We start from the raw sequence: 283,603 nt of genomic DNA, 5'->3' as shown, positions 1-283,603 counted from the left end.
ACACTTTAACTGCTTGGTTTGGCTTGTAAGGGGCAGCAATGGGTGAGCACTTTTCCAGATGAGATAAACGTTGCAATTGCAGGGAACATGTTTTGCGGGTCCAGTTTTCAGTCCAGAGAGCCAATAGACTGGAGTCCTGAAAGTAAGTTCTTCTGAAATATTATCTGCTTAAACTATTTTAAAGGGTTGATATGGCTAAAGGCTGAGCGGGGAGGAAAGAGGGTCTGTCTCTCTTTCAGAGCTTTATTTCTCACTTTTAGAAGGTCCTAATTCTTACCCTCCCGAGAGCTGGAATTGCATTACATTTCCATCACAGCTTCGAGGCCCGCAAGTAAACTTTGTGGAAGCGGGAGAAATAGAAAATCTGTAAAGATTCATTCTCATTGCGACGCAAACTCCATCCTGTCTTTGCCGGGGGACATGTGTACTTCAGACAAAGTTTGAGTTTGTCCTTCGCCATGTAAAAAGGCTCTTGCTCGTTTATTGGGGGCGATTCGGTGTGGTTTCTACTGCTCGCAAAGAGCCACAAATCCGGCCCATGCTTTTGCATTTCAAATAGCTGTATTCTATCTGTGCTCTTCAGGTTGTTAACACCTTTGGATTTTAATTATTTTCACCTGCTTGCCAAAGAAATGTGTGTACTTTTTTTTTTTTTTTTTTACCCTTTCGGCCTGCGTAGAGCCCGGGGGTTTTGCCCCAGGGCTTTTTTTTTTTTTTTTTTTTTCCTTGCTTTTTTTTTTTCTCTCTTGGGTTTGGGGTTTCGTGTTTTTTGTGTGTGTTGGTTTTGTTTTTTTTTTTTTTTTTCTAATAATGCGAACGAGTGTCCTCATATTTCCGTAGTTCGTTTCTACCATATGGAGACACTGAATGACCGCTGTTATGTCTCCAGCCTGTCTTGAAGTGCTACAGAAAAATAATCAGAGAGGCTGCAGTTTGCCTACGGACCCTCCAAACCTTATTGAACCCACCGATATCTCATAGATTTCCTTCTCTCCCTATAAAGGGGAGATCGTTCTGGGGGGAAAAAAAAAAAAAAAAAAAAAAAGCAGCAGCCTTTTTCTTTGGGAAAATAAACAAGTTAGCGGGGAAGGGCAGGAGAGCAGAGCCTGCCATGACTCGGGGGCGAGGGGCTGCGGCGGGGGCTGTGTCCTCCCTCTCCGGGCTGGGGTGGGCAGGTGGCCCCGGCCGGAGGCTACGGCTCCGCGGTCGCGTAGATAGAGCAGAATAGAGCAAAAGAAGGCAAAAGAGGGCAGATATAGCAAAAGTGTGTGTGTAGGGGGAAACTCTGGCTGTTGCTTTTTTTGAAAGCCAAGTCGCCACATCTGCAGCAGAGGTGGGGGGGACACTTCGTCCACACCTGAACCAACTCACATCTACCGTCTGCCCCCCGCTTCCTTAAAAAATGTTAAAAAAAAAAAGAAAAAGTTCAAAGCAGAGGTACTGTGGGGGTGGGGGGTTTCCAGAATTTGGAGCAGCCACAAGCTCCTTTTTTTTTTTTTTTTTTTGCCCCCTCCTTTTTACGGTAAGACAACATTTGGTGGACACATGTCCGTCTCTTTTACACAAAGCAGAATGTCCCCCTTTAGCACACTTTGGAGATTGCTTTTCCTTCCTTGGGCTGTTTTTCCTGTCCTGCTCCATGTGTCTCCTAGTATCTTTGCTATCATCATTTGAACTTCTGGCTTCTCCCTCAGCAGTCAGAGGGTGGCCAGTGCAATCCTGAAAAACCTCTGCTCTGAAAACCTGTAAACACAAACGCAAAAGCTGGAAATTCGAGGAGGGGAAGCGGGGTGCAGGGAGCCTTTCCTATTCAGCAGACTGGTTTTATGCCGAACAGCCTCTCCCTAATCCCCGTGCTAGCTGGACGCCTGTTTTTCAGTTGGTAATAAAGATATTTTATGGGATCCTAACGGGCTTCAATGGTATGGTCTTTAAAGGTGAATTTAGCCGCCCAAACACGACCGCCTGCAGACGGTTTTGTCTACACGGGGTTAGAAACGCTTGGAGGAGAGGGGATGTGGGGAGAGGTGAGCGGTCGTGTTGGGGTTAGACCAAGTGATGGCCTGCTAATTCTTTACTCTTCTGATCTGTACTGGCGACTACAAATAATTTCTACCGATTCAAACGATAACGAGCGGTTTAGGCAAGAAAAGTGACACCCCTCCCCCGTACTGTATGTTTGAAAAATGTAACCATACGTCCCATGCACGCATGTGCCCACAAACACCGTGTTTCCAAAAGATATTAATCCATCCATGTACCCACAGATCTGCCCATCCATCCACCTCTCCCCCATCCGTCATCTGCATCACTGTCATCCCACATCCCCACTCACAGGTATTCGTCTTTTCTCTAGTCCCAGGCAAACTTTCCTTCCAAATCCACCCCAATCACAGCAGGCACAAGGTTTGGCTTTGGTTTGGGGGTTTTGGTGGTGGTGGGGGTTGTTTGGTTTTTGGTTGGTTGGTTGTGTTGTTTTTTTTTTTTTCCGAAGTACCACCATTTCTAATCGCTTGGTGTACCCCACATGTTATTTCAAGGCGAAAAAAACAGACCAAGGCAGCCAGAGCAAGGGACAAGGGGAACTGGCAGTGCAGTTTAGCTACAGGACATTGCAGCGAGGAGGAGACGCCAGTATGGGTGACCCCAGGTAACAACCCCCTGCCGCCCCCTTATTTGAGCATCCTCGGCTCAGGGACGGCACCGGGCCTGTGTCACAGCAAAGGAGCAGGGACTGGATTTTATTGCTGGCATAATAATATCATCCTTCCCTCTCCTTTCCGTTTCTCACAAGAAACCCTGTCCTCTCTGTCCACGAGATCTGTTTTCTACCTGCAGCCTGTAACATGATTTTTTTGAGTTTGGTTTGTTGGTTTGGTTTTTTTTTTTTTTTTTTTTTTCCAAGCTGGATTTTGGGGGATTTATTTGTGTGGGGTCTTTTTTTCCCTTCTTCTTCGCCCCCTTTTTTTCCCCCCTACATGTTGTTAACCTCCAGCGTTCTGTGAGGCACAAGGAGGTATAACTGGCTACCATTTTACAGCCTGGAAGGGGTCACAGGCTTAGCACAGGCTTCCCCCCGCCCCTATCCTTTAAAGAAAAAAAAAAAAAAATCTCCCTGTTGCTGATGAAAAGGAAGTATAAGGAGAGTAAACAGGAAAACGGAGCTCTGACCGTGCAGGTAGGCGGGGATTTTCCTTTGCATTTTTCATCGTTTCTCTCACTTTAATGGCATACATCAGACATGGGACAATTAGTTCTTCTGGAGCTGCAGAAGACAGAATGAATGAGAAATGCTTTAATATCAGGTCTAAGAATATGGAGAATCTCTAGGACATGATTGCTGCTTAGGAAGGAAAATCTCTTTTTTTTAAAAAAAAAAAACAAAACAACAAACTGCAGTTGTGCAGACCTTTGTGCTGTGACTCTGGGTACAGAGAGGGGAACCTTTGATTTAACGACTCTCCAAAGCTGAGTCCAGTGATGGCCTGGGTCGATGGGGACTGTTTGCCCCAAATGTACAACGTCTACCAGAGCTTCGAGGAGCCTCCCCGTGAGCTCACCTGGCTCTCAGCATCTCAATTCCTAAAAATGGGTGCAACCAGATCCACTTTTGCCTTTTCTTTTTTGCCCCCTGTCCTGTCTCTTTAGCCTCTCCCCATCCCTGAAGGTTTCCTATTTCGTTTAGTAAACGGTATATAAACCTCTCTGGTACTTTGAAGGGGGGAAAAACCCCAAACCCAAACGCAGTTATTTCTCACCCAAGACCCAGCCCAGGCTCCGCTGCCTGGAAGAGCCGAGCTGAGCATCTATATTAATTACAGCCCCCTCCAAGCTGCCTTTTGGGGCAGCTCCCCGGGGCCCTGAGCCCGGGCGGCCGCGGGACCCCCATGCCCCGGCTGCTGCTGAAGGGCGAAAAAAGAAGAAATTTCACCCGTAAAACACCCCATTCGGTTCACAGCAATAAATGGGGAAGGGAAACGCGTTTGTGAGCAGCACAGAGAGGTTTGGAGAGTGCTTCAGTGCAAAAAGGCAGCTCGATGCGGCGATGCCGGTCAGGCCATCTTGAATGTCATGGCTTGCTTTATTTTTAGTTTGGGTTAGTTTTGGGTTTTTTTTTTAAAGCTTTTGTGCATTTCAGACCTTCTTTGCTCACTGGGTACGGCGTAACACAAAATAACATTTTCTTCCACCCAGGTTTTAAAAACCCAACCAAGAAAGCAAGCAGTCCAAACTAAAAACAAAACCAAAACAAAGAAACCCCACCAAAAACAAACTTCGCCAAGGTAACCTAGTTACAGATGTGTATGATGTCTTATTTTATTCAACAAAAAGTGATTAAAATCTGTTAAAGGATTTAATTAAGAGAATTAAATGAAAAGGAAGGGGCACAAATGAGTTGGAAAAAAGCGAAGCTATTCTAAACGATTAAATCGCCATTTTAACAGTATAATGGGGTTTGCATACTGAAAAGAGAAATCAGAGCTCATATCTCATCAATAATTCATAGGCAAGAGGGATCATTCCGAGGTCAGCAGACTTGTACAGCCCCGGCTCCTCTCTCGGAGGAGAGGGTGAGCATCGTATCACAACACAACACGGACCCCGGGGGCTGCCGGGTCACCTTTTTGAGGAAAACATAAGCTCCATTTTTTGGGTGGTTTGTGGTTTTTTTTTTTTTTTTTTTTACTTTCTTTCTTTCTTTCACTCCTTTTTTTTTTTTTTTTTTTTTTTTTAATTTACCAAGTGCCCCTGCCCGGGTGTGCTGGTGACTGGCAGTAAGAGAGGGGGAGGGCTGGAGAAGGACTGGATGTGGTTCATATTGCTCCAATACAGACACACACCAACAATGTGGTAATTATGCTTTTGAGAAGCCAAAGGGATCTCCTCTTGCCCCCCCCGCCCCCGCCTTGGCCACAAAAATGAAGGTGGGGAGGCTGCGGGTCCTTCTCTGCCTTGGCGGGGCTGGACTGGCGGCAGGGACTAGAAATTGCTGTAATTCTTGTATTTCATTCTATTTAAAGGCAGAATCCGATTATTCACCTATTTATTTGCAATAGTCCTGTAAATTACTCCAGCGTACACGCACAGCCTATGACCTCCCCAAGAAGGGAAAGCTTTGGAAGGAAACCAGCCCCTTCCCTCCAGCTCCTCTCCCCAAGCCCCTTTCCCTCCCCCACAGCTGAATTTCAGGCTGAGAAATTGCTCTTTCTTTTCCCCCAGCCCCAACCTCTTCCTTTTTTTTATTACACGTCCGACCTGAAGGGAACGAGCTGATGGGATTATTTAAAATCCTCTTGATAAAGGTCTCTCCTCAATTAGGGAACCCGAAAAGGACTTTTATGGGGTTTGGCTCCTCCTCTGGGGGTCTCTTTCCAGTGCTAAAATGGATTTAAGAATGAAATTTTCTTTCAGAGCGTGGCTATTTCGGTGTCTGAGCTGATTTTTCCCATTCTTTCCTCTCCTAATGTTAAATAAATGATATTTGGAAGGAGGTTGATAACTTAACTCGAGAGGTGTCCACCCTGCGTAGTTTTTCCGTGTTCTGTTACCCTAAATAGCTTTAAAAAGAAACTATTTTGACAGCGAGCGTTGAAAGAATAAGACTAGTACGAGGGTTTTTTCCCCTCTTTGATTTATCTCTTTTTAACATGTGTATGTATATACACACACATATATATACACCCTTCAAGTCAAAACAAATTACAGCTCTGGGATTTTTGGTTAAAGGACGTTTGTTTGGTGGCAAATCAGGGCTCTGTTTACGTACGGAGACTTTACAAAACCGGGGCAGGCGGGGAGGGGGGAGTGGGAGCGGAATTTGGGGTGGAAAGGGGGGAACAGGCGACCCCGGGCTGGGGGATTGGGCGCAGCCGCCTCGCCTGTAACGTCCCCAAGCAGCCAGCAGAGCTCGCTTCAGACCAAGTTCACTGCCAGCAGGGACGGGCCGAGCCGGGCCGGGCTGGAGCGGGACCGGCCGCCCCACGTCCCCCCTTCCCCGGGGCTCCGGCTCCCCCCCAGGCGGCCCCGGCGCTGCCCGTCGCCGAGCTCCGGTGCTCCAAGAACAATCATAGCAACACCTCCCTCTTTATTCCCCCCCCCCCCCCCCCCCCCCCAAAAAAAAAAAAAGAAGGGGAGGGGAAAAAAAATCAGAGCAGGCTAATTACCGCAGTCAACAACTCACCTTGGTGAAATCCCAAATCAAAGAGAAATAATGCAATGCAGCTGTGGTTTAAGGGATTCCCCCAGCCCCTTTCTTTTAAATATTAAAATGGGGGGGAGCAAAAGGGGAAAAAAATCAGCTAAGACAGCGCTGGGTGATTTAGAGATAAACATCTAATGTTTGCAAAGCTCTGATTTTTTGTTCCCCTCGAGGGGAAAAAAAAAAACCAACTCATGACGAAATGTCCAAGTTGGTTCTTTTTTTTCCTCCTTCTTCCTTTCTTTTTAAAGTAAGATAAATAAAATAGGGAAATCAGCGCCGCATTAGTTTCTAGAGACGTAGACGGTAACTCTGGTCTTGGGGGGCTTGTTAGTACAGCATTATAGCTCGAGGGGTCAAAAAGTTGAGGGTCAAAAGTTTACGCTGTGCGTGACTCAGTCTTGTGTATAACCCTGATAGACTGATGTCAGGGTGGGAAAAAAAAAAAAAAAAGAAGGGAGAGAGAGAGAAAGAAAGCGGGGAGGGGGGAGAGGTGGGAAAAAGAGTCTCTGCTCATGGGCAGAGATGGGAGAAGATGATAGTGAGGTGGGAGCGACCTTCAGCCGCAAGCCAGAGAGACGAGGGGGGAGAGGGGTGCAGGATTTGGGGTGGGATGTCGGTAGAAAATAAGGTAGATTGATTTGGGTCTCCCGTGAGGAAACGCCGAGCGACTTCTTAGTATTTTTCTAAGATAACCCTTGAAACGCTATTTGGAGTCGAATTAACAGAATATAGGGGGAAATGCATTTATTAAATCCAATTACGTGGAGGTCCCTCTAGGATATTAACGCGAGCAGTTAAAAAATAATTTTCATTCCAGCGTCAATTTTGTTTGGAGAGGGTTTAAATTATACCGAAAGGGAGGGGGGGGGGAAAGTCTGACACGGTTGGTGAAAATGTGTTCTAACATCTTTACTTGGAAACACTTCCCAAACCCTTGGAGAGGTGCCTGTCTCCCGCCTCCCCCGGGCGCCGCAGCCCCACCGCCAAACAGTTTTTAATACGTACTCGGTGTGAGCGCAAATACTCATCCAAAACCCCAAAAGAATTGCACGGAATAACGTGCGTGATTTACTGTTTGCATTTCTACCTTGATCGTAGGAAATCTAGAATAATGATATATAGGCAAAATCAATGGACTGATGGCTTTAAAAAATTCAGCGTATGTATTTAAAGGCGTTTTTAAGTGCCTGTTTCGTCGCTCGGTCCGGTTGAAGTAGCTAATTTTGTTTTGCAGCACGCTTTCCGTCGGAATTTGAATGAAATGTTTTATATTTCTTGCTTGAAATGTGACTCCACTCTGGTCATTGCAACAGTTTAATGAACTGATATAATAAATATTTCCCTTGGCATTTCAAAGTTATTTCTACACTGCCAGACTTTGAACCCTCCAAACTCTAAATATTATTTGCACTGGGACTGGGGAAGATCTTTTCAATAGCTTCTTAAGCAAACAGTCGTAGCAAGGCAAACTCCTCTGGAAAAAAAAAAAAAAAAAAAGCCCTGCAAATTTGCTTTTTTTTCCCCCTCGGCTTTTAAATATTTTCAGTGACTAAATACTTATAACAAGGGTCATTTTTCTTGGAAGAGAAAGAGAGAATATTAGAGCCCTGGGAAAGGCATTCTGGAAAATCCATTTGCTTTCCCGATGCGGATATATTCATGGAGTAGGTGAAATTCAAGAGAACGTAAAGCGTTTTGTTTCGCGCGATAAGGCTCGGGTTTAATTAATTGCCATGAATTTGCTTGGTATTTATAAAATATCACTATATAAGGGCTACCGTTTAGTTGTAACTTGGGTGATCCATCTCTTCGCCCTTGTAATTACTATACTTATCTCTCTAGAACAGTCATTTCTACTCCAGGTTTATAGAACAGGTAATGGATAATAAAGGCCATTTGTTTTCGGGATATTAAAACAAGCAGGTATAATTTCACAGCAATAAAAAAAAAAAAGCCAACCACCTCCCAACTTTCCTTATAATATCCACTCCTACATCATAACGTTTAACTTTCAATTTAGGGACGCGAGGCTGCGTGTTCGTGTGAAGTGGGTTCATTTGGAGAGACGTGAGGAGGGAGAGGGCGAGGGAGGGAGGGGAGGAGAGAGGGAAGGAAATTAAAGGTATCATTTTCAAGGATATTTCTAATTTATCTCCTCTGCTCGGCCCGGGGGTGAGGGTCTCTGAGTACCGGCCAAGGCGCTGCGAACACAATTCAGGGTGGGTTTTCCTTCTTCCGCCCCTTCTCTTCCCCCCCCCCCCCCCTTTTTTTTTTTTTTCCCTACCGGACAATCAACTGAATGCGCTTTTTAATCCCGATTTACGTTCCCAATGACCTCTTTATCGCGGGGAGGAACGCGAGGTTGGGGCTGGTGGTGTAAAGGCGATCACTGGTGGGTGCCCCTGGCAGGGATGCTCACCCCCTCCCCGCCAGCGCTCCTCGCTCGCTGCTGCGCAGGTTTTAGGTGAAAACATGATATTTTATTTTTAAATTAAAAATGAAAAGGATACACGAGGCTGCCCAGGAAACCACGCAAGGCTTAAATCTTCCTTTCCCTGTTGCAAAACAGGTGTGGGCTAATTTCCACCTCACCCTCGGCACGTTTATACGGCTCAGATGCAGCCGAGGCGCCGGTTGCTCCTTATTAAAAGTTCTGCCCTTAAAGAAGCACCTCGGACCTCCAGCGCTCCCCGTTCGCTGGGGGCGGAAATCCCAGTTTAATACACAAACCCGAAAGGTTTCCCAAAAGGGAAAATAATAATAATAAAAATCCTTATCCTTATTGCTGCCAGACTGGAGAGCGAGATCTCCGGGGGAGGGGAATATACCCAGGGGGGAAATAAAAAAAAAAAAAAAAAAAAAAAAGCCCTAAAAATGAAAGCGCGGAGCGACGCGGAGGGAGCGCGGGGTGAAGCGCGGGTCAGCGCGGCTCTCGGCGGCCGCCGCGCTGCGGACACGCCTCGCTGTTTAACAAAGACTGACAAACTATGAGATTAATACCAAAACTTGCGGGTTTCCCACCCCAAAATGCTCAGAGGGCCTCCTGGCGCTGCCAGGAGCAGTTCCGCTCGCCTTTAAGGACAATAGTGGTTTATACTGGGGAGAGGGGGAGGGGGCACCCCACAAAAAAAAAAAAAAAAAAAAAAAAAAAAGGAAAGAAAAGAAAAAAAAAAGAAGAAGAAGGAGAAGAGAGAGAAATTAGTGTTCTTATAGAGAAAAAATCTCATTGAAAAAGCAACACGGGGGGCAGAGAGCAGAATAGCCCAGGCTGGACTCGGGGGGGGGGGGGGGGAGTTTTAGGGGGTTTCTATAGGATTCCGCCTGCAAAACCTTCCCAAGTTTTGAGGGAGCGTCCTAAACCCCTCGGGGATTACTCCGAGGACAAGACCCGCGGTTTGCCAAGGTAGGTACCGCTGCTAGCGTTACACCTGGGCGGGGGGGGGGGGGGGGTTGGGGGGGACTCAGTGCCCCCTCTTTTGGGGCGATCAAAGAGGCACTCAGCATCAGGAGCGGTCTAACAGCTCCCCCCCCCCCTCCGCCCCCCCGCGCTGGCAGGTGCCTTTGGGAGGCTTTTGGGGAGGGTTGGGGACTCCCCCGGCCCCCCTTGGGGGGTACGGGACAGGACAGGCCGGGGGGTCCGGGGGACACCCCACCCCACCCCCGCCTCTTCCAGACTGAGATTCCTTTGAAGTGGAAAAGAGCCCGGGTGAAATTTGCTGTGAGAAACTTCCGCGACGTGGGGCGGTTTCCCAGCGAAAGGGAGAAAGGTGTGCGGGGGTGGGGGGGCAGCGAGGGGCTGCCTTTAATTTGGGATCAGAGGCGGCAAAGGGGGATTTCTTGGAGGTGTGGTGGGGGGAAGAATTCTGGCAAACGCTAGGGGTGCTGGTTTGCTGGCACCAAACCCCTTGTGTCACTGGGAAGGAAAATTAAACCCGATTTATTTATTTTATTTTTTTTTTTAAGGATGTGGGAGGGGGGTAAAAATACGGAATAGGCCTAGTTATTTCTATTCTGACTCTTCACCTCGGTTGGGAGATCGCTACGGTTCCGGCTGCGAGGAAATACAATAAAATAAATCAGAGAAGGGATTGGAAAGGAAGAATAAAATTTAAGAGAGAGAGAGAGAAAAAAAAAAAAAAAGCGCTCTAATGGGATTGGTTCTGTAGAATTATTTTATGGCATCTATCTACGCGTTGTACAAGCAGATTTGATTTGGGTTCTTACTTTTATGGCAGGTTTTAGAGGGGAAGGTAAATGTTGGAGTTGCTGAGCTGGGGCGGTGGGAAACTCCCCGCTCGGTGCAAAAGGGGTCTCCGCTTCGCTCCGCGTCTTTTGCTGGAAACCCGCGTTTTGTTTCGGGGTGTAAAATGGTTGGGGGGTTGTCTCAGGTGCATTTGGGTTTATTTCTTATAATACGGGTTCGTTTATCTGTTTATCCGGGAATGTTACGTTTTATGAGGAAAACCGACTATTCACCTTAAAGTACCTGAAAAATCTCGGGGCATCGCGTGTCCGGGAGAACTACGGGACGTTCACGCTCGGCCGTAACTATTTTTTGTTAGGTAAAACATAGGAGTTCGTGAAATATTTGTAATTTTTTTTTTTTTCAGGGATTTTAATGTAGGAGAACCGCAGCTTTTCTCTCATAGCCTCTCTGCTGGGGCATTTAAATGTAATTAATGCGGGAGATACTTGACAAAAAAAAATGTTCTGCCTTTTGAAATACACACGCACAAAAACAAAAAAAAAAAAAGAAAAGGGGGGGAGGATGCTATACTTTTAATCTCTTGGGCAACTGTAATTTTAAACGAAATCTCAACATGATGCTACCCTCATTAGTTCCGAATGAAGGTTCATTACCTAGACAGTATGAATATTTTATTGCTTTATATCCCTTTTTCGGAAATGAAACGCCTTTGATCTTTTTCTCGGGTTGTAAAAAGAATTGCCTGTCATTAAAAAAAAAACCTGTCGTCCCATCTGCCTTTACATTCTGTATTTCTTTTCATCTGTTTCTTTCCTTTTTTTTTTTTTTTTTTTTTTTTTTTTGGTATCATTTATCCGCACGCGCACGTATAAACCCAAACCTTGGTTGACCTCCAGGAACGAAAAATGGATGAAATCTTGGCGCTGGGTATCAGAAAATAATTAGGATTGTTTCAGGATGGAGGGGGACGCAGCTATGGCATTTTGCTTTTAAACTACCGTTATTTGGATTCGAGTCTCGTTGTGCGTCTGTACTTACATATTCAGTCCAGGAGCTGATTATTTATTTTTTTAGCACAGCGGTAAGCTATAAGGTACGGAGGAGAAGGTAGAAAACTTCTAATTTTTCTAATCGAGCATCAGCTATTCGAATACTCGGTACTTTAATTAACCGTCTTTCCACTGAAAAGAGAATCTTTTAACCATCTTTAGAGTAATTCTTGATCTCTCGAGTTACAAAACTTTACCCCCCTGCCCCCTTTCCCCAGAAGATAATTATGGCGGTAGGCGAAGATCTCCGACCAAGGAGGATGCATCTGTCTTCTATATGTACCCTGTAGATCCGAATTTGTGTAAAGGAAGTTGGGTCACAAATTCGTATCTAGGGGAATATGTAGTTGACACAAACACTACAGGTCACAAACCCAGAAGGCATTTAAAAACAAAACAAAACAAAAAGCCACCCACACCCCCAGAACCCTAAATAAAAGGGTGAAAAGAAGGTCTTAGCCAGAAAACCGTTTTAGAGCTGAAAAGAAATACTTTGGATTTGACCTTAGCTCAACTCCAGAGCTCCTGCGATAAACTTTATCATCACTTCGAGATAAAATCTGAGCTGCGAAGGAGGGAGCGGGGAGGGGGGGGGATTCAGGGGCGTTATTGCCGCGATTTTAGAGCCAGGATCCCACTATTGCTTTAATTTGTGTAATGTCAGCACTGACACCGAAAAAAAAACCCAAAATTAAAAAATTATTGCTTTCTTTCCTGCCTCCTGTGAGGAGCTTATTGCGCGTTTCAGGTTTAAACACGAATTTGAGGAATTAGGGGTGGCTTTTGAAAGGCTGTTGGTTTGCTCTGGCTTTTAAAGCGTCTTTATTACGAGAAGGGCGAGGCGAAGATGCATTAGGACTTGGGCTAATTCGCTTTTGTAATTGTTCATCAAGTCCTTGATTTCTTGCTTGGAGGACGGGCTCCTTTTTTTCCATCGGTGCGTGGGAAACCAGTCAATCTCCGAGCACAGCTAAATGTGATTTAGGAGAGCGGGTACCCCGAATTAGCTGATGAATTTCTTATCGATCCCAAACAAGCCCTATTCATCTCTGCCAAGCTCGGGGCGCAATGTCCCTTCCCGTATCACCTTAGCACGGAATGAGATGCAGCCACCACCCGGAGGGACCGCCATGGATCATGTGCTGAAAAAAACCCTGAAAAATCATTTTTACCCTCTATTTTAATTAAATTTTTTGCCTTTTTTTGGGGGGGGGGGGAATTTTTATTTTTCCCACCCTTCTTTCCCCCGGTTCCCCCCCCCCTCCCCGAGCCAGGACACACCCCCGAGGGGTGTGGGCCGGGGGGGGGCCGGTGTTCGCCCACGGGGCACTGCGGAGCCCGGGACCGGCGGGGCCCGGGGCGGTGGGGGCCGGGGGCGGCCGGAGGGGAGCGGGCGCCCCCGGCCGCCTCCCCGGGGATGCTCGGGGCCCCGGGAGAGCCCGGGCTGGGCAGATTTCCTTATCCGGGGATCGCAGGGCACCTCGCCATTGGCCCGCGCTGTCACATGGACTCCAACTTTGTTCACTTGACAGTAAGTAGGAGGGTTTCACGAAACAGGAAAACGAGTAAAGGGGGGGACAGGAATAAATTTTAGGAGAGATATATATATTATTTTTTTTTTCGTGTGTGCAATTCTAAGAAATTAATGGCCATGAGCTCGTTTTTGATCAACTCCAACTATGTGGACCCCAAGTTCCCACCCTGTGAAGAGTATTCCCACAGCGATTACCTTCCCAATCACTCGCCGGAATATTACAGCAGCCAGAGGCGAGAGAGCACTTTCCAACATGAAGCGATGTACCAGCCGCGGTCAGCCTGCAAGGAGCAGCTCTACTCGTCCTGTCAGAGCTCCGGCCACCAAGCAGCGGTGTTATCCCCCCGGGGTCATGTCCATCCTCCGGCCGGACTGCAGAGCCACCTCTCTGAGCCAAACCATCCCTGCGAGCCGGTCACCCCCAGCCCACCACCCTCCTGCAGCCAAAACTCTCTCAACCAAAGCCCTTCCAATTCCTCTTGCAAAGAGCCGGTAGTTTACCCCTGGATGAAAAAAGTCCATGTAAGCACGGGTAAGTGAACTAAAGTGGCTTTGCTTTATACTAAGTAGCACCTCAAAGTCTTGTAGAAATCTTATTGCACCAGTTGTAAAATAACCATTCGTGGAGATTTACGATCGCCTGTTTGCAGAGCGGTATAATTACATCCTCCATAAATTTTTATTGCTCTGCTTGGCCATGTGCCTTTGAAGTCTCTGTTACCATCCTCCTCCAATTTCTTGCAGGCTACTTTTTTTATGGCTGTTGAATCTTCATAAGTTAAGTTTTATGTTTTCGTAATTTGTATTTAAGTGGCGGGTTGAGTAAACTTTTACTATTTTCCCTTCCCCCACCTTTCTTTTTTTTTTTTTTTTTAGTGTGATATTTAATAAAAAGGAGTGTCTGTGTTTGCCCGTTTGCATGTGTGTAGGGGGAACTTTAAAGATTTGGGGATAATAGAGTGATGCTCTAGTAGAGGTGTGTGTATAAATGTGTATATACACACGTAGAGGGCATGGAAAATGTGTCTAGGGGACCTTATAAAAACGTTTAGACAGGAATACACGTCAAGCAATGAGGATGGAGGTGGAGATTTGGAGATAGGTTCTGGGTGTATTTTTAGAAGGTTTGCGGTGAATTTTTTTGAGTATATCCCCCCACCAAAAGAATGTGTAATGCTTTTTTTTTGGGGGGGGGGGAAGGACCCATTAAAGGAACAGCTCAGTAATTCTTCTTCTGCTCTTTTCCCCCCTCCCCCCCCCCTTTTTTTTTCTTTCTTTTTCTTTTTCCTCCTTTGTGTTTGTTCAGTAAACCCCAATTGCTCAGGAGGGGAACCGAAACGCTCCCGCACAGCCTACACCAGGCAGCAAGTCCTGGAGCTGGAGAAGGAATTTCACTATAACCGCTATCTCACCCGGAGGCGCAGGGTCGAGATCGCCCACTCCCTCTGCCTCTCCGAGCGCCAGATCAAAATCTGGTTCCAGAACAGGAGGATGAAATGGAAAAAAGATCACAAGTTACCAAATACCAAGATCAGGTCTAATTCTTCCAGCTCCTCCGCCAGCCTGCAGATCCCACAAGGAGGATCTCAAACCCGATCCCATGGACCAGCCGCCAGCCTATAACTATTCCTTGGATGGATGGAGTGTGCGTGTTTGTGGGTGTGAGTTTGTGTGTGTGTAGGGAACACATGATTTTTATTTTTTTTTTTTTTTAATGCTCCAAGAAGCGAGGGAAGGAGGGGTGCTCTTTATTTATAGGGGGAACAGAGGGAGACTCAGCTGCAACAAAGCAGAGCTGTGCTGTTGTGCCTCTCTTCCATTAAAAGAAGGCTGTAGATGGTAGTTTTCAGATTTGGCTAAGATGGATCCTTGTTTCATCTTTAATCACGCCAAGCTCTGCCCCATTTGTCATGTTTACTCTCCCGTACAAAGGATGGACCTTATGTCTGCTATTACCTCGACAACCAGCGCTCACTTTAATAAATGAGGCTCAGTTTCTTCAAGACGAACTGGATTTTCTCTCCCCCCCCTCCTTTTTTTTATTTTCCTCCTCTTTTTCTTTTCTCGCCTACCAGCCACGAACGGAAAGTTTCTGTGCCGCTATCCCAAAGACGCGGCGGTTCTAGCACAACCCTGCGATGGAGGGGGGAAAAAAAACCCCAACAAAACCAAAACCCAAGAAACACAACCAAAATCCCCGCCGTGCACGGACCGTGGGGAGCGGGGGGAGCTCTCGGACACTGCGCTGGTCGTGCGTGGGAGTGGGGGGTGGGGGGTAAAAAAAAAAAAAAAAAGCAAGAAAAAAGAATATTAGATCCAGTGGGTGGTGGACAAAGAAAGCGAGAGGATGGAGAATGGTGTAGGACCCCCCCTGCCATTTTTGGGGGTCCAGCAGGTTAATTGTGAGTCTGGGAAAGGGGGGTGGGAGGGGAGAGGGAAAAGTAGGTTAGAAACTGGGCGATGAACAGCGGCACCTGGATTCACCCCCCCAGCCCAGGGTGAGGGGCAGAGGAGGGGGAAAAGCTCCCCTCCCGCTGTCTGGCCCAGTTTTGTACTGAAAATGCGAATTAAGGCCGGAGGGGTGAGGGTTCGCCCCTCTGGGGGTGACCAGGGGGTGAGGCGGGGGTTTGGCGAGGCTCCCCCCAACCCCCCGCCCGGCCCGGCCGCCTCCATCCCCTCCCTTTGTCCTTCGTGGTGTCCGCGGTTACCTGTAAATAGCAGAAAAAAGGAAGAAAAACAACAAAAAAAGAAAAAGCGCAATTGGAAATAAATTTTTTCATTGTGAAACTGACCCTGTGTGTTTTTTTTGGGGGGGACGGGGCGGAAACGTTATCCTTTTGTTCTGGTGAGAAAAAAAAATATCTATTTTAAAGAAATTAATTAAACAGCACGTTTCTTTTTTTTTACAGGGATTTCTGTTGTCAATGGCACAGCCTCGACTCCCTAATGAAAACAAAAGATGTTTGACTATAGGGTATATCAGCCTTAAGTACTGCTAAGCCTTACATATTATGATTTATTTGTTCTAAGCATATATTAATATGCTCTTCCCAAACTGGTCTCAGACAAAACAGAGGTGGTCATTAGCGCTTTGCTTTGCTGTATGGAATGGATGTAGCGTTGTATTTCTCTAGAGAGACTTCTCGATTAAAAAAAAAAAAAAATCTCCTTCTCCAAGGTAGTTAATGCATTAATGAGTCTAATTTTTGCACAGATGTTTCTCGGTGTTTGCAGGTTTTCTGTGTATTTTTATATTACAAAGGAGCTGGCTCCTGCGATAGCTCATAGCCTGACAAGCAAATAGATAATCAAGAAGACAAATGGCTTCTTTTGTGAGCCGCAGCTCTTGTATTAATTTTCATTTTCTTTCTCATAGAAAGTATCGAAAATACTGTTCAGGACGAAATAACATTCCAGTTCTAAGTTACAAATAAAAAAAAAAAAAAAAAAAAAAGACTATTGTGCGCAGGGGGAGGAAACCTCCGCACCAACTGAAGAAAATAATCATTTTCTTATACTTGCCCCTAAAAAAAAAACCACACTCAACGCAGCTTTTGCTTATTTGTTCAATGTTCACAGAATTCTGCGAGACCCCCCAGTAGGACCGAAATATTGCCCCGCATAATTCAGAAACAAAGGCAGAGTGTGCGATATTTAAAGCCAGAGCCTGTTTACATGTTTTTCCTGTAGTTGTAGTAAGTCACCGCACGACCACCTTGCAAATAAAGTGTCCCCAAAAGTCTCCCTGCCCCCCGCTCAGACAAAGGGCCGTTAGATTTTTCTTTCTATTGACATTTTAATACTTAAAAATAATATTAATGTAGTCACATGGTACAGATGTGTTACACGCTCTGATGTAGAGGAAATGGATTTATGGATGTATTTTGGGTTAACTGTCGCGGTTTCAGAGGTAGCAACTGCAAACATTTAAAGTTTCTTTTCTTTTCTTTTCCTTTTTTTTTTTTTTTTTTCCCCAGGGAGGGTGGCAAGGGCTGTATTTTATTGAAACGCCTGAGGTTGGGGTGTTTTGTTGTTGTTGCTGCATTTTATTTTACTGTTTCTCTCTTTGATCTGCTGGGGTTGTAAAGAGGGTGTTATTTTCAAGATAGTGCTTCTAAGAATGGCAAAAATCGTTCCTTAAAAAAAAAAACCCAAACATATGCTTCCAGGAATGCGGGGTCTATAGAAGCAAATCAAAGCTGGAAAGTATGAATAGAATAGAAGGGGGAGAAAAGAAGATTTCTATAGGACCTAAAAGTTCACAGCCATTATAAGCAGACAGAAGCCAAGAAAAATGCGAGAATTATACAGAAAATCATTAATCACTTCTTTTCTTTAAATACTTATCCTTTTCCCATTGTTATTCAACAGCAAATCTCCGCAGACCGTCTGTTGGGAAAAAAGCACCCGGAGTCCTACAAGATTCTTCAGGGGAAATAATAATATTAATAATAAAATCTGGATCGTAAAGGTGAAAGCTTTATTTTTGGGGGAGAAAAACTAAACCAAAAGCCCCCCAAGCCACCCCCTCCCCCAGACCTCTCACTTTGGAAGAAACCACCCAAACCATGAGGGCCGTCTCTGGGGCGTTGGAAAAAGGATGTGGGAGCGAACCAGGTAACAGAGCTGCTCTCTTGGCATGCATTTCTGATCGGTTTATTGCCTCCTTTCACGAGAAAGCTGGGGGAAAGCAAAAGAAAAAAAAAAAAAAAAAAGGAGCTAAAAAAAGAAAAAAAAGGCAGAAAGAAAAACAACACGTGAATTCTTGTGCGGGGTTTTCCTTCTGTTTTCTCGTTTTATTTTGACCGGTCTGAGCGAGGGAGCGGGCAGAGAAAGTTTGCAGGCGGGTTTCTTGTGGCGAGAAGGGTTTTGGGGTTTGGGTTTGTGGGTTTTTTTCCTCCTCGACTTGAGGCTGTGCGTGCTTTGGGTCTCGGCCCTGCGGAGCTTTGCTGCGGGGCGGTGGGACCTGGGGGGGGAGAGGGGGGGCTGGGGCGGCACCCCGCTTGGTTCCTTTCTTTTTATTATTTTTTCTCCCTTTTTTCCCCTTTCATTTTATTTTATTTTATTTTTTTTTTCCGAGCAAGGTCTCTCTGCCCGTGTGACGGGCCGGTTTGGGGAGAGATTAGCAAAATGTCCCAAAGGGGACAAAGCGCCGGGGGTGCGGGTGTCCCGGGGTGCGGTGTCCCGGGGTGAGGGTGTCCTGAGGGGTGCGGGTGTCCCGGGTGGTGCGGAATATCCCGAGGTGTGTGGGTGTCCCGAGTGGTGCGGGTGTCCTGGGGGGTGTCTTTGTCGCAGGATTTGGGTGTCCTGGGGGTGCTGATGCTCCGGGGGTGTGGGGGGTGGGGGGGTGTTGTTGTTTTCCCGTCCCGGGAGCGGTGCGGGAATACCGTGGCGAAGGAAAGGGGTGAAAATTGGGGAGACAAACCCCAGCGCTGGCAAGCCCCGCTCGGGGGAGAGAGTTCACGCAGAGGACACGTTTTCTAGGCGATTAGCTGTGTATTACAGCCGGGGAGTGACCTCGCAAACCCCTTGACCTCCCCGAGGCTGGACATTGTGCTCAGCCCCGCAGTTCAGCAAAACTCCGCGTGTGCGGAGTCCCGCCGGCCCCGACCCTCCCCGCGGCCTCGGGCCGCGGAAGGAAAAGATGGAGGAAGAAAGGAGAGCAGAAGGGACTTAGGAATGGGTTTATTTCTGCTTTCTCACGGTTTAATCGTTCTGTTTCCGAGCCCGGGCCCGGCAGCCGCTTTCCCTTCCGATTTCAGTTCCCAAAGCCCCCGCTGTTTGCCTGTTTGTTTGCTTTTTTTTTGTAAGAAAAAAAAAAAAAAAAAAAAAAAGAGGCGAGAGGGAGAGCGGCGCGGGGGAAGCTGCCGTGATTTCCCTGTGCAGAACAAGCCGCTGGTTTTCCAAAAATAATTTGGGGAAAAACAACCCCAACCCTTACCCGAAGGAGCAAAGCCCCCAACCCGCCGCCGCTTCCCTCGTCCCGCGGCTCATCTCTCCTCTCATTTTCAGAAATTCCTTTGTTTCCGAGAGTCCTTCTCCATCCTCCACCCCCACTAACCCCCCCCCCCCCCCCTCCTCGCCCCCCCCGCACCTCCTCCCGCTTCGCCCCTGCCCACGACGCTCTCAAAAGCTTCTCTGTACCCAGCTGCCGGCGCGGAGCTGCGCGGAGAAGCGCGGAGAGGCGCGGGGGATCCCACCGGGTCCAGGGATCCCCGAGATGGCATCCCCCATCCCACCTACCCCCACCCACCCCCCCGGTCGGGCTGCTGAACCCCTTTGTTTCCTCTTGGTCCCAAAATCGGACAAAAAAAGAGGGTTCTTGTGTGAGAAAAATCGCGTAACCCAAATCCACTGAGATGTAGCTACTAGAGAGAAGGGGTATAGAGGAAGTAAAAACAAATATATATGTGTAAATTTATTTATATATGCATGGATATTGGGGGGAGGGTGGTTCTGCCCGGTACAGGGGGATTGGGGGGGGTGTGGGGGGGTCGTGCTGCCCCGGTTATAGCGCTGGGTCGCTTTAAAGGCGGCTCGGCGAGCGAGTTGGGAGTTTCTCAGCCCCGGTGACAGATTTATGATCCGCAATAAGAACGGCGTGTTTAAATCCGTAAATCAATCTCGCTTTCTCACTATATAAACGTTCATTTTATCTTTAGAAAGAAAACGGCTTTGATCACGGCACCTCGGAGGGCGAAGCCGCTGTTTATGGCCGCGTTTCCGACCCTTTGAACTGGGGGCTTTAAAAAAAAAAAAAAAAAAAAACCAAAACAAAACCAAAACCGAAATGGGTGCTTATTTTGCATCAAACAAACCCCAAAACGCCAGCGGAGGTGCAGAGGGCGGTATGTGCCTCATTTGCTGCCTGGGATGGCTCTGTTCCTTTTTTTTTATTTTCATTATTATTTTATTTTTCATTTATTTGCCTCGCTCCATTCACAGGGACACTTCGTTTTATGACTAAGGCGGAAAAAAAAAAAAAAAAAGAAAAAAAAAAGAAGTGGTTCTGTGAAGCGAAAGTTGCGGCTTCTCAATTGACCTGAAGTTCCCATAAAAGCCCCCCCCGAAGTTTCCTCCCTCGTGGGACACCACCACCACCCCCCAGCGACGGGAGCCCCTTTTAATCGGATTTTTCCCCCGCTTCCTCCCACACCTTGACCAAACGTCTCTCTTCCGACAACCGCTTTTACTCGATAAAATCGATTCAGAAATAATCGAGGGCTTTTGAAAACGAAGCGCTTCCCCCCTCGCTCCTTCCTGGCCGGGGGGAACCCAGAAACCCCCCACTCCCCTCCCAGCCCCTTAGGCTCGGCTTAAAAGGAGGGGAAAACCCTGCTTGTAGGCTTTTAAAATTAATTTTTACATTTAATACTCCCTCCAGGCGGCGGGGGGGACACTTCGGGTCCCGGTGTGGGTGTAGGGATGTTGGGGTGCTTTGGGGGGGTGGTGGTGGGGGAGACTCTGCCTTACCCCCCACCCCCCGCCTCCGGCACTGGGAGACCCGGGGGCGCTGGGACGCGGGCCTGAGGCTTTCAGGTTGTACTCGCTGCCTTTTCTGGGGTGACAATTCCTCCCCCCCCCCCCCCCCCCGCCGCCTCCCCCGTGGACGTGGGGACCGGCGGGGCCGCGCCTTGGCTGCCCGCAGGCAGCGCTGTGCCAGGGCAGCGCGCGCTGCCTGCTCGGCAGCTCCGCGGCCTTTCCCAACCGCTCCTTTGTTACTGATCCCTTTCTTTTTCCTCTTTTTTTTTTTTTTTTTTTTTTTTCCTTCCAGGATCCTTGTACTTGGCAGTTCCCTTCAGAGTCAAAATTTGATTTTTTTTTTTTTTTTTAATTCAATAAAGTCCGGCCAAACAATCACAGCAGCGGGGAGAAAAGGCCTGGAAGTGAGGGGAAGGGAGGGCTGAGCTCTTTAAAACCGGGAGGATAAATATTCTCAGCTGGTTTAGACTCTAAAACAGTTGTGCTATTCAGTACAAGACTGTCATAAAACTCGCAGCGTGGAGAGAAAAAAAGGGGAAAAAAAAAAATCACGACGCACCTTGGCTGAACCAGCAAAGCCAACCTCCAGGAAAGGTCTAGTTCTGGGTTTAGGTTTAAATGCTCCCCAGCTCCAGGCAGGAGAGGGGATGGAGAAATAAACCCCAAATCGTGCCCTTTAAGGGAGAAGTGGCCGAGAGGTGGGTGCCCTCTGCGCATCCTCATCCCCCGCTGGCACGGCCGTGCCAGGCAGGCGGGCGAGCAGCCCTGGAGGGGGGGAGTGTGTGTCTCTGTCCATCCAGAAAAGCTTCGTTCAGTTCGAAACTTCTTTAAAAAAATACTGTTCCGGTGGAAGGTCACAGTGGTCCTTTGAGTATGAAACGGAGAGACCCCCTTCCCCCTTCCCCATCACGTGATTCATTAAATAATTAATGCAGAGGTTGCAGAATAGATATGTATTCGTCAGGAAAATCGCAGACATGGTCTCCTTGTGTCTGACGTGAAATTCAACTGTCCTTTAAAAAACAAGCCTATAGCCGAGGAAAAAAAAGAGAGAAAGAGCGAGAGGGAGAGAGAGAAAGAGGGGGAGAGGAGGAGAGAGGGAGAGGGAGAGGGAGAGGAGTCTGCAATAAAACAATTCTCAGGAACCACGAAGCCACGCCGAGGGCTGGATTATTGTAAGTAGCAGGGGCTTCCCAATTCCTAGCGTGTCTATATGTCCATGTAAATTTATTGTTTGTTATTAATGTTATTGTCGTAAAATGTGACAAATAGCCGTCTTCATTTCCTCCCATTTCTCTTCACATGGTGGTATGTGTGTTTATACCCATCGAGGCATTTCATTGATATTTTTAGGAATATTCCTCTCTCTCCCTCTCCCTCTCTCTCCTCGCAACCTTTTTTTTTTTTTTTTTCTTCCCCCTTTCTTGATTTATTACAATAAACATGTCAGCAGCAGTGCGGCTGCCATTGTGTGTGTGTTTGTGAGAGAGTTGTGTTGTTTATAGTGGTGTCCAAGATAAATCATTTCTCGAGTGAAAATGATGTGCAAGCGATGATATTTTAGAGCGAGGATCTCTCTCTACCCCACTCCCTGGAGTTGATTATTTCAGACGATTTACAGTAATAGATCAGCAGCTAATATGAAAGCTCTGTAGCTGGGGGTCTTAAATTACAGCATCTGTGATTACCAATTAAGGAGAGATTTGTATAAATTTGGTAAACCGGGAACGCCTCATTGGCATATAAACCTAGTAAAAGAGCACGACCTTAATATAAAAATTACAGCTCGGAGTCCTGCGTTGCAGCATCCCTTTATCAACGATAACTCATTTTCTCCCCAGTTCCCTCTCCCCATCCCCCGGCAGGACTCCTCGCTGGAGAACAGGCACAGGTTGCTCTAGCAAAGCAAGACAATTCCTGGAGGTGCCCTGTTGAAAATCAGACACAGAAATCGGACTTAAAATCAAAAAAAAAAAAAAAAAAATAGATGGCAGTAGGAGGGCTGGGAAGTAGCTGCCTCTGAGAGAGACACGTCTCTGGTCCCAGGCAGGAAGGGGACTTTGCCCATCAAACCCAGAACAATGGGGGTCTGCGGGAACTGGGGCGCTGCCGAGGGACCCCAGCAGAGGCGCGTTGTCCCTATAACCGCCGATAACAACGGAAAGGGGAACAAACTCATTGCGGGTAATTCGCTGTGCTTTTTTTTTTTTTTTTTTAACGGGAGTATAACTTTGGGTGGCTTTCTGAGCACTCCGATCTCGCTCAGGCTGCGATGGTGACGGATGGAGAGACAGAGGATAATGTTCTTATGATGAAAGTTGGAGAAGGTGCTCTAAGGAATGTTTTTCTGTTTAGGGGCCCGGGCCTGCGGTTTACCTCGGGAAAAGCAGAGCTCCGAGGAGAAATAACACTGAAAATAGGTATAAATAGTAGCAGAACCTGGCGGGCAGCTGTTACCTTTTTAGGGATTCCTATGGAAAATATAGCTGAGCTGTAATAGGGAAATCTCTTCCCAACCACTGAGGGAGGGCAGCGAAGCTGAAGCTTTGGGGACGAGGTGTGTGTCCCAAACGGGGGCACCGCTACCTGCTTTAATGTCAGCGCGGGGAGCGCATCCTCCGCGGAGACTGGGAGGTCAGGAGTCAGGCACTGCCCTCCCCTCCCGTCTCCAAACTGGACCAAATTGGTCCTAAGCGGGAGTGTTGAAAGGGAAGGAGGAAGCGGGAGACCGCTTTTTTAAATATTTTACAAGCTCCAACATGCGAGGAGTCAATAAAACTGACAACAGGAGCAAAGATTAAATGTTCGCACCGGATTCTCGGATGAGAATTCACTGCTTTTCCCCCCTTCCCTTCCCTTTCCTCCCCTCTGCTCGCCAGCCAAGTCTCACACCGCCCGAGCGGGGATATTTAACTCTGTCTGCTAGTGTAAACCTTTATGTAGCAAAATTAGAGCAACTCAGCGACTTTCATTAAATATTAAGGAAGATCCAGGGACGGTGACTGAGCCAGAAATAGAGCATCATTCTCTGTCAAGCCCCGTATTAATTTAAGTTGTCGGCTTCAAATGGATGCAGACCTTCCTTTCCCCCCCCACCCCCCCGCGCCCTTTATTTTATTCGGTGGTATTCTGTTTTATTTTGTTACGTTCTTATATTTTTTTTTCCTGTCGGCTTGGGATGTTGAGCGTGAGAAATTGGCCCTTGGAGGGGGGCGGCTGCGGGCTCGGTGCTGGGGAGCCGCCCCGCAGCCCCCGCCCTGGGCGGCAGCCCCCTTTAAATCAATACTGGGGCTTTATTTATCCCCGGTCCAGACGCCTTTGTGCGAGTGTCGCCCTTTAATAATCAGATGTCAAGAGGAGATGGGGTGGCCGAGGGCTGCAGGGTCGCACTGGCCGAGCTTTCGTGCTGGGGACACTGCCCTGACCCCGGGGCTCTGTCTCCCCGGCCCGGGAGGGGAGCCCGGACTCAGGGTGACGGCTCCAGATCGAAATATGGCCCTGGATAGGAGCCTCAGACCCCGATTAAGAGGCTCAGAGCCGGGATAAGAGCTCCACATCCCCGTTAGGAGACCCAGCCCACGATTAAGATCCCTAGACCCAGGAGGGTACCCCATAACAAAGATAGGACCCCAAAACTCGGGAGGAGAACCTCAAATCTTGGAGGGGACTCCACAACCAGGGTAGGACCCGGGGCCGAGAGGGGCTCCCAGTCCCAGACTGGGGGCCGGGCCGGGCGGTGGAAGTCAGAGCGCTCCCCGTCCTGCTCGGTCGCTGGCCGGGGGCTGTGGGAGGGGGCCGGGGCAGAGAGGCGCTTGGGTGATGCAAAACCTCCCTTCGTGCAGGATCCGGGCTCGGGGGGACACCGTTACCCCCGGAGCACCGCCTCGGTCCTTGTTTCTGCTTCAGATCTTCAGGGCTCTGCTACCCCCCCACGGGTCAGCTCCATCCTCCCCCCAAAGAACAGGTTTCTCCCCTCTGCGGTCAGCGGTGACGCGAGGGAAAGGGTTTCGTTTCGGCCGCAGTTTGGGAAGGAAAGTCTGGAACAGAAGCCCTTGCCCCGCGCATCCCCTTCGCATCCCCCGCGCATCTTCCGCGCAGCCCCCGCGCATCTCCCGCGCAGCCCCGCTGCCGCTCACCGCCGCCTCTCCCAACTCTGCCGCCCAACAGCTTCGCTGCGCTCCCAGACCCGCTAAAAATAACGAGCAAATAGTTTCTTACCATCTTTAAGCTGTATTTCTTTATTAACTCGTTGCAACCGAGTTTTTCGAGAAACCAGCTACTGTGCCTTAGAGTTACAAACGGCAGAAATACGGTTCGAGAGGCGGGAGGAGATAATAAGCTATTTCAAGTAGCTCGAGCAAGTGCTATTTCATTAATTTCTGCGCAATAAGCCTTTCTTCTCGCCTGTCATCTCGTCAGAAGTTCCTGGTCTATCGGCGCTGCGAATCCGTGTTTATCACATCTCATCCCCAAAGAAATCTCCCTCCCTTCCCCTCTCGGCCAGACGTACCCTATCTTTTCCCAAAGAGGAAGCTATTAACGTTGTAAATATGAGTCAACAGCACCTTAATTCATAATTTATTGCAGGCGGTAGGGGAGAGAGTTATTTAAGATCAAAGCACCGCGGAGGGCGAGAGCTGCAAGGCGTGGAGAGCGGAGCAGAGCAATAAAGGAGGATAACGCGGAAACCTGTGGCTTAGGCGCGGAGCGGCGCGGAGCGGCGGCAGGGCGGGCACGACGCGGCAGCAGCTTCCCCCCCCCCCCCCCCGCCTTTTTTGTTGTTGTTGTTGTTGTTTTTCCCTGGAAGGGGGTTTCAGGCAGTGTTTGCCCTGCCCGGCCCCCGCCGTCACCCCCGGGCAGCTCCCGCCGCTCCAGGGAAGCGGCTCAGACCGGAGCAAACCCGGAATCTCCCCAAATCCGCCCCGGCGCAGGCCCGCGGAGCCGCAGGGGAGGGCCCGGAGCCGGTGCCAATGATGCTGTTGCATTTATATATTTAAAAAGGGAAGCGAAGACGAGTCACGGGCAGACAAGACAAAAGGGAAGAGCTCAGTCCCTTTCCAGTCAAATAGTCAAAAGTTTGGAAACGGTGACGGTTTTCTTTGAAGTTTTCTCCTTTTTTGTGTGTGTGTTTTTTGGGGGGAGGGGAGAGGAGGGGGGAGACGAAAGAAATAAAAGGCAACAACCGCATTTCAACACTTCCCTGCGCGTAACCGTCCCAGTTGAAAAGAAAGGTTATAAATCAGAGGGGGTGGTGGAGATTTGACTCCTTATTTTTTGTAGCGTAGATATGAGGGGAGGGGTTAAGGAGAAATCCCCACTCTTTGCTATTTCGTCTCCTTTTGATGTCCGACTCGATGCGAAGTATATCAGTGCTTTATTGGCAGCGGTACCTAGAGGTCTGGAGAGAAGCCTGAAAAACTTCGGGTCAAATTCTCTCCGAGCATGTCCCGGGGAAATCAATAGGGAATGGCAATCCGCAGCCTCTGGGGCTGGAGGGGGGACAGGGACACACGGGGAGAGGGACCTTCCGCCCCCCCCCCCCCCGAGCCCCTCTCCCACCGCCCCGGGGGCTCCGGTACCACCAGCCCATCACCTGCCTCCGGGTCCAGCGCTCCAGCCGCTCGCCTCTGCCCAGCTCGGGGTGGATGGGGTGGGAGTTTTTTTCGGTGGGGAAGGTTTGCACCCCTCCGCCCCCCTTTCCCTTCCCTCCCGGTTTTTGGGAGCCGACGCCGCGCCATGGCACGCTTCGCCCTTTCACCAACATCCACATCCATATTTCCTCTCCCCGCGCTGAGGTCAGCTCCAGCAAAGCCCAGTCTAAAAATAACCTCCAGGATCTGGTTTGTTGCTACTGGTACCTCTCCCTCTCCGTGCTTTAAACGCGAGAGAACAAAATACTCCCGGGAAAAGGGCAAGATTTAATGGCAGGGTATTTACCCGGGGCTACTGGGAAGGGTGGGGGGGTAAAAGAAAGGAAGAAATCCGGTGGGCTTTGCATAACTTTTATTCCCCCCCCTCTCGTTCTCTCTCTTTCCTTTTTTCTTTCTTTTCTTCGTTTTTTCCCCTTTCCCCGAGACGAGACATATGGAATCAATTTTGAATCCTGACATTGAAGGCTGGCCAATTCCTACTGGCTCTAAAAACCAGAATCCATTTGGTTCCCTTCTCTCCAGCACCCCTTGTCACTCAGTATTATAACCGTCTTGCAACATTTTAAGTCTTTATAAAGAGAAACAGCTTTCCAGATAGATACCAAGGATTCGGGAGTGGGGGAGGTTTTTGGGGGCTTTTTTTTTTTTTTTTTAAGGGGAACGTGCGCGCAACCCCCCCCTCCCGACACCCCCATCTCATCCCTTTCCACTCGGTATCTCTCTGCAAAGGGGGCCTCATTCTTGCAATACTTTAAGCTGTTTTGGAAAAGTTTCTATTTTTCTCCACGTCAAGTGAGTTCCGTTTGAATCGAGCGAATCAAAAAAAAAAAAAAAAAATCAAAGCCGCTTTGGGGGAAAAAATAATCCAAACCGTCCGAGAAAGCTGTCAGCAAGATCCACCGGGGTGCTATAAAGTAGTTTCTTCTTCTTAATTTGCTTGCTCCAGTTGCGAACTCACACCACCCCGATCCGGCTTCGCTCCTTCTTCTTGAAGTCCTGGGTCGGACAGTATCACAGGTAAGAAGTTAAAAAAAAAATAAAATAAAAGAATGATGCAGCTCTGCCTTTCCTACCTTCTCAGCTCCGACGCTGGGAGATATAATTAATTGCTCCGAAAGCTTTGACAGGCTTCTCCCCCGGTCACCGTGAGCTATAGCTGACTTTCTCCTGGTAACAAATTAAGAGTGATGCCTCGGGAGCAGGATCGGGGAAGCTGAAGAGGAGCAAAAAAATTATATCGCAGGGTCCATAACCGAGACTGGCCGCAAACCGCTTCTTTCCAAGTGCGTGTTTATCCGCAAAGTTTGTCTGGGACACATTTGTTAAAGGTTTAGCACCTCTCTCTCGTTTGAAAAAGAAACTACAAAAGCCCATTGGAAAAGCGGGGTGTTAAACTGAAGAGTGTATGTGATGGTGATTTATGGCCCTACAAAGTTTTTTGTTTACTTGAAGCAGACCCTAATTACAAGGGCTTTAAAAAAAAAAAAAAAAAAAAAAAAAAAAAGATTTCCCAAGCTCTGTGTATGTCCATAGCGGCTTTTCCCTCCCCAGGTCTGGGTGTAGTGGCCAGATGTGACTAACAAACATCTGGTTAGTTGAACTGTTTTTCCTTTTAGCTGGCCGGTGCATTTGACCGAAATGGGTAAGACTGAGACTCTTAAACATTTGTCATAAAAGCGGTGGCTACTGAGGGAGTCCGTGTCTGAAAATATCAGGCTTTTAAAATGCTTCAAGGTTTGTTTGGGTTTGAGGGAGGGATGTCCTCGAAAATGGGTCATTTCGCTCAAATGCGGATTCTGGGATTGAAAGGAAAACGGGTGGGAGGGCGAGATTTCGCGTGGGAATATCGATGCGTTATTTTCTGTGGACTTGTGCTATTCATTTCTGGCTAAAAAAAAAAAAAAAAAAAAGAAAAAATATCCCCCCCCCTCCAGCCTCCCCCGTGAACGTCCGATGTGTATTTTAAGAGCGAGACAGGAAAATCGTTTGTACGCAGGAAAAAACCCTCCGAGAAATCGAATTAAACCTGGAAAGTTTTTCTAAATACATATATTTGTGCTCTCTGTTCTCTTTTGGTTCCTTTCCCTTTAGAGCGAGATAATAACTCAGTCCCCGGGACAAGTTGCCAGTTCTAAAAATGTCCTCATAGATTGTGAAACTGGAAAAGTTTTGACTCAGTGTCTAATATTTCCCGAGGCGAATTGGTATATTGGCAGAGAGCAGAAGCTCGGATACACAAGTGTCTGGGTTGGTTTTCTTTCTTTCTTTTTTTTTTTTTTTTTTTTTTTTTTGTGCTGAAAATTGCTTTGCATTAAATTTCCTCAGCTTCAGAATTATCTTTACTTGCCTCCAGCTAAACTTGAAATTTTTTACCAAGCGCTTGATCTGTTGGCGAATGAAATCTGAGAAGAAACCGCAGGCCCTAAGTGGCTGTAATTTAATTGATTTTATCATAAATCATCAACTTCATGAAGAACCAAAGTTTTCATTGAAGTAAATTGATATTAATGGACACTTTCTGAAATTTAACCTTATAGATCTATATGGTGGTGGCGCTCCCACTTCTGATCTTTTGGGACAGGAGATTTTTTTGGGGGGTGGTGGTGGTGTATTTTTCCACCCTCCTAGTTTTCATTTCTCCCACCCTCCCTAAAAAAAACTACTTTTTTTTTTTTTTAATGTATTTATTTTTTCCAGCGTGGGGAATCTAAACGCGGGTGTGGGGGGGGAGGAGCTGAGCTCCGCTCCTCTTTGTGCCACCGCACCAGTGGGTAGATCCAGGAGCTCCGGGAACAAGCTTTTTTGGGGGTGGATGAGCACCGAACTGTTGGTTTTCTTCGGGTTGTTCCCTTAGGCGCGTTATCCCCTCTGCCTGGGGGTTTGGTGGGCGCAGGGATGGGATATTTCTGGCAAAACCAGCGAGGTGCGTCCCGACTCGACCAGCGCCAGCACCACCAGGCTCCTAACCGCGTTAAAAAGAGAAATAGGATTTAACCCCCCCCCCCCGCCCGCTTCCATCTACGTGTCTTCTGCTGTGTTAAACATTACCGTTTCCAAAAATTTCCCGCCTAATTAAAAATTAACTAAGAGGCCGGGATGGCTGGGGGCCCTTTGATATGGTGATGAGGATGAGAGACCGACTGCCCGTACAGTAATAGAGGATTTTCGCAAAGGGTTCGGGCGTGTGGCTGTGTTTGGGGGGGTTGCGGAGATGCACTGTGCGGGGAGGATGCAGGACTCAGTGGTATCCGCACGGTTCCCTACAGACGAGAAATATTCAGTGTAAACATCCCAAAACAGAGAAATATCATTCCTTGACACCACTTCTTTCTCCCTCTCCTGAGACTTCCTCCTCAGAAACTGTTAGTCTTTATGAATTATCGGACGGAAGCAGGTAAAATGTAACTCATTTCTTCTCCCAGGTCCCTTCTCCCCCATGCCCAACTCGTTCTCCAGTGCCAGCCGGGGCCCGGATTCAGGCGAGTATCACTGAAAAAAAAAAAAAAAAACCCAAACAGAATTCCTTCCTTTTCTCACAGAAACGGCCACGGCGGTAGCGTGGGTGCCTCGTCCTCCCGGGAGGCGAAGGAAGGGCAGTGGGAGATTTGAATCCTCATTTTCTCCCTCTCTCTCTCTCTTTTTTTTTTTTTTTTTAAGGAGGAGGAGGAGGAGGGTAGGGGTTAAAATGGGAAGAAACGAGGAGACGACGTGAGCGTAGGAAGCAGAAGGAGCCGCGTCCTTGGTGCCGGGGCCAGCGGCGGCAGCCCGGGGGCGGCTCCGGGGGGCGTCCCCAGGGCCTCTGGGTGCTGCCCCGCCGCCGGGGAGGCGGAGGAACCCCTCTCCGTTTTTTCTTTTCCCCCAAACCCCTTATTTTTTTCCTTCGTTTCCGTCGTCTTTGCTGTTTGGCCGGACGCTGAGCCTTTGGAAGCGGTGGCCGCTGCGGTCGCTTTCCTCGTTAGTGTTTGTTCGCCTCCTGTGCTTTCAGGTTTAAAGATGAAAAGGAAAACTAAAAGGAAAAAAAAAAAAAAAAAGAAAGAAAAAGCAGCCCAGAAGGTCCCAAGGGCTGGGGCAGCCCCAGCTGCGGCAGGAGGGAGCGAGTGGCATCGCCTGCCCGGCTACCCGGGAAGTTTGGGAATTTGCTGATGGGGGAATTAGTGGGACTGTAAGGGGGGGGGGGGGGGGGAGACGGTCATTTACCAATTCTGTATAAAATGGGCAAAAGGTTGACGTGTCCCAGTCACGTGAGCGCATAATTCAAGCTATTATTTTGGCATTTGAAAGCGGGGGGGGGGAAGAAAAGTGGGGATGGTCACTCCCAGCCCGCCTCTGGTGAGCTGCTCCCAAAATAGCTATTAATAGCACGCTGATACCGCAAACTGCCGTCCCCTCTCAGCCCCACGCACCCCCCCATGGCCCCTCCACCCCTACCCCCACCCAGACCCCCCCACCCCGCAGCACCTCACCCCCCACTGGGGCTTTTGGCAACGGGCAGACCCACGGGAGAGGGGGGTCCCAGCCCCGGCAGGAGCCTGGGGATTGTGTGTCCGCCCGGTTGTTGTTTTGTTTTGGTTTTGGGTTTTGGTTGTGTTGGGTTTGGTTTGGGGTTTTGTGTTTTTTTTTTTTTTGAGACAGTTCCAAAGTACTTCCGCTGATTGATCATTAACCTGGTGAGTTATTGCTCTTCTAAGCAAAGGTCAGGGGGAGAAAAAGGTCTAATCTGTCAAGGCAAAACCCACTGCTCACTCAGTTTCATTTTGATTTCTTATCCGCGCTGGCTTCTGTTTGGGGTTTCAGGAGGTCCCGGACCCTCCATAACTCTCCCCTCCTCCTCGGAGCTCTCCTCTCCTCTCCCTCGGGCTCTCTGTGTGAAATGGGAAAACCGAAACTTCTTCTCTTTAGCCAAAAAAAAAAAAAAAAAAAAAAAAAAGGCCACGGGAGGGTGAGCAGCCCCGCGGGAGGACGCGGTGGGCGCTGCGCTGCTCCTCGCCCTGTCCCGGGGGACATGAGCCCGTCGGGACGAGCAGGAGCCGGGCTGGGGCTGCACCGCCTCGAAGAGAAAAATTAATGTAAACTAAATAGAGAGGGAGAAAAAAAATCAAAACAAAGAACACCGGGAGGGGGGAAAACCTCACTGCATCCCTCTTCTGCCTATACCGCGAGGGGATAAATTAAAAACAAAGAAAAACAAACGCCACCCCCCCACACCCCTCCGCCCTCCTTGCTGGAGCCGTTATTTACGCCAGCTTCTTTTTGTTTGTTTGTTTGTTGTTCTTTTCCCCTCCTCCCTCCCGCATCCACTCCAAAGAAACGCGATTTCCCCCCCCCCTCTTTTCTCCACCTCCTCTTCTCTCGGGCTGCCCACTTCTGCCCTTCCTCCCCAGGCCCGGCGTGGGAGGAACTTGCGGAGACTCAGCCTGCGTTTGCTGAGCTCACAGCCCAGAAAGGGTGGGGTTTTTTTATCTTCCCCCCCCCTCTTTACAAATCTCCGTGTGCACCTTACTGAGGGAACTGAAAACCCCCAGTTAACCGGGGAAGGCTGTGATGTAAGTGGAATATTGCCAAAGCTGTGTATTAAAGTGTGCGAGCATGTAATAATAATACTAATAAAAAATACAGCTATAGGCCGCCGACTAGAGAAGGTCACGAAGCATCCGCGGGTGATTTATGGACTCGGGGATGTTGTCACAAGCAGAGTAGGGGTGTGAGGGGAACATTTTTATTTGAGATTAATAACATCAACATACAGAACGGAAACAGGATTATTAAAGCGACTGAATGTTTCCCAAAACGAAAATATTTTTAAATGAGATTGCTTTTTCTTTCTCCCCTTCTTTCTCCCTTTCCGAGTCCTTCGTGCCAAAGTTGTGGTGATAAATCTCGGCGTGGCTTTAAAAATGTTTAAGGCTCGATACCGTTAATTCTGATACCAAATCACTGCTGTGTGAATGGTGTCCTCGTACGCCATAAAGCATCTCCATGTCCTCCCCCCCCTCTTCGTGGCGATCCTCCGATCACATTGGAGAAACACGAAAAAACGTATTCTGAATCCTTAAAGCTTTTCCGCCTTTCAGGAAAACGGCCTGGTATTTTCCCTACTGTTATCCTGTTACTGAACCCAGAGCTAATTAACAGTATGTATTTAATCTCTTAATCGCATTTAACTCTGAAATTACCACCAAAACGTAACCAAAACCCTTCCCAGTATATATATTTCTTAAATTGCATTCAGTGTACACCACCAGCCGTGGACAAACCGCCCACGGTTCAAGCCAAACCGTTTCCTTCACTAACGCGGACCCCAGAAGGGGCGAAGCGTTTCCCTCGCCGGGGGGTTTCCACGGGGGAAGGTGGAAGGAGACGCCGAGGAGACAGGGGATCGCATCAGATTTACAGAAATCAACCTGGTGTCCACCGCTTCTGATGGGAATATTGGGTTATCAGTGGCTGGAGACGGGGGCAATCCCTGGATATGCTGTGGTTACTTGGATGGGAGATAATCTCAGAGGAAATGCCGGGGCTTTTGTTCCTTAGAGCCTGTCTTCTCCCCATTTCCACCCAAAGGTTTCTCTCTGTGATGAATTCCCTTGTCCACGCTTTTCTGACCGAAGTTTCATACTTTCCCCCCCTCCTTTTTTTTCCCCTCCCAGTTCTTCTCCTTTCTCAAAGTCCACCGCTGCCTCCTGTTTGCTGGACCAGACATCCGAGAATTGGTGAGTTTTGCTGAATATCCTACCTGGTCCCCTGTCTGTGTGTGTCCGTGTCCCTCTGCATCAGGCTTGGAAGCCATTCCTTCTCTAAAGTCACCCAACGTGACATCCCCCCCCTCCTCCACCAACCCCAGAATAAGCACGGCTGCCCTGGATTTCAGCTGAGTATTTTCATTTTGCTACTGGCTTGTCTTTAAACTTCGTGATTTATGGCCGTAACTTTGAGGGAGTGTTTTAAATGGAAGATATTTCCTGTACTCCCTTTGAAGGGAAACCCAGTCAGATTGCAACATTTGCTGCTGATTTCGTGACGAGTGCGAGGGGGTCGCATTTTAAAGAAAAATAAGCTGCAACCAAAGCAAAGATGGCAATATACAGGGAGCCTAAAAAAACCCCTGCTTACAGGAGCTCAACATATAAACATGCAACGACCTTCTGAACGGGGTTTTTTGGGTTGGTTTTTTTTTTTTTTTTTTTTTTTTTTTTTTTCTGCTGCCGGTTAAGGTTAAAACAAAATTTTGCACTTCAGAGGAGTTACTTGCAGAATCCGAGGTACTCCTGATTGCCCGGGTACTCCAAATAAGTCACTGGAGATCCATAGTTAGAAATCTACAGGGTACTTCACCAACAGTCTTTAAAAGAATAGTCCACGACTCTCTTTCCTCTTTCCTTCCCTGGAATTTCAACGCCGGGGCTCCAAAATAGGAACTATCTCGTCGCAGAAGATTTATGTTGCAGCAGTTCATAAAAAGTCAGACGGGGGAGGGGGGGGAGAGGCAGTGATGGTGTCCCCTGGTCGAAATCCTCACGTCTGGGATCGGAACGCTGCAGCCAGAACAATAGCTGGAAACACCGTAGTCCTTCGGATAAGACTTTATCCATCACCTAGAAAACCTTGGCTATCCAATCCAGAGTAAGTCCTCTCAAAAGTCAAATGTTTACTTGGACACCCTTCTTTTTCTTTCCAGAGTTATCAGCCTTAAGGTGCACACACACACACCCATACACAAAAAGGGGCCATGCAAACCCCCCGACGGGTCATACCTTCCCAGCGAAGTCCAAAGAGCCTTTGTGCTCCCTCTTTTTCTCGCTTTGCTAAACGTAAATTCCCCCCCCGTCAGCACTTAACCCAAAGGAACGAGCGCCTGAATTAAAGGAGGGAAGATAATCGCGATGTGAAACAAAAGTAGCACTTTAAAAAAAAAAAAAGAAAGAACAAGAAAAAAGTGCAGACACCTAAATTCCTTGCTCTGCCTTCCTCCCACTCGCCAGCCCCTCCTCGTCACGGACTTTCCCCAAAACGCATCTTGGCGAGTTTCTGCTTTGGCAGCCGTGTGGGAGCGGGGAAAGGCATAAATCTCCCGTGGCGACAGCGGCAGCGCCTCGCATAGCAATAACGGCGTTATTAATAATAGCTATAATAATCATCTTTATTGTTCAACACCTCGCTGCCTTGGCCTCCCCTCGGGGGTGATTTGCGCCCTGAACAGCCCCTGCCCCCCCCCCCCAAACCACACACCCGCTCCCCGGCGGAGGCCGAGGGGCGAGAGGAGCCCCCAGACATTGGGACGCACAAACTTTACGCCGAAGTTACGCGGGGCTGCGGAGTTACATCAACACAAGAGATTCCTCCCCCCCTCCACTGTCCCCTCCACCCTCGCAAACACCGGGACCGGCGGCTCCCGTCCCCCCGCGTCCCCCCCGGGCCCCAGAAAAGTGGGTGTCATGGGGGGGGGGGTGTCCGCGAGGAGCCAGAGGCAGTCGAAGGGTCGGGGGAGGAGAAGCATCAGCTATTGAAAGAGCGGCGATTGCCGCCGCGGAAGGGGAGGGGGGAGACTATGACTATGTTGAAACGGTTTATTAGCATAAATTGACACCTAATTGTTAAACACGTGAATCAAAGGCAAGCTTTGCTATCTTTCTGCCTAGGCCTCTGTCCACCACGTCTGCAATTAGCATAATTTTTCACTAGTGACGCTGTTTGGGAGGCTCGGTGGCTTTGCCCGGCAATCCAAACCAAATCTTTATTTTTAAAAATCTCCCCCCCCCCCCCCCCCCCCCCCCCCGCTTTATTCCCCCCTCGCCCACCCTCCCCTAGCCTGGATTCTTTTCGTTATTATTTTAATCCCAGCCAAGCATTGCATAGTTAAAGGGGGGGGGGGGGGGGGGGTTGTGTTCAGCTTTTCTTTCTTTCTTTTTTTTTTTTTTTTTCCTTCTCCTTTCCCTTCTTCCCCTTTGCTGTGGTAAAGCAGAGGCCATTGTTATCAGTGAGCAGCGCGTACCAGTCTATAGGGCAACTAGAATCTCAGGGTTTGTCCATTCAAAGCCCTCAGCTTTTCTGCACATCTTGGAAGCTGGAAAGCATCTTGATTTTTTTTTTTTTTTTCCTGCCCTCTTCCCAAACGGAGACAGAGAGACAATTTGAGCTGCCGTAACCGAAAGCTCCACTGGCTGAGCCCCCTCCCCCTCTGTTTTGGCTTTTTTTTTTTTATATATATACATATATACATGCATATGCTGGATTTTTTTCCTCGCTCTCGTATATTCCTTTAACGTTTTTAAAGGAAGGGGGTCATTCCTTGCTTATTGATTGCGTGGATGCTGGATGTGAAAATATATTATGTCTGCCTGTGCTTTGCTCGTCAGAGACTAAGGTAAGCCGGACTCAAATAGGCTATCACTTTGTGAATGGCGGAGTATATGTCCCAATGATTTATGACCATATGACTCCAATCTCGGTTCAAGAAGAGTTCACAAGCTTTAAGCTTCCTTCCACGCAGAGACTCTTTTGCAGCCCTCATCCAGGGCCCTTTTTTTCCCCCCCTTGCTTTACAACTGGGGAGTTCTGGTTGGGGTGAAGCTCGGTTGTGGGGGAGGGAAGAGGGAAATTTTAGGAATGTGTCTCTATTTTCCAGGCATATCCACCGCAAGGCAGTCGCTGGGATTTGAGCTCTTTCTGAGCAGCCGACCTATTGTTAGGGCATGTTTAGAATATTTATTATTAATAATAATTTAAATTAAAAGCAGGGCTATGCCTGGTTTCGCTGGCTCTGGGAAATATACCTTAGGAGGGGGCGGGGGGAGGGGAAAGGCGCTGCTCTTCTTCATAAACACCGTCAGGTTGTGAATTTAGGATTTCCAACATGGAGGGGAATGGCTGTCCAGGAGAATACCTCTGCCTTAGATTTCTTTTATCTTTTTCCCCCGATCGTCTTTTTTTTTTGTTTGTTTGTTGTTGTGGGTTTTTTTTTTTTCCCCTGAGCATCCTTCTCCCCGCAGCCCTTTCCTTCTCGCACCCTCCCCCGATTTTTTTTTTTTTAATGTTTTTTAAGTGTTTCTGAATCCTTGCACTGCGAAGTTGCAGGCAAAGAGTTTGTGGTTAAATGTTACCGCTCGCAAAGTGAAACTTGGAGCGTGATGAAACACCCAGCGCGGATCCTGCCGGGGTTTAATTGGAACAGGAGATAATCGAATATTTATTATTCTGCCTGAGATTTTTTTTTTTTTTTAAACAATTCCTTGGAGTAAATAATTAGGATTGCGGCCGTCCTCGGCGAAGATAAATGAGCGGCATTTGTGAGGCGCTGAGAGATGAGGTACAAAGCAAATCTTCTGTGGAAGCCACAAGCGAGCGAGCTTTTGGGCGAAGGGGACTGTAAATTTATTTTATGGACGTTAAAAAAAAAATCGTCGCTGTTATTTTTAGCTGCTTTAGCTGAGCCTCTCCGCTCGGTTCTGGTTTGGGTTTGTTTTGCCTTTTTTTTTTTTTTAAGAAACCTATGCCAGACAGGAAGGCCTTGGAGAAATTCCCACCTCTGCCCTCGTAGATATTTTCAGCAAACCTATTCATAATAAAGGCGCTACTGTTTGTTAATTAATTCACAGCTTCTCGGCTCGGGTAGTGGAGTCTACTTTTTAATAAGACATATTTATCATGGCAAGGAAACCAAATGAAAATAACTCCCAGCAAGGATATCATCCTCTCTGTAGACAATAATACATCTCCGTGGAAGATACAATACAGATTTGGGAATGCATAAAGGATTTAATCAGTGTAAAAAAGCGAAGCAGTCCCTTCGTGGACACGTTGTCTGAGGCAGTGTTAGAAGTGTACGGAGGTTTCATATGACATGACATAAGAACACAGCAGTCAGGGAAGGGGAAAAAAAGATGTTATTTATTGTCGAGCTGTGGCTTCTGTTAAACCCCGGTACTTAGAAATATCGCATTAGACTTTATCTCCACAGAGTTTATTTTATTTTATTTTAGAGAATGAAAGAGCCCAGATAAAATTAAATATACAATAGATACAATTAAATATACAATGGATATCAATTTCAAAACAAAATGCACAGTGGCTCCTCGCAAACTCTGAGTTGCAGAGAGAAGTCACTGCCTTTTTAAAAGATGTTTGCTGCTTGATTGATCCTCACACATCAGATTATTTTCAGGTCAAGATAGTTTTCATATTTCTAAGGGTATTTCTACTCTGTCTTTACAGTAGAGAAAGTTTATGTTTTGAGAAAAGAAAGAGATAAAGAGAAATAAAAGGCCAGAGAGGGAAAGAAAAAAAAAAAAAAAGGAAGGTTTCATTTTGTAATTTGAGGTTTTGGGTTGGGTTTTTAGATGCTTTGAGCTTGGATTGAGGGAGGGAGGAACGATGAAAAATCAAAGGGTAGAAAGTTAAGAGCAAATGGCCTGGTGACGTGTTTGTTTTCCAAGGAAAAAAAACAACAGCAATTAAACTGGTTTTGGAATCCCATCTTGCCAATGGTAGTTCCAGATTCAAGACCGATGAGTACAAAGCAGTGCAGGCAATGAAGGGATATGTTTTCTAAATACAATCTGTGCTACCAGAGAGAGAGACTAACAAACAGCCCAAAGGAAACACATTCTTGAATTCATGCCCCTGCTTAAATCTGCTTAAAATATTTGCACTGAATTCCAAAGACATTGTGTAAACAGCAAATTGAGCCAACTGTGTCAGGACACCGTTACCTGGATGAAACATATTGACTATTTGCTGTTTCCAGTTCAAACCCAAATATACTGCACAGAGTCCCTGCAATAAACTTTGCAGACTTCTAATTTCTGATGATATAATGTCTTGCTGGTTTTCATGTGTGTGAATAGCTGATTTGAATAGGTCAGGGGTAAGAAAGCAAGACTTTCATTCCTTTCATGCTTGTAGCTAGCAATTACCCATTCTGTATTCTTATATTTAGGTTAATGTGTGTGTTATCTGGACATGGATGTGTATACATGCACACGACACACACATCTACGTGCATAAATGTATGCATGGGGGGGTGTATATATGTATATAGCTAAATACAGAAGTAAATAGATGTATACAGATGAAACCACATGTACTTTTAGAGCATGTGTGTAGTTATACATCCTGGGTGCTATCCTCTAAAGGAAAAAAGGTGCAATCGACCAACCAACCAGGGAAACTACCCCCAAAATCAGCTCAACACTTTTGCACTGTAACATTTGTTGAGCCTCCTTAGGCTGCACGCAGGACAAAATCTGCTCAAAGCATCTGTTCGCCCTGTTCTGCAGGACCCTATTCATGTCATGGGCCTTTCAGGCCCCAAGATGGATTCATAGGCCGGGTACTATTATTGTGTGTTTTCTCCTAACCTTTCAGGTCAGCTTCCAATAGACAGCTGGAAACGGCCTGTCACGTGGCCTTGGGGTGCCAATGTTCTGCCATAGGGGTGTCAAGACCCTGGTAGCCGGAAAAATCATTTTGGGGAGTCCCAGAGATGCAGAAGACAACGTACTACGACAGCTCCACGCTCTTTGGGGGTTACTCCTACGGGAGTGCCAATGGGTTCGGCTACGAGGGTCCCCAGCAGCCCTTCCAGCCGGCCACTCACGTGGAGAACGACTACCAGAGGTCCGCCTGCTCCCTCCAGTCTCTTGGCAACACAACCCCGCACGCAAAAAGTAAAGACCTGAACGGGAGCTGCATGCGTCCAAGTTTGCCCCAGGAGCATCATCCGCCTCCCCCCGTCTCACCGCCCCCAAACCCTGCCACCAACAGCACGAGTAGCAACAGCAATAACCAGTCGGGGAGCACTAAAACTGCCCCCAGCAAAGCCAACCTCAGTGCAAACGCCAGTCTCACCAAGCAGATTTTCCCCTGGATGAAAGAATCGAGGCAAAACTCCAAACAGAAAAACAGCTCCCCTAGCACAGGTACACTGTTCTGCTTTTGTAACCCTCTGCTTTCCTAAACAGCGAGGTAACGAAAACACTGGGTGGAGTTGTCTTGTTTGGAGGGAGGGGAGAGGGGGAAAGGATCCAGCGAGGATCCAACAAGGATCCTGGTGCTGGGCATGATCCCAAGACTGCCAGCCTCATGCCCCGGCCAGGCTGAGCGAGCCTTGGCCCATCCTGCGGCACTGACTGTGCGCACTTGGTTTATTTTAAACGTATCCAGAGCACCGCAGGGAAATACAACCAGGCGGTTGTACACAGCCGATGTCTGACTGTGTGGATCCAGATACATGAAAATGTACAGCCACTGCTCAACCTAGCGATGCTAAAGCAGAGTGCTTGTTCTCTTCTCACCTCTCTGCCTCCAGACACAGCAGTAAACATGGTGCTCTCTGAGTGTATGTGCACGTATGTAGATCATACACATAAACACATGGGTATTCTTGCATACACACCCCCATCTCTAATGCAATAAAAAAAAAATCATTATGGAAATATCACTGTTCTGTCAAATGTATTCATATACACTTTGCAGCACACACTTCACTAGGTTAATATAATTTATCTGTAATATATATGTTTATCTCACAAAAGGTAGGTACAAATGTGATTTGGTGTTTAACAATGTACATGCAAATATTTGTGTTACACAAATACGAGACACACAGAAGATGCGCATGTGTGTGTGCATTTGTACCTCGGCAAACAAAATACCTCCCAACACTGACCAGTGTTAGTATTAATTGGCTTTGCAGTGACTGCCCCCCTGCCAAATATTATTTTCTCAAAATTATCTGTTGGAAATAATCGACTCCTAAATAAATGGCCCTGGAATCCTTTTCTACATGACATGATCAAATTTTCATAAACCAGGGGCAGCTTTGGAGAACAGAACTCTTAATAAATGACATGATTATGGAGTGCAGGCTAATGCAAAGGGGTGAGGGAAGGGGGGGTCGAACTCTTGTGCCTGTTCCAGGATTTATTAAGAAACGATGCATTCAATTTCTGCATGTAAGTAATTATCTTTTATTTCATTTCGCGGCCAGCAGAAACCTGCAGCGGCGAGAAAAGCCCTCCAGGCTCCTCGGCCTCCAAGAGAGCCCGCACGGCTTACACCAGTGCTCAGCTGGTGGAGCTGGAGAAGGAATTCCACTTCAACCGCTACCTGTGCAGGCCCCGCCGTGTGGAGATGGCCAACCTGCTGAACCTCAGCGAGAGGCAGATCAAGATCTGGTTCCAGAACAGGAGGATGAAGTATAAGAAAGACCAGAAGTCGAAAGGCATGGGGTCTTCCTCTGGAGGGCCTTCTCCCACCGGCAGCCCGCCCCAGCCCATGCAATCCTCCGCTGGATTTATGAACGCCTTGCACACCATGAGCAGTAACTATGATGCCCCCTCACCGCCTTCCTTCAATAAACCCCACCAAAATGCCTATGCCATGTCAACTAACTACCAAAACCCCATCAAAGGCTGCCCCTCCCAACAGAAATACACCAACACGGCCCCTGAGTACGACCCTCATGTCTTACAAGGGAACGGGGTGGCCTACGGGACTCCCAGTATGCAGGGAAGCCCTGTCTATGTTGGAGGTAACTATGTGGATTCTATGCCCACCTCTGGCCCATCCCTTTATGGCCTCAATCACCTGCCGCATCACCAGGCTGCCAACATGGACTACAATGGGCCTCCGCAGATGCCCCCGAGCCAGCACCATGGACCATGCGAGACCCACCCCACCTACACAGACCTTTCCACGCACCACGCTTCTTCTCAGGGCAGAATCCAAGAGGCGCCCAAGCTGACCCACCTGTGATAGGGAGCAGCATAGGGCTTAGGCGAAGTGGATGGGACCTCGCCACAGGGCATGGGAGAGGGGAAGAGGGCAGGATCGGCTTCAGGAACATTTGTGTTGAGCTATTTTCTTTCTTTCTTTGGCAGGGCAATTTCTACTGGTTTGTTGTGCTTGCTATTACTATTTCTGGGTTTTGTTAGGCACAATTTCCAACCATTTCAGTAGTTACTGCCAAGAGCAGCTCTCTCTCTGAAGAGATATACCTCCTGTGTTTCAACACAAATGCTTCTGAAATGGGTTTGAGGTAGTTTTGTGGGAATCTAGCAGATTTTTAGCAGCAACATCCTTCATTTCCAAACCAAGTACCGATCGTCACTGATAATTCTTGGACACTGGAAAGGAGAACAGTCAGCCAGCCAAGTCTTTACAGTTGGTCTCTCTGCATCTACAGAAACATGCACGCGTGTATACATATGCAATCAGAAGAGATTTGCAAGAAAACTACCCTCCTCTCCAACTCCTTCTCAAGAGGAAACTTGCGCTTTCCTTTCCAGCCTTCAGAAGGCATCCTTTTTCGCTGAGTAACTTCCCACCAGTCCCCACATAAACTGCAAATATACATACCTGCCAACACATGGGATTCACGCTCTTCACCTCCAGCCCATGCCTCCCCTCTCAAAAATAATAATAATTAAAAAAAATACAATAAGAGAGGTCTAGGAATTGCAAAAGGTTTGGGAAACAAGTTTTTGAAATGCCTAACACCCCTCCCAACAATGACAGCAGTCCAAAGAGAGGAAGAAAGAGTTGACAGGTCTGAATATTTTCCCACCTTGGCCGCTGATGACATGAAGTCTCCATTTGATGACACCGGGGTTTTTTGTTTTGGGGGTATTTTTCTTAGGGTTCATTAACAGAAAAGCAATCTTAAGACTTAGAAGTCCTACGCTTCTTTCCTCCTCTTCTCTTTACCTTACGTGAAAACAGGGTATATTTGAACAAATGGAATGTCCTCCAATCGAAGCAGAAGTGAATGGATCTCTAGTATTTGCTAATGCTTTCTTGTCTGGACATCTTTGTTGCACTTAGAGTTTACATATAATGGGTATAAAAACAACTTTGAAGGGCGTTCGTCCAACTCAGTCGAGACGTCCTTCAATAGGTGTGTGTTCTGGTGAACATTCATATATATTTATTGGTTATAGCCAGTTTAAAATATTTTCCTTTTTTTGTATTATTTATCCCCAATATTATGTATTTATATGAGGAAAAAAGAATCAAATTGTACTTTTTTAGTATTTACTTGTTATAAAGGACATTGTGTTTCCTTGTCATTGTACAACAAGCTTATTTTAGTTATTGTAATTTAGAAAGACCAGTAGTTTTATGTTACCTTCGTACTTATGAGTAATGTAATTAGTTCTACTGGAGGCATGAGAGCAGAACCAGACTGTAATTGTATAGTCCTGAATTAGAAGAACTATAGCTAATCCCTCCCTCCCACCTCACCCCTCCTCTTTGGAGATCTTTCTTTGTTCTTATAGTAGTTATTTTATTTCCTCGCTTAAGGGTTGTCTGTTGAACAATTCTTGAATAAACTTTCTGTTATCAATTTTATCTTGTCCTATCAGTCGGATTTAGAGGCAAAAATAAATAACGTGTATGTAAAAATAGCGAAGAGAATGCAGGGAAGGGACCACTCGAAATGTTCCGGAGTCCAGACAGCGGGGTTCATGTCTGCGTCCCCTTCTGGGGTGAAAACCCGGGGGTTCGGGGCCCGGGCGGCCGGCCCGGCCCCGCCGCCCCCTCCGCGGCCTTGCGCGGCTCTGCGCGGCCCGGCCCGCGCCCGCGGCCACAAAGGGGGGTCACGTGGCGCCGGGGCCGGGCTGCCATTGGGCCGCGAATGAAAACAAAGGAAAAGGATTAATCACAAAAAAAAAAAAAAAAAAAAAAAAAAGCCCAGAGTTTCTATGCAGGGACCTTAAAACTGAAGAGAAATAGAGAAATTAAATTACTTATTATAATTAATTATTATTTAAATACACGCACATGTGCACACACACGTTCACACATGCACACACATACACGTGCACACATGCACACACACACCCTCCCCCCCCTCAGACCAACGCAGGCAGCTAAAATTGTTATTAAAAGGGGAAAAAGCCGCCGACAAAGGTTACATTATCAGAGCGAGCGAAAGGGAGAATAACCCTTTGCCAGCAGCAAAAGCAGATGGGATAATACCGTGAATAATTTGCTTTTTATGCTCTAAAGCCCTAAGAAAACTTATATTAAAGCAGCGAGGGCCAATAAAAGTTTTATGATTCTGGAAAGGGGGTGAACTGCTTGTCAGGCTCCAAATGCTCCATTTCTGTGGCTGATGCAGAGGGGAAGGTCCCCTCCGGAGGAAAGGAGAGGGGTATTTTGATTGCTGCCGGGAGAAAAGGGTGAAAAGGCTGTAAAAGGTACCGAAAAAAAGGGCTGGGCTGTAGAAATAAGGAGTGTGTGTGGCTATCCGTATTTTACACACACAGGTGTGCACATCTAGAGGTCTGGATAAACCCCCACGTATAAAAAGGTCGAGTGGAGAAAGCTTTCCAGGGGAAATCATCTCCTGCTTCTTTCCATCTCTGATCTCTCTTAATAAATGAAGTTCCAGGTTAATAATTATAACCTTCGCGCAATAATAAATAACGGTATAACAGAGAGACAGGGCTTGTTTTTCTCCCCAGGACCGGGGCTGGGTTATGCCCGTCCATGCAGAGAGCAATTTACCATTCGGGGATGCTGTAATTTAAAAGCAGAAAAGCGTGCAGGCTCTGGGATCGCCTCAAAGAACAAGGGCTTGGCTTGGGCTTGGGTTTGTCGTTGGCTTCCACCACCCCCCAACAGACACACACACACACACCCCCGCCTTGAATATAATTTTCCCAGTCTCGCATCCCGGTCGCCATGTTGCTGGGGTTTGTGTCAGGGATTCCCAGGAACTAGTTAAAATCGGGGAAAAGGAGCCAATTCCGAGGCTCGGAGCGTGACACCTCGCGGTTTCTCGATGGGGTCCCTCTCCTACAACATCCACGGTTTAATTTACATCAAAGAAGCAGGCCCGGGGTTGTCTCGCAATTATTGCATTTCTCTGTCGTACAGTAACCCTGTGAATTTGTTCCTACAAGGTGATGCCTTTCCCCTTGAGTAGGGGGATTTTTTTTTTCCTTGTGCCTCCGCCTGGTGCGTGGGAAAATCCCTTTCCCCAAGAGGTTCTTTTTTCTCCCCCCCCCCCTTTTTTTTTCTTCTCCCTCTCTTTTTTTTTTTTTTTTTTTTTCCCTTGCAACTTTAGTGGTAGCAAAAGCAGCGAGACCAGTTGGGAGCGGCTGAAGAATTTTCTTTCGCATCCCAAACTCTTTCGCTGCATCCCAGTTCCCCAGTCCCTCAAAGAGCAGGAAGGAACCGGCAGCCTCATGACAAAGCCCGAGACCCCCGCAAAATGGCACTTTAATCCAAACAAACAAGAAGCGATTGGAAAAACACAACTATTATTTTTTACATCAGTCCTGACCTGGCAAGATTGAATAGATTTATGCTGGTTTCGATAAACGCAATCACAGATAGGAAATATTTCTGGAAATTCTCTCTTCAGTCAAGCTGAGTTTTGTAAATGCTTTTTTTTTTTATTTTTATTTTCTTCACCCCTTTGCTAAACTGCACTTCAGCATCGGCTTCAGCTTGAGATTTATTATGTGTTTCTCAGAAACACTTACCACCCACACAGATGCTTGAACTGACAAAAGTTTCTAGGCTTCTCCCTGCGTGAATGCAGCCCGGCCAGTCCCTCTCTGCTGCAAAATGGGAGAAATGGAGCTTGAACAAACAAACTACAAACCAGCCACATTTCCATTCTGCAGCAGGCAGCTTATTTTTATTCCCCCCCCCCCCCCCCCGAAATTTTTGCTTTCTAGACTTCCCGCTCTCAGGCCCTTGGATTAAACCTTTTTGAATCTTTCTTGGTTTCAGTAACTCTTTAGCAAAACCCAAATTTCTTCGCTGAGCGAGTTAGGCCAAGCTGTCAAAAGTCTTTCGAGAAAAAGATTGATCGTTTCTCTCTTCTTTTAGGTTTGTGTGGATCCGGGCACTTTAAAAGGGGGGAAAAATTTCTTCCTGGGAAATGACTTTTCATTTTATTTATTTATTTTGTAAACTCTGGAAGTGGCGCTGTTTATTGGCGGTGGGGGGAAAAAGAGGGGGAAAAGATGGGAAGGAAGAAACGGGATTTCAAAGATATCTGTGACCTTAAAACTTGTTTAGCCTTTAAGGAAAGTGCAAAGAACCCATTAAGTCTGGCTGTAGAAGCGGAAGGATTAATCTGTTTCTTTAAAAGTAATTTAACCAGGTGATTCAGGCCGGTCTAACCATTCCTGACCTGAAAGCTCACTTGATTTCCTAAATGCTCGTACCCAGACTCAGACACAAACCTCCGGACCAAACCCTCCTGCTGGCTTGAACTTCCCAAGCTCTACAATAAATATATACATATATGTGATATGTAAATACACCCAGGCACTCCCGGCCTCGGTTGCCAGACCCGAGATCTCAGCTCGCCCGCGGTTTAGGCTGCATTTCCCTGTTTGCCTGTGGGCACCTCGGGGGTGGGGGGGCAAAAAGCCCCCTTTTCCCACGCCTGGTTTCCCCTCTCCTGGGGGGTCCAAACTCTCGGGAGTTCAGCGAGGACGTCTGGAGCCGCACGGCGCAGGCAGGGCAGGCAGCACCGGGCAGGGCAGGCAGCGCAGGCAGCGCAGGCAGCAGCTCCCTGCCCGCAGCCCCTGGCCCCGGCAGAGCCCGCGGCCGGACGAGGAGGGATGGCGGCAGAGGGAAGGGGGACGGGGGGGGGGTTTTCTGGGGATCTTCTCTCGCCTTTTTTTTTTTTTTAATCAATTAAAGAAAATAATGCTTTCTGTTTGCCACCAGGCCCCGCCTGCCATTGGCCAGGGCTGGTCACGTGACCAGGAATTGGCTGCAATTTCGCCCCAGTCTCGAGTTTAATAGACCAAGGTCCCCATACGCCTGTATTATCAGCAATATAACAATTATAAAAAGCCCGAGAACCATCATCATCACTGCCATAAAAACTGAGGCCCTCAGATTTCTTTCCCTCTCCCCCTCCCTCTTCCCCCCTCCCACTTTTTAAACCCTGGGCCCTGGAAAAGCCATGAATTTTGAATTTGAGAGGGAGATCGGGTTTATAAATAGCCAGCCTTCGCTCGCAGAGTGCCTGACGTCTCTTCCCGCTGTCCTGGAGACATTTCAAACTTCATCAATCAAGGACTCGACATTAATTCCTCCTCCTTTTGAGCAAACCGTCCTCAGCCTGAATCCTTGTTCCAGCAGCCAGGCAAGACCGAGGAGCCAAAAAAGAGCATCTCATGGCCTGCTCCAGCTCCAGCCGCAGCCTCCGGCACAGCCCGGCCCCTTGGCAGCAGAATTCCCCTGGATGAAGGAGAAGAAATCCTCCAAGAAAGCTACCCAGGCTCCATCCTCTTCTTCCTCCTCTTCCCCCCCATCATCTTCCTCGGTGCCGGTCCCTGCCGCAGGATCTCCTGCAGGTTCGTATAATGAGGGGACGAGGGGATGCTTGCTGAAATCGGAGAGGATCCGAATAATAAACAATGCCCCCCCATCCCAGAGCAGCCCTACCCCAGCTCCCCCCCCCCCCCCCCCCTTCCCCAACAGACTTTGCCCCGCACCTCCCCCGAACCGTGTCACGCAATAAAATACACCGCAACAATGTACACAGCCGGGGGAGGAGGGTGGTGGTGGTGGTGGGGTTCTCCTGCCTCCTCCCCCCCGCAAATAAAAGAGCAAATTGCTGTTAACTTCTGAGAAAGCAGAGGGAGCGGGGGCCGGGGGAGCCGGGCTCTTTACTAGCTCCAGTGGGGGGACCTGGCAGCCGAACTACAGCTTCATTTGGCTGACTTTCCCTCCCAGCCCTGAATTATTATTTTTTTTTACAGGGGAATAAAAAAGCCAAAATAAATAAATAAATAAATAAATGACTAAATAAATAAATAATAAAAACCCCCAAACCACAACAAAAAAAAAAAAAAAAAGAAAGAAGAGCGGATGGGGCGAAAGAAAGACGGGTGGGTAACGTGGCGGCTGCTCCCAGCAGGATGGGGAGGTGGAAAAAGAGAGAGCAGGACTCTCAGCGGCCAGCACAGAGGGGAAAGGCAGTTCTCCATGACAAAATAAAATAAATACACCCCCAAATCCCCTCTCAGCCCCCCAATAAAGCAATAGCCTCTCTCCGGGGCGCCCCGTGGCCGGGGAGCTCGGCAGCCCTGGCCAGGAACCCTCCTTCCCCCGGGACAAATTGTTTAAGGCACAATTCACCGTTTCAAGTATTTTAATGGCACCGTTCAGGTAAATGCCGGGCAGAAGGGCGGACGCCGGAGCTCATTGGCCAGATAATACAGGAATAATGAAATCAAAGCCCCGCAGCGTCCGTCCCCGAAGTGCCGGTAAAATAAGGGAAAAAAAAAAAAAAAAAGAAAAAAAAAAGAAAAGAAAAGGAAAAGGTCGAAATTCCCCTTGTTCGCGGAGGTGGCAGAGAAGGAAGGTCCCTAAAGGCAGAGGCCAGGGAGCAAAACCCTTTCTCCTCTTTGGGGCAAAGGGACCGGAGAGTCATTTCCAACCCTCTTCCACAGTGGGAAGGGTTTAATTAAACATTTCTTTTCTCCCGTAGCGGCTCCTCCGCCACACTCACGCTCGTTCGTGCGGGGCACGGCTCTGCCCTACCCGCAACGGGGAGGGGACGGACCCAGACCCTCCGCCTGTCCCCGCTCCCTCTCTTTCCAACGGGCCGTTTTCTATGTGTTTAAGACATCCAGGGGCTGACGGACACCAGCGGCTCCAGGAGGCTCCGGACCGCGTACACCAACACGCAGCTGCTGGAGCTGGAGAAGGAATTTCATTTCAACAAATACCTCTGCAGGCCCCGGCGGGTGGAAATCGCGGCTCTGCTCGACCTCACCGAGCGGCAAGTCAAGGTCTGGTTCCAGAACCGCCGGATGAAACACAAGAGGCAAACCCAGTACAAAGAAAACCCCGACGGGGATCTCGCCTATCCCAACCTGGACGAGGGCAGCGACCCGGCGGAGGAGGCTGAGGAGAGCCCGGCTTTCGGGCCGGCTCCGGAGCCCGGCGGGCTCTACCAAAGCGAGAAGCCGGGCAGCGGGGATCCCGGGAGCCCACGGTTCGCGGCGGCCGGGGCCGGGGGGGAGCCCGGCGGCACGGCCGGGCCCTCGGACCGTGGCTACCCCGACAGCCAGGACTCGCCTTTGTTGCCAGACCTGAGCATCTTCTCGGCAGAGTCCTGCCTGCAGCTCTCGGAAGGGCTTTCCCCCAGTCTCCCGGGCTCCCTGGAGAGCCCCGTCCATTTCTCCGAGGAAGATCTGGACTTTTTTACGAGCGCACTTTGTACTATAGATTTGCAACATTTAAATTTCCAATAGCGGCCCCCGCTCCCCGCCCGCCTCGCCGTTTCTGCCCCGTCCCGAGCCACGGCCGGCTCCCCCCAGTCTTCTGTAAGGGGGAGGGGAGGGCACCCCCAAAAATCAACCCAAGCCATCTCTCATTCAATCAACCCGTCCCGCCCCCCAAACACTTTCTTTTAAAGCTCCTCACACTGTGGGACCCGCATCACCCTCCCAATATTTATTCTAGAAGGCTCACATGAAAGAAGAGCCCGAGTTTTGCTAAATGCAGGTATTTAAGTATAGGTTTGTTTTGTTTTGTTATTTATTTTAAAGAAGGCACTCGATAGTTCTCACGCACATCAGAGATGTCAGCCCCCGAGAGAAAACATTTGTAAATCCTTCAAGCGACTTTCTCAGGAATCAGAATAAGACTTAGATTTCTTAATAAAATAAAATAAAAACGGAGGAATTTTCCTTCCTCTTTTTAAGTTTTAGATGTAGACTATTTATTCAAATCCTTTAATAGTAAATGGCAAATTATTTATTGTACATTATTTTCATAGAGTAAATAAATGTCTTTATAAAACCAAGGAAAGTGTGTTGCTATATATTTCATCAGAAAACGTCCTGGGTTTTGCCTAAATCATTCGCTTTCCTCTTTTCTGCTTTGCAGTAATGAAGTCCTAATAATCTCCTCCTGTGCACTGAGAGGGGAGACAAAAGAAATTGCTCTCAACTAACGTTTCAAGAGGCTTCGTGAGTCAGAAATATTTGCTGTGTTCAGTTCTATTTGCATCGGGGTTTATTTATTTTATTTTTTTACTAAGTTAAAGCGGGACATTTGTTTCCAATTTTAACATTTGCGGTTGTATTTTTGTAACTGAAAAACCCTCTCGTAAGGAAACCTCCGAATAAAGGGGTGGAAAGCAACACAAAGGCCGGGCTCGGAGAGGCGCGGGGGCCGCCCCGGAGGCCGCGGTCGCTCCGCGGAGCCCCCGCACATTCCGCGACCCGTTCCCCGCGGCGATCCCCTCTTCTCCCACAACCCGGCCTGGCCGGGCGAGCGCTGCTTCTTGCCTTCAGCCCACTCCTCCTCCTCTCAGCTCTTGCAGCAGAAAATACAGACGTGCCATGTCGCGATTACGGGTGTTTTAAACGTCCCGGACTACAGAAAAAAAAAAAAAAAAAAAGGCCGGAAAGGGAAGATTTTGAATAACTGCAAAAAATCCACCCTGGGAGCGTGGTGCGGACCGGTATTTTACTCAACAAATAAATGCTATAGAGGAAAAAGGGTTAAGAGATCAGTCTGAAAGAGGCCGTTGTTTTTTTCCTCTCCTCTCTTTCAGCACCACAAACCAGAACCCCCCCTCAGCCTTATAAATCTGTGCTCTCCTTCCACGGCCATTCATGCTGCTCTGTCCCGGCTTCGCGGATCCCTTTCCGAAAGCTTTCTGGCAACGTGGAATTTAAAATACAAAACTCATATATCAAGGAAGGAGGGGGAGGCGGCGGCGGGGGGGGGGGGCTTATGAATGAAAAGGGGTCAGCGCAGGAATCAATCGCGGTGACACCCAAAATAAATCATATTACGTCTTTGCTAAGTCATTGGTGTTTCCTCAGACACGGCAGAAATTTGGTAGGCGTTCAAGCGGGGTTTGGGCGAAAGTAACGCGGAAAGGCGAGCTCGGGGGGGGGAGGAGGGGGGAGCAGCGTCGAGCAGGGGGGCGAGCGGCCGGGAAGAGGCTGGGGGGGGGACCCGCGGCCTTAAAATGGCGCAGGGAGCCGCGGAGAGGAGCGGAGCGGCCATGACAAGCGGCGTTGCTACCAGCCTTGTTCTTTAGGGGTAGGGTTATTTTTTAGGATCTGGTCTTTGTGGGGGGTCTCTTCGGGGGCTGTCCCCCATCCCTCCCCCGCAGACTCTGGCCGTTTTCTGGTTTGCTGGGTGCCTGGAGCTGGGCTGGGTGGTGTCACCCTGCCTCACACCGCCCCCCCCTCCGCGGAGTCCCCGGGGAAAGTGCGGAGTCCGGGAAACTTCCGCGTGGTGGCCCGGAATAAAACCAGCAGAGCCAGGCTTGCTTTCTACTTCGGGCTGTAAAAAGAAATACAATGAAATAAAGCAAGCCCGCGACAGATGTTTTCGAAATTGCTGTTCGAAGATCTGGATTATCTCTTCCCTCTGTAACAAAGGCGGAGGGGGGGGGGGGGGGGAGGGGGCTGGGGAGTGATTTTACGGCTACCTTTTTATTCTTAATAATATTGCCAGCCTCTTTCCCTACCAAACGAGCAGACGGTTCAAACCTGCTAGCATGTCACCCCGGGAAAGAGTAGGTTTATATTGAAAATCGAAGTAGATTGCAATTAAAATATGCAAGTGAACATTACTTAACACCTTCCCATAAATAAAAGGCAGCGTGTAGTGTATAGTTTGCACTGCCTGCAGACGAGTTGCCTTCGCATCCCTGCCTGGGAGTTATCACATCCCTCCCCCATGGCGCGGCCTTCTCTCACCGATTCCTCTCCGCTCTGGAAATCCCAGAGCCTTGCGGGGGGAAAGAAAGCCCAGGCACAGCCCAAGTACCACAGAAGGCTATTCATTATCTTTAAGTTTATTTAATATCTCCAGCTTCTGGAACATACTCAGCGGCAGCGTTGGCACTGCCAGACGTTGTCTATCAAAGCGCCATTTGTTCCAGCGCTTTACATATTTCCCCTCTCGCCTCCTCCCCCTCTCAATCCTGAATACAGGCTTGTTGGGGGACGGCGGGAGCAGGGAATCAGATGGTCGGGGATGGCCCACGCCAAGAGCCCCGAGCGCCAACGGGGCAGCCCCGGGATCGCAGCGGCGGGGGCCGCTCAGTCCTGCCCTGTCCCGGTTGGGATCACGGATCTGCACATCCCTTTTGCCTCTCCAGAGAAGGGAACTTATTATTCGACTTAAAAATACGTGCACACAGATACATCTCTCCGCAAACCGATCTTGCAGCTGATTTCCACAAACACTCACGCCCTTTCCGTGGGGAAGGGAGGAGAGGAAGGGAGAGGCGGAGGGGTGGGGACAAGAGGGACACCGTCCTCTGCAGGGTCCCCCCTTGCAGGCGGCTGGGAGTGGGCGGCCTCCCCCCGCCCCCCAGCGCCGGGCTGGGACGGGGGCGGGGAAGGGGCTTCCACGAACCCCCCAACGTAAACCCTGACACCTTATCAATACAAATCTCTAACAAGGGCCCTTCTGCAGATCATAATGACTTCTCAAAGTTGCTGCAGGTCTAGAAAGCATGCCAGTCACAGCCACAGATCAATTCTACACCCACGGAAAGTGACTTAATAAATGGAACCTCGCCAGTTATTATCCTTGCTAACAGCAGGCCCCTTCTTATTTGTCCTAATTAGCAAGACTGAAATGTCGGAGGAAAGAAGGGGAATATTCAATAAAATCTAAATTATTGAATGACTGTAAGATTTCGCCATTAGTTCAGCCATTCTTTACCTTCTTCAAAATGTCAAACAAATGGGGAATGCATATTTGCAACCCTGCCCTTCTGTTCTGTGCAACTGGAGGGCATATATTAAGCATATTAAGCGTATTCAGCTCTTGATCGTTGTCAAAACACTGCAATTGCCTCACGATTATTAACCTAGAAATATGCAAATGAGATACGCTCGCACGTGTTGTAGGGATGTTAAAGTAATATTTATCTTGTGCTGATCTAGTCTGGGGATGTGTTTGCTAAAGAGCTACTCGAAGCTCTGAAGATGTTGAACCAACCCATTAGAGCCATGGGAAGGCTCAAGGCGGAAAACCTTCTGTGAAGGAGGCGCGGGGGAGGGAGCGCGGCAGGAGTTGAGCCGTTGATGGGTGAGGTGGGAAGAGTTAACTTCTCCTGGGGAATCACCCCGGCCTTCCTCGTCAGCTGCCGTTGCCAGACTCCGGCTTTCCGGGAATATCCCCTCCAGAGACCGTTTTTCCAGCTGAGATGTAGCATCCCTTTCCAGCGCTTAAACGCATTCCAGTCCTCTGTGGCCGGAGCTTGAAGAACGGCCCTAATGCTCCACCAACGTTAAAGAAAGGAGCTGGCAGGGGGGACCACCTTCTGCTCGACAGCCTGGCATCTCCTGCATCTATCCCAGCTTTGCCGTTTGGGTTTTTTTTTTGTTTGTTTGTTTGGTGTGGGATTTTTTGTTGTTGTGGTGTGGTTTTTTTTGTTTTTTTTTTTTGTTTTTTTTTTTTTTTTTAATTCCTCTTTATATGCATCTAAGGGGAAAATACAGGGTGTCGGGTCCGGAGAAACTATCTTAAGAAACACTGCAGTTCACCCAGGTGAAACTAGTCCTCAACCTCAGCGGGATGCTGTTTAAACTAATGCTTGTTTATATTACTAATGCTGACCTAATCGTACTAGCAACGTTAACGAAGTTGTTAATAAATGGAGGCACTAATTAAGGGGCGGGTTTAGGTGGAGCGAGCCCACGCCGGGCCTGCCGGATGCTGGGTCTGAATGAAACGCGGAGGGTCTGGAAGCCCTCCGGTGCAGTCCCGGCCCCGCATCCCTCTGAGCCCAGACCCAGCCGGGCCCAGGCGAGGGTCCCTCGGCGTCGCCGAGCTGTCCTGGGGGAAGGCAAGGACGGCCCGGAGCGGGGCTCGGCCGGGATGAGGAGCACACAGGCTCTGCCTACGGCGAGGAGAAGCACAGCTGCCCCCAGGAGCGGCAGATACAGACCTCTCCTCTCCACCCTCACGGAGTAGAAAGGCTTAAACGAACCTCATTAGTGAAACGACCCGGCTTACAGACACACCCCTGCCCTGGGGACCACAAAGAAACAGCCGATGTGATTCACAAGGGAATGGGACAGGTTCCCCAGAGCCATCGAAGGAAGAATTTGAACTTTTGGCGCAGGAGGAGGAGGGATTTGAGGGATTTGTGCCACCCTGAAAAGGAAAAATATCGAACGAGACATTTCTCACCCAAATCTTCCACTTAAAGTACTGTTCAGGGGACTGAGAACGCAAACCACGTCCCTCTCCCTGGCTAAGAAGGCTCTCATCCCCCCCCGGGGGATGCTGACCACCTGTGGACTGTCCCCGTCCACAGGGACCCTCAGGACATCGTGCTGGAGCTGGTCACGGTGCCCGTCCCCGACCCGACCTCCGACCGGTCTCCTCCGCTGCGCCCGCCCCGCTCCCGAGAGCGGCAGATAAGAATTATTATATCTTATCTTAATTGTCTCGTATTTATTCTGCAGCTCGGAGATAGTCCGGTGCTTGTAACTCATTAAAAGGATTCCTTCTGCGTTTCTCTGGACTCCCAAATCCTGAAGCATTTTTCCACATACTATTTTATTTTCCCTCTTCAGTTTTTAGCCCCAAATATAGCTTAGCAGGCTATGATCTAACCAAGAAGCATGCCGGGGTTATAAATTTCTCTGACAATTTCTAGGGACAAGTCCTTTTTGGTGATAACGAAGTCCGCAGCCAAACACGCACCCCCAGCGTCAGCAGCGCTCCTTATAAATCACCCCGCCAGGAGCCAGAAGTGACATTTCTTACGCACGACACAAACTTTCTCCGCAGAGTTATATTTAACTCCAAAACGAAGCATCCGAAGACTTTGGGCACTCTGGAGCCTTTGGAAACGCTTCATTCCTTCTGTGTCGCCTACACAGAAAACTTCACGGGTAAAAAATTTGTTACAAGAGGTGTTCGCACAAACCGCCCTCAGAAGGGCCCTATCCTCCATGTCAGGGGAGCTGTTTGAGAGCAAACAAACCACCTCTTTAGGAAGGGAAAAATCTCCCCTCTCTCCCCCCCCCCCCCCCCCCCCCCCCCCAGGCTGCTGCAGCCCCGAGTTTCGTGCAGTCGCTTTATGCCGCTAAAAGGGAGAAACCGCTCTCAAGAAAGGGTTTCTTTTAATAAGATGTCTTCATCGGGTTGGAACAAAAGGTGTGGTTTTCCCTAGGGGGCCAAAAGCCCCATCTTGCTAATTTAGTAGTGAGGGGGTGTGGGTGTGCGAGCCCATGAGCTGCCCCAGGATTTGTCACACCGCGTCCCTCCGCCTCGGGGTGGATGGAGGGGCCAGGGCCACGGGGTGCCTTTGGTGGGCATGAGACGTCCCCTGCCACCAAGAGCTCCGCGGAAAAAAAACCGATGTTATTCCTCTGGTGACCTCCTCATTTCTTATTCGCTCATCAAATGAAGCCTGAGGGTTTGGGGTGGTAGCTCCTGAAGTGCTTTAGGGCAGCGTCAGCTCTCGGGGAGCGGGAAAGCAGCTCTCTGCAGAGCGCTGCACGCCCAGTGCAAGAAATGGGGACCAGCAGGCAAGGAAGGGGTTTCCTCTGCCTCCCACGGACCAGCCCAGCCCGCTCCGGGACAGCAGTTTCTTTTTCCAGGAATCAAGATCTTAAAGTTCCCCGCTCACCCTATAGCCTCATCCATCGCCAGATATTTTGTTTTAATCCTGTCGAGTGAAAGACAGCAGCATCCCCAAAACGGTGCCGTCTGTGGTTTAGGGGGTAGGAATAATTAGTTTCCTTCAATACATAAGTGAAAATCAGGTAATAAATATAATGAAAGGCTAAGTAACAATTTGGGGAGGATATGGGACGGAGTTCTGATAATTTGAGAATCTCCACCTACACCTATTCTTTGACCGCCTTCCCTCTCTCAACTCCCCATAAAGGAGGTTTTACAGAAATAAACGTGTACATCTCACCCGGCGATTGGTCGTTAACAATAATCTGGTATTTCTTTCTCCTGCAGGTTAGGAAGGTCTGTACCAAATCTGGGTCTCACACCTTCTTGGCAAAGGGAATTAAAATCAATGATAATAACAGCAGTAATTTGATAACGGATCCAGGGCAAGGGGTTACGCAGGAAATTTGGAAAAGCGATTCCTAAGCCGTTCCCAGTGCCCCTGCACGCACATTGACGCTGCGGCTTTCGAAAATACCGCGTAGTCGCCACAAGCCATGCTTTTTGGGGAAGACCATGTCACTTTGGGGAGGTAAGCCGGAGCCGGAGGGCAGCGTGGGCTGAAGCGCTACCACTCCGCCCTCCCTGCCCGGGGCCGTCGGCCTGGCACCTCTGGGAAGGGGCAGCCAGGGGAGCCCCAGGGATGCCGGACCCGGGCAGGGGGTGGGAACCCAGCACCCCTCGAGATCTGCCCGGTGTTCTGCTGCCCCAACTTCCACAGCAGGTAAGAAGTGAGAGGCCTGAGCAGGCTGCGGAGGGGAGCAGATGGCAAGCGGCCCCGCAGCGCCCGCGGGCAGGGAGGAGCGGGAAGGCAGCGGCCCCTTTCTGGAAGGAATTCGGCTCCAACACCCCAACTTTCGTGGTCTGACCGTTACCTCAACAGAAGGACCAAAAAAAAAAAAGCCTTTGCCAAAGTGACTTCACCTCTGCACATCACCTCCTCGGCTCTATCTTCGCTTTCACACACCCATCTCACCAGATCTTCACTTTCCCTCAAAAGCCGGGTCGGAGTGGCTCCCAGGAGCCCGAGGACCGCACTTCATCCCCTGCTGGGGTCGGGATATTTGCTGCTAAAATTCTGATCCCGTCCTGTCCGATTTTTCCACCGACCAAAGAAATTCCGTGCTTTCACCCCAGAGCTGCCTCAGGTCCAAACTTTGGTTTAGCCTTCGCTGAGCGGAGCTGTATAGCAAAACTTTTTCCTCCATAATTCCCCAGCAGTGAGCTCTCTCGGAGCTAATTCTGAAACTCCAGAAGACAGCTGTATTTTAATGACATAAAGCATCCCCCTAATGTAACAGTGGAGTGAGATTACAGTGGAAAATTATCAGACAATACGAAACAATTGATTCAAGGATGAAATAAACATCTATCCTTTTCTTTTTTCATTTTACACCCATAAATCACCTATTGTAGGCATCGTTTAAATATAATACATTCAATTTAAACGCGAGTGCAACATAATATAAAAAACACTCCTGGAATCAAATTAGAAACCGATTTCTCTTGCGAGGGGAATGACATGAGAGTTGCTTTGAATCTTTATAATCACTTTCGGTTGTTTTATGCAAAAAAGGAGCTAGCGAGTTTCAGAGAACATTTGTAACCTAAAAGGTTTTTTTTCTTGAATATCTCAGCATCAGCAAAGTCGGCAGAATAAATGAATAAATAGGCACGCAGCTCTGGAAATAGTTTTCTCCTTATACTTTTTATTGAAGGACGAGAGTTGTAATTGGCTAAAACTCCCTCTTTCTCTTGGGGCGGATTTAGAGAAGGGAGGAAGGTTGATGCCATGGCTGCCTGTGTTGCAGTTTCTTAACAAATGTTACCCCAACTGTGTTGCATCAGCCAAACCTACCAACTGAAGGACATGTTTATGCCTTTCAAAGTGAACTTTTGGCCTGGGGAAGAAAAAAAAAAAAAAAAAAAGAGCCCTCCTGGTTCTTCTTAGAGGCTGAATAACCAGTAAATATCTTGACAAGTAACAAATGACTGTGGGCGTCATATTGTTGGGTGCTCTTGTCTCCCTTCTGCTAACAAGTAAATAAATGTTGCCTACCTATGTTTCCATTCTCTCAGCAGTGGAGTGGCCGGCCTGAATTCAGTATCTTTCCACCTACTCATCAGCTGGACTCTGCTAGGGGAAAGCTCCAGTCTGGCAACAGATTCGGGGAAAGATCAAACCAGGTTTGCCATGGAAAGGAAGAGTTTAAAGTTCCAGCATTCGTTAAAGCCCTTAAAACACCTCCTATTTTCAGTAGTAAACGTGTAGATAGGTAGGTGTGTGGGTAAGTGGATGGATAGGAAGATACGTAGATAGACACATGGATGATTTTTAGTTCCATTCCTCCAACTGCTAAGCTGGGTATGGTATTTCTCCAACAAAAGACATTCTGTCTTCCTAACTTTATTTCATCGCCTCATTAGAATATTGATTTAATTACATTGCTTTTACCCACACTGGCTCTAGACACAAAGCCGGTGTGGCAAAATTAAAACACATGGAGCGTGTTTTTCTTCTGAGCTTTTATTAGACTCCTCAGCCTAGAAAACGCCAAACATCTTCAATTAAATTTCTAGGGCAAAGTTTCGAAATTAAGAAAAGAGCATCCTTTTATGCTTGGGGGAAGAGTGGTCAAACCTCCCTACTTCTTTTCCCTCTGCCTTTCTTTTTCTCACGTGGAGCTAGGGTTGGGCAAAACCTTCTTTTTAAGTCGGGGCAGGAGGAAGTTCTGCTGGATTTGGCTGATCGCATAACTTGGGGACCTTTTTAGCACTTAAAACAGTTGTGTATAATTCTAGTTCTTTCCCGAGCCCCTCTTGCCCTCCACGTCCCCGCACCCCACCTCCCTCCTCTCTTTTAAAGTCTTTGAGGAAAGATTTTGACGTATTCGTGTTGTTATCAGATTGATGGGCAGGATTTGATTGAAACCCCTTTGTCATGCAAATGTCAGGGCCTTGATGGATGAGCTCAGAGATGTGACAAACTTCAGGAGCCCCTCGCTCATTGGGCTGGGGGCGGACCACGTGGCCACCTCCCCCTGCCCCCACCCCGGCCCCGCCGAAGGCTGCGGGGTTCGAGGGCCAGCGATGCATGGAAGGAAGTTTTACAGCTTTGACATACTATCTAAAGGTTGTAGGGCAGGCGGAATCCCCCCCAAAACAGGCTGACCCTCCTCCATCAGTGGCAGATGGACAATACTAGGATGAACTCCTTCTTAGAGTATGCAATTTGTAACCGTGGGACGGGCGCCTACCACCATTTAGAGCAAAGCTCCCCTTCCTTCCCCTCCTGCTCAGGTAGCCCTGCCAGTGACACTTTTAACGGAGACGGGCGCTTTGGCGTGGGAGGGAGTGCGGCCGCCCATCTCCCCCCGCAGAGCCCCGGCTACCACCCTCCCTCCTCCGGCCGCCCCATCCCCTTCGCGGGAGCGGCCCCGGCGGCCGGGTACCCAGCCCAAACCTGCAGCCCCAGCTACGGGCACCACCAGCTCTACCTCGGCCAGCAGGACGCGGATGGTGTGTACTTCCAAGCGGCCGCCTACTCCGCCAACGCGGGATCCAACCTCAGCTCCATAGCAGAGAGCTACTGCGGGGCCGCTGGGCAGTACCAGCAACAACACCTTTACGGGCAGGAGCAGCCCAGTTACTTGCCCGGCGTTTACAGCAACCTCTCGACTTCTTTAAACGAGGACAAAGACCCTGCGTGCCCCTCCGAGCCGTGCCCCAACGCCAGCGCCACACAGACCTTCGACTGGATGAAAGTGAAGAGGAACCCCCCCAAGACAGGTGAGTTTGGGGAGCGCAGAGCTGGGTGAGGATGGTCCCCACCGAGGGGAGGAGGGAGGCGGGGGGCAGCTCCCCAGCCCTGCACGGAAACGTTGCCTTCCCCGGGCTTTACAAACCCCAAGGTAACTGGGCTCATCTGCCAGGGGAACACGGATTTGGTTTGCTTTGGGTTTTTTTGGTTTTGGTTTTGTTTTTTAAAACACCAGCTCAGCGCTGCGGAAAAGCCCGCTAGAGATTTTCCAGACACATCTGATGGAGAGTCCCTGATCTCAGTTTCCCGCAGGCCCAATGCGATTTAAGCCCAGCTCGGAATAGGAAACGCTCGGGGCTTCCTGCTTCTTCCACAGTCGTGGCTTCCATCTCCCCTATTGTTCAACTTCCTTCTCCACAATCTTCCTTAAATCACGATCTTCCCTCCTCCCCCCATCATCACCTTCGCCCTCCCCTTCCACTCCTTCCCAGGGACGTTCAAGTTTCATGGCAGTTTGCAGCGAACTGGAAGGAATGGTTGGAAGGGAAGGGGGGCAGCTCTGCAGAGCCCGGGGAGGTGTGTAACCCTGGGCTGGGAAGCCAGGGACAGCTGAGGATGCGGGAGGGAACACGAAGCTCCGGGTGGTGGAGGGACCAAGTGCCCAGGAGAGAAGGGGAGCGGGGGAAAGCCCCCCCCCCCCCCCCCCCCGAGGGAATTTCTCTGGTTGCTCCTGCCCTGTTGGTGTTTGCTCTTTAACAGCTAAAGTGTCGGAGTACGGACTGCTGGGCCAGCCCAACACCATCCGCACCAACTTCACCACCAAGCAACTGACGGAGCTGGAAAAGGAGTTTCACTTTAACAAGTATCTCACCCGGGCCCGGAGGGTGGAGATCGCCGCTACCCTGGAGCTCAACGAAACCCAGGTCAAGATCTGGTTTCAGAACAGGCGGATGAAGCAGAAGAAAAGGGAAAAGGAAGGTCTCGCCCCAGCTGCTGTCTCCAGGTCTGCGAAGGAAGCGAGTGAAGCCTCAGATCAATCCAACTGCACCTCACCTGAGGCCTCCCCCAGCTCCGTGTCTTCCTGAAAGGCGTCCCCGGGGGGGCACAGGGATGAGCCCGGGGCTGCCCTCGAGGCGCAGCTGCTCCCTGCAGACCCCAACAGACACACACGCACGACCACGCACCTCCCACGCACAGTCCGATCCGCACACACGCGTGGAAGCAAGGCCACGCTTCCCTCCGAGCAGTCCCTTTGGCTCCGGCCGTCTCCACACGCGTGTGATACCAGTTCTCCCACTTGCATTTCTCTCTCTTAATTTATAGACCCTCTGTAAAACACTGGACTCCAAAGGAGCGGCCGCGTCCTCGTATATCCTTAGCAATAGGCGTTTGTCTCAGGGACGTTTCTCCCTCTCCCTTCTCCCCTCCCCTATAGGAACTGCACTTTCAACTACAGAAACTTTAAAACGAATTTAGTTTTCTCCCGTTTTGAAAATGTGCACAACGACTTTTGCCTGCAAGAATCCTACGTTTGATGTATTTTTGCTGCCCGCGAGATTGTAAAAAAGTTTGGGGTATTTTTTTTTTGTTTGTTTCCCTTTTATTTACTGTATGTATATCTTGGAACGAGATCTGAGGCGCCCAAAATGCCAGAGCCCTCTGCAAAGACCCAAACACCAAGCAAAAATTGCAACTCTTCCGCTACCATTTTGCACTATTACTGCTTTACAGGGTTTTTCACACGCTCTGCGACTATGACTGTTACTGATCCTGGGGGAGGGCAGGTTGTGCTATCAGAGAAAACGAGACGAGGCAAAGGCAGACCTCGGTGTACTTTGGGCAACGGTCACTGTCGTAGGAGGTGTGAAGGTGGACGGGAACAAGGCTGCGGGGGGGGCCGCGGGGCTTGGCTCCCCCGGGCACTGATGCACTGGCTGCTATTTATTGTACGTCTCGATAGCCTGAAGTCCTGGAGCGAAGTAGCACGGTTCCGTGTACCTCCACCCTCTCAGGCTTATCGGAGTCCGATAAAAACATTATTTAACCATGGCTAAATTGTTTCCCTTCCCCACGAGAAACTTTAGGGTAGGACGAAGTGAAAACCACGGCGACTTTTGTTGAAGATTGTTTCAAAGGGAAAAACGTCATCGAGAAAAACTAGCGGTTTCTTAATCGGAATCTCCTATTTCCCTTCCACTCCCTTCCCCGTGCTCTGTATCTCGAAATGAAACTACCTCAATCTAATAAAGTTTACTTTTTCCACATGCAAGTCCTCTCGACTCTGAGCGAAATGGAAATCCCTCCCGTCCAGGGAAAGGCGCGACACGGGGTGGGGGGAGCCCGGGCTCGGAGGGAGGAGGAGGAGGAAGGAAAAGGTCTCCGGCTGCTGCCAAAGCTCCCAAACAAACCGCCCGATCCTGCTTCCTGCCGGTACCCTACGCCCTCCCTCCATCCCCCCCAGCATCGGCAGGATCGGGCCCGGCCCTCGCCTCCGCTTCGGGGGCGTTCAGAGCATATCGCCCAGACGGGGCCGGATGGAAACGCGGTTCTACCCACGTAGAGTTATTTTACAGCGCAACGAGGCCTGATAAGAACAGAAAATCATCCTCATCCTCAGTGTAAGCATCCCGGCGCGGAAGCAGATCTGCATTGCTGAAGCAGCAACGTTAACTGGGACGGACTCGGGGTCCGGGGAGGGGCAAAACGATTTTCACATTTATACGGGGCAGATCTGTGAGGCTCATCCAACTCAAAATCAAAACGAAGCGTCACGTTAGTTTCCTTCCTTCAGCTTCCCAAGGCGACCCCTAAAAGGGTGTTTTCCACGCTATAAGTAACACACGAGACGAGTTCGCGGGGGGATGGAGCCCACAGCCCGGCGGGTACCGGAGCGCTGGGCGGGGGGGCAGAGCCGTCCTGGGGCCGGGCGGAGAGGGAGGAGGCAGCGAGCCCCCGTATAAGTCTGACCTTTTTACCTCGAAACGCCTCTGGGATTTCTAAACAAGTAAACAGAGGGGCTGCCAGGAGCAACTATTGTTCTGGCGTCGTCAAATTTGCAAACCTTTTCGGTGGGGGCGTGAGTGGGGCGAGGAATGAGCCAAAGTACCTGCTGGAACCGGGCACCCTGCCCCGCAGCGCCGCTCGGCCCCGGCCCACCTCATCTACAGGTCCCTGGGCGACAGGGCATCGCTCTTCCCCGCCGATACAATCTTCCCCCATCTAATACACCTCTCTTGCTCGAAAGAAAAGAGTTTTGAGTGGCCAATTAGCTCAGAGATAAGGAAAAGAAAAAAAAAAAAAAGAGGGGGGAAAAGGTAAAAAGAGGATTTTATTACACTAGCAGTTTGCAAAACATCAGGAGAGAGGGAAAAAAAAAGCACAGGCAGCCAGATTGCCTTTATAACCTGTTGGGTGTGAGTCAGCTTGGTTTAACCTATCCGTTGAACCAACGCGATGGAAGGTTTTGTCGAAACTGTGAGATTTAAGCTGTCTCATCGAAACAGGGCGTCGTGCTTCAGAAAGCTCGTGGGTTTCCACCGAGACGATGTTCGCCCTCGGTTGTGTCTCCCGGTCCCGCTCTGCTCCTGAGCCGCCTGGGGAGGGCCCGGAGCCCTGCTGTCTCCCTTCCGGGGGAGGCGGGCAACGCCCGGTCCGCAGGAGCCGGAGAAGAGCGGAAAGACCGGGACAAAAAGGAGGATAGTGGTGTGTCAGTGTGTCGGGCACAACAAAGGCCCCCAGCTCCCATTTGAAACTCAAAGGGACTCTCCGGAAGAGTCTGAAGAGACGGTGCCGATGAGCCCTTACATATGTAACCCCCTCCGGGCTCCCCCCTCACCCCGTTCCCTTCGCCTCCCTTGCTGCCGAGCCGTGTTTCTCCAACAACGACCACCGCACACAGCTAACCTCCTTTTCCCCTCCCGCTCTCCCTCCAAGTTTCTCACGCTCCCTTTTGTCTCAAGAGCCTGAAACCCACTGCTGTGAAGCAGGAGCCGGCTGGAAAGGCCATGCCAGGACACCCGCGGCTGGGGGTCCCTCGGCCAGTGGCAAATGCTCCTATGAGGTAGTGAGGGACACTCGTGTCCACCCCACACGCAAAGAAGCAGAAAACCAGCTGCTACAGGTACTTCAGTACCCACATGGGTACCTATGTATCCATACAGGGCGTGAACGCGTGCTCCTTCCCACAGCACATCTGCATAGACACACAGAAGCGGCACACATGAGAAGACCCACATGCAGAAGTCCCTATCAAGGCTTAGCCCTACAGCCATAGTCGGGCTTTATCACAAATACAAGGTCTACACACAGTCCTTTGTTTTATAGAAATGATACACAACGATGTGGCCATTTATAATCCCGTATATTCCCATATCTCCGTGTGCGTCTGTCCGTGGGTCCCTGGTATTGCATTTTTCATGAGGAGGAAAATTAGCCAAGTGCCCCTGTACACTCGCACACAAAGCCACGTCTTAATGGAGATTTATTCTTTTAATATCCCAAAGGAAGGGGAAATTCCCAGTTAAAGAAACGTAACTGTGTAAATTATTAATGGCAGTCACTGTGTTGGAGCTGTTGTCCCTCTGCGGGAGGAGGGGATGGGGAAGGGATGCCTGGAGTCCTCTCCTCTGGCTCTGCTCCCAGAACAGAGCCCCGAGGAGCACAGTGGCGCTCCAGCCTGGTGTGGCAGCTACTCCAGGGCCATCTGTTCCTTACCCCTTGGTGTGAAATGTTTCTCCTCTCCCTAAAGCATTTGTTCTCACAATGTGAGGCCCTTTTGATCTCGGAAGAGGACATTCTATTAAAAAATAATAATAATACTACCCTGAAGACTTCCTTACTTTCAACTCCCCTTTGCTGGCTGCTATTAACTCTGCTCCCGGAGCCTCTTTGCACTGAAGGTGTGAAGCATTCATGGGGGTTCCTGTCTGGGGACAAAACCTCCCCCTCAGTGACTGTAGTGTAGCTGGGTTGGGCTATTGCCGGCCTTTGTTGCCTCGAAGTGGAGGAGAAGAGGGGAGGAAGCCTTCTGGGCTTCTCCAAACTTGTTTCACACAGAAAAACTTATCAGGGGCCACCCCTTCCCCAGCTCTTGGCCAAACCAGAGCAGGATGAGGGTGAGACATTTTCATCACACAACGAGCAAGTCAGAACTGCAACAGCGTTTGATCTATCTTCTGTGGGTGGCACCAAGGCAGCAAGGTGCCCATGCACCTGCTTATGCACCCACATTGCCAAGGGAGTTGATACACTCTAAATCAGGTAAACCAGGAGGGATTTTCATGCCTGCTAAGTTCTCTCAACATTTTGACATGAACACATTTTTAGGTGTCACTACAATCCCTGGAGAACCAGGCAAAAGACCTGCAGCTGTGGGAAGTGCTGGGTGAGTGCAGCTGCCCTCAGATCCTGACTGGGAGGGAGAACTTGCACACCCAACGGCCCTTCCCCATGCCTGGGACTTTGTGGGCCCCACAGCCCCAGCAGCACTGTTGGGCTTGATGCTGGGAGCTGGGCATATGTGTGTTTGTTTGGATTATATATATTTATAGACAATGTATTTCACTTGTATTTGTAACAAATACATAGTATATTTATTTTTCAGCATTTATGCTGCATAGTTCACCTGGATTTAAGTCAGGGACCTCCAACCTGCTGTCTCATGTCTGACTGCGGCTGTAACGCTCCCTGCTCATCACACTGAAACGGCCACCCCATGGTGCCGTCCCCTTGCTCACCCCTCTGCCCCTCAGCCATCCACTTCCACCAACACAGATATTTCAGCGCCGATCAGCTTCAGGGTTGCTTTAGCCTCTCAGGCAGGTGAAATGAGGTCTGGGGCAAAGGGCTCGGGTGGAAGGAACAATTGCAGAAGTGAGTGTACAAAATGTTTCCTTGCTCTTCAGAGGCCTCACCTATCCTTTCAGTTTACACTGGTCTGACAGCTCCATTTCAACCCCAGCCTTCACATGGACTTGTTCAATATTTACTCAGGCTGATGGGTTTGCTCAGAACTTGCCTCCGTCAGCCTTGCTCTGTCGGGTTCCCTTCCCCTCGGGCCCAGGTTCACACAAAGTTCAGCCTGAAATGAATTCACCCAAAGATGGGCCCAGCTTGGCCTGAGGACCAGAGATGGGGTCAAGCCTGGGTCTCTGCATCCCAGCCAGCCCTCACGAAGGCCAGCACTCAGCACTCCCGGCCAGGAGGCTGCTTTGAAAAATTATTTGGGGTTAAAAGAGAAAGAGCAGTGGGCCAGGGAGGACACACCAAGAAAGGCAGGAGCTGCTTTTCAGTGCAGAGAGCACAGGTCAGCCCTTCCGGGAGGGTGGAGAGTTCATGGACGTTTACTCTGCCCGGGGGGTCTGTGTGACAAGGTACAATCCTGCAAACTCAGTACAACCATAAAAATTGCAGCCGGGGGAAAAAGGGAGAGATATATATGTATATAAAAAGATGTATTCATATAAAGTATAAAATGCACACATATATATTACATATTATAAATTATAGATATCTATATTTTTATATGTAAAAATATATCCAACATCAAGGGATTAAAACCTAAAATGAGCGAAATTAAGGCTGATTTGTTTCTGCCTGAAAACATGACAGGGGAGATGGCTTTAGGTAACAGCAAACTGAAATCTGCCTCAGCAACAATAACAAAAGACTTTTCTGAAAGCCTTTTTTCAGAAGAGCAAATAAAAATTTGATGCAAAACAGAAATATCGCAAGGGGCTTATTGCAAAGCCTGTACATGTCCCCATTAAAAAGAAAGAAGACAGAACCACAAAGCAAATCCAAAGCGGCTCCAAACGAAATAACAACTGGGTGGATAGGTAGGGCAGCTCCACGGCCGACCCCGTGAGGTGACTGAGGGAACAAGGGTCAGCTGGGGACGGTCCCAGAAACCTGAGATGTCTCAGGGACACGGTGGGAGCCGAATCTGCCCCTGTCCGAAGCGCTGGGTCTCTGGTACAGGCGGGGAGACTTTTTTTTGGGACATTCGCTGTTTGTTTGGGGGCTTGGCAAAAAGCCCGTGCGAGTTTCCAGAGAATTCGAGGTCTATATTGAGAGTGTACAGCCCTTTCACACAGGATTGCCAAACAACCGTGTGTGAGTTATGTCTTAAAATCAGACACGAGGAAGGTGAGCTCCCTTTTAGTGGCTATAAAGCTAATCCGATAAGATTTAACGGATTTGTTAATGGCTATAAAATTCTGGAGGTTATCACAGTCCCTGTTGATTAAACAACCTGGTGAGATGGCAAAACATAAGCGTTTTGGTGGCAGGGGAAAAAAAAAGGTGGGGGGAAAGGGTGGGGAATCTTCCACTATTCTCCTGGTCTTTCCCGCGGGAGTTAGTTCAGTGGAAATATTACCTCGTGGAAATCTTACCTCAGTCTGTCTTTATTTAACTTCTTCCTTCATTCAGCAACTCTGCCCGAATCATTTTCTGTGCATTTCCCTCTCCCAGCTCAGCAGCGGGTGCGTGGAGTCCCCTCGTGTTTTTTGTCCACGTCTTCACAATCTTTTAGCTGGAAACAGCGAGGCACGGAGCTACACGTGGGAAGACAGCAGGAAAACAACGTTACCAGAAAGAAAACAACGTGCCTGTTATTTCAAATAGAAAAATTGGCACCGTAAATAGATGGTAAAACAAACTGTTTCTGGTCTAAAACTAAAGTCTCTCTACCCTTTGCCAAGAGTTCAAAGAGTCCCTGTTCTTGCTAAGCTAAAAGATCAAAACCACCAACAAAAAGCCTTTGCCGAAGCATTTCCGTAATTTAGGTGAGAATATTTTCCTTCAAACAAAGAAATGGCTTTTAACCTTGGTTGTATTGCTAGTATGTCTCGGAGAAAGGAAGGAAAATATTTATTTTTTTAAGTTACTACTACAAAATATTTATCCGTGTGTTACTCTGAACGTGACACACCTGAAAATACTGGCATTGCTGGCATGAAAAGGAGCACCACTTGAAATCCGGTTCCCAATTTGAAGCCTTTTTGCTCCAATTAGTGTGTTAAATCGCCACGGATTTACCGCGTGTTTCAGCGCACCACACAGCGTGGAAACACCGAGCCTAACTCGTTTATTACAGAAAAGGGTACGAGAAAAATGCTTTCTTAATGACACTTTAATTGTGTTTCCTACGGAAGGCTTCGAGATAGTTCACATTTAAATGCCGATTGACAGAGTGAAGAAAATATAGCTCCTTCTAGCAGCCGGAGATTTTTTAAGGCTCTCATATTTCAAAGGCACTGCCGAGTCTTCTTGGTAAAACACGCCAGCGTGTGCAAACAAAATGTTTTTTATGTTTTTTTTTTTTTTTTTTTTTTCCTAGCAATTCTTCTAAACACAGAGCTCACCCAAAGGACAGGTTAGAGCTACCGTCAGCTCTGCTGCAGTTTGCAGGGAACCCAGCAGAGGAGCCCGGGGGGAGCCCGGGGTTTCCCCCGGCGCCGGGGCGCGCCGCTCCGGGCCGGGGCGCTCCCTGGGACCAACCGCAAATACCCACTGCGGCGCAACCGAAACGAGGAGAAAAGAGGGGGAAAAAAAGTGAAAGTCCTTCCCTTTGCATCACCTTTAGCAGTTTCCAAAATAAATCATTTCCTCTCTAGACTTCCCCCGGTGAAGCCGATGGGTTTACTGCCTTCCATTTTTTCTTTTTTTTTTTTTTTTTTTCCAGCCACTCTCTCCTTTAATGTATTATCCCCTCTGAGCCGAATGGCATTAAAAATGGTCCTAAATTATTCTTCAATAAAAGATCAAAAGTATTTTATGTCTAATTTTGTCTCCTGTAATTATTTTGGAGGGGATCTTGTAAAGAAGAAGAAGTTTATGAGAATGATTCTCTGCTTTCCCTTTGTCCATTTGCTCTGTGCAGTCTCTCTTCTCTATTATTAATGGATTTGGCGAAGCTTTTCCTGCAGTTTGGAGGAATATGCTAGTAAATGAAAGCCTCTCATTGATGGATGAGGAGCTGGGCTTTAAATCAGTCCCTACTGATACAAATTATTTTAATATGCCCCTTTTATGATTTATTTCAAATTTATGAAGTAGCGAGCTATGTTGTAAGACTTGATTATGGAGGCTGGTTGCCTACAAAGTTATAAAGTCTTCTAGGAGAGCTTTTTTTGAATGGCTTATTACAAATTCAGTACATTCACAACTGTGTTGCCAAGGCTGTGTGTATCAAGGAAAAGTAAATCTTTTTTCCCTTGACCCATACCCTGCCTCTCCTCCATGCTGGAGAGGAAATTGATAGTGCCATGAAAATCAGCAGGCATTCTTTGTGCATTTAATATTGTTTCTGCTGCTCCATCAAAAAAACCCCCACCCTACAAACAATACAATCCAAACACAAAATCCTTGTTTTCTCTTGATGTAATAAGGGGAAGAAGGCAGGAAATGACAGAGATAAGATTTTGTACTGTGCACCCTGTTTCCCAGGAGGGTGAGGCTCTTGCTCTGCTAGGTGCTGTGAAGGGGAGATGCTTTCTGCTTCATGCACCTTACACCCAAAGACATCAGAGGTACCACAGCTGGTTGGGCTGTCCCAGGTGGCTTCTGCCCTTTGCTGCAACTCCTGCAGCTCGGCAGGAAGTGACATTCCTTAAGTATGCTGGACCAAGCTTGTTTAATTGTTCCTGAGAACACAAAAGTTGAGTTGACCAACTCCCAGCTGCCTGCGAGCACGCTGGTGCCGGAAGTGAGCTTGCAGCAAGTTTTGCCTGCAGGAAGGGTGGTCTGGGCACTGCCCAAGGCCAGTTTGAGTGAGGTCACTTCAAACAGCTGATGAAGGTGGCCTGAGGTCAGCTGGCTGGTGCTGTACAGTGTGGACAGAACCTGAGGGCAGGAATCTGCAGCTTGCAGGCAGTGCCAAGCTCGTCAGGGCGATACCCTCTGCAGCCTTCCAGTGAGATGCACATGAGGATCTTTATTAAGGACCTGAATTTTTGCCATGTCTTTGACCTGCTGTGTTAAGCTTTGTCCAGTCATACATGAAATACACCAAGAGCCCTGTTTTAACTAGCCTGCACTTTTCTGTCATCATCAGCACTAGACATGAATCAATTGCACAGTCTTGGCTATGAAAGGTATGACTGGAACCTCATCTGGCTTGCTTAACTGTCTCTGTGCCAAGGCCTCAGTACCCTGCTGTGCTGGACTCTATTCCAAACGAAGCACATTATATTAACTGCCTTCAGTGGTCATCGTCTCTCAGTGAGGAGAAATGTTCATGGAAGCACAAGAGGAGGATACATGTCACTAAACTGATGCATTTGAAGCATGCAAAGTATCTGCTCAGCATCTGAGTGCCTTTTGGGCTCCGTTTCTGCAATATCAGAGTATTTACCATCAGTATCAGCATCATTTCAACAGCTTCACAGTCTAAATTTTGTTCTTTCTGAAGACCTTCGTACAACTTTAAAACTCAATTCATAAAATTGGCCTTGTACCAGCTACTTGAACATAAAAACTTAACACAGTGATCAGAGGTCAACAGCATCAAGCTGAAACTGCTGCTGTTTCTGCCAGTAAATTCAGAGCTGCGTATCCCCCCGTAGTTCTTGTTCACTCAATGGAGAGCTTGTGAAAGGTGCCAGTGAGAGGGCTGGGGAGAATGAGCCCTTGTGTTTATTCATAAGGTGGGGAATGGCAGGGGAAATTTCACCCTGCCAAAGATCCTTCCCTTCCTGATCTCGAGGAATGGGAATCCAGTGTCAGTATTTCGCTTGGTCTCCAGTCTGTGCTAGACAGCATCACTTGCAGTGGATTTTGCTTATTTGTTTGTTTATCTTTTTTACAGCAAACTTTACTTCTGCTTGGCCTTAGATCTGCTGAACTCATTTTATATAACATCAGAGGAAGTTTATTCTCAATATCTACCAGCTTGGTGAAAGTCAAGCAGAAGCATGAGCTTCCCCTGCTTTGCTCTTCTCAGATATGTGCAACATTCCTTAAATGTCTACTTTTTGGCTAAATATTCTTCTATGGTGTGGCCACATTACTGCATAAAAGGGGGGTGGGGCGAAGCATTCCAAGGACATTTACTCACTAGCTTATTTAACATCAAGAACATGGAGGTTTTTTGTCTGTTCAATACCTACAAGACAAACAGACAGAGATAGTTGCAAAACTCCTGATGTTACTGCAAAAGGACTTTAATAAAAAATAACAGCACACACGCAAAGGCTTCCAGCAAGATAAAAATTCTCCTTGATCTGCTGATAGGAAGGAAGAGTGCCACGAGAGTGGCAGATCAAAGGGAGAACAAAGGCCAAACCTTTGAATAACAAAAGCAGTTATGTCTCCTCTTCTCCATCAGTCCTCAAAGTTATATCTCCTTCTTAGGTTCTTTGGGGCAAAAGATTTCCTACAGTAAATAATTTCCAGAAATTCAGTGTTGCAAGTAGCACAATAACCCAAGGAACTTAGGGAAAAAAGAAGGGGATTGTTTTTCACAATGTTTCTTGGAGCTTCCACATCTTTCAATTTCTTATCAGTTTTGAAATACAAGGCACGAAGTCCCTAGCACCACTGGGACCAAAAGGTTATCAGCATGTAAATACCTGAGCTGGAAAGACATGTTTGAGAAAGAACAGATAACATTTTAAACATACTTATAGCCCGCATCCTTTCCAGCTTTTATCCCAATTTCACCTGAACTTTCACAAGTAAAGGTGTGCTTCTAATAACCCAGCAGATAAAAAAAGAGTTTATCTCAGATCAAGAGCAATAGAACCAGCACCGTGACTACCTCTGTTATTTACTTTTTGTTAGAAAGCGACAGCCAGCTCTTTCTTTTAATGAAGAGTTTTTAAACATGAATCTGAGAATGTGAAACTACTGGCCAATGGTAAGAGGGCAACCTGTGTAACAGGGGTTTTACTGTATCTCTGACAAACAAGGAAATCGAGACAAAAGAAATGAATGTGGCTTCCTCTTTCTTGCACAAGGGCGAAATCAGAAACAAAGTCCAGGATTTCTTAGAAGTAACCACTAGACAACGTCAATTCTTAGAAGACCACAGTTCTTTCTATCTGGAAAGGAAACACACCAGCCCAGAGCCCAAGACTTCCTGTCAAAATAGGTAAATGAAAAAGGCCAAAGGATATTTTCAATTGAGGTAGAGCAAGAAACCAGCTCACACGGTATTTTCTCCTTATGTGTGGTAAATGCTTTGATATTAAAAACTGGAGGGGAGGGTCTTGGTTTGTAAAAGAACACAAAAGAGAAAGCTGTACTTCTGATGTAAATGCTGGGTAGGCCTTGTAGGATTTTGGAGTACTTTAGGAGACCAGAGGCCTTGCCGTTCAAACTGGTCTCAGAGCTGTTAGGATGGAAGAGCCTCCATAAGGTCCATAAGGGTCCCTCAAATTAAGAACTAATCAACTTACAAACCCAGTGGCAAACCTATCCTTAGTGTTGTTGTCTCTAACAGCCTCAGAGAGCAAGGGCACGACTCACTTTATTAAATGTGGATGTTTGTAACAACATCACCTCCGTCTGGGCTGGCTTCCCTTTCTAATCACTGGAACTGTAGTGAGTACAGAGAGTGGAGTCCAGGGCACCATCCATCTCTTTCTAGAGAAGGTCATGTCTGGTCAGATGAATCACCCTCTAAATTTCACTGACTGTATTGACTAGAACTCTGCTGACTGTAAAGAGTTTCTGGACAACCAGCTTAGATGAAGATGGCTACAGTCTAGGCAGTGGTCCCCCCTTGGAAACTGGGGTGCCTCAATTCTTGGTGTAAACTGGCATCACCTGGTCAACTACAAACTCACACAAGGAGAAGGCACAGTCTTTAGTGGACAATCCAGAAAACATGATTGTATTGAAACTGTTTTAACTTACAGGGGGGTGATGAGAGGGTATAGAACTATCTCAGATACAGGGAAATGACACTGACTTAAATCCACCTTTCCTTCCTCCCCTTCCATTCATGCAGAAGTGGAGAAACTGACACCCAGACAAGGCCGATCAAAATCCTGGTACTAAATAATGAGTCAGCTGAGTGTGTCATGATTTGCACAAGTTCTTACAAAGGCAGAAGAGGGAAGATCTGGGACATCACATGCTGCTGATGGCATTTAGACCGATGCAAAACTAGTCCCCATAGTAAATTCCCTACTTCTTTTTTTGCCCAGTCAGCTTCATAGTGTGTCTCATAAATCACTGTTTAAAAAAGATCACACATTAATGTTTTATCTCTGGTATGTGCTACCCCATGTTTTCCCCACTCACAGCATATTAGCCTCACACAGGTGGGGAGAAAGCAAAATAAACATTATCAAGCAAGGGCATCAAATATTTAGCGTAGAGGTTTCTGAGTGCTTCAGGATGAGTGGGACTGTTTAGATATCAGATGTTCTCCTGCCAGGTCAAATGAACCACTGCTGAGTAATGGCTATGTTCCCCCAACCACCTTTGGCCATCGGTGCATTATCACCCCTGCCCTTTAACTTTCTGTCCAGGGCAAGAATCACTTTCTTAATCCAGCTTCTCAGCCTAGAGCTGTTTCAGCTGAGACAGGGGATTGTTTACAGAAGGTGCTGGCTCCCTCCCCTCCACCTGGTTTCTGTCTGGGCCACACTGTTAGGGATGAGGGCAATACATCATTTATCTTGGCCTCATTTCACAGGCAGGTCCTGCTGTCATTGTGCTGTTGGTGTCTGGAGGTGCAGCATCCTGATAAGCACACTCTGCTCTCCGGTGGGTGAGTAGCTGCCCAGCAGTCAGCAGATGATCTGTGCTTTGCCTGATACCCCCCGGTGTACAGAGTGCTGCAGGACATGGGATCCAGCTGGTAGGGGCTAACAGGAGTTTATGCAAAAGGGTCAAGTGGTTCTTGTGTTCAAGGGACCAATAGATACTAAATAGGGGGCATTTCTTCTTTTTTTTTTTCTCCCCCACCCATCCTAGGAAAAAGGCTAGAGAAAATGATGGGAAATTGTTCATGTCTTGAGGCTGCTTTAAACCCTTGCATAACCCCAGTATAAGGTGTCTTTTGCTTTTTCAGGGGCTTAGGGTTTCAAAAGCAAGTGAGTAAGCATATGGGTGAACCTTTTAATATGGGTATTTAAGGTGATTGCTGTTAGAAGCAGTCCAAGTAAGAAACACCATCCATATCTGATAATACAGAAAAGGAGGGAGAGAGAAAGGAAATGTTCAGACACAGAGTTTTGCAAAGTTTATAAACCTTCATGCTGAAGGGTATAAACTAACCTCTAACTAATGGGTGTCAAGGAGAAGGTTTCCCTGTGGGTATGTGGCTTGATAATTGCATTTGCAGAGGTTTCTTGTACTTTCCAGTACAGCAGCTGGTGCTGTGTCTCCTGGAGAGAGTCTCAAACCAGAAAAAAACAATGGTCTGATCCAGTTCCAGTTTTATGACACTGTAAATCCTGTACAACACTTCAGACAAGATGTTTGCTCTTTTCTATGCTCGGTCATAAGAAAGTCAGTGAATGGATGGTGGTGGAAAAAGCTCAATTTAAACTGAAGATTTGTTCTGTGGGACATTCTCCAGGATATTGCATGAATTTGCAGCCACACAGTAGGGTGCTGGCCTCAGATACATCTATTTAAAATTATTGGGAGTTCACTGTTTGTTATGGGGCAGGGGAACTATGTACAAGGGGCAATTATCCAAAGCCAGTACATGGGTTGGAACGGGCTGGAGAGGGTGTGATATTTTTTTAGCAATAAAACCCACTCACATACACCTTAGGACTCAGCCCTCTGCTCTGTTTTCCTCTCTGACAGCATTTTTACCTGTGCAAATCTTATTCTCCATTGTGAAAACATAGAACACGCAGGTCACATAGAAAGCATAAGGCAGCAGAGAACTAGGCTCAATGACTTTAAAATGGTCTATTTTAAATCACACATGCCTGCTTCTCTCATCATATTGATTTCCCTTTTCTCAACAAGTGCTCTTGGCTGCTGGGAAGCTGGCTGAGGTTTTGAAATCTCTGAGTAACTAATATATTGTGTCAGTTTGTGGCATTTCATAGAGAGAAAAATGGCAAATCAGGAAAGCAAGCCCAGACTGTTTGCTTAGACTGAAAAAAGGAAGCTGTGTCAGTAGGATGACAAACACAGTCATCTTTCTATCCCAAAAATGCCAGCTCATCTTGTTCATAAAGATGAATGTTATGGTTTCAACCAGCTGTTGGGTCACTTCACAAAGCACTGAACAGTTGGGCACAGTCTGTCGGGCTTCAGTTGTATGAAGGGGCAGAGCAGGATTTACTAGGGTTAAGAGAGCTGGAAAGAAAAAGGGCTGGATCAGAGAAGAATTACTGGTGTAAGGAAGGACTGCTGATAGCTGGCAGACTTGGCTGTAGACACAGGTGGGGATGGCAGAGAGTCCTGCAGAAAAAGGTCATTGTCATTATCAGATCCAGGGTTGTGAGATGACTGGAGTGGCTGGAATTGCCGCAGGTTCAGCTGCAGCCACCCTGGCAGCTGCAGAGAAACCCCGAGAGCCACCAGAGCAGCAGTCACAACTGGAGGGCTGCATGGTGTTCTTGCACGGCTACAGGCAAAGGACGAAGTATTCTGATAGCTAGAGAGGTGGAGTTTTGTGGAGGTTAAATCTTCTCATTCCTATTTTTAGTATGAGCTCATTTCTCCAAGACAAAAACATAATTTGAAAGATTAAAAAAAAAATCATTAAGCCATGGAGTTGTTTGGTCCACTTGCTACTCTATCTTTAGTGACTGCTTATTCCCTCCGTGGCACATCTAAAGAGGGAAAAGCAACAGGACAATCACGTATTGGTTTAGGATTTTAAATCGCTGCCTATCATAGTAATAGCTGAATGCCTTTTACATAAGAACAAGCAGCAATAGCAAATTGGCCAGCAGATTTCACCAGAGGGACTCATCTCTGCTAACTTTAGATGCTTACAGTGTGTGTGTTTTCATCCAATCCAGCCATCCAGAGTACTTTATAGCTGGTGGAGAGCCACTGGCACTTTGCCTGCACAGTTCAGCTAAACTCTGGCTCGGGAGATGAGCCACACCTTAAAAGTGCACGCTTCCCTGGAGTTATTATAAAGAAAGCATAAAACACCAGCTCAGAGGCAGACATCTACTGCATCCAGGATGACTCACCTGTAGTATTATTCATATTGCTCCTTATATGGATGTACCAGTCTACCTAAGGCAACATTTTAAAAGTTGCTATAAGGCTTTAAATATTTTCTGATTTATTTTTCCTGGATGGATTTTTGCGTGAAAAAGGAGATTTTTCTTTTAGAGTTGGGATGGTTTCCCTTACACCACCAAAGAAAGCTTTTGTCAGGAGGAGCAGTATCTCCCAGAAACGGTCAGCTTCAGAGTTTGGGTGAGTGCCTCTGAAAATCTACCCCTTTCCACACTAACACTACAGTATGGTGACAACATTGAGAATTTGTTTTCTGAACACCTGATTTTGCAGACAAGACGCAGATAAACAGCAACAGCTCCCCTTAATGAATACAGCAGCATCTCCAGATAAACTGTCACCACTTATGTCGTGTCCAGCTTCAGTATCACCAGAGGAGGAAATGCCTCAAAGCTTGTAAAAACACATTCCCCTCTTCCCAAAGTTAGAAACCATGCAAGTAGTTCTCTATGATGCTTTTTGAACTAAGGAGAGATGAAGAGGTTGCTTCCACCTAATTTACCCAAGTACAATTAGGATGCACAAGGTTCTACATTATTCCGGTTTCTGGAAGTGTAGGTTGGCTGTAAGATCAGCCAAGAAGTATACAGTTCCTGGTTTACCATGCTGTAGGGCTCCTGGACATCAGACTATACGTGTGGGTGTTGTGTTGGAAGTTTACTTTTATTAGCATCTGCAAAGAGAACTGTTATGCCTCAAGTGAATTAGACATTTTAAAATCAATCCACAGAAGTCTGAGAACAGTGTATATAAAAATGTGCTTGAATCACTGCATCCACACAAGAAAAGACAAGATGAGGTTGAAAATATCCTGCACCACCTCCTTCTTCACGAGTCTTGGAGCTTGAAGCTACTACTGTCACAGCTGCTGTTTCAGCACAGATCAAAGAGGAAAAAGAAAATCCCAAACCTGGTCTTTGGTTGACAAGGTTGTACTGCGCTGCAAAATAGGAAAAATTCTGGACTAAACATCTTTTTGCTCTTCTGTGCTTGAACATAAGGTTCTGACTCAGGAAAATAGCTTCTAGATGCTATCACAGCACACATTAACAATCAGGATAATCAGGAATCTGGAGACAGAGTCTGTGGCTGTCACAAGGGCTACTGGTGAAAGAATTTGACATTTATAACAGATTTACACGGATAATATCAGGGGTTTTGGACTACAATCAAGAAAGCTAAACTAACTATATTTATAATCCTCATCTGCCCGGGGAGACTGGCAGTCTGATTTTCATTCCTGCTAAGGTCCCTTTACATAAATTGCTTTCGCACACACTTTAGAGGCACTTTTTTCCAAGCCAGAGAATTGTAAAGGCAGTTTCATGTAAATGAGAATCAGGCCATCAGTATGAACATTATCCATGTCTGCAAATGTTTGCCAAGATTCAGTCCCCCTATAACATCTGCTGAGGAGAAAAAATTCGTAAGCCTCAGCAGTTAAGGGCTTGGGGTTTTTTAAAAGCCACATCAAGGTCCTGTTAAGCTTTGTGGTGACTGTTAAGCTTATTGCCAATGAGTGCATTTCTTTGGACAACATCACAAGGAAATGTGAAATGGAGCAGAGATTAAAGCACGGGTGGATTTTGAAAAATGTAGAAACTGGTTTAATGTAACCAGGTGGAGACTGTCCAGTGCTTGAAGGTTTTCTAGGCCCCTTTGTTAAACATCTCAGTCTTCCCACTTCTCTTTGAAAAGAAACTTTTCTCCATTATTCTCTGTGGTTTACAAGAGGTCAGTGGAGCTGGGCCAATTTACACGAGCTCAGAATCTAGTTAATTTAAGTGCAGTTTTCTCAGCAATATTGTGACACGCACCTGAGATTCACGCAGTTTTATAGCCTCTGAAGATCTGTCTAAAAGCCATATGTACATTTGTTAGTCCTTTGTCTCCTCTTTACATGATTTCCTACTCATTCTGTTTCTTCCTTTTGTCTCTGCTGCATTTATGTTGGTCTGTAGCCAGAGCTCCTGGGTCCTCCATTCATAGCTAAGTTTAGATGCCCAGAAAAACACACTTGAAAGAGAAGAAACACGCCCCACAGCCATAGTAGGTTTACCACCCATCTAGAATAAAATCTAAGACCTATTTTAGCGGGATCTTTCACAGGCAGATTGCTCATTCCCTTTCCTCTCCTCCATCCAAATGTCCATCAGACTAATCTAGGCCCCTATCTGCAGTTCTTTGACGTTCTGCCCCAGCGAGTGTTTGAAGATCAGGAGGGGCAGGGTTATACTGCTAATGCTGCTGCCAATTGAGTGCCATTCCCTAGTCACGTAGCATATACCCTTATATGCTTTCCCACCCCAACTCCCGAGGCTGTCCTGGAGACCCTGGTTTAAACGCACAGCTGGCAGGTCTTGTCTGCTGCATCATTTTTGCTTTACTTCCAACTGCCCATGTGCCATGACTGTGTGGAGCCATGATGACCATGGGAAGGGACTCTTGGAAGGAGGTATCTCATTTTTTGTGACTATTGTTGGTAACATTGTCCTTGTCCCTGTTCCAATAGCTAGGGCCACTGTCCCTCCTGTTATGTCTCTCTGATTGTCTGGGTCCCTGTATCACCCATTGGGGTAGAATCGGTGTTTCAGTTGATTGTGCTTAGATGCCCATATAAAGCAGGGTTAGACTGACAATGTTGCCTTCCTCTGCTGTAAGAATAGCATTGAGTCTGTAATCCAGTTCCAAAATGAAAGGACAACTCCATCTCTTCATATCGTACAGACCTATAATCTGGGATCCTAAAATTCAACCACCACAGATTTTTCCAGTACTTTTCTGAGAATCCAAAGGCCTCAGTCACGTTTTGCACCACACCCCACCCTTGTACATGGACAAAATGTGATTCCAGGCTGGAAGTTGGAGAACAGTCCAGAGCCTTTCTAAGTGTGCATGGTGTTCGAGTTCAAATGCTGTTCACTTCTGCCCGCAGAGACTGCATGGCTGTCAACAACCTCTTGGCAGGAATCTTGCCTCACGCTGGAGAAAGGGGATGCTGGGTCCTTGGCACAAACAATCCCATGAGCTGTGCAGGAATCAAAGCAACTCAGCTAACGAAAAAGAACACCAGTAAATCTCTGGATGTGTTGAGTGAGACAGTGAAAGAGGCATTAAATGAAATCAGAAAAATGTCTGTCATGGCAGCTGAGGATGTGTCAGTCAGTCTGCTGGGTGTCTCTGCCCTTTGCAAATTCTCCATGAGGATGCCTTCTCATGGCTTTGAATTAGGAAATTGCAATGAGGCAATGGGCTAAGATTTTGAACACCTTGAGTCTTTCAAGGATGAAGCCATTTCCTCTCCCCCCTCCCCAAATGCACATATTCCTTATCACAGTCATTTCTCTGGAAGATTTTTTCCTTTTGGATATACCATCTTTCCAAAGTTGGGAAGAAAAAAAAAAGCAAAGAAAAAAAGCAGGAGACATTTCAGAGGTGAAACTGGCCAGCTGGCAGTTGATTTATGAAGTGCTGAAAAGCATCTTCGGAGCTGTCATTTATCTTAAAGCTCTCAGCCTAAATAAACAAAGAGCCCCCCTTCCTAATTATAGTTACAGTAGAGACAACCCCAAAGCCTAATAGCTGGCATCAGAAAACAGCACCCTTCAGACATCCAGCCCGAAGATGCACCCTAGTGGATCAACGCTTTCAGCCCCTCCTGGATCCAGCTAACCTGGCCTTTCTCTCCCTCTCCTCCTGAAAGGGAAATCAGATCAAAAGCAAGAGGGAAACCAAATCAAAACCAACAGAGCCATCTCAGTCCTGCTGAGGAATTGCAGATCCACAGCACGCTGGCAAAGAAAACTTGCCCTGTCACTATCCAAACAGCAAAAGTGCTCCCCATGACTTTGTTTTTAATATTGACTGATGCTGCATTTTTCCTGGGTTTTGCTGCATTTACCAGCCTAAGGGATATTATCCTCCTGTTTCAGCTAAGAAAGGATAATAAGTCTTCTGTAATTGCTGGTTGTCCTGTAAGGTTTGGGTTTTGTTTTAGTTTTCTGTCACAGTGAAGTCTATACAGATGGAGTAAAAATCCACACTAGAAGGAGCTCTACCTACTGTCCAGGAATACATGGGATATGGAAGCATCATGGCAGCTGACGACTCAGTGGCTGAAAAGCTCCAGCTGTATGGGCCTCAATATCAATCTACAGAGACACATAGAGTAGAAACCACCCCTCCAAATTTCCTTTCAGGACCTGATTTCCTTTTGCTCTTGTTGTAGCAAGAGTTCACTGTAGGAACCGAACTCTTCTCAGCTATTACAAATAATCAGAATTCCACTGAAGGAAACAAAATTGCCCCAGCTGTACCACCTGAAGACATGTCAGCACAGAAATATGCTGTTATAAAAATAGTGTCATAAAAAACCACTACCGTGTCCATATTCTTCATCACTCTACCTTCTGTACTGCCATTTTGCTCATATCCCCTGCCACACTACTAGCACTGGAAAGCCTTTTCTCACATGGCACTTAATGTTTACTTAACGACCTTCGTCAGCAAATACCACATTATACAAAGGTAAAATGCATCAGGAGATAAGTGAAAGACCAGTCCTGCTTTTCTCTGGTAGATTTCAGAAATTATATCAGCATTTTTATGATTTTATAATTGGGAATGTGGGGCCAGGCAAAGTGAGTTGCTCATAACTATCCAGCAAGCTGGAGTGGGAATAAAATTCAGATCTTCCAAGTCCCAGCCCAGTGCTCTATCCACTAGGCTGCACTGTCAACACAGCTTGCCGCTAAAGCATTAATATAGCAAATATTAAAAGCACTTGAAAATACAAAATTAGATCATTTTGTAAGAAACAACCTCTCCCTGAATAGCTTGAGCAAATCCTTTCAATTTGGACAACTAAGGTGACAGAGAACTTGAACACCAGTTGAATGTAGCTGACTGCATTTAGAGAATCAGCATGAAAGGAATGAGGCCAGAAACTACGGGTGATCAGAAAATTTTTGCATCATCAGAACAAGTGCCCAGAAGAGCAGTAATGGAGAGGTTTATAAAGCTGCTCATGAGCTCTTCTCATCAAGAGCACTCTAATTCATATTAAAACTAGGCTGGATCTAATTCCCAACTGTCTGAATGACCTCTATGCCAGTATCCCTAATCCTCCCCTGCCACGAATGGTCCCCAAAGCACACTGGCAAAAGCCAACATTGAGATATTCACAGCAGAAAGGTCAGGAATAGAAGAGGTCATAGGTATTATATTTTCTTCCTGGATAAGGAGAAAGTGGTTCAGAGGCTTGGCTACAACCACAATGATGCTTACAGGGAGGCCCAACTCCCAGGATCAAGTGCTGTAAGAAAGGTTTCCTCTCATCTCTTGTATTAGGGTCACTGTCAACCAGCAGTTCTGGTGGCACTACCAGGGGGGAATCTAGACTGTCAGCTCTTCTTTCAAGGGAACTAAATGCACTATTACATTAGATCTTTTTTAAGGCAGAAAGGTTGTTCTCACTGGTGGAAGGGATTAGCCACAGTGCCACTTTCATAGCATTGGATAATGGATAAAAAAATCGCAAATCACTAGACTGTCATGGTTACAGTACTACTACTGTCTGTATAATACAAACAGACCTGAGATTCCCTCTGACGCACTGGATAATTAGAGTTACCTTCCATCTTCCTTGAGGGCAGAAAACAATGCATTAGCAAACTTACATTCCAAGTAAAAATATTTGACAGCATCACTTTAACCTCTCTGAGCGGCTGCATATTTCTCTGTTCCTGCTCAGTTTGAACACATTCTTATCCATGTCTCTCAGATCTGCTTTCAGGGAGAGCAAGAGCAGCCTTTTCTCCCTCATATCTTTCTCTGCACCCAGCATACCACCCTGTAATCTCAGTTTCTCCAAACTGCATGAGATTAAACACTTCGGTCTATCAGCATTGCTAAGACCCTCCATACCTTTGATCAATTTATAGCTCTTCTTTGTACCTTCTCCAGAATTTGTAAATCAGATAACTCCTTATATCTAACAGATAAGTGAGTGAGTCCAGATGCACCAGACTCACCAAGAAAGCATAAGAGATAATGTTAGGGATCCCACATGCATGAAATCTGGAACCTTGTCTAGTGGAAGATACCAGTGTTTTGTGACTTGTTAATTGCTGTTTTTTAAACACAGCATCTTATATCAGATTATTTTTGACCAGAGGCCACAATTGCATATCTGATGGAAAAATAAAGGGAAGGGGAGAAGAGAGACAGACATAAGAATGAGGAATGGGAGGTATTTAATGGAGATAGGATAAATTGAAGTTGTCACTCTTTTGAAAGGGATTTATTGCTCAACTTGCTTCAGAATACATGGAGCTTTGTAAGTACTGAATTGCACCTGCTCATTGTGGGTGCAAAAATGGGAAGGGAAGGGAAGGGAAGGGAAGGGAAGGGAAGGGAAGGGAAGGGAAGGGAAGGGAAGGGAAGGGAAGGGAAGGGAAGGGAAGGGAAGGGAAGGGAAGGGAAGGGAAGGGAAGGGAAAGAGAAGACTAATAGAAAGGCAAAAGACTTATTCTGTTTTGCAAAGTCATTCTGGACTTTTTTGATTGCTTCAGTCTGTTACTGTTTTTGCACCAACTCAGACTACCTATTACTGCTTATAGGAAGAGAAAGAACTGCATCTCTTCACCCAGAAGAAACAGAAGGAGGGAATTATCCTGGGCTCAATTGAAACTGCAGCCAGCAGAAATTTGTGTCTGTTTTTTCCTCCAGCTGCGAGCCATCTGTAGTTATCCCTATTTTTTTTTATCTGTAATAAATTGATAGCTCCAAGGGGTGAGCACAATGCAAGTCAGAGAAACATATTTCCAGGTTGCCATCAAGAAGTGGTTCAAATGGATCAAATGAGAAAGGAGGAAGCTGGCTACTCCTGACAGCCATCATAACAAGTCATACGGCAATGAGGCAGTGACATGTCATCTCCTGGTAACAATATGAGCTATGGGGAGGGGGACAGGAAAAGAGATACATTTGAAATCAGTTTCTGCAAGTCTGGAGTCGAGAGCCTCCAGTGAGTGTGTGTACATGCAGGGTGTGAAGACGAGGGTGTAGGAGAAACATCTGCCTACTGGAAGGTTTTACATATCCCTCTACGCATCTACTTCTGGCTCCTGAGACAAATGGGATTGAATTCAGCCTGGCCACCTTGGTATGCCAGTGTCCTCATGTGACCCTGGTGGCCTGTTTATTGGCTGTTGACACCAATAAGCAGAACTGGTGGAAATGAAGAATTTGCACCAGTGTGAACATATGAATTAAAACCCCAGCAATGGATTTGAAAGTAATTGGGCAAAATAATATCTCAGCTTTTAGCTACAGAGTAGATTCTGTGTTCCACTGGGCCTGTTGTACTGCCAGTCAAGCACTGCTCTGGGCATTTCTCAAGGCTGGCCATGCCTGCTGACTGTAGTGTAAGTCCTCAAGGTCACGCTGGGAGGTTGCCTGAACCTGGGTTCTAAAGCTCATGGGAAGGGGAAAACCCCAGCTAAGCAGGCATCCAGGTTCTCATTAATGCAGTGCAAAGGGATCGGATACATTAGATGAAGCCAACTATCCCACAGCCCAATCCATCAGCAGATAGTCTAAGGTCAGCTCTTTCTAAATACACTGCAGATCTCCCAGTCTGAGTGAAAGCTGGCCTAACAGATGGCTGTGTGGACAGAAAGCGTGCGAGTCACATCTGCTCTCAAGCCCATCCTTCATTTCCCAGAAGAGACCAAGCCACTTCTGCCTCACCTTATCACCAGATACCTTGTAAAGATGGAGAATGCTGAGTCTGCAAGTCCTCCTTTGCATTACACCTCACTTTGCCACAGTCCTTCATGCAGCGTGCTGATCTGGCAGCATTTTACATCTGCATCACACAGGTGTAAACTGGGCTACTAGAAAACAGGTCCTGCAGTTTTGTTTTGGTACCTGGAAGCAGTGATACATGGAGGAATGCAACACTGCTCCAAGGTATGGCCATCCTTGAAAATGGGCACTTTTTTTCACAGGAATGCCAAGCATTTCTGGACCTGAAACCCCAGCAGCTTCCCTTTAAATCAAATGATTGCTGAGCATTTCCAGGAGGCTGACTCAGTAACTTTGTGAAATCACTAATGCCAAGTGCTCCTGTGTTGACAGGCAGAGGAACAGCAGTTTATGATCTTCCTTGTTCACCAAAAGAAACCTTATCTCTGATCCTATAGTCACCCGGAACAAATGCAAGGCCTTTCTGGGGGAGATGTGTGTGTTGTGTTAATTGCATATTTTGCTGAGATGAAAGGTCTCAGCATCTCTCAGTAACTTCCTCTGCTTCCTTTTGTTCTCTAGAAGCCTCATTTTTTCCCTCCTAATATTTATTCATGAGGATTTTTGCTTTCAGAAGCTTTAGAGCAGCTGCTCCTGGTCTGATGGAATTCACTCAGCAGCAGAGATGTCTTTTCATCTGTTTAGCACAGCCAGCTTCACCATCGACAAGCATCTGCTTCTCTGGACAGGACTTCAGTTTCAGCACCATTAATATGCATTTTATGAAGTGCAATGGAACACATGTGCAATCTGCAGGCTAAAGCATCTGCATAGTTTTGCACATATGCACACCTGCATGCAAAGGGCATCTTGTCAAGCCAAGATCTCGATCTTCACAAGATGGACATGGTTTCATGAACTGCAGTGACACCTGAATATGGTATACATATGAATATATCCTGGCATCCTCATTTGGACTCTTGATTTTTTTTGGTATATGTTACAACTGGCCAAGTTTATCTTTGGTGTAACTCCAAAGTTCAGATTTTTAACGTCATTAGTCTGGTTGTGAGTTGAATTTTGATGACTCAATCCCAGAAAGTGGAAACAGGCTTTAGTTTTTTCATAGCAAGGCAAAAAGTGTTTTACCTATAATTTCTCGGCAGAAACTTTTCTTGAAAGAAGGGACAGACTAGAACTTCTATTGTCATTACAGTATTAGTAATGCAACAGGAGAAAATTTTACCTTCTATACTGTTGTGCTCATTTCAGCACACATCACTGAATTCATCTATACATTGTGGATGTACAGCTGATTTTGAACACACAAAACATCTGGTCTCACGGGCACATCTGGCAGCTGGAGAACCAACCACCTGCTGTGCAAAGTGGCAGTCGCATGTAGGGAACGGGGATGTACAGCTCAAAGAGGAGTGAGTGCACATGTAAACCAGAGGATGGATTCAGGGTCAATATATGCCATCTAATATCTCACTGTTTTCTGGAGATTTTAAGCACACCTCCTTAGCTCAACTACGTATCACTGTTGTCATTTCCCCACACATTAGACCTCCTAATTGAAAGCAGCCAAAGTTAGGAAATTCAGAGTTAGCAAATAAAAAACTTTACTGAGTCCCCTCCACCCTCAGCCTGTTTGCTCACACAGAGGAGATAATACTATTTCCCCTAGAAAAGTGTATTTTGTAATTTCCAGGCACAAAAGAAAGTGGGGGATAGGTTGGAGTTGCATTAGTATCAGTAGCCATGAATGCTTGATCTTGCCTAATATATGACCTATGTGAAACACACTTTTTTTTTTTTTTATGTCTCCAAATATCCTGAGACTTCTTTGACTTTATTTCAAGAATCTCAGCTCTGAAAATATAAAGGAAAAAAAGAAAGAGAAAGAGGAAGAGGAAGAGTGAAAAAGAGAAGAGAAAAGAAAAGCAGGGTTAGACCAAAACATATGGAACAGGTTCTGCTCTGGGGCAGAGTTAATCTCACAGAGATGAGTGAAACTGGTGTAATTGCTTCATTCTCCTCCCACTTTCCCCAATAACTTCAAGAGAGAAACCTCTGGGTTATAACTAGAGTGGGATGACTATATCGGTTGCACCTTTCAGAAATGGAACCCCCTAGGGCCTCTGTGATTTTGTTTCCTCACTGGAACTAAAAGGAGGTAAAACTTGTCCTCCCACTCCCAGGAATTTTGGAGATGCTCAGGTGAGTCACACTGTGAAAGTCTGAATCACTGCTATTTAATTACTTCATTACTTCATTAGAGGATTTCAGTGGAGTCTGGAGAACCAGGATGGGTGGGACCCAGATCCCTGCCAGTACAGGGATGTCCCCTGGGGGAATATAGAGCTCTGCATCAACTGCTTCCAGAAGGAAATCTGTGGAGCTGCAGGGCTTGCACTGGGGCAATGGCCAGAGCCTCTGCCTTGCCTGCCAGGCCTTCCATCTGGATGTGTCAGAGAGCACTGGGGAGCCACCGAGCCAGAGACAGATGCAGTGAAGAGGGAGCAATGTTTCACTAGCCTGTCAACATGTCATTAGGCTCTCATGAGGGAACATAGAGCAGAGGGGTGTGGGGAAGAGGGGGGAGATGGCAAGGGGAGCGAGAAAGAAAGAGAAAGAGGGGCAGAGAAAATGACAGAGTATTGGAGAGATGGAGAGGTTGGTGCCAATGCCATGTAAATCACTGCCAAGGGGAGAGCTCCATCAAACACAAGGCCAGTACTATAAATCAGCCCATAATTAGGTGCAAAGAGAAAGCTTTAACATCCTCATCAAATTGATTAATACATCTCGTGGCTCAGGACAGATGTAGATGCTGTTTATGAACAACTGCAAAGCAGCCAAGGCTGTGTCTGGGGCAGGAGGAAAAGGAGCTGGAGGGAGGAGTGATGGATCTGAAAACACAAGCTCCCCTTCTCTTTGTCACCACACTTTCCTGGGCAAGGGCTGAGGGTATCCCCTGCCTCTCACCTCACCTGCCTGCAAGCTCTGTGCAAACGAAGTAGTTAATGTTAGCACAGCATGAGGGCAATGGAAAGCCTTTATTTTAGGGGCTGATCCAAAACTATCAGTGCTAATGAGGATCTTCCCAGTGATTTTGGTGCAATTTGGTTTAGGTCGTTAATAAGCATGATTACAGGTAGTCTTGGGTGAAGACAATAAAAGCAAGCTGCAGGAACACAAGATGAGAGGTCTGAACTCTGATCACATTCAACTCAGCAAATCTACCACTGATTTGAATGGGTGAAGGGTTCAGTCCAGATTGCATGTTCCAGAGGGGAGGTCAACAGCAGAAAGTGCAGAAAAGGATGGGATCTCCCTGCACTGAGATCCTGATGTCAGCGGTGGCTGTGAGGCAAAGCAAAGCTAGAAATGAAGAGCTCCAAGCCACCCTTGTGGCTGCTCATCCAAAGCTTTCTACAAACCACCTGCAATTTTTCAGTTTCTAGGAGTAAGGCCCTTCACTGAAGGAATATGGTTTTGGTACTTGCCATGTGGTCAGCTTGAAAGTACTCAAAAGTTTGACGCAATTAATGTTATATGAATTCTGTGCCATTACTCTCACTGTTGGTGTATTTCAAATCCCTGTCTGTGGATTGTTATGAGTTGCTAATGCTTATATTATTTCATGATTACAAACACAGACAGTCCCTACCTCAAAGTATTTACAATCAAAGGATAAGAAAGATAGCAGGTGGGTACAGATAGATGGGAGAACCTCAGAAAATGATGAGACAATGTTGGTCAGCAGGGTAAGGCCACAGTGCCAGTGTGCTTGCTGCCCAGACATCAAACGAACATGCAGGGGGCACAGGTAAGGTGGTCAGAAGCTCACGATGAAAACAATTTGTCATACAGCTCTGCAATTTAGCTGTTATTCATCACGTTTAGGTGTGTGTGCAGCCGGCGTGCATGGCCAGGGCACCTGAACACAGGGCAGGAGGAACAGCTCTGTAGACAGCAAGTTGCAATAGAATCTTAGATCTGCAGTTTTTCTACCTGTTTAGCTGCAATTAATACTGCAATATCCAGCTCTAACATTCTGGTTTTTGTTACTGTGGCCATAAAACCCTTCATAAAGGAGGTCAGCACCGTTCCCACCTTTCTAACAAATGGAGAAACTGAAGCACAGAGAAAGAAAGTGACTTATTTACCCGCTATCATCCAGTAGGTCAGGGACAGAAGCTGGAGTAGACCTCAGCTCTTTGGACCCCCTGCTCAGTGCTCTCCCACTCCCCTTTCCCCTAGACTACGCTCCCTGGCATCCAGATACTGTTCTGGGGTGCTGAGAGAGAGCCCTCAGCTTTCACTCCGGCTTGACAGCAGGGATCCCCTACTCCTGCTGGGGAAGGTTGGTAAAAAGTCTGGGATTTGCAAGTGAGGTGTCTATACTGGAGTGACAAGATACTTAACCCCTCAGCCCTTAGGAGTTACAGACGTGATGTGGTGTGCATGTGTCAGCAAATAATTCACAGGTGAAGGGGTTACAAGAAACACAGCTTCTCCGCATCGCTCCCTTTGAGAAGACACAGGTTGGCTTGATTCCTGTTCTAAAACACTGCCTGCTTTAAGTTTCACATCAAGCTGCAGTGACTGTTTCATAGGATATATTAAAAAATGAAAAAAAAAAAAAATCCTTCTATAGAAATGGCACAAGCCTTATTTACTGCCAAGAAGTACCCAAGAAACAAACTCTTTATAAACAGGTTTATAAACTTGTTTTCAACACCACTGGTTAAGAGGACCTTTAACCTGTCTGTATTAATCCTGGCAGACAAAGACCTTGCCCATGTGTCATTACGGCAGAAGGATAAGGCCCCAATAGACATGACTTACAGGCTGCAAAAGCCACTCCCTGTGCTCACCAACAGACCACAGACTCCAGAGATCCCAGCAAAATCCATCCAGCCCCAAGGGATGAGCCACCAAAGGGATTTTGTCATCTGTCATCTGCCTCAGAGAAGAGTTTGAGAGGGAAATACAGTCTTAGCAATTATTCCACCATAATGTTATGAGCAAGCTCACGAAGAGAAGTACTGAAAACACTTGGCTTCTAAACTTAAGAAGCCTTCAGATTAAGAGGATGGTGTTCCGCTTGCAGCCCGCTTGCTTGTTTTATGTTTTTCTGCTGGAATTATATATTCTCAAAACACAATAAACATTAAAAAAGCAGAATATTCTTTTCAGCTGCAAAATCTCTCCTATCCACCTAGGCTCCCTGCCCACACTAAAAGATAAACATCTAACCCTTAGCTAGAGCAGCCATCCTTGCTGCAGAAAATAAATGCTTCCAAGGAAAAATAAATCAATGGAAGTTAACAAAGCTCAGGGTAAAAAATCCATGCCCTGCCAGTGTGATATTTGAGACAACATTTTTTGCATGATTTAATGTCATATAATTACATATATCAGTTCCCATTTTTAATTGATTCTTTCCATCCATTTATTAAAGTTTCTTAAGGCTGAACCTACTCTTCTTGCAGTCAATGGCAAAAGGCTTTTAATTTAACAAGGACAGAATCCGTCCACAGTGTAAACTCCATGGACAAAGATAGTTTTTCCTGCTGTATTTCCCAGTACTTGTTGTAACAGAGACTACTTTCTAATGGGAGTTCTTAGGTACTACTGTCATACATTCAAATGGCTATACTTCTTTTTACTTTTAACACATACATGTGCACTTAATGAAAAACAGCCTTTAAACATTGTAGCCTGAGTCCTCTCATGCTCGGGGAAATATTGAACAACTCTTTACAGTCGGTAGAATTGCATTAGTAAAATAAGAGAATCAAACCTTAAGGTGTCAAGTACACTGTTGGATGACTGCAGGATACACTATTGATTGCCATGGGAGTTTTGCTTCAAATTAGGTCTAAATGAGAATTTTAGGATTTAACTCTGTACATCCATACAGGATGATATAATATTTACTTTTCAGGAATCAGATTTGGTTTTCTCACCTTTACCTAGATTTTACTTGAATTACTTTTAATTTCCAATTTTTAAAGTTATAAAAGTGCTGGGATTTAGAAACAGTAACTACCTCTTTGAATCATAGCTTTGAAGTTGCGGCTGAATGAACTCTCCCACAGAGCAGACACTGAACCTTCATTTCTGTCCCAGTCATTGTATCAAATTGGACATCGTCGCTTATGATGTTTCCCAGGTTAACTGACTTTTCCAGTAACAGTTTTCAAATAATAATAAATTAATAAACAACAAAATTATATATCTATTCCTGTCTCCCCTAACTGTGACTTCACTACAGAGTTTTCATTCAAATTACTCCTCATTTATACCACATGAAGTCAGGCAGGAGAAAAGATTTGCTTAAAAGAAGAAAGGGAGTGTTTGGATGTGAACTGCAGGAGGGAATTTCCCATCTCCCATCTCCCCATCCTACAGAGCTCTGGGTGCAACTGGTGGTCAAGATGTCTGGTGGCAAGCTCTTCACCTGGTTGAGCTAACTTAAACAGAACTTCAGCCCGTCATCTGATGGTTGTACCTGCTCTGCAACCATAGCATAACTGAGCCTGCCAGTGCCTTCGTGCTCCAGTGGTACAAATCATCCTAATAAAACCCAAAAGGTGACTAGCAAAGTCCTGTTCCCCAAGACACAACCCCAGAGAAATATAGAAGTTTAAACATTCAAAAGGTGAGTGAAAAGATTTCTCTGGTACTGTGGACAGCAAAGTCCAGTGAGCAAGGGCCCCACTGTGGACTGTGCCCCAGCTGGAGTGACAGCACAACAGGCAAGCCACTTTGTGTATCCTTCAGCCCTGTCAGGGAGCAGTTATTGATGAGTAAGGGCCATTCTTAAGGTCTCTGCTCCAGCCCCTTCCTCTGGCTCATTGTGGGCCTAGCCCAAGGAACAGTTCACGAACCCGGATAAGCAAAAAAGAAAAAAAAAAAATAGCCTGTTTGTAGTGCAGGGAGAAGCTGTTCCCAGTGGTTCTACTGGAGGAAGGCAAATTGCATCATGCACAACAAGGCAGACATGACCTCCAAAAGGAAAGTACATATTCAGCAATGCAACAATTCTGGTATCTGTAAATATTTATGCTATCGAAACAGAAGGCTTGATCCTGCAAAGTGCTACTAGTCCTCAGTTTTCATCTGAACCCCCTCTCCTGAATTGAACAGTATTCAATATATGTATTAATAACTCAGGCAATGGAACAGATGTGCAGATGATTGCAAGATGGGGAAGAGGGACAGAGCTGCAAGCCTCTCAGAGAGCAGGGTTTGAGTTCAGAAAGAGCAATAATCTGAAAGCAGTAAGATAATAAAGATGAGCGCTAAATTCCAAACTTGTGAAGGAAGAATCAACCACACAAATGTGAGCTGGGAAACAAGTGCCAAGAAAGCAGTTTTGCAGGAAAAGATCTGTGACAATCATTGAGCCAAAACTGAAAAGACATGAACGGAATTATGCTGACCTGCATAAAAGGGATGTCAAATTTAAGATACAAAAGAAACCTCCTCACGCTCCTCAGCTCTAAAAACGTCCTCAGCTGGCCCCGTTTTGGACAGCACAAGAGAAGAGCCTAGAGGGAGAATAACAAAATAATTTCAGATCTAGAAAACACGACTTACATGGAGAGGCCAAAAGTAGTGGCTGAGTGTAGGGAGGAGACTGAGGGGAGATTTATCAATCTTCAAGCATGTTAAAAGCTGCCACAAAAAGGAAGGTAATAAACCATGCTCCACGTTGACTGAGGATTTGACAAGGGGTAATGAGTTTAAACTGCACCAAGGGAGGTTTAGATTAGACATTAGGGAAAACTTCCTGACAGTAAGGATGGTGCAGCACCAGCATGTACTGCCTGAGGGGGCTGTGGGATCCCCATCACTGGACATTTTTAAATCTAAGAAAAGTTAAATGTCTGACTGAAGTAACTGTTCCCACAGAGAGATCGGTTGATAAAGCTCTATCTTCTCTGTTTCTACAACTGTGGCTTTCAAGTGGCCTTGAAATACATAAATGAAAATGTACATAAGCACAAACAAAGCAACATAAACTCTACCTGTTGTAAAAGCAGACAATACCAAGGCACTGAATTTGCTGGTGAAACTTTCAACAGTGATTTGCTTAATGTTTCTCTCACACCCAGGTAATAAAAGCGGAGCAATTCCTTCAGCAGCTCAGAACCAGGCACCCTCACCCATGTGGTGCTCTCTTCAGTTTTTCCCTTACTACCAAATCTTGTTGACTTAAACAATAATAAATCAAAGGGAACGGCTGCAGCTCATACAACACAGGCAAAATCACAAGCCTCTAACCTTCACCTTCAAGATTTCCCTACAAGGGTTTCAACATCTGGAGCCCATTCAGCTTGAAGTGATGACAATTTCCAATAAGCGTTAATGGGGGATCCTGCCCAGTCTATACTCTACGACTATAATTCAGTGTGTCTGTCCATCTGTCAGAGTTTATGACAGCCAGAGCTCACACACACAGGAACAAACTACAGCTACAGATTTCTTAATGAGCACATAATGAAGTCAACCTGCTTCATTTTTTTTCAGCTCGGCTGATCATTTTCGCCGGGCAGACTTCTCTTTGCTCTACCAGCTCAGGTGCCAGGAGCGTGTCGGGCTGCGGATGAGTTGACGAGGGCAAAAAGCCATATACGGGAATCTTGGGAACACAAGGTGCTCTCACTTTTCCACAGGCAGCTCCCCACCAAATGACTTTTTCTGCTTTTGGATCAGGCCCGTAAGAAGGGCAACTGTGGGGTGGCCACATGCATTACCCTTGGGATGATGAAACACCCCAGAAAGTGCAGGCGGAGCTGGTGAGAGCACTTACCAAGCAGTGCTGCTCCCCGTTTCTGCATCTTGTGCTGTCTGAACTGCAAAGTCCCTCGTCACCTCCTCCCCACATGTGCGTGGAATGAAATCTCAGCATGGGAAGGTTCCCGGTGAGCTGGCCATGGCTCCTCTTGCCTCAGGCTGCGGCCATGTTGTCCTCACACTGCAGGGAGCCTTGCAGAGCCCAAGAGGCCTGGCCAGGGCACTTTCCACAAGATGGTGGCCTAGGCCTTGCTCTCCAGGGCCGGCATCATGCTACAGCCTGAGTCATCTCACAGACTGAGGCAGCTGGAGTCGCTTCACAGTCGGCGTCACCGCACCACTGGCATTACCTCACAGCTGGCATCACCTCACAGCTGATGTCACCTCACTGCTGGCGTCACCTCAGAGCCGGCGTCACCTCAGAGCCCGAATGGCCTCACAGCCTGTGTTACCTCACAGCCTCATTGCTTCCCAGCTTTGTCATATCACAGTCCATGTCACCTCACAGACTGAGGCAGCCGGAGCCGCCTCACAGTCAGTGTCACTGCACCACTGGCATTGCCTCACAGCTGGTGTTACCTCACAGATGGCGTCACCTCACTGCTGGTGTCACCTCACAGCCTGTGTCGCCTTGGAGCCTTCATCACCTCAGACCCCAAGTTGTCTCACAGCCTGGGTCACCTCAGAGTCTGTGTTGCTTCAGAGCCTGGATGGCCTCACAGCCTGTGTCACCTCACAGCCTCATTGCTTCCCAGCTTTGTCACATCACAATCCGTGTCACCTCACAGACTGAGGCATCTGGAGTCGCCTCACAGCTGGCATCCCCTCATTGCTGGCACTGCCTCGAAGCCTTCATCACCTCAGAGCCCAAGTCGCCTCACAGCCTGCGTTGCCTCACAGCCCGAATGGCCTCAGAGCCGCAGCCACCTCACCGCCTCTGTTGCCTCAGTCTGCGTTGCCTCAGTCTGCGTTGCCTCACAGTCCAATCTGCCTCACAGCCTCACTGCTTCCCAGCCTCATTACCTCACACCCCGTGTCACCTCCCAGACTGTGCCTTCTATCTTCTCCTCAGCTCCAGCCCGGCCCCGCTGCCCTCCGCCACAGCAGTCCTCCCCGTGCTCCGCCTCTGACCATGGCGCCACAGCCTGGTAATTACACTTGGAAATAGCCCCACAGACCATTTTAACAAACAGCCTCCCCACAGGTGATGGTGTTTTGAGTCAGCTCGTGGGAATAACCTTGCTGTCTACCAGCGGCCTCCATTTAGGGACCTGAGAGGCCTCAGGAGAGGAAGGCACCTCCTGAGGTACCATGGCCTCCCTGCTGCGGTGAGGCTCAGGAAAGCTTTGTGGCAGAGGTGAGAGTTTCCATCATGCTAAGGCCTTCCCCCTTCTTTTTTTTTGGGAGGCTTTCACCCAGGTTTTGCTTGGAGTTTGAATCTGATCCCATTCGTTCAACACACCACCCGCACGGACAGACTGATCTGGGTCTGCCAAGGAAAAAAGTTCGCTCTGATCTTGGTGGTTTAGGATTAAAATAGTGGGCACTAGATCTGTTCTGGTTAGGCTTAAAACTATTTAAAAGTGCCTTGGCTGATTGAGAAGCTGTCAAATTATTTGCTTCAAGAAAAAAAAAACCAAACAAAAGAACATGTGGCTCAAACTGCAACTTTATACTTCATTTCGGCGTAGATAATTTTTACACTTTTGTTAAGTAAAACGAAAGGAAACCTGAAAATGAAAAGAAATAACTCCCTCTGGATGACAGTCCAGGGAAGTTGAGCTTCGTCTTCCGTGGCTGCCCTGAGGGCAGGAGTGGTAAATGCTGCCAGGCACTGGTCTGCCATGGCTGCTGCCCCCCGGCACCCTCAGCGCCCACAGAGGCAGAAGTGGCTGTAACCTGGTGGGCAAAAAACAGAGAGATCCCCTATTCTTGCAGCACACGTAGCCAGTAGTTCTCCGTCATAGGCAAAGCAGTCAGCAAGGGCATGGGCATCCCTTATTGTCCCCCTCTTACTGCTGTTTTGTGTGAGTCCTACTGCCAGGTTTTGCTCCTACAACTTCTCCTGACACCAGCAACAAGCAGAACAGATATCTGACCAAGTCTGGCTGTTCCTGTGCTCCCAGAAAGTGCTGCTTTCCCACTTAGGGTATTCTGCAGCGGCAAGGACTCAAGGTGCCCATTTCATATATCTCTTGATGTCACATCTACAGCACAGGCAGGGCTGAGATACCAAGGTACCTTCAAACTACCCTAAGCTCACAAACCCACAGGGCACCTTGCTCTGCTCTTTGGTCCCACTGCTGTGCACCTCGATGCTATAGATATTTGCAAATCCATTCTACAAAGGTCTGGATTTGTTCTGTGAAAGGGCCATTTGAAAGACTGGTTCTGCCTCAGGAAAGATGGGGTCCCAATTCTACTTGCATAATGATGAACACCCATTGAAGATCTCCACTTACATGATCACTCAAGTAAGCAATATCTGAATTAGACCCTGTCTCCTCATGTTTTTTCTCTATCTCCCCTTGAAAATGCTGTTGCTCTTCCTAAGTTTTCACTTGCTCTGGGATCTCAGTGGGTCTATATAAGCCTTCTCTCATTCCTGTTGAATCATCTCTTTTTATTCTGGCTGCAGAGAGGAGGTCTAGAGCATCCTACCGGAATCCCTCTATCCACCTAAACAGATATCGAAGGTTGTTCATCAGCCCTAAGCCTGTCTGGCAGATGTAACAGAGCAAGGCTTTCTGCTTCTGAATTTAACTTACAGCACCTGAGCTAAGGAGTTCAACGGGAGTTTCTTTCCTGCCCAGTTAAAATGACAAATTGGTACATGAGTGTTTAATGAAAGATGCTGGAAACGTCCGTGAAGATCAGAAAAATCACCTCTTGAAATTGACAGGCAGGCCATCTGCATTCCTGCGTTCCTATTAATTCCCTAACAATAAACGACAGGAGAGCCTAGAGGGTTAAAAGCTTAATTCAATCTCCTAGATTCCTTCCAGGGGCCTGTCTGCATATAGAATGAGAAAGGCATTTATAAAACTGTTATTTGCACACTAGATTTTTCATATGGCTTCATGCACCAAATATCAATCACGCCCCTCTCAGCCATGGTGTCACCATGCATCACACAGCCCTGCAGAGACTAATGATGCGCCTGCCTGTGACATCTGCCACACAGATTGATGACATCACACCCACTGCACACCATGTGACTGTTGCCACAGCTCACGTGGCTAAATTTGACCTGATTCAAGGTTTAATAATCTTCCTCCCAAGCTCTGATACTGAATTTGGGCCATTTTATTTACTACATTATAAATGAATTCACACTCACATTTTGGGGAAGTTCAGAGCCATGTTAGGATTTTATTTTCCAACCGTCTTCACAGTGATCATTGTTTCAGGGTAATTTCCATCAGTAAAATGGCAGTCCTCTTAGTCACATGTTCTATAATCTCTGTATGGATCAAGCCTTGATGGGAGCTTAATTAAAACAACAGTCAAGTTCATTCTGTTACACACTAAGCTTTGAGGAAGCCTCAGACACAGATTTTCTTCGTGCTTCAGTGAAGGACGACAGTCTCTCTGTTCTCTTTGCTGCCTGTTTGTCTATTCTGCTGAAATTGTAAATTCGCAGGAAGCTAAATGCCAAAAATGCCCTGTTTTACTCTCTGTTTAGCTCTCCTCTGCCTTGCTGTATTACACAGAGACACATGCACACATCCCTACCTGTGGGAACACTTAGACGTGGTACTATTTACAGTCTAAAGCTCACAACATGGATTGAGCTCCAATTTTCATGAGAAATGGCTTTTCCACTTTCTTCTGCCCTTGTTTATCAATTTTACTTTCCCATAGCTTGGACCAGTGGCCATTAAAGCCAGTGTAATCCTTCTGTAGACTCCAGTGGGCACAAGAACACGGTCAGAAAATACCCATGAGCTTTTCAAGTTTGGGTAATTGTTCCCCTAATGACATGATGATCTTATGAACGGAGCTTTTGTCTATATGTGAAACTTATTCTGCAATAAAGTAAGGTGCAAATGTAAAGCAGAATGCCTCACTGGGATAACTCATGTGCAGACAAGCCCTTACACAGTGGCATTAATTTCTGTGAAGGAGTGTTACAATCATTGATCCTGCAGGCTCTCCTTGGATAGAGGAGGGAAGATTCATATTAAAGCATCTTGCCTCCCAGGGCTGGCTTTTAAAAAAGCACTCTCTGGTAGCATTAGGGATAAATACTTAAACCATGGAAAAACCTTTTATCCATTGCTGTATTAGTCAAACTGTCCCTCATGAGCAGGGAGCTTCAGCAGAAACCTGAGGACTTGGTTACTTGAGGATAGATGGATGGAAGGAGTCTACATATTTTAAATATTCAGCCAGCTGCAACGTGGTAGAGCTGCCGCTCAGAAGGCTGGTTTGTGCTCTGACTCAGTTTACTGATTGTTGTTTTATTACTGCTGCAACACAAGAAACAGGGATGTGGCTATTCCTCCAAACGGAGGGTGCCCATATGCTTCTGCCCTTCTGAAATTATCAGTTAGATTTTGCTTTGCGCACGCGCGCGTGCGTGTGTGTGTGTTCAGACTGCTTTCACTGCGGGAATCAGAAAAAGTACTGAAAACCCAGAGGAGCAAGTTCTTATCTCTAATGATGGTTGCATGAGGGCGAGGATGGCTGGTCTGTAGCTCTTAAGCTACACACAGCTTTAAGTGCTTCTCCTGAGTAAGACAACTTGCAGTGTGACCCAGGAATTGCTGGGTAATGTTCCCACAGTTCACAGGAAACCGTTAAGGCTGACACTGCTGCATTCCTTGGTTTCCAGTGAGTGCTGGAACACCTTTTATATCAACCCTTCCACCTTAGCCCAGTGTAATGGACAGGTTTACATGTATTGTCAGATCCTGCAACAAGGGAAAACCTTTTGCTGAAGTCAGAGTGCTGTGTAAAAGGTTTTTACCAAGTTTTAGATTCCAAGTACTGGTGGAAAGATTCTCTCTCTCTGCTGGTGTAAACAAATCTCTGACTCCTTCTGGAAGGAAGGATTTCTGACAGAAGTTTTCCCTTTCTAATAACACGAGACTTGCACAACTAGATATCACTGCCAGGTGGTCATCATCATCAGTTCTCTCCAAGCCTATTCACACAGACTGAAGTGGACCAGCTTCTGTAGCCAACATTCCCCCGAGGGAGCATCACAACTACCTTCCTAATCAACAAACTTCAACTCCCCGGCCCAAATGATCAGCTAGATGTGCTCAGCTGCCGTAGCTTTAAGTCTCCTGCAAAGCTCAGACTCACCATAGCAAGTTTCCTCAGCCCCGCTGCCACTGCAGCTCCTTCACTGAAGATTTAGAGAATATTGTGCTGCTATTTCTCAAGCTAGTTGAGGTAATGCACAGCTGTGCATTTTAAAGAAAGCCTGGGAGGTAGCCATTAGCCTGAGGGCTGCCTCCCCACATTCACAGTCCCTTTTCCTAAAGTGCAAACTCAGACAGTTTCTAAGCTGTGATTGGCATATGGGAATATAGAAATCAGCTTCATAAAGGCCCGTGCTAGCTAAGACTTCCCACTGGTGAGGAAGATGGATGATATCCTGTAGTGTTAACATGTGGAAAGTGCTAATATTTCATCTGATTGTTCAGTCTGTAGGAAGGTGAGACACAGGCCCAGAGCTTCCCACTCATGGACATCTTGAATAAAGCTTTTCTTAAATTATTTCCATTGGAACTAATTCTCCTGCCCCTTTTGTCAGTGGCCCATCCATCTCTCGTTGCAGCTCTGCACACTTACCAAAACGTCTGGGACACAGAATACAAAGTATTCAGAGGAAAAATTGTGAATGCTCCTAGGGCTGGAACCAGGCTGAGAACAGTTTAGGAAGTCTCTGATGAAGTACCGTGTTAGAGTTGTTTATGCAGGTAGGAACACGGCAGTGGATAATGCTTGACAAAACAGATTTTTCTCCAGATACCAATAGAATTACAGCAGACATTAATTTAATCAAAGTATATATTGTTCCTGACCACCAGCTGGACTACTTGGTGTGGAGTGATCCTGATTTACACCAGCAAAAGACCTACACTATTGAATGCTATGTGTGTCCACCTTTCCTGGAAACACAAAGGAGGAGGGTAATCCTTGTTCCCCAAAATCTTGCCCTGAAAGGGCTGAATTCTCAGGACTTCTTCCATCCTAAACCAAGTTTCAGCTGGATAATAACTATTATGGATCTCAGGGATTAACTTTGCCCTGATTAATAACAAGACATGAGACAACTGGATATCAACAAAAATACACAGACACACAATTGATGAGGACAAACTTTTAAGGTCAAATATGAAACATAGAATTCAAGAGGGAGGCTGAAGACAGAGACAACATTGGCTCACAGGCTCTGTAGGGCAAAAACATTGACTTGGAATCAGATGAATAATTATAGAGGGAAAAAGGAGAAAGATCTGAAAGGAAAGAAGTGGTATCAGAAAATAAGGATGATGTGAAAGCAAAGGAAGGGCAGGTTTATGTAAACTCTGGGTGAAAAGAAAGGCCAAGCAACTAAGACTGATTCTTGAGGAAATGAAGAGACAAAAAACACTGCGCCAGAGACAGCTAACTGGTATCTGCAGAACTGGAATGAACTTCACAGGCTGAGGACACTGTTTGGATCGAACAGGTGGGACACACACACCTTTCTCCGCACAGCTCTGGGAGGGCAGCCCTGGCTCACAGTGTCTTTGGTATTTTAGTCCTGTTGGTCTCACGCAGCTCCGTGAGGGATCCGTTTCTGACCCTGAACATCCACTGCCTTTCCATTACCAGCCTTCTCCCACAGCCATTCCAATTCATCTCAATCCTGATTTCCAACACAGCTGTCACTGCAGGACTTGGGTTCCCCCGACTCCTCCTCGGAGTTCTGCTTTGCTTTTGATGATGTGAACAAATGTTTGCTAGAGATTGGTGATCGGAACAGCTGCCTTTTGGAGCCAGCAAAGTTTAAGAACAGCACCTCTGTTAAGCCTTCTCTAGGCCACATGGATCTTTTTTGATGCTTTGTGAGATTTATTTACTGACCTTTCCAGGTACAAAACTAGGAAGGTGGCAGTAGGAGGGGAAGAAAAGGGGAAATCAGCTCTGAAGCGGTTAATTTTACTGGCTCCAAAATTGATAAGCAGTGGTACGTCAGCCTGAAATGAACTTGCCTTGTTCAGTGGGGTTCTAAGACAGCGGAACTCAATCAGCAACGGGCCACATGGTTCAAAGCCGCAATTCATCCCACCGCGCCTCTGAAAAATGGGAGGTGACAGTTCATTTTGCCAGTGACAGTCTGTCGGTCTCGCTCACTGCTTCTCCCGTCGATTGCACTGCTGAGGTGAAGTGTGAGCTCTGAGACACCCTTGCTTTGTATTCCACTCAGCTGAACAGGACAATCCGAGGATCAAAGGTGGAAAAAACCTCCCCTAGCCCAACCCTATCCACTTCTATTTCTCCCTCCTTACTTTCAAAAGGCTTTTGCGAGCCAGGTACCAATAGCTCAGGAAAGCCCTATTCCTCCCATTGGTTTCACCTCACTCTTTTGGGTTAACATTTGTCCCAGGCGTGTCTGCCTCTTACCATCAACACGTAGGTGTGCACAGAGCAATCCACATGACAGACTGGCAACTCAGGCCCGCTGCTCTGAAATGCTAAATCTGCTGCACACAACTAGACAGGATAATATTTCAGGTGACAGGGTTCTCTGAGATGCGCAGGATCCTGGCAGAGTTTCCATTCTCTGTCCACACACAGTGTGGAGGCCGACGAAGCAAAGAAGATAATAGAGATGACAGGCAGAGAGATTTCTGCTCCTGAGCTTTGTCTTTAGCAATCGATTAGTTCCTCTCAAAGAGCACTTGCGTGAATGTACTCAGCAAATTCCCTCCTGAGCACAGTGATGGCACTTTAAAAGACTGGCACAGCACAGCGTAGTGAGAGCAAAGGAATGAAGAATCGGCTGGTACCTGCTGCCAGCGTAAGGAAATCATGAACCAGCGGTTAGGACACTTGCTCACATGCTGAAAATCTTGAATGCTTTCAAAGCGTTCTTTCAGCCAAAGATTCAAAGGCACAGTTTCAAGGAATCTATGCATGCCACATTAGCTGCCCAGTCAAATATGGGTTTGACTACATGTGAAAGTTAATCTGAAATTAAAGGCTGTAAAGCTGCAGTGGAATGGCAATTTCGGATGAACTCTGAATGAACAAGTCCTTTAACACTTCTTTTCCAGTGTCTGTCAAACTTGCTACTGATAGCGTTCAGGGACTGACCCTGAATTCATGTGGCTCCTACTAGAGAGAAGCTTTTAACTTCTCTTCACTGCAAATGCGCAAATACACAGGAGAGAGAGCAGTAATTGCTATTTGACTTCCAAAGTCATCTGTGCAAACTGTTGACTCAGAAAATGGAGATCTCCAGTACTATTACAAGCTGGTCTTAAATTATTCTTGGCTTAACTTAATAGGAGAGGAGAAGCCAGTAATTAAAGCTTATTAAACACTGTGCATCACTAAAACAGTCTGGCACATGCAGCTGCTTTTATCTTTGAAAATGGGAACTATTCAGTTCTCATGCATCTTAGAAGCAGATAAACTGAGGCTTGCAATGCAAGACATATATAGCTAGAAAAATAAGCTTAAAGAAAAGCATAAAGCTGAGAACTATCGGAAATACTTGACATATGGCACAGTGAGTAAATATCCAGGTTCTGTATATGTCATAAATAGCCAGAAATTCTGTGTCTCATAGAGTATAACCTCTGCCCAGACCCTATAAACACTTGGCACACGCCCTTCTTGTAAATTCTCAGTCTACTCGGTAAAAGTACCCGGGTACATTCTCACAAAGCTCCTCTGCAGCGTGTTTCATAAGAAACCCTCCTGCCCTACTGAAGAGTTGTCTGACTCTGAGACAGCATTGAGGTACACTGTTCTGCTGTATTGCACTTGGCATGCAGGCACTGTGGAGACAGGCACATTACAATGCAATACCTGTGTATCCAGACGGAGAAGGAATGAGAGACCTGATAGATGTGGAGTGGAGGGAACTAAGCTATTCCTCCAACCTTCCACCTGCACAGGCAGCCAGTGTGGGATGGGGAGCAGAAACGAGAAAAGGCGGTGGGCAGCTGAAACGATAAGAACAGGCTTTTGCAAAGCCCAGAGGAGCGAAGGTTGGGCCATGCTGGATCCCAGGTGACATTGCTCTGTCACTGCATAAAAATTAAGGTGAGACGGCAGGTGCGCACGAGGACTGGCAATAGGCAGTGCCATCCTGAAGATAACAGGTTGTCTGTCAATGTGAGGAGCTTATGTACATGTTGGACCACAGAGCTCCCACTAACGGAGAAATTAAACCTGTCTCCACACAGCAGTCCCAGTGCTCTGATTACATTTACAGAGGTTGTGACCTGCATCCTGTCACCATGGAAACCTCTTCTGCTGCCGATGTACAGTCAGGTTGTTTCTGTGGGTGGCTGATATTTAAAGGTAGAGGCTATGGCACTGTAATATTGCAAGCCAGGGCACCAAGTTTACGAGCAGCTGAGTGGCAAAATTCATTTCCCTCCCTTTGACACCTTGTAATCTTGACTGGCAATTCCAGGAGACGCTGAGAAGGTACTAGAGAAAGAAGAGGAGAAAGGAAGAAGAGCAGAAGAAAAGATGAAGGGAGGGGGGAGAAAGAGAATTCACTCATCTTTATCAAGCAATTATCCTGCATAGGGAAGGGAATTTGTGTATTAAACTCATTACGAAACACAGCACTTTTCTGGATCCATCAAAATAGCCTTCCCCTTCCATTCCCCCCTTCCAAAACAGGCTTTGCATCTAGCCCATGTGTCTCCCATGCCAAACATACTCTTAGCCCTAGCCTACCCCGATGCAAAATGATCTTTTAATTTTTTTCTACATCTCTCTTTTCCATATATTTGGAACTAAATGTACCATTGGTATATTTCCCTGACATTCTATGAAACCAGGGGTGTTACTCTAGAGATGGGTGGGGTCCTCGGTCCCCGACTCTGACAAACTAGATTTCCTCCAGTGCTGGGCTCTGTATCTCAGCAGTTTCATCTCCTTGTTAGCTAACTTGCTGCGTGTGCAGTGCACATGGATGTAAGTGGAAACTGCAGCATGCTGCTGTACAAGGGGAGTCCCCAGTGGCACTGTTACAAATACCAGCACAGAGAAAGAGCACGAACAAGAGGACTCTGGGGCCAGGACTGATGCTCAGCATGGAGATGGCTGACAGTGTAGCTGACTACGATGTCAGCTTCTCACACGGGCGACAGACAGTACCTGACAGGCAACTACTTAGCTTCCAATTTTCTCTGGTATAAAACTATTCTGTTAAGCAATGGAAGGCAGTGCAATGAAGGTAAATAAAACTGACACAGGACCCAGGCGCTGCTCTCTCTCTGCTCCTCTCGCAGACGTGATTCTCTGATCATTTGGTGGAAGACAGAGGAGAGCTGGGAACTGGGGACTAGCTGATGGAGGCAGGATGAAAGGAGATAAACAACAGGAGAAAAGTACTTGTGGTGATATGGCTGGGAACCAAAGCAGGGCCCCACAGAATGGGAAGTTGGTAGCTAAAGCATTTGTTGGGATCTGAGATGATCTTGCTTCAGTTCCAGATTCTTCCATGATTCTCTGTGTGATCTCAGGTGGATCCGTTAAAGCAATCTTTCTCTGCCTGAACACCAGTTTCTAAGAGTTCAGTTTGCAGGTAGTTATCCAGGCTCCCTCCACAGACAGCAGGGAGCAAGAGCTGGAGATGTACATTTTAACTTGTATGGTACAAAGAAAAGAACTATCATGATTACAGCTGAACCAGCACGAGGGAGTGTCATGGGGTTTACCTAACCAGAAGGGTGTGACAAAATATGAACTGTGGCAAGGAGAGTTCAAACAAGGGGGATGGACTCAAGAGCTAGAAGCACGAAACAGAGTGATACATAAAGGGTACTTTGTGGTGTGAGGAATGCTTCCAGGGAGCTGGACAGCATAGGGACCAGTGCATCTAGCTGAATTTTCCACTAGACTCTCACCCCTGCACCCCTTAAGGTCCTACCTCTTTATTTCCCTCTCTCGTCTCCTGCCTTATGCATCGACTGTAAGCTCTCTGGGGCATCTCTTAGCGCTGCTTGCTTATCCCAGCAGAAATCTGCACTATGAAAGGATTCAACAAAGCTATCGTGGTACAAAGAATAAGAGTTTGCATACCAGCTCAGGAGCCCCTGGAGCCCAGCTCAGTGTAAGAGATCCATTGTTTAGGCACCACAAGAGTGATTACTGTGAGTGCTGTAGGACAGAGGATGCAGAGCCATGACTAAGAGATCAGTTGGTTCAGGAGGAGGTGAGAAAGAAAAGGCATCAGCTGGAATCCCAGATCAGCTTGCTCTGGGTTGGGTATCTGACCTTTGTAATGCTTTGGTTTGAAATTGTAAACCCTTGTAATCCTGGTGGATTACATCTCCATACCCTTTAATATGTGCATCCCTCAAAGCCATGCAAATGCAGAGCTAGAGAGAATGGGGCAGCACAGCAGCACCACAGACATCCCTACGATGAAGGGTACTTCTCCACTGCCCTCTCTTTCACCTTGAATAATCTCCATTTGCTCTGGGGTAGAAGCAGAGAAACAGAGAGTGGAGGTTAAAAGCAGGGGGTTGCAGAAGTTTAGAGAAGTGCAATACAAAGTAGCAGATAATTACATCAGAGGAGATAAGAGAAAAGTAGAGAAGGAAACTAGATTTTCAGACTTGTGGGATAATAGGGCACTTAGCTGGCTAAAGATCTGTAGTGTGAATAACCACTCCAAAAGGCACACACCATTGTTTATACTAATCAGTGACTCAAAAGAAAGGCCAAACTTTTCACACAAGTTACCGCCATCCCTTTTCAAGCTGTAACAGTGGCAGCAGAGAGGCACTGTTACTGCCTGCCTGCATCTGTTTGGGTATAAGGGGAGGAAAGAGAGGAAGCCCTGCTGTAAGAGTGATGCATTCAAGCTGTATTTAGGAGAGCCAGGTTTGATTCCAAGCTCTTCTACAGACTCTGACCAAATCACCGGAGTAGGCTGGAGCCAGACAATGAGCTGTAACGTTTATCTGGGTTGTCCTACCGCAGTAGAGGCTGATGCTTCTCTGGTCTGGTTGCTACACTTGTCATGGGGAACTTGGTTAACTTTACTGAGATCTGCTGTGTAATTTCACCCGTGAACATTCAGCAGGAAGCAGGTCAGATCTGCAGGACTGCTGGATCCTTCATGACTGGAGCCGTGGCTCAGCATGGGTGTTTATCAAAGTAGGGAATGGTAAGAGCTGTGGATAAAAACGTCAGAAACATGCCCCTTACCTAGCAACACTGGACACCATCCCCATTTGAGGTGGCAGCAAGCTCTGAGCACACTTTGCTGGTGTTCCATTTCTAGATCTGGGCCATTGTCTGGGAAGCACAGTTCAATACACACCCCTGGAGTGCTTGTGCTGTGCCTGCAGAGCATCCACAGAGGCTGTGCTTGCTGTGTTCATATGCAGTCAAGCATGGACGGCCTCTATGGCCAGTGGAAGAAATGAGCAGCTCCCGAGGACAGTTGGGATTATAGATGGAGTGAGGTTATGGAAGTGCCACCCTCTGTTTCTCCGTTGCCAATGGATAGAGCCTGGTGTGACACAGCTCCTAGTGCAGATGATTTTGTTGTCTGCCTTTTCCTGAGGTGGGAAGCACTAATTAGGGAAACTGTGCTATTTTCTTTTTAAAGTACCACTTTGGCTGTTTTAAGTTAGACAATTAATAAACTTGGAGTTAATCACATACTTAAGTGTTTCACTGGAAGAAGGCCAGAGTGCACCCTCAGAGGATACACACTGCAGTAGGAGTCGCTAGAAGAGGACTCTGGTTTTAAACTTTAAAATGAATTGCACTGGTGGGAAGGGCACTGGGTTGAAACTCAGAGGACGTGGGCTCTGCTCCTCATTCTTTCACTGGCTCCAGGTGTTGTTTAGGCAAGATATTTCCTTTCCTTCAGCCTCGGTTTCCTCTTTCCTGAAATGGGGATTGCATTTTTGTACTCTGAAGGTTCTCAGATCTGCGCATGAAGAATGTAAGAGTTAGGCATTAGTGCCGTTAGTTCAAAGATGTCTCTAGGGTTTCACCTTGAGAGCAGCTCTGTGATGTTTGAATTCATCCCTCACATAAGAGTGTTTAAAGCATCTGGCAGAAGGGGGCAACATAATAACAGCTGCACAAGTGTTAGGGGTATTTTTTGAGCCGAATTCTTTTGCATCTGCAAGTTTTATCCTTTAATTTCATAATGAATGAACTGTAGTAACACTTTGCTTTTATAAACTGCCGTATCATTCATTTGAAGATCTCAAAGAAGTTTACAAACATTCATTGATTGCTTGACAAGCATGAAACGGAAGGGTAACTGTTTTACAAAATGACAGGAATGAAACAATAAGCTCTCGAATTTAGGGAATACTTCTGCCTTCCAGTTCTTTTAGCAGATAAGATCGCCGACTAATGGTAGTCATTTTTGTGTTTAATTAATAATGTAATGCATCCAATATCCAAGCTCGCAGATAATGGGCTTGTAATACAGCCTAACGTGCCTCCCATATCATTAAGTTTAACTGTCACACTAAATACCAGATTGTCATGCAGCCTTGTCAGTTTTTCTTTCTTTCTTTCTTATGAGTATGGAACAAGAGCAGCTGTGGGGAAGGAGAAGCTGAAGAGCTGAGATGATGCAGTGTGGCAGTAAAAAACCCTTGAGGGACAAAAATCATGGCTTATTCACCATCACAGCTTTGAAGGAACAGTGAGGCAGTGAACACTTGCAGCCAGCCCCTGGTGTTACGTCCATCACATTGCAGGGCTGCTTCCAAGGCTGTCTGGATTTCTTTTTGCTATTTTTTAAATGCAAAAAAGAATGAGTGCTTGTTTTTTTTTTTTCTCAAGGAAAATATCTGCTTTCTAAAGATTTTTTTTATCTTCTTCAACATCGAAATACCCTCAATTACCTGGAATAGAATGTGTTTCAACTTGCAAATAATATTACATAGCATATTACATCAGATATAATCCCAGTACTCCATGTAAACATTTACATGGGCCCTACACTCTCCTTCCCACCCCTTGGCTGTTTTTCCGGGATGTGCTGTGGCCCCTGAGGACATATGCTCTTTGCCAAGACAGGTCGAGTACCGTGAATAAGGCAGCCTGACTAAGAATCCTGTTCACAGAGCCTGAAACACCAAGAGTCCTGCTTCTGTGCAGCAGGACAACCATAGTCCCCAGGCAAAATCCTTCAGATGGGTATTTTGGTCTTAAGTCAAACTAGTTTGATTTTTAAATTTCTACCAAAATAATCGGTTTCTTCAGGAAATTATTTTTGACCAAATCTATTGCTGCGCTGCTTGTGGTGCCGTGCTTCATTCCTCAGGCCTCTGGCTCTCATTTTTCTTCATGAAGATTTATAGTAATTTCTCCCATATCACTGATTTCTTCATAAGAGAAAAGATCACTTTGGGGACCTACCTCTGTCTCCAGCTATGCTGTTTAACACCTCCAAATATTCCTATTTATGAACTAACATCTGGGTCAGTCTACATAGCATAGTTTGAAAGCCATTAAGACAGATGCCTGCATTTCATTAAGCAAGATTTGATAAGGTGGGTAGGGTTACAGGGCAAGATTACTATGGGAATTCAGTGAGTTTAAACCTTCACTCCAGTTAATAAAATCAAACAATACATCATAAAAGTGTCTGGAAATTGGCTCAATAATTGAAATAGAGCTGTGTGATGGATGGAGATTTATGGATGTTAATGCAGAAGCAGGGCTACATTAGAACATCATATCTGAGTCTCTTCTGAATCCGGACCCTCAAGTCCAAATCTGTCTTTTGTGCTGGTTTTAGGTAGGAGATTCTTTTCCAGAATGAAGAAAAACTCACAGAACGGCTGGTCCAGTTTTAATATGAAATGTCACTGAACTGTCCATGGAATCTCAGGCCCATCAGGTGTAATGATGGTATCGGTGTTTATGCAGATGTCTCTGAACTGGCTTTAAACTGAGCTCTGGCAGCCTGGATCTTGGTGCAGGCGAGCCAACTACCTAATGCTAGTTTGGCAGACTGTACCAACGCCAGCACTGCATTGCTGTCTGTATTCCTGCTCACGGGTGTCTGACATGCTGCCATCACCCCCTTCCACAGCAGTATAGATGTACTGTGTTATTATTGTACTGAATAATAAAATCAGCCATTGGCCACCCCACATTTTTTCATCTCTCATTTTCATCCTGAACTGAAATATTCAAGGAGCTCTCATCTGTTGTCCGTTGTGTCCACCAAGACTTCTCCAGGACCCATCTCTCCTTCCTCAATCCACTGTTTTTCAGATGATGTAGACTTCTGTCCTAAATCTTTGTTCTCTCTCAGGAGCAGACAGGGATCTCCCTCCTCTGGAGACTATGGATCCTCCCTCAGCTCCATCCTTCTCCTTCAGCCTTGATGGCAGCCCTTGGTCCTAGCTGTTTATGGGAAGTGTCCCCTCTGCAACCTTAATGAAGTGTGTGGCAGCCCTCCTCATTAAGACTCAGTGTTGTCAATAAAAAAGTCATTAAAGTAGTTTGATGAGGATTGGGAGAAAGAGAAGAGGTGCTACAACACATCTACAGGGCAGAGGGCAGCTCCATCACACATTGTAACCAAACAGCGAGGGATCAATATCACCTTTGCATTAAACTGAAGCCCATTCGTCAGCCTGAGGAACAGCAGCCTCCACAGGAGCTCAGCTCACTCCTCATTTCTGGCTTCCTATCTTTCTAATCCTTCCCTTTACAGCATGTTCTTCCCTTCCTGATGCCGGCCAGGTTTTTGCCAGAGGTCATAGAAATGCTGTCTCAGAGCTGTGTGCTGCTTAGGATCCCGGTGGTGTTATCCATTCCCCGCATCTAGCTTCAGGATCACAAGTTTTCTGAGACCATGTTGTTGGGAGGTCCCTCCTCCGTGTTGTCACCTCAGAAACCACCTCTACCCTACTGATCACTGTGGGTACTCGCAGAGACAGACCTCCTTGCCACATGCCACCTCCAGAGGGGAGGTGTAGGAGTGGACAGACCAGTGGAGTCCATTCACCCTGAAGGTGAGAGGATGTTTGTGCCATATGAAAAAGAAATGTATGCCTGGTCTTCACTGGCTCATGTCCATAGGGTTACAGTGAGGGGCCATGCAGAGAGTGTAGATGAATCTGGACTCCGGATTGACGCCTGGACTTGAGCTTGAGCTGGACATGCAGTCAAGTGTTGCATGGGAAGAATGAAGCAGGGGAGGAAACCTGGACCTCTCCACTCCTGGGTTAAGCTTCCTCCCTTTCGTCTAACAACCGCTCTGACTCTGCCTTTCCATTTCTGGGGTGCTGGGCACAAAGCGCTGCTGTTGACAATGACAGCGTGGACCTTGATAACCTGAACACTGGCCCAGGCACCAACACTCTTGTTTATTTTCCCAGGGTCTTCTCTTGAGATACTTCATCTATACTTCTGTACTTCATCTTGTCCGGTCAGACTATAAACTCTTTCAGGGTTTCCGTGTGCTAATGGAACATTTTAGCGAAATCCTACTGTAACTAATGTGTTGGCGTGATGAAAAATAGTTACTATACATTCATAGATCCTCTAGTAAATACACCTCAACACACCTGCTTGCTTCCGAGAAGCCTTCACAGCAGAGAAAATCCAGCATGTCTGGAAGGTAAATGAGTCCAGAGGCTGGCAGTCTAAGCCAGCAGCAAGGTCCAGTCATTTAGTTTTGCTTTGGGACCAGATCTGTTTACCATAACTCAGAGCTGCTGACAAATTTTTGTTTCTCTTTGGCTTCAGAAACTGATGAACAGTAACCCGCAAGCCCTTGTGAAGCAGAGGTGCAGAATCGAATTATGAAGACAACAGAAGACCATTTAGCTTTAAAAAATGAAAGAGGCTTTATAAGGATTGTAACCAACCTTCAACCGAATTACTTAGTCACACTAAAAGACACATGAGCTGTTGGACAATGAAAATGACGTGAGCATGTAAACTCTGGGATTACAGCAGAGCATTAGCACGGCATAGCTGATTAGTAAACCAGGAGACATTATTCAAGCAGTCAGGTGCATTACCAGATTGGAAAGTTGCCTTTTTTCTGAGTTGTTGGTCACTGTCAGAGGCAGCAAATGAGACCCAGTGGCCCTACAATTTGCCCTGGAATGGCAGGAGCTGTGATACAGAAATGGATGGACTAGCATCTGCTCTGAAAAAGCAAGAATTAGAGTCTGCTCTGAATTGGCAGGAGCTACAGTACCGGGAAGAGAGGACAAAAGGGCAAGTCAGTGCACTATCCAAGGATACCGAGCAAGATGAATAAAGGGGCTGGAAATGTACTTTCAGTACTGCAGCATCAGACTAGGCGAACAAATAACCTGATCCAGTTTAATGAAGCCTGTGATCCTCCACCTCCTTTGTGGAATGGGTGTCCCAGGGTCAGCGTGTGCCTGCACGAGCATGCACACGTCCTTATCTTATCTAATTACTAGAAGTTTCAGATTAATTTCAGTGCAGCTGCCTGAAAGGGCTGTTATCAGCCGGGGCTTTGTGGTTTAACCTTGTTACCCTTTTGTTGTTAACCTTTCCGACTGGCAGTGAGGGGAAGGCTGTGATCCTGATGTGCTGGCGGAGCAGGGAGGGGGCAGAGGGGAACTGGGGAGTCTGCATTCCACCCCCCCCCAGTTTTGTATGTTCCGGCTGGGTGACAGGACAGCTGGCTGCTTACCTCCGCTGACAGGCGCTGGTACCCAGCCACACAGAACAGCCCATCACAGGGACACGTCTCCTGCCAACCTCTCCAGATCCTTTGATATTTCCGACAGCGCAGTAAAGGACTCTGACTCTCACATTTTACCTTGCATCGCTCAGCTCCTCTAAGGCTGCCCGGCTTTGTTTCCATAGCTACACCCAATCGCATCTGCCTTCCTGTGAAATTGGATTTCAAAGCAAGACAAGCCTTCAAAGGAATTTGTCCATTTAACAGAATATCATTAGGAGAGAGCCTGTCTGCTAAACTTGGAACCTAAAATGATTAAGGTGGGGCTTTTATCATGTTGGGAGGCAGCTTTACATCTAGAGCCCATAAAGCTTGATGCTACATAACGAAGATGCAGTGGAAGTTGCCGGTCACTGCCAGACTCTCCCATCTCCTTCCTAGCTGACCACTAAACCAAATTTGTTACCTATTCACACATGCAAAAATGAAAGTGGCAAGGAAAATGAAAAAAAAAAAAAAAGGTCATTTGCCTGGGAATTGCAAAGTAAGGACTGGATCCTCTACACTTAACCTAAGTGTAAGGATAAGGGAAATCTTAAATTGGTCTTTGGAATCATTGATGAGCTTCAGCTAAAGAGTCTGCCTGGCTCTGCGTGCAGCTGCGTAAGGTTGAGTGGAAGGCTTTGGCTTGGTGCTAAGGCTTTGGGTAATAGCACCTATGTCCCCGTGGCAGCTGAGGTTCTATGCCGTGGTATTCCTCAGTAAAATGGATTTAATAATAGCAACAGCTGCTGCACGGTCAACTTGGTCATAACAAAATCTTCCTGTAGGGCCTGAGGGGAACATTCTAGATGCTTAGTCCTGTCTCTGGCTGCCAGGACCATGGGATGGATGTGTGGTCCAAGAGCAGCCAGGGTGTGTGCCAGCCTCCACACATGATGCTGTTTTCAATGCTCTGTGCTAAAGTTAAGATCTGTAGCAAAAGACCAAAAATCACAACTGCAGTACATCTCAGACGTTGAGCAGAAATGATCTAAAGCTTTACTGATGCTGTGAACACTGCACCAGCAGGAAATTTGTTGGGTGAAATCCCCATATGCTCTTAAGCAGTGATCACACCCAAGGCAGCAAAGGAAGGCAAAACCACAGAAAGCACCTGCAAAACAAGTCACTGCTACTTTGACACGAGGGAAAATTTCTTCCAGATCCTAACTAAATATGTTAAATTGATTTAACTCTTGGGCAAGACTCACTGACCAGGTATCTTCTAGTTCACTCTACAACACTATGCTTTCAGACTAGTATGTGAGCTAAAGAAACGCAGAGAATGTGTGAGACGACCCTTTTCTTTGCAGTTGCATGAACATTTCTTCCTCTGAGATTTGCATTGATCAGATTTTATTGATCTTTCTGGCATATCTGAAGGCAGTTTCTTCCATCTAAGGGACCTAGTTCATTCCTTTATAAACTCATTTTTAAAGTTAGTTGGTCTCAGCAAGCAGCTGCTTTTTATTTGTAGTCTGTAATGAACTGACTAGGATTTCTACACAGAAGTGTTTAAATATTTATCCCTAAACACCTCTAGGTGAGAACACGTACACAAATCCATCTACCGTACACATCCGCCTACATGCGCTACCATTTCTTGCATACAATCAGAACCACTCAAACATGTCAGGAGCCATACACAGCTAACAGAGATTCACTTTTTGCTCCCATAGGAGACTCTCAATTTTCTAAAACGTGACTCATGAAACCCTACCTGACCAGGAGACGTAATGGGGAAGACTACTGTGATGTGTACTCTTTCTAGCTAGGCAATCTCCCGTGTGAGGCCCTCTGAACTGCAGCGACATTTCCTGTGCTTTAAGACCTCTGCATCCGCTGAAGAGCAATTTCTTGTACATGTCGTCCTAAAATCAAGAACACGCTGCAGCAGTGCTGTCGATGTGGGTGAGCCCATGCAGAGGAGCACACAGTAAAGGGAGAAGGACAGAAATGGAGTCAACCCACTCAGGGTAGGAAACCTGTACAGTCTGGATTGGTAATGTCAGACGTGCAGTCTGTCTCCAGGTTATTCTGAAATTACATGTGCGTGCAGAGCACAGCCAAGTGACAAATCAGAAGTGGTGGTGTGTTTCTTTTCCCAGATCCGGAGAGCAATTGAGCCTCCCTAAGCAGGAGAGAAAACACACTGTCTTCTCTTCTTGGCAACTAAACCCCAAATGGCAGCTGCCACTTCAGCATTACCGTGCGGAGAGACTCTACACAGAAAACAGAGCAACGTTACTTCTCGGGCAAATCAGCTGCATACATGCTTGTAGTCACGGTATCGTCACTTCTCCTTTAAAACCATCCCTTCTTGACAAGTGTTATTTATATGTGAGTTATTGAGGTGTTGTTCGCATGCATAAAAGTGCATATTTCAACTAAAAAGTCCCAAAAGAACTTTGCAGCTGCTGTGGGAGGGTTCCCCTTTCACTCCACTGTCTACAGCGAGACAATGCACTAGAACTGTGGGCACACATCCAAAATCAAAAAAGACAAAGCACTGCGCTTCATCTTATACCTGTTCTTTATCTGGTTTGTACTGATCAACTAAAAGCATCACAGAGTCTTTTCCCTTGTCTCACCCATGTCTCAGAAAGTGGGTCACAAAGCATATTAGCGACTGATAACACACGGAGGAGCATCTCTCTCCTAGATTTCCATCGTTCCCATATCTGAGCCTTTGCCAGTATAGCTCTTGTATCACATATGTGAGATAAGCCTGAAACACGCAGATTGCCTTGACTGAACCAAGCAAGAAGCTTGGGACAAATCTGGAATCTGCTCCAGGTTTCCCTTGTCCAAGGCCCAACAGCTAAATCTTTATTCCATCCAGGTGATGTATCCAGAAAATCCGATTCTGCAACTATTTGGAAATATACTCAACCTCATGATATGGCACTGTCCTGCTGAAGCCAGTGGGACAGCACTGAAGTGTTTGTGTATCTTTGCAGGCTGTGAGCCCGATGCACAATTCTTTTTTACTTTTCCCCTACAGATTTGCTTTGCCAGCTTGCGATAATTACGGTGGCAGGCTGGCTTGGACAGCAAAGCAGCAAGAAATGAGTTTTAGGGGGCCTCCTTGGAGAATTCAGAGTGGCTCTGCCTCATCACATTATCGTACACCTTAGTACCCAGCCCTGGCTCTCTGTTCTCAGGAGCTTGTGTTGTGCCCCACTGAAAGCAGCAAGCACTAACTTTCATGAAGCTCTGTGGTTTTGTATTTGCGACCGACACAGACGGATTGCATCCTTTTTTGCCATCTCTGACATTTGATATATTGGGAAAATATAATTAAAGATCATATGCCAGGTATAAAATACTAGAAAAGCAAAAGTGGCAAGCATGTTCACAATAACCTTTTCTAGGTGCTATAATAATAAATAGTTGTTTGATACCAGGGCATTGCAAAGTAAGGACTGGATCCTGTACGCTTAACCTACGGGAAATCTTTAACTAGTCTTTGGAATCATTGATGAGCTTCTGATAAAAAAGACCGTCTTTGGATTTGTCAATACTGAGCCTAAAACTTGGGAATGCACAAATGAAAAGTAACAGTGGTATCCTCATAGTCAGCTTGCGCTAATTCATTTTTATAGGAGAGGTGCAGATGCAGGGCTGTGGGTTAATCTAATGCAATGCCATTTTTGTTTTGTAGAGTGCAGTTTGCATTTATTGCCTGTCATAAAGCAAGTTAAAGTGCGCAACCCTGCTATTTCTCTGGGCAAGACGTAGAAATATGAACGGCTATTACAACCTAGCCCCCTTCCTATGCAGGAAGAGGGGAAGTTTTATTGCAGAACAGCCAAGTACCATTCTCTTCCCTTGCGCATTAGAAGACAGAGCCTGCCTTTGCCTGGAACAGCTCTAATCCTCAACTCCTATTGTGCTGGGAACAGGCACAGGAGGTTAAATCGGTGGCCACAGGGCCTCTGCTCTGCCAGCAGGTGTGCTGAATTGTGTGATAATGAGGGAGATGCACACCGAAGTGCCATCAGATTAGAATGCTAATGCAGGAGTGCAGGTTCAGCTGTGCTGTTGCTGGGGTCCTGCGCTCCTGCAGCTCGTTGGCTGGAGCTGGTCCCCTAGAGCGCGGAGGTGCTCGGTGGCCCGGGGACATGGGCATCCTGGCTGCCTGTGAGGAGGTAGGTTGAGCTGGCCGGGGCTGTACCAGGAGGAGGCATCTGAGTGGAGCCCAGTGGTTCCTCCTACCTTTTTTTTGGGTGTCCCCGCCCTCCCTGCTTCCTTCCTCGCTCTGTCCCTGCCTCTGAGGGACAGGAGCAGTAGCAGCAGGTTTGGATCCTGTGGAAAGGAGGTGGCAGGTATCATGATCCCAGAGGAGATTCAGAGACTCCTGGAAGGTAACCACGAGTTCCTCCTTGCTCCCCTTCTGCTTAGTGGGGTAAATCTGTTGCGGTTGCAGGGGAAGAAGCTGAAAAGCTTTTTGCACCCCACTGTGCTGAGCCAGAGAGGGGAGGGGAAGGATTGTGGGAGCTGCTTCCCTAAGGCTGATGGTTTCAGAGTCTTCAGGTTATGTATGCCCTCTTTGTCTCTAACCCCAGTGAGAGTGTAGGGGACCTGGCTGCCTGTCTTGGTGTTTTTGGGGCTGTCCTGTTGCTCAGGAGCTGGCGGGTGGGTCCATGCCTGTGTTAGGGGTGGGGAAGCTCTCTGGTGGTCCCAGAGCCCGTGTAAGTAGAAGGGAGTGTATGTGAGATTGAGCGGTGTCTTCTGGCATGGTCAAAAGATGTCTCCACCGAGTGCTTTCGGTTAAGGAATTGAGGTTAGCATCACCAGGGTGAGACAAGGGCGCAGGTACAAAAGAGAGAAGCAGCTTGTGTCCTGCAGGGACCCCTCTCAGCAAGCTTTTCTTGTGACTGTGGTAGTGGTGTCTCCTGGCTCTGGATGTTGTGCAAGTACTGTGCGTTGCACTGGGGGTGCGATGAGTGAGCTCGCTCGGTGGGGGTGCATCCTCAGGAAAGCCTCAAACCCATTGAAAATGGGGGTACAGCTGAGAGCAGTGCTGGCCTCAACCCCCACTTCTCCTTGACAATATGAATGTGACCTTCTGAGGGAATGAGCTGTGCTGAGAGCTGACAGCATTGGCTTCTGTGTGTAAGACGGCAGGTGGGAGCTTCTGAAGTTGTTTTCGTGGATTTCTTCACAAACTTGAACTGCAACACCTCTAGTCATTGAAGCGGTGGGTCAGCCAAACAGAAACTGTGCTAAACTCTTCTATTAAAAGATGCTTCACAAACACCAAAAACTTCTGTACGGACCTCTGTGACCATTGCTGAGCCCATGGTGTGGGAAACGAGGGTTTGGTGAGAGAAGTGCCGTGCAGAGGTGACCGCATCACAACCTGCCCATAAATAAAACCCCGGCAGCAGCATCGCAGGCTGGAGCAGCAGTGTCAGCCCGGTGCTGAACACCGCGTGCGGGTATCACTGACACATCCTGCTGTTGCAGATGTGGGGGGGAAGGAGTCATTAGCATCTTGTGTTTGGGGCTGGCCCCAGCTGCCGCAAGGCTTGGTGACCTTTTGTTTCCTGCTGCGGTGGCTCCTGGCAGCACCGAGCGCTCGCCCCATCCCCTCCGAGACGTGGGAGAACTTCCAGTCCTGGGATCCGTCAGTCTGAGAGACGGAGTGTGCAGCCTCCAAACCCGTCAAAGCTCACTTCCAAATGCTTTGTGTCTTCCCCCAGATGTAGGTGTAAATTTTCTCCTCTGTTTTTTAATCACGGGGGCTTCAGTGAAGTTCACCCTTTCACATTTTTGATGTGCGGCACTTTATTGTTCAGTGCTGACACTTTTATAAACAACTCATTTCTGCACCTGCCACCTTCCTTTAACTTAGATTATTTTCTTGTTAGCTGACTGTTTTTAATTGAAGGCTTCAGATCTCCTTCTAAAGCACAGCCTTTGTTTGCTGACAAGTATAGCAGGCTATGAATGGAGATTAATTGCATGTCACATACCTCTGTATCAAACTTGCTGTGTCTTAACAATCTGTACGGTCCTGAGGCCTTCCAGTGGCTGAGGAGGTTTCTAACTATGCAGGCTGGAAATGAAGGAGCTTAAGCTATTACAGTGTTTGCAAACTGCATTACCGCGAGAATTCTTGTATTTAAAATAAAAATCACAAATAGAGGAGGAAACATGTACTGATGTACAGGCAATAACCTCTGCTTCCTTATATTAAAGTTTGGTCTGTAGCGCAGCACCGTTGAAGTGATGCACTGAAGCGGATGGTTTGCTGGTAACGGTTGTGTTATTATCATACAAGACATCTCTGAGGTTGCAGTGGTTGAAAGCCGACACAATACGGCTATTCTCTCCACACTGCAATCCTGCAACACTCACAAATGCTTGTTATCTTCTGTTTATGAGTAGATGTGGATGCAATTATATTGGGTGAAGTTCCACCTTGCAAATAAGCAATCCAAGTTTCATTAACTCTGTGTTGTCAGTTCATGGCACAGTTTCACCTTTGGCTCTTCACCTTTTAAAACTACTTTTGCTTAAGGGTGTTTCATGTTTGTTTAGCACAAATTTTTCTGAAGGCTGAAAGGGTGGTTCTAAAAAAAGTGATACATCTCTGACGAACCCAGGGCTTCTGCTTTGCTTTGGAGAAGGAAAAGCAGTCTGATGATCTTCCCTTCACCTGCCTCGCTCAATCCTCTGCGGTTCAGATGGGGGGGGGGGGCTGGAAACCCATTTTCTTGCTGGAGTTTGGGCAACAGGAGGGACGGAGCAGGTGCTGCTGTGGGAGGCTGCGACTGCACCTGCACAGCCTAACAAAGCCGTTAGCTGCTAATTGCAAGGCAAGCAGCCTCGGTGCTGCTTTAAAAATAAACAATAAAATGCTCTGTTTTGTGAGGGCTAATAAGCCACAGTCAGCATTGATGTAGCATCATGAGTAGCTCTGGAATTTAAATATTGGGGAATTCTGGGTTGAGACTTGGAAGCTGAAAATTTGGGAAGCTGTTCTCAGTTCCCCCACTGTCCGTGGCGAAGGGGAGAACGTCCTGTTCGGCCCATTGCAGGAGGATGGATGAAGATTGCTTCAGTTCTCAAGGTTTTCTCTGACTCAGCCCCGCCAGAGTCGGAAGGCTCATCTGAAAAATGTTGTTTCACCATTAAACCATGCTTTCTTGAGCTTGCAGAAAAGTCGAGGAATCCTGTGTGCGATAGTTCATGGCTTTTATTTTGACAAGTGGGCCAAGGGTGATACAAGTAGCCTTTCAAATCCCTGGCTGTCTTGGGACATATCCTGGAAATATTAATGCAGTCTCAGGGAAGCTCAAGGTATCTGCGCTCTGTGTTAATAGGTGCCCTAATTTTTTTTTTTCTACAGTTAATTTTTTCCCAGCCAGCTGGGGTGATAAACGGCAGGAGGGATTGTGTGAAGCATCAAATAAATGTTGTTGGAGCAGACTGGTTGGCTTGGCATTATCTTGCATAGCTAAAATATGGTGATTCTGTGGGGCTCGTTCCTCTGCGCATGGTGTGTGGGATTTCTGTTGGTGGCCTTTGGGTGGCAGAGGAGTAGAAAAGAGCAAAAAAAAAAAAAGTGAATGAGTGCACGTGCGTGGAGAGAATACACGTGGCACCTTAATACCTTTCAGCTCTGCTCATTGAGTGCTGATTAACTCCTAGAATTTAGTGCTGCCATTAAAAGGTTATTTACTACCTGGACTTCAGTGGTTGTGACATAATTCTTATGATGCTGTGCATCTCCTGCAGGATTAAAGTGGATAACTGCAATTGCCTCTAGAAACTCCCCTGAAACACTTGATGAAATCTCAACTATTTTTTTTCCCTCTTACCTTTTTAGCCGCAGGAAATGAAAAGGAGAGTCCTGTAAACTTTCAGAGTGGATCACAGAGAGCAATCTATAAACATCAAGAATATAATGTTACCGACAAGCAGTAAAACTAACATTAGGGTGATTTACTCTAGAGCTGCTTACATATTGCTCTTCCTGATCCACTTTGAGAGTTTATGGTTAGGCTTTCTTTTTCATTTCCTGGTGCTATAAACATAGTGGTTGGCTCTGAAAGGGGCTCTGCCTGGTTTGCAGAAGTGACCCTAGTTCTACTATAACTTATCCAGCAGCTGATCTGTGCTGACATCCCAGTAAGTAAATACTGTATTAGAGCTAATCGCGTACTCATGGAGCTAATCTGCGCTTAAAAATGACAGAGGGATCCAGCTGATATTTGCACAAGTTCTGGGAGCAGTTTGTTTTTCTTGCTGCTCCTTTCACTGTGGAAATACAGCCTGTGCGTGGTTTCTCTTGCTGACCCGTTTCTACTGTGCTGTTTTTATGCTGGTTTGTATATAATAAATTGTCCCCTTAGCCTCATCTGTTCTTAAGCAGTAAGCTCCTCGGAGCAAGATATATCCTTTGTGCTTAGATATATGTACTTGGGTACTTTCTGTGTAATTTGTAAGTGGTGCAAGCCTCGGTGTCGTTAGGCTTGTCATAAGCTGGTACTGTATCTTGGATGTACAATTAAACCTGCATAGAGATGCACTCAAAATGAAATTTAGCTTAAGGATTACAGGATTGGCCTGGGATTTAAAAAGCTTCACTTAGCTGCGCTGGCAAAGCCTTTGTGCTATCCCAGATGGGCCACCTAAGGCTAAATTACTAGCAGTGAATTGATATTAATAGGCATTCTGGCCCGACACCTCTGCGCTCCTGGAGCTCCCAAAACCTCTGCTGGACGTAGATGTGGGTTTTGAGAGCGATGCTGTGAATTAGCGACGCTGTGAATTAGGGTTACTGCCCCGTCTGCTGAGGTGTGGTGACTGTGCACCCCCACATCGGAGGGGCTGTGCTGGGATACTCGGCTGTCCCAGTGCTGTCCTCGGGCTTTAGCTCGGGGTCTCAGCTGTGAAGTAGTGGCTGCAGGTATGAGGCACAGCTGGATCTGACCAGGTTCTTGTGGGTCAGGAGCCCTTCTGGTAGGAGGAAAGGAAGGGAGACAGAGGAAGGAGCTAATGAGGACCTGGAGGAATCTTTGTTCGGCTGAAATGTGCTTATTAGTGAGTGCTCCCATTGAAACTGGTACTTTCAGCTGAATAAACCCAGAAAGGAGAACTGGACTGTTATGGAGACAAGTGGATCTGGATTCATTCCTCCTTCCCAGGCTGCTGTGGGCAGTGTTGGGTCTCCCCGGTGCAGCCTCTCTGTCGCTGGAGAGGAGCTAGAAAGAGGACCCTGTTTCTGGGGGATGCCCAAGCATCAGCTTTGTGTCCCCCCCCCCATGTCCTTCCTTATGCTCTTCACTTTAAAGGGCTTTTTTTTTTTTTTTTTTTTTGCCCTTCCCACCCCTAAGCTCTAAGCCTTTCTTTAGTGTGTCATGAGCAGGCAACAAAAAGAAATGAGGGCTCATGACTTGAACAGAAAAAGGTATTAATTTCTCTTGTGGCATTTTGATCTTGAGATGTGCTTGCAGGTGGAGGAGCTGTTTTTAAGGAGCTGTGCGGATTCCCGGGGTGTGTTAAACAGTGCTGGCTGTTGTACCGGCAGCTGAAGCATAAGGAGCTTGAAAGTCTTGCAAGCGGGATATTAAACTGACATTAGTGTCACAGCATGGGACGTGAGTTAAAGGTTGGAGAGGCCTGTGGATGCACACCACCAGAGCTTTGATGCCAATCTCTTCTCTGCTAGGGGAAACCAGCAGTAATGCTGCTGAAGTACAAGGGTGATATTCCCCTATACAGAGCGGGTGTGATTGGAACTGTTCTGTTTTCTATGAGATGATTTTTTTTTTTGAGGTTTCTGTAAAGAACATAAATATTTATGCAGATAGAAGACACTTAATCCTTTTATCTTCCAGTTCAGGTTAAATTTCTGCATGTAGATGTGGCTTCCAGGTGAGAGAATACCATATTTACTTTTGCTTAGCTGTCTCTGTTGAGCAAGCACAGGGTGTAGTATTTCAGCGATAACCTTGCGGGAGAACCCATGTGGTGATACAAGTGCACGTAGGCTGGCGTGCAACCAACCTGTTGTTCGGTGCTTGTCCATCACGAAGATCACCCCTGTGAAAACCACGGGTTAGGGCTTCCTTGAATTGTCAGTGGATATTTTGCACTGGGGTTTTCAAAGTGCTTTGGATCCTCCTCTGAATGGGATAACCACTCGTTCTGTGTCCTTAATGCCAGAAGACTTGCACAGCAGCAGATTTTTAGGGTTTGGGGCAGCAAAGAGGTGGGTGGAGTTGCACTTTAACCCAATAGACTTATCCCTGTTTCACCTTCCTCTTCTTTCTGCTTGGTTGTTTCTTTGAGTTGCTTATTTGCCTTATACTGCTGCAACCAGAGAGAAGCTCTGTAATCGCATGCAATATTTAGATCTTCTATCCCCAATCAGTTCAATGTTTTAACTTCTCCAAAGGAAGTTTTCAGACTGACTGTGTCTCTAGATCAGGCTGCTTGGTACGGTGCTTCGAGGGCTTCCCAGTGCACAGCCAGGCTGGGGTTTCTTAGCCAAGAACAGGTTAGTTTTAATCTGTAATTCTCTCTTTCCCAGATGCTGAATTTTACCTGGCGGATGGACTGCAGAATGAAAACTTGAGTGCAAAAGCAAGGGAGCAGAGGGATGCAATTCTCTTTGGCTTCCAGCAAGTTAAAGCCAGGTTTGTGCTGCCCGCATTACTTACTAAAAGTGCTTCAGAACAGTCTCATGCCTTGGGGTACCACATGCTGTACTCGACTAGCTGGACCATGCTTTGAAAGTTATTGGATGTTCAGGGCTGGGTACAATGTGAGAGCGCACCACACACTGGTTTGTATACTCTCCTGTTTAATCAGTTATATGGTTGTCTGCAGAGTTGTCATTATCTGTGTTTGGAATTGGGTTTGTGTTTCAAGGTAAAAAAATATGCCTTGGACTGTGTCTGTACAGCTGTTCGCGTACAGGTCTCTGATCCTGTCCTGTTCTTCCTTTCCCTTGTGCTAGAGAATTTTGTGGAAACAGTCCATCACTTTGGTACTTGTGCTTGTGGGCAAATCAATATAGTGAGCAAAGATTTATGCTGCCGAAAGTATCTATTTCACAAGTGATTCCTGAACTCAAATATGCACTGCCTGGACTTTGATACAGTAAAAAGCTATGAAGAGGACGCCCTGAGTTAAGATGCAGGTCCCAACTTGATTCCAAAATCTCATGTCCTTGGGACTGTTGAAGTCCTGCATGAGAACATGAGCTGCATCATTTGGACAAGCGAGCCAAGTAAACAAAGGTTGTTCTGTTGTGCTAGGCAAAAATCAAGGAACATAAACAGAAAACAAGTTGCTGGAGGCTTAAATAAAGCTCTTGGCCTCAGCTGCGTTATATTTTTGGCTAGATACATGATCCAGAGCTTGCTGTTAATGCTCTAGTTATAAGATATGAGTTGTGTCACTTGAAGTTAAGACCTGACAATAACACTCGGGGTGGCTGACTGATCTAAGCATCCAGTTTAAATAAAACTGCTGTCGAGTCCCTGAGAAGTGGAGAATTTTATCCTTCGTAAGGGCACAGCCAGACTCTATTCCCTGCAGTCCCACTGAAGAACTTTGCAAGATGCCCTGCTGTATCTTAATCGATCTTTCCTGCTGGCTAATTAAGCATCAGTTTTACTCAGCAACACGGGACTGTGTAATTATCAGCCTGGGTTGCCCTGAATAATTGAAACAAGCTGAATGCAGAAGACGGAAGCCTTTTGGAAAATGGGGCTGTAGCATATCTAATGGAAGAATGGGTGTGTGTGTGTAGCAGTGTCCTGTAATACTGCAGAAGAATGGGGTTGATTGCATGTTTGTAACAGATTGGTATGGTTTCTCTGAAAAATTCCCACTCATTGGCAGGTATTGATCTTGGACGGAAAGAGTTAAGTAAGCAGAATTCTGAACCTGAAGTATTCAGGCATCAAGTCAAGTCTTTTCTCAACTGTCCTGAGAGCATGCAAATTTAAAAGTGACAACTCTTTATCTTCATATAATGCAACTCTAGCTCTGTTTTTAATGAATTAAAAATAGTGTGGAACTTGATAAATGTGTGAGGCACTTGGCAAACTTGGAAATACTGGATTGTTCTTGCTTCCTGAAGTAAGCAGTATGTCTTTGTGTGCTGTTAGAGTTGTGAAGGGTGCTTGAGCAGCGGGGAAAGATGCTGCTGTGACCGTTGCCCAATGGACTCCTGGCTTCCCAGAGGTTGTGTGTGGTTTTGGTGACTTAAAATCATAGAATGGTTTAGGCTGGAAGGGATCTTAAAACCATCCAGTGCCACCCCCCTGCCCTGGGCAGAGACACCTCCCCCCAGACCAGGGTGCTCCCAGCCCCGTCCAACCTGGCCTTGACCACCTCCAGGGATGGGGCAGCCACAGCTTTTCTGGGCACCCTGCGCCAGGGGCTCACCACCCTCACAGTCAAGAATTTTTTCCTAATATCTAGTCTAAATCTCTCTTCTTGCAGTTTGAAGCCATTCCTCCTTGTCCTATCGCTACATGCCTTTGTACAAAGTCCCTCTCCAGCTTTCTTGTAAGCCCCCTTTAAGTGCTGGAAGGCCACTATAAGGTGTCCTCTCTTCTCCAGGCTGAACAACCCCAATTCTCTCAGCCTTTCCTCTTAGGAGAGGTGCTCCAACCCTCTGATCATCTTCATGGCCTCCTCTGGCCCTGCTCCAGCAGGTCCATGTCCCTCTCAAGAAGGAGCAGCCTTTAGGGTCCTGGGGCAAACACTGATGCTGTGACGCAGACCTCAACCTCGGCTCTTAACTGTTTCTCAGCCTAAGAATACAATTTGGGATAAAGCTTTTAGAACAAAGTGATCTTAAAAAAAAAAAAAAGGCAGGAGATTTGGTGATGCAGCCTTTGCATCAGGAGGAGAGGTGGTAGGCAAACCCTCCTGGATGCTCAGGTTCAGCTGTGGGCCTCAGTCCTGTTGCTTATTGAAATAAATTGCAGGTACTTCTGGAGGGGAAAGTGAGACCCTTGAGCAAAGACTACAGGGTACTGCTGACTTCCTTCTTGTGTTTTATTGCTCGGTGGCATTTGAAAGGGTGAGAAGAACAGAGTATACAGATGTCCTTGTTCTGACCTGAGCCATTAACGCAATGATTTGTGGTAGGAGATTACTGTAACGATGACTCTATCTTTTTATTTGAAAGGATCTAAGCAGGTCTTGCTCTTGGGGGATGAGGCGCGGGTTTGTCTCTTCGGGGAGCTTCCTGTGGCTGCTGCGGCCGGTGTTCAGGAAATCATCAGCCGTCGTCTTCAGGAAGCGCCTGCCTCCCCTGAGCAGCCCTGCTCCCCGCCTTCCACCTCCACGGGGCCAAACACAACACGGCATGTAGGGTTTCATTATTTGGGTTCATAATGGACATAAGTAAACTGCTCAACTACTGGGGAGAGACACGCGCGTCTCTGAAAGGGAAGAGCTTCCATCTAGTGTGATTATCCTGAGCCAGTCTCAATAACTGTTCCTGTAACTTGGCCGTCAGGTCTTTATATCGCTGTTCTCCCCATGGCCTCATAACGTTCCCCCACCAGGAGGTTTGCTGATGACTATAATGTGAACAAGTGGTTGGGCTTTATGTCTCCATGTGCTACCTGTGAGGATATATTGTTCCCGTCTCGCCGCAAGAAGTGCGGTAGGTAGGGAGAGGATTGTGTTTGCAGGTTATAATTTTTTCTGAGGCAGTCTGGGGTACTTTTGCTCGAGGAGCCGTGTTGGAGGCAGTGGCTGCGGGGAGGCTGTCACCATACGGCTGAGTTATGAGTCCCTGTACCGTTTTACTTTCAGAATTCATTTGGTTATTTAAAGTGCACTGTTCTGTTGAAACAGTTCTCGCTTTTCTTTCTCTTCCCCCCCCCCCCCACTAACTCAGATCCTATTCCACTTTCTAATAGCGTATATGTAAATCCTGGCCTGGCAATTTTTTTCCTAATCATCACTTTGGGTTTGTTGATAATCTCATTTTTAATTGCTTTCCTTGATTGCTTTGCATGGTGTCCGGGAAAACAAGCCACAGAACACAACCAGAGGTTTGGTCCCAAGGAAGCATCTGTGTGAGGGATGAGGATCTTGCAGCACGTTACTGGTTACCTGTGTCCCGACCGTAGGCTGAGGATTCTGCTCTAGTCCTGAACAGAAAAACAAAGTGTTTGCAGCGGATAAAACCAGCTTTGCTTTGGGGCAGGGTAGATGGAGGATGTGGTGCTGGGGCAGAGCTTCGCTTGTATTCCAGAAGCCCCAGAGCTTGTCAGTTGCTTCTGTTTTAGGTCTGTTGGTGCTGAGGGTTTATTTCAAGTTGTTCCTTGGGAACGTGGCTGCTGTTTCTTGTGTCCTAACAAAGCCGGCTGCAGAGCTAGCAGCAGATGTCCGACACCTGGGATGAATCGGATACATGACTCCTCAGGAACACAAGCTCATTCTTGTCCTTTGGCAAGATCAGTAACCAAAAAAAAAAAGTCTTCTTGCTGTTAAATGACCTCACCTCAGCATTTTGACATTTCTAGAGCAGTTACAATGGCAGGGGGTGAGGTGAGGAGAATGGGATTTATTTAAAAATATGGAGATAAATAGTTCCTCCACCTCCTTGGAGTCAGCTAGTCATTTAAACTCCCTGTTGGAAGGCAAGTTTGCTCCGATGGAAACAAATTCTTAGTATTTTTTTTTTCCCCTGAGGAAAAATATAATAGCGCTAAAAGGAGAGCAAGGCAGACCTGTTGTATATCAAAGCAGAAATGAAGAGAAAAGGGCTTAATTAATGTTGAGTTTCTTGCGTACACCCACTAGGAAATCCAAAATAGACACTGAAACTCTACCTTTAATTTGCTCCACTGTGACTAAAACACTGGGGTGAACCTGAGGCCCAATCCTGCTACTCATAATTAATACACAGGATGATTTTCCGACATTCCTACCAGCAGCAGGAGCTCCAGCATGGACCAGGCTCTTCACCTCTGGATAACAAGCCCCAAAACCTCACTCTACTGCCTCGTTGTCTAATTCTCCTTAAAGTTTATGGCAATAGTCCCAATGCTGCTACTGTGCTATCAGTGAGGAAAAGCCTGCACGTGGTCTTTTAACTCTGCAACGAAACTCCTCATGTATCAGACATCTCCAGGTGATGTCCTGGCCTGCTAAAGAGCGCTTGCAGGAGCCAAGGTCTTTCCCGGACATCCACAGCCGCAGTGCTGCCAGGCTGGTACCTGTGGGCAGTGTCACAAACACAAAAGTGCTGTGGCTGGCAGCACATGTGGCTTCCCAGGCTGTGACACAGACGTGCGCTCCCTGCCTGGCTGAGTGATTTTGGTCTCTTAAACCTCCTCCCAGAGTTAAGTTAATGTTGAATTCTGTCATGAAATGCCATAGCTGTCTTGCGTTTTCAGCCAGAGCCTGGGCTGTGCCGCTGCGAGCCTTGTTTGTAACACTGAGGTTCTGAAAGACAAATACAGCCTCTGAGCTTCGGAATCGCTCGCCCTCGGCACAGAGGTGCAGAACACAGAGGGGTCCGGGATGCTGCCAGTGCCTGGGTATGGGTTTCTATCCTCTGCTCCAATCTGAGCTGCAGAAATACTTGGTTTTGGGGAGCAAACTTAGGTAACGCCCTCACCCAGTTTCTACTGGGTGCTTTGCATCTGGCCCCGGCAGCATTACCCTCGATAAATCCTGCACTTGCTGATGGAGTTGAAATGGGATGGTTTGACCCCAAATGGAAGTGTGAAGGTAAAGACAACACGGCGACTGCCTCTGACTCGGGCAGCCTCGAGGCTGTGCTACAAATCTTGGCAAGCTGTTGTAGCATGTGGTTCATGCACTCTGCCAGAAACCATGAGCTACTGGTTTTACTGGTTTACAGTTGTAGCTGGACTGTAGCTACTTCAACACCAGAGAAACTTCGCCTAATTATCAGTCTGAACTCGATCCTTTCTGTGGCAAGATATTAGAGTAGGGTTGTAAAACATTCACTAATGGAAATATATCCAAAATTCTGCCTAAAACAGTCTGTTTGGCCTGTTTTAATAAACTTCTAACTGTATTAACTACACTTATTGCTTCAATTTTCAACCTTATTTTAAAGTTTTAAGATTGAAAAGAAAGAAAATGCCATTTCAGGGTAATTTTGCTTCATTAGTGTAAATGCACTGCCTGTAATTCCTACCAATATTAAACTCATTATGCTGAATAACGTGTGATACCAAGATAAAAAGGAATTTAAGAATGTGACCTGATGGGCAGATAATTGAGCTCAGCACATTAACGCCGGGGCTGGACTGTAGCCCCACCACATTGTCCTTAATTAGGCAAAGTGCTGTTCTCCTCCTTCATGTTCTTCAGAGAGCTGAAATTTATTTGCTCAGCAAGGAAACGATCTTGCTGAGCGCGATCTCATTCACACTTACTTTGGCCATTAAATACAGATTTGTTCTGCAAAAAAAATGAAAGCAAGTCCCGGGCATTTCAGAAGTACTTAGCAGCTTTTGGATTTGCGTTTTCTAGCCTAAAAATGAGCTCCTTATGTTGGTTGGTTGGGTTTTTTTTTTTTGTTTTTTCCCCCTCTTCGTGCAGGGGAGATGTGGCCCTTCCCTGATGCGGGGGAAGCGCTGGTTTGGGGACATGCGAGTGTGCGCTGCACCAGCTGGTGTTAATGGAGATCTAAAGCCTCTCACCACCCTGCACCAGTGCATCTGTGCCTGGCTGTGTGTGAGCACAGGCATTCCTTTAGTTTTCAACAGTCAAGTTTAATACTGACCGTAGTGATTATTTCTTTTTAAAGTCCGGTAAAGTTTCTCTTAGGATGTTCCCAATTTATTCTGTAATCTCGGTAGGGATTTTCTTTCTCTCCCCTCCTTTTGGGGAGTGCTGAGGAAGGAATTCTCCTGTGTTAAGATACAGTGGGTCAGGGGCACAAATTCAATTCAGCTGTTATCATATTCTACCTGCTTTTATACCTGGGGTGAATGTGGCCATTCACTCTGCCAGTAATGCAGTTTGGTGCCTTCTGGGTTAGACTCCTTTCAGTAATTTGCATCATTTCCCATTCCAGCTGATAAAATTACCCCTGTTTCCCCATCCATTTCCTTGTGAATGCATTGTTAATCTGAAACCTGAGGACTGTAAATGATTGAAATTGTGTAACCAGAGTCTTTGCATAGCTGCTGCTGCTTCTGTAGCATTTAACCGAGAAATGCATTTGAAGTGGTTTGTAACCGACTTTGCTAATGGTGAGCTCCCCAATCCCATTTTCATCTTTTTTTTCTGCTTGAAATCTTGTACGGCATTGATTTTTTTTTTTTTTCAAATATTTTTTGCAAACATTAAAACCCCAACAAATACTGTGCACCAAACAAATTAGACTGTCTTGAAATATATAATTTAATAACATCTGTGGTGATATTAGTGTTCTTAATTGGATGGGAAAATACAGGAAATTTGATTGAAACCTGACTTTATTTTATGGTTCCTGCTGAAATTGAGTCTGAGAGGAAAGTAGGGTTTAGACTTTTACAGACTTTAGAGCTGCAAAGAAACCATTATAACCATCAAGTCTGACCCCCTGTGCAATACAGACCGTAAGATTTCAGACAGCAGCTTTTGCTTCTAGCCCCAAATGGGTCTGGTTTGACTCTTTCAGCTCTGGGATTTGCTGGAAGCGGTGGATGCTGGTCGGCCAACTCAAGTTGTGGATGGGAAGATTGGGTGTGTTAATAGTGTATTTTACTGGATTTCTGTACATTGATGGGATTTGTGACCCCCCTCACCCTCCCCATGCAACAGAGGGCTAGAGGCCTGGGGTAGATCTACTGCTTGAGTTTTGTATAGAGGTTGGAAATGTAGGAATAAAACCAAATTATCTTGATGCTCCAAGAAAACATCACTCCTCTGCTCATACCAAAGGGTAAATGTAGACCTAGTGTGGCAGGAACAATACTGACCTGAGGGGAAATTTCATCCTTCCGTATTCCAGGGCTTAATCTGCCCTTCCTTTTGGAACAAAAAGGGATGTTCATGGTTTTCCTTGGTTTCAATGCTGCTGCTGGGGCGATAGGAGTGTTGAAGTAACTTCTTTGCCAGTCATTCTGCATCTGCAAGAAATGGAGTCCTGCTCGGTCGGGCCTGGCAGCATCCCTGACCTCAGGTGACTGCTTTTGAGTAAGGGCTATGAAAAGCAAACTCTACTCTCTTGGAGGTGATTCCAGCATCCAGTACAGCTAGGAAGGGTAGGACTTTGAGAACTTATTTTCAAACCTCACAAGTGCCTAACTGATGCTCTTGGTGTTGCTTCTAATCTCGCTTATGTTACAATCAAGCAAGGATAAGATCAGCGATCAAGGTCCTGGTGTGTCCTGGAAGCATCTTTCCCTTTGGCAGTCCAAGTCCTGGCTCTGTGGGAGACAGCAGAATGCTCTGGTCCTTACAGACCAGACACAGAGAAACGTTAGTTCTGGCTCAGGGCTGTAAGGACAGTGGGTTTCTGTTGAGAAGGAGACTTTTCTGGCAAATCTGCATGATCTGTGACTCAATTTCCCTTTCCAAAGTGATAACAGTCTCTCCTATGTGGACAGGATGAGAGAGTTGTGATTGTACAGCCTGGAGAAGAGAAGGCTCTGGGGAGACCTTAGAGCCCCTTCTGTCCCTAAAGGGGCTCCAGAAAAGCTGGGGAGGGACTCTTGATCAGGGAGGGGAGCGATGGGATGAGGAGTGATGATTTTAAACTGAAAGAGGGGAGACTGAGATGAGATATTAGGAAGGAATTCTTTACTGTGGGGGTGGTCAGCCCCTGGTGCAGGTTGCCCAAAGAAGCTGTGGCTGCCCCATCCCCGGAGGTGGTCAAGGCCGGGTTGGACAGGGCTTGGAGCAACCTGGGCTGGTGGGGGTGTCCCTGCCCAGGGCAGGGGGGTGGGACTGGATGATCTTTAAGGTCCTTTCCAACACAAACCATTTTATAAACAGCATTTTCTTCTACTTTTTCTCATGGGAATTCACCCTCTGAGGTCTATTTATGCAGTTGAGTTGCAATTTTGATTGGGCCCAGTTGGAGACACTGCTGCTAGGAGGCTGATGAATTAGAACTGGGATCTGTATGTTTTTCAGGAGCAAAGAACATAAACGTTTCCAGAAAAGCGAGCCCCTCTGATGTTTGCTTGTTGAGCGTGTAGCCTCAAAGGCTGTGCAATCATGAGAAACAGTTTGTGTTTTGAACAGAACAAATCTGTGGCTTCTTCCTGTCTAGCCCGAAATATGCACCGATGAGGTGAGAGAGGTGCGTGGTTCGTTGCTGAACCATGCAGGGGAAATACTTTAACAAAAGACATCCTATAAGTATTGGCAATGCAACACTTGTCCTTAGGCTTTGTAGTGGAAATCGGATATTTCTGGGTTAGTACCTCGCTTTACATATTGCATCAAAATTCTCAATAGATTCCTTTCTGAGGTCGTTTTGCTGAAGCTAGTTAATAATTTGACAAGAGTTTTCCCCATCTCCCTCCACTTTCTTAAGGACTGATGTAGATTAGACCTTCCTATTTGGCTGAAAACTCTGCTATGCTTTGCCTTAACTGGTTCTCTTCTTGGGGGATTCCACTCGCAGCTGGTGGATAAGAGCTCTTTTAAGCAAGTGCTTAAAAGAGGTGCCCAAAGATACTGCCTATTCCCAAACCTTCTGGTTAAGAAAACGAATGAGAAGCTTTTACTCTTGGTTTTGGGGAAACCTAAAAATTGTTTATTAAAGATGAAAATGTCAAACTGATCCCAAGGCAATTAACCTCCAAAATAAAGATGCAGCTGAATAAAGATGAGTCCTTCAGTTTCTAACTCGTACTGTCTGGCCCAAGGGGGGATGTGGATGGAGCAATTACATTTTTTTTTTTTTTTTAATTATTTGCTGAGAGAAATTATTGGAGTATATCTTTCAGGGTAAACCTCCTGCAAAGCTAAAGAACAAAACGTTGTGTAACTACAGGTCAGGCATGTTAAAGGCCTAATGCCCTTGTCAGTTAGTACTGTCTTAATTGGGAACAAAAATCAGAATTGGCCTCAAGCTCTGTACTTTGGAGAGTGGCCCAAGATGACTACCCTGCTTCTGCTAGCTGAGTTCCTCCTCCCCTACTGCACAGAAACATGCATTTCTTTGGTAATGCGGGAACAAAATAAATAAAAAAAATAACAATTCTGGCCACCTCTGAAAATTGTGAAAATATAACTCGCTGATGAACTAAGGCTGAAGTTACCTGCAGGAAGGGGTGGGGGAAAAGATGCTGAAAGTTGTCCTTCCCCCACCCTCTTAGACATGTACAAAACATCAGGGGGGAAGAAAGAAATCCTTTAAGTGAACATACTGAAAATACTGTGTGAAAATGTGTGGCATCGTATGTGGGTGCCTTTTAAGCTCTCAAGATAAGTAATTTATTCAAGATTTTCATGCAGTGGCAGATGAAGGAATTAGATCATTACTCTTTCATCTTCCATAAGAACAAGACCATCTTCCCCCCACTCCCGATTAGATTTTAAACTAACTTTCATTCTCTGCTTAAGACTTTTCAGAGTGAAAATGATCAAAGCATGAGATTAAAGACACATCCTGATCTGATGAGATTAGAATTTTTGACTGTTTCCTTATGCTTAACAAAAAAAAAAAAAAAAAAGAAAAACCAAAGCATCTTTTTGGTATTTCCCCCCTTAAATTTGATCACAGTGAAGCTAACATGGGCTTGCTGGTCCAGTAGGAAATGGAACTCAATTTTACATTTTTTTTTAAACCATTTTACTGTATTAAAAATGACAGAGGTTAGAAACAAAGCTCTTATACTTTTATTGAACTAGAATTAGAAGTGACAGAAAATCATTTTGGTCCTAGTGCAGTAAATGTTATCACTAAAACATGTTCAGGGGAGATTAGGACAGTCTCTCAAGCACAAGAGACAAAAGTTCACAAAACAAGAAGTGATTTTGCTGTCCTTGTCTTGCGGTCGTTGTCTGTTCAGGAGACAAAAGTATTTCACCTCTTGGACTTGGGGGGTCGGGGGAATGCAGGTACCTCTGGCAGAGCAGAGGCTGAGCCCGGGGAGGAGAGGTTTCTCAAATCAAATGTTGAATAATGTTTGAATTCTCGAAGCAAATGTTGAATAACCGTTAACGCTGATCAGAAACAAAAGGATGGAGCTGCTGTTACGGTTCCCCTGACCTCAGGCAGGTGGTGTCACTTCTCTGGGCTTGAGAGATAAGGTGGAGCTGCCATAGGATGGATAGGAAAGAGCTCGTTGTGAAAATGGGGGGCCGCTGCCAAGAGCATCCAAAGGCCCAGAGAAATTTGCAGCCCTTTCTTGCTACAAAGCACAGTGGTGTGGCTCTTTCCAATATAATACAGTTGTTATTTATCACTGGGCCCGTTCTCCCAGGAAAGTTTCTTCTGCTGTGCACGTTTTTTTTTTTTTTGTGTGTCCAAAGCGAGCAAGTCAAATAAATATTATGCCCTTAATCAGAATTCTGTTGTTGTTTTCTAATTAATCTGTGTCAGTAGCTTGAATGTTTGTGTTAAATCATTTTCTTCATGAAAGCTTTTAATGAGGAAACAAATTGATTGGATTTTTACATACTGGATTCTTGCCACTAATGCCTATAGACCAACCCTTTGTTACACATCTTGCCTGTGAATGGGTTACTTTGTGGTTTATCCCCAATCCTTGATCGGTTTCCAAAACGTACCGGTGCTGCTCCCATATTAAAATGACTCTGACATCAACCCAAGACACGCTCAAAGTGTGAGAGATGAAGAAATCGAGAAGGAATTTTTTTGGTGAGGCCGGGACTGGGCAGCGTGCATACTGCTCTCTGTGCTGCTGTAAGGGAAGGGGTGAGATGAGGTTAAAAAAAGAGTCACAGAATAAAATCATGGAATAGCTTGGGTTGGAAGGGACCTTCAGGAGCCTTTAATTAAGGCTGCAAAGCAAAAGGTCATGTAAACCTTTGTGTTTGGAGAAAGAGACCTGTTCTAATGGAAGGAAGTTGGGAACATTTGAAGCTTTTCAAGAGGAGGAGAGGTGAAGGAGGTTCCCTGGGTAGCAGAGGATGTCGCAGGGGCCAGCTAGCATCTGTAGGACTCGCAGTCCCTCTTGGAGGTTCTTGCACAAAACGTGTGGTGACCATTCGCTGAGTTCCTGGCAGCGTTTCTGGCATAATTCTCCCATCTGTCACTTATTCATCAGGCTGGAACAAATCATTAAGAAAATAATGTATGCTTATATCTATTTTTTTTTTTTTCCTGGTCTTTTAGGTACCGCTTGGAATTTCTGCCCCGAGGTGAGTACGAGACGGGACGGAGGGGTGAGTTCTCACTGTTACGAGCTTGGGAAGATGGGAAGAGCTGCATGTGTGTGGTGTTTTCTATGCAAAGTCAACAAGGAGCAAAGGTTAAACTGAATATAAAGCTGTGTGTGGCAGTTCTTAGTGGCGGAAAGGGGCAAAGCTGTAGTGAGGACGATAGCAGGGGTTGGGGTTAGTATTCTTTCTGAGCAGCAGAAGTCCATTTCTCCTTACCCTTGAAAGTGAGTAACACAAAACTGCGGTGCTGACACAAACGTATTGTCTTGGACAAGCACAGGAAATTTTTCTGCAAAACTTCTGTCCCCAGAAAAGGCTTAAAGTTCAGAAAGGGCAGTATATTCCCATGGGCCATTGACTTGGGAGCGAAGACTGTTGGGTAACCTTCAGCAAGTTTCCTCCGGTCTCATTGCTTCATGTTAACCCAAACTTGAAATTGAATCAACCTCCAGGTGTAGACAAATGGTCAGGCTGTAAATTTTTCAGGACCGTGACCATCTCTTGTTATGTCTGTTAACAAGCTGGGAGATTCTGATTGTGACTTTGATCTTTATTTCCGCAATAATGTGGGTGATGATTTAAACTTTCCAGGGTGCCTGCAGGTCACAAGTCGTGTCAGTGGGTACTTCTGCATATTTGGGGCAATTGATGGATATGTATTTGCTGAGAGCTGACCTGGAGCTCCTTTGACTCTGTGTCGGGTCGGTGGAGCTCAGCCCCGATTCCCGGTTTGGAGCACTGGGTACAGCCACGGCGTGTGGTGCTGTGTGTTCATCCTTTTTCCTTAAAGGTTCGTCCTTTTTCCTTAAATAATGGTTGTAATACACGAGCACAGACAGAAGGATCTGCCAGTGTTCAAACAAGATGGGAGCTGGGGCTGTAATAAAAATCCCTGTGAGTGTTCCAACTCAGCTAATCCTTCATTTACTCCAGGAATGAATTCCAGTATGTTACCTCCTCGATCAGGGCCCACTTCCAGCACATCCTGTCTGTCTGGCAGCACAGAAATGTCAGAAATGCAGCAGCGTTGCAATTCCCACTAGAACAGTGTTATCACATTTTAATATGAGCCTCGGTGCAGCCTCGGTGCTTCTAATTGCTTTCAAACCATTGTTTTCATGCGTTTGGTTGATGAACCCAGCATCTGGCATCATTTGAGGAAGTACAACAGACAGCTGTGTTCAAAATTAAAAAAAAAAAAAAGAGTGAGAGAGGATTAGAACACATAAAAGGGCTCAAAATTAGATTTTTTTCTTTTTTAATTTTGAAAGTTCATACAATCTAAAAGGTGGAGGAGGGATGCTTTTGTTCTTTTGAAATATTCTTTATTCTTTTATAGAATTGGAAGCTGGAGTAATATTAGGAAGACTGGTTTGTAGAACTGTGTATAGACTTGTAAATGAAGTGCCTAGCTCGCTCAAGTGCCTGCTAGGAATTGCTGTACAAGTGTTTGCGTCTTCAGGTATATCGGTATTTCTAAATGTGTCCCTATGTCATCTTGGGAACTGATCCTATTGGGGAAAAATGTACTAAGGAAGCAGAACAACTTGGGAGTGAAAACATGGGCTTGGGCATCACCTTGAGAGCCTCAGCTCCAGTTTGTGATACCTTGCTGGGGGAAGGAAAGGTGATGAGGAGGAATTGGTGCATGCTGAACGGAAAAGAGCCCGGGAATGACAATGTGGGGCTTGGTTTTAAATAAATGAAATAATAATAAAAAAAAAATCTCGTGTGCCTAGATGTATTGATAAGAGGACTGCACAAACCGCGTATGAATTAGCTTCCTAGCTGCGCTGCCAGCACATTTAAATACCAGGCTGATGTGGCAAAGGAAAAGGCTTCTTCTAAGAAGATTTGGGATTTTCTTTGTAATACCTAGTAAACAGCTTTGTAAAGGAGTTTAAGTACAACTTGTGACCACATCTGGTAGAGGCAGCTGAGCTCCTTGAACCCAGAGCTGTGCTGAAATCCCTCTGAAGACCAAACCCTCAGTGATTCCAGCTATCGCAACCTGTTGGTTTCCAGGGTTGGCCGAAACTAATAGAATCGGTTTTGATATCTCCCAGCAAGCAGAGACGTATATGAAACAGGAGTGCAGGTCTCATCTCGAGGATGAGTTGGGTAGAGCAGTGCAACTTTAGGAAGATGTAACTGAACGGAGTGTAAGTGTGAGTTGCTGTGCCCAAATCACAGGCACCAGGCGATGTTGTTGGCTATAGTGTATAGCTGCACGTTATTTTTGCCTTATTCCTTAGGTGCTCTTTGAACAGAGCCCCAGGGTGACTTGTGTTTCCTTTTGGAGGAGGGCTGACTGCCTATGTGAAGAATTTTATACACTTAATATATTTTATGCATTGCATGCCTTTGCTGTCTTGCAGCAACCTCCCCTTTGTGGCAAGGGAGCTAAGGGAAGTTGGCAAAGAAAATCTGGAGAGGACCCGGCTCAGTTGTAGCCCTCCCCCGAGTTCCCTTCTGCTGTTTCCGTCTCTTCTCACAACTCAGTGCAGGGAAAATGTTCTGCAACAGCTTCAGTTTAGGAGAAACCAGTGGTCTGAGGGAGCGTCGAGAGGCCGTTCTGGGGTACTGCAAGGGAATCCGGCATGAAATGGGAGCAGAGGCAAACTGGAGAAAGAGATGGGTATTTGGGAAGAGAAAGAAGGGAAAGGGAGCAATGCAAACGGAGGGATTAAAGAAGAAATAGGCGCATGAGTGGCTAAAGGAGAGCTGTGGGTCAGGCTGCAAGTTTGGCTCCGCTGGAATGGGACTTTGCCCAAAATTGTCACTGGTGTGTTTCAGCTTCTCCGTCCCCAAACCCAGAAGGCACGCAAAGATGGGCCAGAGTTAAAAGACAATATGGCCACTGGTAGAACTGAGTTAGATTAAATCATTGATGTCTATCCAGTATTTTGAGGTACTCAGGAGCACAAGTTGCTCTGCTTGCGACACTTTGCTTGAAGACACAGACCTTCGGCGAAGGAGAAAATATGGCTCTGTTCTCCCAGCGGAGGGCTCCAGCCTGGGGCTGATGAAGACCTGTCCCTCCAAATTCTCCTGTGGGCACCTGGGCCTTCCTGCAGGGTGGGTGTCCCCTTAGCACAGCATTGCGCAGAGAACTCAACTTCCACCTACTCGTTCACACTAAAAAAACCTCACAGTGTAGGCAATGACTTTTTACTCTATTTTGAAAAAAACCCCAAATAGATGAATAAAAGCAGATTTATTTTTATTGACTTTATGATAACACTTTTGGGTTTGGGTCAAAAATTCATCCCAAATGGTTTTCTCTGAAGTGCTGCATGAGTATTTGCTGAGTAGGAATGTTCCTTAAAATATTCAGAAGTAGTCCAAACATACGAGAGAGTGAGGATTGTTTTTCCCATTTATGAAATTTAGGAAAACTGAGGCTCAAGAAATGTGCTTAAGGTACCAGAGCGTCTACAGGCGTGTCCACAAATTTGGTCCAGATTTACTGCTTCTCCCAGATATGTGCCTTAACCCCAGAAAATGTCCCCTCCCAGAAGCAGGGAGGAATAAATAGAAATGTATGGCAGGGAGGTGGGGTGAGGGACAAGCCGGTATAAAACATGGCTTAAAAATTGGGAGCCTTCATGTTCTGTAAAAGGATTAAGTAAGTAATAGTGTGGAAAGTCTTAGTAGGCCACTTATCTCATAGTATATACTATTTAGATGAAGTGCGTATCGTTTTACCTCTCTCGGCCCTCCTTTGGTTTGGATGCTGAGCACTTCACGGGCCGCCAGTTATTCTCGAGGTTGGATGTCGTACACGAGATATGTACATACCCGAGGCATGCGCGTAGCTTTCTTTCATTAACTGGCATTATACAAAGGCCTCAAGTGTTAGATTTATGAAGTAGCTTTTCTATATAAAGCCTCAAATCTATTGAACTGAACTGAAGCAGAGCTGGATGGGAGACGGAACTGTGCATTTCCCTAAACCGCTGCTCCCTGCTATTGCATATTTGGTTCATGTAGTTATGACAAGTACAAGTAGCAAATCATTAAAGCAGCAAAAACACCGTCTTTACTGTAAAGATCCCCTTTGAAGCTGAGGCAGAGTGTTCCTGAATTAATGGAGTGCATAGTGATTTTACTAAGTTTTATTTATAAAAAACCCTCTTTGCGTTCATGCCAAGAGTCTCCAGCCCAGTGGTAAGCAGGGTTCATACACAGAAACCCAGTCTAGATTTATGATGTGTTTGAAAACGCAAGGGAAAAAATATCGAATTGACAATATTTGTAACATATTGTTAAAATATCTATTCTATCGCCATGCGTGGAATTCCCCCGCTTTATAAACATGAGTGCCAGCTACAACCCTTGAAATGTCATAACACGTAGAGACAAAAAGAAAACAAAAAAACTTTTGTTAGAATGCCTTCTAAAGTCCAAGATTTGTTTGGGTGATGCGTGGAACGGAGAGTTAATTAATGAAAAATAAAATACACACAAAGGCATATGTTCTTTAACTTAAAAAAAGAAAAGCTTTAGTATCAACACTTCTGACAGCTCCCTTTATCAGCGCTGAAGCTTTGCTTCCTGCAGCTCTGAGCGCGCAGTTCTTTGCCGCTGTGTATGTATTCTATTCCGGGCGAACTAATCTGTGTGGAGACAGTATTTTTTTGCATTAAAATCCCTCCTGTTTCACAGTTTTGCAAACTCTGAGCAGCTGCACAGCTTTGCTTTTACACGGACTTATAAATTATTCTGCTACCTAAGGTATTGTGCACAAATTTTGGAGGCAAGTAACGATTATAGGAGAAAACAGAACGCTCTGCTTGGAAAAATGTCATCGGTAGGAGGCAAGCGTCTGTGCTCTGGGAAGGGCTGTATGAAGGTGTATTTGCATTTTTATTTACATATATAAATAGAAAACCCAACAGGTATGTGTAACTTTGAAACTGTTCCTATTGCTTTTGAGTGTTCAAACCAGAAACCAAGCTTCCCCCTTACCATGAAGCTTTAAAATCCTTTAAAAACCTGAGAGTCCAGGCCGAGGGCTGGAACAGAGCACGCAGCGCCCTTCAGCTGGAGAGGACAAGAAAACTCTTGGCAGAGCGCTTGAGTGTGCTGACATCCAGCCTCGTCCCGGGATGGGGCTGGGACGAGGTCTCTTGACCCGGACTGCTCCAGCAACCACTGCGAAGGCGGTTCTGTAGTGGACAGAAATAGCTTTAGTTGGTCGTGAGTGCACAGAAACGAAGGGGGAGATGTTTCCCCTTGATTGAAATTCATATCGTCACAGCACAAAGAAATGGAAAAGGCCTTTTCTGCACTTCTTGTAAACATTAGTTGCTTTTTTGTTCTTTCTGGGTGTGTTCATTGCATGAAATGAGGGGAGGAAAAGGGAAAAGCCTCCAAAACCAAACATGTCATTTGATTTAAAAAAAAAAATAATAATTTGGTTTACTATTACCAATCTTTACTTGGAGCCAGCAAATGAAGAACTTGCAGAACATATAATGGGGTTGAAAGACCAGGTAACAGCAGCTAGCGGTTTGGCTGGGTTATCCTGCAGTTACTGTCAAAACTTTCATGACCTTTATTGAGAAGAATTAGGTTAATGAGGAGGGCTTTTGAACTCTCTTTAAACCAGCCCATTGATTTAAAACTTCTTACAAACTTGAGAAAAGTTTCCTGGTTTGGATTACGAGGCGCTTCTCGGCGATCTCGACTTCATTAATCAAAGTGTTGGGAGTCACTGAGTCGCCCATAGGCCTTTGAAACCCATCCGAATTGTAACACCTTGGGGCAGAGCTCGCCCTCTTTGTTCACAATCAGCAGTGTCCCGTGCTTTCCTCCTCAGGGAAGTTCAAAGCACACCAGACTCTTAAGAATAAAGCAATGCACCATAAAGGGGAAGGTATAAAAATGTCAGTAAAGATGCTAAATATACAGCAGTTTGGGGAGCCCCAGTAAGTTAAATATTAACAAGTTCTATTGCTCTCACTTTGGTCAGTTAATAAAATACTCTTAATTATTAGATTGCCTAAATTGCCTGATGTGCAGCTTTGGAGATAGAGAGCCTTCACAAATGAACCCTCTGTGTTTTCTGAACTTGTTTGCGTAATAGGAATGTGCTGCAGCTTTCTTTTTATCAAGAAATCTCAGGGGTTATTGTAATGTGCTTAGATGAACACGCCGCCCAAGTGATGCTCCGTGCTTATGCAGAACAGAAGGACGTTCAAGAAATTGCCCCACTGGGGGTAGAGCATGAGCATGTTCACATATACCATCACCTGAGCTTTCTCGCAGTGGGTAATAGACCCTACTGCTCCACAAAAATGGGGAGAAAGGGTGCAAATTCTCTGGCCATTAAGACGTTTTGGAGCCCTTAGGAAAAGGAGTGTGCTATTGTATATCTTTGAGCCTCGCTGGGGAGCAGGGGAAATCCGTGCTCTCTGCATCCAGAGCCCTCGCCCAGCTGAGTGCCCACTCCTGGGTCTTCCAAGCCTTCGGCTGGTTCAAATCTGGAGTTTTGAGTCTCTCCCCCTGCTATCCCCACAATAACTTCTGCATTGCTCTGGTTTGTAGAGCAGTAACTGCATCCAAATCACCTACAAAGTAGTAATTCTGCCCTTTAGTCAGACTCCATCCTGAAACACAACTGTAAAATCATCCTTTGCATTATCAGAATGCCTAACGGGCATCTTCTCCCATCCCTGGAGTGCCTATCGCTCTGCTATATGCTCCTGTTTTTGAATTCACTCCCTGTACTTATTCTTTCTTAACAGTGAAAATTGCTGCAGATACGGGCAAGACAGCCTCCTTGTGTCTTGTCATTGGAATATGCTCGCTAAACTCCAGCTCCCTCGTGGGTTAGGACTGTTTATTCCTTGTTCACTTGGAAGGGTTTTGGCTAAGAAAATACGCTGAACCTACTGACAGCGCAACGGACACTACTCAAAACTAGTTGGCCTGTAGTCTCCTCTTTGGTATTGATGATGTTGACATCTTTTTTTAGATCCCAGACTGTATTTGCAGAACTGTTTGTTAACTATTGCACTGCACAAGTGTGGGTCTGGCATCACAGACACTGTTTTGTCGTGTTCCCAGCAGAGCTGGTACCTCGGAGGATGAACCAAAGTGCAGATTGTTTATCTTCCTCTGCCTCAGTATCCCCATCCTTTAAATGAAGACCTCCTCTCTTCAAAGAAGAATAATTTATTAGTGGACAGAAATACAAACTGTTGGTAGCTTTAGGCTGTTTTTTTTTTTCTCACATTGGATGGATTTTGTATTTCACCGATGTCTTACTAGGTCATAAAAGAAAGAATAAATCTTGTTTACTTGTTTACATCCCGTGGGAATCTTCTGCTGGGCTGGGTTTCAGGCTTGTTCTGAGCAAGACTGAAATGTGCTGTGCTTCCCCTGTCAGGCAGCTGGTCTGTGTAGCTGCTGCCCACTTGAGAGGCAGAATCTGCAGTGCCTTTACTGAAAGGGTGCCAAGGATTGTGAGAGAGAGGAGCTGGAGGGAGGAAGTTGGAGGAGGAGGGAGGGGGAGAGCCAACACACAGCGAGAAAAGGAAGAGAAAACTGGAGAGGAGAGCTCAGCTGGGGAATGACACAAGGGGCTGGCAGGGGATTAGAAAATATGGAGTGCTGGGAGAGATGCAGCATGAGCTCAGCAGCTTCTTCTTGTCCCCGTGGGTTTGGGGCAATATCTAGAGGCCCCCTCCGACCTCATCAGCTATTTGGATTCATGAGAATGAGCTTTGCTGGCTTACAGAGCGGCCCTGCCAAAGTCTTCTCTCAGGCAAGGCTTGTGAGCTGCAAACCTCTTGTGTCTTTGTGGGGTGGCTTTTTTGGTGTGTAAGACTGTAACTTGCCTTTTTTTTTTTTTTTTTCCTTTTCAGAAATAAACCCATAATCAGTTGTGGGAGGGCTTTTTTGGTTTGAATATCTGCATGTCAGATTAAAGATCTATGAATTAATAACTTCCAGGTTATTTTCTGTTTTGTATAATCATGAAGTTCCTTTGCCATGTGACAGGGAGAGGAAAAAATTTAACCCCAGCCTGCTCTGAGCTTCTCAGCCTCTTTTGGGTTTATTCCCTCGAAGCTGAGTTGGAAAACTTGAATTCCTTTCGGTGTAATAAAATACTTGGACTCTTTGTGGGGCTTTGATTCCCATGCCTGACAATAGGAGTGGGTTTTGCACCCCAGAAACCTTTAGGAAGTTTGCGGTTGCATTGCCCTGCTCCTGCCTGATGGATTTTTATTAATCCCGGGAAGTTTGTTACCTTTTTCTCTACCCATCAGGGGGTTAAGCTGTGCCGGCTGGCAGCGGGGCTGGGCTCCTGCCGCGCATCCCCCGGCCGATGCTGCGCGCTGCAGCCCGACCTGCTGGGCAGAGGGGCTCACTGCATCCCCTCATCCCCTGCATCCCCGCATCCCCCCATGCCCGCACCAGCCGCATCCCTTCATCCCCTGCATCCCCCTCGTCCCCTGCATCCCCCTCGTCCCCCACATCCCTGCACACCCCCCCCCCCGCATCCCCACGCTGCACCCCACCAGCCTTCTGCAACAGAGCTTCCCACTTTCTAGTTGTTTTCTTTTGTTTGGTTGGTTTTTTTTTTTTTTTAATATAAGTGGCATTTTTAGTGGACTATTAATTTGCTTTACTACACGTAATTAGCAAAAACTGGATACTGAGTGAATAAAATTAGGCTTGGACTGGATTCACTTGTCAGCCAGCCAAGACCTGTTTGGGTCGACGTTTCTAAAACAATGATAAATCGGCTCCTCCTGTGTGCGAGGAGGTCCCTCTCTTTGCTTTTGACCCTATTGTGGTGAGGTAGACCTGTCCTGCTGATAAAACACAGTGTAACCAGAGACGGGTCCTGCTCTCACCATGGCCTTGCTTACCTCGTGAGCCAGGGACAAAGTTATTTTCCTTCTGTGCGTGATTGCCACATCCAAGAAAATATTTATTAAGCAGGATAAACACTTTGAGATCTGTAGATAACAAACCACAAAAGAAATTTCTTTAATAATGCAACTGCTGGTGGTACAGCCAGGGGAGGTGAGGACGGACATGTATGCGTATCACAGTGACATGCAACAGAAAACAGGGGATTTTCAGGCAAATGTAATGTTACCCAGGCACTGGTACTATAAGGATGTCACCAGTCTCTATGAAGAAGATGCAGGAAATCTACATCCACCAAAACCTCAGCTATTCACATATTAATCATGGGGACTAACCACACAGATCCAAATGGGTGCTTAGGAGCCGATGAAGCCTTTAAGGCATTCAAAAAAGAAACATCATACATTTTCTAGCACATAAAAGTGTTTAAAAAGGTATATAATTTATAATAGCGATGTTGACAGAGCTTTAACTACATTACAAAAGCTAAACTGTAATATATTTACATGTGAGCGGTACTTACTGTGTGGGTGCATCTCTGTTGATGTGTTTCCATGTGATTCTCCATAATTTCAGCAAGTGATTGTAGTAAGGGATATTAAACCATAGTATTGATAATACTTTTACAGCTCTGCTTTGGGAAATGCATTACTGCTAAATTAGTCCCTGAAAATCTAGAGATATTAACACTGTCGAGCATGAAGGCAGATGGGATTTGGATCAGAGACCTTTATTTGTAGTATGATACTAAGGAGTCATTACTTTAAAGCAGGAACTTCGTTTCCTTGAATATTAACTCGAGTTGGGGATTTTACTTCCGCTTTGGCACGAACGAGCTTATCATAAAAGCGTAAATGGAACTCGCTTGGTATTGATTTTTCTTACGCTCTAAAAAGATGCTTAATGAAACTCTGGGTACCTAGATAAAGACCTTCACTGAATGCAAAGTAAGCTTAATTGCAGTTCCCTTAACAAGCTACTGGAGATGATTTTTTTTTTCCACTACAAAGCCCTTTCACCTATTCAGATTGTTTCTCTTCCTGTGTGTGCCAGGATGCATTAATTCAGCTTTTTTTTCCTCCCCCCTCCTCCCCCTCCCCTCCCATGAGAGGCAAACTGCAGCTTAAAGAAAGGAAAACTTCTTTGCCAGTTCACGTGTGGGAAAAATTTCAGTCTTGGGGAACTTGATTTTTGAGGTCTCGATAAGAGGTTTTAGCCTTAAAAGAGGGTAACTCTCCCTCTCCCACTTGTGCAGGAGGGGAGATGGGCGGGGAGGCACGTTCTGACCCCGCACGACAGAATTACAGCAAACCCAGAACCTGAACTGAGGTTTTTCTAGTGTTTGTCCCAAGAGCTGACATCTGCCAGACCCTGCAGCTATGCCAGAACAGAGGGAGGGCTTTTATTTTTACCCTCCGGCGCTGCAAACCCCAAAGCACGTGGGAAGGGCAGGTCCGCATCATTTTCCCCTTCGCAGAGCACAGCGTTTGTGCTCCTCAGGTTGCGGAGAAGGAAGCAACGGTGTGTTCCCTGGTGGTGGGGACTCTTTCTCCCATAGCTCCTGCTTGTGCTGCTCACTCGGAGCCCTCTTCGTGCTGAACTGGGTTCTTTGCATTCTCCTCTTGGTAATTTTTTTTTCCTCCTCCGCTGCAGGGGGTCTGCCAGAGGCTGTGGCGATGTCCGCAGGTCCTGCAGGGACCTGGTGTGATGGATGCGACCTGACGGACGCTGCTGTCCAAAGGCACTTGCACTCAGAATTGCCACCCCCTCTTCTGGGGACACCCTTGTCACCAGAGACGCAGCCTGTCTCCTCTGCAATTTGCTTAGAGTCGATACGTATAAAGCATGATATCTGTGTTAATTACGCCAAACGCCTTCGAGCCCCTCTCTCTGCTGCTGTGCAAGAAACTGTTTCTGCAGAAAATGTCAGACAGCGAAAAGATGGCATAATTTCATTTTTTTTTTTTTAATCATGAAGCGAGAAAGCCGGGTATTTAGCATGCCTGGGGGAAGCCAAGCAGCGCCAGGGGAGTCCCTGGCTGAGGTGTAAACCCACGAAACCTCTTGCTCTTTCCCTTAGAGTCAATCTTGCTTTTGTTCATGCTCCAAAGAGCGTAAGTTGGGGAATTTTGCTGAGGATTTGAGTAGGAAGATAGAGCAGCTTTGCGTCAGGTGCAGACTAATTATTTGCCGGGGTTCTGTGCTATTTGGTTTTTATTCCCTGTGTTTTCATTAAAAGCTAATGAGTTTTTTTCTTCATTCAAAACAATAGCTTGGCCCCTGACAAGTTGTTGGTTATTTTTTCTGCTTGGACTCAACTAGCTGTTGCTGCTCCATAAACTTTATGGAGAAGTGGATTAAAGCACAAGAAGTTCTCGTAATGCAAATCCAAACGGAAAGGAAATAGGATTTGCTTTAAGTAGCTATGCGTGCAGAGTTTTTGTTGATCCTCTTTTTGTTACTGAAACTGTAAGTGGTGTTTGAAAACATTCCTAATACTAAACCAAACCAAATGCCTTTGTTTGTATTGGTTCCTGTTGCGGCAGTTCAGGCAATTGGGAATCCTGCTGGGCTTGGCACCACACGTGTATGTACACACTGCAGCCTGGGTAAATTTGGGTGAAGGTAGCTTGCGTGAACACAAGAACCCCCCTTTCCCCTCCCGTGTGGGGACAGCAAGAAAAGAGCACTTTTGCGGTGACAAACCCCCCCAACACGGGAATGACTCTGCTGAAACAGAGACCTGTGGCTCAATTCTTCCCCATGGCTGATGCGTGTGACAGCTTCTCCTGCCCTTGGAGCCAGTGACTTATTCCTGCGAGTAATTTGCCCGCTCGGGCCCTTGTTCTTGTTCCAAACGGTTTCGCACAGCCACGCAGTGGCGCGTGAGCCGTGCCTCGTGCCACGCTGCCTCTTGCCAGGCGGAAACCAGAAACAGTTTGCTCGTTATCGCAATAATCCTGCACCTGTATCTCGTTATAGGGGACCACCTGTTACCTTGGTGTTGGTTTGAAAAGCCGGCTTTAATAGGGTGCAGTTCGGATGGAAGAAATTGCTCTCTTTTAAGGGGCTGAACGGATGGAAACTGGCTTACAAGGCTGGCATCCTCGCAGCGCTGCAGGTAGTCAAGCCCACAACGCCGCAGCGTGGCACGGAGGACGGCGCCTCATTAGAGTGAACGCCGTGTTTTCCTATGCCACCGAGCTGGGGCTATTTGGTAGTGGCTTTTTACATAGGCTTTTTTAGAGCCTTTTTATTTGAGGATCTCAAAGTCCTACGGTAAAATGGGGGAAGAAGCATCCCCTTGTCGCAAACAGCTGAGCAAAGCGCTGAAATGACTTCTCCAAGGTCGGGCGGTCGGCGGTGGTCACGGATGCGCTTCACTTCCTGGAGTCTGCTCAGCAGAGCGGGAATTTCAGTCTCTGCTTTTTAACCCCTAATTCTTGGTGTTGTTTTGTTTTGTTTTTTTTTTTTTTTCTCCTGGAGGTGCATGCATGAATTTCAGTTTGTTGTCACGTAGAGGAACGTGCTTTTCTTACTCCTCATGGCTGAGAAGTAATCCATGGGTGGGAGATAACTGTGGTACTGCCTCTGCTGGTGTCTGGTCCTGCAGGGACCTGCAGGTTTCTTCTTGGCGTGAGTGATTAGCGATGCCGAATGATGCACCTCCCAAAAAGGAGAAGAGTTATTTTTCTGAATATCCTTTTTTCTCCAGAATCTGCTGTTCCGCACTGCATGCTGGGACGACTGCTGGAAGCAAGTGAGCATAGAGCTGGGAGAAGATTTGACTATTTCTTGGGCCCTTCCCCTGTTAGGAAAGTTGTGATGGTTTAAAGGGGGGGCTGCCAGGGACCCCTCTGCTCTGCCATTGACCCCCTTTGGTAAATCTCAAAGTCAAATCTTCAGTCATTTTTTCAAGACCTTTGAGCTTATAATATCAGCAAGACTACCGTCGTGTCTGACGCCCAGTGTGGTTTGTTTTTGAAGGAACTGGTCTGTGGGAGGACAATCTTGTGTGCATTATGTTCTTCCCAGCCAGACTGTTCCTTGTGGTGAAAAAGTGAAGTTTTCTTGAAAACGTGCCCTTGAAGCCTGGAGTCTCCAAGAGCTTCACGCTTGGAGTGAGCAAGGGAAGGTTGCAACCTGGGATGTGGAAAATCAAACACATCCAAAATATTGTGTCACGTCTTTCTGCAGCTGGAGACTTAATGGCGTCTCCACTGTGTTTCTTGGTGGGAGGAAGAGCGTTATAACCTCCATCCCAGGCCTTGGTACCCTTTCATCAGAGCTCAATTGAAACTGTGGGGCACAATTCCTCTGTTTGCTGAGATAAAACTTGGTTTTAGTGTTTGGACACAATTAACATTGGCTGAAAACTCACCTTTCTCGCTGTTTGTTGTGTGTTGAATGAGTAAGCAGCTGTCTTTACCTCTGTTATCAGCAGTTTGGGCTGTGTGTATTCAGGAAATGTAAGGCAAAAGCCTGAAAGACCGCTTTTTCGCTTTGTTTAGGGTGAGTAGTATTTTCTTCTACAGGTAGGCTAGCTGCACTCCATTTATATTAAAATTTGATATTAACATCTGTCACTCTAGGATCTAAGTGCCTTCTGCATAAAATCCAATATCAGCAACAAATTCCCCAGCAAAATGTCCGCTTACAGAAAAATTCAATGCAACATCAAGCATGGGGAGGTAATAGCTGCTGCCTCCACGCGCAGACACGTCGCTTTGTTAATTTGTGTGTGACTGCCTGTCACAGGGAGTCAATCTTTTTTCCCTCTACCAGTCTTCAATTAAGGACCTCAAAGCCTTTTTCCTACATTATAGGAAGATCCTTCATTCTAGTGAGGCAGGTAGCATAGTCCTCCGTTTTACAGATGGATGATTTACACAGAGGTCATGTACTGAGGGTAGGAACACGGAATTGGACATAGCTCTGGTAGTTTGGCCCCAAGACCGGTATTTCCAGCCTCCTCCTTGTATGGCCTCCAGGTGTGAAGTCTGCAAACCCAGCATGAGCGTTCTTGCAGCAGGAATATGCCGCTTTGGCCCTAAATGATGAATCTGTCCTTAAACCCACAAAAGCGGGGTTGGGTTTTGTAGACAACTTCAGTGGAAGTTGGGAACCAGAAGGAAAGACGTCTCAGGGTGTAGGCAATGAGATTTGGATTTAGAAATGAGTCCTTTTCACTAAAATCTGGCTCTCCTTCTCTTTCTAGGAGAGGATCAGCATGATGCTGGCTACGGACAGGACAGTTCTGATGAAAATCAGAGCTGGAGTTTGGCCCCTTCCATGACATCTGATGCTTCGTTTCCATCAGACTTCCAAGATGATGGTAAGTCACTGAAGTTTTTTGAAGTCCTTGAGTGAAGAAGATGGAAAGGTAAGTGCAATCTAGTATGGCTTCCTTCTGTCATTCATCCATCTCATAACACTGGAGGTGTTTTGTTGTTTTTAACTGGTACCTGGTTTATCTGTGACTGCAAAACATTATAGTGATCCCAAATTTAGTATTGCTAAGTTAAATGTATTTCTTGATTATCTTGGTGCAAATGGGAGTTGGTTGTTCTATTTTGGATTGACAACAGTGGTGGAAAAGAGCAGACTTTGACCTGGTGGCTAGTGTTTCCCAAAGTTAAGATGCGACTGCTGGGTGCATTTCTTCTTGGGTGCTCAGCCTCACACTTCAAAGGGGCTGTGTCTTCTCAAACCCTGTCTCCCCCCCAGCCTTTGAAAATTAGACCTCTTTAAAGTGCTGTGCTCCAGAGAGCCATTTTGTGGACCTTCTAATGCTTGGGAATTTGGGGCTCCTTGCTGCGAGTGTAGAAGCACTTCCAGTTGAGCAGTGGATGGGAGCCGGTATCCGAGGCCAAGGGCGCTTTCCAAAGCAATACATGTCAGACGGGGAGGTTCTGGGCAAAGAGTTGCTGCGCCGCTCGTGTCTGCTTGTATGTGGTGGTTTAGGAGTGATGGATTTGCAATACGCTATTGAAATTGAAGCCTACAGAGCTGAGACTGTTCTGATCTTCTCAGGGGTTATCTCCGGCCCCTAGTGAAGGCTTGACGGCTTTGGCCTCAGATTCTCAATCTCCCGCTTCCCACAGATCTTGTTTCCTCCTCCTCTTTCGCTTCCCTTGCACTTTTCCCCCATGCTTTCTTACCCCCCCACCTTGTTCTTCCTCTTTCATTTTCTGTGCTTCCTTCCCTCCTCTTCTCCACCTTTCTCTGCTCAATGTACTCTTTCATGTCTACTCCCACTCTTGTTAGTGAATCGGTAGTCATCAGTCAAAGAACACAAAGAAATGAGGATTTATTTGGGACCAGGCCATAAGTGCTGATGGGCATCAGAGTTAGCTTCTTCGTGCGGTGCGAACCATCGGGCATATCTGCTGCATGCGTTGATTCATGCTATAAAATAAATGGCTTCGTTTAGCCTGATTAGAGACAAGGTTGGTCCGATAGTCGATAATTGTGGCACGAAGAGGTGTGGAGTTTGGGACTGGTTGTTTTAAATAATCCGTGCGCTCAGAGACGATGCGCTTACGCCAAGCGCGGATGGAGAACGGGTGACAAGGATAATGGATGTTAGCCTAAATGGGACATGAAAGGGTGCTGAAGACCTCAGGCTTGGCCTCGTCAGGCACGCAATGTCTTTATGAAGTCTAGAGTTTCTCCTGGCGTGTTTATTAAGCTTGTCCAAGGAGGTATTTGCTTTGCTAACTTTGAGTGGTGGTTTTTGGCAGCTCCGAGGGGCAGAGTTTGACATAACACTTGCAAGGTATGCAAACACTTGGCACCGCTGGAAGTTTTCAGACACAGATGAAATGCCAGGCGCGGTGGAAGGATGCCCAAATGGGTGAATGGCGGAGGAGATTGATAACACAGAAAAATTACATACTACAAAAAAGGAGGGGGGCGGGGGGAAAGCTGGCGTGGAGAGCAGTTACATTAAAATGAGGTGTTAGTTCTTGGAAACTGGTCAGAGCGCTGAATAACAGCAAATCATGGGCTTGACACGGTGTGTGTTCGTTTGGGATGAAAGTTGAGCAATTTTGGCTGATTAGACGCAGGCTGTTGGTAGCCTGAAACAATGATGTTAAAGGGAAAAAAAGGCTGAACACAGGATTTTGGAACCCTTTCTTTGCCCTTCCATGGGTTGTTGGAGCATCACCAGAATGAATTTTTCTAGTTATCTGCCAGTGGGACGGACGTGGATCGGGGTTGATTTCCTCTGGGTTTTTGAATTTCTGTGATGACTTACTGTCAGATTTTTTTTTTGTTGTTTACTTGGGGGATTTTTTTTTATTTGCTTACTTTTTTCACTATAGAAGGTGAAGGCACAATGATTTTTTTAAAAAATGAATACGAAATCAGTCACCTGAGAGTTTAAATCGGTACTTCAGAGGAGTGGATTTAGCTAAAGGGTGTGTCAAACAGCCTTGGTTGCTGAATTAGAACATCCTTGTGGGAAAAGTAGAAAGTTTTAAAATTTCATGAACTGATTTTCATCTTTTCCGTTTGCCTTGGCTTCTCCGCGTGGGCACCCTTCACTTTTACTGTGCCCCTTTTTACCCCCACACTCTCTTATCCGTTTAGCCTGGGAGGTCCCTGGAGCTGGTCCCCTGCTCCTGGGTGCTGGTACGGAGCTTGGGCCACCACGGAACCTCGGGATGCTGCTGTCACACCGATGGGTGACCCAGAGCTGCTCCTTTTGTGCATGGGGGTGATCCATCTAGCCATGGCCAGAAGAATAACTTGGCAGGTTGTAGGAACATGTCATTTCTGTGGCTTTTTTCCATCCCTCCTTCACCCTATTTTGCAACAAGAGGTTACATCCTGAGGAGCAACCCCACAGCGCCGTTCAAATTCCTGAATTTCCCAACTTTATTCATTCAAAGTTTTAAAGGAAATGGGTGTCTCTGGCTGGGGTGATGCTCACTTCTGCCTATCCCTGCTCCGAAAAACGGTGGAGTTTGGGGGCAGGGAAATGCCACCGCCCTTCATTTTGAACAGACTTTGCCTTGCTCGCTCCCAACTTCTTATGGGAATGGGTGAGAACCTTCTAAGTTGTCTCTGGAGGGAGCAAGAGGGACTGAGCGAGTTGGGGATGACTTTACTCAATGAGGCATGGCCCAGCTCTATAGGATCGTCCCTAATGAGTGATTAAGAAGCTAATATTTGTACAGTGCTGGGAGGCTGGGAAGCACAGTGGAAGTGCTAAGTACTGTTATAATGATAAGTATTTCTTAGGAGACACTTCCCATGTAATGTACTCCGCCTACACCACTTGAAGACTTTTCAAAAATGTTTTGTCTTTTAAGCCGGTAGATCATTTAATTTGCCGGTGTTCATTCATTGAGTTTTACCGGAGCATAAGGTAGATACCGCAGTGTCCCGAGGGGCAGGAGTTGCGCATCTTTAATATTTAGTGCTTCTAAATATTGCTTTAGCAGTTGGGGTTTCCCCGCGGCTCCTTAGCGGGGCTTCCACGGTCATTGCGGAGCCTCTGGTCTCTTGCTGGAGGGATGCTGAGCCAGGACCCCAATGATTCGGGATGGCACCAGGCTGAGGGGGTGAGGGCCACTGCGCCTTCTGTCCCGGCGCCTGGCTGTCGGCGCTGCGCCCGTGTCACAACAACATCAGCGACAATATATTTTCTTTTATATTACACAGGTATCCATCAGCACGTGGAAGGGAGATAACTCACCGTGACAGGGATGTACTTTACGGGCTCTGTTAGGCACGGTCTCCGGGGTAAGAAATCTTGCCTCGGACTTCCAAGATTTTTCCATCGTGTCAGCAGAGAACTTTGGCTGAACACACTTACAGCTCATTCAATTCTGTGTGGGGTTTGTTTGTTTGATTATTATTTTTTTTTTTAAATATGCAAGTTCAGAGTATCTTAAAATCGGATCCTTTAGCAAAAATTCCCTTTGCTTCATAAAAACATGCTTTTATCTTAAAAGGTGTGAAGGGTGGTAGATGAGATGGTACTTCACTGTGCCCCAGTGGGGTGGGGATGGGGACGGGGGGGACAGATGCAACATGATACTAAAGGTTTTGAGGGGGTTAGAAACTGCAAAGAGGTGGCACGTCTTTAAACCATCTCCAGGTACTTCTTGAACCCATTTGCATCCTGGAGGAGACCCCGTTTGCCCATGTGTGGCCTTGTAGAAATGGGTAGGGAAGCAATAAAAAAACAAAGGGAGTTTTGTCCATAACTCTTCAGAACCCAGACGTTGATGAGCCACCCCGCGAATCCAGGGGAGAAGTCCGTAAACCTCTCTTAGAAGTTTCTCGCCAGGTCCATGGTGGCCTCCAGCCAGGCTCTGCTCGGGGCTGCCGGTGTTCCCGTCTTCCAGGGCGCTCTCTCCCCTCTTTTGATGTTTTGGAGCACCGAATCCTTTCTCCCCCGATGTGTGTAGTGTTCTGAACCGCACGCGCTTCCCTGCGTGTAGGCAGTCCTCGCATCTACAGCTTTCATTTTCCCTGTACTTCTCACACGCTTCTAAACCCTAAGGAATCACTTCCGAAATCCGGAATTAATTGCTTTCAGAACCCAGCCTTCGGGGATGCTTTGCAGTGGTACCTGCAGGAGTTGGGGGTGTGGGTGGGTGCGCAGCAGCGCTCGGGCGAGGGTGGGGGCGCAGGGTGCGTTATAGGGGGGGTACAACGGTGCAGGGTGGGCATTGGGTGGGCAAGTGGGTGCTGCCCAGTGCGGGCAGGTAGTGCAGGAGGGGCAAAGTGGGTGGGCAGGGTGGGTGACGCAGGGGTGGGCGATGCGTGGATGCACCTTGGAGGTGTCAGGGGGTTGGAGGGTGCGTGTGGGGGGATGTCAGGGGGGTGTCAGTGGGTGCACAGAGTGCAGGGGGGTGCCCGGTGCCGTGCACGGGGGGTGTGCGGTGCTGTGCGGGAGGCGCATAGGGCCATGTGGGGTGTGGGGGGAGCACAGCGCTGTGGGGGGGCTGCAAGGGGGGAGCAGGGAGGGTGCCTGGAGCCAGTGGGGGTTGTGCAGGGGGGCTGCCCAGTGCCATAGGGGAGTTGTGCAGGGGGATGCCCGGTGCTGGGGGGGGGGGGGGGAGCAGTGCAGGAGGTTGCCCGGTGCCGGGAGGGATGCCGGGGGGAGGGGGGTGCGGGGGGTGTATGCAGGAGGGTGCCCAGTGCCATGGATGGGGGTGCCTGGTGCCTTGGGGGAGGTGCCGGGGGATGTTGTGCATGGGGGGTGCCCGGTGCCATGGCGGGGTGCAGGGGGGGTGTCTGTTCCCGTTGCCGGGGGTGGTGGTGAGCACGGGGTTGGCAGGGGGTGATGGGGGGTGCCCGGTGCCGTGGGGGCGGTGCAGGGGCTACCGGGGGGTGCCCGGTGCCGTTAGGGGGGGGTGCGGGGGGTGCCGGTGCCGGGGGGGGGGGGGGGGGGGTGCGCCCGGTGGCGGCGAGCGGCGGCAGCGGAGTTCTGCAGCGCCCCCGTGTGGCTCCGGGCGGCGCCGCTGCCGCGGGGTTGCGCGGGCGGGACGCGGCGGGGGCGGCTTTCGCTTTCTTGTTACTTTTCACTAAAAAAACCCCACAAGCAACAAACAAAACACCCCTTTCCCCCTCCGAAAAAACAACCCCTCAACCGCCCCCGGGCTCCAAACCAGGGGCTCCTGCGAGTCCGGCTCCGAGGGCTCGGGGCGGCCACGGGATAAGGCTGTGTGTCGGTGGAGCTGCAGCAGAGCTCCGCTTCTCTCCTTTTCCAAACCAAAAGTGGAAATTGTGGTTTTCTTCCCCAACGACAGCCTGGCGTCCACTGCGTTGGGGTGCTCAGGGCTGGGGGGACACGAGATGACCGAGGCAGGGAGGGCAGTGTGGTCGGGGATGCTCAGCCTGCGCTGCAGCCCAAAGGAGCCCTTTGCCCAAATGCTGCCAAATTTCAGGTGTAATAACAAAGTGTGCAAAAGAAAATGTGGACAAAGAACCTGTTGCAGAAATGCCGAGTATCTGCAAGTCCAATAGTCTCTATAGACCGAACACCCGTGGATGAGTGGAAACGCTTCTTACACCGAAGTTGAAAGCTTTACGTTTTTCTTTTCAAATATGATTAGAAGCAATTATCTCTGACATCCAGAATATTCTGATGTCCAGAAATGTCTTTTGTTGTTTTTGACTGGGCTATTATAAACTTGCTGTTGGCGTACTTTTGAGCCTTATGAAACAGCGTAGGGAACGTTCGGGGAAAGGGTTTGGGACGGGTGCAATGGCGGCTGAAGGTTTCTCCTGGCGTGTTTCCTTTTTGACCACAAGCAAAGTCCAAAAGAGCCCAGGGAGTGAGAGGTTAAAGCACAGATCGGTTATTTCTCCTGATCCCCTATCAAGGCTTCCAGTGGGTTTGACCAGTTCAATGTGAGTTTTGCCGAGGGGAGGAGAACAGCCACAGATCCACATATAAAAAACCAATGTGTTTTCTAAAAAATATCTATTTATACTGTGTGACAGTTTGTAAAGAAATCAGACTCCCTTAAAGCTACAGAGCTCACGTTCTTTGATTTATTGTTTTCTGAATGGAAATGCACTATAACATTAGCGCTTTCAAGCCCGGTGTGATAATGTCTCTGGCGTTGTGCAAATAAGTTCCTGGAACGATACTCTGGCTGGTCAAAAGGTTCGGCTATATTTTATACAGAGCAACTTGGTTCACCTCGATTTTAAGGATTATTTGCTCGAGGTGGAGAGGAGGAGGGTGGGTTGCTCGCAGACTGCCAGAAATAGATGCATAAATTATATAGCAGAGCTCAGAGAACAAGCAGCAGCAAAAGTAATGCTACCGAGATTTTCAGCTTTCATTTAAAATGAGCAAATGGAAAAAAAAACAACCCAAACCAACAACCCAACCCAAAGTGGCTTCATGTTCTCATTTGGGGTTTTACAGCTGCGGCAAATCGCCGTGTAAGTAACTGCTGCAGAAATCCTGCCTGACTTGTGGCCGCAGCGTCCATCAGTCGGGCACGTCAGGCTGCAGATGCTGGTCCTGAGGGCGGCCGACAGCCCACAGCTTCGCGGGTGCTCGTTTTGAGCTCAAAGTCATTTTTCCTCAAGCGGAGATGTTTAGAAGCTGGTCTGAGAGGCTGCTCTGGTGCTAAGGGCATCTGTGGAAGAGCAGGCGACTGGAAGTGCCTTCTGTCTTATTTAATCTCCCCCCCCCGCCCCCCCTTTATCTTCACCTGCGCCCCGTAAAAGCAGTTCTTCTTTATAAAGTGTTGAAATAACACACCGGCACTGCCTGACGGGAGGACCGGAGGGCGAATCCCCGCTGCTGCTCAGCCCTGCGTGGGGCCGGCAGCCTGAACCCCTTCGGAGGGAACTGTCTGGTGGTTCCTTAGCGCTTTTTTGGGACACAAGCCAGGTCAGGCTGTGGAGCGGTTTGGTCCAGCCTATCCCTTAAGCTCCCACATCTAAATGGGATGAGATTTCACGGTGTTTATTTGCGATTGAGGACTGTCGACCTCAGGATTCAAGCCCTGGCTTTAAAAGCGCGAGTTGCTTTTACACAAAATAATGTGTTTGTGATTCGGTCTTCGGGTGTCGCACGCCTCGGTTTGTGGTTTGGAAAGGGTGTTTCTGCCCAACCACTGGGATGTTTGTTTGGTTTTTTTAAGCTGAGATTCTCAAGTAATTCCTTGATCGCAAGAGCTCTTAAGAGAAACAGAAATATTATGAAACTTGTGGTATAAAATCTCAGCAGTTCAGTGGGTCTGCGGGGCCCCAGACAGGAGTTATAATGGAAATCGCTTAGAAGTCAGTGAAACGCCAATAACTTATTAATGCAGTTTTTCTAAAGCAAAAATCCTGCCGCCTTTGCTGTTTGCCGACAGGGAAAAAGCATAATTAAAGTTTCTTTGTATTGCTTTATAAGTGCAGGATCAGATGAACAGATTTATTTTCCATACCTAGAGGACAGTCTTTAACGACAAGGTGTTATGTGGATTTTTTTTTTTTTCTTTTAGTAAGCGGCTTAACAACAGCGAGATTGTGTGAAAACGGGGAACGTTGGCTTATGATCGCAGCTTAAAATTAATTGCAGGGGAGGATGCCCTCGGCCCGGAGATGATTTCCGCGGGAGCGGGGGGCTCAGTGCGCGGGCACCTCGGAGCCGGTGCTGTGGGGTGCGTGGTGCCGGGCGGTGTGGCAGCTGTCAGGAGCCGGGATGGAGCTTCCTCTTGTGGCGAATCGCATGTTCCTCATGTCAAACACACGTGAATTATCAATGCGCAAGTTACCGTTGCGTTGGGGGCTGGGATAACTCACACACCCGCCTCCTAAAGGCCTTTTTATTCATGAGTATGTAAATCCAAGGCATAAACGCTTTGTGTCTCTATATTCTCCCCAGCAGAGGGATCAATATGCAGGAAATGTAAGTTAACAAAGTGTTGGGGTGGAACTTCATCACAGTGTCTCTCCTGCCCTTTTTCTACAGAAAGTCATTCTAGTTTCCTAAATTACCAGGCACCATAGTCTCTCATTACTGACCTGTGCGGGGTTTTCTCCGTGGGAGGGATGCTGGGAGGGCGGGATGCTGAGGTGCGGTGGTCAGGCAGCGCGGCAGAGGAGGTGCCGGTTTTGGATGAGCCAGTGGGTGTCCTGTGGCCGTGCAGAAGCAGCCTTGGGATGCCCAGAGCCCCCGGTCAGCACCAAGGACCTCGCCGTGACTTGGGAAAGGGTGTTTTGCCCTTGCAGAAGTGCCAGGGATTGAGGGTGCTGGCACCAGTAGTGATGGGCTCACTGCAAATCTAGAATTGACATTCTTTCACCAAGTGTATTAACAGTAAGATAAAATATTTGATGGGTTCTGTGCGGGTGCTTCAACAGGAACAAGGGTAAGAGATGCTCCAGATTATGCACTTGAAATTTACTGGGGAAATGTATTCCGCTGGTTTTGGAATCTCCTTCTCTGGAGATATTCAAAACCCACCTGGATGTGATCCTGGTGAACTTGCTTTCGCAGGGGGGTTGGACTAGATGATCTCCGAAGGTACCTTCCAACCCTGACCGTTCTGTGATTATAGCAAAGAGTACCGTTCTGTGATTATAGCAAAGAGTTGGGTTTAATTTTTTTTTGCATTAAAATTTTGAGCGCAATGAGGTGGTTAGCAAGGGAAGTGAAGGAAGCTCTTCCTCTGCTCAAACGACTTGTCTGCAGTCAGGGTAAATTTCTCTTCATTCCTCTGTGGGACACGTTTACGTGGCAACTCGAGGACAAAAAGGCAAATGAAACACGTGCTTTCCCAGTGTTCCCGGTACCTGCGCATGCAGAGCCTCGAGGCCCTTCTCCCTTGGGGAGAAGGAAGGTACGGTCCAAATAAAGACAGTCACATTCCACAGACACGTTCGGAGTAGTGTCTGCTCGCCTGGGTGGAACTGGTGGTGGGAATAATGATGATCGTACCCGTGTCTTGCAGGACCAATCTTGAAACATTAACAAGTCCTGAAATACAAAATTCCCAGCTGAGAGAAATGGTCTGGACAGCAATAAAAGCCCCTGCTATATATACGTTAACACATGCTAAACTGCTACTGACTTCATTCCGACTTAAGCATGTGCTTAAATGTGTGGTTCAATGTGAGCCACAGGGAATACATTAAATTATTACTCAGGTTATGTAGTGCTGAAAATCACTATGTACAAAAATAAAGCCACTGTCCTGAAGAATTTAATTTGAAGACTGGTTATAATAAATTCTAAAGTGAAACGTGTTAAAGGACAACTGGAGGGAAGAAAAGGCCTTTTTTTTTTTTTTTCCCTTTTCATTTCTTCGTTAAATATAAGGAGTCAAATACAACTTTATTCAGCAAGCTTCTCCCCAGAGCTATTGTACCTGCTGGTGGGTTTACTCAAGTGAAGAGCCTACGTTGGGTGTTCTGTCATTGTCTTTTTGCACGAACACATTGTGTGTGTGTGCACGCACATGTGTATTTTAAGGAGTAGCTTTGTTTAAGGCTTACGGTGATGAACTACATCTTAAAACAAGTTAAACTTTTATTGTTTAACCCTCGGAGAGATGTGGCAGTTGAAGGAGATTGGGTGTCTGGATTGATTTTCGGTCTGTGGTGGAGGGTGGCTGCGAGCGTGTGGACACGTACCTGTGTGCGGTGGGGGCAGAGCCGGTGGGGCATTGAGCAAACACTGGGACTTCTTCTTCTAATCCAGTGTCACGGGAAGAGCAGCCGAAACAATCGGCATCATCCTTCACCCTGATAATGCTTTCTCGCCAACTAATAGCTCCTTGTTCATCAAGGAAACGAATGTGTGCGGAGGTGACACGCTCTTCACCCACCGCTCTTTGTTCTAGGGTCCTCCAGACTGATTGTATCAGCTCCAGCACTGACAAATATCCCCCCAAACTTTAACACTATGTAAAATTGAGTTATGGGGTTTTAAGGTTAGACTCCTCTGGCTGAAGGTTGATTGTCTCCGAGAGATAAAGGAATCAGTACTCAACAATAACAAAATCTTTGCCATAGGATAATGCCTGTTATTGAGCTCACAGCTCTCTTTATTTGGTTACAAAGCTTCACCCCTATTTTTTTTCCCTGCACTCATAGGTTAAAGTGGGAGCTGCTGCTTGAAATTGGTGAATTGCTGCTGTTCCTCTATCCACCCTCACCCTGTGCTTGAATAAACGCTCTGGCAGATAGATCGATTCCTTCAAACATCCCATCACCCAGGGCTGTGTCTCGGCAGCTGCAGTTTTTAACCGTGTTGCCCTCGCAATGGCACCTTCCCGGCAGCGACGTGGTGGGAAGATGCTGCTGGCACTTGGGCAGCCTTTGGAGAAAGAAGCCGTGACTTCTTGCCTGGACAAACCCAAAGAGCTTACTCTGCAAATCAAAGAGTGGCAGGAGCAGAGCATTAGCCTGGTTTTACATTAAGATTCATTCACTGGAGGGGAGGAGGTAATTCTTGTCAAGCTGGGGCTGATGTGGAGTGCGAGTGGCTTCACCCGGGTCCAGTGGAGAGCCTGTGGTGTAGGCGGCAATCGCATCTTGATGCCTCGGAGCCCCAAACACCTTGTTCAGATTCTCTGGCCAAAGAACTATTTTGCATTTGGTAATGAGACTCAGCTATCTGCTGTAAATGAAAATGGGCCGGCATCGCTCTGCAGAGGATCAAAGCATTAACGGAAACGATGGAATTTGGGGGGAAGAAATCGGAAGTTTATTTTAACTTTAAACTGATGGTATCTGGGGCAAAGGCATTCAGTGCTGAGACAGTCTAATGTTGAGGGCAACAAGAGCCTGCCAAAGAGATGCCTAGGAGGGGCTGCGCTAGCAGTGGGCGAAGTCACAAAAATCAAGGGAGGACAAAATTTAGGGGAGTGAAGCTCCCTGTGCTCTCTGAACTCCTTCCAAATCCTATAAGCACTCTGCCTTTCCTGATAAACACCTGATGCATGAGGTGTGTGGAGAGGACATGCATGATAGGGATGAACTTCCCTTGAAGATTTGGAGCAGGCAGGCGGGTGGCGTCAATCTTTGAAAATACATATAGGGTGGTGCTCTCCATCTCCCATGACTTGTATCTCTTACTTTACCCACTTTTAGTTACCTAAAAAGACAGAACTCTGCTGTCCCCCGAAGGCCGTGGGCATCTGCGAGGAGAGGTCTTTGGCTCAGGGGAGCTTTCGAGTATCTCCTGATTTCTGCTTCCTTAAACTTCATTCATATCCGTATGCTTCAAAGCAGAGTTGATTATCCCAGGGAGCTGTGGACTCCAGGAAGAGTTCAGAGATCCCCTGACCTTGGAGGGAAATGTTTTCCATCCTGTTCCTGTGCGCATCCTTCGTGCGGTCAGTGTTATTAGGTGTGAGTTGACAAGATTTTTGGCTAGATCCAGTGCTGGGGTTTAGCCTGTGTTGATGTTGCATCGTTGCAGGAAGAAGCCTCCTGTACCCTGCCTCCCCTCCTCTCCCTCGGTGGCACAGGTCCCTCACCCCTTTGCACCATGCAGCCAATTTATTTTTGAGATCCTCCATTACATTGCAAATTCTTACTTTCTCCTCTTTACTCCATAACATTCCCTGGTGCTGGATGTGCTCTGGACTATTTTTTTTTTTTTTTGTTACCCTGGTTTATTCTTTAGCAGGATGAATCTCATTTTATTATTCTATCCATATTCCTAACCTCTCTGTGTCCCCTACTATTATTTCCTTTGCTTTCACTTGATATTTGCATTACCACCTAATTTAGTATCTTCCTGCTCATTGAATTAATGGACTGTTTATTCGCCTTAGATAAAACGGGGACTAATACCCTGCAGTACCCCAACACAGACGCTTCTCCCCCACGTGACAGAAAGCCATTTATCACCAGCTTTTGTCTGTGGCCCTTGGGCCAATTTTCAGTCTGTGACGATTGCTTCTATCCAAGCCGAGGTAAATTAATTTTTTCAGTGAGATTTGCTGTGGCACCACATCAAACGCTCAGTAAAGTCTCTAGATATATTGCATCTTCCACATTACCCTTCGTCTGCTAATTTTGTAGCTTGATCAGAAAGGCTGACCGTATGTGCCTAAGGTCATTCGCTCTTTACAAACCCAAAGGTTGCTTGTTGCTAAGAAGGCAATTATAGCCTGGGTGCTCATAAAGTCATTTAGTCCCTTTTTGATTTTTTTCTTTTTTTTAAAGTCTGTTCCATTATTTTATGAGGGTGACATTAGATTCGCCAGAGCATTTTTCATCTTCACCTTGCTGTTGTATTTTTAAACTTTGGTGCTACCTTTGATTGCCGCCCTTTCCGTATTTTTAGTCCCCTGCTATGATTAGAAGGAAAAGCCAGTGGTTTGGTAAGTTTGGGAACTTCGTTATCATAATTCCTGTCAGACTGCATGCAAGTGGAAATTGGTGGGAAGGAAAGCACAACCTTAGAAGTACAAAACAATAAATGGGTGCATTTGCCTACTCCTCTCCATGCTCACACCCCTGTCCTAGCTCTAGTCTCGGAAGCCCATGGACACCAGAGTAATCTCTATAGCCATCAAGGAGCAGAACATGACTTTGGCTTGTAATGACGTCTTTTGGCTAGTGATGGCATCTCCCAAGCAGGTGAGAAATCTTCGCTGCCAACTTTTAGCTATGTTTGTTGTCTAGTGGACATCAGGGTGGTGACACTGCTCTTAGGATGGGTTTCCAGTTTGCTTTCTGCCCAGGTTGATTTGAATTTACTTTATTTTCATCTGTAGGTGGAACTTCCACATCTGCTTTGAGTGTCTCCCTGGATCTGCTGGCTCTGCTGGACCAGATCCATCAGCTTCAATTATTTTGTTGGGGGAAAAATTGCACCTCATTTTGAATTGAGGAAAAATTCTCTATCCCTCCTCTTCCCACAGTCTATCTAGTTGGAAAAAAATCCCCAACATAAGCTTTTCTTTTCAAATGTAATTGGAATAAGTTGGTCAGAAATGCTTCAGTTTTATATTTAAGGTCTTGCAAAGCCACTCTTCATTTGTTTAAGAAAAAACCCCAACCCACAGAAAAGCCAAGCAAGAAGACTGAAAAACACATAAACTTTTACGATGGAAAACTAACCAGCCCCACCAAGGGAAAGTAAGGCCAGACAATATCGGTATTTGAATATTCTCTTTTCCTTCTTTTCTTTGATATGCAAACTGGCTGCTGATCAAAGAACTCTGGGAGGAGGAGGACAATAGTGTGGATCGTGGTGACTTTGGGTTGTGGTTCCTCGGCTTGATCCCATGATGGCCGGGGTAGGCTTGGGGACGGGGACGAGCACCGCTTTCCTCCCCTCCCCCTCGGTCTTCCCGTTCAACCCCTGAATTCAGGGATCAGCGGGGGAGCTGAGCTGTCTGAGCCAGGGGCACCGGCACGAGCCCTGAGGTTGCAGAAACTGCCATAAAATGGCTATAGCTCTGCTGTCTACAAAGCCTTCATCCCTCTTGGGTACCCCGGTATGCTAAATCTGTGGGTTCAGGCTTGGGGCAGGTGGTAGGATTTGCTCCTTTAATCTTCAGTGTCTATTTATTACAGTGGAGCTCCAGGGCATCTGAGCATGGCCTTTCTCGCCAAGAGACCATAACAAATGGATGCACTACCTCTTTGACACACAACCGAGGTTTGCGCACCACCTATCTGCGCGATTCGGTGCTGGCTCTTTCTGTCTCGGCTTCTTCTTTTGTTGCGGCGCTTATAAAACTAAGAGGGATCGGGAAGGGGTTTGAATGCAAAGAGCGGCTCCGGTTGACCCGTCCCCACCTGCCCCTTCGCTTCCTGGCCAGTCCTTGGCTAATTTTTCATGGGGGGGTGGTGGATGCCCACCTTGTGGATGAGAAAAAGCTCTGCCCCAGGCCATGGGACCATGGCTTAGAGTAACCCTTCTCCCTTTGTTTACTCTTAGGTATTGAACCCTTTCGCAATTGCTAATTATTTTTCAATTGCCCAAGACAAATGAGAAGGTTAGGGAGCTGCCATTTCTCAGTGACCCTGCCTGTCAATTGCTGTGATGCTTTATTAATGTCGGAGCTGGTATTGTTAGATTTTTCTTGTTGGTTTTAAAGAATAAGAGGGACATATCTTGAATTGCAGAGGTAATTTAAGCCTTTCTCTCTCTCAGAATGCCATCAGAAATTAGCAGGCTAATGACATTGGTGGGGAGTTCCATCTTCTCACCGCAACTTAATTTTATTTTTAAGGGACAAAGTGTCCTCAGAGAAGGTGAGGATCCACGGTAAACCTCAACCTTATACAAGAAGGTACAACAGTCTTGTCATCTTGTCCCAGTCTTCTGGAAGATGATTTAATTCTTATTGCAGTGGTATTTTGTGGTTCTACCCCAGTTTCAAAGCTGTTTTGCACCAACAAGATACAGCTCTGAAGAGTTTGCAGTTTGAGCAGACAAGGTGAAGGATGACAAGGGCGGTGATGTTAGAGGAGTGTGAAGTGATTTGACTCCAACACACCAACTGTTAGAGGTAACGTCCGACTATGACCAACCCAGCACCCTCCAACTTTCCACTGTAGGTTGGGAGGGTGAATTAGGGGATGAAAAACCAGCGGTGCGATGTGCACGTGAGTCCTGGGTCTACCATACGGACTCTGTCGAAGCTGAAAATGGTGATTCTTGGCAGCTGAGGGACCTTGGCTCGCAGGGGAGGTGCTCCTCGTTTGGATTTGGAGGAACGGGGGACTGCGGGGCCACCCAGACCCCAATTCTTCGTGCTGATGTTCTCAATGCCATCACCTTGCTCGGGAGTCACAGGACACATTGGCTTCCATCTCCATGTCAGAATTCCTGTTCCTTGGTAACGTGAGGCTTTTAATCCACGTATGCAAACAGCCACCCGGGCTTCCCTGGAGTGGGGGGGACTGTGATGTGGGGTGTCACTTTTGGGGGGGGGGGGGAGGATCTGAGGCTGCTCCCCAAGCCTCCATGCTTGTCGTGGGTGAAGAGCACATGCTGTGTGTGCTTCCATGCGGGACGGGTCTTGGCAGCCTTTTGCAGGGCTGAATCTCCTGATTCCCTATTGAATGGGGCAGCTTGGAAAAAAAAAAAAACAAAACAACCCACAAAACACAAAACCCTGCTCTTTTCAACACGAGATGTATTTTGCAGCCTGTCTCCAGGCAGCTCGCAACCCAAAGGGCATCACCGAACGCGCCAGCAACAAAATAGCAACCGGGGGGAGGGAATAGGAGGACAGAGGAAGATGGAAAACCTCCTATACAATAATTAGAATAAAATTGGGGTATCGAGAATACAGGGGTCAGCTTCTGTTCACACCAATATGGCTTTCACCTTGTAGAGAAAGGCCTGCACCAGGTAATTAGGTCAAGTCAATGATTATATATCTTTAAGCGAAGTGGAAGGGACTGTAATTGTGATGAAATTTGTTTGAAGAAGGAAAGCATGGGGAATTTTGTTTAAAGGTAACGAGTTCAAAGGGTAAATGAAGTTCAAGGTTCAGTTCCTGTTCACTCCTAACAAAAAAAAAAAAAAAAAAAAAAAAGAAAACAACACCCACGCACACCAAGCAGCCAATATTTCTATCAGACGAGTTGCTTTATCTTTTGGGGAAGGGAATGGGATCATATCCCTGTAGGAAAAACTGGAATTAAAGCGGTGACAGCTCTTTAATGGGGCTTTCTTTCTTTAGGAGCCAACAGAAGGGTAAACCTTGTGTAATGGGTTTTTTTCCTAGTTGGTTTATTCTTCCCTTCGGAGCGCGCTGCCACACACAGCCACCTTGCATGCAAATCGGTGACATCCCGAGAAGGGCCTTGCCTGTGACAAGCAAATACCCGCTTTGTTTACGGGAACTTTTTGGGAGAGGAGAAGGCAGCTGGGCCACAAACGGTGGGGAAAACTGCCCCTCTTGGGGGATTCAATAAGATTTCAACTTTCCACAAATGCTTTTGGTGGGACAAAAATGTGCTCCTATTCATACGCCTGAAATGGTCTGTTTTTCTCCCAGTAAATATGTGACTTCTGTTGATGCCGATGGGTGTTCTGGTTTGATGGAGGGCAGGAGTGGACTTTGCTGGAGCCCGACTGGGAAGCACTCATGGACCCGGGAGAAAAGGGCGCAAGAAAAAATAGCCAATGGGTGCCCTTGCAAGTGGTTGGTTTAAAATTGCATGTGTAGGTGCAGAAAGGTGGGCCAATAGTTGTGATACGAGTCAGGATCTCTGGTCTCTTCCTTGCAGCATCATTATGTGATCTTGGAAAGGGTTTTGACTGTGGCACCAAACATGATGTGTAAACCAGCACTGCGGCAGTCCTCGGGGGCTGGAGCCCAGCCCAGGACGGCCGGAGCTCTGGCCATACTGGGATTCCATGGTGCCGTGGCCACAGCTGGGCATGTTTGGGCCCAAAGAGTTTCCAATTGATGCTTGGAGGTGGCCCTGCGGGAGGATTTGGCTGTGCTCGTTGTCCCCTTTTCTCTGGGGAAACACAGAGGAGTTGTTGGTGGTGATGATCGTGCTGGTTTTCTTACGTGAGTGTTGAGCCTCGCTGCTTTTTCCCCCCCTAATCATGGGACAGGAGGCTCATTCCAAGCACAAAATAACGTCATTAGACCTCATCCTGAAAGCAAATGGCAGAAGTTTAGCGCTTCCCCCACTTGAAGGGGAAAAGTACCAGAGCAGCTCCCCAGGAAACCTCTAAATTGGGTAGAGATGAGGGGCAGCTCCCAAACACCTTGAGCGATCAGGAAAGCCAGCTGTGAACTTGGTCTGGGATCCCGCTGGCCACGGTGTTGGCCACGCATGAGCGTAGGGCTAGTGCCTGGCTTTGGGGACATGCCACGGGGGAAGACACGGTGACATGGGTGATGTGGGTCCTGACCCATCTCTGTTAGGGCATCACCAGAGCGGGGGGGTGGTGAGCGGAGCCGGGACTGGGAAAGGGCGGCTGGAGGAGGGCAGAGCCTCACCTCTGCGGAACCCCAGCTGCAAATATTTCCACCCCAGCCAAATTTAGTAGAAGTTCAAGGAACAACATGGCGACAATATTAATGACCTCAAAGGGCATGCAAAGTTCAGAGTTCGCCTTCTGTTTACACCGCTGATGCTTTTCTCTCTTTTCCTATTGCACCCGTCCTATCTTCCGTATAAATTTGGTGTCATTGGTTGCTGTTGGGATCTGTTTTGTGACATTTCAATCTGGTTTAGGTTTGTTGGTTTTTGTGGTTTGTCCTTTTTTTTTTTTTTTTTTTTCCCCTGGAAAAATATACAGCGGTTTTGTGTGGATAATAGAGGATGAAGGGTGGGAGCGCGAGGGTGTCGGGGTGGAGGGTCCGTGGGGGAGCAGGGTGCTCTCATGATCAGTTCAAGGTTCACTCTTTGTTCGCGTGTAATAAAAAGTCTTCAGTTATCAGGTATTTAAACCCAAATCAGCAGTTCCATATCCGTAACCTGAGCTAAGTGTTCCTCCATCTAATGGCCGCGCGGCTGTCGTTTGCGGCGAGTTGGGGTGACACTCGATTTGTACTCGGTGACGGGAACAGATGGGTCTTCATTGTGAGAGCCCGCCTGTATGCAAATGTGAACGGAGTTTCACCCGCGCCCGCGCCTGACCTGGCCACGCAGCGGCATTTCCCCGGCGCGCTCAGCCGGGGGGGCGGCCAAGGGCGATAAAAAATGGCACTCGGATAGTACCAGCGGCAGGTCAAGTTTACCATCCGTCTTGCAGCGGGACCGAGATGGCAACGCGGTTATTTAGTTTCAGTGTTGATGTTGGTTGCAATAAACTCCATCATTTCACCTGTTTATGAACCCAACCTCGTGCCGGTTTCTAGGCAAAAAAAAAAAAAAAAAAAGCAAAGCAAAGGAGGGCGGGCGATGGGCTCCTCGTTTCTGCCGGGATGAGGGAAGGGTCCTGCTCTCTGGTGGGGTTTCTCTTATTTTTTTTTTTCTCTTTTATTTGATCCTGCAGTCCGCGTCGGTACATTTTCCTTCCCACCCCTTTGTATTTTGAGGATTTTGTTTATTTCTTCCGAAGAAACAGAAACCCGTCTGTACTGAAATGGGGTTTTTTATTATTTAAAAATTGAGAAAAATGATAATTGATGCCGGAATAAACAAGCAGCATTTTAGGCATCGGTTAACAGTTTTGCATGTACATAGGCGGTATACAATATATAATAAATCTTACCATTTAAATGTGCAACCCTTCATTAGAGTGAAAATATGAACAGCTGTAATCGCACATTTACGCTGGCGACAGAGAAAAATCTGGTTACAGTTGTAATTTTTCATGCTGATGAAGAACCGGGAGCAGGTTCGAGCACTGATTCTGTAACAGGGTGGAATTTTATTCCTCCATCCCCTCTTCCCCCCCCCCCTTTCCCCCCCGCCGCCTCTCCCCAGCCACAGCCAGTAGTGTAGCAAATTAGCGTCTTTTGCTCACAGCAATGCTCCGTTTTTATATTATTCTCCGGCTCATCAGAAAAGTAGATTTCTCATGCCAATTGTAGAGCCCTCTTGGCTGCCGGCTCCTATGGGACTGACCCCCCAAACTGTGGTTAGGATGAATGGTTACCCAACCCCAGGACATCTGTTCTTCAAGGGATGCTGCGAGCTGGAGTCTGGAACTGATATAAAAGAAACACTCGCTACAAATATAGTAAAAGCTTCTTGCTGCAGTAAATCTTATTTCTTGCAACTTGGCTTCCAGCAAGCCACCGGCGTATCTTGGGAGAGGAGGGGGGAGCTGAGAGGGCAAAGGCTTTTTTTTTTTTTTTTTTTTTTTAATTTTTATTTTTTAATGGTGGAAATGCCTGTTTTGCAGAACCGGAGCCTGAAGTGCGATAGCTATAACCATTGCAAAGCATCTTGAAATCTTCCTGTCTTGTTTTTGTAGTTTATTATTCCTTCCATGGAAAAAAACAAAAAACAAACCCAAACCACAAAAAACCCCCACCCTACGGAACTCATATATATTTTTAGGCAGTTGAGCCTCTGCTCAAATCATCATGAATAGAAATGAATGGCCAGAATTCGAGCTGGTATTTGTCCAGTCGGCACTTGTCATAACTGACAGGGATGATGAAAATAAGGCACTTTGTCCATATCGAGAAATTGAGGGCTTCTGAAATGGTTTTATTCCCTCGTTTTTAGTCATTGAAAAGTGGGTAGATCATTAATTTCCTGTCCTGGAATAAGGAACTGCTTTGAACATGTGGAAGGTTTCATACATACATTTGTAACACAAACATACACTCCTGCTCTGGGACGGATGATTGCCGTTTGACCTAATATTCTTACCTTAACACGCCAAGGTCTTTATTAAACCATTACTTAGGCATCACTTGTATGGACTGCGGGTCACGGGCAAAACTCTCAGCGAAGTCAGAATAATTACTGAATAAAACTGAATAAAGACCTGAGGATTTGGCCCATTCTTTGTGACCTTGAAATTGCTCTCCGAGGAAATCCTGGCAGGTAAAGAGAATTGGATTTATATTCTGATGTATGAAATTCTGGTCGTCTTACTTCAACAGCAAACTGACTGTAGGTTTGTTCAAATTTATGGGACTAACTAAAGAATTTGTAAATGATTTTTTTCATTATTTTCTGGAGGAAGAAAAGCTAAGGGTGACTATTAGAAAATTATTGGTCACCTGAAAGCATAATTTTGACCACTGAAAGCAGCTTAAAAGAGTCTGGTTTGAAGGGGAAAAAAAAAAACACCACAGAAAAACTTTATTTCAAGCAAGTTGATTTTATTAATTATGCTTAACTGTTTGCTGGTTATTTGCCAGGCTAAAGAAGGTTTTTTATTTAAGTCAGGCAGTTTTATTTAAAAAAATATAAAACCTTGGGAAGCTGGAAGCCGCTGCTCGATGCAAGAGTGTGTACGTCCTTATTACAGACGAGTGCCCTTTGGAAAATAACTGCAGTGTTTGTCCGAAGTGCGGCAGCTTCTCATTACTGTCGACGACTCAAGCACCCCTTAACGTGTGACTGTTTCTCATTAAACGAGTTACTGAAACAATCTGGCTAATTTTCCCTAAAAGGCTGCAGTGTCTTTCCAGAACACTCAAATTGTATTATTGCAGCTTCATCCTGCCAGTCCCGTTCCCCCTCGGTGGGACCCAACGCCGCAGCACCAACTTTTAATATCTGCTCATCTGGGGGGGGGGGGGGGTGTCCAATCCAGCCCCCACCGGGGAAAAGGGGCACCCACTGATGTCCTCTGGCTCTCTCCCCTTTTTCCCCTTCCGTCTCCCCTCTTTTTCCTGCCTGCAAGCCTCCCGCCGAGAAAAAAGCCACCCAGGTGACCTAATAATTAGGAAAAAACAAATTGTTTTACTTTTTTCTATTTTTCTGCTGTGCAGCCACAGGAAACCTTTTCTCTCCGGCATTTTGGGTGCCCTGATATTTTAAAATTTTTAAATTATATTCCATCTTTTTTTTTTTTTTTTTTTCTTCCCTCCTATTATGTCTTAAAAGTGGCAAAAGGCAGTTATGGGGGAGTTTTGTGCGTGGATTGAGGTAGCACTGATGCTCGGATGAAGCGGGGAGGGGGGGTTCTCCCTCCTGGCTGGTGCCGCACCATGGCTCAGGGCAGCGTTGGTCCCTTGGGGTCCTGGTGCTTTTCTGGACCCTGTGCAAACCCCGGCGGTGGCCGGAGAAGGGGGGTCCAGGAGCCAGAGATGGGGTCCAGAAGCCGGAGAAGGGGTCCAGGAGCCATCTCGTGGCCACGGTGCTGAGCCGCAGCCACCCCGCTTGGCTCCGAAGGTGGGACCTCAAGGAGAGGCGAGAAAGGGGGGAACCGCTTTCAAATATAAATCAAACCCATCAGTCACTGGGAATCTGGGGAAAGTGGCACAGGATATAAATAGAGGCTATAACTGCAGTGACAAGCAGGGCTGCAGTTGTAAATACTCATTATCTTTCTTAATATGACACCGTGTGGATTGGGAGAGCTCGGGAAATTACAAAGGGCTCCCCCCGCCCCCCCTTTGTGGGGGAATTAAAAGCCGGAGAAGGGAATCTAGCGGTTTTAAACCTAAAATCTTTTCTGTAAAACAATAAAAGGACGCCCCCCCCCCCCCCCTCAACCATTTCTATATATTATTAATATATATTAACTTCGCACCCTGTCTCCTCCCCAGAGCTGAGTGAAAGCCCCAAAGACATCTGTTTGCATACATTGTGTGTCAGGCAACATCAGATCTGAATAGAATTTATCTAAATTTTATATGCATGGCTTGATGTAAATTGAAATAAATTGTACAGCATACCCTGCGTGGACATATTGGTTTTTCCTTCGCTGCTTGAACTTTTAACCTCGGGGTTTGAGCCGGTCACACGCTGACCCGTCTGAACTCTGCTGGTAGAGCCAAGTCTGGAAGGATGACCTTGCCGCCATGGCAACCCCCAAGGATAGTCCAGGCCTCCTCCATCCTCTCCTGCCCTGCGGGACCGTAAAAACCCCTCATAAATTGGTCATATTTTGGGCGGTTCATCTCCAGCACCTTCCCCTAAAGACACAAAAAGTTGGGATTGTGGCCCCTCCTCTCAGCTTGCTGCCGAAAAGCTTTTGGGCATCAGCGGTGGCTTCTGTGAGGACCACCAGGACAGGCGCTGGGTACTGTGGTGCAGGTGGGCAGGATGGGTCCTGCCTCTGCCGCTGGCTTTGGTGGGGTACTGCTGGAGAGTCGCTTCCCTCCTCTCATTGTGCCTCAGTTTCCCCATGAGTCTCCTAGCATTAATCTTTTGGGGCATATTTATTATTTTTTAAAAGCTTTGGGCTTCCCAGGAGGTGAAGGTTGGGTACTTAGCTGTTGTGCATCTACAGATAAAGTGGTGGTGGTTATTGCTGCTCTACCTGGCCCATGTGAAAGTACAAATTCCTCAAAAGTGAGATGGAGATGTGGCTGAGACCTGATTTCGTGTGAACGTAATGGTCGCTTTTTTTTTTTTTTTTTTTGCGGCACATCCTCCCAGAATGACCATTTGGTCAATTCACTTCTGTGCCATGTCTTTTCCTTGCGCTCTGTAGGAAAGATTTAGATTGAATATTAGGAAGAATTTCTTCACTGAGGGTCATCAGACATTGGAACATGTTACCCAGGGCAGTGGTGGAGTCCCCGTCCCTGGAGGTATTTAAGGGTCGTGTAGATATAGTGCTCAGGGACGTGGTTGAGTGGTGGGTTGTCAGTGTTAGGTTAACGATTGGACTGGATGATCTTACAGGTCTTTTCCAATCTAAGAGATTCTGTGATTCTGTGAAAGGGGAAAACTTTCTCTAATTCCGAGTGATGCCCAGCACTACGAGGCCAAATCTGGGTGAAGAACATCTGCCTCAATAAGTGTCTAAACGGAAAGAGGTCTTGTACAGGTAGGGGTGGTTTGGGAAGGTCAATTCACTGGAGTCAGGCAGCAAGAACGGGCTTTCTGCCACCCCTGCTCCATAGCTGTCTCAGCTGGAGCCGGTACTGGTTTTGGTATGAAAATCCCAGGAATATCGCTGGTTTTATGTTGCTGACAAAATGGATGTTCCCTGGAAGGAGAGTCTCTCCATGTTCAGGTGTTTCCCTTTACTTTTCTGGTGCATCCCCAGTCTCTGTGTGTCCCACAAGAGATCTCGATTCAACTTTTTTGAACTTGAGAAACACCAGCATTTGCTGTTGAAATTATTTTGAAAATAATGACGTGGTCTCTCCCTCTCTAAGCTCCAAAATAGAAAATGTTTTGTCATCAGTACCACACATAAGCATATGCTTAATTGCTTTCCTGAGTTTAGGTGTCTAAAGGGCCTGACTGCAACTTCCAAAGACCTTGGAACAGCTGTGAAAATACTCACTTGCTCTGAACAATGCAAATGCACATACTAACGGCATTATCTACTCGGCCAAAGGCCTTGGGGGTGATGATGATCCTCATCCCAGCAGCACAATTGCCTTGGGAGAACCGGGCTCCCCAGAGCTGTTGCTTTTGTGGTTGTGGTGATGCCTTTGAAGACATGGACGAGTCCTCCACCCTGCTGCAACCCCAGGGAGATCCCAGGCAACGGGACCTGTGTCCCTCCACATCTCTTGGGGTGGAGGAAACAGAACCAAGAGGCCCTGGAGGTACCAGAATGGGAATTAAGGAGTAGAGCGTCTATTTTTAGCTTTTACAAGATTCTGCTTGACCTGCAAGAGAATCTCTTTGCATCTTCCCTCTGCATTGCATTTATTCATCTCTGGACACGGTGCCATAAAGGTTTAAAGCTTCACAGCATCTGAAATGCTCTGGGAACCTTGGGTGGAAAGTGCCATGGTGGGGCAGGGGGCTTTATTTACTTCTGGTCCCCACCTGGGCCATATTGTGACATTCCAGTGATGTGTGGTGTCTTCCAGACAACAGAACTTACCGATAATTTATTTAATAGATGCGGTATTAAAAAAAACAATTCCTTCTTCCAGCTAACTGAGAGTAAGTCGTATTTCATCATTACAAAGCAATAAGCAGGCTATAGATCCCTGTTTATGGCCTGTTTTATCAGTATGGCTTCATTGTCTTATTTTTAAAAATTGTTGTTATAACCCTATTATAAGTTAATAGATATAGGGCTGTAACCATAATGTAAAACAACTTTTGCAAATCAGCCGCAATCTGTGTGACTGAGACCTTTTTTATGCGAGGAGCACAGTAAGGGACTGCGGGTCCTCTGCTGGCGCCTGGCGCCGCGTGGGGCTGCGAGAGTCAGTGCTCGTGCCTCTGCGAAAGTACAATATGTAAGAAACTTGGAATAAAATGAACTGAGAGCCCTAACAGCTCCGCAATATTCTTGCCTCTCATATCCGTTATAAACCAAATCTTTCCTGTTGGCAGGCGGGACAGCTCGATTGCGCTCAGTGGGGCACAGGCAGTTTGTACTGGAAGGACTTCAAGGTTTCTGTAAGAAAAGTGGCATGTAAGAAAACCGGTAGCATCATTTTCTGCGTGTGCGGGGCGCTCAGCTGCGTGAGCTCATCACCAGGAGGAACCCAGAGCCCCTGGGTGTTTGTCTTGTCCTCTGCCTTTACAGCTGGAGATGTGCTGGCGATGGCTGAGAGGAAAGCAGCCGACGTAGGACCAGCCCAGCAATAACCGTTACAGCTCCACATCGGTAAAATCTGGGTTTTCAAGTTATTTGCTTTGCCCGATGTATTTTTAATGCACTGAAATGTCATAATAAGGGCAGAACTATGCCAGGAAGCTATTGTGGATTGTAAAGGACCAGGACGGTGTTTTGCGAAAACTCCCTTTGTACATGCTGCATACCGAGAAAAGCCTTTTCTACTTCTCTCCTGTGCGGGCGGCAGAGCACTGGCACAGCTCCCAGAGAGGGGGGGGAGTCTCCCCCTCTGGAGCCATTCCAGACCCACCTGGACGTGTCCTGTGCCACTGCTGGAGGTGCCCCTGCTCTGGCGGGGGGTGGCACTGGGGGGGCTCCAGAGGGCCCTTCCAACCCCCATCATTCTGTGATTCTGCGATTCTGCTTTCATCCCAGCTGGACCCACGTCTGAAATGTGCTTTTAGCAAGGAGCGGGGCTGCTGGGAACGGGCGAGGTCTTACGTGATGCTCTTCTGACAAGCGTCAGACCACTTTACACTCTTTCTCCTGTGCAGAAGTGTAGTATCACTGCCGCTGGTTTAGCAAAAGAAAGACTGAGAGGGGAAAATAAATTGCTTAAGATGAAAGAGATTTAACAGCAAAATTTAGAGGAACACCTGGAGTACCGACTCCATCTCTCTGTTCAGCTCCTGGAGTTCATTCTCCGTAGCTTCCTTTATTCCCCCAGCTGTCACTCATCTCATTAAAGCCCTATGAAAACCTGATGTGATTTTTCCATCCTTTTGGTCTTTTTGTTCTTTAGCGGCTTTTTTTCTACACCTTAACCTTATCCTGAGTGGGAGGGTTAATTGTTTGGACCATGCTGGAGCACAAGCCTTTTCTGGAGCTGCTCTGGATACAGGCAAACAAGTGGCACAAAATCTCTGACTTTCAGACTTTTGTCAAGGTTTATGGCAATGTCACAACGTGGGGACAGGCATGAGCCAGGCGGGCATCCAGGCTGACCTCTCCACTTGACGGCTGGTGCAAGTGGGGAATTGCAGGTCTTTGCTCACATACACTAATTTTTGGAATTTTATCATCTGTGCCCGAGATGGATAGGGGTTTTTTTTTGGCTATGGCCTCGCAGGAGCCAGTGCTATGTATGCCAAACATTGCTGCTTTCACTCGTGTGGTGTTGCTGGTAGACTAGGGAGGAATTATCACCCTTCTGCAGAGTGAGCGGAGGTGGAGAAACTAAGTTATCACTATATTAAATCCTTAAACGCCTTGTAGTCATTAACACATTGCACGCCCAGGCTATGTCACCAGCCCTCGATTTTGTGTGTGTATTTTTCCTGTATGTACCAGCTAGACCTAATGAGAGCACAGTCCTGCACATCATTTCCGGCAGACTCGGTTTTCTGCCGTTTGGTTTTCAGCATTTGCCGAAAACGCGCCCTGTTGCGTTGTGAATTTTGGCTTCCATCCCCTTGCTCCATAGCTGCCGTTTGAGCAAGCGAGGGGCAAGGAGGTGGTGGCTAAGAGTTTCTCCTTTTGTAAAGTAGAGCATGAGATTGCAGATGGTCAGTAGGAACGTCAAAATTCGGTGAGAGCGAAGTCTCACCCTGTGCCCTTGTTTTCATTGCATTGGTTGCATTGGTTAAGGAGCCCTTCTTTTACAGTTGCTCCTAATGTCAAATTTTGACCTGATTAGTTTCCCTAATTTCCCTCAGTTGTAGGACAATGAAATGCTGATACAGTCCTCTCTTTAGCTGGTTTAGCAGAGCACCAGTAAGTTCTTGCATATTAGTACCAACATGCAACCAAGTGGGTTTTGTGGGTTACACATCCTCCCAGGTCCTGCTGTCTCGCGGGACTTGTCTCTAGGAAGGAAGAGCACTTGCTCAGAATACCCACCTCAGCATCGTTTCCTCTATCAAATTCCCGACATTACTGCTTCTCTTTGGGCCAACTCCTTTCCCTCCCCCTTTCCTTTCAGATCCCATTAAAACTCAGAATTGTTTATAAAACTTGCCAATTCCCAGTCCACGGGGTTCAAAGCCATGGGCTCTTGTATGTTCTTAGGTGAGATGGGGTAGGAAGGAAGGGAGAAATGAGAAAAAGAAGGGACTGGGATCTTTTTGACCTATTGAGATCCAGGTTCAAACTTGTTCTGGGGTTTTTAATTGCATATGGTGGGTTTGCCTCCGATGGGAAGCTGGTCCTGTTAAAAACCCACCCAAGTGGACCTGGGGTTGGGAGGGTCTGGTTTAGAAGGAACCTCAAGGTGGCTTGTGGAAATCCCAGTGATTCTTCTTGACTTCTTTAGAAGAGCGTGGTCCTTGGGAGCTGAGCATGATGCTCATTTTGGGGCATCCTGGGTGAGGCTGGGAGGAGGTTGGAGGTGGACTCCATCTCTAAAGTATGACAGTCTTTCATTAAGGCTGATGGGAGGCAGATCTCTCATGGCTCCCTGGGCATTTCTTTCAATACCTCGCCTATTTTCAGCCAGATATTCCATTGCCAAAGGACTGGAGGTTTGGGGTTTACTCAGCAAGCCAAAACCACAGCAGTTTTACCCCCAACAGTCAATCAGCTCTTTCTTCCCAGCAGGGTCCGAGTAAAACCGCTCACTCTTGAACTGGATAGTTCAGAGGCCACAGAGTGAGAAATTTGGGTAGTGGGGGCTTTTGAGCCTTGTAGAGAACCGCTCGCGTGCCAGCAGGTCGTGCAGCGCGTCTTGGTCCAAACACGCTCCTTCTGGCAGGGTGCGGGTAGGATGTGAATTAGGTTTCTGTCCTTATTGTTAGTGTGGGAACAGAGGGGGAGCAGGGTGGGGGTAGGGAATCAGAGCTCTGCATCATTTTCTGTGCTGTTTGCAAACCCCTCTGAATAGTGAAAAACAATGCGATTAATTTTCTCTAGCGCAATCATGCATAGATTTAATAAGCATCCAAAGGTAGGATCCATCTGTAAAGTACGCGCTGCATGCTAAATTACTTCTCTTCTGCAATTTTTTTTCTTTCCAAACCTTAATTAATTGAAGAAAAAAAAAATTGTTTATTAAAGTGGGAACAGGCTAGGCTCTGTCTCTGCATCTCTGGTTCAAAAGTTCATACAATTCCCTGAAGGCTCATCTGTGTGTGTGTGTGTGTGTGTTTGCAATCGGGTGTGTGTGCGCACATCTCTCTCTCACTCCCAGACTTGCTCGCTCTCTGCTAAGAGACAGATGCCCAGAAAGGTGCTGTACTTTAAACAAAGGTTACTTTTTTTTTTTTTTTCTTCTTTCCCCTTGGAAGAATCTGAACTTGGTAGCGCCCTTCCTCCTCTCCCACCCCTGCTTGTCCTTTATCCCTTTTGGCTTGGAACGGGAAAGACGCTTCCAGCGTGCAACTTAAAACGGTGTAAGCGAATAAACAGGGGCAAGGGATGGAGGACGGGAAGTCGATTCCGCAGGTGGATCCATGGTAGGAAGCGCCTGTGCGTGTGTGAGAGCAGGAAGCAAACAAACAAGGTCCTGTGAGAGGAGAGGGGTTTGGGCGTGAAAGGTGCACATGGGGCACACATCCATCAGTGAGTGGAGCTGTGCCAGGTGAGGACAGCGAAGAGAGCCACCCACGTATCGCCAAACCAGCATCCCCTCTTGGCTTCTTTCAGTGATGCCCTCTCCTCGAGTCCCTGCCTGCCTCCCTGTCTCCGTCGAGCTCCCGATGGGCAGCTTTCAGCCCTGGCACGCCGTGTCCTCCATAGGTGCTGTCTCTGGTTGCAGTCTGGGGTTCTGCTGGCTCAGCTCCCCTTGCCCCTCCTGGGCTCGCTGTGTCCTGTCATCGTAGAATCACAGAATGGTTTCGGTTGGAAGGCACCTTGAAAACCATCTTGTTCCACCCCCTCTGCTCTGGGCAGGGCCACCTCCCCCCAGCCCAGGTTGCTCCCAGCCCCGTCCAACCCGGCCTTGACCACCTCCAGGGATGGGGCAGCCACAGCTTCTCGGGGCACCCTGTGCCGGGGGCTCACCGCCCCCACAGGGAAAAAAATCTTACTGATACCTAATCTAAATATACCCTCCTGCAGTTTGAACCCCTTCCACCTCGTCCTATCACTACATGCTCTTGTAAAAGGTCGCTCCCCAGCTCTCCTGTAGGCCCTTCAGGGACTGGAAGGGGCTCTAAGGTCTCCCCAGAGCCTTCTCTTCTCCAGGCTGAACAACCCCAACTCTCTGAGCCTGTCTATGCTGCGGCCGCTCTTCTGCAAGGTCACTCTGCCCTGGCTGACACAGCTGACCAGATGCCCTCTCGCCTCTCCCCCCCCCCCGTTTGCCATTTTTTCCCCACCATCTTTTTCTTCTTGTCCCCTTGAAGTGACATAGCATCATGGGCTGGGAACTCGGTCTGAGCTGGTTCGCTCTCACCTTCTAAGAGCAGGAGGGGGTTGGGGTGTTTACGGTGAACGCAAAGTCCCATCATGAGATGCAGCTCACCACAGTACACCCATCCAAATGCCTGTGTCTGCTGTGACGTGGTGGGGTGGGCTCTGTGCAGTCGGTAGTAGGAGGTGGGTACTTCCATGGTACCATTGATCCCCGTTTTCTCAGGGCAAGGAGAGCCTCCGCACTGACCACAGGCAGAGCGTGGTGAGGTTACTGGGCTTGAGCCGGGTAGACCTGGGGAGGCGAGTCTCAGTGCTGGCGGAGGTGATTGCTGCAAAGAACTTGGAGAACGTGAAGGCCGGGAGGGAAAACGCCAAAAGATTACGCAGGGGGTCCACTGTCGGGGTCAGAAGGGGAAGCCAGGCCCTCAGCACCTCTGTGTCACCATGGTGGGACAGGCGTAGGGGCGAGGAGGGACCTGTGACCTTCCTGGAGCAGAGCCTGTCTATGCGCCCTTCAGCTCTGGAGAGCAGAGGAGGAGATGGGGTGGTCGTGGACCTCCTCCCAGCATGCCAACGGCCACCTCAGCCTCGCCATCTACAACAAGGGAGTAAGTGCCCTTCCCAGAAGAGTGAAGGCTTGATCGGCTTACCGTAAAGACCTGCGACAGTTTCAGATGAAGGCACTAAGTGCACCGTATATTTAGATTACAAACAGAAAGCAAATATGCTACTTTTTTTTTTTTTTTTTTTTTTTTTAAATAGCTCTATCCAGTGGTGTGGGTGAAGCGGCACAAACACTTTATCCAATGCAGTTACATTTATGCTCACTCAGATGAGATTTTTCAGGTTTTGATTTCCACGTCCGATCTGTTTAAAGTTCTATTTATTGCGGGAGTCCTTTCATTTGAAATAATGGCATGATTTTTATTTTATTATTGTCATGTTGTCAGTTGGCTGAGGACTCTGAACTACACACCACAGATGGCAGGTGTAGTGTTGTCTTGGATTATACAAGTCCTCCAAAATAAAAATTGCAGCTGGATTTTATAAGCCACCTGGATGAGTGATATGAGAGTAGAGGAATGGACTATTTCACTTTTCCAGTAAATTGAAAAGAATTTGTAAAATAATTGCCACTTGGGTAGCAGAATCTAGCTGTACATATGTCTGTGCTCAGTAGCATCTTTATAACCGTTTACTCGAAATCCCACTGAAACTGGTGCTGAGTTCCTCAGAAAATCATGCACTGACCGCAATCCCAAGCATTCAGAAAACCGTGAGATTTTTTTTTTTTTTTTAATGGTCTTTCCTCCCTTGGATTCAAGTTTCCTGCTGTTTCCCACAAACGAGGGGATGAGGAATTTGGGAGGAGTGTGAACCGTAAGTTGAGAATCTCCCGCGATTGTATTACTCCAGTTGTTGGGATTCCTGGAATATTCCAAATACAACATCTTCAAAAAATTAGCAAGCGCTGCTCGTCCTGCCTGTAAAGGTCACGCATCCAGCAGCGGGAGAACCCCAGTGGTTTTCCCTAGGAAACCTCTAGCAAAATCTTTAAGGGGCTGAAGAAAGAGAAGGCGAGGAGTGCACTGGCATGGGGGAAGAGAAGCAAGTTGGGTGTTTGGGGGTTTTTTATGGTTTTTTTTTTGTTGTTGTTTTGTTTTTTTAATTAGAGGTAGGAATGATGACACGGCATGGTTTGAATATGGTGGGCACCAGCCAAGAGGACGCTCAGCGCATCTCCAGAATAGACCGAGGACTTGATAGAGCATCGCCAGCCCCACACCTGCTCGTGTTCCACCCTCCTGCTCTCACCTCAAATAACTTTTTTAAAGAAATCCTCATTTCCTATCTGCTGTCCAGTGCATCTGGGGGGACACATGTGTCCTGAGCCCCCCACCCCATGTACCGTCCCCTTTCCTTCCCATGCCAGCGTGTGGGGACCAACCTCCCTCCGCTGCCGCCGCGCTGGCGGTGCTGGCAACTGCTGGGGAGGAAAAAAAGGGGTGGTGGGAGAAGGGGAGGGGGGGGGAAACGTTGAGGCCGGTGGCTGTAATCATCCTAGTTGCTGTCTATTTCCTCAGACTAATAGCAGAGCGATCAGAGTCGGGGAGTTCAACCAGAGGTTATCTTTCCCAGGTACCATCTCGCCCAACGAGAATTTGATTTTTTTCTATAGGACTTTACTCCATTAGATTAATGAAATTTCAATGAGAGCCTGGCGCCCCCTGAAGCTTTGTTAACAAAACAAATGGGGATTCTGTAGGTGTGACAGCTTGCGAGGAGAGTTACGAGAAGGTGAATACATCCTCGCAATCCACTCAGCCTGCAACACATTGATCTCTATTTAAAGCACCAATCGGATTTTTGTTAATTATAAATGATTGATCTGCAGTTTTCCCCACTCCCATCGCCACCCGCCCTCCTCGTCTTACATGTGCTTTGCCCCCCCCCCCCCCAAGCCCCCAACACACTTGTAACTTCTTTGCATGCTGCGTGTGGAGCTTTTTTGTTTCAAAGACAGCCCTGGAAGGCGAATTGCAGCAACACCCAATGGCAGTGCTCTGTCTTTACTGTTGCTGTCAGCACTTTCATTGCAAACCCCATGTTTTTCATGGTTTATCAGCTGAACGTTAAAATTAACTCCGCGCTGGGTGTATTTTACAGGTTTAACAAAAAAAAAAAAAAAAACCAAAAAAAAAAGGAAAGCAAGCCCTTTGAAACAAACTAAGGTGCAGTAATTAAAGTGGGGAAAATACATTTGGCTTCTGCTAGGTTCTGAGTTTAAATCTGCAGGAGCCGGGAAATTGAACTGCCATTCTTAAATCACCATTTTAAACCTGGGGTTTTATAGGGGTCACAGTGGCGCGTGATCCTCCATGCGATGCAAAGCCCAGTTAGAGACGAGGGCCCAGCCGCCTCCCATTTTGTCCCTGGAGCTGATGGGCAAAGTCTCCTTTGGCTCCGGTTTTCTTCTGGTAAAGTTACTCCAGATTTGAGCAAAGCCCAGGAGAGCAGACCAAACTCTGAGCACTTCTAAAATAGATTTATCTGACTGCTAACTCTTGAAATGCTGTGGGGTTCTTGGTTTCCCCAGGGCTGCCCGGTTTGATGCTCACGAGTGCTGGAAGTGGCCACCAGTGGCCTGAGAGGACCAGGTGCTGTGTGGTCCTACAGAGCTGCTCTGGTGCCTCCCTGTAGACCTTAAGAAACTTCTGTAGCTTCGTAAATCAAGCTTATCTCTTGGGGACGTGCTTCCACTTCCAGGGCACTGCAAGCGTAGGACATTTTTCATCTCCAAATCATCCCTGTTTATTATTTTCATTTTTGCTGTGGCTTTCTGAAGCCGGCTTGGTTTGATTACTGGGAGTGAGGAGGAAGATGGTTGTGGTTCACGTTCTCTTGTCTCTGGTGGTTTCATCTAAGGATGGGGCTAGATGGCCGCAAGGGCCCTTGGAGGGTACCACCATATAGGTCAGGACCTACTCTGTGCCCAAGTCCTTGTGCTCCTGACCCCCGTTAAGGTCACTTTGGTGAGTTGTGGGGTTTGTTTGACACTTCTCAACTGCTTCAAGAAAAAAACCAAAGACAAAGAGAGGGGACGTGATGTTTCTGTGGCCTTCATTCTGGAGAATACACCCAATGTCTTTCCTCGTGCCCTCCCAAAACATCGCGATGCTCCGTGTGTGCGGAGCTCCGCCAAACCAGCTGCCCCAAAGAGCGACTTGCACAACCCTGCTTTACAAAAGGCGGACGAAAAATGAATAACTTGAATTAATGCGGCAACATTTACCATAATAGTGAGCTGGATGGTGGAAGGTGTTATTAAAGATGTTCCCCATGAGATACTTAGTGGGGGAAGAGTCTAAATTAAATGGGTTGGTTTTATTACTTAATGCTCAGGTAACAACTTGAAGCAAGTGTACTGAATTTTGCTTCCTTCCCCCTTTTATTCTCTCAGCCCCGTGCAGACCCCGGTTGGGTTTCCAGCACAGGGATCTTCTCCAAGAGGAGCAGGTATGGTCCAGCCTTGAGGGTTGAGCTCCACCATCGCAGATTTCCATGGCTGGATGACGTGTTCCAGCTTTAAGGACAGACACACAAAGTGTTTGAAATTTATTTCTGTAATTAGGAACTAAATTCTGCCTCTACTGATGATGATAAAAAGGTGTTTAATAGCCTGCTCTCCTTCGGAAGGCAGCCGAGGAGCTTTTCAAAGGACTCCAGAAATTGGAGGAAAAAAAATATGTATGTTCTGCAAAAATGTCATATAGCTGTCTCAGATGTTTCGGTATCGAGCTGCAATCAGCACCGATGTGGGAAAACAGATGATTATGCTGAATTACCAAATATCTTGGATTTCAAATATTAAAAAAAAAAAAAAAGTTGATTTTAAAAGATATTTAATTCTTTTCCTGTTGTCTTTCTGAATAGCCTAACTAATGATTTTCATTAGTGGGACTGTAATTTATGTGGTCCCAGTGGGCTCTACCAAGGTTAAATAATTTAAAGAAATAAACCCCTTATCTGATGTAATATAGCTAATGAAGTATATTAGATACTTTGCGCCAGTGCCGTGTGAAATAGATCTCTGAAGCAAAACAGCAGCCTTGCGTGAGGACACAAATCTCAACATAAATATCCAAATGCAGCAAGATGCTGCAAATTTTCAAAGATACGCCATAAAATGAGATTAACGTAGGGATGCAGCCCCCGTTCTCCTGAATTACAAAGGGATATCATGGGATTGCAAGCGACAGTCACATAAATAAAAAATCAATTCTTAATGATGAGGCAGGCTTGTTTTAGCGCATTACCCAGGTTAAATGGGAGCACACAGAAACAGCAAGTCCTATAAGACTAGTGGAATCATTGTATATTAATATGATTTAGAGAGCTGCATACCTCGATGGAATAATTGTTATTATATCTGTACAGCCAGATGGCACTTGGTGTAAACAGCCATCCAGCACCTCCGACGCCGGTGCTGTCAGTGGATCTTTCAGGTGTTCTCTCTGCACCCCCTTCACTCATCTCAGCTCTGAAATCTGCATTTCTGGGTGGAAAAAAGGCTTGAGGTCTGCTACGTAGACACATTTTTCAGACTCATCCTCAACTTAATCCTTCTCTCTCTTTTTTTTTTTTGGGGGGGTGGGGTTGTTTTTAATTGAAACGATTTTCTTTTAATTAAAAAAAAAAATAAAATAATGTCTGCTACAAATGCTTCCTAGAAAAACTTACGGAGCATGAATTTCGCCTCCACCGGGTAGCACAGCAAATAAAGACAGAGAATTCACTGCTGCCTGGTTTTGTTTTACACATTTGCGATGACAGATGTTTTAAAAGTCCTTTCAGCTGAAGAGCTTTGGACTTTTTTCCTTCCTTCCTTCCTTTACAAAAATACAAGAGGTGAACATTCAAAAACTTAGATTAGCTTAAAAAAAAAAGAACGCTGAGAAATCAAGACTGAGAAATTCAGTACTGCTGGATTTAAGCTAGCCAGGTTAGATTATGAATTGCATGGCTTTTATTTTAAGGTATTTTAACATTGCACATTGCTGCTTCTTTTTTTTTTTCCCCGCTGGGCTTTTAAAATGTGCACTGCTTTACAGACAGGGATCGTGAAGGAGTTACTTTATTTCTCTTTATCCTTTGCCTCCTCTCACCCTCTTTCTGGCTTGTTTTTTTTTGTTGTTTTTTTTTTTTTTTGCTGTGCCCCAAAAGATTTTGTTCCTCTGTCTGAAAACCGCAGCTCAGATCTCCTGCACTTTCCCATCTTGGGTGGCTGAAATATCGCCCATCCATTTCTCTCCAAGTATTTCATACCTCGCGCACAGGCTACTGCAGGCATAATTCATTTAAATTCAATTCCTGAGTTCTTCTGGTCTGAGTTGATCTGAATACGTAACTCTCTGCTATTCCTTCTACAGCTGAAAATCCTTATATTTATTACAACTGTCCTCGGGACACCTGTGGCAGGGAACGGGGTCTCCCATGTGGAAAGGACATATGTGCTCCGTACACGGAGACGGTGTATTTTATTTTTATAGAGGGGTTGGGTTGTAAGGAAGGAGCCGCTTCCCTGATAGTTTATCTATAGATCAATAGAGGATCTCGACTGTAATACAGCGAACTCGCGCTGCCCAGACCGTCTCCGGATGAAAGGGTTTCCATCTGCGCTCTTTGTTCCCATCCCTTTTTGCCTGGATTTTGTAGATATTCTGTGAAATAGCCAGGGCTTGGAGAGAGGGCTCTGGCGAGAGAATCGCAGGAAGAGAATCGGAGATAGAGACTGATGTTTTCTGTCGATACGGCAGCGTTGGGAAAGCGCTGGCGTGGTTGTGACCCTGGTCAGCCGCGCGGGGCTATTGTTCCAGTGATGGAAGGGACTGTCAGGAGTGAAATATGGGCAGCGTGGCTGGCTTTCCTGTTTGAGGGAAACAGGAAAAAAAACAACCCACAGCCCAGAAGAAAAGTGAAGCCCCTTTTTTTCATACTATTTACATCTTTGCTTGCTTGTCGATCATTTTTTCCCCCTGCATGTCTGAGAAGCTTTATATTGAGCCCCATCCTTCAGCTGAAGGGGAGAAGAAAAATCCCATCGCTCAGGCAGGGACGTCGTCGTTCTTCCTCCTCGCTTTAGATAAGGGAACAGTTCTTAGGGACCTCTTAAAGATGTTTGTGCGTGCTCTGCAATGAGCTCTTAACTTAAAACTAATTCATTCCCTCCTCCCAGTATTTCTCTTCATTAGATGAACAGATCCTCAGCTGTTGTAAATTGTCATAACTTCATTATGGGGTTTGGGCAATTTACACCAGCTGAAAATCTGCCTGGGAGAGTTTTGCCCGGAGGGAGAAGGCACAATTCTGTGCATGGCATTTTGACCCTGGCATTACAAATGTCCTGGGCGCCTGTGATGTGTTACCCCGTTCGCCTCATATATTACTGAACTTCAGTGGGAGGACGGGACGGAAGGCTTTCGGTCTTCATTTTGAATTTCCCAGTATTTTCCCTTTTGTTTCGTTATCACTAGAGGACATTTTGCCTCTCATCCTAGTGTTTAGAGGACAGGAGTTTGCAGCAAAGTGATTTTTAGGCTGATGGTTAGAGGAAGACAGCAGGGCTGTGATTCCCACTGCCAAGGACGGAGAGCCAAAGAGAACTGCTCCCTGGTTTAGTTGCTCTTAAAGTTATAGTATTTCACCCTCTCGGTAACTTTCCCCTTCTTAAAAGGATTGTCTGGGTTGTGTGTGTTTTTTGGTTGTTTTTTTTTTTTTTTTTTTTTTTAATTGCACTCTGTAAGTGTTTAATAAGGCATTGCTCCTCCGGCACGGAGCCCGGTCCTCGCCAGGGCGGCCGGCTGGTCCTCCTCGGCAGAGCAACTCCCAAGTTCTGCGGCCTCCGTTGCAGCAAAATATTTAAACATATGCTTAAAACAGCCTTTACTTAACAAATTAAGTCAGCGGGGCTTAACCATGTGTGTAAGTACTTTTTGAATGGGGATTGTCTTTTTAAAGAGTCAGAGCCTCTATCTATTAAAGGCACGTCTGCACGCTCCCGTACTGTTTTAACGATGCGTTAAGACATCCGAGCCGTTCTCGCGGAGGCACTGGTACCAGGATACTTCCAGAGGAAGTAAACAAGTTGTACCAACATAAACCAGATCCGTTCTGGTCTAACTACGCTCACTTTAGAAGTATGTGCTAATATAATTATTGTAATCCAGTTCAGATAAATCACAGCAGGGGTTACAGCGTGCAAAAAAAATCCATTTCTGGACCAAAGTTTTTTTCCGGGACGGGGTTCGCTGACAGATTAGATGCGTGTGAAATCCCCTGTCTGTTAGAAATACTGCAAAGCCTCTGCTATCTCCTTGCTGAAGGGAAAACTGAGCAGCCCCACCAGCAGCATGCAGCCCTGCCGTCACTTTTGGGCTCGACGGAGGAAAATGTAGTTAAAGAAGAAGCAGGGTTTCTTTTTTAAAGCTTCCAGAGGCGAGATAGAGCAAACATTTAAACAGTTCTCTGTTTTTTTTTTTCCCCTCCTAAACACGAGTCCAAAATCCTGAAATAGTTTTGTTCGGTTTTAAGTCACTCCAAAGCATTTTTGCGATTCAGCCACTCCAAGCGCTCGACTCTTTACACACGCCCCCCCCCCCCCCCCCAACTTTCGCTCTGATTATACCTCTCCGTGTGCTCAAGGGGAGGAAACTACTGTTAATTTCAATGAAATTAACTGACATTGTTGTTTTGCTGCTGCTCAGTAATAATTTTTACGGGGTGCCCCGGGGGCACCTCTGTTCCCTGTTATAAGATGTCACAATCCCTGGGATACAGCATTGCTGTTCAGCGTGACTTCTCATTTCTGTTGCCTGGAGCTGTGCTGCTCTCAGGAAACCGTATCGTATAAATCGAGGCATCTCTGGGCATTGTACACACATATATAATTTATCTATTTTTTTTTAAATATTTTATGTATAGTTTTAAAAGCTGCGTGTCGCTATTGTGTTTTTTCTCACCTCCAATTATTTTTGGAGGTGCCCGAGGGCCAAATTCAGCCTGATTTTCCACTGCAGCCAGACCGAAGCGAGCAGGGTTGAACCAGTACCGCTGAGCAAAGAATTTGCCCCGGAATAGCAGTTTTAGCTACGTAACAGCACAGGTTATTTTCCGGAGGAACTTGGCAGCGTTACACGAGAGTATTGAGCGAGGGGGGGGAAAGGATGCTTCGGTGCTGGGGCAGTGGACAGGACCTGTACAAGGATCTGAGCGCAGCGTCTGGCTTCGCAACGGGTTCTGCATGTGCAAATTATCTTTATGTCTCTGTCCCCACCTGCAAAATGAGGTTCATTATCTTCTGTTTAAAATATAATCTCCTCTGAATATAGACAGCCTTTTTCAACGTGTACATAAACCACCCTGCGTGATAGGGCCCTGATCTCTGCAGGGACCTCTACTTCCATACTGATATTATTTATATATGGGAGTTTTTATAAGACATTTGAAGGACTCTGGAGATGAACCATCCTTTTGTGCGATACCCGATATTGCGTTTTCTGTCATGCAGCACGTTGACAGTCCCTTAGTTCTCAGCAAGCAAGGGTCGCGGCAGCAGCGAGGCAAACCTGCCGAGGTCCACGCTGGGGCTCCTACAAGGGGAAATGGAATAAATTCTCCAAAACGGTTTTAACCAGGAGGGTGCGAGTGAAAAGACTGCACCCCGCAACCCCGAACCAGCACCCGGCCGTGGAGCCAGAGCGTTTGAATCCAATTTCTCAATGCCATCGTCTCACCCTTGAGTGGGTGCTCTTAAATCAGTGCGAAGCACTCACCTGTATGGGTGCTCTTAAATGATGTGCTTTTGTGTGCCGAAAGGTACAAAACTATGCGGGGGGTTGGGTGGGGGGATTTGGTTGGTTTTAAACCGGTTTGGTATCAGACGGCAGAGTTTCCATGCGAGGTTAACTGTCCCCGCTAACTACATCTGATATTGTGCCTGTGCCTGGTTGGGCTCTGCGGTGCCTCGTGTCATGCTCACGGTTAATAATTTGTGTTGGAAAGCTTTTTGGTATTTGTGTTGCACTTTATTGTGCCTTGCGGAAACCTTTCAGTCAGGGGAAAAAAAAAAAAAAACAGCTTAGATGAATCTTTGGCAACGGTTTTGAAAGAGCAGTCACTGCCTTTCCTTCATCGCTAAAATGACGCGAGGGGGATAATTACTGTGCTTTTAAGATGGTTCCTAGGACTCTGGAGGTGACGGGCTCGTGGCGAGGGCTGCGGAGCTGATGCTTGCGCAGCTCGCTCTATAAAAGGTCATGCAGCTCACTCTGTATAAACATATTGCAAATATTTAGTTAAAGCGGGAATGCTTGTAAAGACGCAACTGGATGTTTTTCGTTTCTCTTGTCCCACAGTGTGTGTGTGTGTGTGTGTATCTGGTCTCTGCATATGAGGCTGTAAAAATTTGACAGGCTTGTCTTCTTGTAGGGCGGTAGTTGATGTCTAAGAGTCAGTCACCTATCCCAACCAGGCTCAGAAATTGTTAATTCAGGAGCCAGACAGATGTATCTGGTCCAGGGAGATGTGTTTATCGAGCGTATGTTTAGCTTCATGTGCTTATTCTGCAAAGGATGCCGAAATATCTTTTTTTTTTTTTTCCCCCTCTTCCAGTCGGAAAAAGTTGCAGAAGCATTTTGTGGTTTGGCCTCGGTGCGGCACTTCTGGGTCTGAGTCCCGGAGGATAACTTGATGCTTGGCCCGCCTTTGAGGATGGGTACTATGGTATATTTGTGAGACCCCCGTTCTCAAAAATCAACCCAAAATCCCAGTTCCCCGAACTAACGCAATCCCAGCAGAGGAAACGTGGGCCTGGCCGTTTCGGGAGCTGCAGCATCGAAGCGGCGGCTGGACCTTGCTGGTACAGGAGCCCTGGGCAGAGCCAGGGCAGCTCTTTCCCTCGAATGGGACCCAGTCCTCTCCTGGTTTTGCCAGAGATGTTTTGTGAGACTGCACCAGCTCCACACACTTAAAGAGATTTAATTGATAGGCGATTGGAGTGGTAGGGGAGTCAGACCTCTTCCCCATCCACCCGCCACGGGATGGCTGAGGGGCAGTTCTTCCAGCTCTCCTCTTTTTCCCAATGTATTACACAGTTATAGGGACCTTAGGAGCCCCTCTCTTTTTATTTTAATATCTTTCTCCTCCCCCGACCCGTACCCCGTGTGAGGGTCAGGTAGCAGAGGCGCAGTGATGTGCCCGGGGCTGTTGGGGACTCGGTGTCAGAGCAGATGTTTGAGTCCAGTCGCCCCAGTTCCAGTCTGGTGCTGGCCCCAGCAGACCGTGCTTCCTACCCGTCAGGTTCGAGCTGCTCATGCGAGGCCACGCTGAATTCCAGCTCCTGATGAATCGCTTTCTTCCCAGCAACACAAAACGCACACTTAGGCGGAGCACGGGTGACTGGTTTTGTGGAAACTTTCTAGAGCCGGAGTAACTCTAAAGCAAGCTGTAAATATATCCTGGGTAATGTTTAAAGGTGCCCGGGTGGCACTGTTAAATATTAATCCAGCTGTATTTCTTGGTTTTGGCGGTTTATACCAACAGCGAGGGCTGCAAGCCGCAGGTGTGCTGCGCTGAGGCAGGTGAAAAATGAGACCCCGAGCTGCGGTGACATTCCTGTCCCCGTCCGGGGGTGACTCCGTGGCCTGAGCCCTCGGTTTGCTCCTGCTCGTTGCCCCGCAGGTATTTATACCTGTGGAGATCAAACCCAGAGGAACGTTTACCGCACCCTTTTCTTCCCGCTTGAAATGTGCAGCTTTGATTTTTGCTTTTATCAGGGTTTCCTGGGAGGGGGAAGGGGGGAAGTTTATCGCTCACCCCACCTGCCCGCGGGTTCCCGCTTTTGCTCTTACTTTTTTAATCTGTTGGCCCATTTCAGCCAAATTTAACAGAAGTTGTTTTAAAGGATTTAATCTCTTATGATTTCTATGAAATTAGGAATGAGTAAATGCCTTGGCTTGGCACAGGGACCATGGCCGTTGGGCTGGGACGCCAGGGGAACCCAGGGTGGCCAGGCCCTGCATGTCCCAGCCCTGGGGACAGCTTTGGGCTGTGGTCCCATCCATGAGCACCTATCCACCCCAGGTCCCACCCGTGGGCACCCATCCACCCCAGATCCCACCTGTGGGCACCCACCCATCCCAGGTCCCACCCGTGGGCACCCATCCACCCCAGGTCCCATCCATGAGCATCCCTCCACCTCAGGGCTGCTCAACCAATCTGATTTTCCTTGCAGCACTTGTGCGTTGTGTGTGCTCGAGCTGCTGAAAAGCTTTCTGCAGTAAACACCTTTCACCTTAAAAATAGTCTCTCTAGCAAAAGTTGTTCAGGTTTTGTTTTCAAATGGAAAATGAAAAAGTTTTGGTTGGGGAATTGGTAGGACGGAGAGAGATTGTCTCAGGTTGCAGCCCTTGACCCAAACTTGCTCGTTGTACGAATTTTGGGTTTGGGGTTTTTTGAACTCCAGAACTTCTTAATTAAAACACAACTCTACGAACGCTTCCCTTCATGATACAACTCGCTGCTACTTTTTTTAAAAAAGAAAATGGATCTTTCTGGCAAATAGCTCATAGCATGGATTAATCTTTGTATTAAAAGCAGGAGAGGTAAATGGCCAGATGTTTCATTTCCAAACAGGTCACAGTGCAAGAGCCGTAAACTTCTTCATGTGAAATGTCCTGCGGTCTGCGAGCGCGCGGCCCCGCTGCCAGCCCGCGACAGCTGCATCGATCCAATTCGGAGCTGTTACTGTCTGCTGGATCAATGAGCAGCAACGTAAAAAGTCACTTAGTGCCCATGACACAGGCTGTATCGTTAGGACCTATCGTGTCAAGGAGCCTGGTTTTATTAACTCTGTAATTACCTGTTAAGCCAAATCGGCCAATTTTATTGCACATTTTCTCCTACCTGGGCGGGGACCTTTGCCTCCCTATTAGAGCCCTGGGCATCCCCTCATTTTTCTCCGCTTCCTCTGGGGTCCTGTGCGTTATTCACCGTCACTCAGGCTGGGAGCGTGATGAGTCGAGCACTTTCCTTACCTGCCTGAGAGCCGAGCTCCCCACCCTGCCCGGCCGAGCTCCACGGCCCTTTCAGAGATCGGGATTCCCTGGGATGCAGCCCAGTGGGGGGGATGCCTTTCCCTCGGAGTGATGCCTGAGGATGATGTTTGAGCAAAGTTGGGTGATGGGAGGAGAGGGGCTTTTGTAGGACACCGCTTACAGGCTCTTCTCCATGTGCTTCGCCTTGAGAGCCCAGAGCATGGGGTAGGAACATCTTCCATAGAACCGTATGGGCACATGTTGGTGTCTCTTTGCCTTCCAAGTCTGGTTATAATTATTTACTTGTTTACAAGTTCCTTTTAACATTTTCCTTTCTTCTGCTCCGCAGGAAGAGGAAGCTGGGGAGGGCGTCTGAGGGCCATGGGCTGCTCTGTCCCCCTTGAATTTCTTTGTAGGTTCTCGGGCGATGGAGCCCCAGCACGGCTGCGTGCAGGACGGGGCTAACGGCCCCTGGCGCTCTGGGGGACGGTAATGACTACAAAGTACTCAGACGGCTCTGGCAGCGCTCTGGGCAGTAATGGAGACCAGGGAAATACACGGGAGAGAGTCGTGATATTGGTTAGCTCACTGATCCTTGCTATTAACTGTCCCAGTGGAGCCGTACCTTGGGGTCTAGGGGGGACAGACGGGGAGGTGTCCGCTGGCGTAGCCTTGGAAACTACGGTTCTCGGGGAGGGCAGGTTGTTGAGTAAAGGGGGCTGTTTAAGAAATCCATCCAGGGGAATTCACTAGCTTATTATCAAGTATAGCATCTAGAAAATCAGATATTTTTATCGCTAATCTGTGCTTTGGGCATTTGAGAGGACAGAGGAGCTGCAGGCCTGCTGTCATTTATGGATGAGCTAATTCTTGCTGTGCTGAAATTAGATGTTAAAGTAGTCCCGGCTTATACCCAGCATGCATGCAGAATTCCTGTTACGGAGCCAGCTGTGCAGATAGAAAATCTGGGAGCCCAGAATTAAATTTCTCGTTCAGACCCAAGAGATTGGACCAAGATCCTGTAAACAGCCTTCTCTGTGAAGGGCAGCCCGCATGCCGGCCTTGAGCGTTTGATCTTTCCCTGGGTGCTCTGGCCTGGCAAAAAAACCCTACAACAAAACCAAACGACAGATCTGGTGATGCAGAGAAAACCTTGTTAGGGTCCTGGGGGTTCAGTCCAGTTGCTGAGCCAGGAGCTTTGTGGTCTGGGACTGTGCTAGGGCAGGAAGAGGAGAAGGACAGAGATGCTGAGAAGGTGCTTCAGGAGATGGTGAACTGATCCTGGAGTTGTGTGGAGTCCTATGTACACACAGCCCTGGTCGCCGTGGGAGTGGAGAAGGCTGCACGTGTCCCTCTGCTCCTCAGTCTCCTCCTTTGATAGCATCGACAGATACCTTTTCTCTTGTGCTGCCCATATCTTCTCATGACAGCTCTTCCTTTGATGATGGGTGATGGGACTGTGCTTATTGTACTCGAGGTTGCTCGATTCAAGAGAACTCACGGCATTAGGTGGAAGTATTTATAGAATCATAGAATAGTTTGGATGGGAAGGGACCATCAAAGGCCACCTAGTCCAACCCCCTGGCCATGAGCAGGGACACCTCCAACCAGACCAGGTTGTTCCGAGCCTCTTCCAACCTGGCCTGGGATGTTTCCAGGGATGGGGCATCTCCCACCTCTCTGGGCAGCCTGGGCCAGGGTCTCACCACCCTCAGTGTAAAACATTTCTGCCTTATATCTAGTCTCGATCCCAGCTCTGTCCCTAGCGTCACTGGCTGATTGTACAGGAACCAGGGGCTTCAGCAGAGATGGCTCTTAGCCTGCGATGTGTGATCCGTGCGCCTCAGTGCACAGCTGAGGTGTACAAAGAAGCAGGTGAGAAATCACGGGGGCAAAGGTGTCCCTTGGAGAGCTGGGGAAGAAAGGCACGTGTAAACCTCCGCTACTGGGGAGGTGGCGTCTCATCACAGAGTGATGGGCGGTTGGAAGGGACCTCTGGAGATCATCTACTCCAACCCCCCATCACGGATGCCAAGTCGGTCAAGTAGAGCTCATTGCTCTTAAAACTCCAAAAAGTTGCTCGGGGACTCTCCTCGCTGATTGTGGCCCGACCGATGGGCCAGAGGGACCCGGTCTGTGGGGCTGAGCGGGGAGTGGGACCAGCCCCGTGCGCCCCCAGACCCTCGCCGAGCCGGGGGGGGGGGGGGCTGCAGCCAGTTCTGAGCAAACTGGCTGTGGAACAACCCCCTCGCTGCCCACCCTTGAGTGTTTACTCTGTGCGTGTTTGAGTGCTGCCGGGGTCATTGCCGCTGACCCAGGGACTAGTCTATCTAGCGCTAATGTCAAGAGACTGACATCCATAAAAAATTAACAAACTCCCGTTTACCTACAGACTACTCCTTGTCTCGGAGGCAGGATGGGGAGAAGACAAGAGCAACAGAGGCAAAATGCCGGAATGATGTCCAGGGCCAAAACCAGGCTGTGCGCTCGCTAGGGAAAGATGAAAACTTTCACAGACTGTTTAAAGAGCTCCTGCCTTAATGATGGAATAGGAAATTTTTTTTTTTTTTTAAAATTTATTTATATTTTTTTAATCAAACACGCCTGCGCTTTGCTGGCGAGCAATCTGGAAATTAGAGAGAAATGCAATAAAGACCTGCGCCAGGGCACCTTTGTGCGGCCAAGCCCTGAGCCCTGCGGTGCTGTGGGCTCCACGAGCAGGTGGGCTCCCTCCTGCCGGGTGCCGCACGGGCGCCTGCAGGATCTGGCCCTGCCGCCCCGTTCCCTGGGAAAAAGTTCCTGCCCCCAAGAGTTTAGCCTTGGTGGGAAGCCCCACCTCGGGGACAGCCCAGGCTCACCCGCCTCCCTGGGCTGGTTTTGCTTTTTGGGGTCTCTCATCCCCTCTCCACCCTGCCCAGTGCTGCGGAGGGTCGCTGCTGGTTTGCACGCTGGCGCTTCTTTAGGATTTATAACCCCATAAACTCACTCGGGTGCTAAGGGACCCTGAGGGGTTCACCCCACACAAGGTGGCTCCCCCATAACAGCCGGGGGGGGGGGACAGACCCCGGGTGCTGCCGGGCACAGCAGCATCTTCCGTGGGAGCAAGAAACAAGCCCTTAATTTCTTCGCCTCCCGCTACAGTCTGTGGTGACCATTACCCTGTGCCGAGCTCCCACGCTGTGCGTTCCCAGCCCTCCCTCCCCTTCCCCTGGTTTTAATGGGTCTCCTCCTGTAAGGCTGAAGGGAGGGGGGGAAGGGGGGGGGGGGGGAAGGTTTGAGCAGGGCTGGGTTTGTCGAGTGCTCTCAATGGTCTGTAACATGCAAGCAAATCTCAGCTATAATGTAAAGCGTAATAAGCAGTTTGCAGGCTATGAATCTGCAATTAAAACAGTTATAGTTAATTTAAATAGTAGAAAATGAGGTTGATTTAATGCTTATTGATTTGGTAATGGGCACCGGCTGCATGTGACCAACTGACTCTGGGTCATAGCGGCTCTCATAAAACCCCGGCGCTCCTCTTTACAGGTTATTTCCCCCCGTCCCCGCCTCGCCGGCCCTTCTCACCCACCTCCCCCCCGCCCCCCCTCCCCAAAATGAAATACATCCAGTCGTTAGGCGCTGCGATCCTAACGTCGTTTAGAGGCGGCTGATAGCCATGAGAGGGTTCCCCCGACCCCCAGGGCTTTCCATCCAGCCCCCCCCCCGTAATAACAAGGGTCGGTCCTGGTGGCAAGTCCTTGCGTGTCAGTGGTGGCCAGAGCGTGCAGATCCTCTAGCCAACAGCCGTGCTAAAAATGACCGTGTTCAACATTAAAGCGGTGTGTTTTTAATTAAAATTGATTTTGGACTAAGTCCCTAACTAGTGTTTCTAATGGCTGCCATTTTTTTCCCCTGATTGCAAAAACTTGAAGTTTAAAACTAAAGGCGGAGGAGGGAGCGATGGGCTGTTGGGAAAAGGCGGGGGAAGGAGGGAGGTCGAGCTAAGCAGAGCAGCTGCCTTGGATTTCAAGTGTCAGAGCCTGGTCGGGACAGAACAGCTCTGCTTTTGTAACTCAGCCACACTTACTGCCCTTCCTAAAGTTTTTACATCGCTTAAGTGCCAGGTTTTCGGCGAACGGAAGAGATTCGTTTAAGTGCGCGAGCTGGAGTATCAAACCCACAGATCTAATGTTCCACTGTTATTTCTCTTTTTATTAATTAATTTTTGGCAGTGTCTTTATCAGGATTCTTTTAATTATCAACCCCTGGTACAACGTTAATCCTGTGAATACACTGAAGTTAATTCTCGGGTTATTATGTGGTTTAGCCTGTGGGAACCAAAGCTCAATTGTAATTTGCTAATGAAAGTTGGGATTTCTCTAAGGTGCCTGTGGGTGTTGGAGCCTCACTCCCAGGTAATTTGGAGTTGGATTCTGCACCTTCATCATAAAATGTAACTCTAGTCCTGTTAAAATAAATAAATGGGAGGTTTTCTGACCCTCTCAGGTGTGCTCAGGCTGTGGAGCAGAGAACACCACCACCCTGCGTTGCAAGGACAGCTTTGTGGGTACCGGCAATCGGTGCCGGCGTTTGTTTTTAAATGTTACTCATCTAAATGAAGCAGAAAACCAGGAATTTCACGAGTGTGGCCAAACGTATCTGAATGTCAACCCTTGTTCCTTGGGCTATCCAGGGTTTCCTGGGGAGGTGGGAGGGAAACCCCCAAACTTATAGGACGGGGTGGCAAAGAGCTGTTGAAGCGAACGCCGCTTCATTCATTTTGCCGTTTTCCTCCTCTATTTTCAGCCAGTTTTAAATGGCAGACCAGTCATTGAATGCCACCGGTTTTGTGCCCATCGACTCTCAACTTGGGGTTGAGAATTTCTCTGCAGCTCACTGCCGCTGCAAATATTTGGCTAATTGCTAGAACATGGATAGACCCGCACGGGGGACGATGCCGGGAATCTGCACGTTCCCGGGCTCGAGTATCCCTCTGGTCCTGCTCCGGAGAGCTTCAGCCACTAATTCACTATTAAGAAGATTCCCTGAAGAATCGAAGCACGTTGTTGTTTCCATCAAAGTGGAAACGCACTCTTCCACGGTACAGCCCCCACCCAGCTGATTATTTGCCTAAAATCCCTCGCGGCTGTAGTTTACCAGTAATCGCTGCAATCGGGCAACTCGCCGTTCTTAGCTTGTCCCTTAAGCAATACCAGCAGCATCTTATTGTCCCCAGAGCGGTGTCGGCTCTGCCAACTGCTGAACAGGGGCTGGGGAACGAGATGAGAGAGATAAACCATCCTGGGGGAACGGAGGGAATTAAGGGCCGGATCATTTTCTTAACCACTGCGAAGTAAATTCGGGGGATAATTTAGTTTAGGTCGCTGTGGATTTGCACAGGTTCAAGTGAGTCTAAACTTGCTCCTCATGCCTAGTTCATTTTGCTCAAACATCATCATCTGCCTGGGCAGAAAGAGTTAATTTTTGAGCTTGTACAGAGGGAGAAAGGGGGGGGGGGAGGGGGGGGGGGCGGAATATGCCATACTGCAAACTTGGATAAAGCAGAAAAGATGCAGATGGGTCGGTCTTGCAGGAGGCATTCTGGAGACGGGCCAGCTGCATTTTCCACATGCCGTAGGAGTTAGTCTTTGGACAGATGGGACTCTGGGGTCACCCAAGAAAACTCCAGTGAAAAGGTTACCTTGTAGGAGCATTAGACACACTTCTTGCCGGAGCGCAGGGGTCAGGCACGCTCTACTGTACAGCCACCGTGCTAGAGAAAACAAACAGCCCGCAGCCTGCAAAATGTCAGGGGCTGTGGGAAGCGACTTTAAAAAAATAATTAAAGGCCCCTTGTAAGGTTTTTCTGGGCAGAGAGTAGGCTGGAGGCATCCGAAGTTTCTCTCTGCCTCCCGTTAAGAGGAGGTATAACGCTCCCTGTGTTCTCGGTCTCCACGGGACGAGCTGCAGCGGGGAAGGTTGCGTGGGGAAACGGGGCTCAGCTCACCCTCCGCAGTGCCGTTTCTCTCCCAGCCTGGGGAAAACAGGGAAAACTCCCATTTCGGATGCAGGCTCCCTTCTGGGCTCAGATCTCCGGTAAGGAGCAAATCCGGAGGCTTCACCCCTTGTCCCCGAGCTGCTGCCCCTGTCCCGGCTGGGCTGGTTCCAGCAGGAGAAGTTGGAACTTGGTGAAAGTGGCATTCAGGACTGGGGCTTCGGCACCCAGTGCCCGCTCTCCGAAAGTCAAACAGATGTTTCCTCATTTAGCTCCGCGTAGCTCGTCAGTCCTCCCAAGAGGGAAATTAAAATGGGCTTGGGACAGGCAAGGCTCTGTCTGCTGCAGCCACTGAAAAGGGAGATGAAAAGCTTTATTTTTTTTTTTTTTTTTTTTTTCTCCCCCCTCCGTGTTGTGGGCTCGGCATCTGTATTTATTTACTCATTTTATTTTTAGATGGGATGAATCATCTCTTTGGGGCAGGGGGCAGAAAAGCCCCCTTCCTCTCCACACTGCCTCTTCCACCTCAAAGCATACTTTGTTGTTTTGTATTAATTTTGCTAGCCCAATTCAGCGTCTTTTTAAGGTGCTGGTTCAGGCAGAATAAATGTGGATAATAGCAACGTATTTGTAGCAATTTATGAGTTGTGTTCTCTTCCATCTGGTAGCCTTGGAGCACTTAATAGATGTTCCTTGTGGTAAACCTGATGGAGGAGGATTAATTATTATCCTCGTTTTTCAGCTGGGGAAACTGAGGCAGCTGTGGGCACTAGCGGTTTGCTCTCAGTCTTGCAGCAAGATGACAGAAAAATGAAGATAGTGCTGAAATTCTGGTTCTGTTGAAGCAAAACGCCTCCGGATAGCTAGAAACCCTTGATTGGACCTAAACCTCCTGGTCCAAATCTCACTAAAGTCAATAGAAAAAACTCATCGTCTGTAGGCTTTCGGCTCAGGCCTCAGTTATGAGGTTAAAAAACAGCAAGACTCTCGTTTCCCTAACCTTTGTGCGGCTTAATTTTGCTCTGGATTAATAGGTTGTTCTGGTCTATTAGCAGCAGGGCTCGTTCGCCCCTTGCCTCATTTTACTTGGAATAATAAGACCAAAAAATTATGCCTCGGCAGAAGAGAGGGGGGCAAATAAAAGGAATCGGGATTTCACGTCCTGTGATAAAAGAGCGTGGGGCAGCACGGCTGTTCCCGTTAGTACCGGGAGGGATGTTTAGTGTTTATTTGGGTTAGAAAAAAAAAAAACCAAAAAAACAAAACACCAAATCCAGCATCGGGAAACACAAAGAAGAGGAGAGATTTGCCTCTTCCCTTTTGTTGCGGGGCGCGAGGACGGGAACGTGGAGCTCCGGACCCTCTGTTCCCGGGGCTGCTGTGGCGTGTCATGGTTTTCTCAGGCTTGGGGAGAATGCTCGGGGTTTCGGGGGCTCTTTGTGAAAGGCGAGCTGTCGCCATCCTTCCCCGAATGAATTCCCCCTCGCCTTAGGGCCCATAACCCAGCGGGCAGGGTCATGGCTGGTTTAGATGGTGCTCTCTCTCTCTCTCGGCGAACCAGCGGAGTGATGTCTGCGTTTCGGGAAAAGAATGTGTGTTAAAAGGACTAATGGTCCGACTGTCCATCAGGCCGGGCAGCCCTCGAGGTCATCTGGCGGTCAAAACCAAATCATTCCAGCCTGTTCCCGATGCCGATGGCTGGCCGCGTGGAGTTCACTGCCTCGCGTCGCTTTGGTACCCTGCGAGAGCGAGCGGGGTTGGTTTTAATTAGTATTTTTAGGAGGACGCGGGGAGAGCGATGTCTTCTCCTTAGCAACTGTATTTGCGTGGAGCAGCGCCTTTGAGGGCTGGGCTGCACGGGTCTGAAGCCCACGCAGCGTTCGTCTTTGCTTTCGAAAGAAAGAAAGAAAATTAAATCTCCCCGGACTCCGCACTGATGAATAGATAGCGGGACAGATTCTGACCTCGGGGCCGACGCGAAGGCAGGGGGAGTTTGGGAAGGATTGTGCTTGTGTGTGCGAAGGGAGCGATCGCTGCAAAGAAAGTATCTATACGGGAAGAGTATTTATATGGGCTCTGCTCTGCCCTGGGTAAACCCGGGCAAAACCACTCCGTTGTCAGATGGGGAAGAAATCTGATCCCAGATTTGGGAAAGGAGATGGATTTGGAGACCACTCGGTTTGAACTGGGATGGAAAAAATTCTGCTTGCTGTCTTCTGGGCGGTGCTGGCGTGGGGTTTTCTGCGTGGCCTTCGTTGCCCTCTGCCGACAGCGTCGCTGAGCCCCGACGGCTGCAGGTGGTGGAGCCGGAGCCGAGCGGGCAGCCAGGATGCAGGGCTCATCCTGGGGGGTGGAGATGCTCGAAATCATCCCAGTGTCTGCGTCCAGATTTTTGCAAATGGCAGCAATTTCTGCAGCAGTCCAAACTCCTGCAGCCAGACTGTTTAGTCCATTTAAAATCCTGGCTCTGGTTAAAAATGTTTATGTTTTAAAATCATCCCTAATAAAGTCCAGTTTAAATTAACAAAACTGCAGAGAGAGACATCTCATCTTCTCCCGACTCCAATTTCAAGTTCTCAGGCTAAATTATTTTCCCCTGGATGGGGAAGAGAGTCGGACCTAAGGGGCTCGTTATGCTTCTTTCCCTACTTCATCAAAATCAGACAAAGCACGTCGCTGCCCAGACCCTGCCGATACCTCCCACCACGGGCCTGCCTGGACAGTCCCAGTACTTGAAACTGGATGATGGAAAGGACCATTCCCACCAGTATATGCAGGATCAGGTCCATCCTGGCTCCGGCCAGTGGAAAAGGCGTTAAATGGAGGAACTGGAAGATGCCCAAAATGAATGCTAAAGATAATGCTGGAGTTCCGACAGTGTCTCTTCCCAGCGCCTCACAAGGTTTTCCTCTTGGGATCAAAACCGCCCTTTCCTGCTCAGTTCGAAATCAGATCATTCTTTTTTCTCTATACTTAAATATTTCCTTAAAAAAACCCTCCTGCCTCTCCACCTTATCTTTACGGCATTGCTGCTTTATTCCTTATATTGTTTCCCAGATAAGACCACGTGCCAGAGGTTGGGAGCATTTTCCATCCTTTAGCCCGTCTTTGTAAGTCTGCTAATTGCACAGGGACACCCTTTGGCAGCAAAGGCGTTGGGTAAACTGCGAGTTCATCGCTGTATTCAATTGATTCTTTAAAATTTATGCTTAATTACAAAATGGATTAGAATATAGCACGACCTCTTCTTGTAAAAGGCATTGCATTAGTTATGATTAAAATTGAATGACTGACTACACTGGAATTACATAGAAGAATGTCCTGGAGTGGTAGGAGTAATGCTTGGTCTCCTCTAGTGCCTCATGTGTATTCCCATGGTACCTCGTGGACTCTTAAAATGCCCTTCCAAAGCACTATGTAAATAGCAATCATCTATAAAGTTCTGTGAGTTTGGCAATTCCTGTGTCCCCGTTCTCCGTGTCACGTGCAGAGTCCAAAGCCAGGGGGATGTCCTCAGATCTGCTCCAGGTTACGAAGAGCTTGAGCCTCAGACTCACATCCATCGGGGTGGCCACGGTTACTTGCTCTGCTCCTAGTTGTGAAATTTTAACCGTAGGACATTGCCTGCTTCCTCTTCCACTTTGTGAGCGAGCTATAATGGTTGCGTCCCCCCTCGCGTTTTTAATACTTTCTCATCTCATGGTGCCCCAAGACAGGCCACTGGAAGTGGACATGGACTAAAAAGGGCAGGTTGGCTTAATACTCGGGCTTTCTGTCCTCTGTGGATTGAAGAAGTGTCGGTTTCCAACTTCCTTTTCAACCAGGCCATTGCTTAAATGATGGCCAAGATCCTCAGGCAGTCTTGGAGCTTCAGAAGTTGGGACTCCAAAGGTAATGAGAGCCAAGCGTGCTGAGCTGATGATGCTGCTCATCGTCTCCAGGTGCTTGTGGAACTTCTCGGGGATGGTGTGAGACACTGATCCAAAGAGCTTCTCTGAAGTTGTCCCTGTTGTGGAAGATGGTGGCCAAACCACGACAGATGGGAAGGAACAGGACAGTCCCAGGTCTTGCCCTCAGCCAGGCGGAAGAGTTGCCATGTTTTGTGGACAAGGCTCTTCACCAGCACCAGCAGCTGAGATCTGGTGGTGAGGATGGAGCTTTCTTCAACAGCGCAGCCTTTTGGGCATCCCCTTCATCAGGGCATGCTCTGGCAGGTCTCAAAGAGGGATGTGGCGGCAGGAAGATGGAGTGCCACCATTTAAATCGATCCATAGCTAGTGAGGGAGCCCCTTCCTGTGGTACCCGGATGGCAGGTTACTTTGCAGTTTGGTTTCAGGCTGCATTCTGCCATCTCTGTCACGTGCAACCGCCGGAACGTCCTGTTATCCCATCAGCAGCTTTCTGATCTTCTAGTCTCGATATTTAAAATGATGTTGACTGTCAACTAGGCTAACCCTCGCTGTCTGTTCAAGGTTGCGCTTTGTCTTCAAGAGCCTCCAACATTTTATTGCAGCCATGCTATTTTGGGAAGGGCACAGAAACGTCGGGTGACTAAAAGGCGCTTAATCAGCTATTCACCAAAACATTGTTGAAAACATTTGTTTGGACCGTACCGTCAATGGCACAGAGAAAGGTATGAAGCTGACGGGCTCCATCGCAGCGAGCTGTGTAGCACTGCAGCAGATATATTTTTGTGGCTTAAAACGAGATTAATAGTTCAGATTGCTGGTTTCTGTTTGAACTCTGCTGGTGAGTTTGAGACAAGAGTGGAACATGTTTTGCCTTGGTTTGCTCATTGATTAAACTGGATGACAACGTTCGACGTTCCTCTTCCTACTCTCCCTTTTCCCAGGAATAACTTGTTAACGTTTCTACTGTGTTTTGCTACGCTCTGGCAGGAGCTGCTAAATGTAAGGAAAAATTCCTGACTAAAGAGTCTCTGCTGTGGAAAACCAGCTTGCCTCCGAGGACTCACCCAACTTTTCCTGGCCCCTCCTCTAAAAAGAGAAGTATATTTGTTGTATTTCTGCACCGCTGCCTTAATATCATAATATACTTAGTTCTGTGGTTCCTAGTTTTCCTTCGTCTCCTCAGTCCCCGTACCACCACTGCGCTATTACTTTTTCCGAGGTCTAGTACAGCAATTTTGGGATTGTTGGATCAGACTTGTGAAGAGACCCAACACTTGGAGTTCTCCCACGAATACCTCATCTCCCCTCCTCGCTCGTCAGTCTGCTTCGCACCGTACTTTGTCTGCTTGCTGCTGCTGCTCTCTGCTCAGCCCTTCGGTTCAGGCTCGGGAGCAGCCGTCGGAGCAATTGGTTCTTGGTCTCAGCTGAGTAATTTTGAGCAAATGACTTTGCCTCGCTTTCTCTATCTGTGAAACGGGATTAATGCCATTAAGCCTTCTCCTATAAAGAACCTCGAAACCTATGCATAAAAGCCCCATACGAGAGCAAACACTGTGTAATCCCTGGGTTGCTGCTTTGGCTGCTCTACCGGATTTGCGGTGGGAATCCATTTTTCTCGAAAACATCAACCTGTCATTCTTTGCCCATTTGGCAAATCCTGGAAGTTGTCCTGCTCCAGAGAAACACAACTGGGTTTGCTTAAAAACATTGCCTCTTGCCACCCATTTCGGGACGAGAATATGTAATGAGCTTCCAGCGAGTCTTCAATCTTGCCCTCCCTTGTCAGCCGCGGGTTCCACTAATTAAAAAAATGAGTGAAGTTGCTTTCCAGATAATGGAGGTGGCTCTGTTATTCTTCCTTTAACACTTGTTCTTCTCATCACATGGTGGTTATTATACGTGTGGTATATCTTTCCCCTCTGTCAGTCCATTTACCTGTCTCTTCTTGTCTCCCGTGACAGATATATGTTGTCAAGTATGTCCTCGTGCTCCCTCCAGTTTCGACTCTGACGTCCACTAGTCTATTCAATTAGGCTGAATTGGGAGTATAATTTACTGACCCCTCTCTCTCCGTAGCAGGTAAACTAGAAAATCATATACATGCATCTCCCGCACTCGCTGACCTTGGAAGGCAAATTTAAGAGGATTTATTGTTGTCAGCTGCAGGCAAATATTGAAAACGTTACATTTTGTCTGAAGGGGGATGCCACGATGTTTGCACGCGTGCATTGTTTAATAACATTTCACTTAACTCACTATGATTAATTCAATTGATATTAATTACATTGCAATATAGGAGCAGAGACCGTAATACTTTTTCATACGGGCTTCCACCGATGAATCATTTTACATGTGGCATTTGCTAATGGGCCCTTTTTAAAAACATTAACCAATAGTTAGAAGAAGAGGAAATCTGATCTGCGGCAGAGCCGGTCCCGGCTCTCCGTGCCTCAGCAACCTGCTGGCACGCGCAGGCCCCGCTTTTAATTTTTTAGGCAACGATTGTCCAAATCTTCAGATCCATCACTTTATTCGAATGGTATAAAAACCCGGCAGATCTAATTTCCTTTCTTTGACTCTCTTTATTAGGGTATTGGTTATATCTGGTGTCCCTGCAGACTGATATTTTATTAGCTGTTAACAATGATCTGATAGAGGGAAAGAAGTTAACGTTTCGAGATGTTATTTATTTTTGTGTGTTTGTTCCTGGGCGAGGGTTGTTCTCCCCCCTCCTCTCCCCTCTTTGGACATTTCCAGCTGAGAAGCCTCGTCGGGAAATGTCGCCACTGCCACCTGCTTGTGGAGCCAGGACTGACACGCACCCGCCGGGGCTCTGCGGGGTGCGGGATGATGCGGGGGGATGCGGGGTACAGGATGATGCGGGGTGCGGGATGATGCAGGATGATGCGGGGTGCAGGATGATGCGGGGTGCGGGATGATGCGGGGTGCGGGATGATGTGGGGGGATGCAGGATGATGCAGGATGATGCGGGGTACGGGATGATGTGGGATGAGGGATGATGTGGGGTGTGGGATGGTGTGGGATGAGGGATGATGCGGGGTGCGGGATGATGTGGGAGGAGGCAGGGTGCAGGATGATGCAGGGTGTGGGATGATGCAGGATGATGCGGCGTGCAGGATGATGCAGGGTGTGGGGAGCGGGATGCAGGGGCATGCAGGGTGCAGGATGGTGCAGGGTGCGGGATGATGCAGGATGTGGGATGCTGTGGGGTGCGGGGTGCTGGATGCAAGGGGATGCGGGACGATGCGGGATGCAGCAGCACCTGCGGGGCCGGGGTGGGCTGTCTGTGGAAACCGCACCCCATCTCTTAGCTGGGGGGAGTCGATATTTTTTATTTTTAACTGACATTTAAAAACTCCTCCAGGATGCAGATTTATAAATACCTGCCCAATTATAATGTTAATTTTATTCCTCGCTTCCCCAAGCCCACCTACTATTCCCCTACTATCACAGCAGACTATAATTTTTTATTATTAGTTAGATACTCAACATCGGGCCGTGGTTTGAGATATACATCCACATTCATAGATCATCTCGCTCCCAGATAGCTCGTTTCTTGTTCATATTGACGTCAATGGGAATTTTGCCATTGACTTAAATGGGAGCAGGATCAAGCCCGAAATGATTCAGTGACGGGATGACAAAACAGTGAGGTGTGGGGAAGGAGAGACCGTAAACACAGCCGTGAGATGACACGGTTACTTGGCAATGGCCCATGCACAGCGCGCTTGAACTTTTTTAAAATTTATGATACCATTGTATAAAATAAATGACTCATCATATAAAAGGAAATAGTCTCGGGGGATTCGCTTCTTGTGGGCATCGCAGCAAAAGTAGGTTTTAAGAATAATGATGAATGAACGGGTTTTAGTCTTAAAAAAAAAAAAAAAGAAAAGAAAAGGAAGGAAGAAATGTGCAAATACACGTTTTTTGCGGGGCTGGAGATGGAAGCCCTCCCCAGAAATGCCTCTCACTTCTGTTATTTATAATATGACAGTTTTCCCAGTTAACAGTTTAAATGAAGGGGCCGTTTCTTAAATGCTTTATTCATATTATACAGCGATTACCGGCTATAGCCATATTCCTTAATAACCTGTTATAAAGCATGTTATAAAATCCATTAGTGATGATGCTAGGAAAAGCTGTTAGAAAGCATAATGCACGGTAATCAGGGCTGTGCAAAAGTGACAAAAATGTTTGTCGTTTCATGCCGGGGTTTATATAAGAGCTAAATAATTTATTTTGTGATCAAGGCATTTTGGGTTGATTTTTTTTTTTTTGTTTCACGGAGTGTTTTCAGAATGTCCCTTTTTAACATGAAAAATAAACCCATTTTGGCTGCTTAAATATTCTGGGTTTGATTAAAATAAACACTTTTTTCTCTCTTTCTCTCACATACAATCATTTGAGAATAAACACCTAAATAAAAGGAACTTTTTTTTTCCCCCACTTTAAAATTTTTGCGTAAGGGAATTTTTGAGTAAGATCTTCCTGGGCAAAATTACATCGTTTTTCACAACGCTGAAACGTACCTGTGCTTCGGGTCCTCGGTGTACTTGGGAGATATATTCGCAGTAGACGGATTGAAATGGTCTGCTTGTATATTTAATACCTGGCTTTGTGGCACGGACCCCCCCGTTTGCTGTTTCATTTAAATACCTCCCTAATGCGTCCCCGGCAGCATTTACTGGTTTAGGGGGAATCGGTGAATTCGGTGGAGGTGACAGAAGGAAGCAGCACCCGCTCCTCTGCGCTAACAAAACCCTCCGGCTCCATGATTTGTTAGGAATTAAGCGCTAAGAATGACACCGGGAATCCACCTGCAGCAAAGGGGGTCTGGGGAGGGGGGAAGGGGGAGGGGGGGGGGGCGCAGCCCATGTCCCTGTCCCAGTGGGATGGAGGGGTCAGATCCTGAGCCGCGGCTTTGAGAGGGCTCAGGGTTGGGGCTGAGGATGTCTGTGGGGATTATTTGGGAAAAGTCTAAATCCCCCGTTTGCAGGATTTCTTTGCGGTTAGGTGGGAGCTGTACTCTGCCAAAACAGGGCTGGGGAAATACGCTGGATTTAAGCGGATATTACGCGGGAGAGAGAAGGAGCAATCTAGGGGTGTACAGGAAACACAAGAGCAAGATGCAGGATTAAAAATAGCACTTGCAGAAGAGGAGTCCACCTAAAGCAGCACACTTTAGGGTTGTTTTGCGATAATTTCTCTTATGTTTTCCTCTCCCCGTTCAGCCTGATTGCGGCTGTCGAAGCAGCTCTTTCAGCCCGGTTTGGCCTCTGGGTTTTGGGATGCCTGTGGGAAGGAGGGGACGGGTATTATCTGTCGAAAACGGGCTCCAGATTTGCTCTCTGAAAAACGGCGCGCGTATGTACGGGGGATTGTGTGAAGCGAACAGCCCGGCGTCCCCGCAGCATTTCACAGTCTGCAGATGCAGATTAGGTTTTATTGTGTGTGCAAATTTGAGGGTCACTCGGAAGCACCGTTTAAAATAATATCCATGGCAAATTAGCGTATTAGTAGGATTCGTTAGGGCAAGCGAGAGTTTGGAGCTAGGACCAGGGAACGCAGGAGCTCCGGGCACACCGTGTATATGTGGGTGTGTGCGTGTGTTTGTGTGTGTCTTGTCACATTCTCATCTCGCCCGTTTGTTTTTAAATCTCTTTTGCACAGTTTGGACTCAGCTCTGCCGTTGCTGTTACACAAATGTAAATCTGAACCAACGCCAGTGAAGTAAATAGCAATAGTCTGGATCCTGTCCTGTTTCTAAATGGAAAAAAAAAAAAAAAAAAAAAAAAAAAAAGAGGGCTTCAACCCTCTAAGAAACATTTAAAATTTTTTTTTAAAATTTGGGGATGTTTGTATGGAATAGTGACTGGAAGAAAACAGCCCTTTGGACCGGGCTACGGTGCTGCGCGCGAGGAGCGGGAGCGGCGGGTACCGCGTACTCTGGAGCTAACGATGTGCTTAAGATCGAGGGCAGCCAGAAGGTCCTTTAGCACGAAAGCATAAAGTTGCTTAATTGTATTTGGAAATCAAGTCTGGGATTTTAAGGAGCTTTTTGGGGAGAGCTGAACAGCTACGCTAATCGCTTCAAAGTAACGTCGCCCAAAGAAAGTAGCAGTGGGTTAAATTGTCTTTCCCCCGTCCCAACAAACCTAAAACCTGTATAGTTCTTCCTCTTGTTATCAAAGCTGTTCAGTCTTCCCTCGGCGGTGGGATATACAACATCCCGCCGGAAAATAAGCCCTGTCCTCCCCTCTCCGTGTTTCTGGGGGCGAAGGTGAGGGGAGTTTTGCGGTTTAACTTTTTGCCTTGCATATGGCAAGTGAGAACTTTGCTTCCTGCAGTCCCAATAAACCCCGGTAAACGTCTGTTAACTCTAGGGAACGCGCTCTCTGTCGGTGCCCAGTGTTACAGTAAAATGCTCTGTCTTCAGGTTTTCCCGACGCAGCATATGGTTGGGGAGGGGGGGGGGGGGGCACGGAAATTACGCCGTGCATTCTGCTTCGTGGGCTTACGGCTGTGGTTGGGCGCGCGGCGGCTTCGCCATCAGAAGGACCCGCCGCAGAGGACGGCTCTACTGGGCCACGGGAACAAGGAGAGAATTAAATCTCAGCCTAATTTTTCCCAGGTTGAGATGGAATTGCCTTGGTGGTGGTGGAGGGGGGAATACTCCCCTCTGTTATCCACCCCCCCCCCATCCCCTCCCAGCCCTTCACCCCCCGCTGCCAGGTTGCTCATCCTCACGCACCGGTCCCCATCCCAACATGTCCTCCTCACTTTGGGAGCATTTGCGCATCCCGGAGACCCGGCGCCGGTCCCAGCGCCTCGGCTCGTCTGCTGCCAGAGAAACAAAGAAACTGCAGCTAGCACAGTTATTTAAAAGGAGCTGTAATATGTTACTGTTATGGGTCATTGCGGGGTTTTTTTATACTGATATTACCATTATTATCCTCTCCAGCCGTAAAAATTGATTGGTGAGATGAGCCGTCTGCGAGACTCTCTGATTGGGGCTGTGGGACTAAATCTCTCCATCCAGGTGGAGCAGAGGAGGGATGGAGAGAGCCCATCCTCGCTCCCCCCCGTGTCCGTCCGTCAGGATCCCCTCCGCACACGGACACGTTGTTCACATCCGCCCGGTACGGGGCAGCGCCAGGTCAGCTGCCTCCTGCGGGACCTCGCGCCGAGGTTTCACGGGGGTGAGGTTCTTCCAACGGGCACCGGGAACTTGATGCGGGTCCTGGGAAGGTGCCGTTTGGGAATTCCAGTCAGGTTACCCGGTGCGTACCCCCATTTTCTGTGGGTCAGGATGGCGTGAGTGTGCGCACAAGAAACTGAGGCTGAAAGTGGATTTTGGGAGGCAAAAGGGAAGGTATCCGTGAGCAGAGCTAACCGCACATCCGTGACTTAAAATAAGGAATAAATAGTGGTTTGCAGTGATGCTCGGAGACTGGCTTTTTTTTTTTTTCCCAACCACACAATTCCAGCTGCTTTTTCAAGATGACAGCAGTGTTATTCTGTAAAATAAAATAAAAAAAAAAAAAAAAAAACAACAACCCAAAAACAATAAAAAAAAAAAAAGAGAGAGACTAGATGTAAAGAGAAGCAAACTGAATTAAGCGAGCTCAAAAGACACACGCGGAGCTGGCAAAAGAGTGCAGGCGCCCTGGCTCGGAACGCGTTGGACCAGAGCTGATCCCAAAGCGGTGATAAAACCCCGGCCTCCTGCCTGCAGCCCTCCTGCGCTGCCTGCTCAACCCCAGTGGCATCGTACCATGCCTGGAAACGGTATTCTGGCCTGTTCTCCAATTACTTCGGTGGAGTTAAGCCAGTTTACGCCAGCTGATGAGCTGCCCTCCTGTGTGTATAATTATTCATAGAATGAGATCCAGGAAAGTTTAGATTAAGGCCATGGGTACACGAATGGGTCAACACGAGGCGTTTCAGCCTGTCCTGCTTTATAAAAGCTGTATCCACGTAATGCAAACCCTTGAAAGCAATTTAAGCCCGATAGTGACAAATCTAAACCCTTGAGGAATTAGGGCTAAATTCGTCACGTTTTTCCAGCGCTCGCTTTCCAAGGCGCAGCCTGCTCGTTTCTCACGCTGCCGGGCGCGCAGCTGCCACGATTTTCCTCCAGGTTTAATGCCTTCAGCTTCACGTGGCTGTAGCCGGAGTAAGAAGGGACGATGGGCACGGGGCAGTCCTCGAGCGTGGAGGGGAGACCTCGTAGTGAGTGCTAACGCCGTCTGGGTGTTCCCCGTTCTGGATGGTCCCTAGAGGTGGAGGAGAAAAGCGGAGCAGCTCTGCTGCCCTCCAGCCCGGGGGGATGCTCCTGCCCAGATCTCCTCCCCTGGGGGGACCACGCAGTGGGAGAGCAGCCCAAGGTCTTGTGCCACCAAACCCGCTTTATGTGACCTCAACCTCCCCGGGCTTTTGTTTGCTTCTCTGGAAAATAAAGGAGAAGAACACATTCCTCCTCCTGCCGCGTGATTTAACCAACAGCTTGTTCCCGTAGCAGCCCTGGGCTGCAGGCGGGTCCCAGTTCAGCAAACAGACGCCGAAGTCGTCTTGAACTTCAACGTGCTGATGAACATGTGCTAAATGAAGGGCTCGGTTCCCGCCATGGTAGATTAAACCTGGGGTTTAGTGATTCTCCCAACTCAAGTGCTCTGCTGGTGCCTGGTCCCAGGGCTTGGCTGGGTTAAATCCCTCTTGGTGATGTTGAGCCGCACAGATTTTTTTTCTGCGCCTTCGCCGTGCTCCGTTTTCTCGATTTCTTAAGCTAATTTTTCGCAATGCCTATAACAGAGAGCGTCACGCATGCAAAAATCTTTCCTGATCTTCCTTGCAGCTACCAAAACTCGATATCAGCCTTAAAAATAAAAGGCGATTTGACCCATCCATACCCGGGCTTGAATCTTACAAGGGAATTTCAAATTCCACAGACCTCTCAAGGTGTTGAGGACGACAAATTAATGATTTTCAGGATTGGTTTTTAATTTTTTTTTTTTTAAACTGTCCTATTAGTTGAAATGGCATCAGAATATATAGCAATCATGCCTCAGACGGGAGGCATGTGTCACGGGGAAACATGCAAAACCTGCTTATTATGTAATGAGGTTTGTGCTGATTTGAAAAATAGACCATGCCAAAACCTTCACACGTTCCCCTGCTTTACAAAAATAAATAAAATAAACGGGGAAAACCTCAGGGAAAAATTTCTGACAGTCCCTGAGTGCTGCGGGGAGATGCCAGCTAGTTAGGAAATATTGCGGTGTCAGTCTGATTTCATTTATACAATTTATTTTATTGAGAAATATTGGCTAAAATAAATTTCCAAAACAAATGTTATGACTTTCCATCCTCGGCGAGCGAGGTGCCTGGATTTCTCATCAGCTGAGTGTGTAGATCCCGCCGAAAGTGAAATGTATTTGCAGGCAGCGCGGCAGCGGCACGGCTGATGGGGAGCAAGGAGAAAGGGATTTGAGAGCGTTAAAATAACATTGGGTCAGTTCTTTCAGGACCGTGTGGTGTCTGATCATAGGATTATTATTAATATTCCCACCAAGGGCCATCGTGTCGAGTGCTGAGATGGAAAGTGCCGCCGCGCTGACGCAGGGGGAGATGCCCGAGATAAATTGCCATTTAGAGGAATCGCTTTGTTTTTCCACCCTTCTCGCAGCCCCGCTCCGTGGGCAGGGCACGGACGCAGCGGCTGGTGCCACCCCGGGACGAGGGGACACGGTGGCTCCCGCTGCCCCTGGGAGCTGCCCCCCCCCCCCCCCCCCCAACCACCAGCCCTTGGGCTTCTCACCTTCCCCGTTTGGGTGTTTGAAGGAGCCCTGGGGCTTTCCAGGCTCCGGCACGGGGCAGCCAAGCTTTTTGGGCTGTATTCTGGTGGAAACTGCTCCTCACCTGCCTTTGCTGGATCTTCTCTAACCCTGGGACACACTCAGCTCCTTCAGTGCTTGGGACTTTCAGAGGGTCCCACTATGAAGGGGTTGAGCATACACTCGCTTTTATTTTTATTTTTTTTTTAAATTTGAACCTTGCTTGTTTTAAATCACACCCCCAAAAATATCTGGCCTTGGAAACTGCTTGGGATGCTTTCTTGTTTTTATTTTTTTTTTCCTCTCTTCCTAAAATTCTCCGTGCCTTTGCTTCAGTTTGCTTAATCCGTCGCTGTATTGGAAATCAGGTTTACTTCAAATCCGAAACACAAACAAATTTTCATCCCATTGTAGGTATCGTGGGCTTTGGAAAAAGGCAGTGGCCACATCCCCTCGTGGACACCTGTGATCGAGAGGGGGGTACGACCATCCCTTTTAATATTTGGCCTTTAAAACTTGTTTCATATTTCAGCCTTAAAAAAAAAAACCCTGCAACATATCACAACCACAGAATTCCTTTTTACGGGCTCTAAAGGAAACACTTAATTACGTGCTTAACTCTGTGCATGAAATTAGATGGGGATTTGTCAGTAGTTTAAATTTCTCGGTGCATCAGGGCTTAAAAGTAGGCGCAGGCGGTGCTGCCGCTTCTACAAAGTGTTATTTTTACTGCTCCGAACACCCCCAAACCCCCCGAACCCGGTGGACATCACTGCGGTGGGGCAGTCCCGGGGGGACAGCGGGTGCTCAGGATCACAGGGTGCTGGTGTAGGTCAGAATATGGCCCGAATAACTCCGGGCAGCGTTAGGGGCGGGTGTCCCTGCGAGGGTCTCGCGGGGGCTGAGCCGTGGCGGTGAATTTACCCCGTGCAAAATGAGCGATGGCAGGAGAAAACCCCTTCTTCCCCAGAGTAAATCACGGCGTGGCGGAGAATGGAGCCCCAGTTGCATAAGTCAAACCTAGAGAAATGTGAAGGCATAAAATAATTAAAAAAAAAAAAAAAAAAAGAAGAAAAAGATTTAAAGTATGCAAACCGTACTGAAAACTTGATTAATTAATTACAACCAGTGGACTAAATTCTGCTCTCAATTAACACGTGCAGCCCCATTGAAATTAATGGGGTTGCACATGTGCGCGGGCAGAAATTGGTGCGATAGGTTTATTACCAGTAAATGGCAATTAATAATGGTTCTCCTTTTATATTTTCTATTATGGCCTATTAATATTTCCAGCCCTTGGAATCGCACCGCTGCCACGACAGCCGTTATGAATTAGGAGCTGGGGGAACCCCCTTATTTTTTTTTTTTTCCCTGAAAGAAGTTTCTGTTACCAAAAGTTTGCCTAGTGTTATTTTTATAGCCGAGTGAGAGAGAATTTACAGGGAGCTGAAATCATTGAAGCTAATTAGCTGAATGGCCCTATTATTTATCCAGGGACACGTAGTACAATAATTGCTATTGCAGGTTTGAAGCATCTCAGGGATATTAATTCCAGAGCTTTCATGTCATCTCAGTACAGTAAAACTTCCTAATGGCACCCTGAAGGTGCATAATCTCATTTTAAAACTACTTTTTCTTCTTTTTTTCTGAGGGAACTGGCAGAATCTCCTTCCATAAAAGCTGAAAAAGGGGAAGAACTCATAATATTTTCCTCATAAGAAAGCAGTTATATTTTCTTATTATTTTTTCCACTCTCTGACCTTTCTTGCTTCCCGATGATGGGGCTGCCAGAGCACTTCATCAAAAGTTTCCCTGAACTTTGATCTCCTGCCGCTCGCGGTGGAGTGGTGGCGGCCGTTTCGGCAGCTCCCTGGGGACCGGGAGGGCACAGGGGCTCGTGTCCCTCCTGGGGCTCCTTCCCAAAGCAGAGGAGGGATGAACAGAGAACTGATGTCCTCATGGAATGGACCTGCCCGGGTCCGGGTTAGTCCCGCGGTGTGGAAGATGTTGGGCTTTACCTTCTCCCGCGGGGCAGCCCAGGAGCTGGTGGGGGGCACCCAGCCCAAGGATGAGCCCTTCTGCCCCCTTCTCCTGGCCCTGCACATCATTAACAGTGGTTTTCACTGATGACGCTGAAGGACAAAGTTTTCGGGAGCTGGGAGCAGGGGGAGCTCTGCGCCGTTTGGGGTTTTGCGTGGTTGAAGGTGTTTCATGCTGCCCAGGGGAGCACACGGCTCACGGTGAGTCCCCGTGGCTGCAGGTCCTGCCTGACCACGTTAACCGCGAGACAGTCGGTGTCTCAGCACAGACAACAAGTTCAAGGCAGCCCCGAGCCAGAAAGGCTCCCGGTCCGGACACACGAGGCCAGTGGGAGAGAGCAGTGAAGTCCCTGCAGTGCCACCACCACTTGTGTGGCATACACAAAGCCACATCTCCCAAGGTCCTCTCCCAAACCGGGTCCTCTCATCTAAGCTCCATCCCACCTGAGTTTGCACCGTTGTAACTGGCAAGTGCTTTTCACCCAGTGGGGCTAAAATAAAGCGTCCACCAGAGAAGAAAGTCCAGATGAAGCCCAAGCTTCTCTGCTCCCGTAGTTGATAGGTGGCTCAGATTCATCTCCCCTCACTTGAGGCCATCAGGCAGGAGCCTGGGTGAAGATCTCCAGACCTTGGGGCGAAGCATCCCCAGGGAGAGGTTTGCATCTGGCAGGAGGAGGAGGCATTTTTGCTAACGGAGACACCTCACCTGGGTATTAAAAGTTAAATGGGGTGAGTCCAGGCTTTAGGCAGCACAGGACTGGCCCTCCACAGCAGCTGCTTGAGGAGCAGTGAGGACAGGTCCAGCACCAAAGGCCTTGCTGGAGCCTGCTCAGACTCTTCCAAAGATGCTTATCCACAAAGAGAATGGGCTCTGGTACCCGTCTCGCAGCGCGGTACCTCAGAGCATTTTCACAGCCCTCGCAAAGACGGGATGGGGGTACCCGGGAGATGCTCGGGGTGCTGCGCCACCGGCCTGGGGCTGGACACCGGGGTGGGAATAAGTGTTTTTAACTGGCCGAGGTTTGCGATAGAGATGTTGATGGGCCTTTAATTAGAACCGTGTGAATGGCGCTGCTTTCACTTTAATTTAGCTTGATTTAAATGACACTCGTGGGCCAGATGAACCAAAGTCACTGGAGCTACACCAATTTACACCAGCTGAGGATTTGGCAGTAAAAGGGGGGGATGAAGGTGATTCCCTGTACTTTGTTTTAACCCAACAATCTTTACAGCCATCCATTAAGGCGCTCCACCAGGCATTTCTCCTTCTGCAGAAGAGGTTTCAGCGGAAGAAATAAAGCTGTGAAGATTCAGTTTTCACTTTGTTTCTCGTAAAGACAGTCAGGCTCCAACATAAACAACAATTTACACCCAGCATTTATTCTGGAAATTACAGTATCGTGCAGCTAACGCACACAGATAAATAATGTTTTATGGGATTCTGTGGAGTCCTTTCAGGATAGCGGATGTTTAGTAGAATTAGAAGACTTAGAAAACGGAGCGCTCCGGCTCTAGTTGTTAATCCTGGAAAACACAAACGCAGAGCAGGCTCCCACAATTAAAAAGATAAAAATAAATTCCTCCGTGTTTACACTCTTTCTTTAAAAAACATCTTTATTAAACATTCGAGGGGACCAGCCCTCAAACCTGCCGAGGCAGAGAGAGTTTTGTGTTTGTCGCGTTTCCAGCTCGTGATGGGAAAAACTGGTCAGAGCTCCTTGGTCCTCGAAAAAAAAAGGTGTTTATTTAATGAGCCCCATCTTGCCTGAGCTCTCCTGGTGCAGGCTGACCCCACACGCAACGGGGAACCTTTCCGGGCACCACCGCGGGAGGAGCGGAACCCGAGCTTTATTGCTTTGCGTAAAACATCGGGAAAAAATGGCTGGGTGTGAAAAATCTGTCATTTTTGCAGCAGACTCGATCCCAAAGGGAGTCAGTACAGGAAACTTCAGTGTAAAACCCCCCGATGTGTCAGTGGACGGAGGGAGAAGCGCGGGCTCTCTGGCAGAAGCTCTCTGGAGGATCTCCCCAAGCCCAGGGGAGCTGAGGCACATCTGATGCCAGATATAAGGGGCCTTAAAGTGCCGTATCCGCTTGTGAGACACAGCCGGTCCTCAGGTCCTGAAAACTCATTTTATCCTCACAAAAGGGGCTGGTTTGCCTGAGGTGGCGGCTCTGCTCTCTCCGGGATTCGTGGTGGCTCGGCGTCCCCGCAGCCGCGCGGCCGTTCGGGCAGGAGCCAAGATGAAGGGCTGAGCTGGAGCATCCTGTGTCGGGGCTTCAGGGCAGGAGGGTTGTCAGCTCGTTTCCTCCTTCAGAATTTTCACCCTTTTAGCCAGGATAACTCCAAAACACACTGTTCGTAAAATCAAAGGTCGGGGTCCAGCGTAATAAAGCAGTCCAGAGCATCCATTCCCCGGGCAGGACGAAGCAACGTTTAGTAAACTGTTTGAACAAGAGGCCACTTGTCCTAATTAACGTGAAGCTGTCACTAAGATTATTAGTTAGGGGGTTTAACTGCTTTGCCCAGAATTTGTTCTTTGAAGCACGGTGTCTCCCATCCGATTGCAGCTCTGCCGTAGAGGATCGCCTCCTTGCCACAAATATCGCCGGGGTCAAAAGCGCCGTTGTCTTGTCAAGCTTCTCCTGCTGGTGGGATGGTGGAGGCTGAACGTATCCGTATGCTGCTCAAGCTCCTTTTCCTGTTTAGTTTGTTGCTGGCTGCGGAAATGCAGCGTTTAGGGTAGGGGTTGGTGGCCTCCAGTCCCGTCTCAGCTGCAGTTTGATGTATGACCCTGTACGAGCCTCTGCCTGCTCTGAGCTGGTCGCTCCACCAGTGCACTGTACAGGATTTTTGGCTTTATGGCATGTCTGTCGTAAGAAGGTGGATAGAGCAGCAGGCTAGGATGGAAAATTAACACTCGGCATTTAAAAAAATAGGGAATTAGTCTGTGAATAATAATTGAATAATAATTCAGACTCAAGGTTTTGAGGCCTGAGCTCTTAATAAAAGCGGGAAAGCATCAGCCCCAGGAATGACGGTGTGTACAGCTGAGGATGGGCAAGCTCCAGCGGTGTCTGAATAAGCTGTTCCTCCTCCGGAAACACCCCTGTCCTTTCTGGTCCAGGGTTGAACTTTGCGAGCCAGAAAGTGCCTGGTGTGATGATAGGAGTTGCCTGCCCAAATCCTCAAACATGTAGTAAAACTTGGTCAAAAAGGTGAGTTTTCCTCACCCCCATCAAGGGAGTGTTAACTGCTGACCCTAAAGATGGCTTTTCCAGTATCAAGCTGTGGAGTATCGGGTCTTCAACCCAGAGGTGTCTCTTTGTGTTCCTTTGCCCAATAATACAGCAAACCCTGACTTTACATGGAGTCCTCATGTGCCATTGCAATAAAAAACAAAGACCATGGAGATGATAGAATCATAGAATGGTTTAGGTTGGAAGGGACCTTGAAGGTCATGCAGTTCCAACACCCCTCCCGTGGGCAGGGACACCTCCCACTAGACCAGGTTGCTCTGAGCCCCATCCAGCCTGTCCTTGAACTCCTCCAGGGATGCAATATAAAATGAAGACCATGGAAATGTGGGATCTTTCAGTGCACATCAGACTTGTGGCCCACCTCACCCGGTAGCCGGTGCCTACAAGTGGCCAGCACCAGCTGCTTTGGAGAGTCACAAGAAAACCCCGTAATGGACAGTGATGGAATAACTTGCCTATATTTAGAAATTCCCTTCTGACCCTTACTGCTTTACGACTTGAAGCATAAAGGTTTATAGTCCTTAACTTTTATCTTGCCTAATGAAGCTGCAGATGTTCGTGCTATTTGTGTCAATATCTAACCCACATCAGCGCAGGTAAACAAGAGGGTCCATTAATCCCTGCCACAACGCCTGTGATTTAGATACGCTAATGGGGGGGGGGGGGTGTCCGGATCTGTGGGTGGCTTTGATTTTGGCCCCATCAGAGCTGCTGGTGGGTCCTCCTGGTCCTGCTTCCATCCCATGGACATCTCATGGGGGACTTTATGAACCCATGCATGAGACAGGCGAGAGTTTCTTTCCTTTTTGCTTGCAGATCCCATTCTCATTTCACCCTTACCCTCTCTTTTCCCCTCTGTTGTTGGGTAAAACGAACCTCAAGAGGAAGGGAACTGCCCTGGCGCGTCCCAGCTGCGAGAGACGGAGCGAGAGGCATTTACAACCTGACAGCAAGATAAAGATAAAGATGAATCTGAAGCCTCAGTGGCTGTTAGAGAGGGGAGGAGGAAACGTTTATGGCCCCATCTGCCGGCATTTCAATAGGATGGGACTGGCTTTATGGCAGGAGCCTCCAGTGCCACTTCCTTCCATTTGGGGATGAGGATCTGATTTCAAGCTGTCCCCGGTGGTCCCGCTGTTTGCCCCAGGGACAGGGCAGGAAGGAAGGAAGGAAGGAAGGAAGGGAGGGGACGGCGATACCGCAGGGACCTGGTGGGTTCTGTGGGCACAGGTCGCACCCACGGTCTCGAATTCAGGATGCGCAGTGGTCGAGGTGACAGAGACAGCCTGGAAAATTGGGCTCCGGGGGTATTTGTGTGGGAGCCGGGGAGCAGCGTGGCTGCCTGCCTAGCAAGCCTCTCTTTCCCAATCACCCTGTTTTATCAATGATCAATGACATCCTCAACGATCAGTGATATCCTCCATAATCAATGATATCCTCAATGATCCATGATATCCTCAATGATATCCCTTACGCCAACAGCATCGCACCTTGCACAGAGTTGCTGCTGCTTTTTTAGACCTGGAGGAGTCAAAGCTGCTCCTGCTCCTGGGGCAGCTCGTGCACGAGAGCCTAAATCAGGCTGGATGAGGATCGGCTCCATCTGGGTTTCTCTAATCACAGGAAAAAATTACGGTCGTTTTCCTGTTAGGACAGAGCGCCTTACATTGAAGATTATCAAGCACTTTACAGTAGAGGTTAACTGGTGTTATCCCTGTTTTGCAGCTGGAGAAAATTGATAGTTAGAGAGGTAAAATGGTGTTTTCAGGGTCAGTGGAGAGCCGGGAGTGGTGTCCTGGTGGGTTTGCTGCTCTTCGCTGGGAGCTGGCACCGGGCGCCGAGCCCTCGTGCAGAGGCGTTTAATCACTTGGGCGTTGAATTGGGTCTGATTTTAAATGCCCCCTCCCCCCCCCCAAAAAACGTGTGGGGTTTGCCTATATTTTCTGCAAAATCTCGCTGAGAAGAAGTCGTACGCGTTTCCCCGAGCAGGTGGTCTCTCGCCTCTGCTCCGCTCTGGCTCTCTGCTCGGCTCAGGCACTCCACAACAGCTTCCACAAATATTTGCTCCATAATATGACAAGGTGCCAAAAGAGACCCAGAGCAGCAAGAAAATCTCCGGGAAAAACAATTATAACGCACCTGCGATTTTTTTTTTTGGTTGTTTTTTTTCCTCCAGTAACCATAGCAATAATCTTTTGGTATCTTGGGGTTACCAGGCGGCTTTCGAAAGCCTTGGAAATCGCAAGCGGGCGAATCCTGCCAGGTGCTGAGCGGGTCCTGGGAGGGGAGGGCGGTTGAGTATCTCGCAAGAGTGGAGCCCTGGATGGTTTTAAACCACGTAACCTCCCACCTCGCGGCCTCGGCAAACTCTTTATGTGCGTGAGCGTGCGTGCGAGTGCGCAGCCCTCCCTTGAAGTGGTTAACTCAGCTGTGAAGCCTTCTATCAGCCGTAATAGCTTCAAGGTGGGGAATAAAAAATGGAGAGTGTTTAAATTGTTAATGGGTTTCATGTTCTTGTCACTGTTGAGGGTTTGTTCCCTTTTATAAACTCATAGTTTTTGGTTGACATTGCTTTTATGTGAGCCATCAGCCAGTTGGTGATGGTGTTCCTGTGTTAGACCATTACTGCCGGATTGTATTTGCAGTAAAGAAAGAGAATGGAGGCCGTAAATCTACAGCCAGAGATTTAGGGCTCTGTTTCTCTGCAGTTTAGGTCCATGTGCTTGGGAAGTCCATTCTCCTCCGGCAGAATTACACCCCTCCGAACGCTCCTGCTCCGGCGCTGATGGACGGCGCTCATTGCCTCGCTGCCGCCGCTGCGGCTGAGCCTGGAGGGCGGCAGGGGATGGGAAGGCGGACGGCGGGCAGGGGAGAGGTTCGATTCTGCTCCGCCTCAGCCTCTAACTTTTGGAAGAGATGGGGCGAAGCGGAGAAGAGAATAATAGCTCTGGGCAGGGCAGCTTTTGCTCTTGCTCAGGATGAAGTCCAGCGTGTGTTAACCCCTTCGGCTCTGCGTGGGGGCTACACAAGCGCTGTGGGCTCGTTGGCACGCTCGGCAAAGGGACAGGGGTGTTCCCTACACGTAAGGATGGCCCAGGCACAAGCGCAGTCCCCTGGGATGTCCCTGCTGTGCCACCGAGGGTGACTGACAGCAGCGGGGCAGGTAAACCAGCCAGCGTGGTGAATCACATCCCCACGGCCCTCATGTCTCTTTTCCCCACCGGGACTCCAGTGAGGGACATTTTGCACCAGGAATTGTCTTGATGGTAAATTGTGCCTTTGCTGAGACTTCCCAGAAATCCTGGAACAGGGGACCCGAGCGTTTCCGAGTTCTGGTCTTGGCTTTGCCCACTGATTTATTGTAAACTGCATAAAGTACAGAGTGAAGGTGATGAATAGGAGGTGGGATTTTAGGAGAATTAATCGCCTGCGTGGGGCCAAATTCTCATGGCCACTGGTGCGTTAGCCCGGGCTTTACCCCGGCAGAAACAAAATCGGAGCCAGCTGAGAGCCGGGCAGTGAGTGCTCGCAGGGATGGAGGGGTGCAGGGGGCGATGGAGTGAGTGTGTGCGATGCCTTTGCCCTGTTTTTCTGTGGAGCGAAGCCGGCTGTTGGATGCAGAATGGTCCTTAAACCCCCCCTCCAGCACATCTGGGCTCGCCTCCCTTCCCCGTGTCAGCCGCAACACCGGCGTGCATGATTTAATTGCACACAGCCGCTGAACCCGTGTTCGCCCATTAAGGGCGTCAGATGATCTCTTCATGAGCTGTCAGTCCAAATTGAGCCTAAAGTCTGGGGCTTAAAAGATCTAATTTTCATAATTACCCAGGACCACTCCTGCCTGCCTCCGTCCCTCTCCCCCTCTTGCCACCCATCCGCACACGAAAGCCGCACCGAAGGGCGCGTTCCCAGGGGACTCGTGGCTGTTTCTGCTCCGAGAGGCTGCGGAGTTCATCCCGGGGTCAGGCACGGATCCTGTGCAGGGATCCTGGGGTGGTCTCCAGCCTCCAGCACCTCCAGGCCCGTGCAGGTGTGTTTTGGGGGGGGGGGGCGGGGCCAGCAGCATCACTCAGTCCTATTTTTGGACTGTGGTACTCCGCACCGGTGCACCCCTCACTGCCCTCCAGGTCGAGACGGTGCTGCCCATAATTCTGAAGTGTCGTAAATGCGGGGTCTGGCTTTGTTGTCTGTCTTTTCCCTTGTGTTTTCAAGCTTTTCTTCCCTCTGCAAGGAAAATGAAGCTGTGTGCTGTGTATTCACGGGACTCCAGGAGCACAGGGCTTTAAAGAAAATGTTTGCAGTACTCATGATGGAATCGCAGGACTGGCAAGCAGTGATTTGTGCAACGGGGATCTGTGAAGTCCCCCTCCAGCCCAGTGCCTGCTAGCTGCCACCAAGGCTGGTCAAAGGGGGAGCTTTTGGAGTCTGGCCCTCTCCCCAGGGAGAGATTTTACCCTCTGACATTGGGCTCTGGGGGTGCTGCACCCCTCACAGGTCCACCGGGCTCACATAGGCTGAAGCATTTGACTCCGGTGCAAACACTGACCGTCTCCATGGGTCCAGCTCTGCCCCAGAGAGCCCCCAGGTGCACGTCACCCCTGCTTGGGGCTGCATCGTGACTGGGACTGGTTCTTCCCTGCCCTAGTTACTGGTTTCAGTACCTCATACCAGCCCAGGACAAGGTGGTCCTCACTCCGGCTGCCGCTGGTTTTCCTCTCAGGCAGAGCAGGGTGATAATTTCCTGCACTTGCTGCCCTATACATGCATATATGTGTGTATGCGCATATATATACACATATGCATATATGCATATATATATTATCATAAGTGAAGGTTGAGCACATTACTCAAACCTCAGCTTTTCCCCAAAGTCCGTTGTTTACAGAGACAATGCCTGTCCCCAGGGCTCGCTCCCGTAAAACCTTATTATCATATATTCCAGGGCATAAACTTCAGACGTCAGCGCCAGCACGCTGCTCCCGAGCGGAGGCAGCCTCGTGTCGTCTTCCATTTTCCTCTGGTTTTATTCTCTCCGCCGCAGTTTTTATTTTTGGTGGGATATTTGATCTGCAGGCCGATACACTTCTTATTCTTCTAATAAGACGGGAAATCCTGGGAGACCATTAATGGACCCTGAATACCTTTATTTGGAGCCCGTTAAAGGTTTTAATACCGCACAGGCAACACAATCCCCCAACTTGCCTTCCCAAGCCGTATGCTTCGCTCCTGGCTCTGCCAATGCGAATCGGGGCTGGGGCCAATGCCGGGATGCTCCGGGTGCCGCCTGCCATCGGGTCAGGCTTTGCTGCCGTGTAACACCGCTGATTGCCAGGAACCAGGAACGCTGCCCCGCTCCCCAGCCTCCATGTTAATGTTATTGATGTCGGTTATTTAGTGATGCCGTTTCCATCCTCCCTCTCGCATCCCCGTCACCGGCGCGAGGCCGGCCCGCTGCTGCTTCGTTGTGGCTGACGGCCAGATTTCATCGATGCCCCTGTGTTTTCTGAGGATTTTTGGGGGGGGGGGCGTTACTGGGCGCTCTCTCCTCCTCTGTAGCAATACCTCAAGCCATGCAGAAACCGCCCTGCCTGGCCTGCAGCCTCTTGCCTTTCTCTGGAAGGCTAATCCAGCGTTATAATATAGTAACAGCAAAAAGGCACCTCCTTTTACTCCCCCTACCCTGTTTCATTCTTTTTTTTTTTTCCCTTTTTCTTTTCTTAATTCACTGTCTACTGAGTTTCTGATTGACTCGAAGACCAATTAAAGTAAAATTTAATGGGAGAATAGATTAACTCCCTGAGGTTCCCCTGCCATCCATCACATTTTTATAGCAGGAGCTGTGAAGAAGCTCATAACTTCATGCTGTGAATGTGATAATAAAGAGGGCACGGAGAGGATTCCGATTTACTGCCGGGTTGATGTGCACCGGGATGGGATTTACTGCCCCAATCCCGTCCTCCTTTTATTCGGAGGGAGGTCACCGGATCTGCGCCCGGCACCGGCTCACGGAGGCTGGAAGATGGGATGGCGGGTTGGAATGGTCTCGGCCGTTGCGCGCTCGGACTCAATCCCGGTTCTAATAATGCCAGTGAGGTTGGAAGCGAGGGGAGGTGTCGGGGGCACCGCAGCTCCCTGCCCATACTGCTGCCCTGTGGGTCCCAGGGAGCCGGGGAGACGCGCACGCGAGGCTGTCCCTTGCCATCGAGCAGTGGCAGGGAGATGTGACATGCCCAAGGCCAGGCGGGACATCAGTAGCGCTGCCGACACGGGAACCTGGTGGGATTCTGCTCTATCGTCTGCGGCGTCAGGGACTGCCAGGGGACGTGTTTGTTCTTAGCTGAGGGTCAGAAGAAATGTGAGGGTTAGGAAGAAGTGTGTTTCCTCTGGGATGGATTATAAAGGGGTTGTGGGGGGAGAAGGAGGGGGCAGAGACAGGAAAAGATGCATCTCCCCTGGTGGGTTTCAGTGAAAAGGTTTGTGTGTGTAACAGCAATGAACTGAAGAAGGGAGAGAATTTATCTGGAAATAATAGAAACTATTTGTTGGATTTTCTAGGCTGAAGATCTGGAGTTAATCATTATTCTGCGAAACCCTGAATGATGTTTCTTGCAGCTTTCCTACATAGATAGTGTTCCGGTGGGAGTGCTCCTAACGGTATTTTGTCAGGCACTATCAGCAGTATTGAGCCAACCTGAGCACCCGATTATTAATCCTTTTCTCCCGGTGACATGACGGCAATCGATGTCTGAACAAGCTATTGAAACTGCAGCAATCAACTGGACTCCAGTTAATCCAATGGGATCCTGACTTGGGGCCTGGCAGAAGGGGGGTATTTTAGGAAAGGCTGAGCTCGGTCTCAGCTGCGCCTGCGTGGCCGTGATGCTGAGCCCTCCTATAGACGCCGACGCGTATAGGAGCAGGAACCGCCTCCTGCCTGCTGGCAGGAGGTTTTAAGATGTTGTAGCACCATGTATTTCACCTGCATTAATGTTATTAATTCATTACAGGTTTTAGCTCATCTTGTTGGCCCAGACGAGGAAAAATAAGGGATTTTTTTGCATGATTTTCCACATGCAAAGGATTCCACTATGTGCACAGACGTGAAAACATGTGTGTGTGCATGCATGTGCTGGGGGCTGATTCTGGTGTGAGGTTTATACACGGGAAGATTACACCCCCTCCTCCCACACCCCCCCCCCCGATGCGTGCGGAGAGGGGCGGTGGGGACACGGGTGGCCGTGGGTGGGGGCAGTGCCATCTGCTGGTAAATCTGCTGCGTTTCCACACGGGGATTTCCGACTCAGGGAGTGGGGCTGGTGTTTTTCCGTGGGCTGATGTGTGGCGTAGGGGTCTGCTCCCGTCCCCGATGTATCTCCCAGCATCCCGGCGGGACCGCCGGAGGGTTTGCTGAGCCTGTGGGGTCCATTCGAGGGGCAGAAGCTTCTCAGGAAAATAGAAAGAGAGAAATAAATGAAGGACAATGTTTTACCGTCCCTTCTGCTCTTGCGGGCTGCCAGGGAGGGGAACCCGTCCCGGCTGGGCAATGCCCCTTGGTGCCTGGGGCTGTTGGGTCCCCACATTCAGGTCACCTCCATGGCCCTGCCTGGAGCGCAGCCAAGGGTTTGTAGCAGGAATTGGGGGATTCGAGTGGGTGAATCACAGAATTATAGAATCATAGAATGGGTTGGGTTGGAAGGGACCCTGAAGATCATCTAGTTCCCCCCCCCCCCGCCATGGGCAGGGACACCTCCCACCAGCCCAGGTTGCTCCAAGCCCCGTCCAACCTGGCCTCGTGGCCACTGCTTAGCCTCGCGTGTGGGCTCGGTGCTCAAGTGGACCCACGGGAGGGTGAAAACTGGGGGAAACCCCATTTCTGGAGGCGATGGCCGGGCTGGAGCCATTGCCACTTACCTACAGCATGAGAAAATGAGCTGAGAGGTGTGAGCCCTGCTCAGGTAAAAGGTGCGGTGGAGTCAGAAGCAGGGAGGCAGAGGCAGAGGGACAGCCCTTGGTTTCGGGATTGTCTGGGAGCCTCCAGCCCCACAGAATCCCCACAACATTAAAAGCTGGGTCCCCATGGGCCCGTGCCCTGTCCTGTGACATCAGGGTGGGAGAGCGGGGCTGGGAGAGCAGCTGGATCTCACCCAGCGTTGCTGGTAGATATTTGGTGTGCAGAGAGATGGGGGATGCCTGGGAGATCCGCGGCCCTTGCCTCCAGTCCTGCCACCACTGACGGGACTTTATGGATGTGTCCAAAGCTCTTGGCCAGACTGGAGCCAGCCCTGATGGTTGGCGACCGCCCGTGGTTCCCCACCGGTGCCCACCCTTGCGTGGGGCTGAGCCCGCCGAGCCTGGCCGGCACGCATCCCACCACCAGCATCCTCCACTGCCGGGTGGGACAGCCCGTTTTGGGCAGCGCGAGGGCGGCTGCCGTGGGCTGTCAGCCCCGGCGAATGCTAACTAATAAGGTTGGCCATTAAGGTGGGTCAGTGATGGATGGGCTGTGTTCCCGTGCCCCAGCCCGGCGTGTGCTGAGACACTCCCTGACCAGCAGCTGTTGTACTGGCTGCCTTGTTAAGGGTCTCTCTCGGTGACATCAGCTATACATCAACCTGGCTGATGCCTTTGATTATTTGGACAGCTCTTGGCATGATGAATCGTTGGGATTGATCTGTCTTTTCTTCACGTTCACTCCTTGCCCTGTCTCTCCCAACTCTCTCCGCTCTTCAACCACAAATCCTTTAAAGGTTAGCACCTTCCAGGGTGTCCCGCTTAAACAACTCCAGCGTCTAAATGGTGGCACTGAGGAATCTATATGCCCTGATATAATTTCTTGGAGAGAGAGAGAGAGACCGAGGTGGGATGGCAGGGAAGGGCAGGTTCCTCTGAGCTGGCCCCGGAGCGAGGTGACAGCTGGGGGGACGGCTCCATCGCCGCATTGCCGCCTTGGTGATCCACGTTGCATGACTGCTTCAAAAGGGGGCAAGAAATGAGCACGTCTCAACTAAACCCAGTGCTTATTGCAGCCCAGGGAGGCTGAAGCACAAAATGCTTTCTGGGAACCTTTTCCCTCCTCTCTGCTAAGCAGTAATTATCCCTTATGGCTTTCGGGAATCGCTGGATGTCTGTTCATGTCTTGTCAGGATGACGCGATGGTGGGTCTGACAATGGTGTGCGTGTGGCTACTGTCCTGCATCTCCCCGTCACATCCTCTCATGGGTTGTGGTCCAGGTCCCGGTGAGGAGCTGTGCCGCCAGCGTCCCCCAGCAGCCTGCGATCCCTCCCTCCTGGGGACCCGCCAGGATTTGCCTCCTAACACAATTTGCCGTGTTGTCACAAAGACACTACCCCTGTGACCCTGTCAGTGGTGTAAATAGAGCCTGGCAGAGTCTCTTAAATATCCCTTTGATGGATGAGTCCCACAGCGCATTTTGGACTGTCCTCTAAAAGAGGAACTGCCTGTACCAGAGGAATCAGAGATGCTGATGGGCATTTTTTAGTCCATTCTAAAAGCTTCTGGCCTTTTTTTTTTTTTTTTCGTTGAACTCTGTTACACATCCATGGCCTCTGTTCCAGCTATGTTCTCCTGGTCCATCCTGCAGCAGACAGCATCCAAGGCCTATTTTGGTCATTCAACTGAGTTTTTTCCGGGCGTGAGTGCCCTGCCGAGCTCTCTTACCCTGCCTCAGTTGCTAAAGCCTGACCAAAATGCCGTGGGTGCTGCCCCAAGGCGTCACGCACTCTCCAGCAACCAAAGCTGGAGGAATGTATGTCCTTCCACCACAGGCCACCAGTAGACAGTGTTGCCCCCGGGGTCACATCGCTGCTGTTCTGGCAGTCCGGTGGCCAACTTCGCATGTTTTATAATCTGCAGTACCCCTGAGCTGGGAGCACCTTTGGCTGCAGGCTGTGTCTGGGAGGTGCTGGGTACCAGCATCCTCTGCAGGATGCGGGATGGGGCTCGGAGGGGTTGTGGAGCAGAGCCCAGGGGCCTCTTCACCACTGCAATCTCCCCTGCCCGTTGCTCCAGGGCTGCACGGAGCACGGGTGTTTGCCTGCTCCGCGTGCTCAGTGCTGGGAAGCGGCTCCCCGGGCGCACCGTGGCCTGAGCGGCAGCCAGCACGGGCTGTCTCTTCGCATCGCTTTGAACTTTTATCTGTGGCGTCTCCTGATTTTCGCTGGAGCAGACGGTTGAGCCCCATGCGGGTCCTGATAACCTTTCTCGTGTTCATTAAGGGCCCACTTAGCGCTCTGCGGGACTGGAGCGAGACAGTCTGGAAGAGAGAAGCAGCAGAGGGCTTTTAGCCTGGGTAATGCAAAACTTCATCAATAATCTTCCAAACACAAACCCAGAACTTAAATACAACCCTGACGCTCCCCAAACCACCCCCAAAGAAAGCAAAAAACCTGTAAGGTTAAGACAGAGCGTCTCCTTGTGAGCCGTTGTGCCTGGGGAGGATGAGTTTGCCCATCTGCATCCTGAGCAGCATCGTGTGTGTATGGACAGATTAACTCTTTGGGGCAAGGACCATGTGCTGGGAGTGATGGGTCTTTCCTCCCTCCCAACTGCTGCTGCTGATTTGGGTATGCTGGTGGCCACGGCAGGCTACCGAAAGGCAGCGGAGACCCTCCTGGGATGGCAGCGGGGACAGCTCTGCAGGGCTTGCACCAGGGCGTTGGTTGAAGCAAGGGCCAAATTATTTGGTTCAGCATTTCAGCAGTAGCACACAGATCTACCTCACCTGGCTTGAGCACGCGTGCTCACACCTCTGCCCTCTTGGTGTCTCTGGAGGCGGTTGAGATCTCTGGGGCTCCCAACATACCCACCCCAGGGCTTAGGGGAGTCAGGACCTCCCTATTCCCCTCTCGGGTGACTTGTTCTGATTTTCAGCCCAAAGGGAGTTGAGCCAGAGGCGGAGGGAGGGAAAGACCCCTTAAAAATTGTCGAGGTAATGGAAACAACCTTAAACTATCATATTTCAAGCATAACGCCATAATAAAAGTAACAGGATAATGATTTTTTTCAGTCCAGATATTAGAGGCCCAGATATTGATTGGTTGTTTCCCTTGTCGTTCTCGCCTCTGATGGAACTGCATTTTTTGACAGAGAGTGCAATAAAATGTACAGTTTCCAATTTGAGAGCCCTATAAATGTCATCTCTACATGCACGGTTACAAATTCTTCATGATGTTCCTCTCCCTCCCCTCAACGCCAAGAGGGTCCTCGGGGACGGAGGAACACACACCGTCTCCCTTCCTGGAGGAGAAAGTTTGCGGTGAACCCATCCCGGCTCCGTTTTGTGCCGTAAAGATGAAAAGATGCTTCATTCCCGTGGGAGAGCTCTCTTGGGGTTAGAAGGACTGAGGTTACAGAGTTAATATATCTTGTAGTTTTCAGATTTATAGATTCTGGGGCAAATTATCAAGCTTGCCGCAACCCCTGGTTGTTTGGAGTTGAGCTGTCAGGAGCTTCCAGGTTGACTCCGCTGGGCAGAATTTTATTTTTAATGTTTTTCCTACGAGAACTTGGTACCTTTTGGGCAAAGGTCTGAAGAAAAGCTGAAAATTTACAGGGATGTCAAGGGAGAAATGCAGGGCGGTGGCGTCTGAAGTTCCATGAATAACACAGTGGCGTCTGAAGTTATGTGAGCCCTTTTTGCTCTGGGCACATATTTTTGGGGGTTCGGTTTGTTTAATGCCTTGATCGTCTGCCCTGTCTGGGTTTCCGCCTCGGTTTGGAAAGGCGGGATTTTCAAAGGAAGCTAAAAAAGCGAGTGTTCACATCGTAAAGAGATAAGGTATCTCCTGTGGGAGATAAGCCCTTTGCATCTTACCTCAGATAGGTTTCAGGAGGATACAGCCTAAGTCCTCTTGAATTTTAGGGTCAGCAGAAACGCTGGTGCTAAAGGCTCCGCACCCCCCGGAGGTGGAGAGAAGAGGGAGCGATGCCGCCCAGCCGGGTCAGGCAGGGTGAGGGGCGGTTGGAGGCAGGTCCTGGTGGGGAAGGACGGACCAGCGCCACTGCATTCCCCCCTGAAGGCTGTTATTTGCCTTTTTTAAATTTTATTTTCAAATCCCTGAACAAATTCAGGGCTGGAAAAGGGGGTCGGTTGCAGGTGCCTCAAGTGAAGTAACCGAAAGCGGGGAAAGGCGGAGCGGCCTGATGAATGCGCCGTTCTTCCACTGCAAAAATAACAATAATCAGTTTTATATAAATCTCTTTTCCACAGAGAGACACGAAACCACCAGCAGCATCCCCAAGGTGCAGGGGGGTACCCCGGTATGGGTAATGAGGGCAGTCACCTTCCATGAGATACGCTCGCGCTGTGACCTTCCGTTAGGTTTAATGCAACCTTTTTATTTATTTCCAATAACTCTCCAATCAGTCAGCACTCTGCCAGGTTTCCTCTAACCTCAGATCACAGTCTCATAACCGGTTTTGGGGCTTTTATTGGTCTCTGAGGTAGCCAGAGCCATTAAGCTCAGTGTTTTGATTTGATGAGAGACGTTTCAAGGGTCTCAGTGTCTCTCTCACCTTTGCCTAAACATTTCAGCCCTGTCTCTGTGCCGGGAATTGGGATTGCAGAGCCCAGCCCTGCTGTTCCTCAGCTCCCCCTCTGCCAGGCAGGAATTTTAAGGCTTAGAATTAAAGGAGTGCAGAACCGGCACTGAAAATTTGCCTTTCTCTCCCCATTTTCATAGAGCAGGTTACATGTGGTTAATGCCACATCCCTAATTGGAGCCTTTACCCAGTGGGGCGCTGGAGGTTGGGTGAAGGTCTGAATGTCACCCCTGGGTCCTGAGCCCCCAAGCCAGCCTGGATTTGTAGCCAAGGACACATCTGATTAACCACATTTGGTGCTTTTTATAATAAACTCCTGATCTATAGCATCCTGGATTTATCACTTGGTGGGTATCTGAGATGTAATAAGAAGCAGCTTCTTTTTTGGACCTGGCATTCTTTATACAGCCCTGTCACTTTCTTATATTTCCAGAGGTGGGATACAGCCAACCCGATCAATACTTTATTTTACCTCCTTTTACCAATAATTTTTTTAATCATAGTGTGTTTCTCTCATCCCCCACCTTTGGATAAATAATTACAGTGAAGCAATGCTGCATTCAGCACTTTTCAGAAAAGTCTGACTGAGGAAAAGCGATGAAGTCAGGAGAGGGGAAGGGCAGGAGCGTGTAGGGCCGTCTGCTTCCCTTGGCATCCCCATCGCGAGCAGAAACAGGGGTGTGAAGGTACAGCTACCCCGAAAACCGCAGCAAAGTGTGCCCTTACCAACCTGCCCGGGGTTACCGGAGCCCCCTGAGCCCTGGTGGGATGGGGCTGGGGACAGGCTGCCACCCCCGCCGGCTGTCCTGCATCCCCCGGGCTGGGCTGAGGATGGGGTGAAGGGACACAGGACTAGGAGAAGCTGGGAGATGTCAGACTTGGCAAGTCTAACCCGTAGGACATCAGGCTGGGAGGTGGGAGAGCCCAGTTTTACCCCCAGGGCTTGTTTTAGTACCTCTTTGACTCTGCCCAAGGGTATTTCCCCACCGGTTCCCTCCTCTCCAGGCTTTTTAGGAGAAAAAGCTCCAGGATTGGGACCAAAGTCTCGGAAAACTATTTTCCCGGGTGGTATAATATATATAATATATATAATATATATAATATATATAATATATATGTTATATATTATATATATAATATATATAATATATATTATATATACAATATATACAATATATATAATATATATACACACATATATTTGAGATATATATATCTCCCCGTCTTCCAGCCTGCTTTGTGCTCCTGGGCATCGCCCGCAGCAGTGGGGGCACCCCCGGGAGTGGGGGTCCCCGGGGGCAGGGTGCTGGGCTGGAATTTGAGGGGGTGTGGGTCAGCACAGCCCCTCTTTGGGGAGGGCAAACCAGGTGTGGGGTGGTGGTGATTCCCCCCCCCTTTGCCCCCAGCGGGGTCCAGCCCCGCTGCTGCTTTTGCTGCTGTCCCCGGGCCGGGCCGGGGCTGGACCACGATGCTCTCGGCTCCCGGCTTCAATCCTGGGCTTCTGCTGCTTCCTTGTGGCGAAGCCCCGGAACGACACGGTCTTTCCCCTCCTCCCTCCGCCCCCGGCGCCTTCCTCCCCCGGCCCTGCCCGGGCCCGACGGCCCCAGTCCCCGGGAGACACCTCCCCCCCCCCCCCCTTCATCCCTGCCCCGAGCATCCCCTGGGTACCAGATCCAGGGGGGAGGTGGGCTGCACCCCCTGCCTCCAGGCTGGGCTCCCCCCGCCCTGCGGTGGCAGGAGAGAAGTGCTTCACCCCTCTCCATCCCTGCTCTGACCTTTGCCGGGGCCTTTATATGTCAAAGTGGGATTTCTGTCTGGGAGCCCTTCCCGGAGACCGTAAATATGCCAGAGAAGCTGATGGAAGCACTTGATTTCAGTCGTATGTGTTTTTAAAGACCCGAAATGTAACCCTGGTGTCAAGATGGGAATTCACAGGATATTTATGGTGTAAAGCTTTTTTTTTTCTCCCTTCCGTTTCTCCCTAATTTTAGCGCTGTTGCTGCTCAGGATTAAACATGAGCTTCGCTCTCTGTCTGACACCCACAGTGATAACCCCCCTCTCTGCTCCTCAAAATCGGGGCTATTGCCCTGGACTGCCCCACTGCCTCGGGGCAGGCACGTGTGTCCTTCCCCAGCAGAGAAAACCTGTTGCGGTGCCCAGCGGGAACAGGGAGAAACGGTGTCTGGGCAGGAGGAGCCCCACTGGGGGCCAGGGTCCAGGGTCCTGCCCGGACCTGAGCAGAGGGGAAGGATTTCTTCACATGTCTCAGCAATGCTAATCCTGTTTATACATCGCCGGGTGATGCTTCATCCCCCCGGTGTGACACCGTTGATTCATGTTCGGCTCGTGAACTGCCCTCACCCTCAGATCCGCTCCTCCGCCCGTGTCTGGAGGGAGAAGAGGACGGGACCGGTGGGGCTCAGCATCCCCTGGGCGGATGGCCGTGTGGGGGAGAGCAGTGCTGGCGGCTGCGGGTCGGGTCTCCCAGGTGCCCCGTGTCAGCGGTGGGCTCCTCTCCATGGGGAGATTAGGGAGCCCAGCGCAGCCGGGGAGGGATGGGGAGCGGGTGACCCCCCGCCGCCCTCCTCCGCTTGCTCGCTCCGGGGCTGCAGGGTGAAAGCTGAAAGTTGAAGAGTACAAAACCATCAACCCTTGGCTCTCAGCTTGTGATGGGAAATGAAAATATTTGGATAAGCCCCGATACGGAGCTGCTGCTATTTACAAACCTTGATCCTGTGGCCTGCACATCAAAAGGCCTTCTTTTATAAAGCGCTCTCTGCTCTCCTGGCTCCGTTTTCAGGCTGTCAAGGGCATTATTTGATGTTCCTCTTTTGTTTGTTTACATTAATTAAGATGGGAAAATCCATCACTGTGACTTTCTCCCTCCGCGGCGGCGGGGGCGAGAGCGGCCGGGGCACACGCCTGCTGCAGGTGTTCGGCGGGTTTTCTTGGGCGGGTGATAAAACACACATTTGTTCTCCAGGTCGTGTGGACAGACTGACACTTCCCCGATAAAAACCCACCCCACCTCCTCCCCCCGGCCCCAGCCCCAACCCCGACACCCACCCCGCCCCGCGGTGACAAATGATTTTCTTATCTGGAACAAGGAAAAGCAGTGGCCAAGTTTCATCTCCGCTTCCCGCCCGGATGCTCGGGGCAGCGGGGTGATGCTGCCGCACTCGGCTCTGCCCGATGTGCCGGGATGGCCGGAGGTTTAAGGAGGGCGCGTAACTGGCTCGGCACGGAGCCCTGGGTCTGTTCCCCGGCTCTGTGCGCCGTCGCTGATGTAAAGCGCGAGAAACACAAGTTTTCCTCCCTTTTTTTGCTCCAGTGCAGAGAATTACCCCAGGTTTGGTGCCTCCAGCATCCCCATCGCCCCACGGCGTGGCTGGCAGCCCCGCTTTGCCGAGCAGGAGCTGTGCCTCGAGGGACCGCTTTGTGATCGCGAGTGCCCAAAATGGGAAAATAAGTGAAAACCGAGGCCGGCCCCAGCTCCTGCTCTTGGCACAGTCCTGTAAGGGGAAGGCTGAGCAAGGCTGACATTCCTGCTGCTCCCTGCGTGCTCCCAGCCCTCTGCCCGGGTGCTGTTTTGGGGGGTCCCTCAGGTCCCCTCCCCTGTGCGGGGATGAGGGGACGGGCGCTGCCCCAGTGTGGGCTGGGTGGGTGGGGGTGGAGGATGGAGCAGGGCTCACCGCGGCGGCAGAACAACTTCACGCCATGGCTGAGCTGGAACCAGTACGAGCAAAGTGGCGTATAAATTTCAGTCAAATTAGCTGACAGATGAGAGTCGGCGTGGTTGAATGAATTTTGCATGGGGCAACTAACTCTGCCCGGTGATTTCCCTCGTGTCCTGCAGAAAGTTGTGGGAACTGGGCTGGAGGCCCCCCAGGGCTGCCGCATCCCCCGGTCCCCGGCACGGCGATGCCCAGTTCCCGTAGTGGCAAACACCCCGGCCCTTCCCGTGCCCAATGCATTACCATTGCGATTCAGTGCTCCCTAAAAATCTGTCCCACCTTTATCATTTCCCAGCTGTCTCTCTTTAATACACAGCCTTATTTTTTTATTAAATAAGCCAAGTTTTCTAGAAGTGGGTTTGCAGGGATGGACCATGCTGATATTTGAACTTTAGGCAGGGGGGACTCGGGACCCCGGAGCCTTTCCAAGAGGAAGCAGCTTGCTCTTTTTTGCCTTTTTTTTTTTTTTTTTTTTTTTTTTTTTCCGAAGGAGGTAACTGGCACTTCATTTATCTGTGGGTTTGTTATGACTCTGGGCTAACAGATACCACACTTAGCAAACTCTCACTCTTCACTAATGGAAGATACTTTAATCTAATTGCCCCGTATCACCCAACACCGGAGCCTGAAGCATCCTCCTCCCACAGCAGCGCAGGCGGAGCGCTCTTCCTCTGCTGGAGCGAGCCGCCGCTCGCGGGGGACCTTCCCCGTTTCCCAATTCCCGCATGGCTCCATGCCCAGCCGAGCCGGGACGGCGGGAGGTGGGAGCCTGGGAGGACTCACAGACACCAGATTTCCTCGTGTCAGCCTCGCCTCAGGGTGCCAGACCCCGGAAAGGGTTGGGGAGTGGGGAAATGCAAAGTGTGGGGGGGGAGGTTAACCAGAGCGGTCAGGCGGTGGAAGTTGCTGGAATAACAGTGCGGGGCTGGGAAAAATGAGGTGTGAAATCCCAGGTTATGCTCGCGGCAATGAGCCCCGTCTCTTCGCTCCTCAGCTTGGGGAGGGTGAAGGAAGGTGATGCTCCATCTTTGCACCCCGTCGTGGTGGGGTTTGGGGGGGCTTCAGCTGAGCCGGCGGCTGTGCCGGGGAATGGATGCAGCGGGAGCAGTGCTGGGGGTGCCGTGGCTGCGGGATGCTCCCCCCGGGAAGCCATCCCTGCCCAGGCACCCCCAGCGTCGCCTGGAGCGATGGGGTTTGTCACAAGGCCATCGAGGAGTGAGTCCAGAAGGGCGGAATTTAAAAAAATCCAAAGATGTTTTCTTGCAAAACGGAGCTTTAGAAGAATTGTTAAGACCCAAAACCAAAAAAACACAAAGCCCCGAAATTTGTCACTTGCCAAAGTCTTGAGCAAGTCCCTGCAGAGTCCCAGTAGTCCCGGGATTTCTGAAAGGTCCTAAACCAGATTTAACATTACAGAGGCGCAGGGAGAATATTTTCTTTAATTTGATACCCTGCAGCAGCTTAGTTCACATTCTCTTACAGGGCCAAAATGTGAAAGGCCGAGAAAGGCAATCTCCTGTTTTGTTGAAAATTCAGATGAGGGAGACAAGGTTTGGGAGGCTGAAATCTGCCAGCTGGAAGGATGTGATAACCAGGAACCTTAAACCCCAGCCCATCGCTACTGATAATACTTCCTTTGTTAAATAAATTGGCTTTAAATTTAATAGGTTTTAAATTTTTTTCCCCCCTCATATATCCATCAAGTTAAAAGTAAATTTATTTTACCAATAAAATTCAAAACATCGCTTTTGTATATTTTTATTTGAATTTCAGTTTCAGGCCATATAGCGTTTAACGTTAGCTGTGAATAAAAGTTAATAATCACTTCTTAAAAACCACATCTTTCACCATTTTGCGACACAATACAAAATTTAAGTACCCAAATAAATGTTTGTTAAGCTACATAATGGCCAAAGTATTTTTGCATAGAAATAGTGTGTTCTGCTGGTTAGCTAAGAGAAATGTAAAATTTACCATAAAAGCGAACTTTATCAACATATTTTAATGGTTACCAGCTTCCCTTAAGAAAGTGAATAAAAAGTACAAATGCAAAACAACATTAAAATGGATGATTTCAATCAAGACGACGTGCTTGATGATTTAAATCATCATGAAAATCGACGATTTAAGACACTTTGAGTTAAATCAACCCACCCAGGGCTCGGGTTCCTACAGCTCCGTTGGGACCGCCGCCACCCAGAAAGCTTCTTTCATCACTTGGGCTCCTGCCCGCGGGAGCCAGAGGCTTTAAAAGGAAACATCTTTGTCCCAGACCAGCGCAAAGCGGGATCCTCTAATGAGGTCCAGACGCTCCCTGGGCCCTTCGCCCCATCTCCTCCCGGAGTTGCACCGGGAGCGATGAAGTTGAGTTAAGTCTTGGGGATGACAAAGGGGGACTTGGGGGCAGGGAGAGTTTCCATCGCCTGCCTCTGGCTACGCGCCCCACGCGCTCTTTGTAATCAATGGGGAGAAAGTGCCTATTTCTCCCCCCTCCCCGAATGCGGAAGAAAGCCAAGGGAATTAGCCCAGAGGTCTGCAGATGGAGCCCAGGCTGGGCTACTAACGGAGGTGGCTGGCTTAGGGGTGGGAATACCGCCCGGCTCCCAGAGCTCCGCTCTCTGACTGAGACAAGGAGGCGCTCGGAAATTTCTCAAGCTTTTACAATTTTGCAGAGTTTGCCTCTTATAAAAAAAAAACCACCACCCTCAGACAAAAAAGCCAGAGAGCATCTGCTCAAAAGCTCTTTCTCGGGGGTGGTTCCGCAGTCCCGGCGGTCCCAGCCCCAGGTCCTGGGATGCTGCAGAGGGAACGTGGTCACATCGGGCTCCCCCCGCTCCACCAATCTCGTGTCCTGCATCGGGCTCCTGGTTCCTGGTCCCACTCCTCATCTACACGTGTGTTTAATTGTGGCTGTGGACAGACAAGATACTGAAAACCAGTGTAAGGTGCTTAGGACCGAACAAAAGCATGTGGTACAAAGCCTTCTGTCAGTACGGATTGCCTCGGCTGAGGCACATTTGTGCAGAAATAATCCTGAGGTTAAGTACGGTCTGAAATTCATTTGGCGGCTCTGGAGATCACCTCTCCCATCTGGTGGTGGCTCCCGAAGGCAACCCCGTCCCCATCTCTTTTCTCGGTTGCCCTCCCGTCGTGCGAAGCTCTCGGTACGTCCTTGCGAGTGGGGTTCTGACCCGCTCAGACTGGGGGTGATGCACCAGAGAAGGCAGCGGGTTTTGAGGGAGCAAAACCCAAACCTGCTGCCTTCTGCAGCTCCCCGCTGGATCTGCACGGAAGGGAGCCGGAGCGGGACAGCAGCGTGTCCCGAGGGGCCGGAGGGACCCTGAGGTGTTTGGTCCAGGAGACGGAGCCACCAACTGCTGGCTTGCGTTTCAGCGAGGGTTTGCCAGCGGTTTTGTTCTTTTTTTCTAAACAATATATCTGTATCCAGATTGGCAGCTGCTCTAGCACATTCATTTTGTAGGAAGGCATCCCTAAATGGGAAGAGAATAATTTATACTGACATAAAGCACCTTTATTTGGATATAACTATCTACATTAAGGAGGTTGGATTGCTCTCACCGTATCTGTATGGTGTAGTTGAAGCTCTATTACTCGTATATAAGCTATTCCTGGCTCTGCTCCTGATTTATTTGACTAGCAGAGCTAGGCTGGGTGTGTCTAGATTCATGTTGTGTTGATATCAGAAAATCAACATTTCTTTCGTAATCCAAGGTATGTGATGTAAATCAAGAGGGCTCCGGGGAAGGCAGGGGCATTTTATCAGTGTAAAATGAGAGGAGAAGTGAGCCCAAGGGGAGGATTTACCAGAGAACGTGCTTTTATCATTTTACGACCTGTTGATTTTACTTTTCTAACAATTACTCAGAAGTAGGAAGCAAGGAAAAAATAGCCCTGAGCCTGGATGAAAGGGAAGTGGGAGAACCAGGCCACTCGTTTGAAATGTAAGAGTTTAATAACTACGGGAAGGGCGGCTTCCTCCCACTCGCTGCCTCCAGCCCCGGGAAGGACCTTTCTTATCATTGCAGGAGTCACAGAGATGAGACGGAGATTTCCAGCATCCAACTTGGCCCTTTAGACCATGCCGGAGAGCTTGGGGATTCGGTTTGCCTCTGGTTTAATGGGATGCAGTCCTAACCCACAGCCATGGCACCCAGTGGCAGTGTGCGGTGTCCCTGCTCAGGGACGTGGTTTAGAAGTGGGCCCAGTAGAGTCAGATAATGGTTGGACTTGATGATCTTAAAGGTCTTTTCCAGCCATAACAATTCTATGTTTCTATGAAATGGTGTTTGTGGGGGCGGCTGTGCCCGTGGTGCCACCACGGTGCTTCCCATGACAGAGGGACGTCACCGGCATGGTCTGGCAATGCAGCATGGAATCATAGATTCATTTAGGTTGGAAAAGACCTTCAAGATCATCGAGTCCAACCATTAACCTAACACTGTGAAGCCCACCACTATACCATGTCCCTCCGCACCACATCTACCCATCTTTTAAATACCTCCAGGGACGGCGATCCACCATTGCCCTGGGCAGCCTCTTCCAATGCGTGACAACCTTTTCAGTGAAGAAATTTTCCCTGATGTCCAACCTAAACCTCCCCTGGCCAGCAGTGCCGGTGAAGTTTTGCCGAGGAACAGACCACCAAGGTGCCTCGGCCAGCTTTTGAGATGAGACAAACCAGTGGCTATGTTGCAAATAGCAGTTAGGAGTAATTACCTGAAAAATTTGTTTTTAAAGAGTGATGCTGGGTTTGAACGATGGAATAATGATCCCACTTAGCGCTTCGGTGGGGTTTGAGGCTTGGGCCGGCTGTGCGAATAGCAGCTAATGATGCTCTCGGCATCGGCGGCCAGGTGAAGGTGGGCTGCCTGCTTTCTAGAGAAATGCTGCCAAGAGCTTGGTTAAATACGCCTAAAATAAGCTGATGTCATTCCCCAAGGCTTCTTCTTACCTTTCTAGCTTGCTGGGGGCATGAAAGCCAGACTGAAACCAGCCAGCGTGGCTCAGCTCACCAAGGTACCCCTCGGTGGTGCCCCGTCCCATCCCAGCTGGGCAGGATGGGGCAGGAATGCCCGTCCCAGGCAGGCTCAGGAGGGGGGTTGAGCTCTTCTGCTGCCCGGTGTGGGTGTGCAGACCCCAACTCGTGACTCAGACCTCGATTGCCATCAGTCATCCACCAGTCCCCACCAGCTGCCTGGTCCTACCTCTGGAGCCTGTTGCCTGCCCCGCTCTTACCCCAGGTCTCTCCTAAAATCTCTCTCTGCCACATCTGGTGCTTGGGAGCCAGTGTCTGGCCAGGGAAAGGGGCTTTGCACAGGGATGGTGCCAGACTGGCTAGTCCCTGGGAGAAATCAATCCATCTGTAATCGGGGAATAAGTCCCACCAGTTTTCTTGGGAGGACCACATCAGGCACCGAACACTGAATTCAGGAGGAGGCAGCAAAAAGGCTCTGCCTGACCTGGTATTTGGTGACTGGGGAAAATGTGGCAGCGCGTTAGTGTCAGGGTTAGGGAAACAGAAGAATACCTGTAGGGGAAGGTCCAGGGTGAAGGAGCTCACTGGTGCACTCCCTGTGCCCACGCATCGGCTGTGCTTCTCTACGATGTGCGCTGGCAGCCCAGAGAGCCACCGGCACGTGGCCAACAGGGCGAGGGAGGGGATTCTGCCCCTCTGCTCCGTTCTGGGGAGACCCGACCTGGTGTACTGTGTCCAGCTCGGGGGGTCCCAACATCAGGACATGGACCTGTTGGAGTGAGTCCAGAGGAGGCCACAAAGATGATCCAAAGGCTGGAGCCCCTCTGCTGTGAGGACAGGCTGAAAGAGTTGGGGCTCTTCAGCCTGGAGAAGAGAAGGCTCCGGGGAGACCTTAGAGCCCCTTCCAGTGCCTAAAGGGGCGCAGGGTGCCCCGAGAAGCTGTGGCTGCTCCATCCCTGGAGGTGTTCAAGGCCAGGTTGGATGGGGCTTGGAGCAACCTGGGCTGGTGGGAGGTGTCCCTGCCCAGGGCAGGGGGGTGGGACTGGATGGTCTTTAAGGTCCCTTCCAACAGAAACGATTCTATGATTCTATGATCTCTTTACTGGACTTGCACCATTTTCGGTTTGCACGAGGCCAGGAAGGACGAGCACAGCACGTCTGCGCTGCAGATTTTGTCGTGCCGCTCCTGCTCCCCTCCCAGGTGGATGCTGGCTGCCAGCATCCCTCTTCCCACCCCCTCCCCGTCCATTTTATACACAAATTGAGGTCTCAAGGGAAAGTTGTTCTTCATGTGAAACACTGTTCTACAGTTACAGGAGAGAAACCAAGTAACAATGAAAACCCTCAGGGAAATCATTTAATATTTCCAGCCTTCTCACATGGGTTCTTGACACTCGGGTCTGCGGAGGGGAAAAACTGATTTATGCCGTCAGTCGTTAGACAATGTGGAGGTGAGGTCAGGCGCGGGCATTCCTCATCTCTTCCCCGGCGCTCAGAGATCCCTTGGGCAAGGTGGAATCAAAGCATTTCAAATGGTAGAGGTCATGAGAGTGACACTGTAAGAGGTAAAAGAGCACAGCCTCCTGCCTCCTACAGAATGGCTGACACCTATATATCTTCATATTGCCATTGTTTCCGCTTGAAAAATTGCACGTCGTTTGTTTTACTTTTTTCCTAACCCTCCTCTCTCCTTAAATCCTCTCGATTTTCCGCAGTGATCTATAGGAATCGTTTGTGTCAAGGCTGGCGATTATGTGGTACAGAATTTTTATAGGAATAAGAGGCCTAAGCCGTGAGATGGGCTTCAGCCAACAGGTGGCTGATCTTCTCACGGCCTTGTCCGGACCCTGTAAATTAAAATCACATCTGCGCTTTGGGAATTTTCCTGCACTGACTTGTGGCTGCGGTGAGGGGCTCGGGTCGAGCGGCTGTTGGGCACGGTGTCACAACACTGGATGGCAGAGCATTTTGGGGGAGGTACAGCGGGATGCCAAAACATGGGGTTTGGCCCCTCAAAGCCACTATCCCCCTCGGAGTCCAAGCAGACCTCACAGCAGCCTGAGATGCTGCCGTGGGCACCGAGAGTTTGGGTTTGCTGCTTGAGTCCCTCCTTTCTGGCGTTCCCACCTCTGGCTGGTTCTCTGGTTCCCTTCGCCCTCATCATTTGTTCCTGGCAGGAAGGTTCATGGATGAAAGGTGGGGAGAGACCCTGGTCTTGGAGGACACAGGAGGGCCCAGGCGTGCCATACTTGGTGTCTTCTGGGGTTGTCACAGCTTTGTGACACCTCTTCAGGCAGCTGAGCCTTTCCAGGTGCCCGCTTGGGGAGAAAGGCCAAGAGGGATTTCTGGGGGTGGACCCAGAGCACTGTGCTCACATCTGTGATGTCCTGCCACAGTACAGGGTGGACATGATGATGGTCCAAAACTCCAGAGAAAGTTCAAGATGGTGAAATATTTCCAGTGGAAAGCTCCTTGGTAGAAAATTCACTTCTGTTGGGAATTAGAAGAAATGGATGTTGCAAATCCCATGGGTCTCTCTATTTGGCCCTGTTAGCTCCACAAGTGGGTGTTTAATGAAACTGGAGAATGGCTGAGCAACCTTCCTTCTGGCAGAAGAAGCAAACGTTGCTCAGCTGCACCCGACATCTATAACTACTGGTGCCTTCACTTGGGGAGCAGCGGGGAGGAGAACGGTTCCAGCTTGAGCATGCAACGGCAGGGCTGCATCTCCTGCTCCGAGGTCCCCCCAGTGCCACGTCCTGTCCCCACTCTTCCACTGCTCTGCTTTTAGCTCACGCCAGAGGAGAGGAGAAGCATCTCTATAAGGCCATCCTGAACGTGAAATGAGGGCTTATGTGTGGCACTGGTCATCGTAGGGACCATCTCTTTGCTCGTACAGCCGTGGCGGGGACCTGGCTCAAGGAACACCCATCCCTCTAAACCATGACCCCCTCAAAGTGTTCAAGGCCAGGTTGGACAGGGCTTTGGGCAACCTGGTCTAGTGGAAGGTGTCCCTGCCCATGGCAGGGGGGTTGGAACTAGACGATCTTTAAGGTCCTATCCAACCTAAACCATTCTATGATTCTATGACACAGGGCAGCAGGTCTCATTTGTGCGCTGTGAGAAAAGCACATTCTTGTTAAGGTCCTCGTTGGCCACCCTGCGATAACGAACCACCGGCCCAGTTAATGGATCAGATCTGCAGCTCCTGTTGAAGCCAGTGGTGTTTTTATGCAAAGATCTCAGGATAGAGGCAGTAGTCAATAACTGGATGGTGGTGCCTGTTACTGCATCCCCATAGCTCCCATCTGCGAACGCCCCCCGGGACCCCTCCTGAAACCCACTATGGGGCAAAGGGGGATGGGGAGAGACAGTCCCATGCAGGGACCAGCCAGCTCCTCCATCCTCCCCGCGCCCGGGGGGGATTTCGATAAGGCTTCAGATGTCAGGCTTAGGTTTCCAAGGTGGTGGTGTAACATCAGTGAGAAGCAAATATTTGGCCAAGTGCACCCTGAGGTAAGCTGGTGTCCGGTGTAACCGCACAGCGTGCCCATATGTTATTACTTATCCATCAGCCTCTTTGAGTAACGATGTACAGGGCCAGGGCGAGGGTTGGCTTTTGTCAAAGCATATATTTCAGCGGCGTTTAAATAAACTCATCGAGCTGCACATCTCGTGAACTTTCCTATTCCATCTGTCTGCGCCGAGCCACCCGTGGAAGGAAATGGATGAGGCCTTCAAACCTTCGCCAGTCCCCGGAAAATGAGCCAGTCCAGTTAACAATAAATGGTGGCCGGTTGGAGCACACATGAGCGGTCTAGTGAAGAAGAAAAGAAAGTTGAGCTTAATGAAGTCCCCGCGCCTGTGTCCCTGCGCGTGGACAGGAAAGGACGGGTGGTTTATAACTGTTTATTGGAGTTAATGGTAATAAATTCCTCACTTGTGATGCATTAACTTTAATGTTTTCGTTACGTGATGATTTAGGTTTTCCCTTTTCACATTGTAAATCATGTTGTCCCGGTAGCACAGCAGGTCGAATGTCTGACATAATGTTATGTTTGGGGGAGAGAAATAACAGGGGAATGAGTTACACGGATTATATATTTATATATTTCATACATTACGCCCTTTTTTTTTAGAGGACTTTAAAAAATTGCGTCCTGGGGAAACTGGTGGACGGGTGGACAGACAGACCCATCTGAGCAGGGATTTGCGAGATGCGGCTGCGAAGGGCCGGTTTCCATAGCAACTCCCCAAATCCACTTGGTGCTGAAGGGTTTTTTTTTCCCTCCCTCTTTGCTGAGTGTGAGCCCTTGGCTAATGAGCTGTGCAAATAGATATTGAGATTTAGCGTTTTTTATTTTGCAATTATAGACTTAGTGATTTGGAAGGAAACTTTTGGGCCAAAGGCTCTGCCTCCTCTTTGAATTTTCTTTTCTTTTTTTTTTTTTCTTTTTTCACTTGGCAAAGTTGGTTTAACTTCAAACTTGCTGTTAATTTTTCCAGACAGAATGAAAAAAAAACCCCACAATAAAAGTTGGACACTTTTTTCCACCCTCTGGGGCTAAATCCCAGTGTAAGAGAAAGTCAACTCTTTCCCATTGACTGTCCCTTCTCTTGTTTGCGTATCAATCATAAAAACCACAGTCATGGACTCCTCTGAAAAAAACAGCAATGAATCCAACACTAACTTAGCACCTAACAAAGGTCCATCTGTATGTCCCCTATTTGTTTGTGTTCGGTCATTATTTGCGGTCCGAGGAGGACATTAGGGCCAATACAGTTAATTAGGCACCATTCAACCCCAGGTGAGAATTGTGGTTTTCTTGAGCGACTTCCATGGATTTTGCGTTCACTCCTGACTGTCAGCACTTGTCAAAAGGCTCTGCCGTTGCCTGGGACCAGTTAATCTTGGGTCCTGCCTTCAATACTGGTCTGTACTGGCTGCTACAAGAGAGCGTTTAGCAATTCCCCGCCTGTCCCGAAGGAAGCTCTGGGTTTAGCTGCAGGTTTTGGATGCCTTGGAGCACCCGAGGGCTCCTGAGCCCGAGGACAATGCATCCCAAAGCTGAACACAGGGATATTTCAGTTGATAATTTCCTCTCGATGATTTGTTGCCATTGATTTTTAACTGCCTCCTGTTTGCTGACTAGCTTTCAATCTAGGTGGTTATCCTGGGGTGGATGCCTACACCCTGAATTTTGCTTACTAGCCTCTTCTGAAAAGTCAAGCTGAAGCCCGAATAAATCTTCTCGGCCATGCCTTGCCTTTTCTTCATCTACTTTCTTATTTTCCTGCTCAAAAAAATGCAATAAAATTAGTCTGGCACAAGATCTATTTCATGTGATCCATGTTGACAATTGTTTCGTTCCCCATTTGCTTTGAAATAGTTGCTCATTTCGTTCCCGTCATTATAAATGGTCCCCAGCCGTTTCCAAGGTGCTGAAAGGTTCGGCGACATTCCCGAGGCACGGAGAGAAGTGTGTCCGAGGGGCACCGAGGGGCTGGGAGCCACCGAGGAGATGGGTTGGGACCTGGAGCTGGGGGACGAGGAGGCAGAGACCAGGGGGACCACGCTGATGGAGAGTGGCTCGCTTCCCACGATGGCCTTTCTCCTCCTGCTCCATTTGGTCGGGACATCACTCCGTGCCCGTTGCCGGTTGCTTCACCAGGCTGAAGCACCTGCATGGCACTGGTCCTGCCCAGCTGTGCCTCTGGCAGCCGGAGCCTGGAGCCAAGGGGCCAAGCTCGCCCCCGTCCTCCCATGGGGGACTGGACCTTGGGGTAAATCCGGCTGGTAACTTCAATTATGGGTACCTGGGAAGAGGGTTTGGGAGGGATCTGTACCCACGTGGATCCTGATGTGAGAAAGTGGAGATGCTTTCAAGATCCTCTTGATCTTGGAAAAAGGTAACGGTTTAAATATGGGAAACATTATTCTCCCGTCAGAGACCTAAAGGAGCGTGGCTTACGAACTGCTCCTCGTTTTTGCGTGTACGACACTTGGGTTTGAACAGACCTGCAAATGCTGCTCAGCGGTGGCCATCAGTGCCATCAGCCCCAGCAGCCGCGTCTCGGGCCCCTTTGCCATGGCAGACCTTGGTGGCGGGTGAGATTTCCAAAAGCTTTCAGCATTTCCCGAGTCCGTCTCACTTTGAAGGCGGCGGGAGGGGTTGTTTGTCTCTTTCTGATTGTTTTTTTTCTCATTAGCTTCAATGGAAAAAGAGCGCAGCCACCACGGAGGGCTTTGGGAAATCACAGCCAATTGTGCTCTGGTTTGAAATGTACTTGGGTGTTCCCTGCGATGTCCCCGGGAGCAGAATCTGCTCTTGGCACATTTGAGCCTGGTGAATAAGCTGGAGGATGGGGAATTAGCTGTAACCGTCGTGCCTCCGTGCTCCATCCCTTTGAACAGTCGGTTGATGTGACAGCGTGGGCACCGACGTGGCCCCCGGGCATGTTTGGCTGCAGCTACTGTGACATTTTGTGCAGCTGGTGTGCATGACTCAGAGACCAAAGGGGCGAGAGCTGAAATCCAGAGGTCCTTGAGGACATGGCGAGGACAGGGTTGGAACTGTCGTGGCGCTCGGCAGCCAAACTCCTAGAAATTTTGCCTAAAATACGCCATTTGGTCAGCAAAGCCAGAGTGATGGGTGACCTGGGTCCACCCCTGTGCCAGCCTGGTGTAGGGGTGAAGCCTTTGAGGCTGAGAGCATCCTTCGGCTGCACCTGAGGGATGTAAATCACAGTAAAGGTTGAGGTGCGATAAGGAGGGGAAGGGAACTAGCTGCTGTCTGCTCCTGCACCCGTGGGTGTGGGTCTCTGGCCCCACATTTCTCCCACTGCTGAAACACTACAGCTTTGTGTCCTCTGCAGAAAAGTGGTCTCCAGGATTACGGCACAGAGCTTCTGCGGGAGGCTCCAAATGGAGCAATGTGTCCCATGGATGGGGAAATTCATCTGCAGGAAAATCCCTGGGGATGAGCATCTCCCTCAGGACCCGGGCTTGAGAGGCTGCAGAGCGTGGAGGAGAGGACAGCAGGGGTTTGAGGTGCTGGTGGCACTGGGCAGTGCTGCCGGTACCAGCCATCTGCTGGGCAAAGGGTGGGCTGGGGGAGATGCCAGGATGGAAAGGACCACTGAGACCATCCAAACACAGCCACAGCCCTGCCACGCTGTGCTGGGAGCGACCGGAGGGGGGGCGTGTGTCTGGGAGAGCCCAGATGTGTCTCTTCTCAGATGAATTTAAGGCCTTTTCTTTCTCTGTTTTTATAAATGGTGAATGGCCATTAGTGGTTGGAACAGATGACGAGATGAGGTTGGCTTTTCCATCCCTTGGAGTCCTAGAAGATGTGGTGAGCTGTGGTTTACCTGCCAGCTGTGTGGTCCTGAGGCAGAAGCATCTGGGCTCTGACGGGACCATCCAAGCAAACAAACCCTCTGCCCTTAGAGACCGGAGAACTTTCCGGGGCTGGGCTCCCTTCGAGCCTCTCTGGATCTTCTGGGTGTCCATTAAGATGGTTTAAAGAAATAAAAAAAAAAAAACCTGCCCGGGACTGTCTTTGCAGGTTAATTTAGCTATTTGCTGCTAGCAAAAGCCATCTGGATTGTTGGTAGGGGCAGGCTGGGGACATGGGGAGGGACGGGGACACCCCACGTAGCCCCAGCCCCGTCTGCAGCCAGGCAGAGCCCCGAGCGCCGCGTCCCCCCCGCGCTCACCCACCTTGCACAGATTTAATCTTCCCGGCTCTGCATTAGCAGGGCTGCATTAGAGAGGCTGTGTGCAACACACGGGTTACAGCTGCCATCTTCATGTCATATTCTGTAAAACTTAGAATTTCCAGAGCCCCGTGCAATCGAATCAGCCCTCGCAACCCCTCCTTAATTGCATTAGTTTGTCTGAGCAACAACCAAGTATTTAAGAAGAAGGGACTCTCCTTTCCTTCTGATTTTCCTGCTGGGAAACTGAGGCACGGACTCTATTTGCAGAGCGGGAGAGATTTGGGCTCCTGACGGTGTTTTGGAGGCGATGCCGCAGAGGTGCCCCGGGGAGCCGCCAACCCGTCAGATCCTGGGATCTGGGGCCACAAATAACCTGAAAGATGGGATCTGCTTACGTGGAAAATTGATCTCAAATAGGGCAAAGCACAACTGAGAAGGCCGCAGCTCTCCCAGGGGTCCTGCCCGCTTACAGGCAAGCGCTGAGAAATGGTGGGCAAAGAGAGAAGATGAGGGGATGGAAGAGGCTGTTGATGGTTCCCATCACGTCTGTGCTGCTTCCCTGCTTCGGTTGCTCTTTGTGGAGTCTCAAAGGTCCTCGTACTCCCCCAAATCTCTCTTGGCAAGTGAGGAAAGAGCAGAAAGCGCATCCGGAGGAGGACCAGGATGGCTGGACACGTCCCCGCCTTGGCTCAAGCGACAGCAGAATCGGGCCCGGCGGCGATTTCCAGAGCCGGTTTTCTTGGGGGAGCGGGGGCAGAGGGAAGCCCCATGCTGATAATGTACTGAAAGTAAATGAAATTAAATAAGCGAAGCAGCACTCGCAGCTCCTGCCTTCCCCCCTGGGTAATTCAATTCGAGCGCTCGCGCTGATGGGATCTCGCCGGGGCTGCCTCCGTCACCCCGCTGGGGCCTGGATTCTTAACGTCTAAATAAAAGTTTCACTCAAGCATTTTTTATGTCCCTGCCAGCGGGATCAGCGAGCTGGCGTTGGGCACATTAATGTAATATTCATACTCGCAGGGTCTCCCTGTGCATTCGGCACCACCGTCCCATTTTCATAATTATAAATGTCCCATAAAATGACATTTAGATTTGCATTCGCAAAAGGGGTCGGGGCTTGGATTTGAGAAGACAATGTGCCTATTTATAAGTGAGATGCTCGGCGTTGCTGGAGAAAAGCCTGAGCACGTTTGTGCCAGGCAGGTGCTGGAGAGAAATGAGATTTCTCTGTGTGGGAAGGGGCTGTCCATGTCCTCCGGGCATTGCAGAGGGGCTACCCCACAGCATCCCGGGCTTCCCCTAATCTGAATCCTCTCGGACAGCTTTGCACAAGCCAAGGGGTTGGTCTTTGAAGGATCTGGTTTCCAGCTGGCAGAGGAGACAGACGTAGGGGAGCCTTTCCACCAACCCAAACTTTGCGTGTCTTTGCATCTGCCGTTCACCCCGAGACCCATTTTGAGGAGGATTTATAGTGATCCCAGAGTTCGCAAACTATAAAATACAAACATTAAAAATAGCCCGTGAACGAGGGGGGTGACGGGGGGAATGGATTGGGCCGAGAGCTGGGTGTTAGCGAGACACGCTACGAAAACAAGAGAAGCTCTTGTGACCTGGGATTCTGCGAAGTTATTCATACTGGAAAGGCTGCCAAGGCTGGGCACTGGGGAGGTGATTAGTGGCATTTAGTTAGTCATTTTTTATTGTGCTTAGCACAAGTTACGATGGCAGGAGATGAGCAGGAGAGGAGGGGGAGACCTTCTCAGCAACAAGCCATGGCTTGGGGACGTCCTGGCCCCGCTGGTTTTGGGGATGAGATGTGGCCGTCACCTCATGCAGTATGTGCCACAGCCCCTCCATAGCCGCAGGGGCCGGCCACCAGGCGAGGTGTGGTGGTCTGAGTTAGACCAGACGTCGGACAAAGGGATCGTGGTTTCCAGGTCTGTAAACCTGACCAAGACCCAGAGAACCTTGGCTGGGGCGGAGAGGGCTGAGCATCAGCCCCCGGCGCAGCACCAGCCTCACCCCGCTGAGGACGGGTCTCTGCAGCCCTCTGAACCATGGTCCTGGTTTCCTTGAGGACTTCTGGGTGGCTGCAACCAGGATAAGGAATAGCTGATGAGATGGTGATGGACCATGATTTTCACCTCCAGCCGCTGCTTTGCCTTCCCAAGCCTCTTGGTGCAGAGAAAGAGGCCAAAAATGTTGTGCTGAGGGGTTGTGTGAATGGGAAATCCCAAGGCTTTGCTCTGCTTTGCTCTCTGTAGGATTGGAAGAAATGACACCGAAGCCTGTTCAAGACACAGGGAACATTTTGAAGCAAGGATATCTGGAGAAGAGGTCCCGAGGTAAGGCCTGACAAGTACGTCATAAGATAAGGTTTGGGGATGTCACCTCAGAATTACCGAGAAGGCAAGTTTTCAGATGAAGAACAAACAGGAAAATACATATTTTCTGTAGATTTGTGCGTAGGCTCACGCAGAACCTTTCAGGCTTTTCTTAAGCATCATACACACAGGGAGGACACAGCCTTTATTTATTCGCTTTTGCAGATCATCAAACTGCACAAAGATTAAACCCCAGAAATCGAATTAAGCAGCAGCCCAGTCCTCTTAGGCAAGATGTGCCCTTCTAACGAGCAATACCTAATGAGGATAAAATCCCAGTGAAGACAAGGTAGTTCGTAGCATCACACACATTAGCAAGTTGAGATAAGGACTGTGAGTCAGCCTCAGGTTTATCTTGATTTTACTGACTCTTGTGAAAGCTACAAATTATTTCCTCATCGCTCAGATTTTATCTTGATTTATTTACTGTATGACAGGTGGTGTGAGGCAAGAACAGCCCTTTCTTCCTCACGGCCATCAGCTGAGCTGTACAACTGGCCCCGTGCATGTTTTAGCTCGCTCCAATTACAGAGAAAAAGACATTTGCTTAAACCTCAACTGGGGAGGTTTAACCCAACGCTGTGTTTCCTCCCAGTTAGCAGGATTAAGGGTCAGAGCAGCCCAGCCCAGCCCAGCCCAGCCTGGAGAGCTGGGGAAGGCTCGCAGGGGCTCCAGCCTGGCAGAACAGCCTGGTTCTCCCTCACTTGGTTGAGGTTTTGTGTCTAAATTTGCTTGCCTGAATTTTGTGCCAGAAACCCGCAGGGTTTTTTTTTTTGGGGAAAAAAAATCTTCTTTCCCCTAAATACTCACCTGAAGCACACGGCGAAAGAACAGAAATGAATATTTTTTACTCTTTTGCTGTCCTTTTCTTTCTAGAGCACAGCTTTTTTGGGTCAGAGTGGCAGAAGCGGTGGTGCGTCCTTAACAGAAGGACCTTTTACTACTATGCCAATGAGAAAAGTAAGTGGTGAGATATCCACCTCCGGTCACCAAACCGTGGGTGGTGGCTGAGGGCATGGATGGGGCTGGAAAAGGGAAGGGGAGAGCCCTTGCTGAAGGACAGGCTAAGAGCCGACAAGAGAAAACCGTTTACCGTGGGAAGACTGTAATTCCCTATCAAAGCGTAACATACAGGATCTGGAAAGGTAGATCTCAGCTTGCTTATCTTCCCCCCTCCCCCCCCTCTTTATAGCCTTTATAGGTATGGAACAAGAGAAGAGAGACGCAGGAACAGAGCTGTGTGTAAATAAAATGATGTACCAAGCTTTCCATTAGCCGTCAGCTGGGCTTCAACCCCCTCAGTGACTGTATATAAGCCATGTGTCAGTATATATAAATATTTTGCAGTCATGCTCCATCAGGTACATATAAACAGACAGCTAATATCTCCAACAGAGTTTGGCGTGATTAGATATATGGCCTTACCCTCTTCCACCCATCCAGAAACACAGCATGAAAACAGCTTATAAAATACACACGTACACCCTTGGTGTACGGTGACCGGGCTGCAGCTAGGACAGGGTTAAACCCCAGTGGGTCGTGGGGATGAAGCTGGGTCTTCGTCCTTCTTCCACATCCTTTGTCTGAGGATCTCTGCAGGGGTGGGAGCTGCTGGCAGAGGGACATGTGGAAGCCAAGGGTTGATATTTGGTTGGTTTTGTGAGGGTCGAGCAGTTCTCATCTTCCACGCGGTCTTCAGAAGACAACAGAGTAAAGCAAACCTCTTCTCGATGGGCTGAAATCCTTATATAGGGCTTGACCTCACCCCTGGAAGTTTCTGAAGGATTTGCAAATCCAAAAAAGGTTCAGAGCAACTGCCTGAATCGTACTCCCACACTTCCTCAAGAAGATTCATTAGGAAATGATGAGCTGGGGTAAATAAGGACGCCTCAGATGGCTGCAGTGAAGTTCCCTCTCTCCACCCCGGCTGACACCGACTGCGGTTGTGCATCGGCCGGATCCGTAGGCCAATTCTCAAAGGCCCCACTAAGTATTTCTTCCTGCACGCCAGCCCGTTAGTGCCTTACCAGCAGAATAATCATTGGTATCATATTTCCCCAAGTACGCAGTGGTCTCTGCTTCATTACAACCAGCTCATCTCATGCAGCCTTCTGACCCTGGCAACCTATCACTGGCTGCTCGCAATCTCTTGAGGTTTAAAAGGGCATCCTCTTTACTGTGTCTTTATGAAGACTTTATAATATTCCCTTTGGCTTTCCTGGGGGTGGACGTGCTTAGACTGAAGGGGTTTTTCTGGCCATTTCCCATCGACGCGTGGTGTTACCCCGGTTTCCCTATGTGGGCAGCAGACATCTGCACCACCCAGCAGTACCGCGAGCTTGATAAAAAAGATGCAAACTCCAGATTTAGCGTGTTTCTCTTCTTCCAGGCAAGCAACCTAAAGGCAACTTCTCCATTGAGCACTATAGTGCCCGGCTGGCTTCCCATCTGCGTAAAGACTCGCGAAAAAGATGCTGTTTCGAGTTAACCTGCCCTGGCAAACGCACCTATGAGGTAGGAACTGGGGGAAGAAACGGACCTTCTGTGCTGGTTTGAGCACTAGGCACAAAAGCACACACACTTTTTTCTGGGGTGCAGGCAGGACCTGCGGGGTCAGGGGGGCTGTGAATCTCCAACCCCTCTGGTAAAACAAACCAAGCGGCGCTGCAGAAAGTGTCGATGCTTCTCCTTCTAGGCAGGTCACCTCAACACGGACCTTCCTGGGGCACAAGGGTGTTCCCGGGCTCTCTTTGCACTTGTGGGACTCAAGGGTCAAGTGGGAACATGGAGTAGAAGCAGTAGAGGATTGGGTTTGGAAAGCCCATTTTTTAAATGAGCAATTCAGAGCCAGGTTAAATTTAAACCTTCTGTTTGTTGAGCATGCGGGGGAAGCTGAAAATACGGTGTTATGAAAAACCGGGCCCAATCCACAAAGTGTGCGTGAGAGCAGAGCCTTCCCGAGCTTTGGGGAGATTTTGGATGTGGAGTCTTGGTTCAGAGTCGGTATAGTGTATTCAGTGGGGACTGTGGTTTTCATCTGAATTATTTTAATGAATTAGGCTTGACAGCCTTCCTCTGGGATAGTCTAGCTTAGTTCCGCTTCTGTTTCCCTGTTTGGAATAGGGAGATGAAGAAGTGAAATGGCTTTCCCAAAGTCACAGGGCAGAGAATGGCAGATCCGGGATCTCCATCCCCTATTCTAGCTGCAAATCTTTTTCCTCTTCCTACGTACAAGAACCAGCCCAATAACAGGTGAACCTCTCTCCAGTTCACAGCCCCGAGCCCAGCAGAGGCCGAAGACTGGGTGGATCAGATCCAGTTTCTCCTGAAAGGTGAGTTTGGTGGCTTGGCCCAAACCAGCGTGCCCTGTGTGTTTGGCCAGATCCTGGCAGCATCTTCCCGCCCGACTCGGGCTGCTCACGTGTGCTCCAGCAACGCGTGGGCTCCTGCTCATTGCCAGGACCTCCCTGGGGTCCCTGAATCCTCTCTTAGCAAAAAGAGAGGTTCTGGGGCTTTGCTCTTTTGAGCAGGTGGTTAAAAAGAAGTGGTTGTTTGGAGCCGACAGACATTTGGTTTCAACTCCAGCTCTTTTGGCTGCTTTTAGAGGATGGAGTTGTGTTGATCTCTCAAAGGCTGCAAGTGTCACCAGGTGGGACAAGAAAAGGGTGGGAATCGCTCCTCACTGCTGGAGTTCCAGATCTGCTGAAAGATCTGTCTTTGGCTGATGAAGGATGGGGTTTGGCTCCGCTGGAGTTGATCCAGTTTGCGATCAGCAATACTGAGACAAGACTCCAGCCTGGTGTGGGGAAACCCTCTGGGAACCACGGGCAGCTGCCCAGGAATGGGGTCAGGCTCTGTTCCTCGAGGCACTTGTTGAATTTGGCTTTATTCGCTGGCATTTGCCATCCTTTCTTGGACTTTTCCTTTGTTTTAACCTATTCTTAGCTTCCATCCCAATTTTTTTTTTTACACCAGGTGCTCATGGGCCAAGCAAGGGGACAGTTCACTCCCTGTAATATCCATAGTGCGCACAAAGTACTGCAGCACAGGCTCGGTTACTTGATTTCAACTCGCTGAAAGTACCAGCATCCAGCTGGTACCCTGGTTGGCTCTTTCTCACCATGCTTTCGGTCTCTTCTGCTAGACCTGAGCTCCCTCACTATCCCATGTGATGAAGAGGACGAAGAAGACCTCTACAATGATGTGGACAGTTCTGACTCTGTGAACACAACATCCCACAATACTACCCTGAATCAAGATGAGTCAAACGTTGAGATGGAAGAGGATGATGACATCTATGAGGTTTTGCCAGGTAAGCAACCAAAACCCGAGCCATTCCCTGGCTGTAGCCCTGCAAACATGGCAGGAGACCTTGGCCACCCAACGTGGTGATAGGAATGAACATCTAGAACTCTGCTGAGTTTAATGGACCCATAACTCAAAGGTTTGACCCCGTTTCTTTGTTCAGACTGGTTGATGAACCTCAAAAGCAAACCCTTTCTGTTCGGGTGAGGCAGAGGGTCTGTAAGTTCAGGTGAGGCAGCTTTTAGAGGTTGTGCCCCGTTCAGCTCAGGTAATATTAAGTTTGGTGAGAGTGGAATCTCTGGGCTGTGTTACCTGGAAAATCAGACTTCAGACGATGAAAATGCTCCCTTCTGGGCATGCAGTCACGGCTGTAACACAATTACTGGCCTTCCAAGAGATGATAAAATAACTGCATTAAAGACCAGCGCTTGTTCACTCACAGTGCGCGAGGTCTGGAGGTAGCAGGGCAGCGGCTGCCGGTTAAAGGAGCCAGAAGCGATCTTCCTGGCTCGGAACCAAACAGCCCGCGAGGGTGACACGGTCTGCACCGTTTCTTACCCTTACAGCAGAAATCGTGATGTGACATGCCCCAGGGCTTGGTCAACAGGTCACCCGAGCCTTATTCAAACCCACGTGCTCTTCTGCCTCTGCGCTGAGCTTGGCATCGCCCGGCTCTGCTCCTCATCCCCGAGCGCGGGGTCCCTTGGGTGTGAGTGCTCGGAGATGCAAAATAGGTCCTTGTTTCTTCTTATTTATTTCAGAACTTTATATTTGTAGTGATTAAATATATATATATATATATATATATATATGAAATGCGCCAGAAAGTTTTATGATGCCCGAGATCTTTGTCTTGTTATTGCTGCCAGAGGAAATCTCAGCTCAGCGGTTTGCAAGTGGCATCCAGACAGCAGCTGGGAGCGGAGCTGGGGCTCCGGGGCTGCCCGAGCAAACCCTCCGCCCCTCTCCATCTCTCGTCTCCCCTTCCTCTGTTTACATCCTCAGCTCTTTGGGCAGCAGCTTCCTCTCCCTCTGGGTGTACCTACAGCAATCTCGGAGCTCAGCAGCAGCCTCCGCCCCGCGGTCCCCGGGCGGGTGCGTGTGAAGCGCTGATGGTCTGTCAGGCCGAGGGCTTTCAGCATCCCCGGCTGCTTTGGCAGCTGCGTCCAGCTCCTCGCTGCCTCGAGGCTGCCAAGGCCAACTGCAGAGCAGATATTAAATGTGAGGTTTGTTCCACACGTGGCTAATGGTGATCCTGCCGGGAGCTTGGCCAGTGTTGATTTAAGGACAGACCCCTTCATTCCCCCCCCTCGGGGATGCAGTGCATCTCAAAAGAGCTAGAGCTGACCCTACCAGCCAGGTTCACCCTTGGTTCTCATGGATGTTGCTCTCCTGCTCCCACGCACGGATCGGTGCCTCGCTGCTGGAGCTTGCGGAGCATGGTGGTGGAGGAGGGATCATCCCCAGCCAAACCTTTTCTTTAATTATGGGCTTTTATGGGGCTCTCTGTCCTGCTCGTTTCAGCTTCTTAAAAGCTTGCTGAGAGGTGCCTAAGGCAGCCCGAAGGGTTGTGTCTCTGGCTGCTCGCCAGCCCAAACCCTGCAAGATGCAGGGTTGAAGCCCTTTGCTTTAGCAGGGCTTTCACAGCATCCTTTGGTCCTGCTGTGTGTGTGTCCCAGGGGCTTTGCTGCCGTGCAGGGGGCTGCTGTCCCCGGGGTTCGGCCAAACCTCCTACACCCACCATCGCATCACGGCTACGCTGAGCCCAGGCGTGGGCAGGACCTGCTGCCTCTGCCCGCGTCGCCTAAGCTCTCCGGCCATCCACCATCCTGCCCACGGCTAGAATCGCACCGGCACATGGCTTGGACACCGTGCGGGGCGCTGCCAGCGGGGGGCAAAGCCACCACCTCTCCCATCTGAGCAAGTGCCTCACCCCCCGCCGACCCCAATTCCCTGCCAGGTTGAAGGTGGGTTTTGGTGGCACGTTGCTGTAGAGGCAGATGCCCGGTGTGCGAGCGGCGAGGAGCCAGGAGCAGGGCGCAGGGGCAGGTAGGAGAGGTTTGCTCTGCCCTGAGCTTGTCGTCCCTCCCCCCAACCCCTTTGCACCCCTGGGACCCCCCAGTAAGCACAGGGAAAGTCCCCGTCCAAGCTGGAGTCTCCTCTGGGCCCGGCTGCCTCCCTCGTGTCCCATGTGAAAATAGAGAGAGAAAGGAGGAGAGGGAAAAAAAGAAAGGGGGGGAGATGAAGAGATAATTTCCTCAGCAAGTCATCGTCGTTAATGAAGTTTTACAAAAACAGATACAACCAAGGAAAAATAAAATTTCACAGGTGATAAATTTTTCCAATTTCCCTGGCAGAATTCGATAGGATTGTTAAATTAAGAGTGAAGGTGTCTGTTAGGAAGCAACGAGCAGTGATGGGTAATTTTATAGAGTGGAAAATTGAATCAAATTGCTACATTAAAACACAGCTCCTCTGAGAATCTGCCCAACGCCTGGGCTGCTCTGGCGCAGCGGTGGGGTGCACGGCCCCCTGGCTCCCCGGCTGTGCCCCGGGCTGGGGCTGGGGGCTGCCGTGGGGCTCTGGACCCCGGGTGTGGGTGCCCGGAGCTGCCCACGGGGATGTAAAGGCATTTTCTCGAAGGTGGTGTGGACGAGGTCGTGATGCTCTTCAGCATAGGGGGATGCAGCACAGACCCCCAGGAGATGCATTTTTCAGCATTGCCCTCTGATTCATCACTATAAAATCCAGATATTGGCTGAGATCACACGCTCAGGCCCTGGGAAGGCAGAGCATCACGTCCGGACGTGGCTCGGAAAAGCTCCTGGATGCAACAGGCTGCGGTGCGGAGGGGGGTTTCTCGCGTCCCCACAGGCCCCCTGCATGAATGGCACAGCTCAAAATCTGCGAGGCCGGTGCCCGGGGCCAGCGTGCCGCACGCAGCACAAGCCGTGGTGCAGGCAGGGCTCAGCACCACCCCCGGATTAGAGCGCCTTCACCACGGCCATCCCGGGGCGTCTGCGGGGAGGTGGTGGCTGACCCCGCTGCAGCGGTGCCGGAGGGGATGGGGTGCGGGAGGGCGAGCGGAGCTGGCTGCCGTCAGCCGAGGGGAAGCCGTGCCAGCCGGCTGCTTCCCCACCATGTTTTCCTGAGAAAAACCCAATGCGAGTTCCCTCCAATCCTTCCACAAAGGCTCCGTCCATCACAGCCCTCGCAGCCCATCAGGCTGGGAGAGCTCGCTGCGGGCACCGGGCATCGCCTGGCGTCTTCCCCCGAGCACCTTTCGCAACAGGCACAGAGTCGAGTGGTCAGCAGTGCCCGGGCTTTGTAAAGAAAGGGAAACTGAGGCACAGAGGACTGAAACATGGCAGAGCAGCTTGTCCGAGCCGTGGAGCAGTCTGCTGCCCAGCTGATGTCTCAGGTGGGCGATGCAGACAGGGAGTGGAGCTCTGGCTTTGATTTCTGATTGGAACATGCTCCATTCCATCAAATAAAGAATAAAACGGTCCAAGGTGGGAGAGGGAGAGGGAGAGGGGGCTGCTCAGGAAAGCCTCCCCAGCCCCTGCCCGGCAGCCTCGCGTGGCTCCTGGAGAGCGAGGATTGGGGGGAGCAGCAGCTTTCTATGGGGCGAAGGGCTGGGACCCACAGAGCTCCTTGAGCTCGTTAGGGGCTGTAAATGTGATTCCCCATTAGTTCAGCTGTGCCGGCAAGGGGGACCAGCTCTGCCATCTGGGGGGAGCTCCCAGGAAAGAGGGGAGGGAGCAGGACAGATACGTCTCCCCAGGATCGTCGGGGCACCCCTGGCTGCCCAGCACAGGTCCAGGCAGGCAGCCGGCAGTGCCAGCCCTCTGCGCGGGCAGGATTCCCGCAGCTTCGCTCACCCTGGAAACCCGACATTTCCTCCATGGCACATGTTTTCCTGTGCTAGCGCCAGCTGATGCTTCCCAAGGAGCATGTTGTGCATGCCGGGAGGTGCCAGAAGGGCTCTGGGAAGAGGTTTCCCGAGGACAACCCGGCTCCGGGATGGAATTTGTGCCTGCAGGATGCAGGCGTGGATGGGAGGCGGAGGGGTGTGCACAGCACAGATAGGAGGAAGGGATGACCGTGGGGAGCCTCTGGGTGCAGGTGTCACCCACAGCGGTGGGGGAACAATGCTGTCCCGCTTTGGGAGATGGCTCTGGGGCTTCCAGGGTGCACGGGAACTGGTTTGACTGCCCTCCGTCTTGTGCCAAAGTGGGATTAGGGGATTTGGTGCCGTTGGTTAAAGTAGAAAGCAATCCAGATGCGAGTGTTTGGGGTGCGTGCGTGGGAACGACGGGGGAAGAGCGCTGTTACAGATACATTTACGTTCTCTTTTACAAATGCAAAGAGCAGGCAAAAGCCACTTTCAATAATTTATTTTAAAATCAATGCTAATGAGGTTCTGTCTCGTCAGTGGCCGAGTTTTACAATAAAGTCTGATTTATTTAGAAAAGATCTTTGGTGCCGCTTCCCATCTAATGGGGGAGCAGTTGCAGTGACCCTCCGACTTGGGATGCAATTTGTAATGGGCAGCGGAGGTCTGACCTGGTTTGCATTGATCAGCGCCGAGTGGGAAGAGATGGCTGAGGCCGGGGCCACATCCTCGGAAAAGTGCCGCGCAGCAACAGCAGCGCTTCGCTGCCCTGCGACGGGGTGCCATGGGAGGAGCAGAAGACCCAGGCTTGGTTTCTGTTGGCTCTGCCTAAAGGTGACGGCAAAGCCACGTCCCCTGAGATGCAACAGGGACACCTCTTCCACACCGGGCTCAGCCGTGCCAGGGCTGCCCCGCGCTCCCCATCACCCCTTTGCCGGCAGCGGTGCGAGAGGTGCAGATGGGCAATTTGCTTTCTGAAACCTTTCAGAATTGGGGATTTTTTTTTGTTTATATTATTTTATTAGGTTGCTTCAAGTCTTTATGGTTGCAGAAGGAAGCCTGGGCTGTGACGGCAGCTAATGTGGGTGCTGAGCACCCAGAGCAGCTCAGGCTGGATGGGTTGTACCTGGCTGGGTGTTAAATAATCTTATTTAAACTTATTTGTGTGTAGATCCTTGCTCCCGTCAGTCTCTAGCCATTTTTGCAGGGCTTCCCCACGACTTCCAGTCCTTAACCTTTTCCACGGTATCTTTTAACTATTTTCTTGCATCCTCTTTGCCCGTCCTCGGCAGCCGTGCCAGCCTGCCTGCCCTCTGCTGCCTGGGCTCCTCTTTCTCCTCCTTAATTCCTGCTTCTGTCCCCCATCCTTCCTCGCATTTCAGTTCTGGCATTTCTCCTCGGCGTCTCATTTTCTCTGGGCTATGAGTCCTGCACAGGAAGGATCTCTTCCTATAGGGCACTCGGCAAAGTGCTGCCTGAATTTATGAGGCTATAGTAAGTGATTTGTTTTTACCAGTGTTAACAACAATTCATATTTTTTATGCAACACGTTTTAAAATATTATCTGTGACTTCCTCCCTTCCACTCTTCACAATTAAGCCGGGAATTTATTATTCTGACAGTCGGACGCTCTCGCAGCCCTCTGCCTGCCTGGGGGTTTGGTGCGGCAGTAACGCTCACAGCCCTGCCCTGACTTCTCTGCTCTGTTTCCTCCCCCAGATGAGGAGCTGGAGCCCCCCTTCCCAGAGGACAGCGAGGACACCGGGAGCAGGCAGAGAAGCGGTAGGAACCCACCTTGCTTTGGCTAACCCAAGGGACCACGGTGGTTTGTGGGATCTGAGTCTGGCCGCCTTCGAGCATCCTGTGGTGCGGGTGGTGATGGAGGGGAAGTGGAGGATGGGAGAGGTCCCAAGAGATGAGTGACCGGGGAGACTCTGCAGCTGGCAAAGTTCAGATAACTCAGTTTTGGGGACCCTCTCCTCACCTCCTCCGCACTATGGGCATGGGGGATGCCTCTCCTTTTTGGACAGACACCCCACGGGGAGGAACCCCAGCATCCATCCCCTCTCCTGCCCGATGAGACCTGTGTGCTGAAGGATCTCCCATGGAGGCACTCCTGGCCCTGGCCCTCATCCCATCCTGGACTGCGGAGAGGGAGCCAGCCCTCCCGGTGCATCCCAAGGGGCCGTGGAGAGGCACTGGGGCAGAAACAACCTGGAGTGAGGGCAGGAAGCGAGTCATGGCCCAGAGGAAGCCGACGCAGGAGGGATATCGGCGCGGGAAGCCGGAAGGACGCGCACCACCACCCCAGGAACCAGCACCGCCCACCCGGAGCCACCGGCCCGAGAGCCTGCCACAGTGGCCAGGGCCCCCACCCCTGCTTTTTCCTTAAGGACCTGCACCGTGGGACAGGAGCGGAAGATCTGTTTCCTCCCCGGTCCCACCTGCTTCGCTTTCCATCGCCGCTTCCGCCCCAGCACAGGAAAGCAGCGCTTGTGTCTGAGCAGCCGGGGCTGGACCGGCCGGGGGCTTCCTGCCGCCCTGCTCCTCCTCGCCACGTTGGGAAAACACATCCTCCTGGCAAAGCCCGGCTCAGGAGAGCTTCCCGTGCCATCCTCCCACTCCAGAGCTCGGAGGAGACGATCTGGCCCCGATGCTGGAGACGGGGACCCGCAGCAGGCATCCCACTTGTTGGGTGATGGAGACCGAAGGGGTTCGGTGCTGGATGCTGTGGGTGGTGGGTGGCTAAACTGGCTTCACGCATGCTCGTGCTCTCCTGAACGCACATGCGTCCCAAGCATTGCTCAGCTGGTTTACCCCTCCCAGGGTCCGAGAGCCCCCGCGCCCAACTTTCCCAAGTAACAGGCGATAGGACAAGAGGAAACAGCCTCAAGTTGCCCCAGAAGAGGTTTAGATTGGACATTGGGAAAAATTTCTTCACCAAAAGGGTTGTCGAGCACTGGCACAGGCTGCCCAGGGAAGCGGTGGAGTCACCATCCCTGGAGGCATTTAAAAGATGTGTAGACGTGGCTCTGAGGGACATGGTTTAGTGGTGGACTTGGCAGCATTAGGTTTACAGTTGGACTTGATCATCTTGAAGGTCTTTTCCAACCTAAATTATTCTATGATTCTGTGATTCCTGGCGTTTCTGGAAAGCCTGATCCAATAGTTCCCTTCAGCCAACATCAACCCCCCATGGATGTCCCCTGGGCAGTCATCCCCAGCCCAGGAGGTCACTCAGCCCTGTTTCTACCGAAATCTTGGTAGCGCAGCCAGGGCTGAGTCCCAGAGGGTTGCAGAGACCGGAGCAAGTCGGCGTTTCTCCACTCCTCGTGGTTTTGCGGAGTTTATTTCCCACCCCCCCCATGCGATGACTTATTTGGCCACCGGAGCATGTGGCAGCTGCAGCCGGTACCAGCACCCAGAGCTCGGGAAAAACGACGTCCCGATCTTTATAAACTGTAGTGTGATCCCAGCGCGGGGCTGTCCATTTATCCGCGGAGACGCCTCGGCGCAGGGTAAGGAAAGCGGAAGGTGATGGGACATGCATGCGCACACACACATTTTTCTTTGCCTTTCACAACTGCCCCAGCATTTAACCATCCAAAAAGGACCTGGCGGCAGAAAAGCAGCTTCCCGGTGGGTTTTCCAGCTCGATGTGGGGGTTAGCGGGGAGCAGAGCTCGGCTCCGTGGCAGGCTGGTGCCAGAAGTGATGATGAACCTGCGCCCCAAGGCCACCCCGAGGATTTTGGCTCTCGCCCGTCACAGCCCTGCCAGCCGTTTAAACACCCTGCTCGTACTCATTAGCGTCTGCCTGGCGGTTGTAATTGTTGTTAATCGTTATAACTGGTTTAGTTATTAGCGTTGTCATGATCGCTTTAAGTCCTGGGTCTGTTTTTACGCTAAATAATATATTAGACTCGTGCCTCTGGAAAGCTGGGCTGAGTTTCAAGAGGGAAAGGTTATCGCGGCACCGGGAACTCCGGCCCTCGTGCCTTTTGCCTCAGTAATTTGCGCTTCTGTCCAACTGGACCAAGGGCGAGAAAGAGCTGCCGGGAGTCCTTGAGCAGAGGGCCGGGCTGCAGGGAGGGAGGGAAGGGGCTATTTCTTAATTACATCACGCGGCCGAAGCGCCAGATGAGCATTTGGCTAATGGAAAACTATCGTTTCTAATTTCTAAGAACCACGAGGATGCCACGACGCTGGAGCAGCCCAACAAATCCAGCTGAGAGCTGCAGGCTGCTCCTGCCAAGACACCCATTTGCTCCGCTCGAGGTTGGCTTAATCCCCACCTTCTGCGCCGGACGGGCTTCGGGGCGGCTGCTGCAGCGCGAGCTTCCCAGTCGCATACAAACAGAGCAAAATTCCTCTACTTCGAAAATAAACCCCATGCTGTCACAGGCCCCCGCGCGTGGCGTGGCAGGAGGTTTCACCGAGCACAAGCACAGCGGTGAAAACCCCGGAGCTGCAGACGGTTGTCATTAGGTTTCAGCATCAACAGACTTCGGAAACAACGCGCCCGAAGCAAAGGGGCCGGGGCGGATCGTGCCTCTCCCACAGCCCCCGCTTGGGGCTGCTCAGGCTGCAGAAGAAAATGATGCGGTTGTCACATTTGGCTGGTTTTCTTAATGACCCCCAGGCCCGTAAACGCGGGAGCGGGCTCTCGTCCCACTTACATCAGTGTAAATCAGTCGCGCTGAAATCACGGCTCTGCCCTGAACGCAGATTTAAAGGTCTGGGTGGAGCGTTGGGGCTTTTTAAACAAAACTTCTTTTTGGTAAAATTGAGCGGAGGAGCTGTGGCTGCCCCATCCCTGGAGGTGGTCAAGGCCAGGTTGGACGGGGCTGGGAGCACCCTGGGCTGGGGGGAGGTGTCCCTGCCCGGGGCAGGGGGATTGGAACTTGATGATCTTCAAGGTCCCTTCCAACCCAAACCATTCTGTGATTCTATGATTCTAATTCATGCAGGGTGATGCAGGAGCACTGGGATGGTTTGTTGGGATCCCACCCACATCCCACCCAGCCGGGAGCTGGCAGGTCGGGAGGGTCACAGACGTTCACCGTCCCACGTGGAGGCTGCAGAGTGAAGTTCTCCCCCACTTGGCCTTATCTTTAAGTGGGGGAATACAAACCAGGATCCCTTTTCTGCAAATGGTCTTAATTTTAACAAGATATTCTCAGTAGCTGGCGCGAACACCTTCCATGCTTTTGAAGCTGCGGCTGGGAACGAAGCGCAGAGCCCGACCGCGCTTTCATCATCAGGCATCTCCCTCCTCTGCCGCAATTAATCCTGACCTTTCGAAGGTGGGGTTGGAGGGAGGGGTGAGACCTTCCATCCGAGCAGCTGACATAGCTGGAAAAAAAAAATATGCAAACTTTTGGGTGCACAAACCTTCCTGTGGGCTGGAAAATTTTCTCCCTTTTTACTCGCGGAGCATCACGTCCAGGCTCACACACGCGGCTTCTGCAGAGTCCCTGTTTTACCAACGGCTTCTCCTCTCTCCGCTCCCTGGCAAAGTGGCCAGATGTCTCCGAGGTCCTCTTGTTCCTTTGACAAGCAGGAAAGAGCAGATGCGGGATAGGGAGGCACCTCCCAAACCTTCCCGGTAAATGAGAGGCAACTGGGACAAGGCTGATTCCAGCGTCCCTGCGGGCGAGCAGACGCCCGGGTCCCCATTCCGGGGGAGCTCCAGGGCAAAATGGGCACTTTTCACTCTGGAAACCTCTTGTGGGAAGATGGTATTTTCTATCGCAACCCAAACCCCCTTCCCCTCCTAACGCATTAGTGACAGAGAGCAGAACTCTCTGAAGAAGAGCGGGGCTGATGTGGGGGGTCGCGATGTTTAACGATGGTGCTCCATAGAATTATTGGTATTTTCGATACCACCGGCGCAGCTCTTCTCCAGCCTTGGCTCACAGGGGACACCAGCAGGTCGGTGCCCAACACCTTCCCCCCCCCATACCAAGTTATTCTCCACCATCGCAGTGTTGTTCTTACACCCTCCCATAATGACCTTTTGTGTTAATTACACAATTTGCTGGCTCCCACCAAAGCTGCTGCTTGCCTCGTCCTCCTGCTCAGCGCCCGCCCGCCCGCCCTGATATTTCCTCTGCCTCCAGTTCATAACCTCTGGTTCCTGCACTTAGCACAGGCTTAAATAACTCAGTAGCTCCTACTCCTTCTATTCCCTTCACAATCTTTTCCTCGCCACTGTGTGCTCCCCCTTTAATACTTTCCAAAGGATGCAGACCTACTTTTTTTTTTTTTCTTTTTTTTTTTTTTCTTTCCCAGCCTTTCTATTTAAGTTCCCCAAGTCCCTGAGTCATTCCAGTCACTCCCTGCTGTGCCATTATCCATCTCGGTAATGTCCTTTTTCATATTTAGGTGATCAAATCTGGGCACAGTACTCCAGATGCACCCTTATCGCTCGGTCCCTTATACCATATTAGAAACATTTCCTCCAACATGTGCTCGCTATTTTCTATTTATGCTTTCTGGGCTTGGTTCAGCCGCGTGGCAGAGCGGCACAGATCGCTGGTACAGCCCCGCTGCTCAGACTCCCCTCCCTTCCCCTGCAGAATATGGTTTTACCGGGTTTAATTATCCATGGGGGTCACATCATGGAGATGTCCGTGTCGTGACATCTGGATTCACCCCCACTTCGGTGCTGTGCCATCAGAGCAGTCTCCTGCCTGAAGCCTTTGGTCCAGGAGCATGTTTTAAGTCATCTTCCGTGCTTGAAAACTGGGAATCTGGGGGGGGTTGGGGCGTTATCTTGGTGCTGTGAAGGATCTGTTGGATGCACTGGGACAAGTCGTTTTCCCAGTCTGCAAACTGGGCAGAGCAGCATCTCCTCTGGGCGTGGGGCTCTGCAAGACCTTGGCACGAGGCTCGGCCGGTGCCATCGCACGTTGGGATGTTTTCTGGCCCTGGAGGGGGGACCCACCTTTCGTGGTGGCTCTGGTGTCTGGGCCAGTTTCTGGGGTGGGAAATGCCATTCTGAGATGGCAAAAATGGAAATGTTTCATTCTGGAAAGGCTGCTGCGACGTTTTCCAGCAAACCCACAATCACATTTAGCCTGGAGCGGTCCCCAGCCTTGGCACAGTTTGGCAACAGCATCATCAGCCCAAACCCATTCATTTGCCTCTCCAAAAAAAAAAAAAAGGGGGAAAAAAAAGAGTTTGCTGTCTGACGTTCCCTTCCCTTTCCGCAGCAGACTGTGATCACAGGGATCGAGCTAACGCTCTGCCTTCCCAAACTCACAGCTCGATGGGAAGATCGAGACCTGAGCTATGGGGTTGTATAATGCCATAGAAGGTTTGGGACCTTCTCTGACCTGCCGGGAGCAGGGGGTGAAGGCAGATCTTTGCGCTCTGCTCTCCCCCCGTCCCTGTTCCCGCTCCGGGTGCTCCCGGTCGAGCAGTCGGTGGGCTTTGCTGGCTGAGGGGGCCCTGCTCCGACGGCTGCAATCCCCTGCTTGGCTTCTTTAATTAATAAATAGACTTGGCTATCACCTTCCCCAGCAGTGTTCTCCCAGAGGCTCCATGCAAATACCTCTGTTAATTAACGGTGTTCCTCTTCCGTGGCCTCTGGCATGGCTGTCGCCGTGGTGGGGACACTGCCCAGCAGAGCTGGCGCTGGTGCCACGTGTCCCCTCTGGACCAGGTTACAGATGTCCACCTCGGGGACAGCTTGGTTTGAGCCTGAGGAGGGGGATGAGGGACTCGGGAGAGAGGGAAAAGCAGCTTTGGTTCCTTTTGTGGTTTGTAGTAAACAGTTTTAATTCAGGGTTTTCTGAAACGGCAACGTTTATCAGCGCGTTTCTGTGTATTTACTGATAGAAACTGCAGTTATTTATTGAGCAGCCCCTTTTTTCTTGCAGTACCTCTTTGCCTTTTAATAGAAATGCAAAATTAAGACCACCAGCATTTCCTTCTTTTCCCCGACAAACACCACCCCCACTCCCCCAACACCCCACAACCCCCATATTTCCCCATATGATAATTCCCCATCATCGCGCTGAGCTCTCCTTTTTTCTTTTTTTTTTTTTTTTAATGTCCCCAGCAGGTCCCCGGCGAGTTTATGCCAATTACTACCAGGGCGTGTGGGACTGCAGCAGCGAGCATCCCGACGAGCTCTCCTTCCGCCGCGGGGACCTCATCTACGTCCTCAGTAAGGTAAGAGCGGCGGTGGGAGCCCCACGTTCATCCTCACGGGGCCGGGGCTCAATTGCGAGGTCAAGAGGTGATGAAATTGGTAAAAATCAAGATCCCAAGCGAAAGTTAATTTAGCAATTTAGAGGAGGGGGGAGAGGGGTGCCGGGGTCCGGTTCCCGCACGTACGTGCGGGAACCGGACCCCGGCACCCCTCTCCCCCCTCCGTGAGTGCCCCATCAGCGCCCTCACCCTCTGCCTTCACACGTGGCATTTCAAATGCCCCAAAGCGACATTGTTTTCTTCTTTTTTATTTTATTTTTTTTATTTTTTTTTGTCCACGGTAATGGAGTCGGGACGTGCTGTTGCTCGGGTATTACAGGGGTAATTGAGTTGCTCAGCCGGGTGTGACCAGGGCTCCTTTCGGCAAGCGCACGCAGGTGAATAAATTAAATCTTTGCATTAGCGGGTCCGTGGGGGCAAGAGGGAGAACCGCCGCTGCCTGTGACCCTCTCCTACCCTGCTTGTCCCCGCAGGGCTCTGTCCTGGCTCCCAGCCGGTCCCCGCCGGACCATGGTGGCCCCGGCTGGCAGCGATGGGTTGGGGCGGTTGTGTTTTACGGGTGATGTTTTACAACGCGCTTTGCACCCCGATTTGGCGCGGGAACCATGATGAATCGGGTGGTTGTGCCCCGTCTGCCCTCGGCGGGCACCCACCCGGGGGAGGTCAGGTGGACCCCGACGTGGGGAAGGGCTGAGGTGGCTGAGCTGTGGTGGGTACGGACCTTTGGAGATGAAGAGCACCTCCAGATCTCAGTCTTGTTAAGGCCAAGGCCACGTTTTATAGCTGAGAAAAAGAATCAGATTGAGTTTGGCGTCCCGGTGGTAGCCCCAGGGTGGACACGAGTCATCAGATGCCACAGCGATGGGCAGGAGAGCCACGGTGGCAGTGTCAGATGTCCCCTGGAGGTTTTGTCCATCCATCAGAGCCCGCGAGGCCGGACTCACAGCGGGGCCAGGACAGCAGCTCTCCATGGTGGGCTCCGAGCCGGGCACTGCCGGTGCCCGGTGCGGGGACGTCCAACCTCCCTGGAGGTTTGCAGACGGTGTGACAGGGACATTTTTAGCTGCTGTATTCGAATCCGGCTCCTGAGCGTCTTTGCGGAGGCAGCTGCATCCCTGACAGCAGCAGAGAGTGGCTTTGACTCTGGGCTTCACCGTCCCGTTCTTGGAAGGCTGAGAATTCCCCATCAAAGTACTTTATGGCGGCATTTAGCGACCCGCTGTCCCCCAGGATGGGGCTGACGTGCTCTGGGCACTGAACCCACAGCCCGGGCTCGTCACCTCATTTATCCAGGGGGGTGACACCAGGAGCAACCCATGGCCGTCCCTGGGGGCGATACCTCAGCCCCCCGGTGCCTCGGTCCATCCCGCTGACAGCCAAACCGGTCAGGTGTCCCCCCCCCTCCCCGCCAGCTCGGGGACACAGCTTGGAGTCACGGCAGGGTTTTCGCTCTCTTCAGTGGCTCCAGATTGCGACTCTTGTGCTGGCTCCCTCACACGTAACCGATCGGTCCTGAGAGCTTTTCCCCTGTAAATTACTTTGCGCGACGGATGCTCACGGCCACCGCGGAACGGAGGCGGCGCGGGGCCGGGGAGGGGGGGGGGGAAAGGAGGGAGGCGGCAAAGGGAAGTGGAGGGGGAAAGGTGTTTGAAAAGCCTGTTCACTCAGCTGCATTTTAATTTCCTTTTCAATCTTGTCCCAATTAATTTCGCAGAATTAATCTCACAGAAGCAAACTCGGCAGCATCGAGGCTGCCGTTTTCGCGGTGCGGTCGCTCTGTCTGAACATGAAATAGTAGCTAATATAAAAATCCATCTGGTGTGTTTGAAACACACGCCGGCTGCTGCTCCGGTCCTGTCTGACATTTCGAGCATCAACAGCGGGGAAAAGTGATTTGGGGGTTAGTGGACATCGGTAGCTCGGGGGGGGAGGGGGCGGGGGGGGGCAGGGATTTGGCTGCGGGATGCTGCGGCGGAGGGGATGCCCGGTCCTGCCCGGGGCAAGCGCAGCATCGTCACCCACCGCATCCCTCCTTGGAGGGGTCCCCCTTCCATGCCACGTCCCCGTCGGTCTGACCCCTCTCCTGGGTGCCTGTGCCAGTGCTGGGGGGCTTTGACTGGGAGCCCAGGGAATGCCCCTCTCAAGGGCTTTTCTCGTCGTCCCCCCAGACCTGGGCAGGAGGGTCCTTGTTGCACCCCCAGTGCCACCAGTGCTTTGTTGGGTGCCGCAGGGATAACGGGGCCAGGGGCGTCACAGCTGAGCTGCACAGCCCGTACCCCCTCCCCCATCACCCCGCTTTGCAGGGACCCCGAAACACCGCTACCCGACTCAGTGCAGCGCAGCCGGGCTAATACATGGGGAAAGGAATTTGGGGAGGGGGAAGCAGTAATCCCAGCGCAACCCCGGCATCGCGTCCCTCTCCCCGGCACCGGTCCCTTGTCCCCTGGTGGAGTGATTTGTACGTTATGATAATTATTTGAATGCAGCGAGACTTCCTATTTTAAGTGGGCTTAGTTGGATGTGACAAGCAGGCCATAAAACCGGATAAGTTAATTCTCTCAATTGCTTTCAATGAAAGCGGGGGGGGTGGGGGTGGGGGGAGAGGGAAAGAGGGGGGGCATATTCCCATACCCCGGACCCCGAGCGAAAGGCGTGTGGTGACATCTAGTGGCATTTTGCCTGGCTTTGGGGCCATCTCGCTCATGGGGAGAGGCCACAGGGGTGGCCAAAGACACCCCCCCCATCACCACCCCCCCAGAGATGCACTGAACCTCGTGGGTGACGGAGCGAAGGTGTAACGAGCTCGGTCGGGGCTCAGCGCACAGCTGCATCCCGGGGTGGGGGGCTCAGCCCCCCGGGGGTCTCCGGTGGGGTGGGCTGCGGAGATGGGTTCCCCGGGGCTCAGCGGCCTTCGACTCCCATTAATAACCCCTCTGGGAGGCTCCCGAGTTGGGAGGGATGGGGATGGGATGGCGGGGTCAGCTGGAAGGCAACGGTCACCCACCGGTCAAATTCAAGCGAGGGCCATCCTTCCCCCGCCGGCCCCCCTCGCCCCCCCGGCGGGAACCAATCGTCCAGAACAAGCCCCTGGCAGCCTCATTCCTCCCAGGTAATTTTTATAAATGAGGGGACACCCATCACAGGCGAGGACAAAAGGGTGGGCGAGCGCCGGGGAGGCAGCGCCGATGATGCCCAGCGCCCGCACGTCCCCGATGCTGCATCCCGAATTTTACCCCATCCGTGGGGGCTCATCCGCGCCCCCCCCCGATGTAGCATCCTGAATTTTGCCCCAACCCTGCTGCTTTCACCCCACAACGAGCATCGCGCCGGCTCCGAGCGTGCCATCCTGCCCTCCGCGGTGGGTGACCCCAGTCCCCACAGGGCAGTGGTGGCCGTGGCAGGGACACGTGGTGGCCCCTTCCCCACGGTGACAGGACCCCAATGCCGGCCCTGATGGTCTCGGGGGGATGCTGAGATGTTGCCCTCTGGCCCATGAACTTCTCCTGGGCTGGCACGTGGTTCCGCTGGGGGGGTTTAAGGTTTAAGGCGTACTCTGACCATTTATTTTGCACTGAAATTTATAATAAATGCTGTTAAAGACTTTGGCTTTGACAGAGGTAATAATAAATTCACTGTTAAAGACAGTAGTTTAATTCCTTATACCCTCCAATACTGCACAGAATAAACTATATTCATCACCGAGTAATTTTTTACCACATAAATCTTTAAAACTAACCGTTGTAGGCTGTTGAGGCTGAAATATTGTGAATTTATTAGATATGCCCATGTAGTATTGGATTCAGAGGTTTCCATTCGAATATATTACAGGGGAAATTTGTGTCTTTAAGTGTGACAATCCTTCCATTTTCCAAAGCCAGCGCTATAACCAGCAGCTCCTCCAGAGTCAACTCTGCCTTTATTAGACAGAGATTTAGTAACGAGCCCCTCGCTAATCTGCCGGGGAGGTGGGGGTGACATTTGCTGCAATGCCCCTGTTTCAAATAGGTGGCGAAAAAAAAAAAAAAAAAAGCAAAAAAAAAAAAAAAAAGCTTTTTGTTTCCAGTGTTGTTAACAAATGCCCGACAATTTCCCGGCTTATTTTGTAAATGGAAATGGAAATTTCACTTGGGGTTGCGACGATGGGAAATATTAAAGCCGAGCCTCTGTCATTAAAGCCATCCCTCCCCGGCCATAACTTTCATGGGCTGACATCGTTTTATGGATGTACATATTATATACGTAGATATGGGGGGGTGCGGGTGGATGGATGGGAGTCGTTTTTTATTTGGGGGGTGGCGAATCGGCAATAGAAGGGAACGAGGGGGAGACCTGAGGGTGAAACCCCAATTGCAAAATAAATCAGGAAGGTTTTAAATCCGGCGTCGATTTGCCAAGAGGTGAGAGGCGACACCTCTGCCACCCTCACAACTTGTGGGTTTTGGTTGCCTGAGCCTGTTGAGCACCCGCGTTTCGAGCAGGCGCTCTTGTTTCCTTTGCTAATGTAAAATACCAGCCGACGGTAGAAATCTTTGTTCGTTAGAGAGAGACGGAGATAATTATAAAACCATCTCCCGGTTCATGAGGCGCGGGTAACATTTAAACCAATTGATGTGGTAACATTTAAAGCAGTTATATTGCAAAATGTCACGTACGGTCTAGTTTCATTAGAGACGAGTTAATAGATGGATGGAATTGAAACTCCCAGGCCCGGGCATAAAATAAAAAGTTTCCCTTTGCCATAACTCAGTCTCTCCGGCCGCTGCCGTGCCCTTCCCACAGACCGAATCCCCCAAAAGGTCTAAAACTTCCAGCGCTTCGGCCTCTCTGCAGCAGTCACAGTCAAGAGTTAAAAAATTAGAATCATGGAAAACGCAGAAATCCCGTGCCCGGGGGAAGGGGGGTTCGGAGGAGCCCGGTTTGGAGGATAACGGTAACTCGCACAATTAATATTCCGCATCCCCCATTTGTGCGCTCCTCCACCCGAGGATGCTCACAACCCAGCGGTGTCTGCGCTCGCTTCTGCACCGTCTCGCCTTTTCTCCTTTTTTTTTTTTTTTTTTCCCCCTTTTCCAAGCTGCTCCATCTGTAAATGAACAAACATCTTGATTTTATAGCCTTTTTGCTTTGCAACACGGAGGGGTGGAGGGGCGGGCGAGGGGGGTGGGGGGAAGTAGTGGAATGCCTAAGTAAGACTTTAATTCCGAATTCATTTACGCTATAGCGATGAAGTTGTCACAAACCATAATGCAGTATTTAATTAAAATAACAGAAGTGTATCTAGATATGTCCTGGGGTAGCTATCACCAAATTATAGCCTGCGCTACCCGGATTGTATTTATGAAACGGCGGTGTCTAAGGTACAGCTGAGCGGATGCGAAAGAGGAAACGTTTAAAGCATCGTTCTCGCGACGGCTGCGTCTTTCACCCTCCTCTCCTGCCCTTCCCTCCCTGCTGTGCGTCCCTGCTGATGCGGGACCCTCGGTGCCATTTCGGCTGTGTGGGGGCCCTGGGGGTCCCGGCTCTGGCTCCCGGTCCCGGCCTGGGACAGAAAGGGGCCGGGGGTCTGGGACAGAGGGGGGTACCTAATCCCAGTGACCCCCTGTCCCGGCTCGGGTCCCTCTCCCAGCCCGGCAAGCAGCGGGTGCACCCACCCCCGGGGGTCCCTCGCCCCGTCCCCACAGCCCTCGCAGCAATCCCCGGGGGTAAGATGGGTGCTTTGGGGTCACCAGTTAATTAGGAGCATAAATCCTAACAGAGGAACGAAGCCGCGATGCTGCGCTGGGGTTGGGCTTTGCACTTTGTGGGTGCGAAGAAAACGGGTGTTTTTGCAAGTTCCCGATGAAGTCGCAGAGCCGTCGCCTTCGCCGTGTCCCCTCTGCCGCTCCCCATCCCTCCTCCCGGCGCAGCGGCCGCAGCCACCTCCTCGGCTGTCCCCTCGGCTGTCCCCTCAGCCCCCTCTGCCGCCCCCGGCCCCGTAAGCCCAGCCGAAGAGTTATGAATGAAGGGGAAATAATTGCGGTGACCTTTGCAGGGAAGCGGCCCTGGGGGTTACTATATAAAGATATTTTGATAATACCCATCACATAATGGGCACTGGCTGCTCCCACCCGCCCCCTCCCGCCCCCCTCTCGCACGCAGCTCGGGGACTCGGGGACGGATGGCTCCTCGCACACGCGCGTGCACGCACACATGTACGCAATTATTTCGAGCCCTCTTCACAGGTCACAGGCAGAGTTTAACTCAGATGGCTGCTAATTTTCATCAGGCGTGAGCGTTCAGGACTTTAAAGGCGAAAATAATTGGCTGCAGAACAAATTTAGGAAATGGAGTGTGCGATAAAGCAAATAAAAATCTCTCCCGTTTTTTTTTTTTTTTTTTGTGTGCGTCCCCCCCCCCCCTCGTTGCCGGGGGGGGGTGAGGGGGGGGGGGAGGTGGGAAGGGAACAGGCCTGGGCTTATTTTACCTCCCGTGCAACTTTGCCATTAAAGTTGCACCTACAGCTAAGGAAGTTTGTCCGTGAAAAATGGTCATTTTGTTTCCCCTGCTCAAAGCACGTTATTAAAATGCTAATTTAAAAGAAAAAGGAGTTAAATATCTAGCAATGGTGCCGTCTAATTGCAGCCATAATGAGCTCTCTAAATGTGAGTGCCCCTGACACACAGAGAGCATAAACAGCCAGCAAACACATCATTAGTGCTCACGTTCATTTATTCTGCCGACCTGGCGATGACCCCGCGGAGGGTCGGGAAGGAGCAGGTGGATGCGGCTGCGCCCGCCCCGGGGGATGCGGGAGCCGAGGCGGGAGCGGCTGCCATGGCAACGCCGGGGATGCAGCACCGCCCGCGCATCCCCGCGCATCCCCCCCCCCCCCCCCCGCACCCCCTCCACACCACCCCCGCACAGCCCCCCCGCACCCCTCACACCCCCCCTGCACCCCCTGTACCCCCCCGCACCCCTCACCCCCCCTGCACCCCGCACATCCCCCTGTACTCCTCACATCCCCCCCCCACACCCCCTGCACACACCCCCGCACCCCTCACCCCCCCTGCACCCCGCACATCCCCCCGCACCCCGCGCACCCTGCACGCCCCCCTGCATCCCCCACATCTCCACACATCCCCTGGACCCCATGCACCCCCCTTGCATCCCCCCGCACAACCCCCTGCACCCCCCCCAGCTCCCCTTCACCCTGCGCACCCCCTGCACCCCCCACACAGCTCCTCTGGACCCTGTACACCCTCCCCTGGACCCCGCACACCCCCTGGACACCATGCACCACCCCCTCCTGCATCCCCTGCACCCGCTGCACCCCACACACACCCCTGGACCCCTCACAGCCCCCCCCCCGCATCCTCCTGTGCATCCCACACATCCCGCACATCCCCTGGACACCACAAACTGCCCCCCGGACCCTGTGCACCCCCTGCACCCCGCACACACTCCTGGACCCCGCACACCCCACGCACATCTCCTGCACCATGTACAGCCCCCCTGCACCCCACACACCCTCCCTGTACCCCGTGCACCACCTCCTGCATCCCCCACATCCCCTTGACCCCGTGCATCCCCTGCACCCCACGCACCCCCACTGCATGACACACGCACCCCTTGAACCCCATGCACTCCTGGACCCCGCACACACCCCCTGCACCCCCCCCCCCATACCCCCTGCACCCTGTGCATCCCCTGGACCCTGCACACGGCTGTGGGGTGGTTTGGGGGTGGCAGCACCCAGCAGCCCCAGGAGGGAGCGGAGGCTTCCCAGTGGAAGTAGAACCGCAGACTGGTTTGGGTGAGAAGGGACCTTTAAAGGCCACCTAGTCCAACCCCCTGCCATGAGCAGGGACATCTCCAGCCAGATCAGGTCGCTCCGAGCCCTGTCCAACCTGACCTGGGATGTTTCCAGGGATGGGGCATCTCCAACCTCTCTGGGCAACCTGGGCCAGGGTCTCACCAGCCTCAGCGTAAAATATTTCTTCCTTATATCTAGTCTGAATCTCCCCTCTTTTAGTTTAAAGCCATTACCCCTCGTCCTATCGCAACAGGCCCTGCTGAAAAGTTTGTCCCCATCTTTCCTGTAGCCCCTTTAAGTACTGAAAAGCCGCATGGGGGAAAACGGTCTTGGTCTGATGGGGAAACTGAGGCAGGGAGCGGGGGTGCATCTGAGCTGGAGCATCTCGGCTGTAGGTCACCATTGTCCCGGGGTGGGGGGACCCAGAAGTGTGGGACCAGCCACCCCCACCCCAGGCTGCCGCTGCTTCGGGGTGTCCCCCCCTCGCTCGAGCATCCGCGCCATTTCACACGTGAAGCTCGGAGCAGGATGGAGCCCTCCGAAGAGAGGAATAGCGGCAGCCACACGCCATAGCGAGCGGCCGAGGAAGGAGATTAATAAAAGTGATTCTTTGGAAATGATTTTTGCTCCATTCCAGCCTGTTTGCTTCTAAACAGCCCCACTAATCGCCTCCCAGCAACAGCACAATAACTTCCCTCTGATTTCAAACCAACACCCCCCCCCCCCTTTTTTTTTTTTCCCCCTCTTCTCTCTTGCCTGTCCGAGGGGCACAGGAACACCATCGCTGGGAAATATTTTAAAATAAAAAATATCCCAGCCGACACCCTCGTCCCCCACCCTCCCCTCCCTGTACCCCCCCCCCCCTTTCTCCCGTGCACTCTCGATGAACCTGTGATATTGTAGCAATGGCCCTTGAAGTGCAGTGGGGAGGTGATTTAGGAGAATATTAAAGGCAATGTGGAGATTCGAAGGCGCCTCTCTCAGGGAGATCTGGAGAAATACGCAGCACAGATGGGCTGAGCAGATTAAACATTTCCGTCACATTGTTTTCAAATTGTGTTTGCGGTGCCTGAGGGTTGGTACTGCGGTCAGAGCGCGGCAGAGCCGCGCAAAGCTGGGAGCCGCGCGCTTTATGGAATAAATATTAATACGGCAGTTTCACATGGGCTCCCAATCCCATCAGCGCCGCCGATCGGATGCTGCCGCCGCTATTGTCTCCCCGGCCTGGCCCCGGCGGCTGGCGGGGCTCCAGCTGCACCTTCTGCCCGTTCCCGTGCTCTATGGGGGCCCGGCCGTCACCGCCGTCTGTCTGTCCTGGCCGTGTGTCTGTGTGTCCCCCGCCTTGCCGTCCCCCCTGGCTGCAGTGTCCTGGCGAGGAGCCGGCCGGCCCCGGGGTGCCCCAAGGGACGTGCGTCCCTCCTGCCCCAGCTTTTCGGCATCCCCAAGCCAGGTCGCGCCAGCGCCGCGGCGTGCTTGTCACCGGGCGCCTTGGTCCGCAGCGCCGCCCTGCTCGGCTGGTTGGGTGGTCCTTGTTTTTGATGGGAAATGGCTCACGGGGTAAATCCTGAACGCCTTCGATCAGGTTGGTCTCCCCACGGAAAGCCTGAGAGCTCGTCCCCAGGAGGAGCTGCACTGTCGTCCATGCCAAAACTGCCCATGTGCCTCCCCCCAGCCCGGGTGGTCATTTCTGCCTGGCCTTCCCCAGCTGGGAACCATCACCTTCCTCTCCCTCCCCCAGTACTGCTTGCTCTGAGCGCCTTATGTCTGTTAGCTTCTTCCCCCGGGCTGGGACATGGAGAGCCTGGTAGGATGGGACCCACGGAACCTGGTGGGATGCGACCCATGTACCCTGATGGGATGGGACACATGGACCCTGATGGGATGGGACACATGGACCCTGATGGGATGGGACACATGGACCCTGGTGAGATGGGACACGTGGGCCGTGATGGGATGGAACACACGGACCCCGGTGAGATGGGACACATGGACCCTGATGGGATGGGGCACATGGTCCCAGATGAGATGGGACACATGGACACCAGCAGGATGGGTCACATGGACCCTAATGAGATGGGACACAGTGGCCACCCCGAGTGATGCCGGAGCAGACGTTGCAGATGGGACAAGGGGCAGGAGCAATGTCCCGGCTGTGTGTGCTCAGCTCCTCACAGCAGCTGAGAATGGAATCATTGGAAGCAGGTGGGAATCGTTCATTTTTATAGGGATTTACCCTATAAAAGAGCAGTGGAGGGGGGAGGCAGGTGATGGTAGGCCATGATCTGAAGCAAAGGGTGAGCATCACCCAAATTACTCCTCGATGCGCCAGGCTGGGTGACGTGCCAAGGAAAGGGTGTTCCCAGCCGCATCCCTCAGCTGCTGCTGCCGGCTCCGAATCCCCCAAGGACAGGTAGCCCCTCAATTTCAGCGCTTGCCACAGCTCCGAGCTGGTTTTCGAGGTAAATAGATGTATAGCTGACCTGGTATAAAACTCCCCGGTGTCAGCCGACCCCTCGCGCGCCCGCCATAGCTCATCTATGAATTAGATTCCTCCATTTTCCTAACAATAATGTATGACACACAAGCACTAATAATGGGGCCGAGCAATCATAAACCGATAAGTCCCTGACTGATTGGCTTTTCCTTCGGCATCCATCAAAGCGTCATTGATCTTCTGTGCGAAGGGGGGTGATTAATGGCCTTCCCAAAGCCCGACGGGGTTGTTTACGAGGGCTGGTGAAGGAGTGTGGTGGCAAGGAGAGCTTGGGAGCGCCGGTGGGGAGTAAATATCATCCCTGCAGCACTCGGTGGAGGAGGAGAGCCTGGGCAGGGGGCGGGAGGGATGTTGGATGGGACAATCGGAGCTTGGTGGAGCAGGAGAAGTGCTGCTGGAGAGATGTGGCTGCACGTTTAGGGTTCCCACCAGGTGGTCATCCATCCGAGGCCGTGCAGGGGACGGTTGGCCACGTTCCCATCACGGCCTCTGTGACCTCAGGCTTGGGCTGTGGGATGTCCCCCCGGCTGGGGACAGGGGGAATCCGCAGCTGGATCATTCAGGGACTGCACTTTCCCCCTCTTTGGAAGAGCGTTGTCTCTCCGGGGTGATGCCGGAGGAGCCGTGGTGCAGGACAGGGAGAGAAACTGGGTTGTGGTTGTCATCTTCTTGTTTCTTTTTCCCCTTTTTCCCTTTCCGATGGAGATCAGCAGCATTAAAGCCTTTTACGGCCCCGTGCACCAACCCGCCATAAAAGCCCCCGGTTGCGGGCGATTATCTGAATGAGCGTCTGCTTCGGGTTTGCTCAGCACCGGGGATCTCGGGGGTAAAAACGCTTTGAGGGGTTTTCTTCCTTCTGGGAGAAAATTCCGGTGTTTTGGGAGCAGAGCGACGCCATCGCGGCCGTGTAGAGGATGGCTGGACAGGGGGGGGATGGCCGCCAGGGTGTGATCCCCCCGCCCCAAATCCTGTTCCCTGTTATGTGCCAGCCTGGAAAGGGCACTGGGTTCCCAGTTTGCCCAGTCCTGCTGCCTTTCTGGGGATGCGGCGGAGCAGTGGCTTTGCTCTGCCTCCTGCCTGGTGCCCGGTGCTGCCGGAGGTTCCCAGCACGGCATCAGCACCCATGGGTGCTGCCCCCAGCACTCTGCCGAGCTCCTGCCGCGCAGCACCCGATGCGGGTTAAGCTGGTGGAGGGGGGGGGGGGACACAGCATCCCACTCCCCTCTCCCGCCACCACTGCCGTACTGGCACGCTCGGGGCCCACCAACCTCGCTGGAGCAATTATCTTCCCGATTAGTGGATTTTCAGTCCCTTCTGTGAAGTCTCAGCTAAATTACTTCCCCCCCCCCCCCCCCCCAACTCAGTCCAGGCAGGTACTGAGCACAGAGGCCCCATTAGTGTGTAATTAGGTAGATTCCAGCAAAACCATCCTCAAACTCCCTCCTTCTCCTCCCCCCCCCCCCCTTCCAAAACCCGGTCTCAGACATCAGCACGTTGGCGAGATGTAAATTAGCACCTCCAGACGAGAGCAGAGTTCACCCTGCACTGGGCTCTGCCTCGCTGTGCCAGTGCACTCCTCGTTTTAATAGTTTAATAAAAATTAGCATAATTAACGAACATCTGTATGATCCAGAGTGGTGCAATTTGGCACTTGGAAACGAGGACTTAAACATTATTGCTGGGAGTTTAATGTTGTTTTAATTCTTTCTGGCACTGCGCAGTGAAATAAACGCTCGGTGCCGCGAGTTCTCGGCTGGCTCTCATTTGCATTTTCCTCCCTTTGATTATGAGCAATCGCGGACTACCCGGCAATTCATCAAAGCAGAAATTATTTTAAAATACCTCATAGCGTTCAGGCTATGGCAGAGCTGGGGGGGGGGGGGGGGGGGGGAGAGGACAGGGAGAGGGGCGGTTGGGGGCTCCCCGTCACGCCTGGGGTGCACCTCGGCCCCTCTGCCCACGGGTCTCCTGGCTGCAGCAAATAGACCCGAATTTTTTCCTTCTGGTTTTGCAGCGGGATTTTTCCCCTGGCTGGTGAGGACAGCGGGGCAGGGGGGGATGTAGCCCCCATCCCTCCCCGCTTCTTCATTTCCAGCAGCATCGCGGGGGCCTGACTCGGTGCTGGTGCAGTTTGCTGGGTTGTGGGTCCCCAGGGAGCATCGGGATCCCATCCCAGAGAGCGGTGGGACTCCTGGAACCCTTTCCCGGCTCCAGTGAGGGCAGCACCATCTGCAGAACTGGGAGAGTCGGGAGCGATGTCTGTCCCTGGTGACTCTCAGCCCTTTCCCTCTCGGGAAGCAGGGATGAGCTCGGGGACCCACTAAACACCCCAGACGGGCGAAGGGGGTCAGAGCTTACGTGGGCTACGGGATAGGATGTGCTGCTGTGCACATCACTTTTAACATCTCCTTTAAAAGCAATTAAAAAAAAAACAACTCCTGTTTTGATGGCAAACTTCTTAAGCCTGTATGTGCTAACTCCTCCTCTCGCACACGGGGAGGTTCTCTCTGTTATTATTTGCTTCCAAAATGTGCTGTCAGGGGAAAATCACACATAAATCTGGGGAGGAAACACATAACCCAGACATGATCCACCTGAAGGGGCTTCACAGAGCTCCAGGCTGGGGCCTGGGACACCCTGGGGGTTGCCATCTGTAACTAAACTACCCCCAAAAAGTGAATTAAATGCTGAGTTTCTGAGCAAGCCGCGAGCTGTGCCCCGCAGGACCCAGAGCGAAGGAGGAGAGCAGGGCAGGATGAAAGGGGAGAGGTGGGACTGGGGTGTTTTCTGCCAGGTACCGAAGGACGGGACCTGAGCCGCGTCCCCTGCGCTGGCACTAAACCCATGTCTCTCCCTCTGTGTCTCCCCAGGAGTACAACGTGTATGGCTGGTGGGTCGGAGAGCTCAACAACGTGGTTGGCATCGTCCCGAAGGATTACCTGGCGGCTGCCTATGACCTGGAGGAGCGATGAGGACCGCAGCATCCCAGGTGAGAGGTGGCACCCCGGGGATGCGGTGTGGAGGCGGGTGCTGGGGAGGCGGCTCCCTTCCTGGGGTGCCCCAGCATCTGCGGGGCGCTGAGCCTCGGGGACTGTCTTTGGCTCCATCTCCTGGTCTCCATTTTGCTTGGGAGCAGGCGAGACCAAGAACCACAGTCGCAGTTCAGGGATGATGCCACCCTGCCCAGTGTCCCTTCCTGGAGTTCAAATCCTTCAAGCTCCATGGGAGAAATGTGCTAAAACCCCCACAGCCCCCTCTGTCGGACCCAGAGAGCTGTGTGTGAGCAGCTCTAACACCAACACTGACACCAAGCAGTGTTTCTCGCCCAAACAAAGCCCGTTACGGAGGCACGTGGCAGACGGGGAAACTGAGGCACAGGTCAGGGCTGGGAAAGTGGAGGGGCCAGAGCCAGGGGCAGAGTCCTGCCACCTGCCTGGGGCAGTGAGAGCTCCCCATTTGCCTGGAGATCTCCCACGCTCCTTATTCCCCTCTGTGCCCACGCGTCACGGTCGTCAGTGTTTGTTGTCAGCCCCAGTCTGCATCTCAGTGTCCCCTTCCCCACCATCACCCATGTCTCTCCCCCTGCCTGAATCCAGGTTCTTCTCTCTCCTTGGCCACACTGAGATACTGGTGACACCATCCCCACCACGAGCCTCCCCCTGCTATGAGCACCCAGTGCATTAAGAGACCCACGTCCCATCACCCGGCCCCACGCTGTCCTGGAGCTCTGCCCCGTGGTACCCACTGCGATGCTGTCAAGGTATGGCGGGGGCACGGGGGACTGACAGCCCACAATAAAGCCATTTTCTACTCAATGTTTGGCTGCTCCAGACTTGGTTGTGGGTCTGGAGCTGGAAGTGGGTGCCGGCAGGGGCCCCTCACCTCCAGCCCCAGCTCTGAGCATCCCTGGAGCCCTCTGGTCCAGCCCCATCCCAGCCCACGACACAGGGCATCCCAGCGCATCCTCCTCCTCCTCCTCCTCCTCCTCCTCCTCCTCCCGCACTTGGCTGAAGGGCCACTAGATGGTGGTAAGTACCTGCTGAGTGCAGCCTTCCCGGGGAGGGTGCCCAAACCCCCTGGGCTGGACCAGAAACAGCCCCCCCACCCCCGGTACCCGCCGCTGGGGCGCTCGGTGCCGAAGGAGGAGCATCGCCCGCGGGGTGAGCTCAGGCATCGCCCCAACGGCTGCTCCAAAGCACAGCTGGGCAGATGTTTAGAAGCCAGGCACAACCTGGGTGACCCTGTGGGACCCCGGAGGCATTCGGGGCGGGGGGGGGGGCTGCGGGAATGCAGCCAAACCCGTCCTGGCACCTCCTGCCTCACCAGGCTCCCACACATGGACTCGTTCGCACCCACCTCCCCGCCAGGCACATCTTTGGAGTATGGGTTTGGGATGCCCAGAGCTCAGCTTGGCACAGCACGAGCTCGGCTCACATCCCTCCGGTGTTCCCAAGCTGCTCTTCCAGCCCCAGCTCCCCGCACCCTGAGCGCCTGTGGGAGCCCGTGCCAGGGCAGGAGGGATCTGTGCACCTGGAGAGAGAAAAGCTCCCTCTACTCTGCCCCTCGGCACGATGCTCAGCGCTCCCCCATCTCCATTTCCCCATCCATGAGCATCTTGCAAGGAACGTTTTGGGGGCAGCTGCAGGGGCAGTAATCGTCTCTCCAGCGTCATTTCTGGGAGCTCTTTGGGATCCCAGCAGGGAGGAACTGGTGCTTTTGCCCAGGTGGATGCTCTGTTCCAAAAATGACCAGGGTTGAGGCTGACCGGACGCATCTGCCTCAGACCTATGTATAGGAAATGGCCTGGCCGTTGGCACCTCCGTTACCGCTCCCGCTACTCAAGCACCAGGAGGTCTGATCCTGCTACAGACTCAGCCAGGACGCCTGGGCTGAGACCTGTACGTGCAGCTTGAGCAGATGCTGGGGAGATGGGACAGGCGTGGGAGATGGGCACAGGATGCATTGGCCAAGCCCGGGCTGCTCCAGCCCCAGGCCCGAGCAGGAGCCCTCCCCTGTTGTGTCGTGGCTGGGGAGAGACGGGGAGGGGGGGGGGAAACACCATGGTTTGTTTGCACAGACTTGAGAGACAGCTTTGCCGGAGGGGGGTGAGGATGCGCTGTCTGGAGAGCCTGGCCCGCTTCCAAGCGGCGAGGCTGTTGTTCTGGCAGGCGGTGGGGAGGAGAGAGACGTGCCAGGCTGCGAGGGCGCAGGGACTGGGGGGGACAGACACACACACACACCCCGAGCCATCCTCCCCTGCTCCGGGTGGGGAAGGTTACCTTGAGCGGCTCTGCGTGCCCACCTTGTCCCTGACCCCCCCCCCCCCATGCACACGGAGGTGGTGGGGTTGCTGCTCCCTGCCCAGAGCTGACTCACCAGCTGCCATCACCCCCGGCAGACATCAGGCCACTGAGGGGCCGAGCCAGCCACATGCGTGGCAGAGGGGACCGTCACCACCCCCTGGGCCGTTGCCCCCAGCCTCTGCACCAGAGCAGCCCTGCACGGTGCCACCCAGGCGGGACTCCCATCCCAGGGGCTCTCTGCAGCCCAGGAGGGACCCCGATGCTCAGGTCCCTACGAGCGGGAGCAGAGCTGTTCCCCCCAACCACAGCCAGGTCTGCCTCTGAGTCACTGTTTTCCCGACAGCTTCCCAAAGCCGATCAACACCACTAAAAATAATTTCTGCCTGGCTCCAAAGCGCAGCCAGCAGCAGGGCTGCAGCCCCCTGTGGCGGGGGGGGGGGGGAAGGATGGGCACCACAGTGCCCTGTGAGGATGCAGGAGAGGGGATGGAGCCCTCGATCCAGCAGCCCCACAGGCTGCCCTTTCCAAATCTGCCTTCCCAGGGAAACCCCCTCCGGGGCCGGCTGGCTCCCGGCAAGGTGTCAAGTGAAGGACATGGCTGTGCCAGGCCAAGTTTGTGGTGCAAATGGTGCTGGGGGACCACAGGGAACCAGGGGCAGGATATGGCCCCGGTCCTGTTATCTGCATGAGGCTGTGCACAGGCAAAGGCCACGCGTGGGTGAGGGCATGCGTGGGCGCAGGAGCGGGTCCGTGGGCACAGCTGGCCTCACAGCTGCGCCATTTGGAGCCGCACACTCATGAATATACATGAATATGCATGAGGGGGGGCCAGCCAATGGCAGCGGCGCTCCGGCGTGCCAGCAGCTGCCAGCCTTCGCAATGAACTTCTCCTGACATTTCGGATGCACCTCGTCGGGTTTCCAACCCTCCCTTGCCCTCCCCAGTCCATCCTGGACCCTGCGTGGAGCCGGACACCCCCCCTCCAGGCCCAGCACTGCAAAACTCACTTTGGGGCCAAGGTGGGACCCCTCAGCCCTGCCTGTCTCCTGCCACCACCCCAAGGCTGTCCCCAGCATCCCATGCTGCCCCCCCCCGAGGACCTCTCCGCTGCCTGGGGGGGAGGGGGGGGTCACCCACGATGGTTTCGGCATCTCCAGCCCCGTGGTGAGAGGTGCGATAACTCCCTCTTTTCCCTAAAGCCATCTCTCCGCAATTAGCTCAGCCTGGGCTCAGCTCCCTCCGCCCACGCAGCGAGGACACACATTGCCAGCAACCAGTAAGTCTCTTCTACTTGATTTTTATTTCCAGTCAGAGCACGTCGGCTCTGCCTTCACCAGTGCTGAGGGTGGGACGAGAAGGTGCAGGAGAGCACAGGGAGAGGCATCCAGAGTAAACCAGAGCCTAAACACTGCCAGACACCAACTCCCAGACAGCGATGTGCTCCTTCTTTCTAAGCAAACCAGATCCCGGCTGTGAGACCCCCGTTTCCCCCTGTGCACGGCAATCGGTGTGCGAGGAAGGTGCCCATCTGGAAGGGGAGACAAACTGCTCCCCCTTTACCCCCCCCAATGACTCGTTCCCCTGCCCCACGCTCCCAGGGGGAAGCTCATCCCTGTTCGTCCCAGCTGCAGGCAACCTGCGGGGTGAGCTGTGCCAGGAGGCCTCAGGTGTGGATACGGTATGTGCTCCCCACGTATGGGCTCTGCGCAGCTGAGACCACCGTCCCCAGGAGCCGTTACCGGGGAAATGCAGCATCCCCTGCCCAGAGCACGGAGGGGAACGCAGGGGACTAAAGAGACCCACTGGGCCATGGCCAGCCCCTGCTCCCAGCCTGCAGTTCCACCAAGAAAAGCCTTCCTCCGTGATGCTGGACGTGAGGCAGTGTATCCCACCCTGCCCTGAGCCAGGGACATGCCAAAAAAAAAAAAAAAAAAACCAAAACACCACAGGGCCTCGCTGGCACTGCAACTGAACTGAGCCCTGCTGCTGCTCCAGTCAGCGAGCAAAGGCCATGGGAACAACAAACACAGGTTTCACTAACCACTAGATCTCTTCTCCAAAGAGAAGAGCGATATGAACACACTGCCTGGGACATCAAGGACAGTCAAGAGTCAGCAGGGAGAGAGCACGTGAGCCCTGGACACCACAGAGCCCGAGACAAGGCCACGTTCCCAACACAGCCCCAGTCCTGCCAGCCTGGACATCCCTCCAGCTCAGCAGCAGTCCCTCTTCCAGAGAGGGCTGCATGTCCTGGGGAAGGCGGGTGAGGTCGCTACAGCCATTTACTGCATCTCACGCTGTCCGCCCAAGGGCTCAGCTGGCTCATCCGGACTGTCCGAGTGGGTGTCATCCATGCCGAAGTCGCTCCAGTACGGGAAGGTCTCTAGGCAGCTCGGACCCTGTGTGCTTCCCAGGCCGGCACAGCTGGACAGAGAGAACAGGGAATGGATCGGAGGAAGATGCAGGGTTTGAGGTGCCCACATGTCTGCAAGTCAACCACTGCCTTCTCGGCGCAACCCCTTCTGCGCAGCGGAGGCTGCTTCCCCTCTGCGCAGCCCCACCACAGCCCTCAGGTTCCAGCCAGTTCAGCCACCGCAGCAGCCGCTCACCCTCGCACGCAAGCCCACAGCGGGGAAGGGGGGGGAGACTGCCACCAGCGAGAAGCGGATGGCGCTGGCAGCTGAGAGAGACGCACAAAGCCGCACTGCCTGGGTACCTACCCATTAGCCTGGGCTGCCACGCTCCCACAAACCCCTTCCTTAAACCAGAAGGGCTCTATTTAAAAACAGGTCTCTTGCTGGAGTCCACACACCTCTTTCGTCCTGCTATTTGAAAACCAAGATGAAGAAACACGGGCACTGGGGGGTGCAGAAGGCCAGACACGACCTCCTGCTTAGCAGGTAAACTTCTCGTTTGAGGGGCAGGGGGAGGCAGAGCACCTCTGCCAGGCGCACCGGGCTGCCAGCGAGCACAGCCAGGGACCCTGTGCCTGCCACAGGACTCAAACATGCAGGTGATGTCTGTGCTTGTTCAGCTTCTTGCAGGGAGCTGCAGCAGTGGCAAACAGAGGATGTCCTCCTCTCCCATCAGGTCAGCTGCCTCCCCAGGTGCAGAAAACCCTCAACTGGCTGCAGGGGAATCAGCCACCCCATGGGGAGATGCCCAATTAATTCCCCAGCCTGCAGCAAGCACTCTGAAGCTCTGATGGGCATGAGGGATTGCAGAACCCAGTCACGCTGCAAGGACGAAGGCAAGATGCACAGAAAGCCTGAGCTTTAAAAGCCTCCGAAGGCTCCCCGCTCCCCAGAGATTAAGGGAGGAAAGCAGCCGAAGACCTTTGTAAATCTCAGCTTAAGTTCTTCTGCGAGACCCAAGCTCTTTTCTGCTAAGCCTTGGCCACAGCCAGGACAGGTCACCCTCCCGGGCAGCCTGGAGGGCAGTACAGGAGGCTGCTGGTGACAGCCTGAGATGTCCAGCACCAATAGCCTGACCCCCAGGTATCCCACCAGTGTGCAGGGCTGGGGAACACATGCTCAACTTCATTCCCTCAAATGACTGTAGCAAGGATGGGACAGGGAAATTCAAAAACACCCAGGGGTCTCTAGAAAGCCTGGCAGCTCCTCTTATCTCTTATTTCACAGCAGAGGCTGTTTGCTACTGGTGGAAGTCCCTTGCACAGGCACCAACCATTTCAAATCAGGCTGTGGCCAGCCCCACAGCTTGCGAGCACTGACAAGGAGAGGTGCAGACAGCAAGTCACCAGCTGGCTCAGAGCACTGCCGGTAGCCAGGCCTGCTCCAGCCAGCACAGAGCAGCTCCAGGCACAGCAAGGGAGCTGGGGGCCGCCCCGCTGGCAGCACCCCCCGGGCTGGTCCTTCCCCGCCTGCCTTACCTGCCGTGCACGTCTCCTCCTGGTAGCAGCGCAGGGCGGCTCTCTTCCTCCTGCACCCAGCCACAGTTGGACATGGCGTAGTGCAGGATGGCTTCTGTCACTGTCTGCGAGCCCTGGCCTTGCACACACGCCTCTATCTCAGGTACCGAGAGCTGGCTCTGCAGGAAAAGGTGCAGGCGGCTGTCGGAGAGGAGGACCACGTTCTGCACAACCCTGTGCACAGAGAGAGGAGGGCAAGTGAGGCAGGCGCCCAGGAGCACACGCCCCACACCACCAGGGTGACCATCAACAGCTCCACTGCCTCCTCACAGCCAGCATCTTCTAAAGCAAGACTGGAGCAGTGTGTCCTCTCCCTCCATCCAACCTTCACAAATGGTCTACTCACTTCTCCAGGAACTGCTGCAGCCCCTGTCTCCGCTTCTCGATGAACTCATCCATGCTGCCCACAAAGAAGGTGGATTTCCCGGGCAGCTCTGGGACAGGCCTGCAGGCACAGGGCAGAGGCAGTTCAAGGTCAGATCACCCAGCTCCAGAGCAAGGAGACACAGAAGCACCATGGCAGCAGCAGCGAGGACCCTGCTTTGTTCAGAGCTGGATCCCAGGAGCCCAGGTACCCCCATTTTAGTGTCTGGGGTTTCTACCCACATCTGTTCAGAGAGTGTTTGGGATCCCCAAATCCCAGGGCAATGGGAAACAGTGTCTGGCTGCAGGTGGGGGAAAGGAGGGAGCAAAAGGCATGCTTACACCAAGCCAGCATTCTTCTGGAGCTGCCTCCTCAGCCACACAAATTCACGGTACCGGCGCCGCACACATGAGGTCTTGGCAGTAAAGGCCTTGCTGTTGGTCTGCAAAAAAAAAAACCACCATGGAAATAATCCACGCGATTGAGGGGCAGCAAGGCAGAGGAGGGACTAAGTGGTCCCCTCAGTGACTAAAGGATCCCCTCGAAGCACTGGGTTTTGGGGAGCACTGGGGGAGCTGAAAGTGCCTTAAAGACCTGAGCAGGCTTCAAGGGAGAAGTTGGATGTCAGACCCACATAGAGAAAGCACAGAGGGAGGGATGGGCTGCTGAGGGTTCCCGCTTCATTATTCCTTCTCAGCACAGCCAGACATGACCGGAAAACCCCTCTCATGAGCCTCATGTACGGCACAACCGAGCTCTTCAGCTCACCCCTCTCCCTCAGCTGCAACTCACGTGGAGGAAGATTTTATAATCCACATAGGAGTTCCAGGAGCCTTCGTTCTGCACCCGGGGGTCTTGAACACGCACCGTGGTCAGCTCCTACGGCACAAACACTGCCTGAGCACAGGGAGACAGTGCTCACCGCCCCGTGCCAGCATCACCCCCCTTCACAGGACTCAGAGGGACTCCCGGGGACAGGTACCTACAACCACACTGCTTGTCCGGCCATCCTGCCCCAGGGGCAGTGCAGACACGTTCAGCCTTTCCTATCCTTATTGCCAGCCACCCCTCAGCTCTGCCCCACGGACCCTGTGCAGCGTTCAGTACCTCTCACCCCTCGACACCGCGCTCAGCGAAGAGCACCCCTCTCCAGCACTGCCAAACCCCACCAGGAACAAGACAAAACCCACATCAGAAAGGGTCTTACTTCCTCTCGGTTCTCCAACATCCTAGAGCCAGAGCTCAGAGGGAAACATCTGCACGGAGAAAAAAGGATTTAGTAAGAGAAGATCAACACATCAGGGTCTCCCACGTACTCTGCATCCCCCCAGGCACCTCACACCTCTGTCCCATCCAGCAGGCACCTCTCCAACCCCCACATCTGCACTTGGTTGCCCTCCCTGATCCTCTCCCCTGATGACAGAGGATGCATTCAAATCCAGCAGCCCACAGGGGACAGAGCATCCAGCATTAATCTCCCCTGTGCTCCTGAGGGCAACATGGCCCGTCAGGCTCTCGCTGGGGTGTGCGCTGTGACCAGAGCCGGAGCCCGCAGCACCTCCTTCCTCTGCGGCTTATCTTCAGGTCAGCCCTGTCCACAGAGAGCCACTGGGATCCTGCAGCCTTCTGGGACAGCACTCAAAAATCCCTGGATCACAGACAGAGGTGAGCAGGGCTCCCAGCTCAGACAGGCTGTAACCACCTGAGGATGGGATGGGGCAGCCGGCTGCTCCTGCTGAGCTGCCTGCCCTCCTCTCCCACAGCCCGTCCCTGCTCCCGGACAGATCACGGGGTCTCTGGGAGAGCTGGACACAGCTGCAGGAGAACTTTTTCCCCAGTCTAACTCCTGTTAGCCAGGAACAGCCTCCTCGTTGAACAGCACTGAGACCCCAGGTCCCCAGTTTGATCCTGCAGAGCCAGAATTGGCAATGTGGGAGGAGGACAGGGTGCAAACCTTCCCACTCCCTGCATGGGCACGTTCACACTGAAATGCCAGGGGAGCCGGTTCGGCTGGGGAGGAGAAAACCCTGCTTTTATCACAGTTTCGTTCTCCTGCAGGCTTCCCTCTCCCCCAGTGCCTACCCAACATGATCTCTGTTGAGCCATCTGAGCAGGGGAAGCAGCCAGGCCACACCTGGACTCCGCTGCCCCTCCCCGGGGGAAACCTGCTTTTCTCCTGCGTCAGACCCATTCCCCAGCTGCCACCTCAGTAAATCTCCCATTAGCACCAGACAGAGATATGCTGTTTCTCGCTGGCTTTCACAAGTCACCTGAATAAGCAGCAAACGGGGTACCAGACTTCCCCTCCCAGCTACGTTTCTTATCTGCATTGCAACCGCTCTTTCTTGTGCCCTTCTCTATCCCCCCTTTTTCCTTCTCCCAGCAGGAGCAGGGGTGGGGTGGGTGGGTGGGTGGGTGGGTGATGAGCATTGATGAAGCCCTCAGGGAGCCACAGAGGTACCCGGTGCCCCCCGTGCTGCCCAGCTTTCCTGGCTCAGCTGCGCCACGAGCTGCTCGCACGCTCCCATCACACCAGCCTTTTCCTCCGCCACATCCCTCCGGCGCTCCCAGGTCCTGCTGGACCGTGTCAGCTAATTTGCTGCACCATTACGTGCTCCTGCAGTAATTCCTGTTCTGTAACAACACCACGAACGCAGTGCCAGGCCTTGGAGGAAGGGGAGGGGGACAGCAAGATAACCCCCCCACACCCAATAAATGCACAGTCCAGCCCATGAAACCTCTCAGAGTCCCCCCCACAGTAGACACCCTGTGCAGACACAGACCAGGAGTACTCGTCAGGGGGAGCTGGAAGACTGAGCGTGTCCCGTGTCCTGGTTTCACCTCCTCTGCGAGATTGTTTGCAAGAGGTTTTGGAGCCCCTGGGATGAACCAGCAGCGCAGGACTTCGCCTGTCACAGCCCAGGCTCCCAAGGGACACGGCTGCCTGATCACAGAGGCGAAGCAACCCTTCACCTGTTCCCCATTCCTGGAGTCTTGCCTTTTAGGCCATGAGAGCTGCCAAGTGTCAGGCCGCACTGGAAACCCAGCCTTTATTTATACGCTCAGATGTGAAGCAAAGCTCTTCTGAAGACAGAGCTAATTTTAGCTGGGACAAGGGGAGGGGCTGAGCCACAAACCATACTTTAAAAAAATCTGGCTCCACCGGTTTGCAGGTACTTTCTGCAAGACTTCAGCCATCCAATTCCACCTGGAGAGCACAGAAATTGTTAACAGCAGAGAAGAGTTTCAGGATAGACAGCAAGAGACCCAGGCCCGCTGCAAGATGTCTCCGAGTAATTGAACTCTCGCTGGTGTTGGGTCAGGCTGCTGCTGTTTCCAATTTGAGCTGTAAGGGGGAGGGCGAGGGGAACCTACCAAAAAACCACCCCCACGCTTCAGCGCACATGATTCTTCCCCTGGGGAAGGAGGGGAGAGAAGGAGCCAAATGTGACATGAGTCACTTTGCCCAGCGCAGTAATGGGGGAGCTCCGAGCCTCCCCCATGCTGGGGGCTCCCAGCCAGAACCAGTTCAGCAGCAGAACTTGACCATTATGTTCCCTCACCTCCCCAGGGGACACTGCCGCCCTCCCGTTGCTTTTAAAGCTCCTTGCTCTGCATAACAGCCCTGCCTAGATTAAAAATGCAGGAGGGAGAAGAGAGAGACTCAGAAATTGCCTAATGGAACAGCAGAGGGTTGCCAGGAAGAGGAATTTAATTTCCCAGCTACTGAAAGGGTGCTCCAAAGAGCAGAGAGACCCAGGAGGGGGAGATGGCTCTCTGCAGTCAGCGAGAAGGCAAACAGGCTGCGGGGGAAAAAAACTGAGATCAGATAGTCTGAGCACTCCCGTCCTTTACCTATACTTTCATCCAGAGTTGTACCGAGAAACATATAATCTTATTTATGCTTTATTTGGATTTAATTGATCTTAACTTGATAAATCAACTTAAACCAAATGGAGAAGGCAGCTCCGA

The 283,603-nt window shown here is 49.2% G+C and overlaps 6 protein-coding genes across 7 annotated transcripts; 5 read left to right on the top strand and 1 right to left on the bottom strand.

Annotated features, from left to right (window-relative positions):
* The first annotated feature begins 12,662 nt into the window (after window positions 1-12,662).
* Window positions 12,663-16,016, top strand: HOXB4 (homeobox B4). The gene is made up of 3 exons (XM_082495179.1): window positions 12,663-12,989; window positions 13,098-13,524; window positions 14,299-16,016. The coding sequence occupies exons 1-3, from the start codon at window positions 12,876-12,878 to the stop codon at window positions 14,613-14,615; spliced, it is 858 nt and encodes a 285-aa protein (XP_082351305.1). The 5' UTR covers window positions 12,663-12,875; the 3' UTR covers window positions 14,616-16,016.
* Window positions 16,017-38,603: 22,587 nt separating this feature from the next.
* On the top strand, window positions 38,604-40,987 carry HOXB3 (homeobox B3; the record flags this gene model as incomplete). 2 transcript variants are annotated; one of them, XM_082494955.1, is made up of 2 exons in its annotated part: window positions 38,604-39,039; window positions 40,113-40,987. In XM_082494955.1, 2 exons carry the CDS (start codon window positions 38,604-38,606, stop codon window positions 40,874-40,876), a joined length of 1,200 nt encoding a protein of 399 aa, XP_082351081.1. In that variant the 3' UTR covers window positions 40,877-40,987. The 2 variants fall into 2 exon arrangements, with proteins under 2 accessions (XP_082351081.1, XP_082351082.1); XM_082494956.1 differs by having other exon boundaries at window positions 40,110-40,987.
* A 4,958-nt stretch (window positions 40,988-45,945) lies between these two features.
* HOXB2 (homeobox B2) lies at window positions 45,946-48,858 on the top strand. Its single transcript, XM_082494776.1, has 2 exons — window positions 45,946-46,455; window positions 47,732-48,858. The coding sequence occupies exons 1-2, from the start codon at window positions 46,062-46,064 to the stop codon at window positions 48,361-48,363; spliced, it is 1,026 nt and encodes a 341-aa protein (XP_082350902.1). The 5' UTR covers window positions 45,946-46,061; the 3' UTR covers window positions 48,364-48,858.
* Window positions 48,859-57,981: 9,123 nt separating this feature from the next.
* On the top strand, window positions 57,982-59,752 carry HOXB1 (homeobox B1; the record flags this gene model as incomplete). The annotated part of the gene is made up of 2 exons (XM_082495167.1): window positions 57,982-58,579; window positions 59,310-59,752. The coding sequence occupies 2 exons, from the start codon at window positions 57,982-57,984 to the stop codon at window positions 59,633-59,635; spliced, it is 924 nt and encodes a 307-aa protein (XP_082351293.1). The 3' UTR covers window positions 59,636-59,752.
* Window positions 59,753-113,530: 53,778 nt separating this feature from the next.
* On the top strand, window positions 113,531-273,772 carry SKAP1 (src kinase associated phosphoprotein 1; the record flags this gene model as incomplete). The annotated part of the gene is made up of 13 exons (XM_082494817.1): window positions 113,531-113,564; window positions 119,747-119,852; window positions 131,477-131,502; window positions 145,631-145,747; window positions 243,210-243,290; window positions 244,206-244,289; window positions 245,719-245,843; window positions 246,598-246,661; window positions 247,474-247,641; window positions 253,249-253,311; window positions 259,599-259,708; window positions 272,904-273,022; window positions 273,630-273,772. 12 exons carry the CDS (start codon window positions 113,531-113,533, stop codon window positions 273,003-273,005), a joined length of 1,080 nt encoding a protein of 359 aa, XP_082350943.1. The 3' UTR covers window positions 273,006-273,022; window positions 273,630-273,772.
* A 2,855-nt stretch (window positions 273,773-276,627) lies between these two features.
* SNX11 (sorting nexin 11) lies at window positions 276,628-280,963 on the bottom strand. Its single transcript, XM_082494821.1, has 6 exons — window positions 280,839-280,963; window positions 280,424-280,510; window positions 279,973-280,073; window positions 279,614-279,712; window positions 279,229-279,441; window positions 276,628-277,760 (listed from the first exon to the last, which is right to left on the bottom strand). Exons 1-6 carry the CDS (start codon window positions 280,857-280,859, stop codon window positions 277,619-277,621), a joined length of 663 nt encoding a protein of 220 aa, XP_082350947.1. The 5' UTR covers window positions 280,860-280,963; the 3' UTR covers window positions 276,628-277,618.
* Between the last annotated feature and the right edge of the window lie 2,640 nt (window positions 280,964-283,603).

Source organism: Vanellus vanellus (assembly GCF_965231255.1).
Source record: "Vanellus vanellus genome assembly, chromosome: 24".
NCBI classification, from domain to species: Eukaryota; Metazoa; Chordata; class Aves; order Charadriiformes; family Charadriidae; genus Vanellus; species Vanellus vanellus.
This window is presented reverse-complemented; position numbering and strand designations above follow the sequence as displayed.

What these genes read in the sequence shown, in the direction of transcription:
- HOXB2 (XM_082494776.1), top strand. Translation starts at nt 46,062, where the DNA reads ATGAATTTTGAATTTGAGAGGGAGATCGGGTTTATAAATAGCCAGCCT. An exon ending in TGCCGCAGGATCTCCTGCAG is followed by an intron (nt 46,456 to 47,731) that starts GTTCGTATAATG and finishes TATGTGTTTAAG; the next exon opens with ACATCCAGGGGCTGACGGAC.
- SNX11 (XM_082494821.1), bottom strand. Translation starts at nt 280,859, where the DNA reads ATGTTGGAGAACCGAGAGGAA. An exon ending in TGTTGGAGAACCGAGAGGAA is followed by an intron (nt 280,511 to 280,838) that starts GTAAGACCCTTT and finishes TTTGTGCCGTAG; the next exon opens with GAGCTGACCACGGTGCGTGT. An exon ending in CTGCAGCAGTTCCTGGAGAA is followed by an intron (nt 279,442 to 279,613) that starts GTGAGTAGACCA and finishes CTCTGTGCACAG; the next exon opens with GGTTGTGCAGAACGTGGTCC.
- HOXB4 (XM_082495179.1), top strand. Translation starts at nt 12,876, where the DNA reads ATGCTCGGGGCCCCGGGAGAGCCCGGGCTGGGCAGATTTCCTTATCCG. An exon ending in CCAACTTTGTTCACTTGACA is followed by an intron (nt 12,990 to 13,097) that starts GTAAGTAGGAGG and finishes TGCAATTCTAAG; the next exon opens with AAATTAATGGCCATGAGCTC. An exon ending in AAAAGTCCATGTAAGCACGG is followed by an intron (nt 13,525 to 14,298) that starts GTAAGTGAACTA and finishes GTGTTTGTTCAG; the next exon opens with TAAACCCCAATTGCTCAGGA.